Below are 288,358 nucleotides of genomic sequence, written 5' to 3' on the forward strand. Positions count from 1 at the left end.
TTCGATAACGTTTTCGTCGCTTAACTTAAATTTGTGACAAAATAAGAATTAAGGGCGCTTACTGTAGAACAACAACTTTTGTATGAAAATTATTAATAAAAATTATAATCTTGGTTGTGCTGAATATGAATTGAATTTTACTTAATTTGTTTTATTTTTATTATTTGTTATTATATTATCGAACTAACAAAGGAACTAATAATAAGTACAAACGTAAAACTTTGATAAAAGTGATTACAGTTTTGTTTTAAAACTTTCTCTTATTTCTAACAAATGCTTCATAATGTTTAATTTCAAAAACATAGAATCTATAGAATATATAGAAAATATAGAATATATAGAAAACATAGAATATAGAAACATAGAATATATAGAAAATATAGAATATATGGAAAATATAGAATATATAGAAAACATAGAATATAGAAACATGGAATATATAGGAAACATAATAGGCACCCATGCTATATTAAATACTTTGAGAATGAAATACTTTGATTATGAATATTCTTTGTAATCAGCACTTTATAAAAGGGACCACAAAATGAAACCTAAGATTAATTCATAATTTACTGTGTAATTTAATTACAGTAATGTATTGGTTATGTAAAAACTTCATTTGCTTCGAAAATGAAAGTAAGATGCGAAATTTGTCTTGTTTCAAGCCCTCAAAACTAAGCATCCATGCTCAAGACTCACTAGACGTGAGACGTAGAATCATGTAATGTCACGTCTAGCAATTTTATCGTGTCGACTTTTATCATTTTTGAAGCAAATAAAGTTTTTACGTTTTCAAGTATGTCTTTCACTTCAGTTTCTTGAGATTATTTATTCAACAAGAATTTATTTGTCATGTGAAAGTTAAAACAGATTTTAATCGAAATAAGTGCTTCTATTTTATTAAAATAAACACTGCCCCAAAAATATTAAAGAATAAAGAAGAGGAAAGAATAATTAGAGCGAGTTTATTTCCTTACTTGAATATAATTATCTCACTCTTTTCTTTCTTTTGACAATTATAATTTTGCTAAAAATCCCTCAATCTTAATATGGTGATAAATTGAAGTATAACATGGTACTCTACTATGGTTCAACATGATCGGAAATATGGTTAAATTTAATACCTAATTAATTTCGCATCTCTGTCCAGAAATATGGTTCAGTTGAATGCTTCTTTTTAAGTTTGGAATCGAATTTGCTCCGGATTATGGTTCCAATGGAAGATATTAAGGTTGAAAATCAAAGTGATTTCATAAAAATTTATTTTAGTACCTGAAAATAAAATCGGAAAACGCTACATTTAATTTTTTTTCAATTCAGCGTCAAATGTTAGCATCAATTTTCTCAACATTTTAAATGCTTTCGAAATCTAAATGTTTATTCAATTTGCTTCATTTTTTATTAGATTAAATTCAGATGACGATTAGTAAGAAATCTTTAAAATATTATATTTAATATTATTTTAAACTTGATAACCGAAAGGTAGTAGAACTAGAGAGGTATTATTGCATTTTCATCGATTTCTACATCGATACTAATATCAATATTTTGTAATAAAATTTTCTGCTTCCAAATATGCTAAATAGATTAAAATAAACAAAAATCGACTAAAAATTGTGATTTTTGAAGTATTTTTACTCGTATAATAACTGCATTTTACACATTTGATTATAAATAAACAAAAATTAATATTTCCGGCAATTTCTTTTTCATTTATTTGTAATTCGGCACTCATAAAAGCTCATCAAAGAATTAAAAAAAAAAAAAAACTGAGCAATACATTTAAAATCAACGATTTTTCTGTTTATTTATTTATTTTTCATTTTTTTTCTCAGTTTTTCCTTGCATAAGAAATGTTAAATGAATTTATTGATTTGTAAAGTAATCAGTTTTTTTTTTCTTTAAAATAAATTCTTTTCAATTTATAACATTTGGAAACTGTCCAATACATACAACACTGAAAAACGGTGAACGGTGGAGATGCGGATGTTAAGCTATTAAATAAAAGATAAAAACTTGTAAGTTCATAAAATATTTTTTGATATTTTTATCTTTTTAGTATGATTTTAATAGTTGTAGTAGATACAACTTTAAAAAAAATGGTTCATATGATAGGGAGGAACAGATAGTTTTCGACAAATAAAAATTCTTTCTTGGAGAAAAAAAATTATGAAAAAATAGCTTTAATGTTAGAAAATAATGCTCCATAAAAAAGGATTTGATCACATTTCAGATGGTTTATTAGATTTCTGTTTAATTATATTTTTTTTTTCTTATGCGTTTCTTATGCGTTTAAAGCAAATTTTATACAACTAAATATACTTATCTGTTTTTTTTTCTTCCATTCACTCTTTAGTGTAACAGCCCTCATTAAAATTTTGTACTCATGTAACAAGAATATAATAAATGTTTCTATTTTTTCTTAAATAAATCTAAAAAATTGAAAGATATAATTTAGAAAAGAAGCTAATCAATGATAAAATTTCAAGTATTCTCAAACAGCTAATGATTTAAAAAATTCAAATAATAAGTAAGCAAATAATTTTTTAAATTATTTTAAAATTTCCTACAATACTATTGAAAATCCTAAATGGAAAGCTCAGTACCAGAGTTAGAGCTAAAAATAGTATTTCCAAAAATAGTTTTTTTAAAAAAATAGTTTTTCTTTCTTTTTTTAAAACTGAAATTTTTCTTGTTACGATGAAATAATGCAAAAGACTTTCCAAAATGACCAAATAAAACGCTCATAATCGAAATATGCGACTGCGAAATATATTCTTGCATGAGATGCGTTTAAATGATTTTAAATAAGAGTATTCTAAATTTACAGCGCTCTAAAACGACTGTTTTTATGTACTTGTGTATCAAAACCGTGTTAGTGAACGCGTCGATGTACAGTGTGCTAGAAAAAACGGACCGTTCTGAATAACTTTTATTCTAATGATCGAATCTTCACATCCTAGGACTCGATCTTAATGGTCTCAATTAATTAGTACAAATTAATTTGGCTAATTAATAAGTATAAACGATATTTTAAGTTACGAATTCAGACACAAAAACGTACTTTCTCCGAAAAAATATGCATATTTTTCAAAAGATTGAGATTTTTGACCCTCAAAATATAGGGGATAAGCGCAATCTTTGAAATATGGTCTTAATAGTTTGGTCAGTAGAGCGCTCCAAAGTTTTGACCCCTTAACGTTAACTATACTTTTTGCGGATTTCCCATGTCTCGAGAACATACTAAGCTAATTGAAAAACTTTTGCATTCAATTATAAAATTCGTTTAACCAAGGATAATTCCCCGCAAAAAAAATTTTTTTAGTAACTATTTATTATTTTATTTTATGATAGTCGAAAAAATTATGAATTTTTACAGCAATTTAAAGTATCTAATTTTGCATCTCAAAATACGAAATTTGAGCGAAATCGTTTAAATAATTCCTGAGAAATTGAATTTTAAAAAAATTATAAACTTAAATTGTTTGAAAAAATTTAAGTTTACTTGTAGGATTACTTTGCAATTGCATGCACAGATTTTTCAATTCGCTTAAAAAGTTCTCGAGATATGGCTAAATATGCAGAAAATAAACATCAACGGGTCCACACTTAGGATCGCTCTCCTGACCAGACAATTGGGACCATATTTCTCAATTGGAGGCTACCCCCTATATTTCAGGGATCAGAGATCCGAATCCGTTTAAAAAGAGGTATATTTAATCAGAGAAAGTACTTTTTTGCGTCTGATTTCGTAACTTAAAATATCGTTTGCATTAATTAATTAGCACATTTGAAGCCACTCTCTCGAACCATTTAAGATTGAGTCCCAGAACGTGAGAATCCGATCATTAGGAACAAAAGTTATTCATGGTAAACCTTTTCTTTTTTGGCGCTCTGTACACAAATTCTAGATCAAATTACGGTATTACGTCCCTGCACTTAGGTTGTGCCATCCATAAAATTCATTTTACCGTAAAATTCGTTTTTACCGCAAAATATTATACTGTCTTTTTTTTATGATATTTACTTAATTATATTAATTCAGTGGTTTTAAGATAATTATTACTGTAAAAATTGCGCTATATCAATTTTTTTGTTCTGTAACATGTTCCGGTAAAAATGGAGTTAACTGTAAGAAGTACCGGCACTCAGGATGCTGGTACTTTTTATTGTAATGATCCAAAATTTCTTACTGTGTTGTGGAATTCAAAGAAACGGAGTTTATATACCGCTTCATATCAGGAAATATTTCTCTTCTCAAGTTAATTTTTTTATAATGATCAAATAAAAAGAAATTGATGTTTTCAAAGGTATTGAGGAAAACGTATTGTATATCTCCCAATCAAATTAGAAGAAAACTCCTCAGACTATACAGCTTTAAAATCTACTGCTTTTAGATCAGTATACAAGCCTGAAGCTGCAGTTGATAAACTCAAACATTTTTTAGTTTTATCACAATTAATTATGAAAAAGTTAAGTTGGAAAAATAATTAACTAAAGTTGAAACTGAAATTCAAACAATTATTTTTATAACACTCCTTAAAGTTTTGAATCAATTAAATAAAATGTGAATTATTTTTTTAATTGTACACTTTATATATCTATAAAAACAACTGTGTATTTTCTGTAGATGTGACTCATTACCCATTCAACTCATTAATCTAATGAATCATTACAACTTATTAATTATTTTTTTGATCATTTAATCCGGATCAGATATGTTTTTTTATTGAGGTAGAAAAGATATATTCGAATAATCACATTTTAAAATAGTAATTAAGTTTTTAATTCATCGAACTTTTTTTTCTTCATCTTGAAAACTTTTAATTAGCGAAATCCATTGTCTTCCTAATGCTAAATGCATTGTTAAAAGCATTGTTATGTTCTATTGTTAAAGGCATTTTTATGCTCTAATGTTAAAAGCATTGTCGCCTCCTAATGTTAAAGAAAGTTGTTGTCTCCCATTGTAAAAGAACTTTGTTGTCTCCTACTGCAAAAAACATCGTTTTATCCTAAAAAGGCATTATTTTGTTCTAACGCTAAAAACATTGTTTTGTTCCAATGTAAAAAGTAATGTTATGTTCCAATGTTAAAAGCATTGTTGTTTCCTCTTGTTAAAGAACCTTGTTGCTGGGCTGAAGAGAATAGAAGGGCTAGTTCACTCCGCTCTAAGAGCTGAAGCTACGATTTCTCTTCTCATGACGTCACTGTGTCCACAGATCTCGGAGATCGCAAGCAAAGATATTATGATAACTTTGCATCTTTCTCTTTGTAAAAATAAGTTAGACTTTCTCTGGTTATTAGCTTTCAAACTTTACGTAAAAAACACATTATTTCCGTTCATAAACATAGTTCAAAAAAACTTTCTTGGTCATTATATTAAAAAAAATACCATTTTAAACTTATAAAAATGTTTTACTAGTTGTCGAAAATGACACTATAAATACTTTATTTTAAAAAGTTCAGTTTTAACTTTAATTATTAAGAAAAATGAAAGGATATATCAATACTTTTTTATCTACATATTCTTTTATAACAATAAGTTGAGTTAAATTTAGAATCCCTGATTTTAAAATATGCCGTTAATAGCAATTTGTTCATACTTAATCATTAGGAAACATCAACCTTAAACGCTAATTACTGAAACAAAATAATAATTTAGGTTCATAATGACATTAGAAATTTTACAATTGTTTATAGATATTTAAATTTACGATGATATAATTTATAGATATTTAAGAGAACATAATTTTTAAAAAAAATCAAATATTTAGAATAACTACATTAAAAAATATGTTATGAAATTAGGAGAATTCCAACTATATACTATATATTTTATTTATACTTTTTATTTACATTTTAATTTTCTTTGACTTTATCCATTTTTTAATTCTTTTCACCTGCCTTTCTTTTTGATGTAACCAGGCGGTTTCCATTTAGATAACGAATTTTTATAAAAGTTCTTAACGATAGAAAAAACGTATTGCTGTTTAATATTAACTGTGTCATTTCGGAATCCATTCTTTACATAGTTGTTCATTTACTTTAGGGAACACGCGGAAAATTATATTTTTTCCTTTTGTTTTCTATCAGAATTTTTGCAAGTTGCAATCGCGCAGACTGGCATTTCGTTAAAAGTTTTAAAATTTCGCAAATTCACGGCAAAAACTGAGGAAAGTCATTATAGAAAATAACAAATGTCTTATAATATGTCACAAAAAGAAATGCTCCAATATTAGTTAGAGTTAGTAAGGCCGAACGCTCTGTTCTTGAAGTAAAAGTGCGAGCTTTGCGCCAAAGTGACGTCACTAGAGAAAATCGGAGGATTGGCACGGCGAGAGCTACTTCAAAGGAGTGAACCAGCTCTTCTATTCTCTTTAGCCCTGCCTTGTTGTTTCCCAATATTAAAAGCACTTATTTCTCCGAATGTTAAAAGCATTGTTGTCTATTAACTTTTAAATTATTTTCATTTGGTATTTCTAACATTGTCGTCCCTTAATTTTAAAACTCAGCACTTATATTTTCTGCAAGAAATATGTTTCTTCAAGAAAAACTTCAAATTTCATACCAATTGCAATTTCTTTAAAATAAATTTTTTCTTAAAAAAAATTTTTTTTACCTTATTTTATTCCAAAACAAATGTTAAAGATTGAAAGTTAGAAAATAATTTCAGTAAGCTACTGTTTATAGAATCGTTTTCTCGGCATAGCACTTTAATTCTTTAAAGTTCTGTTTATGAATAAAATAAGACAAATCTTCTACGAATAAGTAAGAAAAAAATAATTTCGATTGTAGAACAGATGAAAGGAACATAATAAGCGTAAAAAAGGGAAATTACTGAAATATGCTACTTATCAAAATTAGTTACAAAACATTAAGTTTAAATTCCTCTTATTTAATAAAACATAATTTAATTGCACTATGCTCCTATCATCAACAGAAATAAAATAAATAGTTTGGAATAAAACTAAAACCTTCCGATTAAAAACCGTAGTTTCAAAAAAATTACCAAGAGTATCTTTTATGTTCACTTTAACAATTTTTCAAAATGAAATTAAGCGAGAAGATTGGTGGGTTCGACAAAAGGAATTAATGAACTTTAATATTCACAACTTATTGAAAAAAAATATTTATAACATGAAAGCTATGTTATATTAAATATACGAACGATATTATACTACTCATAACTAAGAGAAATTTAACTAAAATTCTCAAGGGTAATTACTTTCAATTTCAAGTATAAATTTAATTTCAAAAAAAAAAAAAAAAAAACATTGGCTGCAACGAGTGAATAAAAAAATTAAGGAATTTTAATTTTAACCTTTCCGTCCCTCAAATAATAATAATGTAACATTTTGCTTTCTTAAAATCTTGATTAAAGAGAATTGCTTATTTTTCATGCATTTTAAATTTACCCCGATATTTCTTAATCAGTCAAGAGAGTTATTGCTTCATAAACGCCCAATAGTTTGTTCCAAATTGTTCTTTCTCCTTACACAGAAATGTACTCTATGTAACCATATTTGAATGAAAAATTAATAAAATTTTACACTACAAAAAATACACTGCTCTAGACTTATTTTACACAAATGGAAATAGTAACATATCTTGAAGCATTTCAGAGAACACGATCAAGTGCCGACTTCAGAGAACAATATTTTTCAAGTGACTACTACACTCTTAGTTTTTCAATTACGACCTGGAATTTTTTTATATTTTAATATTTATAATAAACAAAATCGGTCTGAGAATTTAGCTCAAACGATATATTTTTCCCGTTCTGTTTTCAATGATCATCGGAGAAAAAAAGCAATGTTTTTCTTTATCTTCACACTATCGCGTATTCCTTAAATTTCTTACTCCACGTTTTGTATAACATCATATAAAAAAGTAATAAATTTAATTTCTAAAATCATGTTGAAATCCATAGAATTAACTGAATAATTGCGATAGAAAACATTGGATTTACTGGGAAATCGGAGCAAAATAGAACTAACGTGGTCGGAAATCGAAAGATGATTACTCATATTCGAGATTTACACTACATAATAAAAAATAGTCTTATAGTTTCGTTTTAAAAATATCAGAATTGTACAAATTATTTAGAAACACATGAATATAGCTGCCAAAAAATTACGAAATCGTCGAAAAAACGAACGCTCATGTCAAAAGCTGGCATTTTCAAATCGCGATTTGAAATTTACCTGCGTATTGGAATTTGCGTATTCGAATGAATGGGAATTTCAAAATTTCGTGTAAACATCTGCAGCAATAATTCTTGTAAAGCCATATGGATTTTCGGGGCAAACAGTGTAAAATCGAACGATGGTTATCGAAAGCGAGAGTCAAAAAGTTTTCATTCAAATGCTTGATTCGTGGTAATAACCCGCCATAATATCATTTTCTAAATTTTCCATTTAACATTTTTTTTCATTTCATATCAGCTGAAAGGAGAGCATTTTTTTTATTTAAAACTAGAAAAATCTTTTTTCAGGATTTTATTTTTATTATTTATTGTTTTTGTTATTTATTCTTTTTTTATATTTTCTTTTAAAAAAATTTACACCATTTTACTCATAACTTAATTTTTTTTTCAATTTTGATTTTTCCTTTATGTCCTACTGTTTAATAATTTTACATTTTGAATAATATTTCTAAAAAAAAATTTTTAAATTTGCTTTAATTCGAATATTAAGCATTTCCCGACAATAACAGTAAATTAGGGGTCTACTATTAGCAATGCAATGTAGTGTGAAATATTTTAGCTGCTTTGGAACATTAATACTTGTTACATGTAAAAGCACTACGTATTGAAAGTGACATATGCTTAAATAGTTTACCTAAAAAAATATTGTCATAAAAAATAAACTTATATTTTTGGAACAACTAACGTTAACAAATATCTTCCATTATCATTGAATATCAAAGATGATAGGATAAAAACCTGATGCCTTATACGTAATCTCATCAAATACAAATTATTAACAATAGTGTTTAAGGTCGAAATCTTACAATAAGAGTACAGCAAAAATCTAAATATGTAGAAACTAGGATAAGTCATTATAACATAAAATCAATGAAATAAGTGTATAAAATAGAAATATATAATATTTTCAGGTAATATTGCACACGCTTACAAATAATATTGTATTTAAATATACTGTATACGTTTTCAATTTAATCGCATTTTTCGCTTTCTGCAAAGAACTTTAATGATTTCGAATGTTTTAATTAACTCATCGTAAATATAAGTACTGTATTCAACACAATTAATATTATAAATTTGTTGATAAAAATAAAAACTTACTTGACTTATTGGTCCGATCTGCGAAATGTTCTTGGTCTATTAATAAATCTAGTCCTTCTAAGTATTCTCATAGCACTATTCAAGTAACAAATATTCTTTTTTTAAGTTTTCCAGCTTCGTAAATCAAATTTTTGATTCAAAACCGGAGAATTCAATCAGCTTCAACATAATTCAAATGATTTTTTATCGGCATATCACTTCCATAATATAAAAGTTAATTAATATCATGTAAAAAATGTAAGCTATCCACGTCGAATGTTTTGAAACCAACTTAAAATGGCAGCAAACGATTTCTGTCAGCAGAAATCGTTCCGATTGGTTATCTGGTGCATGTGATTAAAAACTATCTCGATTTCAGAGCAAAAAGCGACTTCCTTCATCGTTACAACACCGGTGCTGTAAGAAAATACACCAAAAGTTGCTTTAAGAATTTCAGCAATTTTTTCCATTGTAAAAATGGGAGAAGGGCTAATATTTTTACTAGCTACCAGAAATTTTTGCTGGCTACCAGCATTTTTCAAATTCTTGGAGTTCTGAAAGGGAGATAACCTTCTTTAAGCAAGCATTGGTCCCAATAACTCTTACAAAAACCAGTTATAACTAAGGTTTCTTCTTACTTTTTATCCTTTGTCTTAATCGGTTTATAACTTATTCACTACCTCGATCAAGTGACATTTATATTTGACTTTATTAAACTGATTCCTTAAACTACTTCAAAGGAAATGGGGATTTTCGTAGAAAATTTACCGTACACATCCTTTTATGGAACCTCTTCTCCAAAAACTATAAAAAAATTCTCAAAATGTCCATTATTATATAACAAAATAAATGCTTAGAATTAGCCTCTCTTGGACAAAATAATAATTTTTTTAAACTTTTCAAAAACATTTTCTTAACATATGATGATATTTTGAAGATTTGACGCAAATATTTTAGTATGGAACGAGCTTCATATTGATTCCTCTTCTCCAAAAATTATAAAAACTTCTGAAAATCTCCATTCTTATGCAACAAAATATATGCTTGGAAACAAGCCTGATTCGGACAAAAGAATAATTTTTCAAAAATTTTCTAAAATCATTTCTTAGCACATGGGGATAATTTTAGAAAATATGATGCTCACATTTTAATATGGAACCAGCCTCATATTGATCTCTCTTCTCTAAAAATTATAACAAATTCTCAAAATGTCCTTTCTTATAGACCAAAATATATACTTGGAACTAGCTTGTCTTGGGAAAACAAAAATAAAATTTTAAAAATTTATTAGAACAAAAATACTTACTGCGTGTAGATGTTTTCAGAAAATGAGTTGTACACATGGAACAAACTTCATATCGTCCCCCTACTCTAAAAATTACCAAAAAAAATCTCAAATTGTCCATTCTTACATAATACAATATAAGCACAGAAAGTAGCCTGTTAAGGAAAGAGTAAAGTTTTTTAAAAATACTTCTAAAACTATTTCGAATTATATGGAGGTATTTTCAAACATTTTGACTCAATTTTTAATAATAGCACCAGCTTCAAGTTGAATACTTCTTCCCCAAAAATTATAAAAATAATTCTCAAATTTTCTATTTTAATATAACACAATATATGCTCAGAAACAATCTTGTCTTTTACTGAAAAATAATTTTTTTAAATTTTCAAAAGGTATTTCTAAGCTAATGCGGATAATTTCTGAAACTCTAACGTTAACATTTTGATCCCTTCTAAAAAAATTATAAAAAATTCCCAATTGTTCACTCTTTGATAACAAAATATATGCTTTGAAAGAAGTCTGCTTTGGACAAAAATTAATGCCTTGAAAATTTTCTAAAAATATTTCTCAACACATGTGGATAAATCAGAAAATTTGACGCACATATTTTAATACGGAAACAACTTCAAATCTCTTCTCCTAAAATTATAAAAAGTACTTAGGTGTCCATTCGTATCTGACATAATATATGCTCAAAAACAAGCCTGCTTTGGACAAAATAATAATTTTACTCATTTTAATATGGAACCAGCTTCATATTGATCCTTCTTCTCCAAAAATTATAAAAAGAATCTAAAATAATCCATTCTTTTGTAACAAAATATAAGTTTAGAAACGTTCTTGTTTTTGGACCAAACATATCTGGATATTTTTAGAATTTTTGACGAACATATTTTAATATGGAATCAGCTTTATATTAATTCATCTTCTCCAAAAATTATAAAAAATTCTCAAAGTTTGCATTCTTATAAAACAATATAAGTGTTTAGAAACAAGCTTGTTTTGGAGCAAAGAATAATTCTCTAAAAATATTCTTAAAATATTTATAAACAAATGTCGATATTTTCAGATAATTTGATGCGCACATTTAAACATGAAAATAGTTTAATATTGATCCCTGTTCTTCAAAAATTATAAAAAATTCTCAATATGTCCATTTTAACATAAAATCTATGTTTAGAAACAAGCATGTTTTGGACCAAAGAATATTTTTTAAGCCTCTTCTAAAATTATTTCGAAAACTATTTGAATATTTTTAGAAAATTTGACGCACTCATCTTAATTTGGAACCAGTTTCATATTGATTCCTCTTCTGCGAAAATTAAATAAATAATAAAATAAAATTTAATAAAATTTAATGTAATAAAATTTTTGCTTGAAAACAAGCCTGTTTTTGAGATTATATAAATATACTAGTGGGCTGCGCCCCCTGCTCGCTGACGCTCGCCAACCTCCGAAAATTGCTACGCAATCTTATATGGTTTGCTTCGCAAACCAAGCTCGCTTCGCTCGCTACTAACTTAGGTACACTGCAAATGCAAAAAATTCTAAGAATTCAAAACAATCATTCAAATCCATATAACAACTTTTTTTAAAAAAAAAATTTCATATTTTTAGTAAGTTATTAAAATAAATTTGAATTCAAATAAATGCATGTAATTCGTTAAACCTATTAGAAATGTGCTATAGTATAAAATCTTAAAGCGTAACAGCACAACTGAGACTCATTTTTCAATGAATAACTAATAACAATAATAAAACAAATAAATTCGTGATATAAAACAAAAATCGTCAACTAAAATCGCAATATATAAATTCTTGAAAAAAAGCGCTTTCGACAAAATACTAAAATAGAGATCTATCGACAAAGACTACTCACTTCTGCCTAGTTTAATAGTATGAGATTGCCGCAGCTGATAGGGTGAATTTCGGAAGAGATCATATTTGATGAGAATGCTCTCTCCGGTTATTTCAATTTCCGTTTTTAAAAGCGCTATATGTTGAGCCACCTCAGCTAGATTTTGCATGTGACATTTTTAGTGGCAATCATTGATCGATTTTCTAGCGTTGCCATTCGGGGAGTTGTAATGAGGCTTTTTTTTTGTAGCCGTGTAAGAGAAATATATATATAGATTCTGAACTTAAATAAATATATTGGAAAAAAATGTCTAGCAAACAAAGCCCTAATGAGTAAAAAAAGAAGCCGAAATTGAAATTACGAGGAACATCAAAACATTTTTATTCCATTCTTTATTTTAATTCAAACTTTTAGCTAAATTAGTTAGGGGCTTAGATTTAATTATGAATATTCATAGTTTATTATACCCTTTTATTTTCCCCTTAAGTATTAATGCTTGTATGGTAATGAGTATCTCTCATAGAAGCTTTATCTTCTTAAAAGTTTATTATAAATAAAAAAAATTTATTGCGATATTTGTTGTATTGAAAGGACATGATTTTATTTCTCCCTCACCATCTGCAAGGTAATTCCTTCTGCAAATATTATTATTATTAATGTCCTGTTTTGTTTTGATTTAACATCTGAATTCAAAAATTCTACTAACTGATGTTTTATCTTGATAAAATTAGTAAGTATCCGTTTGACGATTAAGGATGACTAGTTAAAAAAAATAACAGTAAATTTGAAGAAAAAAATTAAGTTTTATTACTAAGCATTAATGTTATTAATACAATTTAAATAAAAAAAATTGCTTTAATCTTAATATAAAAATATTTCACTTACCTTTAAAAAAATGAGTAATTTGTTTTTAAGAAAAATGGAAGAAAAAGAAAAAAATTTTAAGGACTTTAAAATTGAAAAGGCTGTTAAAATTGAAATTTCAAATTAAACAAGCGATCTTATTTAGAAAGGTCAAACTTATGGATGATTGCATTCCAGAAAATGGGTGCATTACCGAAGTTAGAAATCAAAAACCATTTTTTACCTTTAAAAAAATTAGCATATTCAGTTCACCTACTCTTTTAAACAGCTGTTTTTACCAGCACCTACAAGTTAGAACATGGGGCGAAAATACCCAAATAGCTTCTTAAAGCAGACGATTATCAAGTCAATAGTTTAAAATCGCTTTCTCTTTTCAAAATCTATCTCTATCATAAGAATAAACCAAACTAAATTTTTAGAAAAATAATAAACGGAAAAGATATAAATTTAAAAAAATCATTAGTAGAAGTAATATTCTTACTTTTTGTTCAGCTATTAAAAAAAGTTTTTTTTTTTTTTTAAGTTTTGCAATTAACAGTAGAAAATTTGCATTTTAGCAAAACCGACGTTGTACCTGGGCACTACAAAGAAAAACGTCCCTAAGACTCATGCAGTTTTTCTCATAAAATTCAGTTTACAGAAGTTTCAATAGATGACGCCACCAAAATATCTTGCTTAAAGAGTTCACATTAACAATAAATTTCTAAGCTATCTTTTTTATTTATCTATATTTACTTATCGTTTTGAATTAAATATTATTAAGGATTTCTTAACATCAGAAACATGTAATTATTGTTTACAAAAATGAAAAGTTCAAACACACCAAAATTTTTTTTTTGCCGTGTCCACATATCTCATGTATTAAAATTTAAATATGCTGCCATCTATTGCTCTGATGTTAATACACAATGTTTTCAAAATATATTTGCAGTTGTTTTCAACAGCTATTAAATTCAGATAGTGACTTTGAAAAAGCATTTCAGAATTGCTTTGTACGTAAGCATTCCCGCAGAAACATTCCATTTCATAAGTACTTACAAAAAGATTAAAATAGTTTATTAACAGTTTTTAAAATTTAAAGATTTTAAGCGTTATGATATTGAAATAAAATAACACTTTTAAGTAAACTATCCCACAGAATTATACCGTTTAAAACACATTTGCATAACAAAAAATATTTAAAGTCTAAATATAGTTGTACAATTTTTAAATTGGTAAATTAATGAAAAATAATATTACTTTCCAGAAAGGCATGTAGCAGAGTTATCCCGTTTTGTAAGTGTTTGTATTGCAAACATATTCAAATGGTTTAATTTAAATGGAATTAATAGTTTATTAATTCAATAGAGAAATAAAAAATTTAAATAAAACTTAACCTTGCATAAAAAAAAGAAATTTGATAAATAAATGTTGATGTAAAAAAATTGATATTAGAAAATTTATTTAACAAATCAAAGAATTTCGCAGCATATTTTGGCTCACTGAAGTTTTGTTTTCAAATTGAATTAAAAAAAATCAAAAAGACTGAGTCTGACTATATTGGATGGGCTGCCAATCGATCTCTATTCACAAGCGCTATCCCATTACTGCAAGGTGCGGGAGCTTTTGCCTGCGCCGTTTCCGACCTGGGCCGGTTCGCTCCGCCTTAGACGACCTGGTAACTCCGAATTCCTCCGGTTCTACCATATCGACATCATGCTTAACGTGGACGCCTGATCAACATAGACGAGCAGAGGACAGAACTCCCAACCTCAAGCCATCCAACAGCCTAGACCTCCAAGTAGCTGGATTACAAGACCACGCCACTGGTCCCGGTCGATCAAGGTAAACTTCGTTGGGCTTAAAAATTGTAGTATGACATTAATTCATTAATTCTTCTCGTAATATTGTGATCTAATATAGAAACCGTTCGTTTATTTCCTAGGTACTTTATCTCATCAGGTTACCTAGGTACTTTATCACACGAAACCATTTGTTTTCAAATTCATTGAGTGTAAGTAACCATAGAATAATAGAATCATTTTATTATGAATCGGAAAATACCATTCTTCATTATAGGGTGATAAAAAACTGTGCTGAATTTCTTAAACTTTTTTTTAAAAAATGCATAACATTAAAATTAAAGTAGAGAACAATTCAAGTTAGTTTATATTTTAATAAACGAGCATGGAAATCAAACATATGATTTTTCACACAAAAATTAAAATAAAATAAATACATAAATTTATTAACCTTTATTTTTCTCCAACGTGAACTGTGAAGCAATAACATGAAATATGTTGATTTTGCACTGATTCATTTTTAAATTTTCTTTCGATTACGTAAGATTTCTCTTAAAGACAGATTTGTAAAATATTTATAATTAAATAAGCATATTTATTTATTTTTTTTTTAATTTAGATTTTTACATTACATACTGGGAAACATGGTCCTTATGGTTTTGTCTGAAGAGCGGTCTACAGTTTGGACCCCTTAATGTTAATTTGACTTCTTGCGTATTTGGCCATATCTCGAAAACTTCTTAAGCGAATTAAAAAAATTTGCACACGATAATAAAATTAGTTTATCCAAAGATAATTACATGCAAGAATTAGCTCTTAGTAAATATTTATTATTTTATTTCATAATATTCCAAAAAAATTGAATTGTAAGATAAAATATTTTTACATCATTTAAAGAATGTAATCTTGAGTGTCAAAATTCAAAATTTTCGCGAAATCTGCCGAAAAGTTCCTCAGAAATATAAATTTCAAAGAGTCGTTTATTTAACATTCAATTTTTCAGGAAGTATTCAACCAATTTTGTTCAAAATTTTGTATTTTTGCAGTTTAAAATTGCAATCTTTAAAATTGTGTTAAGAAAATTTCACATCTCAGAATTAAAAATTTTTTACATTATCAATAAGTAAAATAATAAAAAATAATAAATGTTTACAAATAATTATTTTTGGAAAGGAGCTATCATTCAATAAACGAATTTTATAATTGTGAGCAAACATTTTTTTTTAATTTGCTTAAAAAGTTCTCGAGATATGGCAAAATACACAAAAAGTAAAATTAACATTAAGGATTCCAAATTTTGAACCACTCTCCTGACCAAACTATTGGGACCACATTTTTCAGATTAGGGCTAACCTAATTTTTGGGGTCAGAAATTCAACTCCGTCAAAAAAACCAGTTTGCTTATTCAGAGAAAGTGTGTTTTTGAGGCTGATTTCGTAGCTTAAAATATCGTCTCCACTACTTAGTTAGCATATTTGAGGTCACCCTCTCAAACCATTAAGTTTGAATCTTAGAATGCAAGGATTTAAATCGAAGGAATTTAACCAAAAGTTTTTCAGAGCAATTTTTTTTTTTTGGTTGGGGCGGGGCTTTGTACAATAATTAACTACTTATCCCAATTGCGATTTCTCTATAAACCTTCATTGTTTCCAAACTTAAAAAGGAAAATTGCCATTTCTCAAAAAAAAAACTTTCATTTCTTTTTTCTATTTAAAGAAAATAATTTTTATTAACAATATTAAAATTAACAGTGACCTCAGTGAAAATCAAGTCGTTCAAATATTTAAAAAATATTTAAATGGCTTAGTAAAGCTTAGACAATTGTAAAATTTAAATTGATATAAATTTGAAATAAAATATCACTTTTATTTGAGCCATCTAGCAGAATTATTCAGCTTTATAAATATTTACATTGCAAATTCTTTAAATAGCTTAATACAAACTTACTTATATAATTTTAAGACTTAAATTGATATAATATTGAAATAAAAATAACACTTCCAAGTAAACCACCTGACAGATTTATTCCGTTTTAAATGTATCGATACCACAAAATATTTAAATGGCAAAATATAATTATACAATTATAAAATTTAAATTGATATACTATTGAAATAACGTATTATTTTTTCGCTTTTATCTAGAAGATTTATTCCGTTTTATAAGTGCTTACACTACAAAAATAATTAAATGGTTTAATGACAATTCATACAATTTCAAAATTTAAATTGATATTATAGTGAAATAAAATAACTCTTTCATGTAATCCATGTAACAGTTTTATTCCGTTATATTACAAAAAAATATTTAAAGGACTAATAATATATACAATTTTAAGGTTTACATTGATGTATTGTTGAAATGAAATTTCACGCACTTAATCACTCAAAATTTCCTGTGTGAATAAATTTCATAACAGAAATAAAAAATTTAAATAAAACTTTACATTAAATAAAAAAGATATTTGATAAAAAAAAAAAAATTTGATTTATTTGTTAAATTGATCAATTTCGAAAAAAAATTTATATCATAAAATTTATTTTACGAATCAAAGTAATGTACAACGAGCATCGTTTGTCTGACTAAAAGATTTTTTTTAAATTTTTAAAATATTTTAAGTAATTAATTATTCCTTTGTTTTAAAATAAAAAGACTGTGTCTGACTATATTGAATGGGCTGCCAACCAATCTCTATTCACAAGCGCTATCCCATTACTGCACAGTGCGGGAGCTTTTGCCTGCTCCGTTTCCGACCTGGGCCGGTTCGCTCCGCCTTAGACGACCTGGTAACTCCGAATTCCTCCGGTTCCACCATATCGACATCGTGCTTAATGCGGACGCCTGATCAACATAGACGAACAGAGGACAGAACTCCCAACCTCAAGCCATCCAACAGCCTAGACCTCCAAGTAGCTGGATTACAAGACCACGCCACTGGTCCCGGTCGATCAGAGAGAACATAGTTAGGTTCAAAAGCTGTGGATGCTTCAAATTCTCTTCTTGATACTGCCATCTAGTAGATTAAATAGGAACCATTCGTTTATTTCTTTTGTGTCAGATCTGGCTAAGAGGCCATTTTGTTATCGAAACTTGCATTGAATGGAAGTAATCATAGAATAATGGAATTATTTAAAAAAAATATTAAAGAAAACTCATGCTCTATTATATCATTCTTCTTTATATGGCACTAAAATACTGGGTTAAATTATTTGAACATTTCCTTTTTAAAAAAATACATAACATTAAACTCAGAAGAAGGAATTTTACATGAGTTGGAGACCTAACGTTAGTTTATATTTTAATATACGATACGAGTATTAAATGGTAATCAAACTTATAATTTTTCTCAAAAAAATATCTTTTAAAAAATGGTTACATATAACATTTATAAATGTGCAGTTTGAATTGTTGAGGTAAAAAAATATTAATTTTAAGCAGATTCATTTATAACATTTATTCCTGAGTCACATAAATTTTCACTTGAAAACATATTTGTAAAATAATTATGAATAAATGCTCTAATTTATTATATATTATTTTTAATTTTATTTTTGCTATAAAAAGGGATTCGCTGTCCTATGCAATCTCAAGCACAACTTTCTTATTGATTTAGTAAACTAATATATATTTTTGAATATTTTTAAATCCATTTTACTCATTGTAATGAACCATTGAACTTTTTTTTTGCTAATTTTAAACTATCAGACTTTAACTACGAATTAAAATAATTTTTTTTCCAAAGTTAATATGTTTGAAAACAATTCTAAAATATATTTACAAACTTAGAATTTGAAGTTTTGTAATCAGATTTTAACAACACATTTCTATAAATAAAATGAAATACTCATTAAATTTCCGAAAATAAATGCTGTTTTATTACAAGAAATAAGAACAATAGAGAATAAAATGGGTACAGAAATCATTTTCAGCAGCCTATGACGTCACATGCTTCCGAAACTAAAAGATAACAGCGTTAAAATTGAAATAAAAATTGGAACTGCTGAGGCTTATATCTTAATTTAACAACAGGATATACGGAATGGTTTCTCTTATCTTACAGTTATAAAGTCTTAGATACATTCGCCATCTTATGATAACATTTTTTCCCCCATCTATTTCATTACAATTTTATCCTAAACAGGAACAGGAGCACCATGAACTTACATTTCTGGAAGGAAAAAAATCCCACTTTGCCTGAGGAAATTCTTAAATTGACCGAATTATAAATGAGTATGCAATTCATTTGCTTCACTTAAAGAAAAATTATAATAAAAATTTAAAAAAAATATTTTATAGCTAATATTTTCACAGCTTGTTAATTTTTTCCACCTATATATTACTGGTTTAATAATTTTATACGAAATTATTTTAATCAATGTGCCGCAGTTGGTAAGTGGTTAAGGCACTGAACAGTGGTGAGGAAGTGAAGTTCAATCCCCAGTGGCTGCTTAAAATCCACACAGATCCAGATCGATGGACACCAGCTTATCTTACAATTAATGGCGACCTGTGTGCAATGTCGCATTATCACAATCCAGCCGTTATTCACGAAAGTGTGAAGCTCCATGAACCCCCTGGCCCCCAATGGGCTGTAGCGGGCATGCTTGTTGCAGTCAAAAAAAAAATTTAACTAACCAATTGATGTGTAAACGTAAAAAAAAAAATCTAATTCGCTGCTGAAATGAAGGCATAATTTTTTACTATACGACGAATCGTATAACAAATGATTGGTAAACGCCAAATCTTGATAGAAATACAATACTCCGGGAATAGTGCTTTAAAGTGAATAATTATACAGTGGTTAAATATAGTAATACTGTGGCTAAAAGTTAAAAAAATAAAAATAGTAATTATAAATATAACATTTACTGAGCTTTGTTGAATATAAAAAGTGAATAATAAAATAGATACAGGTATTGGAAAACGCGACTTTTTGCATAATTTTTCTATTCAATAAATAAATGAAAGTGATTACTATAAATTTACTTATGATAATTCGCTTAAATTAATCTTTATCTTTCATTTTCGTTCGTAGTATCGAAAAAAATTTTTAAGAAGTATTACCACCAATTTAATGGATAAGTAATTTTTATCGCTGGAAAGTTCATTATGATTTCCTTTATAATCAAAGGAGGGTTCTGTTCTCTACTCGATATTGCTCGCTAACCCTTAATGTAACGGAATTTTCTCGAACTCGTTTATCCTTAAATTTATTTAATGCCCCAATTTTCATACCTTGGTATTTTTTATAATAATGTTAAGGGCTACGCCCACTGCCTTTTATTACTCATCAACCCTTAGGTTAGAAATTTAAGGATGATGCTTATATATATATATATATATATATGTATGTATAATCGCTTCAATAACATTTTTATACCTGAATATTTTATATCATTTTTACAGAAATGTGGAAAATCTCATATAGTTTCATCTAACAGTTTTTTTTTTTTTTTTTTTTTTTTTTTTAAAGTGAGGAATATGGTGATAATTCTCTGAAACAGAGGTGATTGCGGCAGTTTTTTCCGTACAGAGATAATCAAAAGCACTTCCAAAAGTTTAACACTCACCTTTGAATTGTTTTTTAATGTATTTACAAATTAAGTTAACTTTCTGCAATATTTAATTAAATTCATAATTGTTTTTTTCATTTCCTACAATATCTGCCCTGTATTATTAACCAAACTACATTCAATTGTACTTTTTCGTTAAAGAGATTAATTGCACTTTTAAAAAAAAATTCTGCTACTCTCTAATTTACAGTTCAATAAGATGTCGAAACTAATTTTTTAAAGCAGGAAAGCCTGAAAATTTTTGGAATGTAAAGAAAGTTCGATATAAATATCACTATTAATGTTTCAACAACATTCACTTACAGCAGTTTTTCAATAATAATTTCTGTCAACAAATCAATCAAAATAGGCAATTTAATTGTTATACTTTTATTAGCAATTGCCATAATCGGTTGTAATTATTTGTAGTGAGATCTTTAATTAATTTGTAATGTCGCGAGAATTTTATTGACTTGATCTGAATGCGCAAGGTCAAAAGCTGCTAAATTTTTTATTATTTTGCTGTTAGCTGAAAATTATTACCATTTCAAATAACACCTTCCTTCAGTTTAATTTCTAAAAATGAGTGACAGTTATTTCTTAATTGTGTCTTTTTTTAAAAGAAAACTCAGATCAACATTTTTCTAATATCATCTTTTAAAAACTTCTGTGCTGTGCTTCATTAAATCAGTTATCTTTACTTCTGTTTCATCTGATATTATAGTGTAGGACACGTAAGTATTTTGTAATGATTTAAAATTTCAAATCACCGACGACTTTAAAGACGTATGGATGGTGTTTTCAATGGAAATGTAAACAATAACAATCTCGAGTTCGGCACCTACTTTTGTTCCGGTTAAAAAGTTTGCAGCTGCTTATTACATGTTATTCTGATAGGCGATGTTTTCAAACGGATAATTTGTTCTCAATAAAAGAAATAAATTAGATAATTTCTGAGCTCAAATCTGCCGTATTTCATAAGATATTAATGTTATTATGTAATTCCGGGGAGTTTGGAGTGAAAATTTGTTTTAGTTATTTTGTTATTTATTATTAAAAAAAGGTGACATGGTTGTGACTCGATTTTGAATAACTCGCTTTTTTGGCAGTCTTGATTTGGCCTCTTTCCATTTGTTTATTACTGTTTGTTCGTGTTGCAAGCTGTGCGCCATCTTACGTTAGTGTTAACACTTTTAGTATTGTAAACGCAAGTATTGTTAGCATTGTAAACATAAGTAATAAGTAATCAAATACATTGTTTGCAAGAATCTCAAAACACAAAGATGCCAAATGGCTTTAAAATACAACTGAAACAGTAACCCGGAAATTTAAGCAGCCCCGAGCTTGCAGAGTTCCCTAGTGTAGAAAACACCATCCGTAAGTCAAGACTAATAAAATTGGCCAAGAGGATTATATTTTTCAAATAAAGCATTTATTTTGCATCTTAAAAAATATTAAATAGAAATTTTTTTAAGGGTCGCCGATTCAAGATTTACCACAGGCATTCTGTTTCCCCTAGATGCACATGTGCTCTGTAGCTCACTAAAATGATAGGTGGTCAAACTGATTTGGATGAATAAAAAGCAAACGCAAACTTTGTGACTCGCTCAAAAAAAAAAAAAAAAAAAAAAAAAAAAAAAAAAAAAAAAAAGAAGAAGAAAAAGTGTCAAGCAAATGGGAGAGATAAAAATAATGAACAGTCTCATCACTTGGAGGCTCTTTCTTGACCTATGCCTTTACGTAGTATTTGCTTTGAAGTTCCACGTTGACTACGTTTTTCGATTTCAGTAATTTCGAAAAACTAAACTTTTTTCAGGCTTGTATCGATCGAAGATTGCTTTAATTTTTCCGATCGTAGATGCATCCTCGTGCATCATTACAGAAGTTGAGATCTTTTGCTGCACATTACGCAGCTGTAAGTTTGCAGGAAGGTACTTATATTATCTACGTCATACTAGAGCTGCATAACGGGCTATTGGCAACTTGGTCTGGGAAAATTCCCTGAGGATGGTCCGAAGACATGCCATTGCAATTTCGATCCTCTGCAGAGGGAATGACTTCCCTACTTTGGAGACCTGATGACCTGCGCGAAGTCGAGCACTTTACGGTGGAGCAGCTTAAAGGGACTAATATCGCGCACCCTCTGTCCCAACGCAGGCTGATCAAAGTGGACACCAACTTGCTAATTGATCGCAGCTTCGTTGTTCTACTGGGGACCGTGTACTTACGATCAGTTCTCTGCGGGACTTGTGAGTTTGCAGATAATTATTTCTAAATAATTTGCAGATGTTTATGAATAAAAATTGCAATTGTAAGCAATTTAATTTTTTGCCGTTCACTATTCGTAATAAAGAGTTTCAAGAGATGACGCAGGATCTCTTCCACAGGGGAAAATTGGTGATCTGTAAGACTCGGCCATCGCAGGTTTTTTCCACCATTGCATTCTCATGATTTGTTTTGGCACGTGACCCAAAATTTTTGTTTTGTTTTTCAGATGTATACATGCGGTTGTTAAGTTGTCCGATCGAATTACATCGTAATCATTGAAGATTTATCTATCAAAATGAATGTTAATAGCAAAAATTTTAAGAACTTGCAAGTGTGAACAACCAGTGAAGATTATTCATAAGTTTAAGCTGTGTTTTGGGTTTCAAAAGTTCTTTTCTATACGCCCATAATTTCTGATTATGGTTTTTGAATCTGTAGTTGCTAGTCTTTTAAATAAGTTTTTAGGTGATTATGTTCAAAATTTTGACAGTTCCCAGCTGAAATTAGGAATATGGGGAGGTAAGTTTCTAAAAAGTTTCGAGAAACTTAACAAAATGTCACCTGATACAGAACAGCTGTCATTTTGCCGAGTGCAGGCGAACTGGACCTAAAAATTGGTTCTCTGCAATGCAGACCAAAATATCGCATTTGGAAAACAATATAATGTGATAGAGAAATTAAATAAACCTGTTCTTGTATTAAGATGTATGAAATTACTTTGATATTGGCCTTATTTTTGATTTATGTTATTTTTTAAAATTAAATTTACGTCTAAATCTACTTATTAATTCCCGCCTTTTTGATCCTTTTAAACTACTCTTAGTTGAGTATTTATTTTATTATTGTTTAAAGTTATTTTATATTGTCCCGCTATAATTTTTTATTAACCATATAGTTTCGATACTTTATTTAAAATATATTTCTTATTAGAACATGTTTCCCATACATTTTTTCCACATATTTAAGTTTTGCTACAATAATTAATGTTTGGTGCTTCGTAATTATCGTATATCGCTATGTATAAGTCGACTTTTCAAACTTCTCAAATTTTACGTAAATCAAGGGATCGACTTATACACCGGAAATAAAGTCGGACATTCATTGATCATGAAATATTGATCAATTGTAAACAATAAGATATATATAAATAACTCTGTATCAATTTACTCCTTTCAATAACTATTTTGAATATGATATATACAATTAATTTTATAGTTTCTCACATAATATTTTCTTTTTAAATAAAGATTTATTAAGAAAACAATGCTTCAAATTACGTTCTGAAAAAAAAATTAAGAATAAATAAAGTTAAAACAATTTATTCAAGAGTATTTGAACAACTATAACATAATAAAAAATTATTAAATGTGCCACAAAGCTACAAATTTAAGGATTTCGGAGCATCATTTGTGTCGAATTTAATAATGTGTTATTTTAGGGATCTTATTCTGTGAATGATTCTACTTCATCCTCATCTGCTAAGTCCCACAAAAAAAAAAAAAAAATTCAGAAAAAATAATCTTTAACTTTTATTTAAAAAATTTGAAATTTCACACTTTTTAAACAATTTTTCTAATAATATTTGAATTCTTATTTTGCTACTTGTTAGGTATGTTTTTAATTTTAGAAATTTTTATATATTGTTTTTTCAGCGATCAACTTAAATACCTGATATACCAGAAATTCGTTATCTCGTTGAGAGTTGATTTATACACCAAGATGTGCAGTATTGTTTATGTTGTATGTTTATATGACACAATTTTAATCATTCCTAAAAATTTTGCAAGCAAACTTCAAGATGTGGTCAAAAATTACCCGATTTCAAACACGAACTTGAATTTTACAAATTCTTTGTTTTAATATTAACTTATTCAGGAGTCTGTCCAGGCCGAATTTACTACAGTTTAGCGGTACCCTCACAAATTCAACTTTAGGAAAAACGGTTGTTTCACAAAATACTTTTTTTTGAATTTTATTTTTGTATCCCTTAAGAAATGATAAATCCATATTTTTTTGTTGATTTTTTAATATAATTTAATTTTTCACAAATTATGTCTAAATTTTCACACAATATGTACCTCTCAGAAAAACCTAGATAGATCCCTGTTATGAACACAGTTGAATGTTTAATATTAACAGAAAATGAATATTTATTATTTTTTTAATCTAACTTTTAATAGAAATAAATTTTATGTTTTGTGCGATTTTTTATTTATTTAAAAAAAGAAATACTAGAATGGGATGGCCCAGTACATATATTCTTTATTGTAATAATCATATTCAGTTTTATTAATTATAATATATTAACATTATAATTTATGATAATTGGAGTGTTGATGCTGAAATAAAATTATAAAAGAGCAATAAAAAGTTCTCTTTATACGATCAAAAAGTATTGTTGAACTATTTATTGTTTATTTAAAAATGTACTGAATCTCAATTTTTTATTTAAACTCTTCGAATTAATTATTATTTTTTGTATTTATATTGAATGGAATAGCTTGTATGTCTTGCTATTGAAATATTATTTACTTTTCAAAAATATGCATTCAATTTTTTATTTTTATCTTAATTAAAATAATTTTTTTTTTTTTAATAATTATCGATATGAAATGTATATATATATTATTCACAGGAGATGTAACATTGAAACATTTAGACGTAAAAGAAAGCGCTTTAGATGACTTGGATTTACCTATTAAGGTTGTATCAGGGCATTTAGGTAATATTACATTTTATATTCTTTTTAGGTTGTCTTTCTCTATTGTACTTTTTAGTAATTATAATTAAAAAAATTTTTTAATTATATTTTATTATTAAAAAATTAATTTTCCATGATTTTTTTTGTAGGTCGTCTGGTTTTGAAAATACCTTACAAAAATCTTTACACTTCTCCAACTGTAGCTACTATTGAAGGTCTTTTTATCGTTGTTGTTCCTAATACTGGTAAATAAAATATATTTTGTAGCTCACTGTTTATATCTTAGAGTACTTTGTACTCACATTTTTCATTTTTTTAAGGATAGAAAAATTAGCATCAAATTTTACACAACTTATAATCTAATTTTTTAAATGTTTCATTATCCGAAAAATATTTTAACATAATTTATTAATTTTTTTAAAATGCTACTTTAAAGCAAAAGATATTAGAATTTATTATTTTGAACAAAGTATGATAATTCTATCATTTTCTTACATTCGAAAACAAATTTTTTTTTTTGAAAATTTAAAAAGTGAAAAACTAGTTTTTGAATTTAATATTTATTATATTTTGAGTTTAAGACTTCCATTTTCTAAAAAAAACAATTGAGATTTTTTTTTCTTTTAAAAAAAAGTAGATTATAGAATATAATAAAAAATAAAAGAATCAAAAATTTGGATTTTTGATCCTACATCTTTTTATTTTAATTAAAAATTATAGTAGAAATAGCAAAATTTGATAGATCCAGATTTTTTTAGAGATTGTCTACTAATTGTATTCATAGTTACTCTGACATCTAACCTTATTTACAAGATTCACTGTTTAAATCTTTTTTGGAAGAAAAGATTTGAGTTTATTATATCTTCATTAAGATATTCAAGAAAAAAGACATCAAACAATTTCATGGTGATGAATTCAGGGATCCTACTCATATTTAGTATTTATACAGATGCAGTAACTAATTATGTTGGACGGACTTTTGTAGTTTCTCAATTATTGATTTGTCTCTTTCTTCTGATTTTAAAATTGGTTGATTCCAGTTTACTTAATTAACAAAATCTTGAACTCAATTGCTGATTTTAATTATTTACTGGTATGAGGGAATATCAACGAAATTGATACTGGTTATTTTTTGTAATGCAACAATAGTATAAAGATTTTCCATGTATTGATTTGATGTTATGAGTTAAGTATTGATAAAAATGTACTATGTTAAAACTTTCTGTTTAAATGAAGTATATTCTGAAATTAAAAATATTATATTTTATTATTCTTTTGTGATAAAATTTGCTTTGAGTACTCTTAATTGGAACAAATTATACTTATTTTTTTAGTTGGCTGTTTTCTTTTTTTAAAAGTTGTCTGGTATCTGTATACTATTTGAAAAAAAGTCCTGATTTTTTTTAAAAAATTTGATTTTTCTTTGATCCACTATGAAGCCTATGATGTATATTCCTTTTTCAATAAATTTAAAATAATTTATTTGCATGCATTATTTATTACTATAAAATAATTCTCAATTCAGTTATAGTTGGATATGTTTTGTGTTATTTTATTTATAAAGTTTAACTAATTCTTATCTGACTTTCTTGAAATATTTCTCTAAAAAATTATGATCCCTGTTTTTTGTCATTTTTTTTTAAAGTTATTTTTTTTTCTATGAAATTAGATTTGTGTGTTTAGTTTTATTATTTACATTATAATTAAAATTGTATTACAATATATTTCTTAATTGTTTAAATTTGTATTTAAATTTCAAATAAATGGAAGTTCTCATAAATGCATTTTTTTCCTTCATATTTATTTTTCAGGTATCAAATATGATGCAGATAAAGAAGCAAAAGCAGCTGAAGCAGCAAAAAAAGCTGAACTACAAAAGTTGGAAGAAACGAAATCAAAGCTTTCTGATAAAAGTAACTTTATATTTTGTACATAATTTATGATTGATTCTATTATAGTTTTCTGTGATTTATTATCGATATAATCTTTTGACTATTTAGTTACATGAACTAAGAATTATTTAGTTACTTGCATTTTTCTTATTGATAATAGTTTTCTTTGTGTGTGTATATATACAAAGCCTGTGCCTAGTTTTATTGGTTTTAGAACTAATTTGCTTACAATGAAATTCTTGCATCCTTGCATGCATATACAGGAATCTAAAAATACATAATTTCTGTAACACATTACATTTTGGAAAGTTAAATTATAACTAAAATATTGGGCACCAGTTACGATCTCTTAGGTGCTGTGGTAATCGAGCACCCAAAACATTTGTAAACCCTGTATAAATGTATCTATATAAAACAAATTTGTCGATGAGTTGATTTCTTAATGCTTCTTTTGCAGTTTTTTAATTATTTGAATGGAATAAGTTTTATGTATAACTAAAAATTAATGTCTTTAATGCCAAATGCAGTCATCCTGTATTTTTAGAAGTCATCAAATATTTGCACTGCCCACTAAATGTACGATGCTAATTGCACAGTTTTAAACCTAGACCCAATTTTACACATTATTTTATTTCTCTCCTTATGAAATTCTGTACCTAATTCTCAAAGTTTAAATTTTCTAACTTTGTTGAACATTACTGAAATTTTTGTCAAATTTTACTTTTTCATAAGTTTAAAATTGATTCTTTTTAATTATTTTATTAGACAGTGGTAAAGAAGAAAAAAAAGATACATTTACAGAAAAATTGGTAACTCAAATAATCAAGAATCTGCAAGTTAAAATAAAGGACATTCACTTACGCTATGAAGACGACTTCTCTGACCCTCAGAATCCTTTTAGTTTGGGCTTTACTCTTCATAATTTATCATTTGAGACTACTGATGATAAATGGGAATCAGCTATAATTCAAGAAAGTGTTAATATTATACATAAGGTAATTATTTCATAAATATTTGTTTAATTTAGTTTATCTCTAGATAATATTTAGCTTTTTTTTAAAACTTAAAACTATAATATCTATATATATATATTTCTCTTACACGGCGACAAAAAAAAAGCCTCATTACAACTCCCCGAATGGCAATGCTAGAAAATCGACCAATGATTGCCTCTAAAAATGTCACATGCCAAATCTAGCTGAGGGGGCTCAACATATAGCGCTTTTAAAAACGGAAACTGAAATAACCAGAGAGAGCATTCTTACCAAATGAGAGCACTCTTCCGAAATTCACCCTATCAGCTGCGGCAATCTCATAGGAGTAGTCTTTGTCGATAGATCTCTATTTTAGTATTTTGTCGAAAGCGCTTTTTTTCACGAATTTATTTGACAATTTTTGATTTATATCACGAATTTATTTGTTTTATTATTGTTATTAGTTATTCATTGAAAAATGAGTCTCAGTCGTGCTGTTACACTTTAAGATTTTGTACTATAGCACATTTCTAATAGGTTTAACGAATTACATGTCATTTATTTGAATTCAAATTTATTTTAATGACTTAGTATTTACTAAAAAGATGTAATTTTTTTTTAAAAAAAAAGTTGTTATATGGATTTGAATGATTGTTTTGAATTCTTAGAATTTTGTGCATGTGCAATGTACCTAAGCAAGTAGCGAGCGAAGCGAGCTTGGTTTGCAAAGCAAACCTTATAAGATTGCGTAGCAATTTTCAGAGGTTGGCGAGCAGGGGGCGCAGTCCACTAGTTCTTATAAATTTGTTTAAAAGTTATTTTAAGGTTTAATTTAAATGCATTATTACTTTATCAAAAATTTATTTATAATCTTTTTTTACCTACATATTTTTTATTTTATAATGGTCGTTGAACAGCTGACCCAATTTTGAGTTGACGACTGCCAATGTTCAACGCTGTAGCCTTGAAATTTTCAACCCAATCCAGAAGACAAGGGAATTCTAGGATCGAGTATTGGAAGTATTCTGCGTTTTATACAGACAAACTTGAAAAAAGGCTCTTGAAGATGCTATATTAAGAATAAAAAGGTTTCTCAGGAAAAACAAAAACAATGTATGAATAGAAAAGGCTAAAAAGGGATTAATCAGCTTCAGTTCAGCAGTAATAGTAAAGAATTATTGGGAAATACATCAGAAAGAAAACTAGTAATTTGTGATTTATGTAATAACAGTGATGATGCATGTAGCTAAGATGAAATGACCAATGAAAGTGACAACAAAATATTTAACAATAAGGAAAAAGTTCATCTAGCTTTGAAAGAGTTGTTTGAGATGAGTATGAGTTATCATTTTTGAGAAGAGTGAATCAATCTTCAGTATTCATTTATCCTGAAAAAGACAAATCATACATAGATTCAAATGACATTTTGTTAAAACTTAAAGAAGCAGAGTAAATCATTGAACGTTCTTTAGGTTTGGTATTTGATTCTGAACAATTGGATTTGCAACTGGAACTTGAAACTAACAAAATGAAGCTTTACTAACAAAATTAGAAAATGTAAAAATCAGGAGGGGATTCAAGAAGTTGTTTCAGCAACAGCCCATTGTGGTCTAGGGGATCATGGAGGTTAAGAAGGCTTCACAATTTCATGACCAATGACCTGATTGTGGCTGTGGAGTAAGCCGTATTTACTTCCCAAACAAAGTAGTACCCATTGATTTGAAGCTCAGCGAGCTTCAAGCCTCCACTGGAGATCAAACCGCAGGTCTTCATCTTAGACCATTATATTTCCTTGTAAAATTAATTGCTCTCAAAGAAAAAAGAATTCTTTTGCAATATTTAGTCAATTTTATTGTGAGAACTTTTCGTAAGATTGATTCATTAGTTTTTAAGAAATCATACTCACCGTACTAAATAAAGCTTTACAAAAATTATTTTAATTTTTTTATTTTTGTGATTAAGAAGGAAGGAATTTTCGTAAGAAAGAATTTTCTTAAGTTTTCTCTTGATTTTTGTTTGCAATGGACTGAAAACTTTTGAAGCATCTCTTTTTTTTTTAAAAAAAATGTTGTAATGATAAGTTTAAAAAAAAAAAGATTTTTAGAAATTTTAAAATATTTAAGCCCTTTGAGCATTTCAAGTGAGAAAAAAAAAAGATTTAACTTGGCAACGAAAAATAAGAGCGAAAATGAAATGAAGTTTTAGTTTTATGGGACAGAAATACAGCTCATATTATGCATTTTTTTATAAGAAAAAAATTAGCTTTGTGGTTTTATTGAAGTGATTATATTATTTAAACATATGTTTAAAATGGTTTAACAACAGTTATACTTATAATTTTTTTAAAAAACTTTGATTTTAATTTTCAGTTAGTGACTCTGGATAGTTTGTCAGTGTATTGGAACAGTAAAACTGAGCTGCTTTATAAATGTAGCGCTGAAAAAAGACAGGCAAGTTATATTAGTATTCATTTCAAACATTCTTTTATGAAAATTTTTTTAGTTGTTTAATTAATTATTGTATTTATATTTTATATGTTAGGATGAAATGGAAAAAAGTATTGCTACTTCAACATTTATTCCTCATGACATGAAATATAGTAAGACATGATTCATCAATCTTTTAATTTTTGCATTAGGAAAGATAAAATAATAAAATTTTCTTTTGAGTATTCTTTCATTTAAGTTACAACATTCTTTATCACTCATTTATTTAAATTCTATTATAATCTTATCAAAGTTTCATAACCTATAGTTGAAAAATAAAAGTATGAATATTATCTTGCTTCTTGTGTTAAAATTACTTCATAAGATAACCAACTAGTTCCAAAATTTTCATTTTTTGTATCTGTTATGAAATCTAAAGCAACCCAATTATATTTTTCTTTCAGCTGATTATTCATTCACTCTTTTTATCTGGAGATCTTAATTTAATCTTATCTTATTATATCTGATTCATCAGGATTTGTTACTGTTCTCTTATCAGCATATCAGATAATATCTCTAAAAGAAAGCAAAAATAGAAATCTTGACTTCTACTTCTTTTCTTTTTATTTAATTATTATCTACTTAATATTACTCATTCTGTGGTTAATGTTTCATAATCTTTATTAAAAAAAAACCTTGACCAATATTATATTATTAGCGTTAATATTTTATATGATTATCAATTTTAAGCTATTTCTTTTGCCTTGCATGTAAATATTATAAAATTGCCAAAAAAAAAAACAAAATTTTTTTTTTGAACTTTAACAGTATTTTGTTATTTTTGGGATTAAAAATGCTTGTCTCCTTTAAAACACTATTTTTTCTAACTATATTAGTTTTTTTGCATATAGTTTCCTAATTTTAGTTCATACACATGTAATATTTCAGTCATTAAAAATAAAATAATATATATATATCAGGGATCTGTCCAGACCAAATTTACTACCATTTAGCGGTACCTTCACAAATTCAACTTTAGGAAAAACGGTAGTTTTTTTAAAAATTTTATTTTTGTATCCTGTAAGAAACGATAAATCCATATTTTTGTGTTTTTTTTAATATAATTTTTAATTTTTACGAAATAGGTACCTCTCAGAAAAACCTAGACAGACCCCTAAATATATATATATATATATATATATATATATATATATATATATATATATATATATATATTTATATACACGCAAATACAAGAAAAATAATACAAGAAAACACGAAGATACAAGAAAAATAAATACAAGAAAATACAAAGAAAGTTAAGAAAAACAATAAGTTTCATTTATTGCGCATAAGCTGCAAGTAAACAGAACTCATTAGATAAGTTCAAAGTGTTATGCAAAAAAGAGTGCTCTTTTTTGCGGATATAATCGTGTGGGCTGATGAAAAGATTATATCTTTTATTTTCCGTATTTCTTAAAAAAATTTCATCCTTTCTTCTTTCTTTTTTTTCTGTTTTTTTTATTTTTTATTATTATTATTATTCCCCCCCTTTTTTTTCCATATGTCTGTAATTTTCCTTTGTTTTATCTTCATTTTGAACTTATATATATATATATATATATATATATATATATATATATATATATATATATATATATATTAAGTAAAGATTAATCATTTAATTATGGAGAAAGAACTTATTTTAAACAGATTATAACAGTAATTCTCAAAAACTGTAATCTAATCTTTAACAATTTATTCTAAGAATGATGACTTTTTGTTTTAAGGTGGAAAGTTTGGTGTGTATTTATTCTAATTTTTTTATTTGCATTGAGAATAAAATTGGATATTGGTAACAATTATTGGAATTTAGAAAGTAATTCAAGCTTCTGTATTTCCTGTGTAGTGTTAGGTCCTATTAACTCAAGAGCCCAGCTGAGATTAAACTCAAGACCTGAAATTGATGGATCAGGTTTTAAAATTCCCAAAGTATGGCTGAATGTTGTTATGGAGGAAATAGCTGTTGGACTTTCTAGATTACAAGTTAGTTGAATATATATTTTTATAGTATATGGTAATTTATGTAGTTAATATGCGGAAACATGTTTCTACTCTGAAGAACAAAAAATATATAAAATTTCTTCTACTTTTATTGATATTCATTTCTATCTGCTTACTTGTAGTATCAAGATTTAATCAAGTTGTTGGAATCTCTAGATCGAATGACAATAGCAACATTATACAGGAAATATAGACCTAATGTTCAGAAGAAAGGAAATGCAAAAATATGGTAAGAAAATGTTGTGTGGATTTTAAATTTATTTTAAGTCTTTTAAAATTATCTTATCTTTTAATCAAACTTTAACTGTGGGACAAAAAAAAAGAGGTTTTCAAATAATCAAATCATTGACTTTATACTTGAAAATGTGCATAATTATTTTAGAGATGAGTTTTTTAACTTATATATTTACAGAACTTTTTAAAATGAGATTGATATACTATTTGTGTAAAATAATGCCTGTCAAGATTTTTTTGTATTTAATTTTAATTTAAAATAGAAGTAGAAACCAGGATTGTTTTTGATTGGAATTAAAGACCTCTTTTCGTAAAGAAAGCAATTCAACGAAAGTATATAATAATATCTAAAATGATAGTTCTGGTTTGAAGTGACTAATCAGTTTCTATTCTAAGCTTTTGATTTACAATGAAGCTGTTCATTTTTTTTAAATTTTTTGTTCTGAAATAGACTTATGAATAATACAGGCGATTTTTGTAATGTTTAAGTATATTTATTCTTAATTGCTTTTTTGATGTAGAAACTTATATGTACTTTATATTCCAATACCTAAATGAAACTAATTCTCGAATGTATTGTGTATCTGCCTTTCACAATTGATACTATTGTAATTAATTCCATTGTGTTTTTAGAAAATTCTATGATAAGATCACAATAAATACCATACCTGATTTTTTTTCTTTTATAATCATTGAAAAAGTAATATTTTTATTGAAAGCCTTACCAATATTCTTGATCTTTGCAATTTAGAGACAAAGCAGTGAATTTTTCAGTGCACCCTATTTTCTTTAAAATGGCTTAGTTAAAAAGTAAAAATTAAAAACTTTTTAGTTTTTTGGGGCAGCTACATTAATTTGTAATTTCAGAACTAATGATACTTTCACAATTAGATATTTTTAAATGCATTATCACTAAAAGTAATTACTATAGGACAACATATCTGTAGCAGTAACATTTCTGTACCTAAGAGTATATTTTATGAAGGTTAGGATGAAGACAAAATTATTTTTTCAAGGTGAATTTGTAGGTGAAATTTATGTGTTATCTGTGAGGTTTCACTTATATTTAATTTTCATTAATTTTAAGATAAAAATATGCTGCTGAAATTTTTTCAATAATGAATGTATTTTCATTTTATATGAACTTGAATGACACTATTCATTTTTTTTTTTTATTAATTACTTAGGTGGAAGTTTGCTATCAATGCTATTCTTGAAGAAGATGTTCGTAGAAAAAGAAGAAACTGGTCTTGGTCTCATATGAAATCTCATCTTGATTGCTGCAAAAAATATAAAACAGTTTATGTTTTGAAATTATTGGGTAAAAAGTTCTCTCATGATTTGCTAAATGAATTGAATGTGAGTAAATTTCTTTTCAGTTACATTTTTACTTTATATTTTGCTATTTTTTTCACTATTATCAAAATTTTCTGTCATACAGTTACTTAAATTAAAATTAGGAAAATGATTTCCCCCCCCCCCTACTGAAACAGGGGTACCAGATGTCTGGGATAACTGTTAGATCCCAGAATTGTCACACAATTTAATTTAAAGTAAGACAGTAAGTAAGACATAGCGAAAGTAACAATTATTATTGTTTATTTTTTTTGCCAAAACTTGTAAAATTCCTATGACATGCCTTGGAAATCACTAATCTTAGAATTGCAAGTAACATTAATCCGTTTTTGATCTTCTAGTTAAATAACAGTTTTATAATTCTAACATTTTATTTATTATAAAATTCTTCATTCAATCTATTTTACACTCTATATATTCATTTAGTGATATTTTTTCTCACTATATCCAGGGTATCCGCACACCTGGAAAGTCATGAACAATCCTTTAAAGTCATAAATTTTGGTATTGAACAAAATTTGTCATGAAATGTCATGATTGTAACTATTTTTTTAAAAAAAGTCGTGGAAAGTCATGAATTTAGGTCGCCAAAAAATCTCATTCTTAGACTGGAATTTATCCCTTCCCCAATTTCTTGGTGTTCCGAATATCTGAATTTGTAGCAAACTCCCCACTCATAGTCATATTTTATTAAAATATAAAATGTTTTTATCATGTTCTTTAAAGATTGTGTTCTTTCAAAAAAGGAAGAAAAAAAAGACATTTCTAGAGCAAATTATATTTTAAACTTCTGTGATTTCAGAATTTTTATTATTTATTTTATCAATTTGAAATTCTAGCTGAAGCAAGCCAGTAATTGGCGAATTATTTTTATTTTGAAATGAGAACAGAAAAGTCAAAAGTATTTCTTTCTTTTCCCTTGAACAAGAAAAGTATCTTTAGAATATAATTTTGCAGAAAAAAGAAGAAAAAATTACTTTTGAGCTATTTTATTGCTTCAAATCTTTATTTTCTCTGTTTTTTAAATTAAAAATCTATAAATATGAAGATGCAGAGTATAACAGTTTTGGTTACACCTATAATTTTAATTAATGTTATTATGATGCTTTTTTAAATTTACTGTTGTGTTTTTGTCAGAGAAAATAGTAACTTCGTACAGTCATGAAAAATTCTTGGAATTAGGCATGAAAAGTCATGAATTTGAAAATCTAAAATGTAGCAGATACCCTTATGTCTTCTATTTGATGTTTCAAATTCAGGAAACAAAAGTGTGTTTTTTTTATTAATAATTGCAAAATATACATAATGTATATTGTGAAACTTGATTGAAATGTCAGGGAGTTTTATGGAAAAGTCATCTAATGGAAAAGTCATCTAATTTTATTTCTTTAATAAGCCAGAGCCTTGTAAAAATACTGAAATAAACATTTATTTATGTTTTAAGTAATTTGGTCGAAACAAGTAACATGTTGAAGTTTCATTTTTATCTTTAGTCGAGACAACAGATTCATGTGATTGTTAGATTTATTAAAATCCTGATTTGTATGATTATAAGATTTATAAAAATCTTAACAAAATATTACTTATAAAGTCATTCAATAAACTTCATTAATATTCTAGGAATTTGTTCAGAAAATAAAAATTCTGCGTGAAATTTTGTTGAAATTTATATTTTCCTTTGAACTACTCTATTAATGTTGCTGTGATATGCAATTAGTATTATAAGCATTGAAATTTAACTTTTTTAGTGAATGGTAAAGGAAAATAAAACATTCTTTTCATCGATAAACATCATAATAATTACTATGACTTTTTCAGGATTGTGAAAAAGCCTTGGATATATTTAATATAACTATTGTGAGGAAACAAGCTGAATTAGAAGTGAGAATAATGCTATTTAATCTTTTTCTTTAGTTATATTTATTAAATATAATTTAATTTAATAAACATATTTGTTCTAATTTTTATTTTATGTACTGCTTTTGAACAACTTAAACCCCAAGAGTACATTGTGATCAATATCTTTTAGATTGATTTCGATTAATCTGCTGTTTTCTATTTTTAAAACAAAAAAATAGGGCAAAATCTTCATTTTAAAAACAAGGTTTAATTTAATTTTTTATCCCTGTGAAGAAAAGGGTGGAACTCTATCTAGAAAGTTCCAAATATATGCAAAAACTTCCCTTAGAAGTGCGTGTACCATTTTTAATGTTGTATTCAGGATCATAGGTTTGTTTTATGAACATTTCAGGATATTGGTATTAATTTTATGAATATGCCAAAGTGCAGAAATTAGAAAAATTCACAAAATATTGTGAGTTGGCTACCAGGAGTTTTTATTTTTAGTAGGCGAATGTTAGTTTAAGAATCGATAGTTAGGTACTATATAAAAAGAAAAAAAGAATAATATATCATGGGGAATTTGGATTTAAAAAAAAAACTTGATTTTTCAACTTTTAATTAGTTTGTTAAAAACTATAATTTTTATAGAAATAAAATAATTTTTATTGAAATAAAATAGTCTTAAGCTCTTGTTCCAAAGCATATATTTTGTGATTTAATATAAGGAATAGTAATTTTTTGACAGGTTAGTTTTTAAATACTGAACGACTATAAATATTAATAAATTTAAAATTCGCAAAAGAATGATTTTATGTTTGGAATAAAACTATTTCTGAAAAGTTTGTTAGTTTACTATAATTTTGTTAAAAAATGTTTCTGAAACGATAATTTGTTGTTAAATTTTTTTGTTCTGTAAATTGTTTTATCTGTTAAAGTTTTGTGAAAGTAAAAATTAATAAATTGATGTTTTTTTTTTTTTTTTTTTTTACATTTTGTAAAATGAAGTAAATATTTTTAATCAGTTATTGTAAGTTCTTAAGGACTTTTATTTACAAGAAATGTTTTTGAAAAAAAGTGTCCCCTTTTTAATTTAGAATAAAATATCTATTCGGAATCAAAATTGTATTTTTGTTAATTTTTTATAATGTTTTAATGGTACTTTTAAACATTTTTTTACAATAATTTGTTTTTAAAAAAGTAAATTTTAAAAATTTGTGCTTTATAAATCTAACGCATTTCTATATCAATTTTAATTAAGGGAAAATTATCTAGTACTTTTATTTTTCAATTTGCTTAATTGAATTTTATCTAGTCATTTTTCATTGATTCAAAGGAACTGTTAATATTAATAAACACATAAAATATTCAACACAAGTTATCATATATAAATCATAGACTAGCAATCAAGACTTTTTAAATTGGTTTCTATAATTACTACTCTACTGTATTATGAAAGCTACTATCATTAGAAAAATGCTTTTATTTTCAGCCTTTAATTTTTCTCTTTTTAAATTTATAAACTATTTTCTTACGTGTGTACATCGTGCCTTAATGTCCTGTGCTGCTTGCTTCTGTAATATATATATATATATATATATATATATATATATATATATATATATATATATATATATATATATAATATATATATATTGATACAATTAAAAGTTTTTATTATTTTTACTTAATATGAATGTATTAAATTATTTAATATCAGCACTGCTACTGTACATCCTATGCTTTTAACGTAATTAATAACAGTTTTAAATTAATAAAACAAATAAAATTATACAGTACCAATCTTTTTACTCAGGATTCTAAATGACAAGTCATATTAACCCTTTAGTTGTTAACTCTGAACTTGATTCAGAATAGAACCTAGTTTCTTTTCCACATGGCTTAACAGCTTATTTTATGCTTTTCATTGGATATGTGGTTTAACAGTTAAAGGGTTAAATTGTATCTTCCGTTCCTGTGCTGTTTTTTTTTAAAACTTATTTTAGTTTGTATCTTGTTTGTGTACACATTTGTATTTTAAATATTTTTTTTTAAATTTTCATGTTAAATATTTCATATCTTTTGCTTCTTGAGGCACAAACAAAACATCATAAGGTGAGTTTTGTTGTGCTCTGTTCTTGCTCGATACTATTATCTTTGCTTTTGTAGTTGTGTAATTGTGCTAGATGTCTACTTTTCTATTGACTTGCATTGCATATTTGATGCTAAAACTCTTATAAATATTTTACTTAGTTCAAGTGTTGCTCATCACTTTTTGTGCAATATCAGCATCTATAAACGAGTTGCATTACAATCAAATTTAGTTAGTTTTCTTGCAGTTAAAATATTTGTTTATATGTATATGCTAGTCAGTTAGCTTCTTTATTTTATCACTTTATCTTTATTCCTCTAAAGTTGTGAAAGTGGTTTTATGTAGCTATTTTGATTTGAAACATGTATAAGAAAACTAAAGCATCCTATTCTTATTATGTAGAGTTATTTCTTTTGTTTAATTTTTTTCAGGAATGAAATTTTTCTTTTTTTAAACTAAGTTTTAATTTAGATACATTTAAGAGAATGTAAACAAAAAAGATTGTTAGATAATGAATGTATTAATTGTTAATGTAATTTTTTTCTTCATATTCATGCATTCTTTGATTACCTCAACTTTCTTTTTTTTCCTCTATTAAAATTTTATATTTTCTTGATTTTATACTGTGTATGATTAACATTAATAAAACAGAACTGTGTGGATGGATTTGAGATTTTAACCAAAGTAGTAGAAGTTCATTAAAATCAATCAAAATTTGAAAAAATTTAACAACTAATAATGAGATAAATGAATGATGGTTTGCATTTGTTAATTAGTTCTATTATTTTGTTATTATTTGTTATTGTTATTATTGTTTTAATTTTATAAATTTGTTATAAAAAATTAAAAGACTAAGTGTTGCAAATTGTGTCTGTAACAAAGTACGCGCATAGTATTTTTGAAATACAAAAGAAGAAAAAAATGCAATTTTGCACATTTTATATTGGTTAGTAAAATATGTGTGGGAGAATATTTTTTTTTTACATTTTTAACTATATATAATTATTTATAATCAGTACCTTTACATTTTGGAGTTTTTCTATTAATTTTCTATATATATATCTATTTTTTTATGATTTTGGTTATAATCTGGGGGCTACGTATTGACATTTGAGTAATGAGGCACGACTTTAAGCTTTGAGGTGTTTAAATTTTTCGTTTATTACATTAAAAAAAATAAATTCTAGAAAATTTATGAAATGCAAGTTAATAAAGGTTCCAGTAGAATATTAAAAAATTTGTTTCTGTATTTACTTAAAATATTTTAAAATTATTTCCTTTTTTATAACCAATACAGAAGAACTATTTGCTTTTTTCATGTAGTTCAAGGAATCCTTTCTAAAATCAATACTTAAATGGTATTGTAGATAGAATATTTTTATTAAAAGTAGATAGGATATTGATATATTGTGTTACTAACTGTTAAACTATATTGTTATATAGTTTAATGTTTTAAATAAAAAGCTTTTGCTGTGACTTTAGAAGTACGAAGGCAAATAGATATCTCCACAGCATTTTATTTGTTTCATTATATTGCACTTTTTATATACTCTTTAGAAAATATTCTATATGAGCTTTATTTTCTTTTAATGCACATTTATGAAAGAAAAAGAAAAAACTGAAGGTGAGTTTTATATTGCTGATAAATATCATTTACAGCTTATTTGATTTTGTGTGTTTTTATTTCATAATATTACCAGTTAAATTTTTTATTTTTTGTTTATTTATTTATTTTTATTATTATTATGTTATATTTTCATGGTTGATAACTTCTTAGCAGTGTAACTTCCCTATCCAAGGTATAAACATTTTTTAAGTATTTTAAACATTTTCTCAGGCTTTAAGGTCATCTAAAAAGGAAAATAAACAAAGCTGGGGTGGCTGGTTTGGTAGCTTTTTTGGTAAAGATCAACATGCGCACAGCTCTGAAAGCAGTAATGGAGCTAAAATAGGTATGTTACTTTAAAAATTAAAAAATATTTAAAAAAAATATGTTTTGAATAAATATTAACTGAGTCTCAAGAAATTGTTTGAAAAATGTATTCTTTTAATCTATTTATTTTTATCCTTACAAAGGAATCTTCAATAAATGATGTGTCAATTTTTAATAATGTAAAAATACTTACATTTTATTTTTATTACTGTATTCTTAATTGATGATCATTTTTATACATTATATTTTTAATAGAAAAAATAATTGATTTAAATTATCATTTATATCCAATTTAAATATTTGGTTGCTGTAGTAATTTATATGGTCCTAGGGATCCAAGAATGAATCATTTATTTCATTTTTGATGTATCTTTTTGCGTTGAAATGTTTTCAAATAAAAATAAATGAGAGCCAATTTCACCTAAAAAGTACTTTAGCAATTTTAGTACAAAATAAGTTAATGGCAATATTTTTGACATTTTAAAGTATTCTGAAGAAAATCAGCATGTGCAAAAATTTTCATGTTTTGATAATTTAATTTTATCTTGAAATATCTAATTTTTTATCAATATTTTTAAATAAAACAAAAATAAACAAATAAGTAAATATATAAAACTACTTGGATGCTGAAAATATGCTAGACATTTCTTTTTTCTACTTTCTAATTGCCTACCAGCATTTAAACATGTGTACTCTAATTCTAGGTTTGATCTATTTGAACAGTATGACTAATTTTATTTATACTTTATTAATTACCTCTCCTCTCATCTCTTCGCAGGGGTGCAGAATATGTTCAATCTCACAAACGAGGTCTGGGGGAAATTCAAGTTGTACTGGGGAAATTTTTGGTTTATTAAAAAATATTGCTACAAAATTTTTTTATGTAAAAAAATTGATCACTTCACAAAACTTTGACTTGTAAAGAAATGGAATGAAAAAATATTTCCTAAATGAAAAAATATTTCAAGGGAAAAAAAAACAAGACTTCTTTGATAAACAAAAGGGAAAGAATATTTTCTGTTACGTTTAATATAACACAATTAACTTTATATCTCACTTTATTTATTTATTAGTAGTTTTAATTCTAGTTTTTTTAGCGTTCTTTTAAATTTAGTTGAATGAATTATGACTATTTCAATATATTTTGACAGGAATTACGTAAAATCAACAAATTTTTTTTTTTAGTTAAAGAAAAAATTATTACCAAAACATTTTATCATTTAACATACTTTCTAAAAATATTTTGAAAAAGCGTTATTATTTTGGGGGAAATTTTTGACTAAAAAAATTATGCTCTAGAGAAATATCAGGCCCTGTGGATTTTCTGCACCCCTGCCTCTCAATTTTAGGTGCCTTATTATGTTCACTAAATTACTTTAATTGTTCAGTTATCAATCAGAAAATAAAGTTAAAAGAATAACTCCATTTTAAAAGTGTCATCTTGATCTTAAGATTGATATACAACATCTTAGGTAATTCATAAACACTTTAAATGTTTAAAAAAATGTTAATCTCATTTATTAATATTTAATATATTGCTTTAATTTATCATGTTAGTAAATGTGGATTATTTATATTATTTTATTTATTTTTGATCTATATACATTTATTTTAGTTAAGCAATTTGAAGAAGCTATGACTGCTGAAGAAAAAAATAGGTTATATGAAGCGATTGGTTATCAAGAAAGTGCAGTTATGACTGAATACCCCAAAGAAGTAATGACAATATTTAAAATTCAAAAATTATTTATAATACCAATACAATATCATTTAATAGAATTTTTTTGTGTGCTTTTTTTTTAACCATTTAATGAAATATTTATATTTTTTTAAGAGTTAGTAATATTGATTGTTTATATTAAAAGTATATTCTTTACTAATGTATTTTGATTTAATACGATTTGTAAGTTAATTTATGGCAAATTTCATTTCTGTTTTTAGTTTTTACTATTTATAAATTAAAAGCATGAGGTTTCTCTATCTAAAATTACATCTAGTATTCATTAAATCTGAGGAAGAAAAGAAAAACACTAACAAAATTGCATTTCTTTTTAATTTTTTTTAACAGTTCTTATTACTTTGTAACTACTTGTTTTTATTATCTTTTAACAACATCTGATTTTATAAAATTACGAAGAAAAAAAACATGATAACAAACATTATAAGAAAAGCATGAACGTGACATGAATAAAACAGGAACTTATAACTAACCTAAATAATTTTTTGTTATCTGAACATATTATATTGTGTTGAACATATTAATTTAAAAGAGGCAAGACTAGAATGTTTTCCCATGTTTATGCATGGAATGAAACTTTAAAACTATATTCAAAATGTTGCATTGTTAATTTTTTATATTAATTTTTTTAAATAATTATTTAAAATTTAAATGGTAGGAACTTTTAGGTTTCTTAATTTAATTTTATAATTATAATTTTTTTTATTCAATTGATTTGATTGTTTTATTTAATATTTCACTTACATTGTATTATATTATTGGTATGTATTTTAATTCTTAAAAAATTTGGTTTTCAATCCTCATGGAAACCAAATATTATGTTTCCAATTCATACAATGTATGAACTTTGATTTCTTTTTCTTGTTTCTTTGCTCACAAATTCTTTTTTTACCTTAATTTTTAAAGAAAATTTTGTTATTATTTAGTTTATAGAAAACAAGCTATTATTCCTTCTCCACAATTTGACAGTTACACTTTCAGATGATACAAGAAGGTATATATTTGTTTCCATATTTGTGACATTACTTCATTTTTATTGCATGAAATCAAAGTAAATCACATGAATTTTTTTTTCTATGCTGATAGTGAACCCCAAGTATTAAAAGCCAGTCTTAAGGAAGTATCTGCGATTGTTGAGCAAAGACCTTCTGCCTCAGCACTTAGGTAAGATTGGTATTTTACAATATTATGAAATATAAACTATTACAATGTATGTGTTATGTTTTTATCTATTTAGTTTTATTTCATTGTTAATTACATTGAAAAATTTAAATTAGTTTTTTCAAACTTTTAACTTTTAAAATTTCTCTTGTAGTACTAACACACATTTATGCAGTTGAAATTCGATGAAAAAATTTAAAGAATACAAGTATTTAAATTATTTTGCTTTCATAAAATTTTTGCTGAGTGGTGAAAGATGTTCGTTGTTTAAATCCTGACCAGGATGAGTTAGGAAGGTTTATGTTGTGGCCACCACACTTTCCCCCTCTAGTAAACTAGAAGCGTGGCTCGTCAGTTGCAAATGTTTCATGATACTGAGAAGCCTCAGAGAGGGAAATTGCTATTACAGTGGCAGTTCTAGCCAAACTTTTTAGACCTAAGTGTTAATAAAGGTGAAGTAGTGTAGGGCTGCTATCTTAAGGAAAGTGGGACAGTTGTGTTTTCAAGTTTTGATAGTCACTAATGTGAAAGGGAGAGAAAGATGTACGTTGGACGAAAAAATTAGAGTTATCTTTGAATTTACTTATAATAAAATAGTAAGATCTAATTAACAAATAAAGTAGTTAAAGAAAGGCATCCATTGTGGTACTGTATCAAACACATGGTTACTAAATTAGAAACTCATAATGAGTAATTACGGATTTCCTAATGTAAATTTGAAAATATAAAATTGTTTTATGTAATTTTAATCTTTTTACTTCTTTTTTTTTTGGTAATTCATCCATATAATAACTACCTTGTTTTCTTTCAGTTTCGAGTCCAAGATAGATAGCTTCATTGTAAGAGGAGTACCTGTTGGAAAGTTTACTCCTACAATTGTCTCCTCTAGGCAGTATGAGTCAAGCAATCTTCCATTGCTTAATATTGCATTTGAAACCAATCCTCTTGATGGATCATGTGATCAACGATTAAATGTTCAAGCACAGCCATTAGAAATAATCTATGATGCTGTAAGTTTGACTTAATCATTTTATTGTAATAAGCATTTTTTTATAAAGTTCATAAAAAAATCTTAAAAATATAAATAAACTTAAATATTTATTTTATCGATGTATTTCAAACTGAGGATGCAAGACAATTTGTTTTAATTATAAATGTAACCTCTTTTTTTTCCTTCCAAATTGAGCAGTTAGCAGGTTTTGTTTCTGTGTCCTTGCTAATTTTTCTCTTTATTTTGATTTCAAACAACATTTTTTTCAATTAAATCAATTAATTCTTATCATGTTAAAAATATAAACTATCATGTTTAATATATTTGTAATTATAAATTTCAGATCACTGTAAACAATCTCACAGAAGTATTTAAACCCCCTGAAAATCCAGCATTACAACAGTAAGTACTTATTTTTAAGTAAAGCAAATAATTTATTTTGCTTTTCAAATTGAATTATTGTTATTTAAGAGCTTATAAATTGAAAAGGAATGTCATTTTTGTAGTATTGATGACTTTTTTTAAACTTTCTTTAAAGGCTTCAAGCAACAGCTATGTTAAAATTAGAAGATTTAAAAGAGATGTCAGCATTTGGACTTCAGTATGCTATAGAACAGCATAAATATTTAGATCTCACCATTGATATGCAGCCAGTTTTTATTATAGTTCCAGAAAAGGGTGTTCTTAAAGAGTAATGAATCTTTTCTTTACTACATTATTAAAATATTTTCTATATTATTTGAAATTTATTGAATGTCTTTTACATTATTTGCTGCATTTAAATACTTTTTATGGTAATTCAGCTTCACATTTTTTGCTTTTTGTTTTTGAAAAACATATTTTAGAGTTTAAAAACTGATTCATTTTTTACTTTGCAATAATTAAAAAAATATATATATTGAAAGTTTTTTAAAGGCCTGCAATGCTAGTCTAATTATTATAATCGCCGCTCAGCTCCAAAAAGCAAAAGATTGATTAAAAAATGGAATGTCATTTTTGTAGAATGAATTGATTAAATATCAGTAAAATGAGAGAACTTATAAATACATAGGATTTAAGTTATTAATTTTAATAAATATAATAAGTGTATAATAAACTAAAATGCATTTCTGTTATTATAAAATGATTTCAACAATGGTAATCAGGGCCAGCGCTAAGGAGTTTAAATTATTGGCCAGTAAATTAGCCAAATTTCAAAAGTATTTGCCAATTTTCGAAAGTTTTCGCAAACTGCAAATCTTATCAACTTTTTATGATAAATTTTTTTCCCATAAAAAAACTATTTAAGGGTAGTTTGTTTCAGGCTTATATTATTTGGACCGAATTCTAACTGGTTATGCGGCACATCTACTGAAAATTACTTTAATCGAATAAAACAAAATACTGATTTGTTAAAAAAAGTTTCTTTTAACATAATTTTGATGATCTAGTTAAATATATATTTTTGCTTCCAGTTTATATGTAAAAAAATTATTCGCCAAAACATAATCTTATTAACCAAGTTTACGATTTTGGCGCATTGGCGAATGCTTTTCGTGGGACCTGGTAATGAAAATAGTGTCAAAACATCCTCATGAAATTGTGATTGCTTAATGCATTTTCATAAAGAGGCTGTGTAGAGGATCTTAATTGTATAATTTTTTTTTAAATTTACAGTCGTCGATTGACGATTTTCACAAAAGGTAATAAAAACAAACATTTTGGTTCAGAATTGTATAATATGTGTAGTGTTAAATATTAAAAAAAGTTTTTAATATATTTCTTGTAGTATTTTATTATTTCGAATATTAATAATCTATTATATTTTTATTTCTTAGTAATTCATCACTAATTGTTATAAGTCTTGGAAATTTCACTATGGATAGTAGTAAGAGAGACCCTGAGTCACCAACTGTTAAAAGCCTTGTAAAGGCAGGAAGCACAGAGGTAAGTTTTTTTCTTCAATTTTTCAATATATCGTTATTTACATACAAATGAATTCCAAATTCTAATTTTTGACTTCGATAACTTCATATACTTAACATTTTAATAATATAAACCTTGATTGATCATTTCTCATGGGACCACTGATTATGATTTATAGATACAGGAAAACAACAAATGTGGGTCAACTTAAAATAATCAAATGAAAGAATGAATAAACTCATAAAATATACATTTACAACAAGTATAAAAAATTTTAACTGAAGAAAGGATCTACTTTATGCAAAAATATTAACGATTCAAAATAAGGATGAATAAACGTTTATTTATCTGAGATATTTGGAAATTTTGGTTTGAACACACTCTTTTTTTTCCAGCGCAAATAATAACTTTTCAATGTTTGTGACAGATTGTTGTTCATTTTCTGTAAGTTGGTGTGATTACAGGAAGTTTTATAGACGCAGATATCTGCTACTTTCAAAAACAATCTAAATGGGTTTTATTAACATTATAAGAATAGTATTTGTAACAAAACCATTAAAACAATCTGATACATATGAGAAAGCAAGAGAAGTGGAATGATAAATCAAGGTTTACCTGGAACTCAATTAAGAATTCATTTTAACTTTTAAGAACTACATTAATTAAATATCTCAAAATCGGAAAATTTATAGCATGTGATTTCTATATGTGTTATACACTACCGGTCAAAAGTTTGCGAAAATTTTGAAATCTACAAAAAAAAGGTCTAAATTCAAATGTTCATAGAACTACGAAAAATCATTCAAATTGCATAAAAATTTGATATGTTCTAAAGTGAACCCTCTACAGTTAGATACATATGATCAAATTGCAATACTTCGTTTTTTGCGAACTGAATCCAGCTTTTCATCATGGGTTGTGTCTATGGTGAAAAAAGTTGTTAAGTTTGAACACTTGCCAAACTTGCAAAAAACATTTTTTGTACTTTCTGCTGATAGAAAATAGTTATTTGAACCGTTCTATGTAAGCCCTCAAAATTTCAGATTGATTTGATTTTTTTTGACGAAGTTATAGAATTTTGAAAAACATGTGTACTATTCTCGATTTTTGAGCACTCCACATATGCGGTCTTTTGGTCCATACATCTTCTACCAAAGAACTTTTTAATTTTAACGTTTTCGATATTTTCAAATAATTAATATTTATTATAAAACAGATATTCTTATTCATTATTGTAATTATTTTTATTAAAAAGAATTTATTATGAATATGATTAAAACAATGTCTCATAGATGTCACATTTCATCGAAAATTTGTTTGTTCTTGCAAACGATGCTCTGATATTTCGAATAGAAATCAGTTATGGGACATTTTACAACAGGAATGAAACTCTATATCACTTAAAGTGATTAATGGTTTGTTAGAACGAATGCCACGCATTTGTAAGGCTATAATAAAAGCAAAAGGTGGATGGTTCGAGGAATCTAAGATTTAAATGTTAATTTATTTAATTACAAAATACGAATAAGAATATGTTAAATATTTGACCTGTTGTAAATAAAATAGTTTAGTAAAAATGCGAATTTTTTATACTATTGTTATTATTTTTTTAGAATTATTTATGTAATTATTGTTATAACTTTTTATTTTAATTTAATGTAAAGTAAAAATATCACAGCAAGACTAATACACATGAGCAATAAATATAACAATAATAATTACAATAATGAATAAGAGTATTTGTTTTATAGTAATCATTAATTATTTGAAAATATAGAAAACATTAAAATTAAAAAGTTCTTTGGTAGAAGATGTATGGACCAAAAGACCGCATATGTGGAATTCTCAGAAATCGAGAAAAGTACACATATTTTTCAAAATTCTATAACTTCGTCAAAAAGAATCAAATCGATCTGAAATTTTGAGGGCTTACATGGAACGGTTCAAATAACTATTTTCTATCAACAGAAAGTATATAAAAATTTTTTTGCAAGTTTTGCAAGTGTTCAAACTTATCAACTTTTTTCATCATAGAAACAACCCATGATGAAAAGCTGGATTCAGTTCGCAAGAAACAAAGAATTGCAATTTGATCATAAGTAACTAACTGTAGAGGGTTCACTTTAGAACATATCAAATTTTCACTCAATTTGAATGATTTTTCGCAGTTCTGTGAACATTTGAATTTAGACCTTTTCTTTGTAGATTTCAAAATTTTCGCAAACTTTTGACCGGTAGTGTATATCCATGTAATTTTTTATAAATATTTAAATCTTTCATCTCATAAAAATATTTATATGCCTTACAATGTATTTTTCAAATAGATTGTTCTTTAATATTTTTTTGATAATTTGAATATTATACTTATATATGCAGTATGAGTAGATACACTATACCTTTGATATTTAATTTAAATTAATTGAATGTGTTGATATTAATTTTAGGAGGAAGTTTTGTCTACTATGATTGACAAAGCATATGACAAATTCAAAATATCAGTGAAAAATGTTGAAATACTTCTGTCTCAAGCAGGTATGTCATTTTATGTTTTTATATTTTGCAATTAATTTTAATTTGTAAAAATAAGCACTTGTTTACTTTTTCTTAGTCACAGTATACCATATAAGATGTGAACTGAATGCTGCACGCCCAAAGACTTTATGCCCACTTGGGTTTGCACCAGATTTGCTTAAATTTTATTAAAATTGGAGGTGAGAGAAAGAACGATGGGTTGTTTACTTAGCAGTGCACGAGCAATCACTTTTTAAATCTTAAGACAGTGCTTAACACCCATTTTGAAGGAGAATTGTCCTGGATTGGTAGTTTTTGCTCTCTAAATGAACAGCATATAAATTATGACAGTGTAAATGTTGTGAAATAAACATAATTTTGTATCAAAATTGTGCAATGAAATTGATTTTTCATGGAATAATTTAAAATTAAGATTTAAAAAAAAAAAAATGTTTTGTTATTTCATGGAAACTTTTATTTTTCAAAAACCTTATAACTCATCAGAACATGTGAATATTTTATTTAAATTTCGAAATATTTCGTTGTAAAGTGTGTTTGAACTGAATATAATACCTAGCTTTTTAATAGTGCAAAAATAATACAGTACAGAACCCGTTATTCGGAAATCAGAAAACCAAAAAACCGGAACAAAATTCGATAAATTTTCCCGCCATTTAAAAAAAAAAAAACATTTTTTGTCCTCTTAAGATTTTAGGATTTTTCTTTCTTTTTTGAAAGATGTTTACCTTACCATCATTTTATAAATAATCATTAGTGTGTTACGTCATCGTTTTTTCTTCTTTTTTAAGATTATTTCCAAATTCTTTTTTTTTTTATTTGGGTTTAACAATTAATTTTGTATGAATCATTTTGTTGACTGGATACAGTTTTCATTTTTAAAATTTTTTGCTTAGTTAATGATAAATTAAGTGAAAATTAGATTTGGAAACATCAAACATTTCTTGGTGATAAATGTTTTAAAATAATTTTATTATATTTGTAAAAATAATTTATGTGATAATTTTTTCTTTTGCGTAAGGCAACATTTATTTTGTAAAATGCATATAGTTATACGTATAACATTTTTGTAAAATGTATATACTCTTACTCAATATTTTTATGTCAGTTGTTAAGAGGATTCTGTGCCACATTAGAAATCTTTTATGGCAAATTCTGTTTCACCTTCATAAGTAATTTAAAATTTTAAAGTACAGAAAATATGTGTTCAGGTAAACGAAGATGTTTCAAATGCTGAAAAAATTTATTTATATTTTTCAAAATATCTAAATTCAAACAAAGTTTGGGAGTATTATTCAGTAGCGAAGTTTTCCTCCTATAATTTGTTTGCCTCTTGATATTTAAAAACATTTTTTCACAATTTTTAAATTTATGGTTTGCTTAAGGTCTACTTGTGCTCACTTTTAACTTATATTTTATAATACAAATGGAGGTAAAAACAGAATTATAGAGTCTTCTTAAGTGAATAAAATATTTAAAACTTTTTTCTTCATCTGAATACATAATTAGTCATTTGATTGTAAGTTAAATTCTGAATAATTTTATGTGAGTACAGTATGTCAATTTTTTAGATAAACTTTTTTTCATTTAAATCAACGAATATTTTTATTCACGCTCAATCTTTTTTCAGTAATTTTTAATACATATTTTAATCTTTGAATTTATTGTCCTTACACAGGAGAAGATTGGCGAGATTTTATTGGAAAACTTGGTGATCCTCACCATTTATTGTATCCATTAACAATAAGTGTTGATTTCCATAAATCTATTGTGACCATTGATCCTCGAATGCCACAGTAAGTTTATAAGACTTTATTTTGTTAGTCAGAAACTATAAGGAGAAAGCCAAGTATTTAATTATAAAAGAAAATTAATTTGACCATTCAGTAGTAAAATGTAGGAAAACCAGCAAAATTGTTTTAAAAGTTAAAATCTAAGTTTATTTTATAAAATAATTTTCAACAGTAGCAACTCATTTGATGTATTATAAATTGTTTTTATAATAATACTTCCATAATATTGTAAAATACATTTATAATATTGTAGATGCATTAAAAATAATGTTATGGATGTATTTTGTTCAAAACTAGAATATGAAAAGGTAAATATTTTATTTGGAAGAATATTAAAGAGGTATTATTCCTTTTAAGGTATTATTCCTTGTGACCATATCTATCTTTACAATTCAATATATCCTTAGCATGTTTTAAGTTGATGCAAAAATGCGTGTCAAATAACACATCTAATTTAAAATCTGTGATCTTTTTTTGCCTTACTGATTATTCCTATTTTTCCTGTATTTAAGTATTTTTTTTTGGCCTTTTCTTTTTTATTATTAAATAGATATTATAAAGTTTTCTTTTCATTATTGAAAGTTTTATACTTATCAAAATGTTTAATGCTAAAACCTAAAGGTTTCAAACTTTAGTGAAATTTTTATTAATATTTTAGTCTGCATTTATCAAGTAAAAATATTTGTTGTGCAAAATGTGAATTGGAAAATCTTAATGTAAATCTATAAAATTGTAAGGCAATAAATGTGTTGTACACGATTGTACACAGTGCGCTGGTTCATTAAATACTATAATTTCAACAAACAATATTTTATTTTAACAATTGTAAATAACCAAAATCATTGCACTATTACAATGGAAGCCACGACTGGCTCAAACAAGAGTTCAAGAGAAACTGAGCAGTTCACAACAATTGCTACAGATGGCGCTTTGCCTAAGACCGAACATGCCGGCCCCTTGAAATATTTAACATATTTCAACAATAACTAATATACATTGAAACTATAAGAATCACAATAAAATTATTAGAAATATTTGATTTCAATTAATAGAATAAAATTATGGACTGTAGAAAAATATTTGTTCCAATATTAAATGAATGCACAATTCCAAATTTAAAGGAAATTATTAAAATACAATGATACAATACAAATATAAACAAAAAATAATTCAATGAGGTTACAATTATTACCAAACTATTTATTGTCCTCAATAGGTAAAATACTCAATTTATGAATTGGTCTTTTAAATAAACCTTTAGAAGTTCGCACTAAAACAACTCTAACCTTTTTATCTTTGCCAGCTATAGTTTCTTCAACTCTACCAATTACCCAATGACATACTGGAAGATTATCTTCCCTAACTAGAACCATTGTACCAGGGGTAACATTATCCTTTGAAAATTGCCACTTAGTTCGTTCGTGTAAATTAGACAAATAATCTCTTTGCCACCTTCTCCAAATATTTTGAGTCAATTTTGTAACTCTTTCCCATCTAGACAATCTGTTATCTGGAATTTGAGTGATTTCAGGTTCTATGGGAGCAGTTATTGGACGCCCTATTAAAAAATGACCTGGCGTCAGAGCGTTCATATCATTTGCATTTGCAGATAATGGGGTAATTGGTCTAGAGTTTAAAATTCCCTCTATCTGCGTAACAAGGGTCAAAAATTCCTCAAGGGTTAGTTTTGAAATTCCAACTGTCTTTTTAAAGTGGGTTTTAAAGGATTTCACTGCTGCTTCCCAAATACCCCCGAAATGGGGGGCCCGTTGCGGTATAAATTTCCAAGTAACCTCTTCTGTTAACAGATAATCAATTAATTCTTGTTCCGGGGATTGAGCCAAACTATATAACCGTTTTAACTCGTTTCGAGCTCCACAAAAATTACTCGCATTATCACTCATTAACATAGAACATTTCCCCCTTCTTGCAAAAAACCTTTTTAATGTGGCAATCAAGGCCTCAGTTGTTAAGTCCGAGACAATTTCCAAATGTACTGCCCGAGTGCAAAGGCACACAAAGACTGCTACATACATTTTTTGAAGACTTATTTTTCTTTGATTTTTTTGCTTGACAAGAAACGGTCCGCAGAAATCTAAGCCTGATTTATTAAAGGTGAACTCAGGACTTAATCGATAAGATGGAAGATTACCCATTAATTGATCAATGGTAAATGGTTATTAATGGTTATTATTATTAATGGTGGTAAATGGTTATTAGAGAGCAAACAGGTCTAAATTTAAAACAAGTAACACACTCGTGCGCTATTTTTCTGGCAAGATTTCTTCCGTGAATTGGCCAAAACCTTTGGCGAACAGAATTAAGTAATGCCTGGGGACCAAGATGCAAATCTTTTAAATGGAAATACAACATAATTAAATATGTAAGCTTATGACCCGCAGGCAAAATAATGGGAAACTTAGCATCGAAACTTACCTGCGAGTGGGCCGAACGACCACCCACCCTCAATATACCATTTGCATCTAAAAAAGCGTTAAGTGATTTAATCTTACTCTTAGAAGAAATTGCACCTTTCTGAATGTCTGCAATATCAGAAGAAAATTCATCCCTCTGTACTTCTCTAATCAAAAACAATTCGGATAATTTTAACTCTTCCCTCGAAATCGGTCCCGTAGTTTTCTTTGCTGAGATTTTAGCATTTCTTACAAACCTGAAAATAAAACTTAAGATTCTGATTAGTTTCATATAACTATTGCATTTGTTCAAAAAATCTATTATAAGAGTGTTTTTCTCAAAGACAGTAAAATTAAGGTCAGAATTTTTCTAAAGTTCAACCATATATTCATCGCTGGAAGAAGGAGAATGTTCGAATTGCTTATAGTCCTCAGTCTTTAGAAAGGAAGGGCCATGCCACCAAAGTTCAGAGTTAGAGATTTTGTCTGCAGTAACACCACGCGAAATAAGGTCAGCAGGGTTGCTTTCGGAAGGCACATGTCCCCATTTAAATAATCTAGTGATTTCTTGAATCTTGGACACTCTATTCGATACGAAAGTTTTCAACAAACATGGATCAGCTCGTATCCACGCCAAAGTTATGGTTGAATCCGACCACAAGTAGACACTTTGTATATCCATTTGAAGAGCTTTTAACAGTTTCTGTAGAAGTTTGGAAATTAGTTCAGCCGCCAATAATTCTAAACGAGGAATCGTCAACTTTTTTATCGGCGCTATGCGTGACTTGCTGCACAGTAAGTTAATAGTCACTTGATTCAATTAATTCTTACATCGTAAATAAATCGCTGCACCGTATGCATCTTGCGAAGCATCGCAGAAGCCATGGATTTCAAAGGAGGAAACAGTTCCATTCGTTACACAGCGGTCTTTTTTAATGTCTTTCACACAGAGAAGAGAGGAAGCATACTTCTCCCACTCCTTAACTTTGCAGTCTGGCAGTGCCTGGTCCCAGTCCAGTTTTTGTAGCCAGAGCTTTTGCATAAAAATTTTGGCCTTCACTATCACCGGCCCCAAGAGGCCTAATGGATCAAACAGTCTTGAAATGCACGATAAAACAGTTCTTTTAGTACAGTTCGTCAGATTAGTGATATCTGAAATTGAAAATTCAAACAAGTCTGCATTTGGGTTCCATATCACACCGAGAGTCTTAACGTTGTTTTTAATATCGAAATGGTACTCCTGGTCTTCATACGGTAAGTTTTCTAACAAGGACTGTTCATTAGATGACCATTTGTGTAAATCCATGCCACCCCGATGAAGAAGGTTTATTAACTGATTTTTTAACTCTAAGGCAGAAGAAATATCATTAGCCCCCGAGACTACATCGTCCATGTAACAATCATTTTGGACGACACGAGCTGCAATGGGAAAATCCTTCCCTTCATCAATCGAAATTTGTCTTAAGACACGCGTTGCCAAAAATGGAGCTGAGGTAGTACCATAGGTAACAGTACAGAGCTTGTAAATTTTAGCTTCATCATCTTTATTCAATTTCCACAATATTCTTTGTAAGTCTCGTTGATTTTCATCAATTAAGACAGTGCGAAACATACCTCTAATATCAGCCGTAAAGGCTACAGGATGTTTCCTAAATCTACACATAATTGAAAATAAATCATCCTGAAGCACGCCCCCCTTCATTTGTATAGAGTTAAGTGATTCACCACTCGATGTTTGCGCACTAGCATCAAAAACGACACGCAATTTTGTGGTAGTTTTGTCAGGGCGATGTATGCCAAGATGGGGAATATAGTAACTAGCGTTTACATTAATATCGGTGTCAACTAGTTGCATGTGTCCTGAATTTTGATATTCAAGCATAAAGTCTTTATATAAGTTACAAAGTTCAGGATTAGAGTCTAACTTTCTATATATATTATTCAATCTCTTTAAAGCTAGTTTCTTTGAATCACCTAAACATTGGGGATCCTTTTTGAGTGGCATTTGAACCACATATCTACCACATTCGTTGCGATAATGAGTTTTTAAAAAATGATTTTCACAATATTCCTCCTCACCAGTAAGCATATCTGACGAAACACTTTAGATTTCCCAAAATTTCTGAAGAGAATCTTCAATATTTTCAGAGGTTTCAGTTCAACCGCAAAAGGAATTTAAATTGTTCTCATGAACCTTACCCGTTGCTATCAAACCAAAAGCAGAATTTTAGAATAACAAATTAGGAGAAACTCTGGTTTTTCCTTCCTTTAAAATATCATAAAAGAGCTCAGCTCCTATAATCATGTTTATTTTACTCGGTATCTCAAAATTTGGATCAGCTAATAACGCACGATCAGGAATTAAATGCTCACTAATTTTAATGGGAGTCGATGGAATCAAGCCCGTAATTCTAGGAACTATTAACAATTCAACTTGCGAAGAAAAAGATAAATCCTTAATACAAATCAAAGAAGTCGCCTTCCACTTAACATTAATTTTATTCTCTCCCAATCCACTAACAGAAATGTTTATTTTTTCTCGCTTCAACCCCAAATCAAAACAAGTATCAGAATTTAAATAATTCGACTGACTGCCATTGTCCAACAATGCTCTTATTAAAACATATTTATTTTTAAGCGAACTCCAGATGTTAATTAAGGCAGTAGATAGAAGAACTAATTTATTACTATTTAGACTACGAGTTGAGAACGCGTGGGAGACGCTACTCTCTTTCGATTTCTCTGAGTCAGCAATTTCACCGGCTTCAGAAATATTACTCAATACATTTGGCGCCAGGGAGGGGGATTGTTTTGGCATATCTGAACTTGATTTAATAGTTTCAAGCGGGCGAGAATTATCTCTATGAAGTAACTCGTGATGTTTACAGTTACAAATTTTACAACAAACTTTCGAAAAACAATTAGAAAGTTTATGATTATTACCAAAACAATTAATGCATAGCCTTAATTTTTTAACTTCTTCAAACCTTTTTAAAGGGGAAAGATCTAAAAATAATGGACAATTATGCAGTTCATGCGGTTTTTTACACAACAAACATTTCATACTAGATTTTAGAATAAAAGATTTACTTTTATTTACGGGATGAAGTTTCAATTTATTTGGCTGCACACCTTGTAAATTCTCTAATAACTGAGCTCTTTTATGAAGAAAGTCCAAAAACTTATCCCATTCGGGTAAATCAGAAGTTGTTAGAGACATTTCGAATTCCTTACGTGTATTTTTATCTACTTTTTGTAGAATAATATTCATTAGCAATTGATAACATAAGTCGTTACTTTCTAATTTCAAAAGTTTTAAACCTCTTAAATTACGGTTTAACACATCAATAAGATTTCTTATGTCTTTAAAGGAATCATACGATAACTTTTCTAAGTTTAATATATTAGAAATATAACTATTTACCACAATACGCTTATTCTCATATCTATCAATTAAAACTTTCATTAAAGATTCAAATGAATCTTCACTAGTTTCTATATATTTAGCATCGCCCTTAAGCGATGATCTCAAATAAATCAACTTTTGTAAATCAGACAATGAAAAATTATTAGATATTAAACTATCGAATTGTTGTTTAAAGCTTGACCAATGCTCAACTTGTCCATTAAATGTAGGCAAATTAATATCTGGTAACTTCAAATTCACTTTAGTTACAATAGAATCATTGCCTCTCACTTCACTATGTTGAAACTTAAATATAAAGGTTTGCAAGCTTACCTTTATATGTTCTATAGACTCTTCTAAATTGTCCATTTCAGCTTCAAAATTGGGCAAATCTTTTTCATCGAGGGTGGCATAGTAATCCAGTTTTAATTTCTCTAGTTTATCACAAGTATCCAAAACGTTTTCTAATTTGCATTGAAGCAATAATAGTCCAGCTGTTTCGACTTTCTCACGAACAAATGTCTCTAATTTGGTTATTCGACCTTTCAAATAACCCTTTCTGCGACTAAGCACAGTCTTTTCTGATTTTTTGTTTTCTTCACTACTACTACTCATTATGAAGAAAACGAAATGAAACTACGCATTCCACAACAAACCGAAAGTTCGAATTCTCCGGTTCCACTAGGATCACTTTATTATGTACACGATTGTACACAGTGCGCTGGTTCATTAAATACTATAATTTCAACAAACAATATTTTATTTTAACAATTGTAAATAACCAAAATCATTGCACTATTACAATGGAAGCCACGACTGGCTCAAACAAGAGTTCAAGAGAAACTGAGCAGTTCACAACAATTGCTACAGATGGCGCTTCGCCTAAGACCGAACATGTATTTAGTCAAAAAAATAACTCAAATTAAACTTTAATTTCTAAAACTATTTCTACAATATTTATTTTAATCAAATTAAAAAATCAAATAATTATAAACTTGTACAAAAATTTAATAAAGCTGTTTAAAAGTTTAAAGACAATTTTTTAAATATTGCTAAAACAGTATGACTTTTGGAACTTTTCATAACATTGAGTAAAAGCAAAAATTAAAAAAAATCAAAAAGGATTTTTCTATTTGGTTGTTTTTTTTAAAAAAAATTTAATAACTTAAATATAAATATTATAAGCATGTGATTTTTTTTATATATATTTCATTCATTTTCTCATACATTTATGACTTCCTAACATTTCAGGATGAAAATTGTGGGAGTTCTCCCTCTTTTGGATGTTGGCATATCAGATTGCCAAATATTTGAACTTGTAAAAATTGCTACAAGTATACCATTGCCTGAGGGTGAAAAAACAACTACTGACAGAAGCTCTTCTGCGATTCAAAATTTAGTAAGTTTACTTTCCTTATTGATATGAATTTTTTGTATATTTTTACAAGGACACTTAATATTTTTTTTCGAACTTTTGTTTCGATATATTAGATAGCTCAATTTATCTACATCACAAAGGAAAATTTAAAGAGAAACAAATACAGTTTTCTTTGCAAATATATGAAAAAGTGTTTCAATTATGATCAATAATCACATCAAATCAGCCAAATCTGTACTTGATGTTTATCTCTAGTACTTGTTGTTAAGTACTTATTAAGTCATAAAAGTTGGATGTTCTGTGTTCATCGGGAGTGGTAACAAACCATGCTCGTGACACAATATTTTTCTCACAGGAGAAGCCGGTTACTACTCAATTCTTCACCTACTTACTTGTAAAATACTTTATGCAAGATGCTCAGTAACTTGTGATTGGTGGATGACGTCGAATTTCGATGTTTAAAAGCTAGACACTTAATTCGAATGTCCTCTCTCTACCTTTGTTTGAAAAAGCTACTATTATGTGAGATTCTTCTGAAAGATGAGTCTGTGCTCCGAAAAATTCCAACCAGCGATGTATCGGATATTTATTTTTATGTTAAATTCAAAAGATGAAAATTGGCTAGATAAATCCAGGAAAAACAATAATAATAGTCATTGAGAAAAATAGGATTAATGAACTAAATAGTAATAGTTTGCTATAAATCTATATTTTGTTATTTCACTAGTGTTAATACAATAAATGTTCGAGACCTAATTTAGATAAATTGAAACATTTAATTTCCATTCTCCAAAAAAATTTGACCACTCATCACAGAATACTACTGCCACATAAATCCTCAATGGTTTGCAATCCCAATGCAGTCAGACAGATATTAATGTTGTAAAGATTCAGCTTAAGCTAACAGAATCTGCACAGGTATTAAAAAATTATTCATAGAAATTTTAAGTTGTCTAAGCTTAATGTGAATACACAATGATACAATAAAAAAGGTGGAATAAGTCCTTTATTTTTCAGTATAATTCTATAATCAACTAACAGAAAATAAGTTATACTTTATTTTTTTGTTATTTAGCTTGCTCTCTTAACTCAACATTATAATTTTAATTCAAAAAAAGTTTAGAGATGTTTTAAAAAAGGGGTGTTAATAATTCCCCTCCCCCCATTTTTTTTTTAATAATTTGAGATGAAAAGTAACTTGCAGATGCTGAGATAATCTGCAATGCCCTCGGGTTTCAATCTTAAGTTGTGCTCAAGATGTTAACATTATCTAATATAAAAATGATTGTTAAAAGTGTGAATATGGTACCTTAATCTTAAACATTATTCTCAAGAACCAACTTTGTAACTAAATTTTAAAGTATACACTTTCTCTCAATTGTTCTAAAACTAATTAAGTTTTGTGAGAGTTTTATGAATTTATTCTGGAATGTTTTCTTGTAAAATAAAATGTAAAAGCATTTTCTTGTCAATTTTGAGAGTATTTTTTTTTTGTTTGATTAAATTTCTGATTTACAATTAAGTAAAAGGGATGTATGAAATAATTTAATTTTAAAATTTATTTTCTTGTAGTTAATATTTTTATATACAGTTGAACTCCTTTTTAATGAGAGTGGAGCGATCACAGTATTCTTTAAGAAAGTGCACATGAATGGAAGAATTTACCCCGACCTGCCCTTATTTAGGGCATACGGGTAAATGTTTATTAAAATCAAAAAAAAATATCCAGAGAACAGCAGAAACATAAATTACATAAAATACACATCAGACATGGCAACAGCCCATGAACATGGCGGGCGTAGAACAGCTAAAATCATGTAAGGTGCTAAACATTAAAACAGCAATATATTAAAAGTGTCAATTAAAAGAATAATTTAAAAGAGCAATTTAAAAGATAAACATGCAAAAATTACAAGAGAACAATATTGTAAAACAATTAAAAGCATTACTATTAAAACCAATTAAATAGTACAAAAGTAAATAACAATAAAATTGGAGCAAGTAAAAGAAGAATAGTTTATAAAAGACATAGTAAAAAAATGAGACACCCAAGCTGGAAGGAACAAGTTCCGAGACATTAAAGACCGTAAGAAAGTGCACATATAAAATTAGTTGTGAGAAACTGTAAAAGTTACTTGCAAAATCACTTACTAAATTATAAATATGCTCCTTACCTTATTTATTTTTGTACAGTACAAAAGATGCTAATTTGTTTTTAAACTGTCTGATTGTTTCTTTGTTTTAATATTGTTTTTGGGATGAGACTCATGAAAAACATTGCCATTTACTACCCTTCTTTCGAAAAGAATTGAAAGTTTTTCTTCACGCACAAAGGCCACTGAGTATTTAGTCTGGTTCAGCTTTAAATTCTTCACACATTGTTATCATCGCTTTCATTATTTTTTCATCTGCTTGAGCTTGAATTTCAGTTACAATATTGTAGAGTAAGGGTATCTCTGAGGTGATGAAATTTATATCAACAGATACAAAATTTCAAATTCTCTCTACTAACTTTCAAATTTCAAATGCCACTTACTTTTTCACTCGTTAAATATTGCTCATTAAAATCTTGGTTTACTCATTAAAAGTGTGCATGTTCCAATAGACATTATATCAAATAAGTAAGTTTAATTTCTTTGTTATATCCAGGTTCTTGTTAAATCAGGGCTTATATAAGGGCTTGTTATAAGTTAATTCAACTGTTTATGTTAAATGTTTAGCATAGAAATAAAGTTGATAGTGTTATTTCTAACAGAACTTTTTATGTTTTTGCTGTTTATTTATTTTTAAGTTTATGTATTTTTTAGTTATTAAGCTACTTGAAATTTGTATACAAATTTTCTAGTGTTTCTTTCTGAAGCAATAGGAAAAATAGGTTTATTTTTTAAAGAAGAAAACAAAATCTGACTTTAAATTCTAGTGCAGTAGTTAGTGCATCTGAAAGTTTAATTAATAGCTCACATTATTTGTAATTCTTTTAATCATTTTGAAAAAAAAATTATGTGAAATATTTTTTTCAGCCATCTGCTGTTGGAGCTGACTTAGTTAATACAAAAGTAGTGCAGCAAATTAAAAGAGAGGCTGTTGAAAATGTGAAAAATCTTTCAAGTGAAACAGATGATGATGATGACAGTAGTATCAGCAGCCAAAAAATACCTGTTCAGAGTACTAGCTTGGAGTTAATCTTTGATATACAAGAAGTAAGCTTTGTAATATTATTTTATTTATTTTTATTTGAAGTAATCTTGCTAAGATAATTCCAGGCTCAATTAAAGACTAACATAAAAGACTCATTACATTGAGCTAATCTTTCAAGAATGATTTATTACATTATAACACCGAGATATTATTTATTAATTAGAAACAATTGTATAAAGTACTACTAGTTTGATGCAATATTATAAAGGCTCAGTTGCTTCTTGTTTCTATAACTATCGATTTGCAACAATATGCTATTCAATATAGTGCTAATCTAAATAATCTTCATTCATTATTAGCTTTCACTTGGCAAAACTGCTCTGTTAACAGGAATAGCTAATGTTCTTATTGCATGTACTGGTATTTTTCTATTATGTGATAAGTTTTTTTTAATAAATCAATGAATTAATGAGTTATAAATTTTCCTTAATTTTGTTTACAGCCATCAAAATTTATGCTTGTAATCATATTATTTACTATTCAAAGAAATATAACCGTAAATAGTAAAGTAGAATAGACATAAGAAAATGGAAACCAATATTTTTCAGACTAATTGTGAAGTAGAGTCAATTACAAACCCCCTGTAAAAATGGAGCTCTGAATTTCGGAATATTTTTTGGGCTTCACTGATATTTTTTTAAATAATAAAATATTAACACATATTAGCAAAGACAATTGTTGAAAACTTCTTCAGAAATTATAAATGGATATTAACCCCACTTTTCTATGCAAAGTTTAAAACTACTTCTTACATAATATGTTGTTTATTGTGATTAATGATTTAATAGTTGATGCTGATATTGAACAAGTTATAGAATTATATTATAATATGCTTCTTAAGTTACTTAAAGTTAAAATTACTTATTATATGATATATTATGTTGTGCATTGTGCTAAATGATTTAATGAAAGTTATGCTGCATTATGTTTATAGACTTTCAATTAAAAAAAAATTTTTTGCACGAAACTTAATAAACATATTTACATTGTTTACATTCTTAATTTTATTGATAGCCTTCTGCTAAAACACTTAAACTAGTGCTATACTAAAGAGAAGGATGTTTTACACAATTATAACATACTTTTACACAATTATACACTTTTATTATAACATACTATTGCATAAATTATTTAAGATTTTTGTGGGTTTTCAAATTAATATTAAATTTTTTTTTATTATTATTTGAATTAATTTCCTTCCATTCATGATTGTGAATTTTTGTGTTTTTTCAGTTTTCGTTTGCTATTTCCCGAGGGATGAATGAAAATGAAGTTAAGATGTTTAGATTGGCATTTCATAAACTTGGAACAAATGTAACTATGCGAACATTTGATATGAGTGCAAATGTTTATTTGGGAAGTATACTTTTGGAACACCCTGAGTTCTCAAGTAATTATTCATTCCATACCATTAAGCATACTTATGTAAAAATAAAAAAAATAAAAACGCAATGAGAAGTTTTACATTGTGTTTATATATATATACTTTTTAAAATAATCAATTTAATTATATTTTCCTTACATAGCATTAATTTATATGAGTAGTAGTGTTTCGTGTTTATTAATTTTAAAATTCATTGGAATTTTAAATTTAATATGTTATTTTATTTAAATAATTTGAATGTGATTAATTACGATCTATTACAAGAATTCATTATATAAGCTGTGGCATTTTTAAAAAATTCTTTTTTATTGAATGAAAGTTTTTTTATCGTAAATATTGCAAATGATAAAATATTTCATTACTTAGCTTGCTAACATATTAAAAAAAATTCTGAAAATGGTGTTAAATTCAGTCAAAACAAATTGTGATAGTATTCGTAGTTAAAAAAATTTTTTATTTATTAATAATCTGAAAATTTAAGTGATAGGTTCTTATTTAAAAACTTTAAAATCAATTTTGTATACCCTGCTCAGCAATACTTTAATTCAATTCCCTAGGTAAAAATTTAAATAAAAATATTTATCTATTTTGTTGGCTGACAAATGCAATTGATTAATTTATTTAATAATGGATGAAACAAAATATAAATACTGTATTTTTTTCCTTGTTTAACTGTAATCTATAATGTTATAACAACTAATACCTTTGGTAATGATTTGAATCAATTTATTTATTTTTTTCTCAAGAAAATCATCAAATTAAGCGAAAATATTTTTTTTTATTTTAAATTATAATTTTGTGTTATTTGTTTGTAAAATAATTTTTTGCTTTTTCATCAGTAAATAAATATTTCAATTAGACCCATTTTGTTTGGATTATTTAAATATATAAGTATTATTATTTAAATTATTAGTATTATTAAAATATTATTAAATATATTTTACTAATAATAATACTATTATACATATAAGTCTATTATTAAAATATTAAATAATATTTTAATAATAATACTCATATTAAATATATAAGTATTATTATGAAAATATTATTTAAATATATATTTAAATATATTTTGTTTGGATTAATTTAAATATATAAGTAATATTGAAACTTATTTTATATGTAGCTTAAGTGTATAGATAATGAAGATAAACTTGTTCTGTTAGAGCAATTTAAAATATTTTTTTTTTTTTATCTGATCTAAATTATTTATTCTTTGATATTTCACTGAGGGATTGGCTTCTTGTTTTTTTTTTATGTTGAGTTAGAACAAAAACAAGTGTGATTTTATTAATTTGTACCACTCAATAAAAAAATTAAACATTTTAGTGAGTATTCATTATTTTATTATTAATAAATTTTTTCACAGCTTAGATTGGTAAATTCTTAGATTGGTTCATGACGCTCTAGCTAGATTTAATTATGGGGAGAATTTTCTCTCTTTTATCAAGTTATTAATTTCACTGACCTTTATTTTTTTATATGAACAAAGTACTTAATGATATTTTTTTAGTAATTAATTTCTAGTTTCCTAGCATTATTAGTAAGTCTTTTCTATAAGTAATAATTCTTTTTCTGTAAGTAATAATTTTTCTTTTCTCAAATGAGAAATCCTTGCTGTTTACAGAATTTTTTCCATTTAAATTATTAGAAATAATAAAATAAATTAAACCTGAAAATTTCTTGTCTTAAACTTAAATAATGTTTAAATAATAATACCTATCAAGTAAATAATTTTGAAAAATGTGAATAAATGGTATGTCTTTGAATTAAAATAAATTTTATTTCTTGAAAAAGGGGTTAATTGCATTTTGTAGTTTATAAAATTGTAAACAGTAGTAAAAATAATTAAATTATTTATTTGAGACAATATAGAAATATGTTCTTGAGATAAGTGTAAAGTGCTTCAGGAGAAAAAAATAAATATCATCCTTGTTAAAAAATTCATATTTGAATTTTAAGAACAGTTATTTTAAAATAGCTGTGAAAATTTTCTGCAAAAATAAGTAAATAGCAATCCTCATATTCCAGAAATTTATTATATCAACAATATGCACATTTACTTAAGTGTGAAGTAGAACTTTTAGTGTTTAAATAATTGTGATCTAGTACAAATATTGACTGTTTGCAACTATGCTGTTATTGTATTTCTGTTTTGCATTTTTAATAGAATTAAAATTGAGAAAATATACAAAAATAAGTTTTCTTCTTTGTCATTACTTTAAGTTATCTTAACTTTTAAATATCCTTAATTTTAAATATAATTAAAATGTGTAAGATTCTGTTCACATTTAATATATTTTTCTATAGCACCTAGTGGAGAAGTTTTGAAAATGATTTCATCAACTTCAAGAATTTCAGATGAAAATTTGTTTTCTTTAAAATACCTCTCTGTAAGTTGATTTTTTTTTATTTCTGTAAATTTTTTATTTTAAATTTTAGATGCATTGATAGTTTTTAAAAAATCATAATTTATTTATAAGGATTAAATTAAAATTTAGCTGTTATAAACTGTAATAAAATTTAAAAAAATTATTTTAAATATATTATATTCTTAAAGTGGGTTTCAGTTATTGAATAATTCTTGCATTTATCCTAGGTTTATTGACTTTCGAAAGCTAAGTGTTTGAAGCAACAATGCTGATAATAGCATTGAAATAAGATAGCATTGCTGCTTTAAATAATTGCTTACAAATAGCAATTTTTCAGGTTTAAATTTAATGTGTAGTTAACTAGGTTAAGATTTAAATGTAATGTATAATGTATAGATTTATTCTTAGGTTAACAAGAAGGCTCCTGATTTTGAAACATTATATGAGTCTACTTTGCAAGCAGTGACTGCAGATTTTAAATCGATTGATGTTATTCTTCATCAGGAAGCAATTTTAAGTTTAATGGACTTTTCAAATACTGTTTTGTCTAATATGCAGTCAGATTCTGAAAAAAATGAGCCTGTCAGACTGGATTCTACTTCTTCCAAAAAAGAAACATCAGTTGAAAAGACAAGTTCAAAAACAGGTTATTTACATTTTATGTTTAAATTATTGTGACTTTTTTGTAAATTGGGTTGATGCAAAGGATGATTTTAAAATAAATGCTCTTGAAAGTGCCAAAATTCTACCTGTTATGAACAATTCATAATTTTTTTTTTGTCAATATTAATAAAATTTTATTTTTCTATCTTTAAAAAGATTTTTTACATTGTGACTGTAATTTTGTTTATTAGAAGCACCTTTAGCATACGAAAGTTTCAATGTTAAATAAATGAAGTTGGTTAACTTTCTCATGTATAAGTTCTTTTAAATTTTAGTTTCTATGTATATGGAATTCATTTTCTGAAAGTTTTGGTGATGGTTTAACATCAATTGGTTATTTTCATACATGCAAAATCATGTATAACCAAATAAATTGTTTTACAAAGTAAGGTAATTTTTTTTTTTTGTTAATTGAAGAAAACATCAATGTCAAAACAAATATATTTTTATTCAAGAATTGTGCAAATGTGAAAGAATTGTGCAGCTATTCTATAGTTCTACTATTCTATTCTATAATTCTACTATTGTTGTAAATAAAGTGAGAAATTATTTTTGACAAAATTAAATGCCATATGTTCTCTATTAAATAGAATAAATTTTCTCAGAATAAATTTTTGTTAAAAAGTGTATATTCTAACAAAAAAGAATAAATAAATAAAGGAAAATCACTATTTGACTAAAGACTGTTAATATAATTCAATTTTAGGAACTGAAAATCCATCAGCTATAAATTCTAACTTATTATTGTTTTTCATACTGATGAAATGAAATTTATTTATAGAACTGTCTAGTGTGATATCTGTTGTAGAACCTCTTTATTCATTAAATAAATGTGTTTTTATTCAGCATCTTCTAGGAAAAAGGCTGCTTCTCAAATTATTGATATGAAGCTGGTGGCTGCAATGGAATCAATTAGGCTTGTTGTTTGTAACAAAAAATATGATCTTACTGATATAAAAATCAAAGGTAAGGATTTTATTGAATGATTATTTTTTACTTTTCCATTTCGCTTTACTTTTAAAGGTTTATTCCTTAAAATTCATAGTTAAACTTGTTAATTTATTAATTCCTCTTATTTTATATTTTTATTTAAAAATGAATAATATTACTTATTAATACTTATTTATATTACTTATAAATACTTACTTACGTAACTTATTACTTATTAATACTTACTTATGTAATTACTTTGTTAAATATTTGGCACACAATTTTTTCTTTTCTGGAAAACAATAAAAATATTTTGTAATGCTTTTTTTTCTTAATCTGATGTTTCTTAAAGCTTTAAGGACATTTTAACTTTTAAATTTTAACATTTTGTTCATTATTCTTTCTAGTATTCTTTATATTCTTTTTTATTACACTAATACTTAGAATTTTAGTTTTTTTTCTAAATAGTTTCAAAAAGCTGTAAGTGCTGAAATAATTAATTGTCATCTTTCAAGTAATTTTTTATTGATGGTTCCTGTATATATAACTTAAATTTGAAGTATTCAAAAATTTTTGTTTACTAGGTTATGTATTTGAATTAGATATTTTTGTCTTTTAAGGAATGAACGCTGCTATTACTTTACAAAAAACAAAAACATGTGTTTCTGCTTCCTTGAAGGATGTCATTGTTTCTGATCCAGCTTTTGATGCTGTATATCCTCAAGTAAATTATAATTTTATTTGTTAGAATTTTTTTTTTTTTTTTTTTTTGCAATAAAAGAAAAATTTAATTTTAAATGTGAAACTCGATCTTTTTTAACTTTTTGTTATCAAATGGTACATGAAAATTAAATTTCTTATGTGCAACTTAATTTATAAATATTATCTATCCAATATTTTCATTCATTTAATATTTTACTGTATTCAATGAACTAAAATAATAATGATTTTCCTTTTTTTCTTGTTTTCTTGGAGTAAATTGTATAGTCTGCTGTCACAAAATTTGTGTGAAATATATAAAATTTAAATATATTAAGTATTTTACTAAGTTCTGTATCAAAGATTTAAAAACCATTCTGTTTTGTTTTATTCCATTGTTATCAACCATTTAAAGCCATATTTTTTTATAATTTTCCAAAAATTAATTAGTAATTTCTGAAAAACAATTTTTTAATGGGCCTGTTAAACGTTGCTTAATTTAGCTATTTAAGTTATTGCTGAGAGTTATTTTAAAAGTTGTTTCATATTATTTATTTATATTATAATGTAGAATTATACTGAATTCTACTAAAATTTTATTTTAAAACTAACCCAATCAATTTTTTTGTAGTGTAGAAATTTTTTATGAAATCGCCAGTCATTTTTTTGGTTATAATTCTATTATTTGCAGTTTGTAAGATCATTCACATCCTCTTAAAAATTTTCGTTTTATTTTTAATAAAAATGTTCTGTTATTTTTATGCTTGTGTTATTTTGTTGAAAACAAAATGATAAAAATTGGAGTTCATAAAATGCATTATCTCAGTAGTTTTTGTTTCAGCCTTTATTATTTTAAATAATTTTAATTTTTGCAGATTATAACTACTGTAGCTGGAGAAGTTCTAGACGTTAAGTTAGTCATGTTCAATAATGCAACAGATGATGAAAATTATATTGATATGTCAGCTGTAGACATGAGTGTGTCAGTCAGTTTTGGAAGAATGAAGATTGTGTTTTTGAATAAATTTGTGTCTTCATTATTGGTAAATCCCATTTATTTACTTATAATTTAATTTAAAATTTGGTATAATAATATATATGTCATTTAAAAAATAGTGGCAGTTGTGAAAAATCAGCAATCAAGTTTAATTTTTTAAGCTATTTTATTTCACATTAGTATTTCAGCTTGTTCATGGAAAAAAACAAGAGGGGTGCTACTATGTCCTAGTTGTGCATTTGGTTAGCTCATCAGCTAAACCTATGATTGGAAATATTGTTCTGGGTTTATTCTTGCTACCAACAAATAATCATTTGTCGTGATTGAAAGCTTTCTCAATTGTTGATGTATGAAAATTTGTGGAAAAGGCTATTGTTAAGGTTCTGTCCATGTCATTTGACTGATTTAGAGATTACTTGGCATTCTTATAGTTATTAAAAGGTTTGAAAAAATTCTAGGTGCCTTGTTTTTGCAATACATTGATGGAGCTTTAATTACAGAATCGTATTTTATTATCTAATTGTCTGTATGAATAATGCTCATAACAATAATCATAGTCACTATTCATATTTTTTGGTTAGTTTTTTATTAATTTCTTAATAAAAACTGTTCATTGTGGTCTATTATCAAAATAAATAAATGCATTTTTTATTTACAGTACTTTCTTGATCATTTCCAAGTAGCAAAGGATAAAGTGGCAGAAGCTAGTGTGGCAGCTGCTGAAGTAGCAAAACAGAGTATGGAAGAAGTTTATGAGAAATCAACTAGAATTTTGCTGAATATAATTATTGAAGCCCCTGTTATAATAACTCCACAAAATTCAAAATCTTCAAATGCAATAGTTGCAGACCTTGGAGTTTTAAAAATTTTGAACAAATTTTTACTAGGCGAAAAAAGAAATGAGTTAGGAATGCCAGTGATATTTGAGGAAATGTCCCTTCATTTGACCGACCTTCAATTGTTCAGGTAAAAAGAAAAGATATTCAAATTTTAAAAAACTTTTTTTTTGTACCTTGCCAGTTTTATTTATTTTTCATATATTTGAGGTATTTTTTAAATTTATTTTAATTAAGTTTAACAATGCTATTTTGTATTCATAGTTACCCCTTATGTTTAAAAATTTTAAAATTAGGTCATAAAAACTGATGCAAGGGGTTTACAAGACAGGAAATTTTTTCAAACTGTTAAAATCTAGGAATTTAATAAAAATACCAAGAATAGTCTTAGGAGACTAATTAATTTGAGATTAAAATACTTAAAAGTCAGATATTTAAAAAAAATTGAAGATGCAATAATTTTTGCAAAATTTTTTATTTTTAACCTTAATGACAGGTGTAAGTATTTTGAAATATATTTTATGTATATGGATAATGTATAATTAAAAAATAAATTGAGGCTTTTGATTATAAAAATCTGTGAAATTCTATAAAATCAAGCTGGAAAAAAGCAAGAAAAGTCAGGAAATTTTTTTTCTGAGTATTTGTCGCAATCGTGTGATAATTTTAACCCAGTGTTTTTTTTAAGTTACTTTTAATATTTTTGTTACAATATTTTTTTTAAATGAAAATATCCGTTTTACTGTTTTTAAGAAAGTTAAGCATTATCATTTTAGTGTTAAATGTGAGGAAATGACTTAAGTCATTAATGTCAATTTTATATAATTCAACTATTATCATTGTATTTTGTACCAATTTCCAATTTTATTTAATGGTTTAAGTTAGCATTAAGCTGAAATTAAAAATCTATTGCTATTTGTGTTTTAAAATCAAATAATTATTTTTTATTAAAATTAAAAATATTAAAAAAATTTAGCAGTAAGGATGTTTCTGATATGGTATATAGAAAAAAATTGTGGTTTTGAAATATCAAATTAATAATTTGAATATTTAAACACTGCTTACAAATTATATGACTGTAGTAATATTTTACACTTCATAGTAAAAAAAATTTCCATGTATATATGCAGTCAAAAAGTTCAGTACAGAGATTGAGTGATTCCTAACACCTTCTAGTCTTAAATTATTACTTTGCTAGTATAGTGCGCACAGGAGCCGATCTTGTAACTAAGTCATCACCACGAATGTATCAGAGACTGTTGCTGAAAGTTCATTCCTGATGCTGTTGTGTGACATTAACAATAAAATCAAAATGAAATCAGTTTCAAATTTACATAATATTACAAACTATCTTTAGTCAACAAATTATTTGCATTTTTTCTGAATTGAAGTACAAGTATTTGTTTTAAAATGATAATGCTGTTAATTACTATAAAAGCTTAATTAAATTTACTCTTTAAACTCAAAGACATTGTGTGCAAATATATTTAAACTTGTCGCTTTATTTTGTTTTTATAAATTTATTTCTAAAAATAAAATTAATGAAAATTTTATTTCACTGTTTAAATTATGCATTTTTGATTTCAGAGCTCTTGTTCAACCTAGTAATGCAGAGGTTATAGCTGAGTGTCTTATTTTAGATCCAATTAGTTTCAATTTAGATATTACAAGAAATCATTCATTTACTTGGTATGTTGATCACCCAGAAATTCACATAACAGGACAACTTGCAGCTGTGAAGGTATAATTCCTTTCCCATCTTTATTTAGCTATAAATAGTTCTAAAAACGATTGATTTACTATAAATATTTTGCTATAATTTTAATAAACTTTTCATGAAAGTTATATTCACAGGCTTTAAAATAAAGTCCTTTTAATTTCTTAGTTATTTTGAAACAAATATAGTATACTGATGTTAGTATTTCAGAGATTTTGAAAAGATTAGATTTTATTAATAATTATCGTACCAATAATGTATAGCTTATTCATTGTAAGTTAAGTTTTCTTATTCTAAAATTTTGTTTTGTATGAATTATTAAATACATAACTTAATGTGAAATATTCCTCTGTTTTAATACATTCATGACCTAGAAGGAATCCCCATTGCCCTTTCCTCCAAGAGATATTTTTGTAATGCTAAGAATGTTAAGTTTACTGAAATAGTCAGCCATGAGTTAACTCTAGAATCACTTGTTTCTAATGCAGATAGTGTGTAGCATTCGTAATTGGCTGAGAGCCAAAATTTACTGAGAAAAGATAAGACAAAATTTCCAGATAAACTTTACATGTGGGGTCATTAATTGGATATTTTTATTGGATGGAATATCAAAATTATTGGTACATTGCACAAATAAAATACAAAACACCCTGAATAATTTTTGATCTAGTGATTGGATCTTCAAGTACAAGGACTGAATTTTAATAATTTAATCGGTAATAATAGTTAAGGGTAATTAATTAGTGCAGACAGTATTTTAAGTTACAGAATCACACTCAAAAATGTACAAAAACAAAGTTTTAGAGAAACTACGCCTAATGGTAATTGACTCTGGTAACTTTCTCTTTAAAACAATTCTGAAGCTGCTTATCAAAACTTTCTAACCACATTGAATATAAGGACTCTGATTACTTCCAATGATTATATAAAATTTAGGCTTTTACTTCCTTCTCGTCATTCAAGTAGTTTTGTACTGTTAGATGCTTTTTGATGCATTGTTGGTTGCAGTAATATGGAGGTCTTTAAAGCCTGCCATCATTGTGTTAAGTTATTTAATTTTGTAATTAAAGATTACTCAAATGGTGAATTTTGTAAACAGGTCACATTGAGTCAAGAGGATTACAATACTGTTATGAATGTTCTTGGAGAGAATTTGGCTGAAACATGCGAAGTTGTTGAAACACCCATTACTTCAACTACAGTAACTCAAACATCATCTTCTAAAACACCAACAACATCTACTGGTAAGAAAAATATTGTTAATGTTTATAATAATTATTATAGGTATACTATTTTATTCTAGGCTTAGGAATGAGTGTGTTGATGTATATTAGTAGTTAAAAATAAAAACTAGCATCAATTTTAAATTAATATTTCAATAATTTTTTCAATCTCACAATTATTCATTCACAATATTCAAAAACATTTTGTTTCCATAAATTAAAAATGCTTTTATAAGACTATAATATTTAAATATTTTGATAGCATTTACACCACACAATATAAATATTTACTATTTCTTTTATCAATTTTTAAAAAAAAAATTTCTAAAGTGCTTGTAATTATTTAGGAAGTATTTCATATCTTATTTTTAAAATTTTAAATACAATCTATATAATGAAATTGTGTTGCTGATATTTAGAATCAACAGCTATAGGTTCTTATAAAAATGTAGGTCGTTTTTTTTTTTTTTAAATCCACAACTTTCATTTCATAATTTTATTTCTCCTTTCATATTTTCAGCCTTGTTTTTAAATTATTGTTTTCTTGAATGCAAATTAATTTATTTTACTTGGAAATTTCTAGTTTCTTACTAATTTGACTGTAAACGAATTCATTAATTTCTAGTAATATAATTTGTTAACCCTCTAAACTTTTAATTATGATATAAGTTTTTAACTTGTTTTAAACGTGTTGAATTTTTTTGTTTAATTTAATAACTTTGATTTCTTAGTTTGTTTAAATTAAGGAGTCATTTTACATTCACATTCTTTTGATATTTTTACTAGTAAAGTGAAATCCTGTGGATTATAAAAAGTAGTACTTTAATTCTCTATTCGATTCTTTCTTTTATTCTTTTAAAAATTCTGCAAATTTCTTTCAACTATTTTTGTTTGTTTTTAAATTATAATGATTTGTAATAAACGTTTCAATATTTAATGATGTACGCTAATTTTTTCTTGGTTTCCTCAGATTTTACAAACATCTGAGTTTTTAGACAAAGATATTTAAAATAAAGTTATTGTTTGCAAAGTTAACTTAGTGAAATCAAGCTATAGCTTGGCTATTAAGTATAACATTGATGCTGTTTTTAAATGTTTAATTCACCTTTATCCTTTATTAGTTTTGAAGTTTAATTAACTATTTGTAGCTTCACAACCATCAACAAAAGCTGAAATAACCACTGCAGTAGTCATTGGAAAAATCCATCCTCGAATGAAATTCGATTTTGTTTTGGATAGTGTCACAATCATGCTTTGTCATGGTGAAACTGAATTGGTAAATATTTTGCTTTATTTTTTAAAAAAAAATAATAAATTTACATTTGATACACTGTATTTTTGATTTTGATATATATAGTTTGTTATTTTTGTTAAATTAAAAGGCTTGTTGCAGGAGCAAGGTAAGTCCAGATTCACAAATTGTGAATGAAAACTAAAAGAAATTTTTAAAAAATTGATAAGGTTTGCACATTTTTTTTTACTACATAGGTAGGGACTGATTTTATATTTTTACCCAGTTCTTGCAATATTCAAGGCTGCAGACAAAAATACATTAAAATTAAATAAAAGAAAAAAATTTGGATTTATTTCATTCTTCTAGCAAGCTTTTCAATCAAACTAATGCTTTACAAATCCTATTTCTTACTTTTTGTTTAAAAAGGGTACCTTACTTAAAGAATAGACCTAAGATATATATTTTAAAATCTGTTGCACTTGTAATGGAAAAGAAAATATAAACGTTATATTATTTTCTATTCAACTGCACAGGAAGTAAATCTGCTTTTTAATAATTTTATTGCCACCTAATTTGTAAGCATTTTGTCCTTAGTTTAAGGATTTTAAATTAATTAAAGGTCAAAGGTGTATGCGAAAGACATAATTCTTGCTCAATGGCTGAAGTGGAAGTTAAAATACTTGAAGCTCATGCTGAAATGATGACCGATTCTTCAATGATAGCAAAAGTGTACCTTAAAGATGTTACTTTGGATGATACTAGAGAAATTCGAAAAGAAGGCATTACTCGGTTAGTTTTTCTTTTATGTTTTTAAATTCTATGTAAAAATATGAATTTTCTAATTATGAATTCATACAATTTCTTGTTTGTAGTAAAAATTAAAAGTTTTTTGTTGTCTTTAGTATTTTGTTCTGTTTTTATATTTTTATATCTTAACTTCATACTTTTATATATCTTAAATGTTATATACAATAAACTCGTTTAAGAAATTTTTTATAGGAAGGAAGGAAGGAACGAGTTTCTTAAACAGAAAATGTTTTTTAGAGGTAGTAGATTGGGCAAAACTCCTACAATTCTTGCTTTCTTATTCGATCATCCATTCTATCTACTTTTTTCTTGACACAGAGCAATCAAGATTGAGTAATGAGTAATCAAGACTACATATTGCAAAGACTTCATATTGAAGTCTTTTTCCAAAATATTCAAGGATTCTTGTCACTAAGAGTTTCATTTTTAAAGTCTTATGGTTAACTTTTCCATGTTTCAAAATGAAAATTGGCTATTTGAGATAACTTTTTAACGAAGAAAAATTTTGAACTGAAATTTCTTATTATATTACTTCGATCACCCATTCTATCTACCTTTTTCTTGACACAGAGTAATCAAGATTGAGTAATGAGTAATCAAGACTGCATATTGCAAAGACTTCATATTAAAGACTTTTTCCAAAATATTCAAGGATTCTTGTCACTAAGAGTTTCATTTTTAAAGTCTTATGGTTAACTTTTCCATGTTTCAAAATGAAAATTGGCTATTTGAGATAACTTTTTAATGAAGAAAAATTTTGAACTGAAATTTCTTAAACAGTTCAGTATTATAGAAAGGGAAAACTAAACCAGAATGAAATTTTTTTTAAGCAAGAAAGTTTTCAGTGTGTATAGTTGATAATCTGATGCATCTAATTTCTTCACCAGTTTACCTCTTAAATTTTCTCTATGGAACAGTTACCATTTGTTAATTGCAACAATACCACTTGTTGTTGCTGGAAATATTTTTAAATTATGTTTTTTTAATTTATTACTGTAAATGAACCCATAAATTTACTATATCAGTTTGATATTATGTAGCAGTTTTTTTTTAAATCTTTTTTTTTTTTGTTACAGATTAATGAAAAGATCGACAACACAGGAATCAAATAGTATGATAGATGTTGAGTTTAGCCAAACACCTACTGGTGAAAAAAGAGGTACATTTTATTTTTATTGGATATAATTTTTTTAAATCAATAATATTGTATTTACCCATAATTTATATCAATAAATTGCCATGGAATTTAGAGCATTAATATTCAGAATTATTTGGTATATAAATATTAAGTGTAAATCTAGTTAGTTATGCAATGTGTCGAATAATTTTTTTAATATTTTGTTTTACAAATATGGATTATAGTACAATTTAAAATCAATTATTTTTTATGTTTAATCTTTACCTTAATTTTTATAAATTTAACTGAAAAAGTAGCCTATTAAATCATTATAAATTGTAATCCGTTATCAATTTTTTGAATATTTCAATTTTTTGTTGTAATTTTATGAACTTACTTTTAGTGTGTGACAAATGTTATTTAAACTATTTTTTGTGGTGAATGAAAATATAATCTGTAGTTATTGAAGTAATCTAGTTCTTTAATAATAAATAAAAAAAAAGTTGTAACATATAAAGGAAATAAAAAGAATATATAATAAAAAAATTGTAATAAACTATAATTAAAGTTGTTAAAATAATATAAATTTATCCTTAAATAAATAATATAAATTTATCCTTAAATAAGCCAAAGGAGAAAAGGATTATATTTAAAAAAAATATTTATCTATTTGTGAGCCATAAACCACAGCCTTTTTTGCTTAAAGTTGTATAAGTTAATGTACGATTTTCCTTGAGAAGTAAAAATTTACAAATATGATTTCTTTAAAATTGTAAAATATGCAAAACATGGAAGTAATATTAAGAGGCACAAACTTTCAATTGCTTTCGTGCCTAAACTGAAGACAATATTTTACAAATTGTGGTTACTCCTCATATTTTGAGGAGCAAGAAAAAGTACATTTATTCAGATAAAGTATGTTTTTGTGTCTGATTTTGTAACTTTGATTATTTAAATCTTAAATGAAATTTTGGATTTAATATATTTCATGTCAAAGCTAAATTTTTTTTTATTTAAAGTAGTCTAGTTTTCAATATTATTTTAGTTTACATTAGCTTCATATCTAATGAAATAAAAGTATAATCTTCATTTCTTTTAATTTATTTTAGTACAAACGACAGTTTCTAGTTTTTCTCTTGTCTTCTGTCTTGACTACATAATGATGTTGTCAGAGTTTTTCACTGGGTCACCAAAATCATCTACTTCAAGTAACCCTGCAAATCCAGGTAATTTGTTTATTTTAATTAGTAATTGTTACAGTTAATTGACATATTTATTGTAATATTTTTCTATGTGACTAATCTGATTTCATTGAATCAGTAATACTTTATAAGAGGAGTTGAATGTTTTATTCTACATAAAAATAGTCAACTTTGATGTAGTTCATTTTATTAACTTGTTATCTTAAACTGAGTCGAAAATGTTGTGAATTTTTTTTTAATAGAATCTTTGTTTAAGAGATTTACTCGATCTTTAGCATTCACATAACCTATGTTTCATGAATAAAATAAAATAAGCAATATTTTTTTCTGGAGGCTGAACAGTTTGTAACATTACTAGCATATTTGATTGAGAAAAAATGTTGTTTAAGTTTGATAAGAGTCAAAACTGATAAAGTTAATAACATCTTTTTTTATATATATATAAAATGAAGAACAAATTTTTTTTTTAGTTATTTTTATTGTTTGCTGATTCCTATAGCTTTTAATGCTATTCAAATCTCATAAAAATTTTGTCTTTGCTTCCTATTTCACTGTATTTTTTAATCATTGTTTAAATGCTACAAAATTTATATACAAGGCTTGTTAATTTATTCTTGTATATAGTAAAAATCCTATGTAGTACTTAAATAATTGGTGGTAGACTTAAAAACATATCAAGTTCTTATTTATGAATTTATTAAGTAACAAAACAATGAGTTGAAACAATGAATATTTTTATAAGCAGTGTGTTAGAATGATCTGGGAGCTATTTTAAATTGCCTTATGGTAATTGCTTTATTTTGTAATCTTTATGGTTTGTTCCCTTGAAATATTGATTGTTTAGATCATAAAAATCAAAATGTTGTCTTTAAAATATAAAAAAAATTAATTCTAAAATGTAGGAGATATCTGTTTCTATTCTATTCTAAGTATTAAAAATTTATTAGCAAAATGTTATTTAAACAATGTTAAATGTAATTCAAAGTTTGTTTACTTTAAATTACATTTAACATTGTGTTAGTCGTAATTTAGTGTTAGTTGTTTTGTTTCCAGTTAAAGTTTGTTCATTATTTTAAATAAAATGTTATCTGTTTCATTCTTAAAATAATGTTAGTAAAAAGTCATAGATAAAAAAATTTTCTTTGGTTTAAATTGTGAAAGAAATTTTGTTTGAAATATTTTCTATTTATTTATTTAACTTTTTTTTATTATACAATTTTAGAAATACACACTAAGCAGCAGGCATCCTTAACACCTTCACATTCTGTATCAGAGCATAGTCTTAGTGAAGCTAGTGGTGCAACTGTGATATTTTTAAAAGTACAAAAACCTGATATAGTTCTCATAGAAAACATTGAAGATAATGATTCAAGTGCAATATTTCTTAATGTAAGAATTTTAAATATTAATTATTTAATATTGATTTGAATATTTATGCTTCATAAGTGCACTGGTTACTAAATTTCTGCCTGTGTATTAAATCCTTTAGCTTTAATTCATAAATATAAATTATTTATGCATATTTTTTAAAGAAAAAAGTGCATAAGTAATTTAACACTTAAGTGGCAAGGGGGTGTTCGTGGGTAGAATGAATGATTCTTGTCTTGGTAGAAAGGCATGAAGACTGATCTCTTATCTCCAGCTAAGTTCTGCAGGCAATGGAAGCTGAGTCAGCTTCCTACCCTTTGGAGCTCTGGTTTTTATTGATCACACTACACTCAGGGTATCCGCGCACCTGGAAAGTCATGAAAAATCATGGAAAGTCATGAATTTCAGTATTGAACAAAATTTGTCATGAAATGTCATGATTTTTGCTATTTTTTTAAAAAAATCATGGAAAGTCATGGATTTAGGTCTCCAGTGTTGCAAGTGCTGCGCCAATTGCGCCGATCCGTGCCAATTGTGAAAACCTGCGCCTACACGCTCCAAATTGAAGTAGTAGGCTTAAATTGCGCCACTCTGTGCCAAAAGGGATATTTCCCCCTGGGTATCGCCAAGTCACAATTTTGCGGCAACCCAGCTACTGCCATGTGGGGGGTTGCTCTGGATTCAGTGGGAAGGATTCTTGCACTCTCATGTGCAACTCTGCTTCATTTTGCAAGATATTCTAAATTTCAGATTTCATTTTTCACTCTCTCAATTGGAACCGAGACTTCCCACGAATTTTCGGGGACCAGCTAAACATCGCCAAATTTTAATAGCAAAAGAAAATTTTACTTCTCTTGTTAATTTCATCGTTATTGAAGTGCTATCGTTTTCGCCAATGGCAAGCTAATGGCCTTCTTGCTCTATTCTATTTATAGAATAGTACCCATGATCTTGGAATTAACTTGGGGACCATTCACTAAGTACATGTTTTCATGTTGATCCTCAGAGCAGTCAAGAATCACAAAGGTTCAAAACCTCAAAATTTCCATCTCCCTTTTATTCATTTAATTAATAAAGATAGAATTAATTAAGTTTCTTAAACGTAAATTTTTATCTGAGGGACCATCCACTAATTGCAAATTGTTTGCAAACATTTTTTTATACTTTATTACTTTTCTTTCACTAAAATATTTTTTTTACTTATTGCATTTTATTATTGTGTTATTATATTACTTTCAAAATTTTCGGTGCTCTTATTTTGTTTTAGGAAAAAACTTAATAATATTTAGAGGCAAGATTTTAAATAAGTATGAAGAGAGGAGCTTTCAGAATTTTTAAAGCAGCAAATAAATCTCCTGTTTTTCAGATTTGTCATTCAAAAATACTTTAATTCATCTCATAAAGACTTGATTTAAAACAATTGATATAAAAATTTTAAATTATTATAGATATGTTAAATATTATGAGTGTAGGGACAATATAATAATTTACTTCTGACAAAAATTTTTTAGCTTCAATACTCATTGTATGTGCATTTTAAAATTATTTAATTTTTTTAATTATTTCATTAATGGAATACTGTACTAGGTAATCAATTTTAATTAAAAAAATTTAGGGTCCATTCACTAATTAACATTAGTAATATAAATTTACTAAAGTTTGCTTAATTCTTTACATATTTTTATAAATTCGGTATGATCAATATTAATCTTGTTAATGTTTTGTTGAATATACGACTATAAATAACATTTATTTAAATTTTAAGAAAAATATACTCAATAACCTTTAATAGTTAAATTAATTAGAGTTTTAAATTATCTTTTACAGAATTAAATAAAGTAATTATTAATTTAAAAAATAGTATGAGCCACTCAATATTGAATTTATAATGCTTTTGCCAAAAGCTCATTTTTAAGAAATGTTTCGGCTAAATTAGATAAATTTTTAGGTCTTTTCCAAACTGAGACACCATTGATTCACTTGCTGTATGATGAAATGGTGTCTCTAGTTTAAACATTGTTAGGGCGTTTTTTAAAGAGTTCTGCTTTTCTTGGTTTGACAGGAAAGCACTTAAAATCTTTGTATGTTGAAAATGCAGAAATTTGGCAAAATTCAAATTTAATAGATGTTGCACTAGATACCACAAATGCGATGACATCCTTATCTTCTTCTTCTTCTTCAAAAAAAAAAAATTCTATATCCTAATAATTCTATTTCTCTTATCTGAGGATAGCAGAATATTTAACAGTATTGGAAGATGCCAAAAAGAAACTTAATTTGTTTATGCAAGGACCTTCAAAAAAGTGTAAAAAATAAGATATGTTATTAATGAACAAAAAACTCTTGTTATTAAATTCTTGTTTTAATTTTTTTTTTTTTAAATATGCTTCAAATTTTGTTTTGCTGCTCCAAAATTGTTTTTTTTTTTTTTTTTTTTTTTTTTTTTTTTTTTTTTTTTTTTTGCTCCAATTAATCTAATTTCATCCTGTTCCAAATATCTGAATTCCTAACAAAATCACCACTCAGGCATATTTTATTAGAATATAAAGTTATTTTATCATGTTCTTTAAAAATTATGGTGTTCTTTCAAAAAATGAGGGAAAAAAACATCATTTCTAGAGGGAATTATCTTTTAAACTCTTCTGTGATTTAAGAATTTTTATTATTTATTTTTTTAAAAACTTTATTAATTTAAAATTCTAGTTGAAGCAAACCAGTCATTGGCGAATTTTTTTTATTCCGAAATGAGAACAGAAAAATCAGGAGTATTTCTTTCCTTTCAGATGAGCAAGAAAAGTTTCTTTAGAATATAATTCTACAGAAAAAAAAATTATTTGCTTTTGTATTTTTTTCAGCTTTTTTATTGTTTCAACTCTTTCTTTACTCTGTTTTTTAAATTTAAAATCTAAATATGAAGATGCAGAGTATAGCAGTTTTGGTTATACCTATAATTTCAATTAATGTTATTATAATGCATTTTTTAGTTTATTGTTGCATTTTTGTCCGAGAAAATAGTAACTTTGTTAAGTCATGAAAAACTCTTGGAAATAGTCATGGAAAATCATGAAAAGTCATGAATTTGAAAATCTAAAATGTAGCAGATACCCTGTACACTTCTACACTTTCTTCTCCATCTATGACAACCAGCCAGCATTTTCCTAATTGGATATTACTTGTTTCTGTAGTGGACAATTTAGAACTTTGATTTACCGTAATAAGAGAGAAAAAAAATCTGACGTGTGCTGAGTGTTCTATCTTCTGCGATTTGTCCGAAAATATTCTTGATTGCCTAAACATTACAAAATATAATCTTTTTGTCCACCCTCTGATGGCTATTGGCTTCATGAGAGCGTACGACATCATGAAGTTGGTTTAGCTTGGCTAGTCATTAAACATAGCAACAATAACACTTAAGTATTTTAAAACAGATCTGATTTTTTTTCTGTGAAGTTAAGTTTTCTGCTTATTTTTTATAAACCAAGGAATATCCTAGATATGAAATGTTAGCATATATCACAGCTCACAGGAATGTAATTGGATACAAGTGGTTATTTTTGGTTATAAAATATCATTGATTTCTAGGTCTAGTTCAAAAAAAATCTTTATTTGAAGTTTTTACTTCCAGTTTTTTAAGAAAAAAAAAGATGCGTAAAATATTAAATATAATCATAAATTATGCCTTATTTCTGTTTCCTTCAAATTATATTTCAATCAAATTTAAAAACTTGATCTATGTAAGATTTTTCAAAATATTTAAAGTTTTAACTTAGTATGTGTTCTATATTGTATACAGAATATTTATTTATTTTAAATTTAAGAATGAAATTGATTTGAAAGTTACAATGGTTGGTTCATCTCAAGCCATATCTGGATCTATCACAAATTTGACATTTTATACAGCATGTTTTAATTCAGAGAAGCGACTTGAAACTTCAGCAAAGGTAAAAATGTTTCACTGCATGTTTATTTTTGTTTTAAAAAAAATTTCTATTTGAAGTTTACCTAACATTTTTCTCCACAAACTTATTACTTTTGTACTAACTTTATATTTATTTTAACATTTATTTGCCATGTTTTTTTTTTTGCTTATTTGGAGACAATTGTTTCAATTTATAACTAGTACATGAATATTTAAAATCTCTTCCTTAATAGAATTTAAGAAAATAATATTGTTCTCAGAATTTTTTAAAATATAAATCTATGCTTTGCTATATCTTATACTAAATTTTACCATAATTTTTTAGATTCTTAGCCCCTGTGATATTGATATTCAGTGCAATTTCCGTGAACATTCTCAACACATGGATGTCATGTTTAGAGACCTTATTTTGCATATAACTCCAGGCACTGTTCAACTTCTTTCTAACATACTGTCTTCTATAGTATCCGAGCCAGTGAGTATTTACTTATGTGCTCTTTTACCTGTTATTTACATTGGTTCTTTTTTAATTTTAATAATAAAATTATTCAGTTTTTTCTGCTTTAATTATTTTGTTTATATCCTCTACAACACAAAAGCTTTCTTTAGAAATTTATGTTAATTTATTATTCAAGTTTTAAAAAAAAGTTTAATGATAACTGTTAGCGATTTCAGTGACAGATATATTTTGTTTGGTCTTAAATGTACTAAAATACAACAACTTTTCTTTCATTCAATGTAGAAATTAAATTATGTGAAAGTCAAATTCTATAATTTTATGTGGAAGTGAATTCTATGTGCAAATGAAATTCTATAATTATTAACTATTTTGATAAAAAAAATTATTTTGTGGAAAGATATTATACAATGACTGAAATTACAGTATAGCACATATATTTTCTGACACTTTTTAACAATCAAAATAAGCAACAACAACAAAAAATTCTTTTCAAGAAAAAGAAAAATTATTAAGAAAAAGTAACTGTTATAAAATATTAATAAAAAAATTTTTCTTGTTGCTTCTCTGATAGTTAAACATTTATTATTTCTCTATAAGCGTACTAAGATAGTTGTTAAAAAGACAAGAACTGTTGAAGAGAACAAATTTTAGAAAGTAGAGTAAACTATGAATATTAATGAAGCTGAATATGGATAGTGCTTGAAAAAAATATCAGCAAAGATTTATTTCACTTTAAATTGTATAGATGTTTCCATAAAAAAAAATCTACTTAATTCTGTTCCTTGTTTTAGATTTTCTTTTAATTCTGATTAATTTGCTTTTGGAATTTTTGAATATCTTATTTTTTAATATTTTTATCTGATTATCTGTGTTGCTACTTCTTCACATCATGGGATAAAAAAAAATGTATCTTTATTCATGAAAGATAAAGTTCAAATTATTGCCTGCTAACTTTATTTATTTATTTTTTATACAAATATATTTTATCATTATCGTCTATTCATTATTTTTTGTTGATGAATAATGCATGTTTTGATGTTTATTTTAAACCTTTTATTTTGGAAAAATTGGACTTGCGGAAGTTCCGACAATTCCAATTATTGAACTTTCTGCTATATTATTTCACTTATGCAATTAACAATTTGTAATACAGTAGAGAACCAATTATCCGGGATGCTCAGGACCATCGCTATCCCGGATGTCTGAATTTCCCGGTTTTCTGGATCGACCAAAAAATTTCGTTAATCGATGTTTTATCGAACCCGAATTACAAGGGAAAAGTGTAATGCATAAAGTAAGAGAAAAAGGAAAGGTACTTCTAACTTTAAAAAGAAAAAAAAATGGTAGAAAAATAACATTTAAATGAATAAATAAAAAAATTTGCAAGTTTAGACAAGAAAAACAAGTTTAAAAAATACAAAATTCTCGTATTTATTTTTTACAAATAATTACAATTCCTAAATTAACTAATATAAACAAAACCAATGGTTAAATACTGCAATATATTTCCTACCTAATTTTACGTGGGAAACGATAAAATAAAAGGAAAACTTATTAATCTAAATAAAAACACTTGAAAATTATCAAACCGAAACGGTAGTTAAAAAAGGTACTAGCATAAATATTAAAACCCGGAACAAGGCAAGATCAACGGAATTTTTAAAAAAAACCTAATGATAAAATTTATAAAAAAGAATTCATTTATTGAGTGCGAAATTTATCGTGAAAAGAAAAAAAAATCAAGCGTGGTGGAATCAGAAAAACAAACTGCAATCTGCTTCATAAAATAATCCTATGTTTAAATTAATAAACAATTCTCCTTTTTTTTTTTTTTTTTTTTTTTTTGTTGTTGTTGATAAAAACACGATATTTAATTACAGCAGATGTGATTCCACATCAATAAAAACTTGCAAATGATGCGATACCCGCACTTCCAAAGAATGAGAATTTATTCAGAAGAAAAAGATTTCATTTTTAGTAATCGATGTCAAATAGATAAATATATTTTTCTCTTTCATCTTCTGTTCACTGATATGCATGCAATGCATTTTCCCCACCCCCCTCGTAAATCAAACAGAAAACGAAATCAGCATGCCACACCCTTGAGCTTGATTGACGGCCTAAAGGAGAAAATAAAACATTCCTCCCTTCTCTGCCTTCAAGGTCACAGAGGAAATAACGTTTCTCTGGGTAAACGGGGGGAAAAATTCTCCCCTTCCTTACATTTTCCTCTACTCAACTTCAAGGATGAAGTCAATTTCCACTTTTTTTTCATAATCGTTCTAGTTTAAAATGGCGGGAAAACCGATCAAAATTTTTCCCGGTTATCTGGATACCGGATAAATGGTTCTCTACTGTACTACTATTTAACAGCATTAACCATTAACTAATGGATAAATGTATGTAATTTTTAAATGTATGACAGTATATTCTTTTAAATAAAATCAGTGAACTAAATTTATCCTTATTTTCCTTTTTCAAATAATAATAATAATTGTTAAAAGTTTGTGGTAAGTAGGTTAACTTGAGCCAACTTAGCTGCCTTACTTCCTATCTGTTGTATTTCATTTCATTTATCTGTAAAAATTCTATATTTGCTAAATTTTTTCAAAATTGATTTATAGGCCAAAGAAGAAGATAAAATCTCTAAAGAAAAGGAAGATTATTCTGATATATGGACACCAAAACCCTTAGAGGGCAAACATTGGTTTTTAGAAACACTTGTTGCGGAAGATGCTATGTCAGAAATTAAAGATGACTCCATCAGTATTGTAGCACCAACTCTACATCAACAAGTATGTTTGATAAAATTTATTAAATATTATACAGTGAAACCTTAGTTAAACGGACACTCTTGGGACCGAAAAAATTGTCCACTTATGAGAGTTGTCCATTTACAGAAAGATTACACTAATAATGAAGTTTAACGCCATAAATTGTTTTTAGAACATTGCGTTGGTATAGAAATATTTAAATAATCTATAACTATTCACAATGATATTTATTTAAACTTTAAAAAATACTTTTTTCAATACAAAAAGAATATATGAAAAAGTTTATTTATACATAATTCTAAATGTAATACATAGAAATGAATGTTTCCCTTATTTACACAGACATTCAAGTTAGTCATATGATACTGAATAGGAGCTGTGAGTTCTATGTCACTTGATCAGTTTAATTAGTTGGTTTGCACCCCCTAATCACCTTCCCATCACTTGATAGGAAAAGTGATAATATCTCCTTGAAGGAAAACTTTTCATAATGCACAGAAAAAATAAAGCAGCAATGCATGCCTGTGAGGCATGATACAGAGTTGTTACATTCACAAATGATCATCAGTCAAATGTCTGAATAAATGTTTAATTTATAAAACCACTTCAATGACTAGATCCCAGCTGTGTTAAATACAGTCTCCAAATTGATTAGAAATATAGAGTAATTTTCAGTGGGGAAGAGGAATTGAGAGCATTTAAGGTGTCATTTCAGCTTGTAGGTTCTCATAACCAGTATGATCCATATGAAAAGATCAAAAGATGCCGCTATTTGAAATATTGCATATGAGCAGTATCATGTTTTCTTCTTCCTTTGCAAAGGTAAAGTAAGGTGACAGGAGAATGATTGATTTAGTAGTGAAATAGCTTAACAACATTTTTAGTGGTGGATTAGGCAGAATAACATTGCATTTTTTCTTAGAATTTAAACCATAAATATATATATATTTTTTTTTTCAAATTAAGAAAAAATTTGTGTCTGGTTTGAAGAGAGAAAAACAATGTTTCATGGCATAAATGACTGTCCATGTCCAGTAACGGGTGTGTCCAATTTGCAGAGAAAGTACATAATGGTTTATTTATCGAGATTAATGCTGGAATGAGAGGCGTCCATTTTGTAGGAGTGTCTGTAACGCCAGGTTTCACTGTATTTTATGCATAGAATTTTATTCTTAATTTTACAAGGGTACTAAACTAAATATTAAGTGCGCAATATTTGTATTTGACAAAGACAAATATTAAATATTGCAATAATTTTCAAATATGATAACATCGAAATAATTATCAATAAGTTAACAATAAAACAATTATCATGACTGTGCTAACTTTGTTGGTAGTTTTTTAATCGTGATTAAAATTGCTTGATACAATTCTGGAAAAAAATTTAGTTCATATGGGTAGTAAATACTCATTCAATGTGAAAATAATTAAATTAGTAGAATGGAAAAAATAATATAAATTTGTAAAACGGAAAAAATATTGTTGTATATCATTAAATATTGATATTTCATTACTATAAATCATAGTATTAAAATTCCCATATCACCCAGTATTAGTATTAACATCCATTTTTAAAGATATATATAATCCTGATAAAATATGTATTAATTGAGTGAAAGGACTTTTGGATGCTAGTACATGTTGAATGTATATTTAACTAGTAAAATATTTTTAAATATATTTTATAGCAATTTTCTTATTATTCTGCTTTCTTTCATTCATACTTTGAAACAATTTATTGCACTTTGTTGTATTTCATTTAGCAATATTTAATCTACATACGAAGACACCTATCCATTGTTAGGTATTCATGGTTCTTGTACCTTTTTACCACACTATACTTTCAAACCTATATCCAGTCTGTATATTATAATAGTAACTTTTTCTTGTTTTGACTTCATATTATATATAATTCAAATTATTGCTCTTGAAAATTGATATGACTAAAAATACACTAAAATATTGTACATTTAACAATTTTTTCTATTTTATTATATGTGGAAAAGTAATCATCAAGATTTAATTTTTGTTATTAATTTGGTTACCATATTTTAGTAATATTAATAAACTGATCTTTTGTCCAATTTGGTGCTAATTATTGCTACTATTCTGCATAGTTTGATGTTTCTTGAACGTTTTCTTAGAGGGAATATTTATTAATGTGCAGTTTTCACAGTTAAAACATTTTATGTAAAAAAATAGTTTTTTTATTCATGTTTTTGTGAAACTATTGCTATATGAAAAAAAAGCTTTCTTTTGACAACTAAAATATTTCTTTATGTTATGTGTGAAAATACTTGTGCTTCTTAAAGTTTAATAGGTTATCTTATTCCTGACTTCTAATGAATATGTAGTATAAGTTCTTATTAAATGAATTCTGACTAACTAGTGTTGTTTCAACTATTAATTTTGAAAGTGTTTTTCTTTTTATTGAAAATTTATTGGTTTTAAAAAATTATTTAAATTTATTTTAGATGCTTTTTACCATGAGAAAAATCATAATAACTATTGAAGCTGGAGTTGGAGCTCGAACTGTTCCATTACTACTTATGGAGTCCTCCTTTCAAGCTGATATACAAGATTGGGCTAGTAATGTAAGTTTTTATGAGTTTTGCATTTATCATTTTATTTTTACACCTCATTGGTGCAAATTGATAAAAAAATTGGTTGTCAAAACTTTCTGTTGGGATAAACTGGAACATGCTCTTATTTTGGTTTTACTATTAAAATTGTATCCAATTTATTGAATTACAGAAACGCTTTTTTAAAATGTTTCTGTAAATCTTATATTTTTTCAAAAATGTGTTTCAAAAAATTTAAAGTAGTTTGTTTTTTAGTATTAAACATATTTGTTGGAAGAAAGAAAGTTGTATCTCTGATATTAATTTGTTTAATTAATTTTGATAGATACTGTTATTATTAAATAATGAAGTTGCGCTTATTAGTATTTTTTAAAAACAGTTTTAATATTTAATGAAATTTTACAATCTGTAACTTGATGTTTTTTTATTAGTAATTAATTTTTACCTATTATAATTTTCTTTTAGAGATTAAAGAAATGAATTGAAAAGCAAACATCAACAGTAGGTTTTTACAAATAATTAGGATTAGTCAAATTATTAATTAACATTTATAGTAAGCTATATCAAGCACATGCATTTTCGTTTCTTATTATGTGAGAATCAAAATTGTTTCAAAATGTATTTAACACTTAAAATAAATTTCCTAGAATTAAATTAGTATATTTTTTTAGTTTAAAGTCCTTATAAACATTGATAATTTAGAATTATAATTATAATATTATTTAAGATAATAACACATGGTCTTGCTGTAATGATTAACATACAAAAACCAGCTAGTTATCAACTTAAGTAATTACTATTAAGATTATTATTAATAAAATATAACTCAATTAAGTAACTGGAAATGTTAAACAAACTATGCAATATAAATAAAAAAAAATTTTTCTCAAAATTTTGCCATGTTTTTTAACTAATGCTAAAAATAGTTTAAAGAAGCTTTTTTTCCAACTATATTTCAATTTCTCTGACCCTAATTTATGTTTTAACTTTATTTATTTTACTGAATAATAACAGATAAGAAAATCCGTGTCTTATGAATGGATTATTTATTTTAGCTTAAATCTACTGTAGAACTTCACCATTGTATTAATTTCCTAAAGTAAATTAATTAAGGTAAATTTGTCTTTTAGGCTTTTATAAACTTTTTGCAAAGTTTTGCTGCAGTTATTTTATAATATGTGTAACTACTTTTTTCAGCTGATGTAATAATTTAAATTTTTTTCCTTAACAGCTGTATGTAGGAAGCTCATTCAGTATGGAAATGTCATACTATAATGAAAAGATTGCCGTATGGGAACCTATCATTGAACCACTAGAAACAACTAAAGGACATCGTTCCTGGGAAATAATGCTGGAGGTACATTTTCATTTTGTGTAGTCAGTGTATTTTTTTCAGGGGTTCTAATTGGATGTAATGACTTAGTTTTCCATTTTTTGTTAAAAATAACTTCTTAATAAGCTTTACTATATCTATATTTTTAAAATATAAAATTGATTAATTTTTAAACGTATTAGAGCTAATACGAAATTAAAATAATGTTTCAAATTTACGCCATATGAGATGTTAATAAATAGGCTAAATAAATTAGAACTATTTGCAGCATAAAAAAAGTTATTTATTTATTTACAATCAATATTTTATCTGCTGTCAACATTTAGTTTCTTTTTCAAATCGAAGTTAGAAAATTGCATTTATAGCTATTTATAAAAAATCTCAAAATTGATGTTTTCTTCTTTTTTATTTTGTGTCTGTTTGACATTAGTATTAGTTATAGAATTTATTATTGTCACTATTATATAATACTAAAAATATGTCTGATCAACCTTAGCTAACCAAAGATACAGATACTTTAGACCTTAGTCCTGATGATGATGATGAACCTGAAGAAGTAGTGTTTCAACCACCACAAATGGGCTTACAAATAGTGGCACAAGATGTTCTTCAGCTAACAGTTAGTAAAACATGTTTAGATGTTCTGTCTACTTTGGGACAGGTAAAGTTTCACTTATTGATTGTTATTTTTACATATTTATACAAATATTTCTTCTAATATTGCATATTTCACCACATTTTTCCAGGCATTTCAAGATGCTGTGAGCAAAGCTGTTGGTAAAGAATCTACAATGCCTTATGCTCCTTTTCATGTGAATAATTATTTAGGCATTCCTATCAATATAATCCTGACCAATGGAACATTTCAGGTTATTTCTATTTAAATATTATTTTTTATTAGGGTGGATGAAAAAATTTCTTTTTCATCTACTGCTTCCTATTGCTTTAGTTCTAAAAGTGTCTAGTGTATTTGTTAGAAAGCATGCACAAAAAATTTAATATGTGTTTTTATTTCAATTTAAATTATATTTATTTGCTACTTTTACTTATTGTTACTTTAAATGTAAGTTGTATATTTCAGTAGAGTACTTTAAAATTCTGCTTTAAACGATAGATATTTTCTGTGGTATAGCTAGCGAAGGGCAAAAGGGAACATCTGTTCCTGGGCACAGCCTTTCAGGAACAGTGCTAAATCCATAAAAAATAGTTTAAAATGATATTTTTAAGCTAAATTGTTTAATACTAAAATTTATTAAAAATGCTGGAGTAAAATATTTATATCTTTTAAACATTCACAGTTTCATTTGCTTCTTGTGGTCTTCATAACTTCATATTTTTATTGGATTTGCCTAAAAATTGAACAAAATGTTTATTAATATTGTAGTTTGTTTTGCACAGGTTTTTTAAAATTATTTTTAACAAATTGTCGATTTGTTGAACAAAAAAATTCTTTAAAAAACGTTTATCATAAAACAACAATTCCAATCCAAAATATCTAAGTATAATAGAAACTACATTGGTAACATGTACCCCCATGCAATACATTAGTACTGTTAAAGTTTAAACCGAATTCACAGAAAATTTATGAAGTTTTTGTGTCTTAAAATCCTTATGTTAAGTTGCAAAAATCTTATTCAACTAAAATTTATAAAAACAGTGCCAGGTGCAGTTGATTTAAGTTTTTACATCATCTAAAATTTGAAATATTCCCCAAAAGCTCCCTTTTAAGTTTTTCACTGTGTTGCATGAGGTGGAAAAACTGAGTTTGTCCTTGTGTGCTGTAAACTAGGGCTGTTGTGAATATTTTGCCCTTTTGTCGAATATTCAGTTAACCGAATGTTTGTACATAAATTTTTCTGCATTGCACAATATGACCATCCAATAGAACAACAAAAAAATCAGTTATTTGGTGCACAAAAGCAGTTATCTTAAAATTCGGAAAAGCCCAGAGTAAAGCTCAGATGATTTATCAAAACAGAAAAAAATTTTAATTAAAAAGATTTTTGTCTGTCTTATACAAATGTTTTGAAACTGTAGCAGTAGCTGGGTAAAATAGTAATATTTTTTGGCCCACCCTATTTAATATGCCACTCAGCATTGTTCTATAATATAAATATATTTGAGTATTGTTTGTTAATTATTGCAGGTATTAAATGAAGATAAAGATTACAACTGTGTAAAGCTTGAATCTGGTTGTCCTCCATTGCATTTAGTATATGGGTCTTCCAAAAATTCAGATTCTAACAGAATGTCTGTCTTGAAAAAACAAGATACTAAAGAAGAAACATATTTTAATATAATGGTGAGATAATTTTGAAAACTTGAATTTCTTTGCATATTATGTATTTTAATTCATTAAAATACTCTTACTTATCTTTTAAATTTAATAAATAAATTCTTCTTAAATATTTTTTAAATAAGTTTACAGCATTCAATCACTATTAAATGCTGTAATAGTGATTGAATGTTCCTCATTTGCTTAATTTAAATAGTAATAAATCTTAAATAATGTGGTTGATAATTGTGATTCAAATCTTATAGACTCATTTAGAGAACAACAAATTTGATATAATAGAAAATTGCAGAATAAAGGAGAAATTCCAGCCTTAGCAGTCTCTGGATAAATTAATAATAAAATAATCAATTCTAATATTGCAACATGATTAATAAGCCTAATGTAAGAACTAGATGTGCCCAAAATTTTTAAAGCATTTTTGATTGTGAAAAATATGTCTTCTGTCTGAGAAAAACTGCAGAATCTTTTTTATTTAAATTTCATTTAGCTTTGACGAACAATATGTGAATCTGGACTTTCCTTTTTCTTGCACCTACCACACAATCCTATTCATCGTTAAATGCTGTTAAACAACTTTTAATTTTAATTAATTTAAATGAATTTATGTAAATAGAAGTAATAGTAGTGACGTAAACTTTGCAAAATATTTTTAATTGAAAAAAAAAAAAATTTTAAACTATAGTGAAAATTTTTTTCAGACTTTGTAAAATAATCAATACATTGAAATGTTGCTTTAATATTAAATTTGAATCTTTGCAGATCTTAGAAGATGGTATGAATGTTGAACGAAGAATATCTGTTGCTTGTACTGACAAGCGATTCTTCCAGTTACCTCGTGTTACGTATCCTGGCAACCGATGGGGTTTTGTTATGTCTATTCAATCACTATATGGCTCAAAATTCATCACATTCCATTCCATCCTGCAGGTAAAGTAAATCTGTTCATATATTAATTTAAACAATTTTTATTGTTTGAATTCGGTAAAAAATTACTTTATCTAGTTTTAAAATTTAAAACGAATGAAAGTGAAAGATATATTCATTTTAAATTTTATTTCAGATATCAGTCAAATTTTCAATTATTTTGCATGGTTTTTTGTGACCAATATATTAATAATTTAAATTTTTTTCCGTCGATGATTTGCAAAATTTTATTGTCTAGATCAGTGGTGGGGAAACTTTTTTTAAGACGGGCCATTTGTAATAACTAGACAATCGTGGCGGGCCAAAGAATAATGCTTAATCGTTAAAAAATTTATGTGTTCTATAAACATATACATATATTATTATATACACTTATTATTTTAAGAGTAAAAAAGCAAAAGGTAAGAAAATTATAAGCACAAAATATAAAATGAATTTAGTGTAGTTCTTGATGTGAAGTATTATCACTTTATTTTCTGGTGTCATTACTGATTGATGGTGCATGAGAAAAATGAAATTGAGACTGTTTCTTCAAAATTTCATCATAGTCCGGTTCCATTTGCGAAGCAGAAATTCTTAAAACTGATGAAAGGTGCTCATCTGTAATTCTGATTTCATCTGATCATCTGTAAATTCTGATTCTGATCATCTGTAAAGAAGTTTTCTTAAGCTTCATTGTTGAAAAGATTTGTTCGCATACATAAGATGAGCCGAACATTGTCATTATCTTCATTGCATGAGTAATGAGAATTGGGAAATTATCTGGACTTAAATTTTTATAAAATTCTAGCAATGGTACTGTATGAAAAGTTTGTTTCAGGAGAGTATTACAGTTCAGTTCTATTAACTCAAGTTAAAATTTTGCATCAACTTCTTCGTAATTAACATTGAATGGGGTCGCAAAAATACTAAACTCTGGTTCCATTTTTCTGATAATTGCCAGTATCGCTGATATCTGTACTTTCATCCATGGTAATTGAATAAAAAATAAATTTTTGAGTTTTTGTAGTCAGTTGTGAAATTAGATTTTTATCAATATTTTCAATTCTCTCGGTGATTGTTCTTCTTGAGAGAGACAGTGACTGAAAATCATTTTTCTTTTCAGAGCACATAATATCGCACACATCTATCATGCACTGCTTTATAAATTCACCATCTGAAAATGCTTTATTAGATTTAGCAATATTATAAGCCAACACATAACTGGCTTTCGTAGCGCATCTCTGAGAATGATTAGCTCTCTGAAATAATTGTTGTTGACTTGATAAATTTTTTATTAAATCTTTCGATTTAATTTTTTTCACCTCTTCACTTAACGATGAGTAGGAGTGGTTTTCATGTTTGCTCTTGAAATGGCGTTGAATGTTATATTCTTTTAAAACTGCAACAGTTGTATTGCAAAGTAAGCACACAGGTTTTTCTTTAAATAAAGTAAAGAAATATTTCCACGTCCATTCTTCTTTAAAAACTTGACATTCTGAATCCACTTTTCTTTTTTTTAACGCCCATTTTACACGTTACCTACTACGGAGAACAGCACACAGAAACGCAATTGACGAAAGCTTACTTCTAACTAATGCTCTTGCGCGGGTCTTCTTAAAATGGAATTATAATTTTATTAAACTTTTATAACGTTTATACAAAAATTTTAAAGCAGTTTGAAGCAAAGGAAACAACAACTAGAGCAGACGCAAATCGCGAAGCTTTTTGGTTGTGATTGGTCAATTCATTTTCATGTGACGTCACAGTACCCTCCTCTTAGGATATTCATGGGCAAAAATCTGTATTCATGAAATCAAAATAGTTCTTCAATGTTTTGATGACTGTCAATTAATGGCCTATTATATTTTGGAGAACTTCGTGAATTTATATTTCCCAGGCAAGATTGAGTTCTATTTTGGAAGATTAAAATTGCCACTCGAGTGTAGGAACGAAAATCAGTTAAGAACTGCTTTTGAGTCTTCGGCCCACGGACTATTGAGGCAGTGGGAGCTTCGGGGATTACACAAACAATTACTCGAGTCACAGCGGATCGTTGCAGATGACTGACTAAGTCGCTAACTAACTGATCATCGGGCGGCCTCGCTTGTATTTATACCTACCTGCAAAGATTGTTCGGGAATTGGATTTTTCCGGTTCTTTCGAGAAAACAGAACAATGAATCGAAAATGCGAGAGTGTCTGGAAGTTTCGAGCGAAGCTGAGTCATCTGTTTAGGTCGGATGGATTTGTCCAGAATACTATTGTATTTTGAATATCGCCGCAGGTAGTTTTTATGCGGGTCGTCACATTACGAAGTAAGAACGCGGGACCTAGTTTCCCCATCACTGATCTAGATAAAAAAATTAAAATAATTTTTTCTGAAAGAACACATTAGAACTAAAACTTGAACATTTTATGTTGAACAGAGATCACAGAATGAAAATTTTTTATTATTTTATTAATATTACTCTGCATGCCTATTTCATATAATAATTATTACTTATTGCATGAACAATGCAACAACAAAAAATACCCTACTAAGAACCCTGAATAAGATTTGATCTAGTGATCACAATCTGTCTTTCTGTTAATCTCAGTTCATAATAATGTTCAGATCTGTTAATCTGAATTAATTATATGTCGACAACTGAGTTGCTGTGCTGCCAGGAAAATCGGAAAAAGTCAGGAAACTTGGAAATTGTCTAAAATATTAAAATTGAGTTTAGACGTGTTCGATTGATGATGTTGTCACAAAATCAGGTCTTTTTTACCAAGAATTCCTTATGGAACAATTTTGTGCGACTGTTTTTATATAGTGATAGTGAAATTTTGGGAAGAATCCGGTTTTACAAATTTCTAATTTGTGAAGGGACCGTTTTTTTATTTATTACATTTAAAGATAATAGAGGACAGTTGGTTGCATTATTTAAAGTTACATTAAATAGTTACATAATTTGTGCTTTCCTTTTTTTTCCTGTATGTTGTTGCCGCCTTGTTTTCTCTCTCATTCATGTTCTTGAGAAATCTAACATTAAATGTGTCATTTTTAGAACACTTTGAGGTCACTTTAAAGAAGTAATTGATTTTATTGGACTTGTTAATTAATGTATGTATTCTGAAAATAGTTAGGGTAAAATATTTGCTTTTATTTCTTTGTAATTTGATTTCTAAGAAAGGAAAAAAAAACTTTTGGTGTTTTTAGAAAACAAAATTTGTGTTTACTTTTTTAGGTTAAGTAAATCAGAATATTTCTTCTCATTTTATCTTCAGAAAAGTAAAGATTTCTTGAGCAAAAAAAAAATAATAATAATTCTAGCAGCAACAGATCTTTTGTGCATTTTTTATTTTATAGCATAGATAAGGGAAAAAATTTTTAAAGTGTGTATTAAATGCTTTGATTTTTGTAATGTACATATTATTGACAGATATTATAGCAAATATTTTGGTGTTAACAACTCATACCTCATACTAATTAACATTATAATGTAAAATAAAACGCATTATTTTTCTGTGTTCCATTAAGCTTTTACTTTTGTCAGGTTCATAATCATTTTTCTACACCAATGGATGTCTATTTCATGAAAGAGTCAATGAATGAAGTTGAATGGTGTTGCACAGTCGAACCAGACAAGACTGAAAATCTTCCACTCCATGCTATTTATACTACAACCAGTGAACTGTTTTTTAAGCCTAAACATCTGGAACCTTCGTTAGTTACTGTTTTTCATTCAATTTTAAATTTCCAATGTGAAGACAATCTCACAGCTTTGTTTCTTTTGCTTTATGTGTTAAGAACCATTTAAAAGAAAAAGAAATGAAATAGGGAAATCTGGCTGTCTATTATGTTTGAATAAAATTGTGTGTGTCTAAGCTTAAAGCCAGACTATCAATGTCATAGTTCTACATTTAACAAATATTATCTAAGTTAAACCTGGTGATTAGGGTACTCTGAATTCTTACTTACTTATTCTCAGTTTCTGTAGAAGCATATTGTTTTATTTTTTAATGATACATTCTGCTTACTACTAAAATAATCAATTTGGAAAATTTTTTTGAATTTGCACTGATTATCGAGATATTTAAAACTAAACTAAACTCAGCGGCACGACAGCCCATGGAGGGCCAAGGCCCATCTCAGTTTTCTTGGGCTCTGGGGTGCAGGAGCAGATGTTCCGGTCAGGTGGTCAGCCGAACGCGGAACCCGCAGTGTTTAGTTCCCAAGCATGCTTGGCACTCATTTATCTACCCACTGAAGGGATGAAAGGCTGAGTCAACCTTGCACGGCCCGAGGATTGAACCAGGGGCCTGTGGCACAACAGCGCAATCGAGATATTTATCATGCAATTTTAAAAATAAAAAAAATTTAGAAGATTTTTCTTTAACATCACTTCATAGTCTAATTTTAGCTCCATATTTGTTGCACTAATATTGTGACAAACTTGCTTTAGTGTGCACATATTCGAAATCAAACTGCACATAAAATAAGCTATAGTTTTTGAGAACTAACTGATATATTCAGCTATTTTTTTATGAAATTTATATTTTCTTAACCAGAGCAAAATGGAAAACTATTCTTTCATGTCATTATTAGAAAGAATCTATACAATAAATTATCATTGGTGAGTTGCACTGTGAGTATTTTTCTATTAAACGTTACAAATAAAGAGCTCTATATAAAAAGTTAAAATGATACTTATTGTTTTTTGTGTTAGTCCTATTTTGCATTAAAAAAACTTTTTGCAGTTGATTTTATTTTTTAAAGGATGCCATTTTTTGTTTTAATAAATTTTGATGTTTCTAGATTTTCATGAAGGATAAATTTATTTAATTATATTATGTTATATATAACTTTGAATCTTGCGTAAATTAATGCATGAAGCATTAAATATGATAAACATTTGAATATAACTGAGGAACTAAGGAATTTGCATTTTGTTTTAGGTATACACTGACACTTCCTCCCTTTGCTTGGAAAGATTTAGTTGATAATTCATCTACGGAAAAAATAGTTCATTGCAAAGATAAGGAATCTAACAAAAAACCTTTTTATATAAGTGTAGGTAACTTTTAACAAAATCTTTTTATAATGAAATTTATATATTTATACCAATAATAATTGTTTTCTTTTTTTCTGCAGATTGCAGGAGAAGCTGAACGGATTTATTATGAAGAAACTAATCGCAAAACATTATCTAGCTCATTGTACAAAATACATTTGAATCCAACTGTTGTATTAAGGAACTTGCTTTTATATCCCATCAATTATTCGATGCAGGTATTGAACATTACTAGAGAATATTGCTTACAATTCAAAATTAGGTTAACTTATTAACATTTTGTTACTTAAAATAAATCTATTTACTACTTTATTCCCTTTCTGCTTTCTTAAATTTCATGCAATAAAGTAAGATATGAATGTGTTCTTGTAAAATTGTCTTGCTTTTTCATTATTAAAAATCTTATTCCAATATGAATAAATCTAATAAATAGTTTTCAGCAGAATATTTTATTTTAAGCTTTAACCATTCTTATTAAATGGCATTGAATATCTGATTTTTCTTGCATAATGAGTTTAATTTTTTTTAATTCCATTCTGAACATCCTTTTATTTTGACTTTTGAAGTATCTTTCCTACTTTTTGTTACTTTGAAATAATTAATTTATTTTTCCTAAAATTATGATTAGGATATCATTATCCATAGTTTTACATAATAATATTTTTAGAATTTTTTTTTTTCCTTTTTAGCAATCATATTCTTGCAAATTCCATTTGAATTAAGTGTAACAAAATTTAATTTAGGTTAAATATTAGACTTTCATTTGTAAAACTTTGTTTACTGAAGGTAATTCCTAATTTTAAAATTTAATTTTTTTGACAGTACCTTTGTAATATTTTTATTATCAAGAATATTTATATTGCATCAAATATGTTTTGCTTTTAGGGTGTAAGTAAGGATTATTGCTTAGCTGAAGGAGAAAGTCATGACCTGTGGGCTATTGATTTAGATAAACTTGGCCTTGAAATAAGAGTAAGGACTTGTTTTTCTTCTATTATATTGTGCATTCTTAAAGAATTGTTCTTTTTTATTTGTATTTATTCTTTCTTCACACATACATTCATTATAATGTTAATTCAACAACATATAATCATAATATAGAAGTCGTGGAAAATTTTATGTGTGTAAAATATTAGTACTCTTTGAATGATGTATTGAAACTTGCTAGAATTTGTGATTTTGATTCATACCAAATTTATACCATTTGTAATCTCTAAAATCACTTTAAAGTTATAACTTTTTTAATTTGATTGGCAACAGTATTTGAAAACTATCCTATATCAGCATTAATAAGCACATTTAGGTCATGGACTTTTTAAGTCTTTATTATCACTTTTTTGCTCTTGTTAATAATCATAAAAGAAAATTCAACTAATTTATAACAGTCAACATTTATTCGAGGTACAACATGACAAGTACTTTTTCATTACATCTGCTTGTGCATGTTGAGATCAATATTCTATAACAACACATTATTGCGTAATTGGTTAGAAAAACTCTTTTGCACCCACAATATGAACAATCCACAATCAACTTTTATCACATCTTGAAAAAAATTGCATCTGCCTCATTATATAAGTTCATAAAGTCTAAGGTCAAGTAAATTTTAATCTTTACATTTTAAACAGTTTTTGGATTGACTGTCTTAGCCTACTTTGTAAAGGCAGTGGGTAGAGAATCGGACTGTGGACCGGAAGGGCCAGGGTTCATCCTCGACTCTACAAAAACCCACTGAGTACATGCTATTTACATGTTCATAAAATCTGGAATCAAAAGTCATGTGGTTTATCATTGAGAAGTACAGGGATTTGGAGAAAATTTACTTCTCCTTCAGATCTATGTCAAAATTGAGGAAGTGGCCTCACGAATGAGTTCTGAAAAATTCATTACATGGCACAAAATTTTACCTAATCAATTATTATTTTGAAAAACTCCTTTTTTTGATAATAAATATATCAATTAAAGTTTCTTATTACTTGCAACAGACAAAATTGCTGTTTGATGAAAATTTTAAACATAGATGAAGTATTTATTTTTTGATGAAAATTTTAAACATAGATGAAGTATTTATTTTTTGATGAAAATTTTAAACATAGATAAAGTATTTATTTTCTTTTTGCAGATAAACAGCTATTTAGATAGAAATTGGACATGCTACAAAGTATTGAAGAAACAAGTGGATGAAATCAGTGTTTGGGTATTTGATTCCCCCACCAGCGACAGAACTTTGCATTTAGTTAGTACAAATATTTAGCACTTAAAATGATTCTGTTGCTTTATCGTATAAATAAAGTCAAATTTTTATAATGCTAATGTCTATAACATGATTTTTTCTGTTACTTTAAATTCAATAAGTTTTTTTTTCTTTTGTTTATTTTCTTTTATAATTTTAAGAATGTTTAATCTCACAAACATAAAATCCTATTTGTAAGTTTAATTGCTTTGTTAAAAAAATTTAATTTGTGGGGATTTTGTAATGGTTAAGTCTTTTCCCAATCAAAAAATAGAGAATAGGAAGAAAGTTATAATTTTCTAGAAAAATGCATCCTAAATATATTTCAATGTTTCGATTGTCTTTCATAATTAAGTTTTAAACTTCTTCAAAAATAACACTAGTAGTTGAAAAATAAGGCTGTTAGTTTCTATATCAAATTAACAAACCTTAAAATACTGAAGTGTATGATTTTCTTAAACATTTTTAAAAACATCCTGATCAAGAAAGTATTTCTGAATGTAAAAGCTCTTTCATGGGACTCTTTAATTTAGAGTTCCACTTTTCTCTAAAATTTTGAACTGAAATTTCAATGGTTTAAAATTACAATATTTAGAACCCTTCTAACCTCAATCTTTTGCACTTTTAAGTGTTAAAAATGGACACAACCACTAAAAGTTTATATGAAAAAAAGGTACTATTTACACTCTTGCTATATAATTGCTGAAAACCGCTAAAAAAGTGGTCATTAGACATAAAGAGGTCAAAATTTTGATATTTAGAATGGTAATATAAATAGGACAATTGTGCCTTGGACTGCAAAGATGAACTAGACTTTTTTTTGTATACATGTTTTGTGAAATATTTTATAATAATAATTTATGAATCCCACTTATTTTGATGATTTTAACAAGAAATCGAGAAAAGTTTTGACTGTTCTCTAATTTTAACAAGAAAGCGAGAAAATTTCTTGTAAAATAAATAAACACCAGATAAATAAAATAACATAAATAAGTTTTCATATTTATCAAATTTTTTGTAACTTAATATTTTTTTTTCATTTTGTTTCCACTAGTACTTTAAGTTTCACTGTTGCTAGCTTATCTTTATAGTTAATAATTAATAATTTTAAATGAAAATTTATTTCTTAATTTAGGCTTTAGGAGTGCATTCACAAAGAATTAATGGTTGCCTTGTTATGCAACTGTATTCACCATTTTGCATGGTGAATAAAACTGGAATGATGTTAACATACAGAGTAAGTAGTTATCTTTCACCTGTCAATTTATTACTTTGCTTTGACCAGTTTGTAAGTATATATTTGTACTTTTATCATTTCATTCATTGTAGACTGAAATTTAATGTATGTTAAAGGAAGTGAATTTTAGACAACTTAGGCATTGCATAAAATTTAATCAAAATTAATGTTGTATTATAAATAGATGTATAGTTTTTATGCTTAGTGTTTCAGAAAGTTGAATTTGAATTATTCCAAAATAATTTTTTAATTTCAAATTAAAAAAATAATAGGTATTTTTTAAAAGACTATTATTTTTAATATTATTTTTATTGTGCATATTTGTACATTGATGAGCAAAAGCTATAGCAGAAGTAATTACTTTGAACTTGTTAAAGGAATTCTTATTAGTTTAGTTTAGGATTGATTTGATGCGTGGTAGCAATAGTATTATGCAAAAATTTTTAAATGCATTGCTAAAAATATTAATTTGAAGTGAAAATTTTTATTATTGAATGACATATATGTATTAAAAGTATTGTGTATTGTTTTTAATAGATTGAAATAATATTAAAGATATGAACTTTCAATTTATGATCTTTTTCAAGTAAAATTGTCTTTTAAGAATCACAACATAAAAATATTACTTTAAAGTTATTAGGTTTTTTTTAAAAAAAAATTAAAGTAGTGTAACATAAATAGTAAAAATTATAATAGGTAAAATCTTAAAAATTATAAATTTTTATATAGTTTTTAAACACATCATGGTATTAAATTAAAATTTATAGTGAGAAGAAATCCCTCTGAAAAATTGAAATCTCTTAGGGAGTCAACTTCTAGGATATTCTGAGAGTATAAAAAGATAACACAAGCTTTTAAAGCAGTAGAGTTTGTTGAAATTAAATATTGAAGTTTTGGAATATGAATTATTTTAACTTAAAATGCACATTTAATTCAACCCTTCTGCTTTGTTCTTGGTAAATATATTTCTCTGACAAGCCAGGAAATATATTGTCAAGATCATATTTAAAGAATATTAAATAAAATAAAAAATAATTTATTTTAGATACTCAGGCTCATAATAGGCTTTAAATTCATCAATTTTTAATTCTAAACTTAATTTTTTAAATTAGAACAATTAAAGATTATGTTAATAAAATTTAAATAGAAAAATCTCATGAATAGGAATTTTAAAATGAAATTTAAATGTTATTTTATTATGGAATTTATTTATCCTTTAACTATGCCGCACAGTTCTTCATTTTAAGTAAAATTATTTTATAAATATATATTGTTTATTAGTTAAATTCTGCAGCATTTTTAAGTTAAAAAATTTTTTTAATGCACAATCCCTTTTTGAATCATTGAATTGATTTTTATTTATCAATATTATTATTTTAAATAATGATAATGTATTACTTCTCTAAGTGTAATGCACAGTTGTATATTAAGTTGAATATTTTCTGATTGAGATATGTTTCAGGAAAAAAATTTATTGTACCTCACAATTTTCTTGCTCTTTTAGTTATCTATTTTCTGTAATGCCTGAAACTTTATCTCCTTTAAATTTGTTGCCTGATATTTTTTTCTCATTTTTTTACATTTATTTTTAGCTTTGTATTACTTTAAAAAAAATACACAGGAATAATTCTCAAACTAAAATACATAGGAATTTAGATATCAAACTTATTTTTTGAAGCAACTTAAAACTTTTTGGACAATTAATATTTAAGTTTAACCCCAATAGTTTTGAATGATATTTTGATGATGAATAATGTTTTTAATTATTTACTGACTTTTTCTTTTAAGTTACTTCAAATATCTTATTTATTTTTAGACAATGTCAAGATATTTGCTTGTTTTGGAGATATGTTACTAAAAAAATTTTATGAAAGGGAGATAGCACATTTATAGTGTGTAAGCCAATAGCTATATAGTAATTATTAAGAAAACAAAAAACCTCATGATTATTGTACTGAAAGACAGAAACCTGCATTGAAATTCAGAAATATGTTATACTAAAATAGTTAACTGTTTTGATGCTATATATTTAAGAGTTTCAAGCATTACTTTTTTTTTATAGTTATGGCAGTTTTCAGTATTTCTCTATTTATTCCTGCCAAGAAATAACCATAAGTATCACTATTTAAATGGCATAAAAAAGTGATTTCTGTGTTTACATTCAATACAGTAAACACTGTTCAGTAAAACAGGCTCAAAATGGCATTACCTTTTTTTTAAATAGAAAAGGAACAGAACTCAAAAAGTTGTATCTCTTAAATTTATTTTTAAATACTATTTTCAATTAAGCAGTTTTTCATTTTTCGGTATGTGTACTGAATCCATTTATTACTAGAATTTTAATTTTTATTCATAAAATTCCATATTTTTTAAATTACTGTTAGTGTACAGTGGCATCTTATATAATGAACAGGTAATGAGCATCTGTCAGTCAAAATATATTTTTAAAATTTTTTATAAATGTATAGAAATTCTTTACATTTTGGCATTAATATTGCTTTCTAAATTTAGGAAACAAGAAAGCGTCTTGATTTCAAATCTTGTTGCTATTCATCGGTGAGTTTAAACATAAGTTGCGCTAAGCTAAGATCTCTGTTTAGCAAAATCTCTCAAAGCATTTTGTGTTGTCCTCGTCACATACTTTTCCATTTAGAGCTCTCTTTTTTAATTAATATATGTATAGAGAACTGCAAATAAATAATAAATTTTAAAATCATTTTGAAGTATTGAAATTGCAATAAGAACTAAAGACATTTTTTAATAAAGAAAGAGAAAATACGAATCGGAAAATAATGCCTACAATAATATTTTTAAAAATGAAATCATGTGTCAAACTGACTTTTTTTCCATGTGGAATATGAATGTAAATTAAATTAATGAATATTTTTATTTTCAAAATTAGTATTTCAAGGCTTAAATTTACTGTACACATCTATATTTAATGCAATCTTATTAACATGCCATATTTTAACCTTAAATTATAAAAAATCACAGTAGGAAATCAGTACTGGCTTTTTTTTTTCCTTCAAAATTAATTAAGAAGTATTGTTATATTAAGTGCTGGAACATGCATATTTTTGAAGTGTTACACTTTGAAACCTTCATAATTATTATTTGTAAATACTTTAACATGGAAAATTAAGAGAACAGATAAGGTTTCTTTCATTTGAGAATCACGTTATTTCTCTTTTTCTCTGCACAGAGATCAAAGAAGTTCGAGAAATTTGAGGGAAAGAATCGCAAGGTGATTTTCTCCACTTAAAATTTTGCATGCATGTTTTTTTCTTAGCTTTTCTTTGCTTGTGGCAATCAAACCAATGGGTTTCATGGTTGTTGACTTTTCTACTAATTTTCCATTTCTTTTTCTATTACTAATTAACTAATATGAATAATATTTTGGTGGTGTGTATTACTAATGTGTATTTTTTTCTAATTCATATTAATTTGCTTCTTCCAGTTAAAGTTATTAATGAATTATAATTATTGTTTAATATTACAGTATTTTGTGCATTTATATGAATTCTGTTTCTTCTAAGACCCTTATGAAGTTTATTTTCTATAACTATCAAATGCAGTAGAATCTTGATTATCTGAAGTAATTAGCACTGAGCCTTTATTCGTTATTGAAAATTCTCTAATAAAATGAGACTGATCATAATTGCTATTTATGAAATGCTGAGATTTTCCAACTGAATATTTCCAACTGCTGAGATTTTTTTCAGGGCTCCAACAGGTCAAAGTGAATAGGAAAAACTTAAAATTGAGAGAGAATTTCATTTTGAATCTAAAAGGCAGGAAATAGTCAAAGAAAGTTTATTTATTTTTTTTGCAAAAACTTGGAAAACTTCTACATTATACTTAGAAAACAACCAGTCTCAGAATTTTCTGTAACAGTAGTCAAGGATTGAGATTCGATTTGAATAATTCTGACATTTATTACAATTATTTGATATGAAAATTCCACATTTTAGTGAAATTTTTCCATGTTTCCATCCTAATTCAATACAATTTTTTTTTTGCTCACAAAATCTAATATTTTAGGTTACAAATAAGGAAAAATCAAAGTTTTCTGATTTAAAATTGCATGGTATAGATAAAATATATATAAATTTACTTATACTTTTTTAAATATTCCTCCACTTCTCCACTCTCGCTTGCTGATTCACTATATAATTAGTGGATTCTCTAAACATTGAAAGATTATTTGAATTTCTCGTAGTCTGTGCTGGCGTTAAAGGCGGAAAAATTTTTATACACGGGTGATGTTAAATCAGAGTTCTACTATATACACTGCTCAAAAATATTAGGGGAGCACATGGCTCCCCTAATTTTTTTGAGCAGTGTATAATGCTACCAAAATACATTAAATATACACTGCTCAAAAAAATTAGGGGAGCAAATGGCTCCCCTAATTTTTTTGAGCAGTGTATGTCTCTTGGGTATCATACACAAGTTAGAAAGCAAAAGCTCCTTCACATCATAATATGTCTATAAATTAGCTTCATGATATAACTGCCATTTCTCTTGGATTTTCTGCAAGATTTTATTTTATTTTAGAAGTAATAGCGATACTAATATTTTTCAATTTAATTCTTTGATTTATAAATTTAATTTCAGTTGATTTGGATCACCACTACATATAAATAAATTCATGTGTTTATGATTGTATGATTATCTCACAATGTTGTTTTTAAATTCTGGCAAAATATAAAACCATATTTTTCTTTTAACTATCATCCGATAATCACTTCTTTACTTCGTAGAAAAACCATTCTGGTAATGACGTGGCAGGTATATGATAGAGAGGTTTATTTTCATTTATCACAATTCTGAGTGAGGAAAATGACTTTGTTTATTAATTATTATATCAAGTGCAATGTTTTGGAAATTGGTTACAGTGTTACAATATCTAATAATTATGACAAAAACTAGAATGAAAATTTAAACGATAAATTAGAAATACAGGTAGGTAAACAAAACTCTCCATATAAAAGAGCTTTGGATAGTCAAGCTTTTACTGTGTATATGAAGTTATTTATACTTAAATAATGCACATAATTTTAATCACTTATTTAAATTATACAGTTATTAAATATCAATATAATGATTAAACGATATGTAAAAATAAGAAACTGTTCAATGAAATTTATATTGTTATTATTTTTTTAGTAACACTTTTGTAAATTGAGTTAAAACATTTGTTAAAGATATGCATTTAAAAAATAAAATTTTTTTTGCTGCTAATAGTTTTGGAAATATGTTTGAATAATTTTAGTTGCAATTTTCTTCTAAAATATACTACTAAATAATTTTTAAGAGATTATTGCATCACTTCTCTGTATTTTTAGATTTTCTATAGATGCCACAAGAGTGTTGATAAGTTTTTTTATTTATTATTTACTTTGCACACATTAATAACTTCAAATTTTAGTTACATATGAAGTAGAGAATACTAGTAGTTTTAAACTATATATTTAGCGCATGCAGATTTGTTGATTTTTTAATTTATTTTTGAAGCGCTCTTTAATTTTACTCCTTTTTTTGTTTTGAAGTACTCTTTTGTTTTAATTGAGAAATATTTTTTTTTAAATGTTGGATAATCCTTTAATATTGTTAAAAGTTAAAATAATATATAAAAGGTGCAATAGCAGAACATTTTAACAAATGTCACATTTTAAAGAAAGTAAATAACATTAAGTAATGAATAGATTAGATTTATGCAAATGAAAATAAAATGTAAATTTATAGAATGCAAAAAATTTTGAAATATAAATATTTGGAATAAAATAGTAGATCAAAGTCATTTTTCATTAATCCTAACGATGCTTTTGTACTCTTTGAAGGTATATTTAGAAGGAAGAGTAGCTTTTTTTTTATTTTTAGGTGTTGTGTTTTTGTATTATATTCTCCTTTTCTTAATACTTGTTATTATAATCAGTGATTAACTTCACAGAATAGAATATTAGTATTAATTTTAGTTATAGTTTTTTGCATTGTTCTAAATTTTAGAAATCTGTTCAGTGTTTAGTATTTACCATTACAATTTTTAATACACTCATAGTTAAGATGTTTTAGTGTAAGTATTTTGTGTAGTGGTTGAAATTATTTTTTGAATATCCTACATTATTTTGTATTTATTATTTAATGAATATTTATTTATGTCCAAATGGTATTTTTAACTTACTAAAATTGCATATTTTATTCTTAACCAAGTATGGGACTAAATTTTTAACTATAATCTTGGTTGTGCTTATTTTATGCTAGCCTATAGTTTATGACTTATTAAATCTTGTTTTGTCTTTTCATTCTACTACAACATATCGAGATCAGATAACATAATCTGAGATACATTAATTATTTTTTATAATTAACTTTTAATAAGTTATTAATATAACAATAAAGCCAAATTCTAGCATGTTATTCCTGTTTTAGAAACTTAACCTTCTTAACTTTTGCTTCAGCTGAAAGTTTTTTAAAAATGCCTTTTATCTCTGCTTTAGATTTGAGTCTTAAGTTTTAAAGCAAGGATTTTAAAAAAAGGTTTATTTCTTATGTTCTGGAAAAATCAAGTTTCATAATATCTATGATGAATAAAAAGTCCATGAGGAAGCTAAGTTCTAAAATAAAAATAAATTCTTAAAAGTAGTGAAATTAATGTAAAATAAAAGTTCTATTCATTATCTGTAGTTTAGCTTTTGAGGTTTTATGTTTCATTTCTGATCCTCTGAAAAATGATAAGATTTTCTGAAAAAGATAAGAAAGATATATTATCTTTTAGATTAAATCTTTTTTTTTAATTATTTAACATATTTTTTTATTATTATAATTTTAATAGAAATATGTAGATTTCCCAATCCAAGACTTTCTATTTATCCTATATATTACTTGATTTTTTAGATGTTGTTATTTATGTCTTTTTAATGCAAGATACTTTTTTCAAAAATTAACGATTAGTTTTCTTTAGTAACAATTTTTAACCATGAGCATTTGGGCTTTTTATTTCATAATTTTTACAAAAACTAATTTGCTTTCATTTAAAGGACAACTTTTTAAAAGAAATCAAAAAGTTTTCGAACAAAATAATTTTCAGTAATTTTCAAGTTGATTTTTTGAAACTAATAATTATTTTAAAAGTTATTGGTTAACCATCAATAAATTAAAATATGGTATAATGTTCTGTAATATTAAAGTTAATAATTTTTTTTTCTATGTGTTATAGACTTCGATAAATTCTACTTTTTCATCTTATAAGGATTATTATAATAATTTTGAATAAGCTTTTAGTCTTTTTTTTATTCCACCCTGATTCAAAGTTTTTCTCTTTTTGATATTTCAGCTATTTTTTTTATTACATTTTGAAATACATCACTGCTTAATTGCTTTATTTAATGCTGCAGCTGCTCACTCACATTGCTGATTGCTAAATATTTGCAATCTAATTTTCCTATCCACTAAACTTGAAATTTGTAATTCAAAACCGTTAAATATATCAAGCTAGAAAATTCAGTATTCATAATATGCTATATCATTTAGCATCTCTTTGTGTGTTTACTTATCAATAAATTTGTGCTTAATTTTCTGCAAGCTGTCCAACTTATCTGACAGTGAGGATTCTGGATCAAGATCTTCAATGTTATCCCTTTTCACTGTGAGTTAGCTTAAAGTTTAACCACTATACATTTGAAGAGAGCAGATTTGTTTTTCCACTTATATTCTTATGTTTCGATTCCCCACCCTCTAATTCTTTGAATTAAATTTAAATTTGAGTATTATACTTTAAGTAATTTTTAGTAATTTGTGTGTTTAACATTATGTAAATCTTTTTATTAAAATTTTTCTTTCTAAAACGAAGTAGTACTAAAAAATTTTTTTCGGGTGTTAACTTAACCCTTTCCATCTTTAAGCTTTGAATTTGCTCTTAGAGTACGCATAGGCTAAAAATGAAAAAATAAATAAGCTGAATTATGGTTTTTATTGAATTGAAAATGAATTATAAACATTGAATGAACTGTCAAAAATGTTGAAAATGCTTATCAAAGAAACACAATTTTTATGGTTGAATTTTATTATTCTCTTTAAATTGAAAATTTTGATGGGAAGCATTAATGCAATGTTTTTTATAGAATGATAATAATTGAAATAATTTATTCAATACATTGTTATTCAAAAAAAAATATTTTAAAAATAGCACTATTATTTCACTGACATTTTACTTAAATAATTTCATAGAAATGACTGAAATATTCAATAAATAATTAAATAAATGATTTGTTTGAAAATAAATATAATAACAGGTTTCAAAAGTTATGATTGGTTTTCAAAGCAAAATGTTTTAACTCTTGGAACCCCTGTGGGGCTCTGCAGAACTGCTTTAGGCCTTCTTTTAGCATTTAAATATTGAACTAAACTATTTTTCTTAGTTAAATTTTAATCAGGTATAAATTTGATCGAAAGGGTTAAATTGTATTTGAAATAAAAAAAAAATTTAATTAAGTTTTAACTTTGTTTTAATGAGTTTTAACTTCTTGAATATTAGGCTTTCTTTCCCCACAAACCTCATTATATTGCATGAAATAATAAATCTTATTTCCTCTTTCAATATATAGAATAGTAATTAATTAAATAATTATAGTTTTTATTAGTTAGAATTTATTTAAATTACTTGGTTTATATCATTGAAGCATTAAATTATGTATCACATATTATTCATAAAATTTATGAAAAACAGGCTGACATTTTTTTTTTCACAAATTCAATTTGAATATTTAAGATGTCTGCATTATCTGTTTAAGTTATGGTAAAATTTAATTTAAAATCTTGCTTTCTTAGATTGACTCTGTCATTTCATTTTTCTTCTATTTAATTGCCTATTTTTAAAAGACAATTTATATCCTTCAATTTTTTGAAAGAACTAACCACTTACTGGAATATTTCAGTGGTATTCCTTAAAAATCTTGGCTATTTTAAATAATAATATTTTTCTAATTTTCGAATAATTTTTTTGTGTTTTAATAAATAGCTTAAAAAAATTTAGATATCAAGAAATTAATTAACTATTTTCTTTTGAATTTTATTTTTAATTGTAAATTTTTTAATGGGAAATTGGGTCCTATGATTTATGAAAGAGCTTACTACTTTTTACTATATTGCTGGTTTCACGAATATTCTTTGAACATTTTTTTCTTCAAAGTTATAATAATTATTTTTAGAATTTGGTTTTCATGGTTTCATATTTTTTTAAAAAATTGCAGATATTTAAAGAAAAACTTAAGCGACTTTAACATTGTTTTCACTATCCCACTTCTGCAACAACAGCAAAAAACTTTGTTTTTAATTATTATTATTGTTTTTATTTATTTATTCATTTGTGTCACACGAGTTCATAGTCTATTAAGTTTTGTTTTAATTTGTCTAATAATAGTAATTGTTTTAAAGTAGTTTGTTTAAAAAATTAAACATGATTATTGTTAAAGAGGAATTATATTTTATTTTTGTTACAATCATGATTTATTTTTGTTTAGGGAGAAGAAGATAATATTATTCGACATCCTGCTGAAATTAATCCAGTGATGTTTTCTTTTAAAGCTAAAGCATTTTTTGCAAAGAAAAAGGTAAAGGGCATATAATTGCAGTTTTAAGTTCTATATTTCTTATCAAATAATATTTTTTTTGTTGAGTTTGAATTGACTAAATTAATTTTAGCTAACTTAATTAGTTTTTTTTTAACTAATGTTTGTTCAAAAACTATTACTAACCTCTACTTACCCTCTGAGGGTTAATCTAATTTTTCATAATGTAAAGCTGATGACTTTCTTACATCAAGTTACTGATATTCACAATGATTATAATAATTGTAAAAGTTTAATAACACTTTCACTCTCTTTTGAAGGTCCTGCTTTATATTTTGAATATTTTTGTAGCCCTTTTATATAACATCTCTCTTAAGAAGTTGACTCTTTTATTCTTTTACTGTCAATCTACTTTCATAAGTCTGTACAAAAAATAATCTGCAGAGCAGAACTTCTCCATTGGATAGCAATTCCATTGGATAACATTGGAACTTCTCCATTGGATAACAATAGAAAAATGTTTAGTAATTATTTCTGTTAAGTCTGTGACAAATGTTAAGTACATCAAAAAATTGATTGGCACCTAATGTGTTTTGCATTTATAAATAACTCAATTTGTTTGAGTCTTATCTATTATCTTTTTATATATCTACCTACTAAATTACATTTTAGCTTAATGTTTTTCTTTTTTCTCCTTCATCATTACATTCAGATTCATTTTTCTGCAAATCAATTTAAAACAATATGTTAAAAAATTTAAACCTTTTTTGAAAGTAATTGTTTTAAAACATTTTTTCAGTACGTTTATGAATTTTGAAGGAAATTATTACCTTTTTTTGCATCTTGAATCATCAATTCTGCTGAACACTATCCTTTTAAACGTTTTTTCATCATTTATTTGTGCATTTTTCTCTTGTTATTTTAATAACAATAAAAAAAAAATTTACATTGCTTTGAACGCTCTTAAATTGGCTTCTTTTTTCTTAATTGGAGTATAGTATTTTAGTTAAGAATTCTTCATAAAAAGATTTGGGATTTAGGTCTGCTGTTAAAAGTATATCCTAAATTACATCAGAGAACAAAATTTCAAACAAATGTGTCTTAACCCAATTTGAAAATGCTTTTCCATAGTGCTATGGTGTATCAATCCTGTATAGCATTTTAGTTAGAAATTATTTGAGGAGAATAGGATTTAAACCTGCAATAAGAGGCACGTCCAAATTTAAATTACATTGGAAAAAGGAATTAATTATGTCTTTAACTAATTTCAAAATTACTTCATGAATTTAGCAATTGGTAAAAATTTCTTTCAACTCTAATTGCATAAAAACAAAGTTCTTATCAGATATCTAAAAACAGACAATTGTATACTATTTTGTTATCTATCAAAAACTGTTTTACAATCGAGAATCTAGTATAACACACACGTTATATCTCAAATTGTGATTGCGTTGGCGCTTTGCATTGTACATGTGTCGAAAGATACTGCCAAATAGAAATAATACCCATTATAAATTTACTTGTCAAAGATAAATATCGAGGATTAAAAACATATTTAGAAATTTCCCTCCCTGTCACCTCCCTTATGTCAGTTGAGTTCAGTTGGGAGACGAAGGACCTCTTTAGTCATAACAATGTGTGCGGAAATTATGCAACTGATTTCGAAGCGGGTATGCTAGTTAAAAATTATGTACTGCCGAGCTCTTGTCTTTTAAATTTCCTCGAAGAGAAGAGATGACTGAAAATTCTATTAAATCTTTGAATTATTTTTCACCTGCAAATTAAGTGGTGTCTGTAATTTTCGGACTCTGTCTAACATACACATTAAACAATTTCGAGTTCGGATTTAAAAAAACCTTAGGGTCCTTGTGCTAGAATGTACTAAAATAAACATTCGAACAATAATGGGCTGTATAGAATAACAGCTTTATAACTGTATAAATCTGTTCATTTCATATATTAAATTATGAATTTGGACTTCTATTTTTCTGAAAATGTTTTCAACCATGCAAAGTTTATAAATAGTTATTTGAATGCATTAAATGGTTTATACTTAACTCTAGCTAGACAAAATAAGGAGACATTTTAAAAAGAACACAGTGAACCTCTTGCCGGTAGAGTTTCGTAAATAATCTCATTATTGAGAAATCAGATGAAGAAAATAGCCACCAGACATTACAAAGGTCAAAAAAGAATAAGGATAGTGAGAAGTGGAATCTTGTTTTAACTGTTGGAATTCTGAATGTTTGATCTCATAAGCTAGACCTAAGATTTTATCACTGTTTGAATACTTTTAAAAAGCTTTTATTATTAATGCCACCGAGTTGAAGATTAAAAGGGCATCCTAAGTTCTGTTGAATGCATTTATTTGAAAGAGTTTTTGGAAAACAAAGGTTAAGGTCAAGTAGAACTGGGGTACCATTGTCACACAGAATGTAAGCAAATCTCTTAAAGGGAAAGCCTCGTTCCCTATTGGGCTGCTGTGGTACTGATGATGATTTGAAAATATTAACCCATACCTGTAATTTGATGATACCAAATTGTTGTATTGAATTTTAATTCGTTTTTCTTTGTTTTGAATGTGTTAAAAAATTTATCTGCTCCTTGGTTTTTTCATCTTTCAGGCATCATTGAAAATCGGAGATTCTGAGTGGTCTGACAAATTTTCTCTGGATGCTGTTGGAAGCTCTGGAACTGTTATTGCAAAAACCAAGAGTGGGAAAACATATGGAGTAATTACATTTTAATTTATAAGAAGTGTAATACAGTGAATAAGTTAATGTAAAAAATTTTTCTGACACCCCTTGTTACCAGGCTTGAGGATGATTGTATAAATATCTTAATTCTAGCTTAAATTAGCAGAAATCGATTACAGTTTATTCAAAACTAAACATTAAAATAAGCAAATATTGTTTGCTAGCTTGTATATTTAGTATGCATATAATATTAAAAAGTGCATTATTAGACCAGTATTTCAGCTATGTGATTAGTTTATTTTTAAGAAATGTAATTATGTGTATTATTCTGATAAAATTCTTAACCAAATTAAGTTTGCATTTAAATTGAATCATATTTAATAAAATTCGGGAACAATGTACAAAGCACAAATCAAATGGTTAAAAGAGATATCAAGTATTTCCATCTGATGTACTGTAGTTAGTATACCATCTTTAAAGGATATTTAATATAGAACTAAAATTATTGTTCTTTTTAACTACTATTTAATTTTCTTTTTATGTTGTTTTACTTTTTTTTATTGATGTCAAAAGTGTAATTGATTTCTAAGATGTAAAATGCATTCAAAAAGGTGTTTCAACTTCCTTGCATTTTTGGACATTATTTCTATTTTTAATTCAATTAGTTTAAAATCTCATATGTATTCTTTGTTGCCTAATATCAGTTTGGAAAAAATTTATACTCCAAATTAGTAATGTTATTTATTTTACGTATATGTATATATAAGTTGGTGTAAAAGAAAAGAATATAACTAAGTGAAATTTGTATGATAAGAATCCATTTCATGCTAATTAATTTTTAAAAATTAATGTAGTCAAACTGAAAATGTTGTTTAAAGTTTTATAATGTTTTGAACATGTGTAGTTTTAATTACTTAGCTTTATATTTAATGTTACAGTTAGGAGTGCAAATAAAGCTAAGTCAAGCTGGATTAACAAAAATGGTTATCTTCACACCTTATTATCTTTTAGTAAACAACTGTGAAGTAAGTATATCATTTGTTATCTTTATTCTTAAATCAAGTTGAAATATTTTCATTTCTTGATTTGTATTTTCAAAAAATTTATACGATTTTATTTCTGTTTCCAATTAGCAAGAAATAGAAGTAATGGAAATTGGTACATCTGAGTGGTTAAAAATCCCAACCTCTGAGGTATAGTTTTTACTTATTTTTAGCATTCAAGGTTTTACAAGAATAGCACGATGTATATGTTTTAATATTCTTTGTATTATTTAATTAAAATATGCAGCTGCAAAAATTGTACTTAAAAAGTTTAATTTTTAAAATATTAGTTGGGTTTCATAATTGTAAGTTAGAATATACTAAGGTCTACTCTAATATAATTTTATTTTCATTACAAGCTTGTTTGAAAATTATCATATGTATGGTACTAAAAAATATGCATAAAAGTTAATTTTGTCTTAAAATCTGTATTTTTTATTGTTTTGATTGACTTCGAAAAAATCTTTACTTCTAAGCAATGTTTATAATCATAAAAATCTATCAATTTTAAATGTTGGCTTTTAGATTATTTCATTAATTAGTTTAGGAATCAGCCTATTTATAAGAAAATTCAGAAATTAAATAATACCTTAAAATTATTGAATTTGCTGTAAATACATTTTAAATGTGAATCATAAATTTTATTTTATTTTAGTTAGGGGGTTTCGTATAATGTTTCTGAAACCTCTTTTGAAAGAAGTCTAGACTAATAAACTAAATAAATTTTTTAGGAGATTTTGAATTTTTTAATTAGATTTATAAATATATAAAAAAATTTGTGACTTATTAACTATTGCCTACATGTCGAAAGTATGTTAACTAAATTAAAAAATTTAACTAATATTTGTGTATATATATATATATATATATATATATATATATATATATATATATATATATATATATATATATATATATATATATATATATATATATATATATATATTTAACTTTAGTGCAATTGTGCTAAGTTAATAAGTTTTTTTATTACATGCCATTTAAGTTTAGGAATATTTTTGTGTTGAAAGAGTTTTTTTTACCGTTGAATAATAAATAAATTTTAAAATAATTTAAAATGAAGCATATAAATTGCATCTAATTCGTATTAGCATCATATTTTGTGACAAATTTTTTAGATCTTCTCTTTACAAATTGTTTTCGTAAAATTGACTTTTTAGTACATGAAAATAACTACTTTTAACCTGCAGGAAATTTCCCAAGATTCTTCATCAAAGAAAAGGGAAAATGTATGTAAAGATTTTTCTAAGGTTTTTGCAATAATAAGTGCATATGGGCTGAATATATAACTAACTTTTTGCTTCTGTATGCAACTTTAGAAAAAGTGCTCGTGTATTTTCCATACTAGCATGTCTGCCTAATCCTTAATTCCTATATCTTAAATGGATTAATGATAATTTATTTCTGCAGAAATGTGCTGGATTTCCCCAACATTGTTAAAATATGCCTGAAATTCTAAAAATCATGAAAATTACATTGCATGTTTCTTTAAGTCTGCATAACTATCAATATACTTAGTACTATATTTTCGAGTGTATAAGTTAATATTTTTCTTTATCAGGGTTGCCACTCCACAGGGAGAACAGGGAAAATCTGAAAAATACAGGGAATTTAAAAGTCACCTAAAATAAATAGGAAAATGCAGGGAATTTTGAGTTTTCCCTTACAAACTGGGAAAATACGTAGACTTATTTCTTATTTTTGTTTTTTAAAAAGTGACCACTCGAGGTACATTCTATGAGATAGTTAAGGAAATAAACCATTTAATTTAATTTTCATCATCTGCAGAGGGGATGGCTCCCCTGCTTTGGTAGTCCAACGACCTGCCTGTGAAGTCGTGCAATTTTCAGTAGAACAGTTTAATGAGAACCAATACTGCGTACCCTCGGTCTCTACACAGGCTGATCAAAGTGGTCAACACCGGCTCACGGACCGCAGCCAGTGATGCTTGACTTCGGTGTTCTACTTGGAGCTGTGTCTTTATGATCAGTCCACTGCGGAACCTGATTTATTTAAATTACTAATTAAAAAAATAGAAACTATTTAAATTACTACTTTTATTTTTCACTAAATTTTTTATAAATATTTTTACTAAATGCTTTTAATATTATTATTTAATATGTTTTCAAAATTAGAATGCCAGTGAGTTTAAATCATAAAAGAATATTTTTCATTAAATAGTATCACATTATAATTTGTTATAACCACTATGCTTGTTTTATGACACTACAACTTTAGTTTGTCTTAATATACAAAATTTCTCATTAATGTTTAAAAATTATGCTTTGTATCATTTCTGACACTCAGATTTTATCTTATTATTTTTTAAATTTATTCTCTCTTCTCTGTAATATAAGTGTTGTTCTGTCATGAGGCAAAAACTGTCAGGAGGTTAATTTAAGCACTAGAAAATAACAAAGTTCAGCATTTATATATATTGAAAAAAGACAGAAGTTCCTTTAACAAAAATTAATTTATACACTAGAAAATATGGTACACTTACGAAAAAAAAAATTTCTTTGTCTATTCAGCATTTTTGAATGGCCATTGTTTTGTGAAAATGTATAAGCAATTATTTTTTCCTCTCAATATTATGAATTAACAATTGTTAAATAATCTTCTTTTTATTTAATAGTTTGCTAGTAGAACTGCTAGTTGGATATGAAAAGTGTTTTTTTTTTTCATTTATTTCTATAACGTTTGACTTTGTTAATAATGCATAAATTAATTAAACACATAATTTAATTTTATATTCCTTTGAATATTTTTTAAAATTTTTTTATATATGATTTATTAACAAAATTTCTCTCTCAGATATAGCAAACATTTTTAAAAAGTAACTGATACAGCTTAATAAGGGGAATATGTCTGCTGTCATAATCTAGTGCATAAGTGCCGTAACTGGGGAACATTCAATCCATAAATTACAGACAAATTTTTAGTAAATTTTTTAAAAATAAATTGCAACACTGAATTGGTTAAGATAAAATCATTATCTGATTACAATCACTCATGTTTGCAGCTGCCATAACCCAGAGCATTGAATACAGATTAAATAAGAAGTATGAATTGAAGTTCTAAATTAGTATGGCCGAGTGGGGTAAAGCCAAGTAATTTGATTATGCTGAAATCAGTACTGTTTCCAGCAAACTAACTGTGAATTACACTTTACTTGTCAAGAAGATACGATAATTTCTGCTCTCGAGTGTAGACTAATGAGTATTACCCAGTTTTGCCCCCAATCGCTTGATCTGAAAAATTGCTGAGCCAGCAAAAGCTGCAGTGTAGGGGAGAAAAACAATACCTATGTCCATGACTGGACATAGCATGGTTCGTAGCGTTTTTAAAAAGTGCTTAAACGTGCTTATTCTAGATTTTCTTCTTAAGAGCTCTTAAAGGTGCTTTTTTCATAGGATGTCTTTAAAAAGTGCTTAATTTTTCCCTTTTTAAAAATGAGATTTTCTTCTTGTCCATGTCGATTTTCGCCACGTGTTGTGCAAAAGTGTGCTTTTCCAATTGTTCTAATAATGTTTTCACAATTCATTCAGCCACTATCCATTTCGGCATACTGTCGGTCCATAGCTTATGAAAGCGCCAATCATTTTACATGTTTTATGAAATACTTTCAAGTCCGCATGTACGTCTACTGAGCTGGGTTCGGTGTGATTATTGCATGCTGCATTCTCAATTTCATACTTCATTTTCCACGCTCTGATATCGAACCGAAAAATCTCTCGGATCTTTTTATGGTGGTTAGTATAATCAAGAAGAGAGTTCTTTGTCAGAAAATAGTTATTTTTTCACAATCATGTGAAGTCTCTGAAGATTGTTTTGAATCTTGCTAATGTATATAGTGCTTAAAAAGTACTTATTATTTGTTGAAAGATTTGACTATGCACCCTGACATAAGTTTTGCAAGCCGCAGCACAAAATTTTTTGTGGGCCTTTTTCTCAAAGCAAAAAAGCCTTATTTTGATATTTTACAGAATTTTTATATGGAAAAAAAAGAAAACTATCTTTTTAAGAAACTGATTAATAAACACTGTTTTGTAAGATACTTGGTCAGTCCCTCTGAAGTCCTGGAACAATTGTTCATCGCTCTCTTCTTCCCTTGAGTTCGACCTTGAATACATAACAAGTAAATTACATGCATTATTTTCTTAAATTGTCATAAATAGAAGTGTCTGTTACTTTATGACGGAAATTCCAGTATTTCTAAATTTCATATAGAGTTGTGTACCTTGTCTTACCCCACTTGTGGCCTCACCTCATCTATACAACTGCTAGAAATTCTCTCACCAAAAAGCAAAAAAAAAACATAAATTCATGCCATTTGATATGCCTGCTTGACTAAAGCAGACTTTTACTTAACATTAACATTTGTCATATTTTCCAAAGTAATCAGGTAATGAAATATTTAACTGAAATAAAATAACATTTTTAGTATTCTTCTGAAACCCGAAACAATCATTTTAATTGTAGAAAATTGATGCATCGTAAAAAAATATTGCAAAAAAGCATGAAACTAACAATACAGACATTACATTTATATATAATCAAAGTAGTTTTACCACTTTGGTAAAAGACAGGGCAAGATGACCAAAATAAAGTGGAAAAAATGTGAAAACCAAATAGATTTCTCTTATAGTCAACAGGGTGGCAGTTTTCCTTGAAATTAAGAAAAGTATAAAATTCTCAGTATAATTTACAATCAACTGTTGAAAGTTCTGGAATATTAGAAGTTATTAATGATTGTGCTCAATTTCTTGAATTACATATTGTTAAACTTATCCAGTTTTACTATGGTTTGTTTTTCTTTTCATCAGTAATATTTGAATAAATAAGGTGTAATTAATAATTTTGCGATTTAATTAAGGTAAATATTCATCCTTTATTAAACAAAGTCTTTTTTAAAATTTAAATTAAATTTAATTAAATGCTAAAATGAATTTTTTTTAATGAATTTATACCTAACATATGATATAATTAAAATTAACTCATTGAGGAAAAGTTATTGTTATTATTTATTCATATATTTATTATGTTTAATGTCGTATGACTTTTGCGTGCAATAAAATTGACAAGTTTAGATTCAAGAAAAAAAGAGTTACAGTCAAATTCGCTTTCGAAGAGACCGCAATATTTGCTTGCTGCAACTGAATGCTCGTAGAAAGCTGGGTTGTCAAAAAATCACAAAAGTATATTCATACTTATTAAATTATAAATATATTAATTACTCAATTTAATTTATTTTATATTTCTGTACTGTAAAAAAATATATTTAATTTGAATTGGCTGTTTCTTTGTTGTATTATTGTTTTTCGGATAAGACCCATATCTCTAGAAACATTGTCCACACTAAAAAGGAATTAGCTGATATGAAGTTGTGAAATTAAGTAGACATTTTAGGAATCACAAAAATATTGCTCATTAAAACCGTTGTTTGCTTGTTAAAAGCTTTGCTCCAATAGACTTAACATTGTATTTCTCTGTTAATTCCCGGTTCTCGTTAAATCAAGGCTTGTTATTTGAGAAATTGACAATATATGTCTTAAAGAATTTTTTTATTTATTGTGAGTTTCAATGTATATAAATATGCAGTTAAATTCTTAAATTATATATTCTTTATTTGGGCCATGCTAAATTAAATTTCAGAAATCTATAAAAAAATTTACTATGGACATCTCTGGAAATTTTTCTGTCTAGCGAGTGGCCAACGTGATTGAACTCAAAATGTGCTAATCAATTTATTATCACTATTTTTTTTATAATTTCTAGTTTCTTATTTAATGAAGTAAAATAATATAAATCTGTTTTGAAATTTGCAATTTCTATCACATAGTGTGTTAGATTCTGGCCTAATGATTCTAATGCGGCTGAAATGATTGCTAAATATGCTGGTGAAGAAGAGCAGACGGCTGTGTTTTCATTCAAAGAGCCTCATCATACTCTTCTTAGTTTATTCACAAAGGTAATTATTTAATAACCACAATTCATTCTAATTTTAAAAAATTTCCAACTCTGTGGACACCTTCATTATTTTTCTCAAAAATTTAACAAAGTATTCATAAATTTTTGTTTTTTTTTTCAGATTTTTGCCAAAAAATTTTAACTTTTTTTGAGCATATAAAAATCTGAACTGCTGAAGAAAAAATTCATGAATTTAATTTAAAATTGTGTGTTTATAACTCAAACACACTTTCATAGAGCTGATATCTTAACATTTTTATTATTTCCTTTTTTTTTATTGTACTTTTATTATTTGTGGCTCTCATAATACTTGCTATATTGATTAAGAAAATTTTTTTTTGATTTTAACACATCTAAATTTGTTAAAAAAATTTTTTTTATTATTTTACAGAAAGGTGGTATAGTCGTCAATTGTCAAATTTCAGAATCATCAGTAATTGTCACATTTGAAGATTACTTTCCTGGTCATGCTGCATTTTTATTAGTTAACAATTTAGATGATGTTCCAATAACTTTTAATCAGAGGTATTTTTAAATATATTTTTAATATTTGTTAAAATTTTCTTATTAATTGTAGGGTGGGTCAGAATTAATAACAACATTAAAAATATTTTTTTATCTTACATAATTGAGTAATGTTAATTAGTTTGTTCTCAATTTAGGGTGTGAGTTTAATGATTTGAAGGACACACTTTAATGTATACTATTTGATGAGTGCTACCTATGAATAAGTTATGAAATCTGACATGAAATAGAATTAATTCTTCAAATAAACGTATATTTTCTAATGGTTTTTTGACCTTTAATATGTAGAAAGTAAGATTTGGAAACTGTGGTTCCAATAGTTTACTTACGAGAACAGCCGAGTTTGTTGAGTCGTAAAAACGTTCACACACACTTATTTCAAGTAAAACTTGTTTACTGGAGTAATTCTATGCTGAAGAAATATTAGTAATTTATTATTCATCTTAATTTCATTTTATGATGATTGTAAAAAGTGTTAAGATGTAAAAGAAACAAAATTTATGTCCTTAAACATTTTAATCGCAAAATCTAAAATTCTAAAAGAAATCCATTCAATTGTTCCTTGTAAAATATAAAAACTACAAAAAAAAAGGATTTTCTTTACTTGTTAAATTTAAATATTGAAACTATATCTCAATACGAAATATTTACCATGTATTTTGTTGAAAATGTCTATGTTCTATATATACTTCAATATCTATCTGAATTAAAATGCATATTACAAATGAATGATGCAATATCGACTTATAATGTTCCTGCTCATATTGAGTTCTCAAAAACCTTATTTCTTGCAATGCCTAATGCATGCATGTAATGAAGAATTTGTTAAACAATGCTTCTTCACTTAACAGATTCAAGTAACACTTTAAGTTTATTTTCATTTTGAACCTTTAATTTTGCCCCTTACTGCAAGCTATACTCTAATCTTCCTATCCTTATTTTTTTCCTTTCTTATGCTTTAAATCCTTCTGTAATTTCCGCGATCGAAACAAAAATACATTCCACTAAATAAAGTAAGTTCTTTTTTTAGAATTATCTAAGATTCATCTACAAATTGTAATATTTTTTTTTATTACGAGATTATGATTTCATAGAGATGCAATGATAGAGTTCGGAAGATATGAGTTTCTAGATTGGGTGAAAAATAACAAATATTTGATGTAATTTGGAATTGTTTGTTTAATTTTTGCTTGGTGTATTTCTAAAACTGCACACCCCTGTCTAGTTAATCTCATCTGTGCTCATTCTGCTGACATAAATGAAAGATAATTGAAAATGCCTTACATTTTTCTCCCAATCGATTTCTACTTCTTTGTTTTTGGAATTTGTAATGCCTGCATTGCTGCACTTGTTAATGCAGTTTTGAGTTACATATCTTTCCAAACTTATATCAAGACAGTAGTGTGCAAGACAATATCAAAACAGTAGTGTGCCTCCTGCTACCATGCATTTCTCTATATTCAAGTTAAAAGCATGCCAAACTACTAACAAGTGTGTATAAGCCATTTCAATCATGAATAAAAATATATATATTAAAGATTGAGAAATGCCTGATTACAAAATTATATGCACATTATGCTTAAATTGGTATTATGTTTTATTTCTAGTGGTGTATCAAAAGAAATCAAAGTATTACCTAGATCTTCTCAACTGTACACTTGGCAAAATCCTCAAGGGGAAAGACATCTCAAATGGACTTGCAATGAAGCCAGTGGAGAGCATGACTTGGTTAAGGTTGGTTTAAAAAGTTTCATACCAGTAATAATAATGAAATATTATGACTTTCTCGATACATACATTGTTGACTTTACCAATTAATTTCAGAAAGAAATCTTAATTTAATGCATTTATTTTGAACTAAACTTTTCATGGGATGATAATTATTAAATATATTGCTTATAGTGTAAATGGCTGTGTACTGTAAAAGAGTGCACATGCTTGAAAATCATAGAAATATCCAACATTCAAGTGTATGGGTATTAACTGTGCAGAATCTAGAGCAAGCTTAATACTACGGGGCTGTCTATTATTTATTTCACTTTTTTCCATGTTTATTATCCTTTTTATTTCATAATCAAAAAGTGTCACATCTCATTATACTTTCAACTCCCCTGTTCATATCATATGCTGTATTACATAAAGATATGCATGTAGCTTGGAAACAAAATACTGTGTTATCAATCATATTTTAAATTTGGTTTTCAGGATTTTATTTAAACTTTAATCAGCATCAATGTTTTTCATTACAAGTATTTTTAATTCTAAATTCTCAGCCAAGCTTTAAAGAATATCTTTGCTTTTTGTTTTTTTAATTTTTAATATAAATGCTTAACATATGGCCAAATTTAATCCATTAGTTTTCTAGTGACAAGGTTTCAGGTATTTCCATTGAATTTACAAAATCATTAATTAACTTTTAATATTGCTTCTCTTAAAATGCCTTTATATTTTTAATATTTTATTATGAATTTTTAAACTCTATATAAATTATATTTTTTATTCATTAGTTTTATTTTACTGGCCATGTGGCCAAGCCGTTAGCGTGCCTGACTACAAAGCTGATGGCTGTGGGTTTGAATCCCTCTCAGGGCATAGATGTTTCTTTATGTGTGTTTTCCTCTGTTGTGTGTGTGTTGCATGAATGCGGCTCACCCTATGAACTGGTATCTATGGCAGTGTGGAGTAGGTAATGTTGACTGCCTCCGTGACTGGTTACAAGGTGCTAACGAGGCAACACAAAATCAGCAGCACTTTCGCAAATTCCATGGCAAATAATGTTATGTTCAGTGCCTGCCATAAGAATAAAAAAATAAAAGACTTTAGTTTTATTCTTTAATTTGGATTCTATCTTAAACTTGCATTATGAATTATTTCATTTTCTTTTTCAGGATGGTATTGGCGAATTAACACCCGGAGAAAATAAAAAGTTTTACTGGGTGTCATTTTTAGATGGTGTGCAAAGAGTTTTTATGTTTACCGATGATCTAGCTCTAGCTACTGCAGCTCAGCAAGTATGTCATTAAATTAAACATATTTAATGATACTTTTACATTTATAAAAATATTTTCCTATTTTGAGCATGTTTATCATTTTCTAACAAGTACTCAAAAGCTTGCATTTATTATTTGATTACAAAATGATTTGCATAATGAAATTTTTTTAAAAATTCTCACAAAATTGACAATTAAATTTAAATATAATTATAAAATTAAAATACAATTTGAAATAATTTATTTTTTAAAATCTAATTAAATATACATTTATTAACATAGAAAGATGGTAGAAAATCTGCTTGTACATGGCATGGAACCATATTTTGACATCAGTATCCTTCAATATGTAAAAAAAATTGTAATTAAATCATGATGTAATATTTGTGTTACTTATTTTTCCATAATTTTCTCTTAAAGTTAAATTGCTTTTTTAGGCAGGTGAACTAGAAAGAATTGAGCAAGAAATAGTAATAATGCTACAAGGTGTTGGCATGTCTTTAGTTAACAATGATACAAAAGCAGAAATAATGTATATGGGCATAACTAGGTGAGTTTAAATAGTTCATTAAGAAATGATGTTGGATTTTTTTTGCAAATACAATACTATTATGGTTGCATTTATTTATAGTACTGGAATAATATGGGAAGCAAGAAAAAAGAGAAGCAAACGATTCAAACCATTAAGTGTTAAGGAAGTAGAAATAATAGAAGCTGCTTACCAAAAATATCATATGGAAATTAAAGTTGGAAAAAAGCCAAAGTCTTCTGTTTTAATGAATGGAAAAATGGAGGTAAAATATTATCTATCAGTCTCTGCTTATTTTATTCATATCTTGTGTTATGTGTTGCGATATTATAATTTTAACTTTGTTTTATCTGTTTTGATAGTACACTTGTGGAAAATCGGTCAAATGGTTCCTAAAAAAACAAATTTTAAATATAAGACTTTTTTAAAATTTGACTTCTCAGGAGCCCATTTTTGCTAATATTTTGGATTTTGCCTAGTGAAATTACATTCTTTAAAAAATTGCATATAAATCATGTAAAAAATTATATACCTTACAATTAAATAATCGAAGTAATAACTATTTGCCATGCATTTTTTGCATGGAATTATCTTAGGACGAATAATTTTTATAAATCTGTGCAAAAATGGTTGAATCGAATGATTAAGTTCTCGAGATAAAGCAAAATAAACAAAAAGTAAAATTAACATTAAGGGGTCCAATCGTTAGACTCCTTAATGATATATTGCCATACCAAATTATTAGGGCCATATTTCCCAGATTGTGGCTACCCGTTAAATATTATGGGACCGAAATCCAAACTCGCCTAAATAAAAAAGGTAAGTTTAATAATAAAAAGTACAGTTTTGAGTCTAATTATGTAACTTAAAATTTTCTGCACTAATTAAGTAGTATATTTCAAGTCACCCTTCAAAACATTAAGATTGAGTCCTAGAATGAGAAAATCTGATCATTAAATCAAAATCATTAGATCAAAATAAGTTATTCAGGGTGGTCTGTTTTTATGCAGTGTACAAAAAAAACATTTATCAATAAACATTAATAGTAAATTACTTTAATTTGGTGAAAAAGTACAGTCGGAGAAAAAACCATAACTTTAAAAAAGAATAAGTCAAACTGGAAGAAACCAACAAAAAAATTTTTCTTCCTTGAATCAATGCCACATTGTAAATATCAAAATATTTTTTTCAATATTTTTTCTATAACTTCAAAATCTTAATTCTCATTATTTTGGCATTGATTGTTCTAGCATTAAGATTCAAAGATTGTCAATAGAAATAACTAATAATATTATTTAATTAATAAGTAAAAAAATTATTCTAATGCAAGTATTAAAAATAAATGTGAAAGAAAAACAATTGTTTGACTTATCTAATCCCCATTTGTAACTCTTTACTTAAATATGCAAATAATCGAATGGTTAAGTTAAATCTACTGCATACTATATGCATATAAATACTCCTACATCAAAATGAGGTAATTTTAAATTATAGGAATTTCCGCTCAATACCAAACTCTCTCGTTGAGTGACAAGTGATAAAATCGGTTTTTCCTCAGGATAAATATGGACTTTTTTTAAGCATCGCAAATGCTTTGCAGTTTAACTTTTGACAAATTTTCTTTTTAATCAATATAGAACTGCCAGTTAATAAACATAACACAGTAGTTATGTTATCTGATTTTATAATTTATTTTCTAGATTGATTTCCAAGCTATGGTAATGATTAAACCTTTGCAAAGAGTTATTAGGCGAACATACGCATATGGCTTATGGTTACAGTATAAGACTTCACCACATCAACTTCAAGTACATGCAAAAATTCATAACCTTCAAGTGAGCATTATTACCTGCAACTATGTAATATCAATTATTTAGACAAGAAGTTAAAAATACTGATTTGTTTTTAAAATTATATATTTATTAGATTGACAATCAGTTAATGGACTGTGTATTTCCTGTGGTTTTAGCACCTGTTCCTCCTCCAAAATCAGTTGCTGCTGAAACAGGTAGTTTAAAAATATTAATAATTTTAATAATTATTATTTTTTAACTTTGGTTTTTCATTGTAATTTAGTGATCAAATTATTGCTTTTTAAGTTCATAATATTGTTACAAAAAGGAGTTATAACATCCAATAAGCATCTTTTCTACTCATTTTCTAGCTATTATGTATTTTCAACATTACATTTTTAAAAAAATCATCATGTACCAATTTATTATTTTACCAATGTAAGACTAAAAAATTTACTATCATTGTTTCAGTTATTTTATCTCTTAAATAAAATTGATATTTTGAATCATGTATTATTTCAGAACCAAAACCATTTACTGAACTTAGTATCATGCTTCGCAAAGCAGAACATAGTGAAGTTCTTCAGTTGAAGTAAGTGAAAGTTAAATGTAAATTTGATTAAAGCTTTTATTTCTTATTACAAATTATGATTTTTCTTTATTTTTGCAGGTATTGTAAGATATTGATTCAAGAATTTCATATTAAATTGGATCAAGGCTTTATAAATTCAATTCTACAATTTTTCACACCTGACCAAGCTCCAGAAATAGACCATGTAAACATATTTTTATTTATATTATATTTTTGTAAAATCATTTTGTTATGTTTATTTTAGTTTCTTCCTATTAAATTAATTGTATCGTTATACTGATGTATTTTAGTTAATATTCTGACCATGTGCTTAATCAATGCTTATGTTGTGTTTTCTATTTAAATGAGTTAAATTTGTTATGAAATATTAATTTCATGTACTGAGTGCTAGTCCTTAACTGTACAAGTGGTACTGAAATTTCAAAGTTGTTCAGATTGTACAAATGGACATAACCATTAGCCGATCAGATTGTGAAGATGTGGAGGAAAATATAAATTATTTATGCTCTGTTTTTGAAATTCCAAGATTCAAGTTTTAAAAAAATGTGAGGGATTATTGTGGTAATATTTTTTATAAATATTAGCTTTTAAAATTTTTTTGCAAACTTGTAGCTGAAAGTTCATCGAATGCCAGTATGCAAATTTTTGAAAGAAATTCGAAGTGGTTTCAAGTAAAACCTTATGTCATTTTGGAGATAGTTAATAGAATATTTGTAGTTGAGTCTGAAACAAACGAACTTTTTAAAAAGAGGGGATGGAAAAAGATAACCTAAAGTCAGAAAAAAATGAATGTCAGTTGCAAAGCATTCAGAAGGTCACAGTGTTTCTCCTAAGCATTATTTATCTACAAGGAAACAAACAATAATGCAGTAATGTTTAGAAATTATATGCAAAAAAAATTATTATCATCATGCATACCTTTGTTCTGTAAATTACAGGGATGTGATTCTTCCGCGGATCCGCTGATTTCCGCTTTTTGCAGATTTTTCCATATCTTCCGCTCTTTTTTCCTAAATTTCCGCACGGATATTTTTTTGAACATTTTTTTCTTCCGCGGAGCGAAAATATTGAAGCCCCCAATAAACCTTTCTTCACATGTCAATCTGCTGGCTGGGGTAAAAGTGGTTGACCTTGGTAAAACAATGCCGTCTCCTACTCCACTACTCTCTTATCTTTTCAGGGATGAAAGACTATTTAAAATTTCCGACCCTGTTCCAAAAACTTTTGGGGAGTCGAACGAACGCGAACTTGCGACGAACTCCCCCCCCCCTTGCAGTAGCCTCCTGAAAAAATGATCTTCAGAAGAAAATTGGTAGAATTTCGGCATGTACGCCGTTGCCTTGACAACCGCGACTTCAACTATAGATTGGAAAAAAGAAAAAACGTCCTAAGCAGTTTCGTTTCGGATGCTGATATTTGATTTCTTTTGATTGGCTGATTTACAGAATTTTAAATATTAGGAACTAGGCCAGAATCTGCTAAAATTGCGATTCTTATTTAGATGATTTTTTTGTAAATCATCGATTTTCGTATTTAACTAATTTTAAAGTAACTTGTTGAGATTCGTTTTTACACGATTTAAAAATCATTACTCACAATTCCCATTCACGCAATTTAAAAATTCAATATCGCGATTTGTATTTAAGCGTTTGTAAAACCCAATATCGCGAATCATATTCCCGCTAGTTTAAAGTGCAATGTCGCGATTCGTATTTATATATATTTTTAAATTTCAATATTGCGATTCGTTATCACGCGGTTGTAATATCAAACATCGATTTTCGTATTTATACGCGGTTTAAACATTACTCGTTGCGATAAGTATTCACGGACTCTAAAAATTATGCATATGATTCTTATTTATGCGATTTAAAAATTCACTACCGCGATTTGTATTTTCGTGCTTTTAAAATCCAATATCGTGATTCTTATTCACGCGATTTTAAAATCAAACATTGTGGTTCTTATTCACGCGATTTTGAAATCCAACATCGCGATTCTTATTCAAGCGATTTTAAAATCCAACATCGCTATTCTTATTCACCCTATTTTAAAATCGAACATCGCGATTCTTATTCACGCACTCTTAAAATCCAACATCGCGATTCTTATTCACCCTATTTTAAAATCGAACATCGCGATTTTTATTCACGCAATCTTAAAATCCAACATCGTGATTTTAAAATCCGATATCGCCTTATTCACGCGATTTTAAAATCCGGCATCGCGATTCTTTTTCACGCGATTTTAAAATCTAGCATCACGATTCTTATTATCGCGATTTTGAAATACAACATCGCGATTCTTAATCTAAGGCCTCTAAAAATTGTGTGAGAAATGAACTTTCTTGTCCTATCAACACTGATGATCAAAAGTCTGCAAAAAGCAGTCTACAGATCAGTCATGTTAATAAAAGACCATCGGAAAAACAAAGAACTGATGAGAAAGTTCATAAAGGTCCTTTGACCATTAAAGAAATGTTTTTTAAAATGATGTGATACATAAAATCGTGCTTATGCATAATTACTTAAAGTTATCTAAATTATTAAAAAAAAAATATTTTAATCAAGATTTTATAGAACATAATTACCATTTATTTATATTTATTTGAATAGATAATAATGTAATCATTATCAGATTGGCTATTGAATTCATATCATTTATTCTTTTGCACGTTTAATGCTACAGTTATAAACTTCCTCTTTTTTGTGTTGTTGTCAATCACATCCCTGAAATTAGGTTGAAATGCATTATTAAAATCTTTCGTATTTGGTCTAGTCTACGATTAAACTTCTTATAATTTTCGATTTTTCAAGTGTGAAAAAATTCTTTTGTGAACCGTTTTGTTTTAAATGAAAAAGTTTTCCTATTCTGCACTTATTAAGCAGTTCTTATTGAAACAGCTTTTCACTTTATTGACAAATAATTGACTATTCCGTACATTATGAAGTTGTTAATTTTCTCCATATGTATACACGCATACATATATATTTTAATATATATTCTTCTATTACCTAGGATTCAGTTTATTAAATTATTATATACTTTCTAAACTATGTGCTTTCTAACTTGTGCTTTTTATTTTAAAAAAATCACAAATTTTCTAATTTATTATCTATTTTGCTTAGATAAAAATGTTAACTCTTGATAAAACTACTGCAATGTCAACTCTTAAAGATGTTGCTGCTGTGTATTCAACTCAAGAAAAGTTATTCTATTTTGACAACCTGCATTTTTCACCTCTAAAGGTATATCACGCTTATTTCAGTATTTTAATATATTGTACAGTTTTTTTTCTTCATATTATCCTTATAACTAATGGTCCGTTCAATTGCCCAGGTCCATATCAGCTTTTCTATGACTGGTGCAAATCAAGAAGAAAGCACCAAACCTACTCCCATTCATTCAGATTTTTTGAATTTTCTACTACAGAGTGTTGGAGTTACTCTAACTGAAATACAAGATGTGGTTTTCAAGTAATTAAGCTTCGTATTATAATATTTTTAATTTTATGCATAATTTTTTTGGCATTTTTTAAATTGTGTTTATTTTTAAAAAAATAATTTTTAAAAAATACAAGCATTTGCATTTTTTATGCATTTCAGATTTTGGTTTTGAAATGCAGAGTGAATGAGAATTATCCTAATAACTTTGACTCACCGTAATTCCTAATAGAAAAAAAGTTTTTTTTTAAAAATACTAAATTTGGAAGCGTTTTAATGAGTTTCTGCACATTTAACATTTATGACACATTTTAATGAGTGAAAAATTCAGTCAAACATTGTATCATTGCCTTATTTAAAAACTTGGCAAAATACATTATTGTTCTATAGGTAGTGATGAATACTACATATTTTTAAACTTAGAAGTATGTATTTTCCAAATGTTACTCAATATGTTTTTCCGGTAATCATTTCATTTCTTTTTTCTTCATAATTATTTTTAAAAGGCTTAGAAGCAATTGTTTTGTATTAGTTACTGGGAGATTTCGGATGAATGATAGATACAGCTGAAGATATCATGTTTTTAGACCGAGAAATATATCTTTTCAAACTGTTACTCAACATGTTTCTCTGCTAAACTTTTAAATTTTTTAAACTTATACTCAAAGAGATTTAAGAAAAATAAGTTGACTAGTTGCAGTTGGAGAAACGTAAGATGCAGATAAACAAAACAAGTTTTTTTTAAATCCATAAGATCCATTACTTGTTTTTTTAAAATAAACTTTGAAATGTTACTTAATGCTGTTTTTTTTAATCTTAATATTCTTTAAATTCTTGTCATTTTGTCAATTTTGTTTTTTTATTTTCTTAGACTGGATTATTTTGAAAGAAGATATGTATTTATGTCTCAAAATCAACTTATAGCAGATGCATCATCTCATTACATAAGTCAAGTTAGTATTTTTTTTCTTTAAGACATTTATAGATATAATTTTTTTCTTCACATTGTTTCAATTATTATATTCATATCCATTTTAAACAAATAAATTCCATTCATATCTAAGCAAAGTTAGTGGATGTACAAATAATTATATAGTAGCTTTCTAGATATTGCCATTTAAAAATGTACATTTAAAGTTCATATTTGATTTACAAACCTTTTTGTTATTGCCCCATGCTGCAATAAAACAAATTATGTTCGTTAAGTAACATGAATATTCATTCTTAGTTTTTGTTGTTATATTATCTATTAACTGTACTGCTTGTCTTACTCCCAATGTTTATTTATTTTAAAATGTGATTTTTTATTATTTTATTTTGTTATTAAATTGCAAAAATTATTTTTGCTTCTCAAACTTTTTAAAATTGTTCTAAGAGAGGATTTTAAAAAAATCATATTGTTAATATATTTTTTTTAAATTGATTAAAATAATAAGCGAAATTGCATGTTAGTTATTTCATTTATCGTTTTATTACATATTATTTTGTTTCTGTATTTCTGTATATTGTTTTAAAAATTATATTATAAAATTTTTAGGCAGTAAAACAGGTTTATATGCTTGTTCTTGGATTGGATGTGATAGGCAATCCTGTTGGTCTTCTTCTTGGCTTAGGTGAAGGCGTTACAGATTTATTTTATGAGCCATTCCAAGGTGCTATTCAAGGGCCTGAAGAATTTGCTGAAGGTCTTGCACTTGGTGTAAAATCGCTTTTTGGCCATGCAATAGGTAACATCATTTACTTGACTGTATTTGTTCCTATGAATAATTTCGATCTTGAGGTGCTTCAAGATCAATATTAGTCATAGTCAACTTGTTCAGCCAAACTGAAATGTACCTAAAATGTAGGTACTGAGAAACTATGCTTGTTTATAAAAAGTCAGTCAAAATTATCAAAAATGAGATTTATAATAAAGTCCTTCATTTTGTTCAATCATATTTATATTGTATCAAAATCTTTTAGGGATACATATGTTCCCAGAAGCAGAAAGTGCCTAAAACTGTGACATACATAGCAGAACAAACGAAGTCCTGCAGAACAATTTGTATCTTGAATAAGTGACAGTGTTTTCCTGTGAACCCCCTCCCACGCCAGCCTGCCTCCGGTAGTCCTGCAGAACAATCCCCAACCCCTAATCTCATTCTTCTGTAGACCGTAATGACCTGAAGGTTTAAAAGTTTCCCCTCATAATCTTGCAGAACATTTCCTACCACCTCAGTCAAGAAGTATGTTACAAGGAGTTCCTCTGCCAGATTTGCCTGTTAGCTCCCAAAAGACTACACTCCGTCTTAAACAATTCTGAGCTTTCTGTATTTTCCTCAGATGCAATGCAAATGATAATCTACATTGACTCTATATTGGAGCAGTATAAAATATATTTTGAAAAGGAGGAAAACGTTGATATTGTCATTAATCGAATGAAAATTCTCTTTAGCTTTGACCACTTGCTGTTTCTCAGGAATAATGTTGCTTTAGAAGAGGAACATTTTACACCCTGCTCAAATTTCAGCACATATATCAATAATCTCCCATATCTTTGCCATTCTGAGGAGGAAATTAACGAATTAGCTTTTGGCTATAACATTTTTATAAGGCGGATGTATCAGTTTTTAGCAGACAGCAGGAGAAATCGATCACCATTTTTATCAAGAGAGCTTCCAAAGCAAGCCGTAAAAGAATTAAATTCAGAGATTTCATAAAGTTTATGACTTTTATATTTTCCAGTCCCATTTCAGAAGCAATTTGGGAATAGTGGGGTTCCCCAATTGACAGAATTATTTCTAAAAGACCAAATGCTTTCAATGGAGATGAAGAAATTGTTGGAACCAGCAAATGTTTGTGTTTGCAAATGGTGCACCATCTGGGCACTCATCACTTGGAAAAATTTTTAAGGCAGCCCTTATTTTAATGTTCGGACGTTCATAGCATAGGCATTTTATTAATAATTCATCATCATTGTCATTGACAAAATTTTGTACTTCAAAAGTGATTGAAAAAGTTACAAATCAAGAATGTTTGCCTTGGATTAAAAAATAATGTAGTGTATCTGTGTATGATCCTGTATTTTAATGAATGAAAATATAGTATTTTAACGTAAAGTTGACTTTTTTTCACGGTGAAATGCTTGCAGAACATTTGCCTAAATTAATAAGTCCTGTTGCAGAACATTTGAAAATATTCTGCTTATGGGCATATGTTGATGTTATGGTTGCGAGTAAAGTTATTAATATTGTTTAATAAAAATATCATGCAAGTTCTGTGTTTTATTCACAGTTTAGTTCAAAATATTTTGTTAATATTTTCTTATTTTTGTCTCTTTACTAATCTCTTATTTCTTAGTTTGATTAGTTTAGTAATGCTCAATAAATTGAAAATTGGGGCCGAAAATCAAAAAATCCTATTACTCTTTTTAACTCTTCAATGATTATGATTCTGGACAAAATTTTTGAAATTCCTATTTTACTTATCTTATTTTGCTATTTACACTTACAGGTGGTGCTGCTGGAGCAGCCTCACGAATTACTGGCACTCTTGGAAAGGGTATAGCTGCCTTGACCTTGGATAAGGATTATCAGAAGAAAAGACGACAGAACATAAGTCGCCGTCCTCAAGATTTCACGCATGGAATAGCTGAAAGTGGTAAAGGACTTGTCATGGTAAAGTTATTGGATATACAATCTTGCTACTTTTATTTCTTATTTCTCTGGAAATGCTTGTGTTATTGTTCTAAAATTTCAACAGTAACTGCAAAGGGCAATTTTATCTTCCGATCATAAAAATCAGTCATAATTTTATTCAAAAAATTTGAGAGAGGTGATTGAAAAATAAATTTGTCTCATTTATTTAGCATGTACCATTGATATAAATTAAACTTTATAGGCGATGTTTTTTTTCATACATTGAAAAGATATTACCAGTGATGATTGCTGCTTATAACTCTAATTTGTTATTTGTTTTTCACTAATTTTTTATTTATTCATCTTATCAGATAAGCTCATGTATCAACATGAATAGCATATGTGGACAAGGTCACTGAATTTGATTTTGTTTTGAAACCACATGTTTATTTCGTTTATAGTTACACTTTTGGAAGATGCTTTTATAAAGATAAATAACTTGAAATCAGCTAACAATGGAAATAAAAAATAAATTATGCTCTAAAAAGCAAAATTAATGAAGAAAAGTTATTTGTTTCAGGAGACAGTAAAAAATTGCATAACCGTTATTGATGTCAATGATGTTAAGTTAATGTAAGTAATTAGCACTACTGGTATTGTGATAATACGAGTTATTTTATTCAATCAATATTAAATGTGCTAATATAGGTTTTTTATGCCCCTTTTCAGAAAAGGAAAAATTACCCAATGAAAAATATTCATAAAAAATTACTTGACTGTGATAAATTTTCACAATATTTTAAAAACAACACCATCTTACCAAATGGTACTGATCTTTTTTGATGGGATAAACTTCTAAACATGTGTTTCGTGAATGTAAAATCCTCAGGAAGTTCTGGAAAATATAATAAGTGAAAAAAGCTGGAAATTGTTTTTATTGTGTCAGTATATAACTTTTAATTTTGCACATAATTATGCTGTGCTGATTAATACCTATTTAATTGATTATTTGCTTTTTCTGCCATATAAAGAATAGGTATTCTATTTTAATTAAAATTAGTTTTAAAGTTGATCTCTAAAATAAAGTTATATTAATAGTAGGATTGAACAATTTTTATACAAAGCTACACTGGTTATCATAAATTAAGGAAAATTCACAAAAATCGCGATAACTCAAGAAATTACACATGGAATTTTATGAAACTTACCCACAATATACAACACATAGTAAGGTATTAAACAACATAAAAAGAAATTATCAGACATTAATAGTAGTATAGAAATTAGCACATGTATAAAATAAACAAATTGGAAGTATCGGTTTGCAATAGAAAAAGTACCTTTAATATGGAATATGATTGCCTCTAGAAGCAATACAGCACAAACAGCGATGTGTGATGCTTTCAATTATGCGGTCTATCAGTTCAATAGGAAGTGAGAGCCATTGCTCTTGTAAAGCAGTTGCAAGCGTGGCAAGGGTCTGAGGGGGCGGATTGATGGCAGATACACGCCTCCCTAGAGCATCCCAAATGTGCTCGATAGGATTCAAGTCCGGGGATCGAGCTGGCCACTCCATGCGAGTAATTGTTTCCTGTTGAAGATAATCATCAACAATGCGAGCTCTGTGTGGTCTTGCATTATCGTCCTGTAACAGGAAGCAATCACCAATTGCCCCGGCATATGGGCGCACATAAGCATCAAGGATGTTGTCTCGATAAACCTGAGCATTCACGGTTCCCCTTGGAAAGACATGGAGGTATGTGCGCCCTCCTAAGGATATGCCTCCCCAAACACAGACACTGCCTCTTCCGTATGCATCTCTTTCACGGATGTTTGATGGATGATAACGGGTCCCAGGTTCTCTCCATATCAAATAACGTCTACTGTCACTTTCTAGACTAAACCTGGACTCATCCGTAAAGAGAACAGGCCTCCATTGATCTGACGTCCAGTGGACATGTTGTCGGGCCCACTGCAAACGGTCTCTCCTATGGCGTGATGTGAGCGGCACGCAAATGGCTGGTCGTCTCGCATACAGACCACCTTCGTGGAGCCTTCTGCGCACAGTTGACGTTGACACCAACCTTCCGGTGGCTGCAGCAAGAGAGGATCTAAGATGTGTCGGAGTAGCGGTTCTATTCCTGCGTGCACTTAATGTCAAATATCGGTCATCGGCACTGGTCGTAACAGTTGGCCGTCCTTGACTGAACCTCCTAGATGCCGAATCTGTGGTTTGAAATTGCCTCCAAAGTCTATGAACCACAGATGGACTCACATTTAGCCATCTGGCCACTTCTGATTGACTCTGCCCTGCCTCTAGTCTCCCGATGGCTCTCCATCGTAGTTCTTCAGGCAAATGATGCCTAGAGGTCATTATTACGAATTGGCTATCTCAGATTTTCAATGTCGCAATCACAGTAAAATTTGTGTGCTTTCTCTCAAACTTGGACTTTTATGCTCCAGGCAGATGACGTAAGCCGAGTGCAGCGCCACTAATTTGCATATTGCAATTTTACTCAGCTACTCTTAGTGGACAACATATGCAAATTTTGCACGGTTTGGCTTACTTTTGAAAGAGTTATCGCTATTTTTGTGATTTTTCCTTAATTTATGATAACCAGTGTATTTATCAAATTATTAATTTTTATTTCTTCTTACTGCTTACAATGTTTCCTCTTTACCGCCTGACTCTTTTACTAATAGACAGATTTGAGAAAGTATTTCACCCTGATAATTTTTTTTAATATAATAACTTAGGTATAATTTACACTGGTTTGTTATACATCAAATGCAACGTTTTTCTGTAGGACTATTAATAGATTAAATTCTGGTGATTGTGCAGTGAAATCTTACTATTGAAAATAGTTTGAAAGTGAGACAACTGGCTCTTCTGGATCATTAAAAATAAAGCAGAATACATAAGGAAAGGTCTTTTCATTCTTGAAAGAATTCCATTTTTTAATCCAAAAATTATATTGATCCACACATAATAGGGAAAAAAATTGAGCCCTATCTCAACTAGATTGAGCCACAGTTATCTAAAATAATCATTAAAAGTTTTTACAAAAGAGCCATTTACATGATAAACTATTCCATTTATAACTCTATATTGTATATTTTATGAATCAATAAACAATATTTTCGTTTGAGTTTATAGAAAAATTTTTTTTTTATTTAACTAACTTTCTTCCTTGCATTAATTTCTTTCTAACTCTTTTTCTTCTTGCATGAATTTTGAATCACCATATGCATTTAAATGTTAAACTTTAAGATTTTAAGAGTTAGGTCTGATTTGTAAATGCATTTATAGGAAAAATGATTCACTTTTCATTTGTGTAATAGTATTTGTTTTAATTTTATTTGGTTGAAATTATTTCTTATGTTTCAAATACTTTCAGGGGGTATTTGATGGTGTAACTGGTATTGTTACAAAGCCGATTGAAGGTGCTAGAGAAGGAGGTGTTGGTGGATTTTTCAAAGGTGTTGGCAAAGGTTTAATTGGTGTTGTAACACGACCAACTGCAGGTGTAGTCGACTTTGCCAGTGGCTCTTTAGATGCTGTGAAAAGGTATGTTATTTCTATTCTATAATTCAGTAGTATTTAAGTTCTGCAGAATGCCTCTCTCCTCACTATCTTTAACCTTTAACTGAGCTCTTTTTTTCATTATGTTGCTGAAAAAATATAAAATAAGACGATAAAATATTTTCAAAAACTTGGAACTAAAAATTTTTATTTTAGATGCTCATTAATACAGTTGCCTTTGGCAACCAATAACTATGAACTGGCGTCTACATTTTCAGCTTTATGATTGAGAATTTACATTTTAATATTTAGACGAATAAATTTTATCTGGGAACTGATAGAGAACAATGCATATCCGAAACGCCAACGATGATCGAGAAATATGTTTGACTAACGAAAGACAACATGGCTATTTTTTTAGAAGAACATTAAAAATATTTATTTAAATCAAAGAAACGCTATTAATTCATGTCTTAATTGAATTTCCAACTCAAAGTTTCCTTTTATTTTGATCAAACAATCCTTTCTTAAACATCGTGATTATTTTTTCAATTTTAATTTCTTTGGAAGACATAAGGACTGCACCTTTTAGATGCTTAATAAACTGACTCAAATGAAACAAATATTTACTAGCCATATATATGTTATTATTTTTACAAGGAATATTAATTTTGGTATTTTTACAGATATCACAAAATTATTAGATTTAAAATAATTATCACAAATTTACTTTCATATAAAAGCAAGAATAAAATTATATTTTATGATTGAGCTTTAAGTTATGATTGATATAATTTATCACTACAAATTGACATAATTTATGACCTAAGTGATAATGTGGCTAGTGTTTCTGATTATATATATGTTAACCCAGGTTCATTTTTCTGTTCGTGAAAATATGACTATTTAGGTTTTTTTTAAAGATAACTGGCTATATTGGGTTTAAATTAACCTTACTACTCATTATTGACATTCCATACTTATGTGTAATAAAAATTGAGGTGAGCTGTGCATGGTGTGGCACCATGGTCTGAGCAGATATTATTTATTCACTATGCTGAGCAGATATTATTTATTCAAATGACTTGGCTTCACTATGCTTCAATAATTTCTGTTGTAAATGGTTTTTTATGAAATATTGACTGAATTTGTAAGTATGACTATATAGTTTTCCTTTATATATTATAGAGTTACACAAGTCTCTGATGAAGCTAAACGTATTAGAACTCCTCGCTTTATTAAAGCAGATGGAATCATTCGTCCCTATGTAAAAAGAGAAGCTGAAGGGAATAAACTTTTACAGGTGAAAATTCAATGTCACTGATTTCATTTTAAAATAAATATGTAGTATGAACTGTTTTGCTTGAAGAAATACCTATGGTTCCAGCTAACGGTTATCTAATGAGTAGGTTATTCTATCATAGAGGGTATGTTTGTCAGAATAATATAATGTATAAAATAACTTTTTTTTTTTTAAAAAAATACTAAACTTGGTAACATTTTCAGTAAATAGCAAATTGGACTTGTATAATATCTATTAATTATAATTAAAAAAAACTTAAATACCTAATATTGTCTCTTGAAATCGCTTTGGAAATAAAAAAAATTACACTTGAAAGTATACAGACAATTATTTTACTTTCTTCCAAAGAATACAGTTATTAGGAATGTTTGCCTGAATCTTTCCTCTTTTAGTAAACTATATAGAGTGTTATAATCTAAAAATGATGACATGTAGCTTCTTGTAAATTGTAAACTTCATTTACTGTTAGTGGAGGTAGTGAGTCTGCCTGTATATGTATACTGCTGGATACAGATTTGGAGCAATGCATGAAAGTAGAAAGTCTACTCAAATGACCACTTATTGTATTTTTACCTTAATAAATTGAAAGAGGAAATTATTCTGATTAGCGATTTAATTCTCTTTAAAAAGGAAATTAGAATTTTGATAATTAGCTAAAAAAGGAATACTTCTGGTGTTGAGTAGCAACTTTTTAGCTTGATTTTGATTCAAAGTTTGTCCTGAAAGGGAGATTGTGGAAAAGTGTTTTGCATTTTTTAAAAAAAAATTCTCTGTTGCAAATTTAATTTGTTTGGAAATAAAGTTTGAAAGTATTGAATTCTTTTAATTTTTATCTTTATTACATTGGGACGCTGAAGCCTCATATATGCAGGGCTGATTGTGCTCTGGAAAAAATCCGGATTTCCGAATTTTTCGCTAACAGTGATCCGGAAGTTTCCGGAGATTGGAGGTCCAGACGTTTAAAAAAAATCATTGATCACAGAAGTTTCCGGAAATCAAATTTTCAAAGGTAGAACTGAAAAACGCTGTTTATTTTGTTTGTAAGGGAGAGCCAGATACATTTTTTATCAGTAAATAGTTATTATCATAAACACAAGAAAGAAAGACATATTTGTAAATTTTAATTACTTCTCCAGGTCATCATAGGTGTGTGTAAATGGTACAGGTATGTGTAAAATTTTAAATATATTTTAAGTAAACTAAGAGATATTGAGAAAAAGGGAAAAAACCTTGTTTAAATTTTTTTCAATTTAAACTTTTTTTTTAAAACTCAGGAAATTTTCCGGAATTTTGACATGGGGTCACAATCACCCCTGTATATGTCATTGTCTGGATCTCAGTAAATTTTGTAACCCATTAGGAAATTAGGTGTTATTATAGGTTCTTCATGTTCCCGCACTTTTCAATTAAATCATCATTACAATAATCACAAATAAAGACTTGTGAAAGTAATAAAAATCAGGCTGACATAAGCACTAATAAAAAGCAGCCTAACAATGTCAAATAAAAAAAAAAACAGTTGATAATTTTGGAGCCTCTTGGAGTTGATAGTTTTCCAGACTTAATTGTGTTTTTTTACCAGCGTGCATTTTTAATGCTTTTACATAGAATTAATTTAAGATATTTTTATTATTTACTTATTCATAATTATTGTCTTCGTGATTTTATTGTAAATATGAATACTCTGAAGAAGAGCAAGAGTTTTGTGACCTATATTGACTAAAATTTAAAACCAATATAGCCCATTTAAAACCTTACAGCCATACAGAAGAACAAGCATCAATTAAGGTAGTTTTTGCAACCCATAACATGAAATGTTGTGGCATTTATAAAAACTACTATGCTTAAGGAAAAATTGACCAATGGATAAACAGTGATTGCAATAATGCAATCATAATTTTATCTTTTTTTGTGATTGTCATTGATATATTATTATTTTTTTTTTGATATATTGTTCTAAACCAAAACAGACTTTTCCATTACTTTTCTTTAAACAAGTTATATTTTAAAAAAATTTCAAATATGATGAATACAAAATGTACCAAAGACACTAATGAAGTTTGGTTAAGTAATTTTAAAATGTTTGGCAATTAATAAACATATTTATGGCATACCTCGGCCACTGATGGTAAAATATTTATGAAAATGAATTACTAAAAGAAAGATTTGTAAAATTTAATCCTTTCTCTATTGTACTCATATGGAAAAAAGATGAAGATTATTTTTACTTAAAAAAGGATTAGAAAATTAATGTAATTCCAAAAATGACATTACAATATAAATTGTGTTTTTCTAAAAAAAATATGTCTTGGTCATTTGAAAAATCCTTTGCATTTTAATTTTAAGGTTCTTATTTGTTCCACAAAAGCTTCTTTCTGTTTGTTCGCAGAGTTTTTTTTTTTTATTATTCATACAAAATAATCATTTATTCTTTTAACTATCTTGTTTACTTTCAGTTACAAAAATATTTATCTTAATTTCCTACTTATGTGTTTCAATGTTATGTATATTTAAAACTGGTTTCTATGTTTTTAAAATTAACATAGTACTTTTTAAATTTTTGTTTATAAATTTGCTTTTTTTTATTAATAAATTTGCATTACTTTTTTGCATTACTTTTAAAAATTTAATCCTTTCTCTATTGTACTCATATGGAAAAAAGATGAAGATTATTTTTACTTAAAAAAGGATTAGAAAATTAATGTAATTCCAAAAATGACATTACAATATAAATTGTGTTTTTCTAAAAAAAATATGTCTTGGTCATTTGAAAAATCCTTTGCATTTTAATTTTAAGGTTCTTATTTGTTCCACAAAAGCTTCTTTCTGTTTGTTCGCAGAGTTTTTTTTTTATTATTCATACAAAATAATCATTTATTCTTTTAACTATCTTGTTTACTTTCAGTTACAAAAATATTTATCTTAATTTCCTACTTATGTGTTTCAATGTTATGTATATTTAAAACTGGTTTCTATGTTTTTAAAATTAACATAGTACTTTTTAAATTTTTGTTTATAAATTTGCTTTTTTTTATTAATAAATTTGCATTACTTTTTTGTAATGTTTATTATATTTATAGGAAGTTGAAAAAGGAAAATATTCAAACACTGACGTTTATGTGGCTCATGCTACAGTAGGAGATAAATTGTTCCTTTTGGTTACTAACAAGTAAGAAAAAAATTTTATACTTTCAAAGACATTTTATATATTTTTTTTCTTTTAGCATTTCAGCCATTTATTTAAAACGCATATTTTAAAAGATAACTATATATGTATCCATATAAAAAAGTTCATTATGTGCTTACTAGATAGTTGGAAAAAATAAATAAAAGTTTTGCAATTGCTTTGTGTCATCTAACCAACTAGTTATAAGCAAAATAAAGTTTTATCTTTTCTTTGTCTGTTAAACAAATCAGGTCACAACTAATTAATAAAAAATTACCAGTTAATTAAAATAATTACTAATTAATAGAAAAATTACTAATTAAATTTAATAAAACAAAAATTAAAATAATAGAGAGAAATTAATTAATTGTTCCTGATGCTTGATTTGTTAAAGTGAAAATAATCTGCTTTTGACTCCTGGATTAGATAAAAATTCTATTGAAGAAAATGAAACAGCTCTCTAATATGTACAGTATTACGTTTTACGGTATCATTTAATGATCATATTATAAGGTTAATATGTATTTTTTTCAGCCGAGTCATGTATATTGAAAAAGGAGATATCTTCGGACAATGGGATACCGTGTGGGAATACCTCTATGAAGAATTAAAAGGACCACCTGAGGCCACTGACAAAGGCTTACGACTCATGCTCTTGGTATTTAATTAAATGAATACTAAAATTATTGTTTTTAATTATAAGACAAACATATTTTTATTAAAAATATTTATGTATTGTCTTCTTACTTTTTTTTTACTCTTTGCAAAATTATAGTTTTTTTTCTTTCGTTAAATGTCAGTTAGGGAAATTCCATGGTGACTGACATTACATTTTTATGGGTATAGTTTTTTTTATCTTTTTTTTTCCTTTGATAAATATTTAATCTTTTTTTTTTAAGAAAAATATATTAGATGTTTTTTAATGTCTAATATTATAATGCATATAAGAAAAAGAAATGAAAATGATAATTGTTTTATCTAAAATAAAAATATAAAATTTGACTGGTATTATATAGAAAGGACATAAGTAAAACATAATTTTTTTATTTTGAAATTCTTCTATAAGCAATGATGGGATTATGTTTTTAAATTTATTTAAAAAAATTTAACTAACTTATATGAAAATAAACAAGAAACGTTGAAAGTATACATGAATTGAAATATAAAAAGTGACAAATAGAGAAAAAGTTCTTGTGGTGATAATTTTTATGTGACTGATGTTAAAGATACAAACTATCTATAAATTTTAATAAACATTTTTAATTATTAATACAAAATAGTTAAACTACATTATTTGATTTAATGATTCAAAAAAAAAATTTTTGTTTTCATTTTACAAAACTGAAATTTGTTACTTTTGTGTGATTTTTTAAAGTTTGAACATTTTTCTATTTTTCTGCATTACTGCTGCTTTAGTGGATGCAGTTTTGTTGATATGAGTTTTTTATGTTTATGTCATACCTTGAGGCTGCATAAAAGTTGCAACTGCAGGATTCGTGTTTCCTGATAAAAAATATTTTTCCTGATTTTTAGCTCTTGTCTTGTTATTCCTGGTTTTTGTATGCCTACAGAACATCCTATTTTCTATGAAAACAAATATGGATTTTCATATAATACATTTAAAGATCTTGATTTATGGTTCAACACCATTTTATTTTAATTAATAATGCTAGTAAAAATCACAAAATTTGATCGTTAAAAGTTAGGAACCGTCTGTTAATTATACCTAAGGCTTTGACAAACATTCTTACCTGCAGGATTCATTGTTAAAAACTTTTGAGAAATGCAGTCATTTTGTGAAGAAAAAAAATAATTGGCTATTTTATGTTATCAAATTTTTATGTTGATGAATTCAGAAGTCATACACTGATTTTTAAAAAATGCAGTAACGACTTATAGGATGGAGTTTTGTTGTTTGCCAATTATTGATTCATATCTTTTACCTGATTTAATTTATTCTTCTGAACAATACAGTAATCGTATCATAGAATTTTCAAATGGTGTGGTAAAGAAATATCCACTAAATTTCTGTATTACTGTTCTTTAGTTTTAAGATTACTGAAACCCTTTTTAGAAATTATTTGATTAAAGAAGTCCTGAACCTGATTACTAATTCAGGTAACTTTTAGTATGAGAAAAAATTAGCTAGTTAATACTGTTTTTTTTTTTTTTTTTTCCTATTTTTTTATTTATTTTATTTTATTTATTTTTTTGATCGATCAGTACAATAAAAATGTTCTATATATATGTATATATTGATCTTAAACTATTCTAAGTTGTTCAATGTTTCATTAAGAAATTTTTATCAGTATCTTAAAACCTTCTGTTCTAAGCAAAGTAATTCTAAAATTAAACATACCATAGAGCCTGAATTGTCTATGAGTTGCACTAAGAGATTGAAAATTATACTGTTCAAAAAGGATATAATTTGGAATTATGTTTTAATTTTTTAATAATTTTGCTAAGTTTGTATTTTGATGTGAATTAGTTGTTTTGTTTAATATTACCTTTTATCTCTTTCTTATAGACACCTCACCGTAAAGGAATATTTAGTAAAAATGTTGCAGGAAAACTTGTTCATATAACAGATCTACAAGTTTGTCAGGTATAATTCATATCCTTTAAAGTTTTTTAATAATTCTCTGAAACATTATAACACTCTTATTATAAGAACTTTTCAATTCTTATATTTTCATATAAATGTTAAAGAATATTTTGCAATGAGGGTTCAATAAATTTTCATTAAATGCTTTTTTTTTCTTTTACAAATTGCATTTTAGACATTAAAAAAATTTTTCATTCTATGTATTTTAATTAACATTTCTATACTATGTGGTTAAATTATTTATAAGATATCATTGATTGATAGTGCATTTTATAAGCTCTTATGAATATTGATCTTAAAATTATGTCACTGAATTGTTAACAAAATATTACCTGTATGCCTTAATGTGTTTAAAATCGTTCACATTTTTGTATTCATAAAGCATTTGCTGCCAATAATTATTTTTATGAATAATCATATCTAATTTTAGTGGATTGCTGATAAAATAAAAGAAGTTATGAGAACGTGAAAATAATTGTAAGTTTCTTTTTTTCTTCATGATGCTAAATTTCTAAATTTGATTCTGCATTCAGTATGAAACTTATTAAGAAAATAATTTGATTTTCCATTTCTATTTTCAGAGAAAATGATTTTACAAACTTGCTGCTAAAACCTTTTCTGAATGAAATGATGATTGATTATGAAAGATAGAATGTTCACAAGTTTTTGGTTTGAGTTCTTTACATTAAGCTAGGATATATGTATGTGATTAAATGTTTTGCTGTTGCTGGATTAGAAAAAATGATACGAACTAATATTTTTAAAGAATTTCCTGGTATATTTTTGTGCATCAATAATGACTCTTTTTATTTTTTATTGCAAAAATTATTTAATAATGTTTTCAAAGAAATATGCTTTTACATTTTATTTCTTAATGCTTTTAATTGCGGTGCTTTTTATTTTTTAAACTTGGTAAATGTTTTGGGATTATTTAATGTTTTTGATCTAGTCCTTTCTTAATTTAGTATTATATTTCTTTGTTGACTAACTGATGTGATATATAAGATACTTAAAGTGTCTACCATAATTTTGTTAAGATTGTTTTTCAAATCAATTAAGTTTAAATTGATGTTGTGTAAATAATATAAATATTTATATAACTGTGTGACACTGTATAATAAAGTTGAATGTGCCATTATGTTGTGTAAAATTTCAATAGTGAGTGTGTTGTCATTTATGAGGTCTGGTTTGTTTGCATTGTAAAAAGTTTGCTTTCATTTGCTTCTTCTTTTTTTTCTAGTTTGTAATTAGATATCATATTTTTGTGAAGCACAATTTTACCTAAAGTAAATTTCTATTAAAGATTATAAATTACACATTGTTGTTAAAATTACATTTTTAAAGATACATTATCTTATTGTTTTAAATTCAGTCGGAAAAAATATAAAAAAACAATAATTTCACAAACATTTACATTTTTTTTATAATCTCCTTTTTAGTTTTTTACTTAAAATTATTTAAGTAAATTAGTAAAATTAAAATTATTAAGTATTGTTAAGTGATCGTTTTTTATTTAAATTAGTATTTTTTTTTATTCTTTAAATAATTTACACTTTCCTGTTTTTGTTAAATTCATTTAAAAAATAAAATCTTTTGATTAAATTCTGTTATTGATTTTCAGCTTTTTTAATTAGAGCTTTGAATGAACCATTTCATTTATTCTGGCTTTTTGTATTATATCAAATCTAGTTGAATTAAACTATTTCATGTTAGTGTTGATATAGTCAAGAGCTGTACTTATTTTAATATGATCTAATTTTTTAACAGTTTATTATAAAGATCGTATAAAATTTGCAATTCTAAATAAAGCCATTGTCTTAAAAATGTCAAGTTAAGAACTATATCATGAGTATACAACTAATTCAATTACCATAATTTACTTCGTTTGAAATTAAAACTATTTTTTGCCGCAATTTTATTTTCCTTTTAATATTTATTGAGTTCAAGTATAAAATTTTGAAATCAGTATGCTGTCATTTTCTAGTTAAAACTTTATACTTCCTACTTTATATATAGTTTAGAAGGAATTGTTTGATATCTTTATATCAAGAATTGAAATCTCTTTTTTGATACTTTCTTACAAACTTTTTGTGCTTTCTACTAGTCTTTAAACATACGTATATGATAATTTGCTTCAAAAAAAAGAATAAAGATCAAATATACTTTTGTTATAAAAAGGGTCCAACTAAAGTAATTTTGCTATAATGCATAACTTAGAATTAGCATCTTGCTCAGAATCAAACTATATTCCATAAAATGAAAGTTGAATTTATCTGTTATATAGTAATTTATGTTTTATAGTATTTTTATATCAAAATAAAGCCCTTTTTTCTAGTAGAACTTATGAAAGTTTATTCAATGAAATATTTGCTTCATAAAGCTATCAGTTGTGTAATTAATGCTGTTTAAATAGTTGTTGTTGCAGTTTCTAAGTTACTATATTTGTTACTACAATTTGTGAAAGCAATATTGTTGGATGACATTTTGAAGTTTGCTTCAGTAATTATCACTGTTAGTAATGTGTTATATTTTGCAAGAGAATTATTTTTGTTCACAATAGTTGCCAGTGTGATAAATATTGATCAATAAAATGGTTTCATATTTACTCTGTTTTTATTGAAGTAATAAAACACTTCTATTAACTCTTAAGTTGGCACCTTGTTTAAGACTGTGAAAGATACCAGGTGTTTCCAAAATAATAAGCTAATATAAAATGCAAATTTTTTAGAGTATGAATATAAATAACTATATAGTATAAATCATGTTAGAAATTTTACTACTGAATATAAAAATAGAAATATAGATATTTGAATTCAGTTTATATTGTCGAGCACACTAATAATGACAGGGTTTATAAATACCTTCTATATTTATAACTTCTGTCATAATAGTATTCACATGTTATGTTTTTTTTTAATCCACTTTTGTTCCTAATTTTCGTTACCTTTAATTTATAATGACAAATTATTGTTTTATGATTTCTGATAATACATTAACTATTACGAACGAAAAGTTTTTGAAGTTATACTTCTTATGCGACTTCCAACAAGGTTGCGTTAAATGTTTAACGCTACATTTTTATTGGCCGGAAAATCACGTGGTAGGATCCAGTTTTCCCTCATTCATTTTCATATTGTTTTGGTTCTCACTAGCATAAAAATAATAAAAGTATTGTCTTTCTATAACTGTTTTTTTAGTTTGTTTTGATACACATATAATTTAATAGGGTAGTATTTTTTATTTTCAAATTTAGTGGATAACAATTGTAAAAAATGAGTGAAAACAATGCGACGGATTTAAGGTTATGTCAAGGTACGTCTTTTGTGAATATCAATTGAATATTAGGTTTTCTCTTTTGAAATTACATCATGACTCATTCACATGCATTATTGATACAAATACATTTTCCATGGCGAGACAATGAGGCAACCACAAGCACTTCCACTGGTTCAAGAGGTCCACGAGGGAAAAATGCACAATATTACCGTTATTGCAGAGCACGGAAGCGAGCGGAGCAGGAAAAAGAGTCGTTAAATAGAATTAGTGATCTTTCTACAACTGCTGATTCTGCTACAATTAAAGTCGCAGGTTACGAAGTTTAACCTCATCCGCACGGAGGGACTCCACGCACTATTTTTTTTTTATAACTAATGAAGAAAAAAAATTTTATTGATTGAATTCTTATTCCTCAAAGATGGTATCATTCGATTATACATCAGTCAAAACTTTCAAATGATACCATCTTTGAGGAATAAGAATTTAATCAATAAAATTTTTTTATTGATCGAATTCTTATTATTTATTTTTCCGCTAATAATAATAAATTCCGCTTATAAATAATAAATTTTTTTATTTTTATGCTTTCAATGAATTAAAAATGGTCAGCTTTAGTAAAGAAATAAAAGCAGATCTTTGTTTATTAATTTAAGCATGCAATTATTTATAACTAAAAACATACAATTATTTTATGAAGCAGATTGCAGCTTTCTCTTTTTAAAAGTGATAAATTTTTGATGCCACTATGTTATGAGTTTTTTTTTTTTAGATAAAAGATTATTTTAATTCAGTTGACTTCATAATATTCTATCTTCTCATGGATTTTAAAATTTATGTTAGCACTAGATAGTTAAACATAAAGTACAAGCTTCATGCTTAACTATCCTTCCCGTTTTGTAATTTTTAAGTGTTTTTATTTAATTTGATAATAAGTTTTCTTGTATTTTATCATTTCCTTCTTTGGTTATAATTATAGGTAATTGTAATTTGGCTTAACTTCAATTAAATTATATATATGTTAGTTTCTTTTTGTATTGGTTTGGTGTTTATCATGAAAGTAATTTATTTTATTAGTTTAGTGGTTTCAACATTGTAATTCTTATTTTTCTATCTATATATCCATCTTATTTATTATTCATTAACAAAAAATCTTAACATATTGCATCTTGAAGTATTTTTTGTTCTCAATTTTTTTCTGATCTTAAAAATGTTTGTCAGTTGATTAAATGCGATTTAAATTCAATTAAATACAGAGTGTTGTATATATTTATTAATTTAGTTTTTTTTATGATTACTTTATTGAAAAGTTGTCTTTTTCTTTTATTTATTAATAATTTAATAATGCAACTTGGTTTCATATTTTAGGATAATTTACTTATTTATAAAAAACTAAGATATTACCTGAAAAAAATTATCATCGCCATTAACGTTAATATCATTGTTATCACTAACGTTAAATATTAAGCTTATGAAAGTCTTTATATAATTTTTTTTATGTTTTCAGAATGTAAATTTTCTTTACTCATTGTGATATTTATTTTTAGTAGAGTTAACACAAATTACGACTTACATACTTTATATATGAAGATTTTTTAGAAACCACAGTATACTTCACCTTATCTTTTTTTTCTCTTTGCCCTAAATCATATGACTATTTTTTAATTTAGATAATGTTCTGAAGGAAACAAAAAATTCAAATAAATAGTTCCATAACTTTATTCTTATATTTACATCATGAATATAATATCAGCTCTGAAATTTATTTCCTTTAAGCTTACATTTTCTTACACATTCCTTGAATTGAAAGACAAAAATAATTGAAATAGTGTTTGAATAAAATTTAAATAAGTGAAATCACTGGGATGTGGATGCAAACATTAATCAAATCACAGGTTTACCTGCTTTTCTTATTTTGACTAGAATCGTGTGTACCAAACTGACGTACACATCATAGTTTATGGTTAAGTTTTACTCCAACTTGAGTGACATTAAGAGTTAATTCATCACTTTTTTCCAGTTTTCATCTTACCTAAATGATAAAATTAGATTTTTAGGTCCAAAATGTTGTAAATGCAATTAAATTTGAATTCATTTTCACTGGAGAAAGAAAATTAATGCAAACTGAACCGGAATGAAATAGTAAATGTTCCGTGTTTAGAACAGTTCACAGCGCACAAGTTTCATTTCAGATCTTGACTTCATTTAATAATAAGCTCCCAGTCCATTCGTTCTGTGGGCATGATGAGACAGTGAGTGGCCAGGTATGTTTGGGTATAAATTACAAGCTGGAGATGGACCAGACCAATATGAACTGGACATAGCCGGGTTAAACAGAGCCCCTTGGGAAGTCGCTGGAATAGAGCTTGGTCTTGGCGTCAGATAATTTAATTTTGGAGCGTGATATGCTGGCAAGAAAAAATCAGATTGGAATTTATATGTTGTTGGATCATTACCGCCTGGTTGACAAGCTTGGGCAAGGCCATGGAAATCAAATTTGTATGCATAGCGCTTGCCATGAACTTTGGTCATGATGTTTTTATCGTAATAATATCGAAGTGCTCTGCTAAGTTTGTCGTAGTTCATATTTGGTTTACTTTTTCTCTCGCCCCATCGCCTGGCTACTTCATCTGGGTCTGTTAGCTTGAATTCTCCATTTGTTCCTTCCCATGTAATACAACTAGAATTGGTGCTGTCTGATAAAAGCTCAAGGAGAAATTGCCAAAGTTGAATCTGCCCACTTCCTGTTAAGAAAAAGAATCATAAAATCGTAACAGTAAGAACTTAAATTGAAAATAGTTTAAACTTTTTCCTACATCATGGAAGGTTGGGAACTGACCGAAAATAGCATTGCATACACTCGATATGTAAGCTTAAGTATAATTCCTGCCTTTTTCAATTAAAAATGAAACTAAGAAATATACTGACATAAATACAATACCAGTGGTTTGATAGGTTTTCGTGTGATGTGCTAATTATTTAGAGTAAATTATCATTTAATTTTTAATATCAGCTAAAGCCCCTGCAGAAATTTCCACAGGGCCTCCAACCCAAGAAATATTCTTTTTTATTATTTGCATTTTTGAAAAATATTTATATGTTTAAATAGCAAAAATGTTTGCAAACAATTTCAATAATGATTAAATAAAATATACTGAACAAACAAATTTGGACAATAAATGTAAACATTTAATGTCCTTTAAAAACATAAAACGCTTTATTAAATATATTTCAAGCACGGAAGAAAAACAAAGAGATTTTTGGTGTTTTGTAATATTTTAATTCACTGTGCAAGTCTTGTTTGTTATATCTTCAAGTTAAGAAAAAATATTATTGATCAAGACAAAAAATATAAGTCATAAAAATGTAATTAATTTTAAAAATTCAACTATTGTCTCAAGTTTATGAATCGCTCAGTTATGAGTAGATTCAATTTGACACGAAACAAGCGTTATTTATAGCTACTTAAAAAAGAAAATCAGTCACAGTTAAAAGAAATATGTAATTTTTAACTTATTGGATTCACAGGGGCGCTCCTTATTGGCACTCCTTGCTAGTACCCATGAATATCACATACAAACGCGTATGATTTCTAAAAAAAAATTTGTTGTTTTTTTACCTAATGGATACGGATTTTTGATTTTTAAAAATTTGAAGATTAGTTGCAGTTTAGAAGTGTGATCTCATCAGTTTAGTCGCGAGATTGTTGAAATTTTGGAACCTCTGGTTGGCACTTGCGTTTTAACACAAAACGAGGATAGCACTAATTTCTGGTATCAAAGGACTTTTACAGAAAATTGATCATAAAAACTAACTGCATCATAAATTATAATCGGTTGTTCAAAATAAGTATTTTATTTGCTTTGTTTTAAAAGTTTTTTTCCCCGCTATGCCGTTGCCGTAAACTTTCTAATGTTTGAATTTTAAAACATTTCAGTAAAATTGCAGATAAAAAAAGAAACAATTAAAATTGATTTTTTTGTCACAAGAATTTAAGATATTTCTAATATTATAGTATAAATATTCTATACTATGTAATATCAAATATGCTCTGAATCGGAACGATGAGATCAAGCTCATAAAAGACTAAGAAAACTGTATCAGTGCAAAATTTTTTTATCATGAAATTAGATTTAAAAAAAAAAATTATTGTCTTTTAATTTTTAAAAAAAATATCTACTAAAAATTTATCTTGAAAAATCAAACTTATAATATACTTTCATCAAGATTGCATTAAAAGTTAGTTGTTTAGTTGGAGAAACGGAAGATCTAATGAGATAACAGTTAGAAGACAAAAAATATATTCTAAAACTAGCGATATACATTAACAAAAAAATAGTAAAACAAACTATGAATCTTTAATCTCTACACACAATTAAATCATATTAAATGGAAAAAATAATCATTAAGTATGTTTCACATATAATTTAGAAGAAAAAAAACGCAGCAAGACTTAAGCACATTCGGAGAATGCGATATTCAGAAGAAAATATATATAGTGGAGCCCTTATTTTACGTTGTCCTGTTTTATACGTTATCCCGTTTCCTACATCATTTTCTACTGATCCTTGAAAATTGCCTATACCGATATTGTTAAATTATCCCGGATTTTGCTTTACTCTTTTTAAGAAAATCCCGCTTTACACGTTTTTAAAACTGATGAAAATCGTTTTTTCTCTACAAAGCTCGCACAAACTTTTTCTAAGTTTTCTTTTTCTCATTTTCTTTTCTTAAAAAAAGAGACTTGTTTATTTGCTTTTTGGAACTTTTCTCACATTCTTTCTATTTTATCTTACTGCCCTATTGTCTGTGAGAGGAGAAATTGTAAAATTTGCAAGTGGAGTTTTTTGCTGCAAACTTAAACTTTGAATCTTGTAAATTATCCAATCATTTAAAGAACGTTACACTTAACAATTGGTAAGATAGTTATTTCTTTTCTTTGATAACGATGACCTGCAAGATGCTTCTAAAACAAAAATGAATGTCCTGGGAGCTCTCATTTAAGATTTCCAGAGCGTGGGACAGGGACGATTCAGGTGCATTACAAATAGGTTTAATAAAGCTTTTCGGTGTTCAACAGAAACATTGACCTTTCGGTATAAAATTGCATGTCTGAAGATCTTCCGAAGTCGAAGAAGAGCATATCAACTGCAACACACATCCCCTTACTTTTCAATATCTGATTTAATGTCTACTCCAGATGATAGTGCTGAAAACGATAAAGACAAGCAAAAACATATCGAAGGTTATATCTCGAGTTTAAAAGCATAAAAACTCGGAAAAATTTACAAATGAAAACCTTAAATCAAATCTGCAAACAATAGTAAGTATTGAGAGCGATATTCTTGAAATCCTATCTAAAAACAGCAACAACAACAAAAAAGAGAGAGAGAAAGAACATGTAGTGATTACATATTTTTTCTAGCATTTCATTTCGTTACTTGTCAATTTTCAAAAAATGTACTTAAATTTCTTTTTCCCCGATTCTACGTTATGCCCCTTCCCAAGTTTTTTAACGCTATTTCGACTGAAAACTTAGATCGTTCAGAGGAGAGAAAGGAAAAAAGGGAATTTTCTCCTTGATTTAGCGTCATTAATATAAAAGAAACTGCAGACGATTTTTAGGAAAATATGAAAGATGTTAGCGTGCTTATAGCTTTCATTAATCAAAAAAGTAGTATATTGCACGTTCTTAAATCTAAATAGTTTTTATTCGTTAACTCAATGATTAGCGTGGGCATGGTAAATAGGCGGACTACGTCATCAAATTAGTATTTCCTTAGTAGTATGAAACCACGCATTTTTTAATTTTTTTTAAATATGTTATTATACTTTTAAAATGTATTTATATAAAACTAAATAGTTTGAAATCAAGGGTATTGGAAAGTTAAAAAAAAAAATTATGTACTGAAGAGCCAAATTAATGGAGAATAGTACTAAATAGTTTAGGAGAAAGGTAAAAAAATAGCCCTTCTAATATCGACGTTTGTGATGATTGATTTGTTTTGGTAAAAGGTACTGCTTGGAAAAAAAATAAATAAGCTATCTTCTAAAGCGAAAAATTAATGGAAACTAATTCATTTAGGAGAAGTGTAGTAAATCGTCGTACTATTACTAATACACATTATGCTTAATTCATTTGGTAATAGGTACTAACTACCAACTGAAATCAAAATTAAATGTACCATGTACAAAAAAGCATAATTAATCGAGAAAAGGCACTAATTCGTTTAGGAGATAAGTAAAACTCACCATACTATCTTTTGAAGCCCATGATGCTTATTAATTTTGGTAATAAGCACTTTTAGTAATATGGTAATTGGGGCATTTTTAATCCATACCAAATATATTAAAGTAGGTAAAAGTAGTATATTTAGAACATATTAAAACTGCATTAATACTCTGCAGTATTGATGCAGATAGTGTGGGAAGAGGTGTTTAATGGACCATCGTAAGGGATAAGTGCCAGAAAAAAAATCACTTCATTGTAGTAAATTATGACCACCGTAAATTGGTTTCAAGCAATAACATCATTTAAAAAGATACTGAATGCAGTTAATTTTTTTTTCTCTTTTTTTCATGGGATAAACTACTGAAAGCATGTCTTGCTTAATCTAATAACGTAAAGGCACCGGTAGCGATAAAAAACAATTAATAAAAAAAAAACTGGAATTATTTTAGCTCTATTAAGTGGGTTGGTATATACCTTTCAGTTTTGTGCATGATTCTGTTGTTTAACACTGACTTGTTGATAGTTTAATTTTTTAACACTGAACGGGGAACAGATATTCATTCAACTAGAAATAATAATAAAATTAAGAGTTAGTCTGCGTGAGATAAACTGATGACAGTTTCGATACATGTAAAATACAAGACCGTTACCAAATCAGAATCTGAGATATAATGTGTGAGGTTCTTAAGATTCTTTATCCTTTTATTCCCCCACAAAATACATTACAAATCTGCACTTTCGAGAAGGAAAAAAAAATGAGTTAATTGTGGAAAGATTGTTTTAATTGCTTCCTAATTGTTGCATTCTCTTCTTCAGATAGTCTAGAAAATTATTCGGTATTTGAAAATCGGTCATCGATATCAAAAATTAACAAAAAACTTATTTTCGTAAAAATATTGCATACCCCTTTTAACATTGACCGCTTCAATTCTGCAATCAACAGATTGTTAAAGGTAGTTAAATAATACACAGTTGTCAATTTTTAGATTTTTGATGAATATCTTTGTTTTTGTGTAATTAACATTTGAGGGATTTTTTAGTATCATCCAAATCAGTTTTTATCAGTTTAAACAGTAATAAAATTAAATTTTAAAATATCTGAAAACTGATAAGCGTGGTTTCAAATTGCTTACTCTAAACGAAACCACAAATCACATTAACTTATTGCTTGAAACTTTTGAGGAAAACTCCATAAATGTTCTAAATAATATTATCAAGCGCTATTTATAATAAATCGCCTCCTATATTTTCTACTTTAAAAAAAGAAAAAGAAAGAGTAATCCAAATATCATCCAAATCGGTCTAGTAAACACGTTGCCAAAACGGTCTAGGAAAAACCAAACCATCCTATCTAGGATCATCCTGATAGGTTTTTATCAGTTTAAACTGTTATAAATTAAATTTTAAAAACTCTGAAAACTGACAAATGTGGGGTTTTGAATCACTTACTCAGAACCGCAAAAATTTATTGCTTTAGTTGTGAAGAAAATTTTACGAAAATTCTAAAAAATTTCAAACGCTTTTTTTTTTTAGAAAAGTATTGTGCTCGCTAATAATAACTATATCATCAAAATTTTGTTAAGCACAAAACAAATATCAAGAAAACACGAATCAAAAATTTAATCTAAAATCCAAGATGGCTAGGGTTGAGGTTTCTTCAAGGTTAAAAGAAAAAGAAGAAAAAACTCAAACTTAATGATTCGCGTAATAATCTGAATAATTTTCTATTTATTAAAAGGGAGCATAAGTTTTTAATGGATATAGATTGGATTGTCAATAAAGCAATGTGTTTTACCCTCTTAAAAGGAAAGTTATTAATAGCATAATACTTATCGATAGATAAGTTGGTATCACCATATGTTATTGTTCTTTTCTTCTGTATAAAAGGTTCAGGGAGTTCAAATGCGCATAAATTTGAATAAACAACTTCGATTATTTGAAGATCTGACTAAAACAACTATTATAAAAGTAGTAATGCTGCTGTGCTACAGAGAAGTCAACGTAAGCGGAAAAAAATAAATTTAAAATTGTATATATTTGATATTTTTTAAGATGAGCATCACATGGCAAAAACAAAATTTTTTTAAAAATTAATTTTTTTATCAGTTTTTTGAAATTCCATTTGAGCGTCATTATTATTAGTAAGGGAAAGAAAATAGTTATCCAGTCTGTTTTTTCAAAATCTGCCGCAATGCTCTTACTTTATTTTATTTTTTCAAAACATTGATTTATTTATTTTTAAATGCGCAGCAGAATACATTTCCATCAAATCCTATGCTAAAAATGTTTTGCATAAATTAAATATCGTTAATTTTTTATTTTTTTATTATTTATTTTTCTTCCTATATTATGATTTACGAAAAAAAAATTTCGAACCACCTACTTTTTTTCGTATATTTTCATCTGTCTGAATTCTACGGGTTTTTTTTTTTTAATTATTTAGGGCCAAGGCAGCTGGATTTCAGTTAAACTTTTAAATTTATATTTTTAAAATATAAAATAAATTGAAACTTTCTAGCTTTGAGGTTATGATTCCGTAACAATAAGTCTTTGCAAAATTTTTATTTTTTCATTTTTATCATAAAATGCAGTTAATTGTGAAACAAATAATATTAGTTCTCATTTACGCCATCTTAATTTAGTGATCTGAAGGCAAAAATGCATTGAGACTATGTTAAGAATATAAAAAAACTTAAAGGAAATTTAGGAGAAATAACAATTTTTGGTACTTTTCAGTAATCAAGGCGCAAGGAAATTAAACTTTTTTCTAAATTTATTATTTTATTTTATTGAATTTTCTTATTTTATTGAATTTTATTTATTTTATTTATTTTATTGAATTTTACTCATTTTATTGAATATTTTTTATTTTATTGAATTTTTTGTGTTAAAAAATATATAATATAAAGAAAATACAAATAAAAGTTGGCAGCGATCTTGCGGCGAAAGTTGGCAGAAAAGTTGCGATTTTTTGCTTGCGCTCTGTTAAACGAAAAGTACCCAATTTTGTAAAGTACGTAATTATAGATAATATGCAAACAAGCAATAAATATTTGAATTACTACATAAGAATTGGTTTTCTTAAATTTTCTTACCTTGTGATGCTAACCTACTACTTGCAGCACTCAATAATTGGTATGGATCAGTTACTGAAATAAAAAATAAATGAACTTACATGAAGGTTCATTTAACGTTTTTATAAATCACATATTTTATAACTTTTTCATAAGATCGATTTAAAGAAATACAGTTCTAATTGAAAACAAAATCATATTTATCAAGTTTATTTAAGCATTAATGTGTATGGCTTTGCAAAATGAATAAAGAAATTAATTTGTCGTATGGAAACAAAATAAATTAGAAAAATATGGAGGTTATATTTTCTTTGATGTAATAAAAATCTATTTTTCTAAATTTTTTTGAACAAGTTAAAATTTTTGAGCTTAACATTATTTTACAGATTAAAATGTTTGTCATCTGTTAACATTATTACTTTTTACTTAAACTTTTTTTTGGCAAATTTCTGAAAATTGTGCCATATATGTCTAGAATCCTGTTCATTATTTGATTTTAAAATAAATCATTTTTTTAGAATAATTTCTAAATAGGATTAGTAATAATTATGAATTTATTATAATTATTAATAAATTATGAATAATTATGAACTATGTGAGAAATTTAGAAATACTAAAATTTCAGTGAAAAAGTTGCAGACATTTTTAATTTATTTGTCATTTTAAAAAAATTTTGCACTTAATTTACATGTCAGCCCTAAGAAGAAAGAGAGGGACAATTGTACGGGGCGCGGAGCGGCGGCTGAGGGCCCGACCAAAATTTTTTGCAAAAAATTTAATTTTTATTCGAGTTTTTCGAAATAAAATGGTTTTTCTCTCCATGTAACGCAAATGTGGGTTCGTTCCATCAGAAAGTCCTCCATGAAGGTTAATTTCTCCCAATACTTGATTCAGAAATTCCCTTGTCTTCCGGATTGAGTTCAAAATTTTTCACAAGGATATGGAGTTGAGCATTAGTAGTCGTAAACCCAAAAAATTGGGTCGGCTGTTCAACGACGGTTATAAAATATATCTATATAAGAACCGTGGTGGCTCAGGGAATAGAGCGTTCGCCTTCCAATGAGGTGAACTAGGGTCGAATCCCAGCTATCGCTAGTCGATACGAATTCCGCACCCGGCTCGCACCTACCACAGTGATGACGTAAAATATCCTCAGAGGTAGATGGATCATGGGTTACGGATCCCCTTGCTTGCAGGCTAACCATAGGAGGTTTTCGTGGTTTTCATCACCATGTAACACAACTGCTTCCAACAACTGCTTCCAACACAACTCTTCCACGAAGGAAAATCTCTCAATCTCTCGCCGTGAATCAATCAACAGTAACATGCCAATATGATAATATATTTTTCTAGTAAAGTTAGAGTTTTTCCCGTTGTAAAAGAGAACTAATTTCGATTATATCTAGATACCTGGCTTTACCCTGCTCTCCCCTAAATGTTTATTAGTAAAACTTTTTTTAAATTTCTTAAACACAATACAAAAAAATTTGAGTTGGAATATGCTAAACAGTCTTGCACAAGGAAAAATAGTTAAACGCTAAAATTTTTTAATTAGATTATAATGTTGAATACATTAACTTGAATTTTAATAATGTCTGTAGAGGTATGATAATAAATATGATTAGCAAAATTAAATTCAATTACCTTGTGACTGAGATTCTGAGGCTTTTGCCGATAAGTGACTAGCAAAACCTGCAACAACAAAAAATTTCAATATTTTAACTGTCTAAGCTTCCCAGAAATTATTTAGGATATTGTAGTTATAATGTTACTTTTTTTGGCATAATCTTTTCGATTAATGATGGGAAATTTATAACAACGTAAACATATAATAATATTTCAATATTATTAAAAAAAACTTGCGCAATATTAACTTTAAAATAAACTGATTGTAATTTTAAAATTGTTTAAAATCACAATAAATTAATTACTAGATAAATGTGTAATAAATTTGAAATTTTTTATGAATTATCTCATAATGAATAATTATGAAATAATGAATCTTATAATGAATAATTATGAATAATAATGAATACTAAAGAATAATAATGAATAATAAATTATTATGAATTATACCTATTGGGAAAAAATCTTAAAAATTATAAATTAATCTTTTTAAATATAGGGAGAAAATTTAGTGGAGTCACACAATTGATGATTACTTATACACTCTATAACAAAAAAATCGACGCACCAAGAAGCAATCACCCGATTGCTTTGAAATTTCGTATGCATGAATGTTTTGAACAGATCAGGCTGGAATGATGCCGACTGGGGATGTTATAGTCTTTTGCTGCGAATCCCGCTTCCAACTGTGTCCTGACGATCATCGAAGACGTGTTTGGTGACGCACAGGGCAGAGGGGGGATCCTGCCTTCACTATTGCACGCCACACCGACCCTCAACAAGGCATTATGGTCTGGGGTGACATTTCCTTTGACAGCCGGACCTCTTTAGTCGTCATTAGAGGTACACTTACTGCACAGCGGTACGTCGACGACATCCTAAGACCTGTTTTGCTACCGTTCCTTTTGCAGCTCCCTGGGCTGGTTTTTCAGCAGGACAATTCCAGACTACATACGGCACATATTGCTACGAACTGTCTACAAGCTCGTCAAACTCTTCCTTGGCCTGCCAGATCACCAGATATCTCTCCCATCGAGCATCTCTGGGATATGATGGGAAGGCGATTGCATCTGGCACGGAATGTTGATGACCTCGTTCGACAATTGGATCGAATTTGGTAGGAAATACCGCAAGAGACCATCCGAGAGCTTTATCGGTCTATGCCACGCCGTGTGGCAGCTTGTATCCAGGCTAGAGGCTGGTCAACACCTTATTGAACTTGTTACTGTAACTCTGCAATAAATTATTCAATTGTTCTGAAATTTTAATTATTTACTATTCTGTACATTGTCTTCCTATCCACCAATTTTCATTTCAATCGGACAACTCCTTCTTGGTGCGTCGATTTTTTTGTTATAGAGTGTATACAATCTAATTTCTCAAAATTAAAAAACCGCTGCCCCTGTTTTGGGTGTCCACCTTAATGTAACATACCGTTTTTCTGCACAAATACTAAGAGATTTTGAAGCTTGAAATTACTAAGGTGTGTGGTAAAATGTAACAGGGATTACGATGGATAAAATAAAAAATAAACAATCGATTACTAGTTGGAGAATTATTTAGTGTTGACTTGTATTAAAAAAAGAAAAACAGTGTTTGTCGATTTACTGCCTCTGAAATGTAACTACAAATTTGAAATTTAACGGACTGATAGGACCATTTTGAATTATTTTCGAGAGTTCTTCAATTTTTTCGAATTTCCAATTTGTTCGAAAATTATTTCAATTTTAAGTGCTTTTTGGGAATTATTTTTTTTAAAATAACAATTATTTATTTATTATTGCAGGAAAATCTATCGCTCTTGTGATATTCACTTTATACACTCACACTGACTTGATGTCAAAAGTTGCAAAGAAAAACAAGATGAATAAATAAAAACTAAGAGAAAAAATTAAATGTTGTCAGGTATAAATCACAACATTTACATCGAAATTTTAAAAAATATTAAGACTAAGAGAGATGAAAATTATTTCCAATGTAAACTGTAATATGGTATAAGGTTATCGTTATATATTGCTAGCAACTAAAATTACTTTTCATTTATTACTTCTTATTGTATCATACGTTTTGCATTCCTAAATTTAAATTCTCTTTTTTTCTTCAAGTATAGTTGATTGCTTATAAATCCAGGTATACCTTCATTTCGTTACGTTCAACAAAAGATATAAAATGAGCTTCCAAAAAATTTTAAAATTATCTATTTTCTTAAACGAAATAATGTTTTTTTATCGTTTTTTAAGGAAAAAACAATGAACATCGATCATTAAGACAACTAGAATTAGAAACGAACCCTCTTTGAGAAGCAATATTAATTTATATAATTGTTCAATGAATTGATATTGATTCACGTAAATTATACGAAATGGAATTGGATTCCGAATTACCGAGTTGGGAAAAATTTACGGAATTCTTAGCTAAAAGTTGTCAAGCACTAGAAAATGTAAACAGGAATTCATGAGAATTTAAACGGGAAACTACCCCAAGGTCAAAACATTAATGGTGAAAAACGAAAAACAAAGATCTACCTCTCACATACCTAAGATGATCATCTCAAAACTGCCACCATCAATAAAAAACAATACAGTAAAAGCTTTTTTTGTGCAGTGGATAGGAACCGCATAAAAGAAATCATACAAAAAAAATATTCGAAAATTTTATAAATTCTTACAGATAATAACAACTTTGTACGATATACAACTTAAATTTTTTTTTATGCGATGGATAGGGACCGCATAAAAAAAGTCAGACTCAGAAAATACATCAATGATTCATGAAATAGATGAGAGAATGCTTTCAATTAAATTAAATAATTAAATTAGACCTAAAGAAATTGTAAAAATATTTAATTCTTCATTGTACATATACATGGAGAAGTTTTCAAATTATACATTAAATAGTGTGCTGCTACTCGTCGTAATCCAAAACGCGCATCTTCTTGGAATGAATTGGTTGAAAATCGCGTTCGTCGCTTGAAGATAGGATTTCAATTGATTTGTTTTTTGGTACCATAAAGTCAGTGATCAGTTTTTGTGACGACGGTAGACTGGTCAATTGCTTTTAAACGTCACGATAGTGAGACATGCATGATCTCAGCTCTTTTTGGAATTTTAAGCGTCTTTCCCCATTGGTATCTATTTTAAGAAAATGCGTTTCCAATTTTTTCGAAATCTGGATCTCTGCATATATTTCATCTGCTGTAATAGATTCCGGTTCTTCCTGTCCATTTAAGGGAGTACTTATGATTAAAAAATAAAATAAAAATCATAAAAACTGCATATAAATAGAAACAAAAGTAATTAATTTATTTACCTTTAATCTCACTATAAAATGAACCCTTAATCACATAAATCGTGCATAAAACTCTGAATACCAAGCGTATAGTATTTGAGATACGCGCAGACGAGAATTTACAAAATAAAAATGATGGTTTAATTTTAAAATACAAAGTATTTTAACACAGCAGACGATTTTTTACTGACTTACTTCAACTTGTTTAGCGTAGAATAAATTTTAAACAGAAGAGAAAATGGAGTTGATAATAAATGAACTAATGAAAAGAAATAAACAGAGCATCTCGAAGTCCAGATACATCGTTGTCAAGGAGACCACGCAATTAGAATTCGTCCACAACATGTATATGCACATTGATAGGAAACATTAAACTGGTGCTAACGCCGCTAAGATTCATATACTGCATAAAATTAAATCGCACAAAAAATCGCACAGAAATAAAATCGCACAAAACTAATCGCACAAAAACAAAATCGCATAAAAAAGCACCGCACAAAAACAGGTTTCACTGTAGTGCGTGGAGTCCCTCCGCGCGGAAGAAGTGAAACTTCGTAATGTGGAAATGAAAATAGGGAGGGGTAGAAATTGATTTTTAGTGAAATCATATTGTTTCATTAAGACAAACTTTATTGACATTGCTTACAATTCACAACTGATCGAATCTTTTAATTATCATTTTCGAGTGGAGAAATATCCAAATCTATAACATTTACAATGGGAATTATGATAACTAAAGTAAGATACGAAATGTTTGAGTTCTATTTTTTCAATATTTCTTGCAAAAACTGCAGCAATGGTGGTTCCCCCTGTTGGATCATTCCTACCATTTATCATTTCCAATCCAAATTTGTCTTTAAGGAAGGTTAATAATGTTGTAACGAGAAATTCACATTAAAATCTCCTGCAAGGATCACAGGCCGCTCCTTGCCATGGTAGCGTTAAACGTTTAACGCAACCTTGTTGGAAGTCGCATTAGAAGTTTCACTTCAAAATTTTGTTTTATTAGGATGCACGGAATCGCACCCTATTTTCAGATGTAAAAAGTTTATCGATTCTAATGCAAATGATAGATTAAAATGTGTTACTAGGTATAAATTATGTTTTAAATGTCTCGGATTTCATACAATGTCTAAATGTAAGAAAATTCTTTTAAAATGTAAATCTTGTAACAAGAATCATATATTCATAGTACAATGTTACACCAAGCGAAATTTTTCTTCGATCGACAAAATCCAAACAAAAATGCGGGTGTGGTGCCAGTGAGCAGGGAAGAAAGAAATAATTCAGTTTCGCAACAAGAAGTCACAAATCACAAATGCAAGATGGAATTAACAGCAAACTGCAAGATTCACCATTTTTATATTATTTTAATGTAAATAAAGTGTTCATATTTCCTTGTGAAAGTTAAAATATTGCAATCGAACCGAAAATATTTGCATATGACAAGACTATGCGATTCTGGAAGTATGAAATCTCTTATTACTGAAGAGGCAGCTTATTTATAAGGTTTAAAAAGATCGCGCTGTAGGTCAAATTTAATCGGATTTTTAAAAAACACAGTATTTCCGATTACTGAAAAGATTTATTCGAGTATGCTGAGGATGTTCTTGAGGAACTTAAATTCTTAATTTTACCAGAAATAGCCGGAAATGCTCCTTCGGAAAAAATAAACATTTGTAATTTGAATTTAATTGAAAACGCTAATCCCAATTTTTATTTACCGTAAAAAATATCGATTCTCTTAGGAGGTGACGTATTTTGCGAATTGTTAAAAGGAAATCAAATTCGATTAAGGGGTAATTCTATTATTTTAATTGAAACAGTTTTCGGATGGATGGTTACAGGTTCGATCCCCTCTACACTCCCACATGATTCCAAATGTTATTTCATACAGGACTATGCTTATGAAGGGTTAAATAAATTTTAGGAATTAGAATCAATTGGGATAGTTGCAAATGGAAAGTACTGCGTTAGTTGCTTTTAAAAATTCTGTGGATTACAGTGAAGGGAGGTATCATGTTAGGATACCAAGGAAACGTGATTTTAGGGAATTAAACGATAACTTAATAGCCAGAGGACGGCTAGATCATTTGATTAGAAAATTTGAGAGACACTCAGAACTGTATGTAGATTATCGTGTCATTCTGAAAGACTACGAAAATCGAGGTATCATAGAAGTCCCAAAAGACAAAGTACTGGCAGATAAACCGTTATTTAATCTATCATTTTCGATGGTTTAGAGAGAATCAATCGGTTCTATCTAGAAAACGAATAGTTTTTGATGCCAGCTCACAAGAAGTGAACTTTCCCTAAACGATAGTTTATGAGCAGGACTTGCCTAAATCCCTTGATATTTAACATGCTTACATTTTTTCGTTTGAATGCTGTATTCATGTTGGCAGATATCGAAAAAACTTTCCTTCAAATATCGTTGAATGAGACGGATTGAAATGCAGTGTGATTTATTTTTCAAAGTTCGAACCCGGCCATAGTTGAGCAGTATGACATGCAAATTCTTTATGACTTAGTAGGAGCTCTCGACAACGTGCCATCTGCCTTTCAGATGGCGAACGAAGTCAAACAAATTATGGCTGACGCAAGTATGAATTTGTGTAAATGGATCTCAAACAATAAGAACTTGTTACAGTTAGGGAAGGATAGCGGGTTCAAAACACATCCCATTCATTCAGAGGCCAATCGTGCAGTCAAATTACACAAAATTCTTGGACCTCCATGGGATGTTCATCAAGGAAAAGATAGTATCTCTGTAGATCTAAAAGACTAACTCGAATTCAATGGGCAAAAAGGTGTTACCAAAAGAGATGTTTCACGAACTGTTGGAAAACTGTACGACATATTGGGTGTGCACTCTCTCTAAATAACATGAAAAGACAAGGAATCGTTTTCTATTATTATCAGCGCATTCTTATTGGTCAGAACATCGCAGAATATAATCTAACTTTCTCACATGTAGATCCATATTTCTTTGGTTGTCATTAGCATGAAATCAATAAAAGATATCAAGTTATTGTAAACCTATTAAATATTTCTTTATTCCTTTTTAAAAGTATTCACTTGCAATATTAATGTATAGCTTCCTAGTACTATTTGTTATCACTTGTTGGATTTTGATTATTAAAAAGCTTAAAACTAAAATGATATTTCTGTATAAGAAAGCAATCCTATGATATTACCTTAAAACACAACATTTTATCGTAAATATCTTTAAATCGGCATCGGAACTTATTAATCGTTTTAAAATTATTATGCAGTAATTTTTTGCTTTTATTAAAAGTTGTACTGCAGGTAGTCAATGTAAACAATCAAATTAATTAATAAAAATTTGTGAGACATGCTTGTGCATTTGGTAATGCTAGAAAGAGGCTTGGGTTTAAGTTTAATCCCAATAGTATGGTTAAAACAGTGTTCATACAATAAAAGATTTTGAGATTTTTCAATTGAATAATTTTCTAAGTTAGGAGCAACAATCATATTTATCGTCAAGACGCAAAAAATGATTGTAAAATTTGTAAAGGTAGTAGATGGCAGAGCGAAGACAGTAGATGGCAGAGTCACTAAGTAATTATTCAAAATTCCTTTAAGTGAAATAACGTTAGAATCGCAATACGATAAGAAGAAGTGAGAAAATAAGTGAGAAAAAATTAAATTTTGTGGAAAACAATTCGATAAATGACAGATTTCGGAATCATTGTCCTATTTTCAATTTCAAGCTTTTGTTGCGGTATGAAATACTGTATAAATCATTTGTTGAATAATAAAACAGCTGCGTTGTAAGTTGCGCAAAATTTGAAAGCTAAGTCAAAGTGGCAGTATATAATTACCTAGTAATAACATGAAAGTCCGTTATTATAGTTTGGAATCACTTACCATTTGGAAGGTATATTAGTTTGTACTTTTTTTCCCGCAAATCATCAACAAAATATTAAAACTAAAAAAAAAGGTTCTGAAATTCACCATTCTCAAATTTCATAAAATCGTCTGCTTAAAAAATAATGTTTTTTTTTTCTTTTTTCGTCCTCTCTTTATCGTTTTAAAGTTTTTTTTTCCTTTCTTTTTTATTTTTATATCTTTTTTATATCGAAAATAAAGTACACGCAACTGTACTTTATAATTTTCTGTGGGGAATATTTTTTTATTTTGTACAAGCTAGTCAGATAATGAATCGATAAATCTTACTGAATTAAACATTCAAAGTTTAAAATTAACAAACTATCATGAGTACGATGAGCACGTTTGAAAATGAATTAATTTTAAAGAAATTAGAATTTTAAATTCCAGTTTAAAATTATTAAGCAGCAATTTAAAAAAAAAAAAAAAAAAAAGACTGCAAACATAGCATCAGAAAAAGTTTCCTTTGTATTTGACGTTTATTTAATTCTTGAAGCAAACTTATCGAGGGAGAATTTATTAAATTTAAAAGTTTCATTAGTTGAATTTTAAATGAAAAATTATATGTACATGTACACATTTCTAGTTTTCTCAATAAGCAAAGCAAAATAACCTTTAAAATATGAATATATCATTCTTCATGAATTGTTTAAATTTTTTAATCAAAAAAAATCCATGAAATTTTTTTCTTCTAAATTTTGTGTAAGTTTTTTTTAATGAATACGAAATATCCCTATGTTTTTTTCTTCGATTTTTTCGTATGTTAAAGACATTTACTAACCGGTTTAAAATTTCGTGATTCAGTAACATTAAATTGAGTCTTGCTAAGCCCCTTATCTTAAATTTGGATAACTTGTTAAATCAAAGCACTGGAAGTTAGTTGTAGGCTTGAATGGATTTGATTACTGTTTGAAGTGCATCAACATATTTAAGTTTTTCATAATTTTTAGCGACAAAGCGAGAAAATATCAGGAATTGTTTTTCATTATTTCTTAATTATATGCGTGTATTGTTTATGTATTATTTCTTGATATGAATATATCATTAAGAACTTATTTTCAAAGAATGAAATTTCTTAATACTGTAGAATTTATGTTACTACGGTCGAACTTAAATATCTTGGCGAAAAAAGAATATATAAAGACTATATAACATTGGCGATATTTAATTTAAAAATAAATTTCCAATTAAAAGTATAAAGATCAAATTTGTAATTAAATAAGAGGCCGTATATGCTGTTAACAAACCGAAAAGTTATTTTTTTTTTAAAAAAGTAACAGGTATTAATTAATTACAAATTAATTAAATTAACTACAAAATATACATATTACAACTTACCAGCGGTCACAGAAGCTGCCGCTTCATATGTAGGTGACGAAGCCGTAGCTGGATTCCAAGCGTTTTTTCTCAGCGCTTCTGTGTAAGCAGAACTATCTAATATTAGAAATTTAACAAATTATTCAAAAATCTCTATAACATATTGTTACTTAAAACAATTTTAGAGTTCTAATTAATGCAAAGCAACTGTTTTTATTGATTCAATGACAATTATATACTCTTTTTTCTTATTATGAACTTTAATAAATGGATGTCCATGATACATTCAGATCCCCTAACCATGATCAAACAACTCGCCCCATTTTTGGGGCTCTGTTTTTAAATAGCTATGTGACATAGAATTTACCATGGTCAGACGTAATGGACAACGCCTGAACTGGTTCCCCTCTTTCCAAACTTCCCCACATCAACCAACGAGAGGACTTTCAGTTACGACAGATCTAACCTAGCTGCGTATACACGGTGGTTGTTTCATCGGCTGTCGAGATAGAACTAATAATCACCAGCTCTCTAAACAACGGTGTGAGTGGCGCCTTAACCAACTGCACCACCGGAGCACCAAATTTTATTCAATAAAATTTTACTCTAAAGAATTTTAGTAGACGTCATAATAGTTTCCAAATATATTCAATAAAAAACAATACTTTTTTTCCTATCTCTAGTTTTAATAGATATCTTAATGTTTTTTTAATAAAATTCTATTGTCTTATTGCTAAATAAATATGGTAAAAAAGAATAATAAAACTTGAAAAAAAGTATCTATAATAAAAAAAGATTGATTTCATTGGTCTGTGATTCTCTCTTATGAAATCCTTAAAATTATGAAATTTTAATTCTTTACTTATTTGTTTAGAGGGACGTGTGAAAAACGAATTTTTCTCTTAAGATTAGCATTATACGGTTTGATGGGTTTTCACCTATGATTTAATATATAACGCCAGTGATGTTTTCTAGCTTAGAGCTCTGTTTAATCAAAACGAGACCACATTGAACGTTCGTTATTGTCATTTATTTTTTATTTTATAACACAAAAGCACAATAAAATAAACGTGATGTGGTACGAACACACGAAGTATATCATTATCGTTTTCTAAAATCAGTATTAATATCAGTATTTTTTTTATTTTTTTTATCTAGAATCATGAATTTGTTTTCTCAATATTTGTTGTTTTATTACACTTTTACTTCAGTTGACTGCTTGATTGAATCATGCATTTAAATAAATTAATTTATATTAAAATTTGTGCTCATTCTTCAATCATTTTATTTACAATTATTCTTTTTTAAAGAATAATTGCAAGTGTTCTATAATGTTGCTTGTCTTTCAGTATTCGAATCTGTATAAATTGTAATTGAATCTTTTTTTCTTTTTCAGAAAGAAAAAAAACATTTGCTATGATATCAAAATTTCGAAGCTCTAAATAAATAACAGAAACAAGAACCTTGAATGTAGACTCCCTGAATAAAGAAGAATTAATATACAATCTACAAATGCAATTTTGATTTAATTTTATTTATTTCTCTTATTAATCAGTTTTTCGAATCAATCGCAATTTTTTACTAAGTCATATATATTAATAAGTTTTATTTATTTAGCTAAATTTTTTTACACGAAATATGTTAATCAAAATTTTTTTATTGAAAAATCATTCTCTTTCTTCTTTTTTAACAAATATTTATTTTAAACAGTAGTTGTTAGATAAAATTGATAACAAAATCACACAAAATAAAAAAAAAGTATAGGGTCTTTAATTATTCTTTAAAGCAATCTGATGCACCAATTTCACTCAGAAGTGTTTCTCTAAACTTTTATATTTCCAGAATTTTCTTTATGAAAGAGGTTTTTATTAATGAGTATTCCTCTCATGCTATAGCTATTATTTTAAATTGATTCTATTTTTACTAAATCAAATTCATGAGTTTTTGATAACTATCATATTAAAAAACATGGAACATAATGATTTGGTTAATAATTTTTAACTATTATTTTCTAAATCTATAGATAATTTTGAAATAATATCGCGAAACCATATAAAAAAAACTTAAAAAAGAAGAATCATAAATGATCTATAATATTACTTGTCTTTCAATATTCGAATATACATTAATAGTACTCAAGTGAATTTTTTAGAAAAAATAAAAACATTTTCTATGATATCAAAATTGCAAAGCTCTAGATAAATACAACAATCGATGCAAAAAAACTTCATTCTGAACTATCTGTTAATAAAATGAAAGAATAACATAAAAGAAAAATCAATAATTGAACAAATAAGCAATAATAAATAAACAAAAAGTATTTTTAAGAAAGATATTTAACGGGCACTGCATCAGTAATCACTTTTTAATCACATTTTAATAATAACAGATAAAATTTGATCTTCAAATTGGTTTGCAAAATTAATTTTAATTACAAAGGGTTATAATATCTAAGAAATAATGTATCAATGAAATTTCTTACCACTGTAAAGCATTTTATTTGTGGAATGCGTCAGCAATTATGATACTCAGTTCTTGAAAATACTTCTTGACTATTAGGTGCTTGGTTCAGATGCTTTTAACATAATACAAAATAATTCATAACTAAACTGTCTGATGTTATTGTCATTGCTTTGTTGCTGCATTATTTTAAAAATATTTACTTCTTGTTCCAAAAAATTGTTCTTTCTCAGAGTTTAAATAGAACTTGTTATAAAAAGTAGGAAACTATACTTTTCATTTTAACAGTAAGTATCTCAAAGTGAATTAAATGATATTTTATCATCAAAGTTCTAAAAATTAAATGTTTTGTAATTTTTGATAATTTTTTCAAAAGGTTATCTTAGAAAAAACACGTGGTCAAACGTAACTTTAAAGGACTTGGAAATAATCAGGAAGTAACATCGGAAGGACGATCCTTATCAATATCAAGTGATGGACTAGTTCAGGACTTCCTGGGGTCAGGCGATGAAGTCAAATCAACTGACCTCAGCGAAGGACCACGATAAATATTTCTGCCTTATCCAATCGGTTTGCCGCCACAATTGGAAGGATTACTTCAGCTCAAAACGATGGAAGGTATATCGACCAATGGGAGTGAGGGGTTTGTTGTAACAACCACGCCTACTTCTACAGCAGCTGGTGAAATGTTTTGAATTTGTTTGTGGGGAGAAAAATTATCTGTCTTTATCAGGGTTTTGGTTTTGTTTTTCTGCATCGCTATTACAGAAACAAATTCATCACGTAATTAAATTAAAAAAGTGAACTTAATTACATCATTTTTTCCACACTTTAATGAAATGTTTATTATGTCACATTAATATTTACTTTTATTTAAAAAAAAGAGTGTTTGTTTTTAACAATTACATTATTTTAACTCTTTCAAATTTATTTAATACTTTTATTTAATTTTTTTTTCAATGGCATTCAGAAAGATAATGTTTTTATTTCCAGATTTTACACTTTCCATCCAAAATTTGAATTTTGACACTTCAGATACCACGAAACAAAGAATAAAGTAAATTTAAATAGAGGTGAGTTGCTTAAATCGTACCACTTTTCACAGTTAAATTTTTATAAATCACAGATTACTGAAAATTACATTTGAAGAATTTTAACAATTAACTACACTCATTCAGCTACAACTTTCTTCTTCTTATTATTATTTTATTATTATTATATTATTATTATTATATTATTATTATCTTTGTTTTTTTGGTAATAATATGTGCACAGTAAGTACTGAAAATTAATTGTATTTGAAAGGTCAGCAAGTGGTACTATTGAAACCACCTGTTTCCTAAATCGTATCACTCTCTTAATAGAATAATAAAAAATGTGATATTAAATTTTTGAAATGTTACAAGTACAGTAAGAGTACAGTGATATAAAATGTTAAGGGGAACATAATGTTACGTGCTACGAAGTTAAAGTGTGACTCAAGGCAGTCTTAATATCATGCAGGGCCTCCGGACACAAAAATGTATTTGACCCCTATAACATACCATAATGTTATAAAACGCACTAAAAAACGTGGGATGCATGAAATAAATCATTTTTATGATATGTAGCAATAATTTTAACAAAATTAAACACATTTTGATTGCCCCAAAAGCTCAAATAAAGCATTTTTAAACTATAAATTTTTTTTTCTTTTTTTAAATTGAGATGCTTTAATCCTCAAAAAATAAAATAATTTTCATAACAATGGGAGTTAATTAAAATAATTTAATTAAATAAACATGAAGATATAACAAATAAAAAAATTAAAAGATATGGATTATTTTGTCAAACTAAGCAGTTATTATAACATCTTTTAATGCCCAAGTATCTAAAATTTTCATTAGAACAAAGAAAAATAGATTTCAGTAGCCTTTTTAAGTTATCTGGGTGATAAACTATTCAAATTATTGGTGTTTGCATGATAATAAATCACTAATGATACGAGCTACAAAGTTAAAATGTGACTCAAGGCAGTCTTAATATCATGCAGGGCCCCGGACACAAAAATGTAGTTAGATGGAAAAAAAATCATCTAAATTCGATTTGGTCTTAATTTTCTTAAAATACATTAATGTAGTTTTCGATACAAGTAGGATTTAAAAAAAAAAATTTTTTTTCCTCACAAAATTGCGGAGTTTTGAATGAAAAAAATTCAAAAAATGATATAAAATAAGTTTTCTTTTCGTGGATTACTTGAAACTAGTCAACCCTATTAAAAAAATCCCTGAGTGCAACGAAAACGATATTTATTGTGAACAGCGTGTCACAATTAGAAGTAAATCGGTTGAAAATTGTGCGAGTTACAGAGATAGTAAACAAGAAAAACATAGTTTCTAGTAAATTGCGTTTAATTGCGAGACGTGTGATCAATAATCCATATAACTATATACAATTTTGCATCTAGCAATAATACATCAATGCCAGGTCCACAAGATGCTTCTTCTTCATCATTTTTGTGCTAGTAGTTCTTGTCGATTTACCATTATGTGACGCCTTGTATGTTTCTAAAGTATCAGCCATAACTCTGCGGTAATCTTAATTTTGAGTATATTCTTTGGCTGTGGGCCTGCATTCATTTCTAATTATTCCAGAACTGTCTATAACTCTTTGCGAACTTCATTAAAAATTATTACAGCTGAATAAGTTGCGATTTCAACTATTTATATAGAAAATACCATTAATTCCTTTTCTTTTATAATTTAAAAAAATTATTTCAATAAAATATTTAAAAGATTAATATTTTATTAAAATGTTTTGATAGGAGTGAGTAAATCCAAGAGCACGCAAGTTCACATGACAAGTACACAGCGTGTCCTCCGTTGTAAATTGCGTTCGATATATTATGCTGCAACTTGTATACATTTTTATGAAAATTAATTTAATATTCTGAAACCATAACCTTAAAAGTCTAAACTACCAAAAAAAAAATAATTCAATTTTACTGTGTTATGCCCCCTTAAATCTTCAATTTATTGCAATATTTTGCTTCTTCCCGATTTACGTAGGTAGATTGCGGTTTTCTGCTCAAAACACTCTTAAGCATCTGACTCTGATGAAAGTACATAAAGTTTGCACCTCAAATATCAGATCGTAAAAAGAACTTGGGAAACGGAAAATGAGTCTGGGCCTAACTTCAGTTGCCGGTAGATCACGTGCTCTCACAACAAAAGCTAAATATTTTCACTTCTGAAAACTCAAATGTTGCCTCGTTTTGGATATTGTCTGTAATTGTTTACAATCTATTAGAAGTTGGCATATTTTTGTGGTTGCCAGCAATGCTGCTCTGCATCATAAAAGTTCGCCGTTTAAATATGCATGTATGGTTTTGGTTGAATAATAAAGATATTTATATTTTCATTTTTAAGTTTCTGTAAATTGTATTGAACAATTTTATAATGTTAATTTCTGTCCACTTCTGCTCTGTTAAGCCAAGTTCAACGCATTCTTAAATATTCAAGATAAATTTGTTTATTTTTTAATTATTCAACATTGCTAATATATTAATATACTTTTGAATTCAATTAGAAATTTTGAAGTCAATTTTTCATTGTTAAGTTTAGTGTTAAGATATATTATGTATTAATTACTCGTTAAACATATTAACTTAAATTACTTAAATCACGACAAATAAAAAAGGTGCACATTAAAATTTTACTGTTACTTTCCAACATGAGAAGCTAAATATTACATACTCACTTGTTAAAAACATTACCAATGCATTATGAAAAAATATTTTTTGATTAATCATAAAATATATTTGATTAGATAGTAGCTGTTAAAATTACATATAAAGCTAAAGCATTAGGACTTAAATTCAACACAGATACAAAAACCTTTTATAAATGGAACTCAATGCAAAATCTAACTTTTAATAATAGCTCAATCGCCCCCCCCCCCCCAAAAAAAAAGAGTAAGAAGCTAAAATAGTTTGCTGTGTAATTCCGAAGTTTTCAAAATACTCAAACGTAATGATTGTATTTCAGAAAAGCAGAAAGAATTTTAAAGTATAAAACTCAAAACACAGATAAGCATCTGACTCTGATGAAAGTACATAAAGTTCGCACCTCAAATATCAGATCTTAAATTAAACCCCATTCCCTTTTCTCCACCGTAGTTCGTAAAGAGAACTTGGAAAACTGTAAATGAGTCTGGGCCTAACTCCAGTTGCCGGTAGCAACAACCGCTTTCACCGCTTCCTTCCTGCAATTTCACCGTCCGGACTCTTATCGCCACCTTATCACCATTGCCGGACAGGATGATTGAACACCGGGTCCGGAGGTGGAATAATGGAGAGTGTGCAGGTTCCTTATCGCCTGTGACGATGGGGGTTTGGGCCCGGGGAGGTGGCTGTTTACCATAACAAAATGGCAGTTTCCTCGAGAAAAACCTCTTTTTCCGCAGGCCGGAAACTTCGGAACGACTTGATCGCTGTGGAAGGAACAGAATTTGTTAAGAGGGAAAAGAGAAGAAGTTCCCTATTTCTCTTATCGGGAAAAAGGAACTGAATTGTTTTCAATCCTTTTCTCTGAAGTCTTTTAATGTCCAGGGCTGATTCAAGCCGTTTAAGGATATCGATAGGGAAAATGTTTCTCGAAATAAGCTTGAAAGGGTACTAAAGCAATCGTTAATTTGCAATTTACTCTTTCGGAAAGTGCGTTTACCGAAAACTTTTAAATTAAACTGGAATATTTCTAAGAGAAAATTCAGGATTCTTATTTTTTGAAGCGAAGTTTTTGTTTAAGATTTGGAGTCATTTAGGAATGAAATGGTTTTTGCTATTTCGTTCGATGAAACTTTGCAACAGAGGGTGAAAGTAATTTTATTTTAAACTATTTGTATACTCATTATGGAAACTTATAAAATAAATCTATAATTAATTAAATAATTAATATATGATGGAGTGTCGGGAGGAGTTCCCACTGTCAATTTCATATGTATAGAGTATTTTTTCAAGTCAATGGGCCATCGGACATTAATTGTTATATTTAAAAAAATATTATTTTCAAAGTTTTAAGTATTTATGCAGCTGATAACATGGTAAACAATAGTTTTGAATATATGTTAAATACAGTAGTCATGAAATTAACAAAACTCGGTTGAATTTTGTAATAAAATTGATAAATGAGGTTTATCTATTGTCAATACATTGGTCATTTTCATTTACACCTGAAAAAACAGTCAAAAAACATAATTTCTGTAACTGGGCGGGGCTACCCGACTCATTTTGAAAAGAGCTGAAAAACGTGTTTTTTTAAACTAATAAAAGAATAGTTTAACTTAAAAAAATATTTTTAAGTTAAACTATTATTTTTTTGGTTTATTCTCTTTGCATTATTTAATTAGATGATAAAACAATAGAAACATACAAAAATATTGATTATTACACAATATTATACAGAAATATAAGCAATACTCCTTAAGTAGGCGGGATTACCCGACTCTCCCCTATATATAAATATATATATATATATATATATATATATATATATATATATATATATATATATATATATATATATATATATATATATATATATATATATATATATATATATATATATATATATATATATATATATATATATATATATATATATATATATATATATATATATATATATATATATATGGGTCAATCTCACAAAAACAGTCATTTTCATGTCCCCAGTATATTTTATGTTTGTTTTACAACTTACGAAAAAAAAAATTTCAGGGAAAGTGTCCTTCAGAATGCAAGCTAACAAAAGAATAAAAATAAAATTATCAATTTTTATTTTTTATTTATTTTAGGTAATTAAAATATACCAATATGTCATTCCCTCACTTGTCCCCACTGCTGATTTAAAAAAAGAAAAAAATTGTTTCTAAAAAAAATAAAAAAAATTTTTTTACAAGTTTGTGTTTTCTATTTCAGAATATTGAAATATAGAATTCAGAAAATCAATTTTAAATTTAATTTCAGATAAAAATATTAACACAGCACTATTTTAAACTTTGTCCCTAGTGTTTCGCATCATTCCCTCACAACTATGTTCTTATCACCTGCAATCTTCTTAGAATAAAAATATTTTAATAAAAACTTTAGCAGTTAACAGCTGGCATCATAGAGCAAAATTGCAGTAAGTTTCCATCTTCAACTTAAAGAAGCTTTGCTGTGGAATAAATTTGAATGAATCAAACCAGGTAAAATTTCTTACATTTGTCATTCCCTCATGTCATTTTTTAGAGTAAAATAAAGTACAACTTCATCGAGAAAGTGGATCATTATATGTTGCTTTCTTGTATGAATATAATTGTATGTGATTGACTTGAGAAATTAATTAGGCCCAACTGTTATTTTTAAATTTTATTGAATTTGTCATTCCCTCACTAGTGAATAAAGTGAGGGAATGACGCTGAAGTGAGGGAATGATTCAAGATGAGTATATTATTAAATTTATTTTTGGTCAATCGTGCCAGCCAATTTTATTTCCCAAACCTATAAAAACTATTAAAAATATAAGACTTATAATAAATATTAGATATACTTAGTATGTTATCATTTTCAAACTTTAGGTAGATGTAACTTAGATAAAAACAAGTATTAAAATAAAATATCATTCCCTCACTATTAGTGTCATTCCCTCACTTTTTAAATAGTGAAATTAATTAATTAATTTATTGATTAATTTGAAAAATAAATTAATAAACTAATAAATTTATTTATTAAATTAATTAATTTGTTTATTAAATTAATTAATTAATTATTAATTATTATAAATTAATTAATTACAAATTAATTATTTAAAAATTAATTAATTTAAATATTACGTATAATTTATAGGATATATACTTTCTTTATAATGCCATTACACATTTCTATTAATATTAAAAGTTTCAGAGCTTTTTATTCACTTTACTTTTTTGGGATTTTATGAACTGAAAAAATACAGTTTTCGTGAGAATGACCCATATATATATATATATATATATATATATGTTTTATTTATTGCGCATAATCTGCAAGTAAATAGAACTTATGAAATAAGTTCAAATTGTAGAGAATACATGGAAAAAATTACAGAGCAATGAAAAAAAAAGGGAGGGGGGGGGAGAAACATAATAATAAAAATAACAAGAAACCGGAAAAATAATCCGAAAAAAAGAAGAGAAAAAATTATTAAAAATCCGGGAAATAAAAGATATAATCTTTTCATCAGCTCACACGATTACATCCGCAAAAAGGAGTGCTTTCTAATATTGTATCAATATAGCCAAAGCAAAATGTATCAATACAATAGTGTGAGAAGCACTCAAAATTTTTTTATATATATATATCCCCCTTGGAACAAGCTGCAAGTGAGTTAATAGGTATTCACATTTTTTGCACGTTTTGTAAGTTCAGGATCTCGAATAGATCATCCTTAACCTGTATTTGAGATATTACCCGTGTAATAATCGTTATCAAGTCCTATTTGTTTATCCATAGAGCTAGTAGGATATCCATGTATATCGATATTTCATATATAGCCATCCCTTTTAAAGTTAATTACGAAAAATGTTATTATGCGGCTACTATGAGATGCCATGGGCCATTTGCTCATTCCCAATCCAGTTACCATAAGAAAATTGAGTTATTCAGTATAGATAATACGACAGAAATGCTTATTTTGTGTTTTTTTCGTGTGACCTCTTAGTGTTTTTCCACATGTTTGTTTTGTTTTTTGAATGTTTTCAAAAAAATTTTTAAATGATAATCATTGTACTTATTTTTTATTATTTTGCGATTTATCAATTTTTGCTGACAAAGTGATGCGATTCTCGCATTAACGCAATTTGGTTGCAAGTTGAATATTTTAGATTTGGTTACTGTTGCTGGCAAATATATTTTAATTCGTACTTATTTCGAGCAGGAGCTCATTTTAGCAATCCTACTTTTGTATTATTCCTTTATTTTAGATTTTTTCCTAATTTCAGTGTTCCTTTTTTTTCTTTTTTATTCTTGTCTATATATATACAAGGTCTGGCTATTAATTTCCAGGACTCATGGAATAACTCAGAAGAAAAAAAAGTTAAACACATAGCCATTTAATATTATTCGAAGTAATCCCCATCAGCCGTAATACACGTCTGTGCTCGGCTGTACAAATTTCGGAAAGAAGTTTTAAAGTCCTCTTTTGGAATGCTCTTTATTAGTGACGTTTCAGTCTTCGTGAAGGCTTCGACATCCTGAAATCTTGTTTCTTTCAGTGAATTTTTCTGCTTAAGAAACAGGAAAAAGTGTGTGCTAGGTCTGGCGAGTATGGTGGATGCTGCGACTCAACGACACCATGCTGAGCTAAGAATCGCCTCACAGGCAAACGCAATGTGTGGACGCGAACTTTTTCAATTGCTTCCGGCTCACATGCGAACTGTGTTCAGATCATCTTCCACGCTTTCGCGTTCAAAAGCGTTTAACCCATTCAAAAGTTCTTGAGCGAGATAATGCTTCCTTGCCATAAACTTGTTTTAACAATTTGTAGGTTTCTGCAGCTGTCTTGCCCAATTTGAAGCAAAATTTAATGTTAATTCTTTGCTCCATTTCACTTCGACAACAGGAATTTAAGAGCTCCGTTTTAATGCGCCTTTCCACGAGAACCACTCACTTCAGAATGGCGCCGATTGCACTGCACATACGCAAGAAAACACTCTTCAATATGCAATCATTAGCGCCATATTCCGGCTTTTCTTTCTCCTACAGTTACCTCAGTCCTGGAAATTAATAGCCGGACCTTGTATTTCTCTTACACGGCACCAAAAAAAAGCCTCATTACAACTCCCCGAATGGCAACGTTAGAAAAATGACCAATGATTGCTGCTAAAAATGTCACATGGCAAATGTCACATGAGGTGGCTCAACATATAGCGCTTTTAAAAACGGAAACAATAACCAGAGTGAGCATTATCAGGTTGTTCAATTCAGATTCATGCCCTAAAAACATAATATTTAATTTAAACTCAATTAGGAATTAATTAGGCTGGCCTTCTCCATGACTATAAATAAGTCAGAAGGTCAGACTTTTGAGAAAATCAGTTTAGTATTGCCTACAACAAGACAAGTTTTTAGTCATGGACAACTTTATGTTGGCCTGTCAAGAGTTAAGTCATTTGACAGACTTTCAGTAATTGCTCCAAGATGCCAAATCTATAATTGTGTTTTCAAAGAAATTCTAAATGCTTAGTGTTAATTTCTTAGAGCTTTGCAGAAAAAAATGTTTTTTGGAAAAAATTTAATTGAAACTTCTATTGGCAGTAGGCAAGGGGAACTGCCAAAATCAAAACTCCCCGATTAGAAATGCAGCATGGCGACCTCCGCGTGGTATTTCTTGGGTAATTCTAACAGCCATGCAATTTAAATTATTGTATGTGAAACATCCATATTTGGTTCTAAAATGTTATGTATTTTATCACAAATGTTAATTAATATAGAAATTGATTTCAATAATGCTGATCACCAAAAAATATTTCATTTGGCGATAAAACAAATTTTTGTGTTCTTGAAAATGAAAGACTTTCTGAGGGTTATTATCTCACAAGGAAAAGTTAGGGTTTAAAGTTTATATTTTTAAATAATAAAAAAATTTTCTAAAACTTTCAGAATTTCTAGCATTAACTAATTTATTATACACATTTAGTTGAATTTAGGTGAGTAACTGCAATATTTGATAATTTATTTTGCTAATATGTTTCTCATTTAGCTAATGTTTTGATTTTTTCACCATGTACAATCTAAATAGCTAATATACTTTTTTAAAAGCCAATAAGAACATTGATAGAATTCTTCTACATAAGTACAATACTATGTCTTTGATGATGAAATACTATGTCTTTGAGCTAGAACATTGCGTTCATTGGCGAGCGAGCGCAGCGAGCCATGGTTCACGGCTTGAACCACATAGGATTGCGTAGCAATTCTAGGGGGTTGGAGAGCGTTAGCGAACAGGGGGCGGGGCCTCCTAGTTAATTTTATAATGTGTGATGCCTGTAATTGATTTTTTTTTAAAGAACAGAGCATGGAAAACAATTGGTAAACAATTTTAACAAGGATTATGATTGGATCAAGGATTATTGACAAATTATGATTTGAATATATTTTCGTTAAGAATAAAGTAATTTTATTAGTGTCTAAGAGTGTTTAATGAGAGTCTAAGAGTGTTCAATGATTGCCTAAGAGCTATTATAAATGTTCTATTTATTCATGTTTTATTTATTTATTATGTTTTATTTTATTTTATTTTATTTTATTTATTTTATTTTATTTATTTTATTTTATTTATTTTATTTTATTTTATTTTATTTATTTCATTTTATTTTATTTTATTTCGTTTTATTTTATTTTATTTTATTTTATTTTATTTTGTTCTGTTTTATTTTATTTTATTTTATTTCCTTTCGTTTCATTTTATTATATTTTATTTTATTTTATTTATTTTAATTTTATTTAATTTAATTTTCAATCTCTGACTTTCTCCAGAATTTAATGTCAATTTTTTACGGAAAACATCGTTCTAATTTTATGGTTTAATTTTTTTTATTATTCTTTTTTCATTTAAATTGATTTTTTTTGCTTTTGTTACTCTTAGTGTTTGCTGCTCTTATATGCACTTACAAAAATTTAAATGCAATGTATAATAGCACATTGGTTTTTAAAGATAACTAATTGAGCAAATTCAATGAAATATAAACAACTGAATTAAAAAACTATTTTCGAAGAGTGAAAAATTTAAAAACGACTTCTAAAGTTTCTGTTGAAATAATAATTCCAAACACGTGTTGAAACTAATTTGACATATTCTTTCCTTTGCAGGGCATTTAATGACGAGCAGAGAGAGATAACAGAATGAAAAGCAGAGAGAGATATGCAGAGAAGGTTGAATGAAGACCAGAAAGAGATATATGTAACAAAAAATCTTTATATTGTTGAAATAAAGGTATATAATGAAGGAATATATGTATATAATAAAATTATAATGAAGAAAATGTAGCAAACGATTTTTAAAAATATATTTTTGTATGAAATTGATACTTAATGAAACTAATTTTGCGTAAAATAAAAGAATTTAAAATTGGTTGCAATAAATATTTTAATCCTTCTTGCAACTCAAGATGAAGAAGATCACTGATGTATAGACATTTGAACTATGACCTCAGCGCCAGCTGGTTTTTATAGACAAGATAGCATGTTAATATTCTGCATATTGCTGGCTAAGATTTCTTCACATAAATTAAAATATTAATAACCTTGTTAATTAAATACAACACCATATCACGTAATATAATCACAAAATAAAATTCTTTCTTGTCTACGTCTTTTATTTCATCGAATATTATTATTTGTTTGTGTATTTTATTGAACCGTGATTATTTTTGTTTTGTGAAATTGGCAACTTCGTTGCATTATCAGTTTGCTTGCTAATTATGCTTGGTGTTCCATATGTCTTTAAGTTAAGTGAGTGTGTTCGAGTCTGTCTTTGTGTTAAGTACAAAATAGACCAAATCTTTTCTTGTGGAAGAATATAGAATGTTTCTCTTAAGAGATTGGACTAGAATGGAACTACTCAAAATAGAATGGAAGGAACAGTTGCTAACATTTACTAATGCCACGTTGCAACAGCCAATCAGGATCGATACCAAGGCTCACGACTCTTGCAAGGTATTTAATTGAGCTTATTTACATAATTGAGCTTATTCATTTACTTTAAAAAATGATAGCTGATATATATTATTTTACAGATGATTTTTTTTCAGCATTTTTCAATAAGTATACATTCACTTGAAAAGAAATAAAAATTTGCGTATTCTGTATCAATTTTATCAAAAAACATAATGAAGGAAATGTTATAAGACAATTTTCAGATAAATGACTTTATAATTAAATTGATTTTTAATTAAGTAAATTTCATTTAAAATAAAAGAATTAGTTGTAAACATTATTTTAATCACTGTGCATTTATAATTAAGATAAAATATGTATGTTTAGCATATTGGAGAACTAAGTTCTAAACTAACTTATTTCAAACGGAAAATAAAGTGAAAATTTTAGAAAAATAAAATGAATATGAAAAAAGACTTAATTATCTTAAATATAGAAGAAGAAAAATGTACATATATTGTTCAAAGAATTAATTTGTCAGCGGGTAAGTAATTAGTTTTTTTCTGTAAGAATACAATATTATTGATTGATACACTGCGTTTCATTTCTTTAAAACGTACCCTGTTAATGCATATGTGCAACTTTATATTTGTTTTTAAATTAACGGCCTTTTGTTTCTTTGAATTGTTTACGAAATTCGTTAATATTAATCTTTTTGGGATATTTTATTTCATTGTTTTTCTAAGCAATTTCGAACATACATTTTATCGTGCATGCATATAAATAATAAAATAAATGATATACAAAACTGACAAGATAAAAATTTTGCTTTGTATTTAGATTTAATTTCCGTCTTTGAATTTTTGAAATTGTAGAAAAAAATAATTATTTATATCTAACGAATAATATTTTAGTTACTAATGCTTGAAAATCACATTTATTTAATCACTAAGATCTATGTTTTAGTTCATAATTTTGTTTAAAATTATTCAGAATATATTTAACACATTAAAGACAGATAAAAAATAAAATATTTGATAAATAAAATTAACTAATTTCTGTGCTTAAGCTTAAATGCTCATAAGTTATAAAATGCAAAATAGATAAAATTTATAAAAAAATTCTGCTTTGTAATTAGATCTTGAATTCTCTCTAGTACTTAAGGTAAGGACTTCATATCTTTGTAGATGAAGAATTGAACTATTTATAATTCATAATTTGTAAATAATTGTTCCTCGAATAATATTTTAATGAGTAATGTGTGAATGTTATATATTATTTCAAAATAAATAACGAGTATATAAAGAAAATAAATTATTTTGATGTACATTAGGGAGCTCATAATTTTTGGATTTTTCCAAATGTTGGTTTTCAACTAATTTGGGAGGAGGATGTTTTTTTATACACCTGGAAAGGACCACTTGTTTCTGTTGAATAAAAAATATGAGCATCATTCAATATAAGAAATAAATACAGAAAGAATAATGCCATAGTTACGCAAGAAGCTTCCATCTGAACATGGAATATTTCAATATAATTTAGCTCTTCGGTATAATTCACAAAAAAAAAAAAAAAAAAAAAAAAAAGTTGGAAGGAATACGTTTTCAGAATGAAAGCGTTTGTTTTAAAGCAGCCGGGAAGTTTTACGGATCTAATCCCATCATAAAGAATCTATATATCTGCAAGCAATGAGTCACAAAAATAAGTTGAAATTGTTCATTTATTCGAGTATGGTTTTGGAATAAGGAAATTGCAAGGTTGTATAAGAGCGCGTAGTCAAATCTATATTAAAAACTAAAAACGAGTGAAAATAACTCTGCTCTAGAAGGCATATTAAATATAAGTTAAGAACGAAATACATTATTATTCTTTATAGGCTGTCATTTTCTAAAATATGAGTTTGATTCAATTAATGTGATTGCTACTGTATCTGAGCTGCGATGGCTCCGTGGTCAAGGGGGCTGAGCTACATTTGAAGGACCAAGGTTTGATCCTCAGTGACGGTTTGAAGCCCATTCAGTTTCAGATCTATGGGTATCAGATTGTCTGAGAGTAGAAGGCAGCTGTTGTGAAATGCTGCTCACATTATCACAATCAACCAGTTGCTCACTAGCTTTGAACACTCTGGCCCACAATGGGCTGCTACGGAGATGTATATTTTATTTTAGCTTGGATCTTCAGAGTTTTTCCCTGATCACAACGGCAATGTTATGGAAAAATTATCATTTTCTTTCTTTCTTTTTTTCATAGTATATTTGTATGCTAAGAGCTTATTTTAGTAACACCTACGAAATTCAAAACTGTTAAGAGTCAAAATGTTATCATTATTTGTTGGTAAATAGTTTCAATATCATTGATATAGTTTTTATTTATTATTAGATAGTTTTATTTAGATATTGTTTTTATTTATTATTTAATGCTTTTATTTCTTTGCTGAAAGCATGAAAGTCGAAAGTTAGAGCCAGTTCTCCATCTTCTATGTGGTTTCCTGAATAAAGCCCAGCCACACTGTTTATAAACTTTTTATCCGAGGGGATTATAATAATTCTGGTGTTATAGCTATAAGTGAAAGGGTGCTGATAACGCTTCGAGGGGTGCATATTCTAGCCATCCTTATCGTTGAATAGGGGCATTTAAGTGCCACGTGTCCTACCACCTTTGCTTTCGAAACAGTAATCCATTATTCTGTATGAAAAGAACTTCATCCCTTTGGGAGATTCAAGCGACAACAGCGTTATATTATTATTGACTTTTTGACCTCTTAATTTTAACAATCTTTTATAAAGGAAAATTTCAACTCCCACTTTTTAAAGTTGATAGGACACATTTAGAATGCAGAAGATGATTAACCTTTTAATGTTTTCCAGAAATAGTTTATACAGAATTAATTTTATTTATTTATATTTTTTATGAAGGAAACATCTGAAACATATTACATTAATACATACAAGTTTTTACTTGAAAATCAATATGGTTATCACATAATAGAAAAGTCAAAAAATTTTAAAAATTCCTTTAATGTTTATTAAATTATCATTCGACAAGTCTTGAGAACTGTACATATGAAAATAATAATTTTTCTGGCAGGAAAGAAAACGAGCGAAGATTAGTTGAAAAAAAAAGCTTTACATTCTGAATACTAATTTATAACTGTTAATTTGATAAAAAGCGAATACTATTACTTCGCCCATTTATTAATAGCTGTTATAAGCAAATACTATGGGTCCCAGGGTTAAATTTCTTATAATTATCTTAAATGTTATTTTCTGATAATTATTTAATAAATTAAAAATTTTATCAAATTAAACATTTATCAAATTAAAAAGTTTAAATGTATCTATTAAGTAAAAATTATCTTAATTTTACTAAAATTAACTAAATTATTTAAATAATAATTTTATTATAAATAATTACTCTTATATTATAATTATTTTTTCTTAATTTATTTAATTATAATTATTTATTCTTAATTTATTTAATTATAATTATTTATTTTTAATTTATTTAATTATAATTATTTATTCTTAATTTATTTAATTATAATTATTTATTCTTAATTTATTTAATTAAATTGTTTTTAATAAATTCAGCAAAAATTTATGGTTATCTTAGCTTTTTCAATTGCGATAAAATTTAGAACATAGTTGTCTTAGGCTAGTAAAAATGTTCTTAAATATTTCAGATCCCAGAAATAATTAATTAGTAGCAAGACAAACTGCGATAAGATAATGTAAATTAATGATAAATATGATAAAGAGAAAATTAGGGTAAATTACTCTAAAAAAAAATAATAATTATTTTAAAATCTGGGTCAGCATAGCTTCGTAACAAGTGAAAATGCTGTTCCTGACAGCTAGATGCTAATTTGCTTTGTAAAAAATGATTTTAACCCTAATTACTAAAAATTTTATGATATATACCATTAAAAACTGGAAATAAAAAATTTCTTTCAATATTTTTTAAAATTTTTTTTAATTTTATTTTATTTATTTATTATTTATTTTAAGAGAAAGAGTTCTTCTTGACTACTTATCTGAATTTACAGCAAGCATATTTGCTCACATACATATATATATGTTCACATACAGCAAATATATTTATTCACAAGAAATACAAAATTTTTTCTTTTATTTTCCAAAGAAAAAGTGGTAGTTATTAATTAATAATTTACAAGTTTTGAACAATAAAATAATATTACTATTAATTTACTATTTTTGAACAATCAAAAAATAAAAAGATAAAAATTAAATATTTTTTTCTGTGAAGTTTTTTTCCCTCTTTCTTTTTTCTTTAGACCCGTGTGAGTGACACTTAGCAGTGTTACTGCCAGTTTGAGGTCATAGGTCTACTATTTAAATCAAACAAAATATTTTGCTTATTTTCTAATAAGCATAACAAATATTTCTTTTTTTTTTTTTTTAACTGTCAAAACGCACGATCTTTTTTTTTCTAGTGCTTAATTTTAGTGCTCAATGTTTAGCAACAAGTTTTTAAAACAAGAGTTTTTGTTGAAATTTTTTTTCCCGAATACTTTGTATTTTAATTCATTCTTTCATTTTATTGTTCAAGCTTGATTTAACTAATTTGGAATTACGTTAAACTGAAAGATAATTAAAACATTTCAGGAATCTACTTTAGCTTGACAAATAAACTGTACTTTAAAGGTGGAAAGTACAATTCAACATACATAAAAAAAATTATAAGTAAATAGGCAATCTTCTAAAAAACGGAAACAAAATTAAAACCATTCGTGATGAACAGATATGCATCGCAGAATAAAGGAACACTGTTCTGAGCCAATTAAGGATAATATTAAAATGACAAAATTTATCATTGTAAGAAACATAAGAATTAAAAATCTGTTTTAAATTGTTCTTTCATCAACTTAAAAAAAAATTAGTTAAATGTGTGCTTTTTATTCCAGCTTCAATAATCACTCTTCTACCCTCCCCGTATTATCCCATCAATGACCAAATCACAATATTTTATGACTTCACTGCCTTCATTTATCATGTAATAGAAAACTAAAAAGCTAGAATCGGGGGTGTCTATTACGCGGAGATTGCGGTATATAAGTAGGGGGTGACAGGACCGTTGTTTAGCTTGCAAACACAACCTCTCCCTTCAACAGATCCTATGTTTGCATTAGGACCGCAAATGACGCAACAGAAACGCAGATATTTGTCTTTTTTTTTTCTCTCGCTTTTTTGGGGAGTTTTTAAGCAAGGATAGAATTTCAACCTTGGTTTATTCACCTGCTCTTATCTCACCAATTAAGTCTCCATTTATATTGTGTTTTTTTTTTCTCACTCTCTTCTTTTTTATTGTGTGTGTTTAAACTTGGCGTATAAATGAGCACATGGTGTAAATTTCCAGATTAGATGGTGTGAGCACGTGCGTGCATGTTGTGTTTTTCGATTTTATAGTTGTGGGTATTTTTTACGATTATAGCTTTTTTTTATTCATATTAAGTAGTTATATGCATTGAAATCATTTTTGCTACTTGCACATATATCATGTATGTCAGGTCAGAAGCACAATGTTTCCTTCTTTAGTTAGGTTTTATTGCCATGTCAAATAATTGCATTTATAATCTGGTTTGCGATTGTATTCTACTCTTTGGCCTATTATGCATTTATTTCTTTTCATTAGCTCAAAGAAATTTGTCCAAAAAGTAATTAAGAGTGCAATAAAACCTTTGTAATTATGATGTAAGAGACTCCGTTTGATATTGTTAACAATAAACCCAATGCTAGTTAATTATGGAATACATATTTTTTCGTATTTATCAAAAATTTTGTTTGAATTTTTTCCTCAAGAGCCATGATTCAAATTAAATAATGGTGAATGCTATATGATTTTATGCAGTTTTTGAAAGAGTATTTGCAAACCTTGTATTTGTATTTCAGTTTATATCTAATAAAATTAATAAATATTGTTTTATTATTATTTTTAAACATAACCAGCTAGGAAAAAAAGAAGGGGTAATACTTCACTCAAGCTTTGTTTTGGATGAAAGTTATTTAAATTATTATTATTTTTTTTTAACGAGCGTGTTTCAAGCAATCATTTGCTATTGATAAAGAAATCACCTCCCATTCTATAATAGTTCTATAATCACCACCTTTTATATAGATGGAGTCTGTTCATACGAAGATGAATTTGAAGAAAAAAAATCATGCATGTTAGAGCTTGAAAATTAATACGTAAATGGTTTATTAAATTTGACACATCAATATTGATGACGAATATTAGAGGTCATCAATATTAGAGGTTATCGTCAAATTCTAATTCATTAGCGGGATGAAACTAAAGGCGGTTCAAACAGTAGGTGAGAGCATAGAATTTCTATTCGACATAGGGACAAATATAAGAAGATTTTATAACTAATATTGTTGCATGAGGTATAATTGTAGTTTCTCGTTAACTAAAATCAAACTAGTTATTATAATATCAATCTAGTATTATCATTATTTCAGTAAAATTGACAAAATTTCAAACAGCAGCATTTTTGAAAAAATAAACAGTTTTTTATACAATAAATTTTAATTAATTCAGATTTTATTTGTTTATTTCATAATCTATAAAATTTGTTTATTTCATAAATCTTGAATTCCATTTACTATTTGAAAAGTTTAGTAAATAGTTGAATACCAAATACTTTCAAATCGAATTTTGCCCAAATTACATTCAATTCACTGAATGCAAGATATTCAACTAGCCTTGATAAACATAGCATTATGAAACATAAGGTACAATAAATTATATAAACTATAATAAGAAATTGATTTTGCAGAGTAAAATGAAGCTTGAAAGCCCAATTTCAACTCTCTAACAAAATGTTTCTGATAAGAAGAGTGAAAAAAAAACCACTGCAAAAAAAAAGAAAAAAAAAGAGGGAATCTTAGTTTTATTTTTTTAATTTATGTAATGTAGGTAAAAATTAAAGCTCTTAGATTGAAACAAATTTTTTTTTCTTGAATGCTAAAGGAATACAAAAATTATTGTCATAAAACTTAAATTTATTTGACTAAATTTGACTACAAAAACTAACTTCTGAAAATTATATTTTGTGTTTCATAAAACATTTGCGTAATCTTAATATTTATCAGTTAAAATTTTTTATTTCATAATTAAAATAATAGTAATAGATTTAAAGACTATTTTAAATTAATGCCTGTGGCACGAAGCCCTTTACCCATTCTCTGCACGCCACTGCATTTAAAGTTTGTAATCTTTTAAGATGTTAAAGTGTGAAGGTAATACCATATAATTATTCACAAAACTGGGAAAATTTGAAAGTCTATTAGGCTGAAGTTTAGTTATTTACACTCCCAGAAAAATCGGTTAAATGCTTAACCAAACAATCGTCCTACATTATACTGTAATATGGTACAAAAATGGCGCAACTTTCATAAGGTATTGAACATCATTTCCTTTTAAGTTTATCTTAGTCTCGTGTAATTAAGTTTATTTTTCAACTTAAATTAAGATTTGAGCAATGATCTCATTCTTTAAATTAAGGTTAAGTTAGGGCTTGTTCAACAATTTTAATATTCAGACATATACGGGTTCAACAGGCTCCAAAATTTCTATTAGTGTAGGGTTAAATTAATAAAAATAATTATAAAATACACACACCATGCCTTTATATTTTAATAAATCAGAGTCCCAAACTAATTTCATACTAATCAAAATGTCACTCCCCATCATTAAATTAAACGTACGCAATACTGTTTGGGATTTAAAGTTAAAAAAAAATCTAACTTTTGTTTTCATTAATTTGAGCAAGGGCGTTTAAATGAACATCCGTTTCTAAACACTTTGTCTTAATTTGGAATACTCGCCAATAACCAGGAATCACGACATTTTCCATACATCTCCGTCAGCATCTTCTAAATCCTGCACCCACGTGTCTTCATTCCACCCTGTCTGCGCGAGGGAGTATTTTTACTTTCGCTTAGGGTCAGATCTAGATCAATAGATTTTCATTAAGCAGATCTCCGAAAAAGATCGCGAGTTTTCATTTGGACCGGGGCCACAGCATGGGGCGCCTACCGTGTAATCCCCGAGGAGACGGGCGTCACTTTCAGAAAAGCAGTGATTACGAGCACAATTAACCGCTCTTTATTGATTGTTCAACGTGAAATTGAGCGGAAAAGCGTTAAATGACTAAAGGGGGACTACTCAAAAATAAAAATATGTAGTTCAATAAATATCTGCTGGTTCTTTCAAATTTTGAAATTAAATTACATATTTTAATTACTATTTATGATTCTCTGATCTGGACCGAAACGTGATTATGTATAGACACCTAATATTTTAGATCCATAATAAAAAATAATATCTTGAATTTAGAAAATATTTACAATCTTAGAAAACTCAGTTCAACTTTGGACTATAATACTGTGTAAATTTGTTTTAACTTTGATAAAATATTAAAATAAATCATGTTTATGTTGAACCACAATATCCGTAATCAAATTTAAGGAGTGCAATAATACGGTTTACTATCGATTCTGCATGTAACCTGCAGTCTTCTCCACATAGTTAAACCGGTTTTTCTATATAATTAGATAGAAATATAGTATATTGGGGAGAAACATTTCCCCTATTTTGGCCATTTGCTAAATCGGCAATAGGTTAAGACAGGCAGAATTAAGTTTGCCGAAAATTTGAATAATAATACGATACAACTCATTCCACCGTCTCTAACAGAGTGATATAATAACTAAATAATAAAAGTCAGGAAAAATAGATAAATAATAAAATAAAATAAAATAATGATAGAAACTAAACAAATATTGAAGTGTAAAAAAACGTTAATTTTCGTTTGCTTTAAATTTTAAATTGGGTATATGCAATTAGTACACGCATGTAAAAACTAGTCTAACATCAAAAATCAAATAGTATCAGTCCCTTGAACCAAAACAAAATGCAAATCTTAATGAAATGCTAAACTGAATCAGCACCTTTCAGTTTTATGTAAACCATTATAACAGATAATTAATATTAAGAAGAGTAAAAGCTTTATGATGATAATTAATAAAAAACAAAAACCTACGTTAAAACTTACAATTTACTAACAATACACACCTAATCAATATATATTGTATTAAAATGATAAAAATAGTTTATAGCATTAATTTAAGTAATTATTGTAAATATGTGTGAGTTTTAATATTGAGTTTTGTATTTTATTCCATGCAATCTAGTTTATGGTTTAATTTGCGGAATAGTATGTTTCATTTTGACACCGTATTATGGTTACATCGTTTGCACGATATTATGGTTCAATCAGCACCGAAATTACTAATTAGCACCGTTTTAAGTTCAAATCTTATTAAGGTTTACTATTTGCTGAATCATTAGAAACAATATTTCCCTTCCCCTTAACAATGTTTTATTTATTTGGTATGTAAACAAAAATTAAAAATTTTAACATCCTTTCTCCATCTTAGTTTCATTTTTTCATGAAAATTCTCAAACTTTTTTGAATTAATTAAAGTACAATTTTTGAATATCTGATAGCAAGGTCTTTAAACGTTTACTCAAAAGTGTAATTTATTCAATTTTTAAAACTTTTTTTTAAAATAAATTCTAAATAAACTGTCTTCATTATTTTTTAAACAATATCTTTCTAAGTAATATTATTAATTTATGCAATGGAATTTTCTACAACAAATGCTTGATTTTTTTCCCTACTAATTTTATACTTGCTGTAACAAAATCATACAAAATATTTGGTAAATAAAACGCATAAAAGTTAAAATTAAACCCAGTTGGTAGTCGGTTGCCCTGTTGAGTTCCGGTGATACAACCTAAAGTGCAGTGATCATAAATCGAAAAATATGCGATGTAAAGGATATGCAGAAAGTATCTGAGATAATAAGAGTAAGTCATGATATTCGGCATATTTATAAAATTTTTCTCTTATTGAATACAAGAGGCTGTAGGTGGTTTTCTGCTAACTGTATCGTCTGAAATGAATGGCTTTATTCAGTCAAAATGAGGATCAGTAAAAATAGGTATCTTTAAATAACTTCAGAAATCAAACAATTTACATTAATAAATGAAATACTATGACCTCAAAACCTCTGTTTCAATTTCTTCCCATTGTTTTTGAACATAAAGATTTGTATGGAATTTTAATGACTGATAAAGAAACTTATATAGAATAACTTAGAAACCTAAATAGGATAATGCGGAATGCTTAACTTTTTCAGAATTTTCGAAATATAATTTAAAATGTGTTCTTAGCTTAAAAATAAATAATGAAAAATATATAAACCTATAAACTTGAATATTAAACTTAAATACAAACTTATAAGATATAAAAACTTAAATACAAACTCAAAAGAAATTTCTTGTTTAGTGCAATCACACACAGATTTCTTCACGAGAAACTGATTGTTTAATTTAAATTACAAAGCATTCAGCTTATTTGGGTTTTAATGTATTCACTCAGATTAAGTCTACTGGGATAAAATTTAAAGCTAATTAATTTGCTCGACTAGCACCGCAACTTCATTAAGGCAACTTTGATTTGTTATATTTGCAACTTCAATAAGGCAACTTTGAACTATTTATTCAATTTCCTTACTTAAATTCCAATTCATTTGTGCTTACATAAACGTTTTTTTGACAAAAAGATTAGTTAATAATTTTCAAAAAAGTTATTTCCGAAAAATGCTTAACAATATGGCATTCATTCTATTAGATGTTGACTGGACAAATTTTTATACAAAGCGTATAATAAATGTAAATGCAACTTGTTTAATGTTTAGTAATTGTAAGGCGGGTGATAAATTTAGATACCGATTTGAGTATAATAATCATGAAATGTTAATTTTAAAATAATAATCTAGTATTATTTTATAATCAAGAAACACAGTTTTTAGTTCTAATTCTTTAATTTGGAATAAATAAAATGAATAATACTAAGATAATACTGAGAACTAAGAACAGAGAATTGATATGTATTGTTTGCAAATAACTTTAAATTAGAGATGAATAAATATTTTTCAGGTTAAGAATACATACCTTGATTACTTTTAATATTTTTGGTGATAGAAACCAAAGAAAACTATATCATACCATGCGATTATCTGGCCAACAAGTCATGTCATTTAATGTAATTTCAAATTCAAGAATTTATATAATTTCGTTTTCGAGTTATGCGGAAAAACCAGTTTTCTGCTTTAATATTTAGTACAGAGACACATTAAGCGTGGATACATTTTAGCCAAATGCTTTTTATGATTAAATTATAAATGATTGGGCCAAAATGATGAACTTGTTCTGATATAGAGTTTCAAATATTTATACGGAAATTTTATAGCATGCTAATGTACACAATTAAATATAAATAATAATTTCAACATCCGCCAAGGTTTTTTTTTTTTGACCAGCGACCTACAAACTACGATTTTATCTCTCTTCGCCTGCTTCTTTTTCATATACCAGAGGGGTCTACTATGCCACTTGAACGGCTGCAAAGAGCCATTATTAACTCCTCGCCTCCTCACCCCACGGTCACCGGTGACTCCTCCGGAAAGCGAAAGAGTCCGGAGAGCCGTCAGTGATTATTCAAATATCCATTGGGGGGGCGGCCGGGGCGCTGTACCGGGCGTCCGTGAAATGAACTCCCGCACAGTCGGGGGCGGCGAGCCTTGGAGCATCCCTAAAGCTCCTTCGTTATGAGAGCAATTTTTCACCAGGGCAGACCTTCTTTTAAGCCCCATTTTGGTGGGACGCCTCGGACTTTGAGCGATGCGGGGGCTTTGCATTTCTCGGTACTTTTAAGAGCACAGGCACAGAAAAGGGCTTAAAAGAGATTTTTTTTGGTTGCACCCTCCTTTTCTACCCATCCCTTACGTGTTTTATGATTTTTAGTTTCGGTTGCTTTTGCAATTGTGTGGTAGAGAGGACTGCGGTATAACGGGGAAGGGGGGAGAAACGCATAAAGTCGTCTTAAACGAGCTTATACATTCAGGGAAAGTTCTAAAGGGGGGAGAGGTATTTATTATACGAGCAGTGGTGAAGAGTGGAAAAAAAGGTGTTTGTGGTGAAAGATATCATTTTTCAAGAGAATCTTAATTACGGTTTGTTGAATAATGATAAGGAGGGAAAGAAATATTTGGATATCTTCTAATTGTATTCTGATTTAATTTTTTTTTAGAAAATTGTATTTAATGGCTTGTATTTTTATTTGATAATTTTAATGTTGGTGTGAAAAAAATTAAACGCATTAAAATCTGTATCAGGGGCTTTCATTGAATATTATTTTCTAAGAAAAAGCATTAATTATTTATTAAGCAATACATCCGCATTTGATATATCCGTATCAGGTATGTTACAAATTTTGATAATGCCTTAACATTTTCAAGTGAAAAAAAATTTATTAATAAAGGGAAATAAATATTATTTTATTTTAAAAATGCATTATTGGAGAATATAATGAATGATTATGATAGTAGGCAAGGAAAATGCTTGTATTTCTTTATTAATAATTTTTTTATGAAATCATGCAAAAATGTATTTTAAACAGAAAATTTAAATACAAAAAAGTAAATACTGTTTGAGAATTTTAATGTTATTTTCTTTCTTTCTTTATTATTATTTTTATTATTTTGATAGTTTTAATGTTTGCATGAAAAATATAAACTTTTAAATTTTTTTACAATTATCTTTGTTGAATATTTTCAAAATAGTATTAATTATTTGATATGAACATCATGAGAATCAAGTTCTGGAAGAGATAAGTAGTATAATTAGATCTTACATTGGCATTTCAAAATTAAAAATAAAACAATATATAAAGTACAAAAAAAATTTAATCACATTTAACTTAAAATTGCTGGAGCAAAATTCGTAACGAGAATCAATATTTGGCTAGGGTATTTCTTTAATAGAAAACTTATGAAATTATTCTGAAGTTAATTTTTAATCAGAAGATGCAGAATTAAATAAATAAAACTTTATGAAGATTTTGATAATTCGTAATTCGTCGATTAAGCTATGTGTAACTGAAAATTTTAAAATATAAATCCAAATTCAAAAATTAATATACACGTTTGATAAGAGTAATGTTTGTATTTGTTCAGTTAATTTATTCTGAAAGCACTCTGAAATAAATTTTGGAATAAGAATACGCAAAATTAAATTTATTAAAATGAAACTGCATTTATATTTAATTTAAATGATGGTATGGAAAACTTTTTGAAATATTTTAAAATGCTGTTTTAAAAAATGCGTAGAAAGTCGATTAAGAAATCAACAGAAAGTTGAAATTGTAAAAGTTTTAACTAATGTTTTTGCCGAGAATTACAATAAACACTTTTTTATATTATTTATGTAACTTTAATGAAGGAAATAACGTACTTGTGTAATTCCCAATGTTTTGCTCTAAATATTATTAATATCTATACACAATTGTAAATTTATTACAAAAAAGATAAATAAAATTGTGATATTTATTTTAAACTATTGTTAATGAGTGCTTTTTTGAGATTAAATGAGTAAAAAGAAATAACTCTTTTTTATAGAATAGTCTTTTTTTTTCTTTCTAATATCGAATTTGAAACTTTCGCCAACTTTTCTACTGCTAATACAGCCAATGTGTATAACTAAATCTTTCGGAAATTATTATGCACAGTTTTATAGTTAATTATTAGTTATTATTTATTTTAGTTCATTAATGCATTTTTAAACTAAATAAATATTATTAATTTAGTTACTGTCCAAACATTAAACACTGGTGGACAATTAAAAGTGTTCGAAGATTAAAGCAACAACAACCAAAAATTGTATGCAAAGCATTTTTAAAGTTTAAAAATAAGTTTTTTTCTTTTCAAATATTTAGAATATGTTTTTATCGATTGTTAGAAATTTATATATACTCGTATAGTATATAATGAAACAGTCGGTCGGGTTAGGATATATATAATTGCGAATATATGCGGTAAAAAAAAAAACACAATGATCTTTATATTGTCATAAAGGTATTGAGAAGGAATCAAAATTCGCACTAAAATCGTTTGAGAATTTTAAAGTTAACATTTTGTAAATCTTTCAGATCATATGAGTTATAAGGGATAATTTAACTACTAAAGCCAAAACACAGTGTTAGGGGTTTCCCACTAAAGGGGATTTCATTTCCTTCAGGGAAAAACTTATTTAGATAATAATCTAACTTAATTGAAATCGATATTACACATAATTATTTCTAAAGCTAAAGGGATTTTTTTTAAAGGTTAAAATAAATGTTTTTATTTATTAACAATTATTTAATAAAGTTTCTCATGGTTAAATTAGTTTTAAAATTATCATAAATTCTCACACTAGCATGCTACATCTTTTTATTCATTATACAGTGAAACCCCGATTTTACGTTTTCGGTCGGACTAGCGATAAAAAACGCTCGAAGCGGAATAACGTAAAATCGAGATTACGAAAAATCTATGCATATTTTTAAAAATTGACACCTACCAGTTAAATTAATGGAAAAGATTAGTAATCTTCACTTCCTCTTTGTTTTTAGCTACAATTTCATCTACAACTCGTTCAATACTAAAAATGTTTTGCAAATTTACTTCTTGATTTACATTTGCAAGTAAAAATTGTTTTAGAGTTTTTATGCTTTGTAGTTTTTATTGTTGTTACCCACCCCCCTATTGACAAATGGAACAGAAAGAATGCAAGAATTGCTCCATGCAGCTGAAAAACAAGTTTTTCTTGTTCAAAAAACTAGAAAAAAGTTTGTGTGAGAGTTATAGAATAAAAAAAAATTAATTTGATCTGTTTGTAGAAAAACGCATCAAGCGGGATTTTCATAAAAGGGGTAACGCAAAATCCGGGATTTTTTAACATTATCGGTATAGTCAATTTTCACGGATCAGCAGAAAATGACGCAAGAAGCGGAATAACGTACGAAACGGACAGCGTAAAATCGGGGTTCCACTGTATATACTATTATAGCGGCAATTTTTATTGAATATTTAGTAAAGGTAATCTGAGTATGAAAATTTCTGTAGAATTCTAAAAATGTTCTTGTTTTTTTAAAATTGTTTTAACATTTAACAAATGTTTAAGCAGTTTAAGTTGTGATCGTAGTATAAAAATATTAAAGTTTTTGTTTGTTTATTTATTTTCATATATAATTTTATAAAAGTTGTAGGGTTTTCTTAAATAAATACATACTATTTTAATCCTGCGTAAGTAGCGTGGGGTGCTTGAATACTCATGTTCTAGAAAGAAACCTTAGTACTCTAACGCAGAAGCATGGTTATTTATAATTATTTTAAATCGGATTTCAAACTAGTTTAAAAATTCCAGCATTCTAAGACAATTATTTTACTGCAATATACACAGCAAATTTTTAAAAAAAAAATATAACTATATGTAGTACTCTAACGCAGAAGCAGGGTTATTTATAATTATTTTAAGTCTGATTTCAAACTAGTTTAAAAATTCCAGCATTTTAAGACAATTATTTTACTGCAATATACTCCGCAAATTTTTTAAAAAAAATATAACTATATGTAACTTTTCTAATGAAAATTTAGGTTCTCTAAAAATTGCAGAAATTTACTGTTAAGCAACATAGTAATCTGTTTAAAGAGGCAATTTTTTCTATTAACAAATAATCTGTAACCAACAGATACAGATCGTTCCAGGTTCGAATACAGCTTTGGGAAGTCTGAACTTAACGATGAAAAAAAATGAAAATTCTGCTGTAATTTTTTTCAAACATGATGGTTTTCGATATCTCTGAAACAAAAATAACTCAAATACTGGAATAGCTTAAAAAACTATTCACTAACTAGTTAAAACAACTATTAAGTTTTATAAAAAATATATTAAGTTTTATGAAAAAAACTATTAAGTTTTATAAAAAAAGCTATTAAGTTTTATAAAACGAACTATTAAGTTTTATAAAAAAACTATTAAGTTTTATAAATATATTTACTATAAGTTTATATAAAGTTTTATAAATACTATTAAGTTTTATAAACTATTAAGTTTTATAATCTTGCGTTACAGTTAAATTTGAAAATGAAGCTCTTGGTAAAGAGTATTATTTTGGAGAGTGTTATTCTTTGGGGCATTAACAGTTTCTAAGAACCTAAAGGCAACATTAGCATTATTATTATTTCATAGTATGACTTGTTCTAATATGTGACATCTAAGCAAGGAAACACACCAAAATTTCCCACCTAAAAGTAATTTTTTTTAAAGAAAAATTATAAGAAAATTAGTTTAAATATAATACGAATTTATAAAACTATTCAACTGAATTTTAACTGATTATAGAAGAGAATATTCTTAAGTGTTTTCTATGAGAAAAAAGTCAGTGTATTTAAATTGACAATAATTTTGATTTTAATTAAAGCATGCAGTTAAACATGTACATTGGAACATGCCTTGAGATAAAATAGATGCCCGACTTTAAATGATTTTCTTATCTTTTGCTGAAGGGGATGTGTTTTGATTTGTTGTATTTTTTTAAACAAAGAAAATGTTTGTATTCTATAAGTATATTGTAGTTCGATGCATTATTACTATATTTTTATTACACAGTTTAAGCTACATATTATGAATTTCGAAGCAGCAAACTTGATGCATAACAAGTAGCTTTGATGCACGTTTTGGTGTAAGTGTTTTTCTTCTTCTAAACAGCTGGCTTCTGGATACTCTAATATGATAAAGCTCTTATGCTTAAATAACGTTTAATAACGATCTAATTATACTATATATGTGGAAGATTGACATACTAGCAGACGATTATTTTCAAAGATATAGTAGCAGACGATTATTCTCAAAGAACAGAATTAAAACTGCTGTTGGAGATTGACGAATCATATTTAACCAGGTTGTCAAAAAGCATGAAATTAAAAAAGGACATATTGTATTGGTGATTCACGTTTTCACTTTTTTTTTTTGTTGAAAGAATTAGTAGAAATTTTTTTTTCCTTTTAGTTGTTCTTTCTTATGTTTTTTCTCACAAGGTGAGATTTTTTTCGTTAAATTAAGCTATAAAATTTTATTTTGTTTTTTGTTTCGCGATATTTTTTCTGTGCTACATTTATGCTATTTATTTAGTAGTTAAAATAAAAAGTTCTTTTATTTTGTTAACTGCAACAATATATAAAGCAAATTTGCTAAAAACTCTTTTAAAAAGTTTCCATTTTAATTCTTCCGTCGTCATCCTTAAATACTAAATTTAATAATAATTCTTAAATAATTAATACATTTTCTGGCGAACATGGAACATGTTATGGATATTAACCATTGTTGTTGTAATAAATTCTACAAAAAACTATAAAACTTACAAGCTCATATTTGCTAGCATTCATCGTGATTTTATATTCTTTCGTTTAACTTTATATAGATATAGGCCTTAACTTAAGGTTTATTCTTTTTAATGCTACTTCGATATGTATTTTCTAAATTTAGGGTCTTTAAAAAAGTTAAATTTTTGTATGTTCGCATAAAATTTATTCAAATGAAAAAATAAATGTCTCAAGGTGCAAAAATTTATTGAACCTTGGAAAATTTGCAATTTCTACTTTAAATTGCTGAAAACTTCAGAATTTCTAAATTGTTTGAAAGGAAAAAATACATTACAGAGGAAAATTTAATATTTTATATGTTGTCTTTAAATTGTAATAATTTCTTAGTTAAAATTTGAGAAAAACGTCCCAAGGTATCTCACTTTTATCTATATTAATGCAGGGCTAATTATATTATGATCATATGAAATCTGATTTCAGATGAATTTAAAAAGTTCGGCATGAAGACGAGTATTTTTCTGCTAAAAAAATACTAAAATAAGTATTAATTTTTAAGGTTTTAACTAACCATATTTTTATTTTAAAGTAATTTTTAAATTATTTAGAAATGCAATAATGTTACCCTGATCTCCGATAAGTTATATATAAATGATTGCGTTCTAAAAGCTTTTTTTTAAAATTATTACACACTTTCTAACAGTTTTTAAATTGCTGTTGTAAAAACAATTTCCTGTCAGCTAGCGAAATAAAATGGTCGCTTTTCGTATGGATTCATCCTAACTTTCGCCGTTTAATCTAAAATGTCGCAATTCTAAGGTTTCTTTTTCACTGTGTTTGGCGGAAATGAAGAAACTTTTAGACGTGACAGATGCAACTATTTATTTAAGATTAAATTTCAGCAAAACTCTCGTTTACTTAAGAATAACTTCGTTTAGAAGAGAGAGTGATAAGAACGAAGAGTAGTAATTTATTTAAAACAATATTTAGATGGCGGTATCTTTTTGTTGTTGTTGTTGAAGAAGCAGAGAATATTTTATTAACATTTTAATTTGAAATTTTGCAAAATCTTTTCTACGTTTAAATTAAACTGAACAAGAAAAAGAAAATATATATATATATTTTTTAGTTTTAATTTAAACTAAAAAAAATTTTTTTTTTAAAAATTGACATGAAAATAAAAACTGTTTTTTAAATTGAAATTCATCAAAAAATATTTTTACTTTTTAATTAAACTAAAAAAAGCTATTTTTTTTCCTTTTTTTTTAAACAACGTTTATAACAATTTTAAAATAGAGTGCGATACAATGTTACTTCATATTTTTACGTAATGAAGACTGTCAATGAAAACTAGGAATTTTTATTTTAAATAAAAGTTATACAAAATTGAGAGAAAATAAAACTTCTTTTTTATTAGGTTAGGTTAGGTTATCTTCTGTTCGTCACTGTTACAGTAACAAAGCAAAACGTCCATAAAGAAACCTAACTAATGCGCAATGTTGAGTCTCTTAAGTAACTTCAATTATCACAAATCCTTTTAGGTACAAAATAATTTTTCATTTATGACAGACAATGTGTGTGAAATTACAATACTATACATGAACTCACAATATTTTGTAGAATAGAAGCTGCAACAAGATCCTCACAGCAGTATTTAACTTTTCCTTTTCACGTGCAAACGGCTTAGCATATAAAAAATTTTGAGGGGGCACACAAATTTTTTAATTTTTTCTTTGAAAATAACTTTATTATTTCAGGATACGCAGTATACCACACATCCACACATGTTATATTACATCTGTCAGTTATACGTAAGAGATACACAGTTAACCGTAAAAGATACACAGAAAAAAAAAAATTCTAAAATTTAAGAGTAATTTCTTCGTAATTTACAGGGATACTAACAATACTTTTGTATCAACATTAATTTGAAACTCCTATCTGGAGACACTTACTGAAGGTACGTTTGAAGAAAATACATCAAAGCTAATTTTTGATGAGCATAAAAAATAGTTTTAAATTAGATTTTGGAAAATATCAAGATAAGATGATGTAATTACTTTCCTCAGAGAGCCAAAAACGTTTAAAATGGAGTCATTACAAATTTATTTTGATTTTGAACTTTAATCTGAATGGTTGGGATGAATCGAGACCATCATTATGAATATTTATGAATTAATTGCGAAATTTTTAAATTTAGTATTCCCTTAAAAGCTGAAAAAATTAAATATTTACAGTGACCAATCATATCACAGTCTGATCATCTATCTGAACTTCGATTGTAACATTTATCACGGTATTTTATAAATTAAACTGATAAAAAGTTTTCATAGACTCAAGATAGAATTTACAAATGATTCATTTTCGATACTTTTGTTTAAGAAACTGTTTAATCTTTCTATACAATAATATAATAAAATATGTTAGAAAACAATTGTAATCAAACATATTAAAAAAAAACTTATGATACATTTACTACAAAATATATAAAAAAGAAAGGGATGATATTTCATTTTAAACTTTATCTGTTGCAAGAATTAGTTCAATCAATCGTAGGCATTAAATATTCAAAAAATTGGTGTCTTTGCCCATCAGTTCTTTATTCTCCCAACGCTCTGAATTCTCTATCAATTTTCCTCCTCCTAACATATCAGAAGAAAAAAAAATTCGAATTTTTTTTTTAAATTGAAAATAAATTTTTTCGTAATCTATGTTACTCTAAGAAACTTATGCTAGATAGAAAAAGTGCAACTCAAAATTATTATTTGAAAGAAAATTAAGAAATATTATTATAATTTTAAAATGTTAAACTGCTATACGTAATAAATACTAACTATACTTTTAAAATAGTAGAGTTTTCCTAAATTTCCATTTCATTAATAATTCGGTATTTTAATTTAAGCAAATTTAAAATCTAAATAATTGAATGTATTCTAAGATATGAATTGTCTTTCTAAGATATGAATTGTCTAAGATTTGAAAGTCTAGTCTTCATTGATATGAAGACTAGACTTTTCGTACAATAATTTTTTCTCTTTAAAATATTTTTCGTTAATGAAAAATGTTCCATTTTTTAATAGATATTTAATTATTTAAGAATTATTATTTTTTAAAAATATTTTTACTAAGAATTGCTGTTTTTTTTTCTTTTTGAAAATAAAAAAATGACTTTTTATAATCTTGGAAGCTTCTTTAAATTATTGACAACGTATAAAGTACAATACATCTTGGAATTCAGCGATTTCATTGCTAGATTCTTTTACTCAAAAAAAAAAAAAAAAAAAAAAAAAAAAAAAAAAAAAAAAACTGAAATTGTAATATAGAAGAAAGTTTGTTGTTGAAATATACAGCAGGTTTTTCAATCATTTTTAAATTATTTTTTATTACTCTTTATTCAGCTTTTATTTCTTGATATAACAATTAATTTCATTAATATCATTTTTAAAGATGTTACAAGCCTTTTTTTATTTTTAATCAAAATCGCTACGTTGAATTCATTATAGATCGCTAAAGGAGAGAAAACACATGCTATTATTCAATATCATAAACATGAAAAAATCTGCCGTGTTTGACCTTGGGGTCAAATGCCTGTGACTGGCTTACGATGAAAAGAGGTGTAAAATGACAAAAATAGAAAACGATTTTGTTTGAAGGATAGTGTGTAGGGAAGATGAAGAAAGAGGTTTTGGTTTTCACACTAACTCTTTTTTTCACTGCTACTCATGCTAACTTCTTTTTATAAAATTTTTTTCATCCTTTTTTATTTTATTTTATTTTTATTACATGTTTTTTATTTCCTTCTTTATAACTTTTCCTTCTTTGCTTATACAGTAGAATCTCGATAAGTCCAGGAGGACCGAGACTATTTTGAGCTTTCGAAAACTCGAATTTTCAAAAACTTAAAATTTATAAAGATTTAAATGAATGGAAGCAAGGTAATTTTTAAATTTCAGAATTTAATTGAAAAAATATATTATATTTAAAAAAAATTTACTTGCATTAAAGGGGATCAGGGAACATTCACTACATTAAACCAAGTTACAATATTCATTATATAACTGCATCTGATTAATTGTACTTTAAACTAATTATCGAATAATTTTTGTTTAAAAACACTATTCACATGTTTCAGTGTTTCACTCAAAGTGTTATCAGTGTTATGGTTTTTCAACATTCTGGTTTCATTCAGTCTAAGTTATTGTAGTAAAATCAATCGTAGCAATCGTTCCATGTGTTGTGTGTGTTGGTCATTATTTGAGAGCAAGACTGAAAATTTTTTTTCTAGATCGGTTTTATGGGAAACTCGAACAACCGAGATTCGAATTATCGGGACTCTACTGTATATACAAGCAAAGCTTTAGATTTTGTGCATATTTTATGCTGAATCCTTTGAGATCAAAACTTAGCCGATAGAACTAATAATTAAAAAATTAATACGGTGCTGTATGCGAAAAAGAAAATTGTCATCATTTTAAGCATTAGAAACTTATAGCCTCAAAACTATTTGAGAGCCAGCCTCTACAAATTTTAATGGAATAGGCTCAACGATTTTAATTTTTGTCATGAATTTCTTGTTTAAGGGGAAATCTGAAATTCTGAAATTCTATGAAAAAAATTATTATCGGGTCAATTTTTCAAAATAAAAAGGTATTTTGCATAAGTAGTGAATATAATATTCGAATCAGTCGAATTTGAAATTAGCTTTGGTAAACACTATTGCTCCAACCTTTCGAGAAGTGCACAAAACGTTCTAAATTGTACTTTTTATGAATAAAAACTTTTAAGAACCTTTGATCTATTTCTGTATTTAAATACTCAGGTATTAGTCTCATCATATAAAAGTTGAATATAAAAAATTTAGGGTCTTATTATATAAAAGATGAATAATCAATCATAAATCTGAGAGTTTATTTGTTTTCTATTACATTTGAGGCTTCTTCTCTAGCGAATTTTATACTTATTCACGTTTGGTGAAAACAATAAGTAACTTTCACATATGTGCAAAGTTTCACTTAAGTTACGTTTAATATATACCCGATTGATTTTTTTAGGTACTGCACATATGTATTCATTGAAATTTATAAATTTGTGGTTCATTGCTGGCACAAGAATATTTTTACATTCTAAAAAAATAGTCTTGTTTCGAAGATATTTGAATGAACTTTGAGATTTTCAAGCCTCAGGTTCACTGTGAGTATTTATGCCGGTTCTAGAGTTAAGTGTAAAAGTAGTAGGACACAAAATACTGCTCAGTGCCGCCGTGGTTAATTCATTTCGCAAAAAGTATTGCCGCTTGCTTCCATAGAATCTTAAATTATGACCCCCCCATCCGGCAAAAAAAAAAAACTTCACCAATCTTTTTTTTTTTTGCAAAAGTTTAAAAAAGACGTGTGTTTAATAATTTTACGTATTGAGCGTACCTTTATAATTTTAGAAAATTTGAAAACGTCAAACATTCAACCCGCTGAAAAAAAAATGGCTCTTAAAGAAATGTGACTTTTTTTTTAAATTATAAAGTAATCTTATGATATAGCTTTATTACTCTTGATTTTTATGAGTAACACATTTAAATCGATATATCTAAAATTATTGACCGTTTTATAATTGTTGTACAGTAAATAAATTATATTTACTTTTATTATAAGCGTAGTATAAAACAGTGACAAATAAACATAAGCAAATATAGTAGTAATGAAAACGAAAAAAAACATTGATAGAAATTTGTCATCAAAAATTAAATAAGAATTTGTACAAAAATTTATCGATAAAATTACAATGAGATCAGGAGATCTTCTTCCCAGCAAAATGATTAGGTTTAAATTTTATCTTTAGGTAAAATAGGAAACCTAATCTGTGAAATCAAATGTATGTTAATACAATAAAAAGTTTTCAGACTCCCTTAAAAAAAATTAATTTTCATTTATCAATTTGTTTATCGTCAAGAAGCAAAAATAATCTCATAGAAATCATAAGGGTAGGTGTGAGGAGTGAATAAGAACTGAAGCCCCTTCGTAAACTAAGAAATGAAAAGTGTATTAAGGTAGAATTTTTAAATTGCACTTAACTGGAAAATGAAATTCTGGTGATTGAAAAAATGAAAACACAACATAATATAAAATTTTGTACATTTATAAAGAAACGTTTAAAGGGTATCAAAAAAATCATGTCAAAATAATACTCATGCTGTCATTATTTTTTGAGTTATTTTGTGTAAAAGTTGAGGATTTTTTTTCTTGCAATGCGTAATTAAGTTTAACGAAAATTATTATTTGAGTAATTATGATATTCTTACAGCCACGTATGCTTGTATATATTTGAAAATATTTAACTCAACTCACTTTGTTTAAACTTCGGATTAATTTTGAAGCAATTAAATTGTTTATATGGGTGGTTTTCATCTCTATCAATGTAAAGGAAAAACTAATCACAGTAAGATTATAATTTTTGTAGCCACGTACTCTTACGATTAAAAATAAAAGCGAAAAAAAAATAATAAAAAAATTACATAAAATAAAAACTTTAAAAAAAACCTTTCGATCTTTTTTTTTTGATTTAGTTTTAAAGTTTTATAAAGACTGAAATTTGAAAATTTCAGTCTGAAATTTAAAAATTCAAATTTTTATACAATCCTCTAGATTTGACAAAAAATAAGTCAGTGCTGAGCTTTTAATTCTGGACATAACTCAAATTGCACTGTTAAGAAAAAAGGACACAGCTCAAAAAAGTGTGTTTAAGAAAATGGGCATAGTTCTAAAAGCATGTTTGAGAAAATGGACGTAGCTCAAAATGAGTGTTTAAGAAAATGAATATAGCTAAAACTTCTTGTTCAAGAATATGAGCTCACCTGAAAATACATGTTAAGAAAATGGACTTAACATTAAATTCCGTATCTAAGCTTCTTATGAAACTAGTTCTTTCATAAAAGCATAAAAGAACAAACTTAAAATACAAATAAATTCATAATGAGACATCATCACTTAGTACGTTCCTTAAATCGGCCTTTCTTTTTGTTTTGTTGAAAAGACTATAAAAATCAATATTTGTTTCTTCAAGATTGTCACAGGCCCTAATATAAATTTATAATAGTAGTATTAAATTTGCATTTTAAGAATTTACATTGTTAAAAACCCCTTTATTGTTTAGTATTCTAAATACAATGAGCTGTTTTGAGCCGAATCCAGAACTAAAAGTCTCTAACTAAGTATTTTTTATCCTTACTTTGGATAGAATCATTATTTTAACTAGAGAGTTCGATGTTAATATTTATGTAAACTGATATCAAGAGTTCCATCTCTCTCTCTCTGTTACTCTTTTTCCCCCCTTTTCGGGATCGTGACGCCACTTGTGTGTGACGTCATATTATCCATTTCTTTATTTGCATTGTTATCATTTTTAAATTTAAATCTTTGAATTTTAATTTTAAAGCAAATATACGTCATTTAAAATTTTCCTTCAGACTGAGTTTGAAAAATTAAACGTATTTACTTTCGGGAAAAAATTAAAAGAGTAAATTTTACAATTTTACACGATTTGAGTTACAATATTAGAATTAAATTTTTATTTATGTAGTTTTTAATTTTATTTTATCTCAGGTTGCATTTACTAATTTAAACACAATACCTATAAATATTAAAAGAATAAACAAATAAAAATATAAAGGGAAATAAAGAATAAATAAAATAAAAAATCATGCGAAATTTAAATTTTTTGGTTTTTAAACATACGTGTGTAATAATAATTTTATTAAAAATGTTCTAACAATTGTATGTTATTTCAAATTTAGAAGAGATGAAACGAGCGAGTAAAATAATAAAAAAAATAATAACAATAAAAAATTCACCAGCAGCTCCGAAGATTAGTGTAGCGTAACCTTTAGTTAAGAGTGTAGCATTAAAATAAAAAATTAGCGAACTATTGAAATAGCAAAAATTACTAGCAGAAGAATTAATTTTTTCTGCCACTAATTCTAATAACTTCGTTAATGTAAGACGTAAATATTACGTCTTATATTGTTAGATTTCTAATTAGTTTTGGAGCAATTAAACTAATTAAATAGCATTTTTTATTTTATTTATTTATTTTTTGTAGATGAATATCAGTCTATTCCAACATTTTGATTTTCCCCTCGCTCTAATGGAAATTTATCCAGATTACGTATGGGTCTGAAAAGAACTGCACAAACGTTCCAACAGTTGATAAGCGACAGCAAGCTGAGATGTAGCTTCTAGTATAAGAAATCTGAACGTTTATGCAGAAATTTTTATAAATACCACTAATTCTAATTCCATTCTATATTTAACGAGAGAGATAAAAAAAAACCTTTTCATAATTATATAACCTTTGTTCCAACAGCTGATAAAAGACCGCGAGCTGAGATGTAGCCCATAGTGTAAGAAATCTGAACGTTTATGCCGACATTTTTATAAAAACCACTAATTTTAATTTCATTCGAAAAACTAGAAAGATAAAAAAAAAAAAATAAAATAAAATTCTTTCATAATAATGTAAGCTTTGTCAACGAATAAAATTATTTCTGATAATTTTTTTTCTTTATTGAGTCACACAATCTGTATTCCTTAGTTTAATTTTTTTCAAGCCCAATAAGTATTTTACAAATCCGTTCATTTCGTTTTGATTAACATACATACTTTCGTGTTGATTAACATACTCACTATTTCTTGAAAAGTACAAAAAATTACATATTATATTAACAAACTGTTCTTTGTTTTTGTGGAAAATACAACTTTTAAATGACAAAAAAATGATAATAAACAATCGCGACTGTTGGCGATAATATCAAGCAGAGACTTTCAGGAAGGAGGGTCTTATAAGAAAACTAGTAAAATTTAGTGTATAATTTTTTATTGTTATAATTACATTCTGGTAGAAATAAGGGATGCACAATATTACTTCTTGATCTGTTTTTAGATAGTTTTCATTTTTAAGCAGATTGTTCATTTAATAATTCATTATCCATGTTCATCATTATAAAATTTTTTAATCTCCTGATTTACAAATGCTTTTTATTGATTCGGTTGTAAGCCATCAAGAGAAATATTTTTATATTGCTTGATTTTTCATCTCAATATGTATCCCATCGAATTCTTTTTCGATCTTATTTATTACCTTATTATTTTTTCTCTCACTTCATTATTTCTTCTTCTAATTTCCTTACCTTTTTTAATAAAATAAATAGCTTCACATTTAATCATTATTAATGTGATACTCACAAGTGTCACTAAAAAGTACAGTTAAAAGTTCAAAAATAAAACTTGAAATATGATCTTTCATACGTGTTTCGTGTCTGATGCTATACAGCGTTGATATGTGACAAGGGGTGTCGAGGTTATGGTGAATTGTGAAACTTTGTGACATAGGAGAGGTCAGAAATTTAAAAAAAAAAAAAAAAAAAAAAAAAAAAAAAAAAAAAAAAATTGTGGCCATCTTGTGGCTAGAGTGAGTAATCGACAATGTCAACCTTCATCTATGAAAATTTACCCCATCATAGAATAGAGTTACCATGTCTTATGTACTAATGAATTGGAATTGTATTCTTGTAGAGGTAGGTACACTACAGTACTCTCCCACCAATTATATCTGTGATGAAATTCGATGAACGGATACCACTAGTAGATTCATTGCAATTTTTGTGAGAAGCCAGGAGAGCTGTATTAAGATCACCGTTCTCTTGAGTGCAGATCGTGAGAGCTGTATTAAGTTCATGGTCGTGGTTGCTCCCTGTGTTGCCATGAGCAGTCGAGTGTATGCAGGCCGTTGTGTGTGATGTGCATGACGTTGTGTGTGATCAAGATTGAGTAGCAACAGCACGAGGAGGTGGATAATGTCGCAGACACAAGTAGCAAGTCAACTGTTCAATGTGGACAATCCATCGAAGTAGGCGTGTTCAGATGGAAGTGGGCGTTACTGTAAGGAGAGGAATCGAGATATCATAGAATCGAGAATCATAGAATCGAGAATCGAGTATCATAGAATCGAGTTGGCATGCCTTATATACTAGTGAATTGGAATTGTATTTTTGTAGTGGTAGATACACTGCAATCTATAAACAGCCCTTAAATCCACGTTTTTGCATTATTTTCTTACTGCTCTTCTTTCTAGATTTATTTAATTTCCCAAGTTTATAGATTTTTTTCTAATTATGCTTAGTATTTAAATCATTTTTAGATTAATTACATTTTCAATTATAAAAAAAAGAACAAAATTTCGTTTCATTTTCATCATTTACAGTACTCAATCATCAAATTTAAAGTATTCAATCGTTCAAATAATCATTTAAATTTCCTATTCCATGAAGTTTTTTTTTTCTAAAACAGTGTTATTTTTCATGAAACAAAAAGCTAAGAAAAAAATGTTGAATCTGTAAGGTCTAATAATTTTTTATGCAATTGATTTACTGTTAAACACTTGTACATTTTGTCAAAAATTCTGAGTAATATAATATGATAAAAAAATGTCCTTATTCGGTTATTTGAATTCAGGTAATTTTTTTGATGCTTTTTGGAAGTGACTGAGGTTTGTAGCTTATTTTAAATAACTTTTGATTGCGATTGTTTTGTTACAAACCTGTTTAAATTTACAAATTTAGTTTACTTTATTTATAAAAAAATAAATAATAAAAATTGAGCAATAACTATATTTCTTTGAAAGAAAGAATATTTGTTTTGTAAATATGTATACTAAGAAAGTGGATAATCTGGATAAGGAAAATTTCTTTAAAAAATTAATAAATGAATAATAACGTGATTAACAAAATAATGTGAAAATTTTCTTAAGGTTAGTAAAGTATATGTTTAAGTAGCATGTTTAAATAAAAAATGAAACACGGAAATGTTACAATAAACCGTATCATTACAAGTAAAACTTAAATCACAACATAACTATTCTGCCGTCCAAAGCAAGAAAAGATCTGTCTTCAAAAAGTAGGAAGTAGAGAAAATTATGCACCTTTCTTTCTCAGGACTTGTGATATTTAATCTTTGATAGCAATTTTTATGTATATAAATTTGGATTATGATAGTCTTAGATTAAACAGAGAAATATCGATTTTAGAGGGCTAAAGTACATAATTTTAGAACATTTAATTTACATTCGACAAAAAACTCAAATTTAACATTTATTAGAAAATAGCTAAAAAGAAAAGTGGATGGTTCTTTATAATAATGGACTTTTTAACATTTCAGCTAATTTTGTTTGACGTCTTATTTCACATGGCTATAATTTTTTTTTCTCGTTCCAAGAAGTAATCAATACAATAACGAAATAAAAAATTTAAATTTAAATTTAAAAAAAAACACTTTTTTAGTTTGAAGTAAGGGACACAGTATATAAATTTTTACTGTTGAAAATTTAAGAATTTATCACGAAAAATATTAAAATTAGTAATTTGATGAAGTTTAGTGCAAACATATTTAGAATTTTTCTTCTGTTAGTTCTATGCTTTATTTTATTTATTTATTATTTTTTTTTTTAAATTTTTTTTAAGTGGTTTAAAAATGCCAACTGAATTTAATTCGGTGCCGACAATTTACCCTTAGTTCAAAATATAGTTTTCATGCGAAAAAAATGTAATTGATGTAATTAAATAAATTCGGTGAGTACATCTGAAACTGTTGCTGCATATTCTGGAACGTTCAAAATTTTTTTAGTTAGATTTAGTTTTAAAATTTTTACAATTTTTTCTGATTTAGGATATTAAAATGTACTGTATTTGTAAATTGAGTCCAATCCTGTTTATATGCAGGTCAGCCTAGACATTTCACATTTTGAGTTCGGACTTTCGACATTTCGTCTGCACAGTAAATACCTACTCATAAGATGGCTAGTTGTATTGAATGAAATATAACAGTAGTGTAGTAATTTATTATAAGACGAAATATCATAAAAAGTCGTCATCTTTCAAAAGATAAGTTTCTCAGACGAGTTCATAATTAAATTTGAAATCAAATATTTGTACGAGCAGTAGCTTTGCATAATTTGTACGAGCAATAGTTCTTGACCATGAACCATTTGTGATCCATGGACCATAAATGTGTGGAACAAAGGTAGCTCATTATATTTTTTGTAAACATACTTCTAAATCACAATATATACCATGGAATTTTGTTTCTTTCCTTTACTAAATTTGATGAATCGAAGTTTATTAGAATCGGTTAAACAAAGCTTGTATCCCAAATATTCTTTTAATGACTTATATTTTGCATTTAAAATGCTCGTAAACCTAACAACGGAGCATATATATGCAAATTCAAATGCCTGTATGAGATATATTTGTGTTTTCTGTAAATTGGAATTTAAATTGAAATTTCTTAAACAAAAATGAAATGAAATAAAATAAAATAAAATAAGAAAGAATAAAAATTAAATAAATGAATAAAAAAATAAATAAATACAGGATTAAATCAAAAATCTTTAGATTACTTTGGTAGAAAAACTTATAATTATAGTTGTGTTTCATTAAAAATATATTTTCAGACAAACACAATTTAATAAAGAAAATTAAAAAAACCATTATTGAACGCAATTATATCTTTAAATTAGTAAGGGATCAAGGTACAGAAGTCATTTAGATATAAGTATACAATTATTGTAGTAGCCAAAAGTTACGATTTTTAGTAAAATTGAGAAAAATTTGCTGAAAAATTGAATTAAAAAAATGTTATGTAATTTTCCTTCTGAAACAACCACAGAGAAAATAGATATTGTGAATCGATATAAATTATGACAGTTTTTAAATGGACAATGGTTTTAAGCATCAAAACAATAATAAATATTAAAAAAATTTAAAATTTATTGAAATAAATCATACAATACAAGATGATATGCTAAAAGATTTCAAACACAGCATAATTATTTAGAGATCCGTCTCACATCAGGGAATTTGAGATTTGCGGCTGGAATGTCCTCCCAAAAATCAATGTTTGAAATTAAAAGAATGAGTTTCCTGAAAAAATATGGGTTTATATTATTCAAGTGATATATTTTTTTTTATTCTGCATAATAAATAAATAAATAAAAACTGCAGTTTTTGTATCAAAACTCAACAGCTTCACTTAACAGCAAAACTGAAAAGCTTTAAGCAGTGTTTTATCTTTTTTATTTATTTATATTGAAAGAATAAATTTCAATAACTGTTTCATGAATTGTTATTTATAGTTCGTCTAAAAGGAATAAAATTTTACGCTTTAATTCAAATCGGAAATCTGAATTTAAGTTTTAAAAATAATTTTACAAAGTTGCTTGCATAAGATAAAATTTCGAAACATGGGGAATTGGGATTATTTTCAATAATGCCACTTAATCCTTCCTTCTGTAATCTACTGAAACTGAATTTTGAATACGAAATACCATTTAAAAGTATTAAAGCTTTATTACACCAACATTTTTTTCTCTTTCAACGTCATCATTTTAATGCAGAAAGCGTATTGTAATAAAATATTTATTATACATAAATATATTTAGATCCCAAGGAAAAAAAAATTCTCACTTCATATCCTCATCGATCATATCATCGCCAAAAGAGTAAAGAAAGAACATCTCAAATCTCTATCTCCTGAACCTCTGATGATGCAGTTTCCATGGTTACGGGGATCAACTTACTGCAGCATCATAGGGGAACTGGATCGATGATGCGGGAGAGTAAATCTCCCCACCGGAAGTGATTTCCATTCGTTGCTGATTGAAAGGGAGGGCGTGGATCAAGTAAGGGGGCGGGGTGAGCCGGATTTCCACGTACTAAGTGTAAGTTTCCGTATGCCAAACTGCTGCTTCCACCTCTGCTTTGCTTCTCCTACAAACTCTTTCGCGGGTTTTCTTTTCGCGCCAAAATCCTTGTGATAGATGACGAACGGGAAGATCAGGATTTCTTTTCTTTATGTTTCGCTATTTCTATGGAGAAAACGTGGGCTGCGGTTTTATGCTTTTTCGTATGAAGCGAAAAAGGACTTATTTGGATCCCCGGTATATTTTTTTTTTCTCCCTTTCACCACTATCTTATTTTTTTTACTGTCGCACACGAAACAGTTACTTCTTTTTAGAATACTTTCTTTTTTCTCGCAAAAGAGAATAAAAAAAAGGGGGGGGGGACAACTTCTCTCGGAAAATTCTGATTTGTTGAATAGTTTGGCAGTTGGGTTTTTATTTTTATTTTAAAAAAAGATAGGTGTTAGAAAAACTAGTTTTATTTTTAAATTTCAGGAAATAAACTTGATTTTTTTTCCCGTTTGTAAATAACAATAGTTAAAAAAAAAAAAAAAAAAAACATGTTTAAGAAACTGTTCCTTTTTTTAAAAATAAAATCTTAAATTTTTTTTGGAAAAAGAAAAAAAAGATATTTTGTAGCACTAAGATAATAATAAAATGTACAGTGGAACTTTATGCACATAGCAGCTTCAAATGATCTAAAATATAGTGCAAATTAACAGCAAATCCATTTTCGTAGGTAGTTAAATATTGTTTGTGCATTAACAGAGTTTAGGGTAACAGTTTAAAAAATAATTTTGATCCTAAACAGTAAAGAAATATAAAATATATCAATAATCGAGCAATTATTATAATATAAATATTTCATTTGTTATTCCTTGTGCTATTCAACAATGATTTGAAAAAGATGTGGACTCGTCAAAAGCAGGATCACCTGAAACATATAATTCATAAATTTAACAAAGAAGTTAGTACAACTCGTACATAACTTATCGTTAGGGTTTCAAGTTTGTTGCGGGAATAAAGAACAAATTCTCGAGAAATTTTAAAAATTTTACTGGAACACAAATACGGATATACAATGCATATATGAAAAATACAATGCATATACGAAAATCTTAGACATGGGGCTAACAATAATAATAAAAAAATAATACAAAGAGACAAAAATATATTTCTTTTAACTATAAGCAATATTAATACACATTTTTATTCAATTGTTTACGTTACATAGTTAAATTACTTTTGTTTATGTTTCATCTTTCATCGCTTAAGCCATTTCTTATACTAGGTACGAGAGTGATCTCTCAGTGCCGATGCTTTTTGTAGGTATGCTGTAAAAAATTTTAGTCTATCTCCACGTCAAAAATGGTGGCAACTACTATGCACCAAAATGGTTTAGTAAAACGTCATACATACCTATTGGATCTACTATTTTACTACACCAATGTTCTCTTGCACTACTGTGTTTAAAATAGCCGCTCCCATTTTTTTTCTTTTTAACGGTGTTTTTCGAAGCTCTGTCGCCAAAGAAAATAGAAAATCCACAGTTTAAGTGTCTTACACTTGAAGCAATGTAATGATCTTAAACTATTTACATAATCTTGCTGTGAAGAATTATCTGGGCCTTAGAACAGACAAATTACTTAAATATTTTAAAAGTTATTAAACTTGTTTAAAAAATCTCCAATTTGGAGACATTTTTTTACCAAGATGAAAATTATTAAAACCATTTCCTCATTCCCATTTTTTGCAAATTTTCATTAGTCCAAGTAATGCAGCATTGGATTAAGTTTTCAATTATTGAAAAAATAGACCACAAACGCTTTTCATTTTCTCCATATCGACGTTTTGCGCCATTTTCAAAATAAGCGTAGGCGGCGCTGGCTTTAGATAGGCAAAACTTGACCAAACAGTCATGACTTGCATACTCACTGCAGTTAGCGTACCATTTGCAAAAAAGCGTAATTTTGTATTACGATGGAGGGAGGCTTCCAAAAACAGTCTTAGTCACATTAAAATTTATAAGATAAGATACGCAAAAGAGTCAGTGAATTTATTTTACAATACAATATAAAGTAAGAAATAGTATTTAGAATGCATATACATATATTTTTACGAAGTCTTAAAATAAAATTAGTTTGTAAATCAAACCTTCACGTAGGACAGAGAGAATCTTAAAACAAATACGAACTGAGGCTTACCGAACGGAAGTGAATAGAAATTACATGTTATAAAGTCAGTTAGTTTAGTTCAAATATTAAAGTATAATTATACTTATTACACAACTAAAAACTTACTTAATTATTTAACGAGGAAATTTTGTTTCTGATGATGAATATTAGCGCAGAAAATGACAACTACCTCTCGCCAACTCTTTTCAGGTTTTAAACAAACTACTCGCGATATTCTACTTGACGTTTCTTGAAATTCAAGGTGAGCCAACATTAGTGTTTTCGGAACTGAAAATAATAAAATAGTGTGAGTATTTGATGCAAGATTATTCAACTTTAAGTGCTTAGATTTAAATTACTCCTTTTAAATTGTATATGAGTGCTCAATTTTGTGTTAACGCGTTCCCACATAAAATTTTTCGGATTTTTCAACATCATATTTGGAGATACATTACACAACAGTTTTTACAGTGTACTTACTACTCTTTGGAAGGTACTACTAAACTTTTAATAGCCACTTTTTGCATATTCAGGATAACATTCTGCATTTGATTGCCGAAGTTGGATTAATTTTCCCTTTCTTTACAAGCGTAAATCCTAGAACATTAATTAAGCATTAAATTAGTTTTTTTATTCGTCCTCAAGCATCTGGGTATTCTTAAAAATGTCTTTTTCTCACAGATCTATTCTCTCACATTTATTTACAATTGCATTAATCTATTCTCTTACCTAGTTCTCTTGTGTCTAATTTTATGTATTATAAATTCTAAACCTTCAGAAAAGTACTAATTGTCATAATAATAACAAATGAATAAATGCAAAAAATAAAAAATAAAAATAAAAAATTAATAAATAAAAAAAATATTAACTTTTAAACAAGCTTTGTGCAAATTATTGCATTTCGAAAACTCATGAATTTCAGGAGAAAAAAAAATCATTGCTCCAGGAAATCATAGCAAATACTTACAACTCTATTTTCTCCCAGCAATAGCTGCAGGAAAAAAAATGAGTAGCTTTCGAGATTAATGCACAATAAATCAATCTCAAATTAATATTAGGGATTATCAAATAATCGGGTATTGTGTCTTTAAATATTTAAATAAAATTATAAAAAAAATATGAATTTTATCAGTTTTTCGTAATTTTTAACTTATATTTTTAAATATTTAAGTCTTTGTCCTACTTTTCCACACACAATTATTTCAAAGTAATAAAAATTCTTAGCGACAGTTTCGACTGAGAAAGTTTAGGTTGCCGAAGCTCTCATGAAAAAGTTTGAAAGAATCACTGTGCGACGGTCTTACTGACTTTCTCGTCATCAACATCGTTTAGTCAAAATTGTTTCTAAATGTTTTCATTGTTTGGGAATGTTCGGGGGAGTAAAAAGGGCGCAAAAAGTTAAAAAATAATTTAATAATCTGAAAGTTATTTAAAAAATTTTAAAAAGAATTACAAAAAACCGACAGTTTAGAATAAATTCTTCAATTTATGAGAAAATACCCTCAAAATCTTCCTCTTAGCTATAAATATTAATGAATTAGAACGTTTCACTTCTCTAGCCTATTAGGAGAAATTTAGCGATAATAATAATAATGATTTTTTTTGTTTCCTTACATCCTGTCTGGTTGTCAGATGAAATTGTTAATTTTTTTCGTTGTTAGATGGTGTTCGAGAAAAGAAAAGGTATGGATGCTTGCTTATGATTAAAAAAATAATTTTCCCTTCTTTCAAATCAGAATTCATAACCATAAAATTATAGCAAAATTTTATTAGATTGGTGATTATAAAAGCTGTTTACTCAATGAAAATATACTCCATTTGCTTCAATACATTTTCTTCAGCGAGACTTAAATGCATATAAAGAATATTTTCTTGAAATTATGATTTTCAGAACCAATAAACTTTGATATAGAATTTTTCAGATTCTCTTTATTTTCATACTGTTTAGCTCATAAAAACTGTTCTAAATGTTTAAGAAAATGAAATTTAGTCATATTTGTCGTATAAGTTTATTTAGTATTTTTTTAATAACCACTTTTTAGCATTTCGAACAATTTCTTCGGACAAAAAAGTATGAAAATCCAGACAGTTTAAAAATTCCATATCAGATTTTATTGAAGGAGGTAGAGATCAAAATTTCTATGAGATAGGCATCTAAGCATTAACATTTCATTTGGAAAAATGTATTGAAGCAAAATCATATTTTGATTAAAAAAACAGTTTTTGAAGAAAAAAGGAATAAAATAAAATAAAATTCATGCTCATCAATAATAGATTCGACATTTCATACTCAACAACCGCTGACCGGAGTGTGCACTGGTCAGTGAGCTGACCTCACACGAGAAAGTTCCTGGATTCGAATTCTGGACGAAGCATGGATCTTCTCTCATTCTCTCCGTCCTCATTGTGGGAGCAATGTTGGCCCACCTAGTATGTTGTCTCTGAAAGTATGACTAACAAATCTGCCCTACCTGATACCTGAATGATGAATGACAATCGGTTGGTCATTGAAAAAAAAAATGCTCAACCACCTAATAATACTTGGGAAGGTCGTTGTTCCCAGAAAAGGGCGGATTATGAAGGAAAACTGGGATCTCATTTGGATTCAGGAGGTCCTTCTACATAAAAATCAGTTGAAATGGTGTCTACGGCTTTTTATTTTTACCCAGAGCAATGGAATTTATTGCTAAAAGAGAAAAAAAAAATATTCATATTGTATACTATGTGAATAACTTTCATGCAAATTGGAATTAAGAAAATGTAGAAGTCATTTTCTCAAAGATATTCATCTCTTTTAGCTTTTGACATGATAAATTTCATCTTTCAGCTACCAAATTGAAATCTGTCGAACATCTTACCTGGTATTTTTTCAACAAATCTGAGAGTTCGTAACTAATTAACTAATTATCGAATGTTAAATTTCTCTTCCATTAAGTTCCTCACAGATTTTTCTTAATATTTTTACTGCGAACGCGGAAAAAAAGTTAAAAAAAAGTAATAAAATTACAACGTTCACTTATTTCAGTTAAAATAAGTACCAAAATGAATATTATAGGAATCAAAAACTGGATTAAAATATGTGTATTCTTCTAATCTTTCATTATTATTATTAAAGAAAAAAAAACAGGAATATTTGAAATTTGACATCCTGAAAAGGGCCAATTTTGTTTATGAACTTAAACGATCTTATTTTTGAATTCTAATTCGTTAAAAAGCTATTGCATTCTTCGTCAATTATTTCTAAAATTATTAACTGTTACTGTAAAAAAAAAAAGAAAAACATTTTGGGCGTGATGAGAGGGTCATTTTTAATTATAAACTTACTGACAGTTTTTTTCTCCGATTTTCCAATTTGTTTAACATTTTATCACAGTTATAAGTCTTTTTTTTTGTGAACATTTTAAACCTTTTTCTTCTTCAGATGTCCATTGTTGTTGAAAAAATTTTCTCTCTTGATATTTTCAATTTAGCAACTGGCACTGGACTAGATCTCAAAAGAAGCACAAGAATAAGTAAATAAATATTGAATAAAACTAAAAAATATGTAAAAAACATAAGATATTGCCAATTATAATTCAGAAGATTTATTTAGAAATTTTTTAAAAGTCTCAAGAGTGGTAACAACACTTAGGTTTGAATAAGGTGATCGTTATAGATTAATAAGAAAAAACACTTTTGATCTATTGCTTCTTATTGCGTCACTCATTTTATATTCCTTAGTTTATAAGTTTTTTTTTCAAGTACAATTTTCTTTCAATTTCAAGTAATCGTTCATTTTGCTTGATTAACATGTAAAAATTTTTTTTCAAGCAATTATAATAGCTTTGTATTCTATTAACAAAATGATTTTTCTCTGAACAATATCGACTTTTAAGGGAGAAATGACTAAGATGAAGGAGAAATGCAAGCAGGAGGTGGAGGTTCCAAGCTCTTGTAAAAAATAAATGTAATTGCAGGCAAGTCTGAAAAAAAAAGAAGAAAAAAAGCAGATTTTAGTGCAATTAAGGGTTTTTTTTTCGCTTTCGTTCGAACAAATTTTCAAATAAATGACATACATTTGCTGATAAATTTAATTAGTCTTCTATAATGTATATTAATGTTCAATTTACAAGAGTGCATAGTAATATAGAATATAGAAGTATAGAAAACGATTGTGAAATTTGTAAAATTTACTGCAATATCGTGTCCACTGCACCTTTAAAGCATAATTAGAATTTAAAATAAAATTAAGCAAATTTAAAAAAAAAATTGAAAGTTTTTCAGTTCAAAATATAGGTTGAATAAAATTTTCTAATCAACAAACACGTTATTAAATGATCACTTTCATTGTACAATTTATTTATTTAAAAGAATTTATTCAAATTTTTTTAAAATTATTATCAGGCGATTTAATTTAAAATTATAAACCATTTTGTGTTTTAGCTCCTTACCTTAAATCTGACACATCAACTCAGATATGTTCTTCTGTTGATATAGTGGGACTTTCTACAATATTTAAGATTGAAATTAGTTTTTTAATGTAACAAAAATTTAAGCACTCTTGGGCTTTTGCTTTAGCAAATTTCAAGAAGAAAAGATATTTTTGATACGACCTATTGAATTCTTTTAACACAAACTTATTAAAGATAACTCTGTTTCTCTGCAAGCTACTAGTTCTTTTTCTTCATTTTTTTATATAGACGTTTTTAGTTTAATTTTTTCCGAAATATACAATTTTAAAAACGTTATATATAACAGAGGTCGCATGAATGTTGAGAATCACTTCTAAGGGAGTTAGGGGATATCATCAGGATTAAAATTGCATAGGTACATGTCCAGGAATATCGCTATAGTTCCCTATTAATAATTCTTCGAGTGCAACTGAACAGGCTATTATAAGGAAGCGTTACTGATAGTGTACGATGCCCTTTTCGGGTATGGGTCCTTATGCGATTTCTAACCTGATAATGTGCCTTAACTCCTTAAGAAATTTCCTGTAACATTTACGCAATGTCCTGTTAGTTATAACGTTTTTAAACTTGTACATTTTGACAAAGAAAGAGAAAAAAGTAATTAAAAAAAATTGAGTTTTTTGGAGCAAAACAAATTTAAGATTTGTAATTTTTATTCCCGAACTCGGCAAGATCAAGTACTTGTATAAATTCAACAAAAAATTTGCTCCCCCGTATAATCTAAATATATAGTAGGTGCTAATTTTCATCTTCTGAAATGCGACAGGCGATTTGAATAAAATTGTAAAGTATTAAATTTTAAGATTAACTGTTGAAAAATACGATATATGAATATTACTTTCCCACTAAATTTGCTTTCAGCAAAAATTGAATACAATACTATATTTCCGTTATTTATGTTTTGTATACGCAGCATTTAATGAAAATATAATAAACATCAAACAGATATGGAATAATTGATAACAGATATAGAACATATTAGATAACAGATATAGAACATAATAGATTACATACATAGAACAAAAAGGAAGTGTAGTTAGCAGAACATAAATATTTTTTCACAAATGCCGCATTAATTATTCGAATAATATTATGATAGATTATTTTCCATGTTAATAAAAGGTATGGAACTGTTACCAGATTGCAACAAATATATGATAGTCACGGAGGCTCATTTATGAAGTTATGTGATTTTTCGTGACGTCGCGTCACAGCGTAGGAAAGTTACTAATGTCCGGTTTTGCATCATACAAATTTAAATCATTATGAAACTTTAAGATATTGAAAACGCACATACATATTCTCAAAATCTTATGCCCTTAAAAATTTGATCTCCGTCACAATTCTTGCAAAAAAGAATAATAATTGATAAAACTCAATCGTTTTTTTAAATGTAAATACACGGCAAATGTTTTGGAGGCAAATGCTAAATTGAACAAAATGGCATTTTCGCAAAATTTTCTTTTTAAGTTGTGTTTTAAATTTTGTTCCAGTGTAACAAAAAGTGAAAAGTAACATTTTCTGACAAATTTTATTATTTAAGGTTAATGAAACTAGTAATTTTTGTAAATGAAATTAATAAATACGCTTTTATCCACAAGATGTATTTAAAGTAATTAAGCACTTTTTTAAAAATATTTCCTGTCTTTTATATTCAGACATTTTGTTATTCGACATTTCAGACATTTGTAACTTGAATTGTTAAAAAAGAATATTTGAAATATTGAGATCACAGTGGAATAACATTCATAACCATCGAAAATAAACACTCAATAAGCATTTAAAACCAATTGATAATTTTAACAAAAAAATATTCTTGACCTGAAAGTGAATTGAAAATGAACAATATTGTTTAATAACACCACTATTTACATAGTTCTGAAAACCAAATTAGGTCTCACACCGTTTATATGCCACTACTTCCTACGTGTGTTTCCATCAATTTTTTTTTTTTCCCCTTGAGAATAAAACGGAACTCGCGAAATTGAGTTAATCGCTTTCAGCTGCCGAAATCAGAAAATGCTTCATATTCGACTGAAAATTTGTCTACATTTTTTCCTAAGGGAAATATAACTAATATTAGTCCAAAAAGTTTATTCAAACTTAAAAGATTATGAAATAATTGCAAAAATGTATAGTCCATGGAATTGTTCATTCAAAAACTGTGTTATTTTTCTTCAGCAATAATATTTTTGAATTAAATTAATCTTATCAAGACTGCTTGTAGCTTTAAAAGTACTGTAAGATTTGAAATTTTTTAACCTGAATATGGAAAAAAAAAATGCAAGCATGTACATGTATCTAAGAAGCGGATGGAGAAATTCTTTCTTCAAATAGATAATGCTAAAATAAATATATTTAAATATTGTTCAATATTTGGACAAGAGGTATTTTACATTTAATATATTTTTTCTGACACTGTGAGCTTTAGAGAATGAAGCAATATTGTTCGGAAGCAGTTGCTATTTTTTTTTAATCAATCACATTTATGGAAACAATTTTTTTCTTAGTCATGCATGGTGGTCTTCGGAACTATTTAAACAGGTCACATCTGTTAAGTTAATAATTAGGATCGTTTACGACTCTATAATGATTAACATGTTTAATTACAAGAGATAGGTAATAAAAAATTATTAGCAAGACATCTAAATTTCTCGTCAGTTCAGAATTTAATCATAACTTTAGCGAGACAAGTTGCATATAAGTAGACACGTAACTTCATGGGAATAAATTAACAAAAAAGTAAATACGAAGAGCAAAACGAGATGAGCCACAAAAAATGCAAGTTAGATTTCAGTAAGATAAGTCATGAAATGAATTCCATGTGACTTTCAAGGGATCAAAGTTGAAACAAAGCTTCTCAGTGACTTTTGTCCTAGTAAAAGTATAGTTGAGACTACCAAGTGACGAAATTCACAACCACTAGCCAGGGAGACTTTTATGTGACATCACAACATAAAGTAACATCTAAGTCACATTATGACCTTTTTCAGACAATTTAAAACTGTCACATTTGTGACTGCGACTGCTGGGACGGTTGTTGACTTTATTATGACGTTACTGCGACAATCTGAGCTATCTAAGACGTTAAAATAACGGCAATAATTCGAAAAAAATTGCTAGATTAAATTTTAAAATTTAATTTCTATGTTTTTAAATTTTTTTAATCTTTGCATGAATAAATAAATAAATAAAATAAATAAAATAAATAAAATAAATAAAATAAATAAAATAAATAAATAAAATAAATAAAATAAATAAAATAAATAAAATGAAATAAATAAATAAATAAAATGAAATAAATAAATAAATAAAATGAAATAAATAAATAAATAAACCCAATTGGAAACATTTTATAACATTTTTAGTTAAAGTTGATTTAGATTTATATTGATAAAAAAAATAAAAGCGTGTATGTAAAATTGGCCATCGGCACTTTTAAATTTTTACTAAAGAGTATATGTTTTACTCGTTAGCTCACTCAATGCAATTTCCAATTGGCCTGGTTAAAGTTCTCGTACCGTCGAGCAAACCATCAATGTTTTTTTTTTCTCTGTGTAACACAAATACGAGCTACTCACTGAAAAAACCTTTACGAAAGCAAATTTGCTGCTATTTTGTTGATTGATATGAGAGTTACTTAATATTATGGGAATTCATAATAATATCGTTTCAGAGATAGAATCGTAACATTAAGGACAATGAAACTGCCTTTTGCCTCTTCTGTCAAATATAGGCAAAAAGATCAGATTTTGCACAAAATTTTGAAACATTTTACTCAAGCAGATTTCATTGTACGAAAATTACGCATATAGTATAGGAGGATATGATAAAATGTTAGCTAATTTAATGTGTTAGAATTCAATGCGTATTACAAAAGTAAATAAACACTCATTAATTAACTGTTATAATGAATATTAAGAGTAAATAATAGCCTACCGTGTTTGTACGTCTAATTAGCTGAAAACGAAGTAAATTTTTTTCGAGGAGTGTAAGTAAATCAATCTTTTGAATTCATTGTTAATAAAGCTTTGTAGCTTTTATAATCTGCTTAGCTTGATTTCTGTCTCATATTAAATTATTGAACTGAAATAAACTATGCTCCCTTTCCCTATATTAATTCGAAGCAAGTATATTTTTGCTTTGTTTCACTATTCGCAAATACAAAGCTCAAGTGTCATTTCGCGTTGAAGTATTTCTTTTCACTTTTTTTTAAAAATCTTTTTCTTTTTCCATTTTTAAATGCTCTCTGACTTCAGTACGCAGGAAGAGTGTTTAACTAAACAGCGAAAATTTCAGTAAATTTTTATTTTTAATGTGCAGAGATATTGTATGGAACGTGTAACTAAGATCACGGGCAAAATTTACAGTGATTTGGGGAGTTACTTTGCCTCAATTCCGGCTAAAGTATGCCTGGAAACTTTAATTTTACAACATTTTCAGTAAGAAACAACTGTATGTATATATATTTTTTTTAACTATAAAGAGATAAAAAAAATGCTTATAGTGCCACGAGTTTGACGCGCATTTACACATTTTTCCATTAACCTTAATAACGAACTTTTTGTACAGATTATACAGTTAAATTTTACAAAGATAAAACTCTTGTGTTGCCATACATTGCTTAAAATATCTGTTGTGCAGTTGCTGCAATGATATATACATTTTTGAAAGCATATACATATTTTTTAAATGTCACTTCTACTTCCTAAAACCAGAAATTCCTCTTCTTTCACAGTTTTACAGACTACCGCAAAATAACTATCTCACTAAATAAGAAAATAAAAAATACTGAATTACATAAATAAGTTAAAAAAATAAATAAATAAGTAAAAAATTTAAATAAGTAAAATATTAAATATAAATAAGTAAGTAAAAAAAATAAACAAGTAAATAAAAAAATACATAAATAAGAAAATAAAAAAAATAAAAAAATACACATTTCTTCGACTGTAAGGGCCAAAGTAAATTTGACGTTAATTATTTTAAATATAATATTTTAAATATTAATGTAAAAATATACCCGAGTATGTGTTTTAAAGTGTAAAATACACGATAGAAATTTATTTTTTAAAAGAAAGATGGTTTCCCCTTAATATGCCATGCATCCCAAGTATCCTCCAATGATTAAAATAAGTATGAATTAGGAAGTTAAAGAATTAAATTATTTCGATTAACTTAGGTCGCTAAGATTTCTGATTGAGTACGCCATCATTTTAAATTAAATTTGTGCCGTTGAAATTATATTTAAATTATTTGCAGCCGGAATTGTATAGAATCATTAATAAAATAAAATGTACTAGTAAAATCATAATTTTATCTAGGCATTTTAATTAGTATAATTCAAAGAGTTCATAAAACTACTTTTTATCGGATACACATTTTTACCTTTAATTGTATTTTATTTAGCATTTTCGTAAACAAATTTTAAACGCTAAATGAAATGTGCGAGCTTTTAAAATCTTAAATCTGATATTAGTTTAACATTTTGAAAATAAATGGCGCCACTAAACGTTTATTTTTCAAACAAAATCCAATCGAATTTGTATCAGATTCTGATTCTCAAAAGTGATCCTTACAGCAGTTTATTGTTGAGTAAAATCAAACAAACTCAAATAGAGCTTCTTTAGATAATTGCTAAAAGCTAAACTTTATAATTATCTAGAGTTTACTTCACTTTTTTTATAAGAAGATTTATTTTATTCTTTATTAGTGAAATAAAAATTTAAGTAATCATGACTAGTAAATAAAGTTAGCCATAGATGGCAGTGCGAATTAAAAGTAAAAATCTGAAGAGTTTCTTTTCTGCAATGCCGGAATCAGTTGGTGGCGCCACTTAGTGCGACAAAAATCCTTTTTCTCATTAAAAAATAAATAAATTAATGAATTAAAAAATAATAAATAGAAATAAAATCTAACAATTAAGAGGAAAAAGCTGGTAAGAGTTAAATTTTTTAATGATTTTCAAGAGTTAAACATCAAAAAAATACAATGTTAAACACCATTTTGTGAATCATTGTGTAAAAACGAGGATTGTGTTAAGTTTTAATGAAGTTATATTGTTTGTCCCATTGTTGTATTTCCTGCCTCACATCTTTCTTTTAAACTCGTAAATGTTTTTAGAAATTAAAAAAAAATGTATAATGTTAGGGACATTAAATATCAAATTGTTTCTATAAATTGTAATCGCATTCTTGCAATTACTGGTATTCCTTAATCTAATGTTTATTTATTTATTTTTATTTATTTTTATTTATTTTTCTGGATATAATTTTATAAATACAACGAAATTTCAACTTATGGGTTATAGAAGCTGCACCCATTGATGTTCGTCCTCTTATTGTTCAATAGGTTGGATTGATTTTTCCTTTCCAGTTAATATACCTTTCTTAAGACATCCAAAAATTATTTTCCTTCTTCAGTATTCATATTTATACAAAACTGCCGATTGGGCAGTAATTATAAATATGCTGATCATGAAAAAACATAAAAAGAATTGAAATAAATTATATGTAAAACAGTAAAAATGCACGTTTTAAAAAGAAAAAAAATCAGCCTGGAAAACAATTTATAACATCTAAAATTATAGTCTGTTCTGTTTTATTTATTGCAGTTGACCCATCCACTTTCTTTTTTTTAATACACGATATCTGATTTTTTTATGACTCCTACAGCTTCATATTTGTAATTATTATTTTAAAATGATCTATTTGAAAAGTGTGGAGACGTGAAAATTCTAAAGCAATAACCATTTTCCCAATGAGTAATAGTATAAATTCAGTATGAATCCTCATTAGATATACAATAATGATATAGATCAAAAAGTTAGAAAACTAACTATCGTGTTTCTCTGTTCTTTTATGTACCAAGACTTTATTGACAGGTGGCCCGAAAAAACCTTCTCAGAATAATCAAATTTGTCCTATTTGTGCGATTTAAGATTTTCTTTTATTCTTTGATCTCCTTTATTTTGAATTTTTTTTTATTCCACTAAGTTTAAAACTTTGAAGAAAAGTTATTTTTTTTACACAGTACGTTGAAAAATTAAGGCTGGTAATAAATTTAAAATATAAATACATAAATTCCCCCTCCTATTTAGCATTTAAAAACGATTATGTTATGCACGTTTTTAATCTTTGAAAACGAATAATTAGCTTATATAAAAAATTGTTCAAAGAATTTCGAAAGAAACAATGTTCTAAAACTAATAATAATATGTTTTGAAACTTTAACTTTAGTAGAAGTCAAAAAGTTTTGAAAGTTCTTTTCTTCCGCTTAACTATCAAATTACCATTAGTAAACGAAACTGTTAACAAGTTTTGAAGATAAAAACAGTATAAAAGAAATAATTTTCTTAAATATAAAGCTTAGCGAAAACTACTGAAATATATGATTTGATACAGGGATTGCATTAAAGGAATTAAACAATTTTCAGAATATTTAAAGATATTTTTAATGAATTTTAACCACTCCAAATTATTAGTAAAAAAAAAGTGAATCCTTAATCCTCTTTATCCTAACATATTAAGATTTGCCTTTTCAATTTAACTATTTTTTTCTCTCAAAATTAAATTCATTTAGCGATTTACAAGAGATATTTTCCCTTTCGAGACGGGTATTTCAGTATAAAGTATTTGCAAGCACTGTTCGTACCTCTCCCTTTTTTTTAGAAATAAAAATAAATAAATAAATGGAAGCAGTTAAACACAAATTTTTCTCCATTCAGGTGCTTTTGTAATATTTTAAGACGCTATGCATAAGATTGGAAGTTGGTAATTTATTTAAAAAATTGTTTTTCGCCAATTTAGTTAGTTACACAGTTGAGTCTCAATAAACGTTAGTAATAAAGTAGAAAAAAGTAAAAATAAATGAATAAAATAAAAAACAGTAAAAAGTTTTTTTTAAAAAAAAATAAATCTAAATGGCAAGAAAGATTAAATACAGTAAAGAAATTAAAATTATAAAAAAACAAATATATATATATATATATATATATATATATATATATATATATATATATATATATATATATATATATATATATATATATATATATATATATATATATATATATATATATATATAATGAGACAGTTTTAAGTTTTATTTTTGTAATTTCTATAAGTGAGGCAGAGTTTTTCAAGAACATTAATCCGATGAATAATTTAAAGCTTAATTCATTTCAGTAATAAAACAATATATAAAAATATTTCAAATAAGACACGTATTTAAAGCTTTATATTTTAATGGTTGATTAGATATCGGGGAGAAAACTTGTAAATTTAGATTTTGCAAACCATTTGCCAAGGTATTTAATTATAAACGCGAATTTTTTTTTTGTTGTTCTATTTCCCATTTGAATAAAAAGAATAAAGAAGGTGTTTTATTCTCAATATTTAAATCATTTCAAGCGTAAATTACTGCAAAAAGAAAATGTTGAATAGTCTCTATCTTGAAAGTGTTTTAATCTAATAATTTAATTAAAGAAGTTAAAACGAAACTTGTCTTGTCTGCATTAATTTAAAAATATTTTCCACCGCTCACGAATCTCTGTAGAATCATAGATCAAACAATCGAGTAACGTTTTTCTATCTATCTATCTATCAATCCATCTCTCTCTCTCTCTTCTATTTTATTATTTGTCTTTATATATATATATATATATATATATATATATATATATATATATATATATATATATATATATATATATATATATATATATATATATATATATATATATATATATATATATATATATATATATATATATATATATAAAGACAAATAATAAAATAATATGAAATGGAAAACTATTAATGGGAAAAACCAAAAGTTTTCCTCAGGACACATCTTTTGGTATAATTTGATGCGATATTTCTGATTAAAGAGCAATTATGCTACGATTAAAATCATTCTTTATAATGTGTCGATATCGCTAAAATATTCAGTTGAAAACTGAATATATATATATATATATATATATATATATATATATATATATATATATATATATATATATATTCCCAAGGTATCTACTGTTTATTATGCTGGACAATTAAAATAATTAAAGTTATTTTAAGAGGCTACAATCAATTTAGAAGTTTACTTAAAAAAGAATTTTACTGATCCCGTATAAAAGGTCATATATCCAAACTATTCCGTCCAGTGATTTCACGAATAATTTCTCATAGTTAGTTCTTTCCTTCAAAACATCAGAGTTCATTCGAAATTCTAAAAGTAGAAAAATCAAAAAAAATCGTAAAATTAATGTACAAAGTTTTTAAAAATATTTTTAAAATGGAATTCGAGAAATGAACTAGGAAAATGGTTATCAATTAAATCGCTTTTACATTTATCAGTATCTTTTTAAAACTCGTAATAGTTAGAATTATTTCTGTAAAACCTATGAATATGATTGTTAATAATGTTAGAAGAAACCTTATTGTCTAAGTTAGAATTAAAATAAATGCATTTTTTAATTGGAAAGTTAAAAGCATTTCTTTTGCTCAAAAGTTTAAATTTAATTTTACTATCTTCATTAAAATTAAGAGTTAAATCTAAAATTTTTTCTGAACAATTACTATTGTTTGTTTTAATAAGAATTAATTCATTTGGATAAATTTGTTTGGCTAGAATATCGAAATCGTGAAAATTAATAACTAATAGATCTAATTATTACCCTTAGATTTAATTATTACTAAAATTATTACCAATGGGAATACCATTTATTTGTTTAAAAAGATAGCCATTATATTATATACACGAGAATTCTTACAGTAAATACATAAGAATTTTCAGAAACAATTACGGAATACAAATACTTCAATATACTTAACGTCAAACAGTGTTTTTCTTCCTTAGATTTAAAATTAAAAAATCTCAAAGTAATAGTTAAATGTTTTCAGATACCGTTTTATCCTATAAAATAAATTAAGGAGAAAAAGCGAAACAAAGTGGATTTAAACTCCACTACAACAATAATTTTCGAAAAATTAAAAATAAATGCCTAAATTATTTGAGCTGAATAGATTTCTTTTTTCTACATATTATGAACATAATTTTAATGTGCCCCTTTGCTATTGCACATAGTTTCATTTATTAGCATTTTTTGTCGATTAGCTTATGAAGTGAATAGATTTTTTTCCAAAATTATCCCAAAAATACTTAGTGCAAATATAGTTTTAAAAAGACCGAACAATGCACTTATAATAATTGGCATTTAATTTGTAAAAGCTATGCTATTTGTCCCGTAGTCTATTTTAATGCAAAATGTATATGCATTTATTTAATTTTTAAAAAAAACGATACTATAACTTTTAAAATTTTAACTTAGCTTAATGAGATTAAGTTTTTTTCTATAAAATTAATAAAAATATAATCTCATCACAAAATTTGTGAAGGTAAATACTTTCACAAATTATATTACAAATGTTTGCTTTCTACTTATATTACAAATATAAGTAGAAAGCAAAATGCCTTATTTAATTTGTCCAACGAACCATTAATAAAACATATTTATATAATAGTCTAATTACTTCGAATAATTTTGCAACTCGTAAAAGAAGCAAACAATTTTTTTATCTATGTTCTATGTAAATAAATGTCTTAATTTTACGTAATACTCCAAAATTGCTGCACATCATTCATTTTAAAAGTATAATTTTTTTTTGTTAAAAAATATTGAAACTGTTAACTTTTTCTTATTCAATTACGGCTTTCAGAATCAAAAGTTATTCACGGTGATATAGTATTTACATTTAATTTTGGTATATATGTTTTAAGCTATTTATATTTAATAAAGTAAATTTTTAATTGAAAATTTCACGCATGCTAATCATAATGAAATAAGTGTAAGTTTGAGAATTTTTTAGACGGGTATAAAAAGATGACTAGATTTTTTCCCCGTTAAAGCAAATACTCATCTTTTTGTCATTCATAGCTTTTCCAGAACCGTACTAATTTGAAGATTTTTCTTTTCTTTCATTTTTTGTATTCTGGTTATTAAATCAGAGTCTATTGTATCATGCATATACATATTTTTTATACTGTTTGAATAAAAATTATTACTTGCATATTAGTGAAAAATTAATTATATCTTCTTAAAAAAGATTTAATTTCCAGTATTAATCATACAATGCACCAATAAATAGGGGTGAGTCATGCTTTTAATGTATTTAAATTAAAATAAGTACTTTATTTTTGAATTTGTATTTTCAACTTCAGCAATTGAAATGTTTTTGTTACACTAAATAATTTGGATTGAAAGTTTAGAAGTATTTATTTATGAAGAATTTATAAAGAAATTTTAATTCATGGTACCTTTCGATATTTTTTCTTAATTGTTAAAATGCTGTTTTTAAATATTGTGGCATAGATATGACTATAATAATAATAATAATACTGTGAGTTATAAATGATTTTTTGTTTGCTTTTTTTTTAACATTTGTGTAAATTGGATTAGGCATTTAGATTTAAATTGATACATAAATATATTTTATCTATAAATATATTTTATCTATAAATATATTTTATACATAAATACATTTTGGATATAAATATAAATGATGAGTTTATCAAGAAGAAATCTTTACGATAAACCAATTATTGGCAGGGTGTTCGATCTATATATTCAGATGGGGACTAAAGGCATCAAGATGAGGGAAACTTACCGTTGAATAAAGAGGTCACAAACTACGTCGAGAGGGTAAGAATCGCAAAAAATCCATGTAAGTTTTGACGTCACGCTGGGAAAAAAATCTGCGAAAGATAGCACAAATTTTCTAACAGCAAAAAGATTTATTCGACAGCTATTACAATTTTTCTTCAAAGTGTCTCCAGTTGATGGCATTACCCAGTGTACAACGACGAAAAAAAATTCCTAGACGAGCTCGAAAATGTCGGGTGTGCATTTAATATGAGTCGCAGCGAAGTCGCAAAAACTAGTAGTTTAAGGTGACCCCCATAACAGAAAATTACGTGGATTGAGATCAGGAGAATGCACAGGCCCTGCAACGGGTTCTTTGAGTTTAATCCACTATATGCTTTTTTCAAGTTTTTCATACTAAACGTGACTTACGAGCCCACGTTCTGTGGTAAGTTATCTTCCTTTTGATACCTTTTATAATGACCTTGAATTTGTTGGTCGAATTTCATTCTTTTTATATTTTTTAAACATTTCCGAGCAAAGAATTTGTACTTTTCAAGGGAGTACGCCAAGTAAGGAATTATTCCTTTCAAAAATTATGTAAATATAATTCTAGAAAATATTATAGAATTATGGAAATATTATTCTAGAATTTATTAAGAAGAAATCTAGCCATTTATAGGCAGGGTGTCCTGAAATTAGATCGATTAGTTCAGATGGGGAATTAAAGGCATCAAGAAGACGAAAACTTACTATAGAACAAAGAAGTCTCAAACTACGTTGAGAGGGTAAAACTCGTGAAAAACCCGTGTAAGTTTTGACGTCACGCTGAAAAAAAAAGAAAACTACAAAAGATCGTAGAAATTTTTTAACTACAAAAGGATTTATTTGGTAACTATTCGCAATGTCTCTAGTTGGAGGCATTGCCCAGTGTACAAAGACGAAAAATAATTCTGGATGTGCTTGAAAATGTCGGGTGTGCTTTTGATGTAAGCCAAAGCGAAGCAGCATCACCTAGTGATTTAAGGTGGCCTAATAACAGAAAGGTAAATGGATTGAGATCAGGAGAACGAACAGGCCATTCAATGGGTTCTGCAAATCTAATTTATTGTATAAGTATTTCTAGAATTTTATTACCAACGTAGCTTGTGAGTTCATATTCTATGGTAAGTTTCGATCCTCTATCCCGCCTTTGAGTTTTTTTAAATCAAATTTTGTTCCTCTTCTCATATTTTGAAAAATCATTTAAATGTAATTCTAAAAGGCAATGAAAAGTTACCACAGTTTAACTTTAACTAGAACAGCCATCATGATATCCTAATTAAGTGTTATTACTTATTTTCTATTACTTGAGTACTTTAAGTATTAGTTTTATAAACAAATTCTTTTGTGAAATTTTTTATGCAACTATGGCTCTTGCTTGTAAAGCTTCAGATTATAAACAGCGCTATAAAATTTAGATTTCACATTTAACAGGAAGGAAATGTGTTATACATCTCCTCAACCAGAATAACTCTGATGTAATCCAAAACTGTGCCTTCAAATCCAGGATTCAAATTCATCTAGCTGTTAAAGAATTCAGGATAAGATAAACACTTAAGAAAACTTAGTTAATGAGGATTCAAAACTGTTTAGTTTGACGAAGGATTTGTATTCTCATAAATAGCTTAGTTTAAACATAATTTAAATCACATTTCTAATGATTAACAATTCTGTGGTTGCTTGGAGCATTAAAAAAAATATCACATTTTAAACAGACTATAAGGACCTTAGAATATTTTTATTTATTTATTACCTATTTTTAGAGTAAGAAAGACCTTAATAATAATTTAAGGAAAAACTTTTAAAAGCAAATATTTAATTTATATTCTGTGTTTTAAATAGGATTGTTATAGTTCTCCCTTTTTTTTATATGCTATGTATAAATAGAATAAGTAAATAAAACTCTTAATAATTAGTTTTGTCTTATTTCATTAAGCTAAATTTAAATTTCAGTAATTAAAACTAAATTTTAATAAGTTGGCTTCTTTTGTTGTGAACTGTTTTAGGACACCTCTCTCCTCACCATCTTGGATTTTTAGATTGGATCCCTAATTGTCTTTTTATTTTTGTATATTGACTTTTACTCTTTTTATAAGCATATTATATACGCATTAATAAAATTTGTAAATTGCTATTAATTTTGCCTCACTTAACACCATTATAAGAAGAAATTCTATGACTAAAAATAAATCTAAAATCGAGTAGGTGTAAGAAACTATTTTAATAATAATTTAATCAATTAATACTCAAATACTTAAAAAATTAACTATGACGTAAATATTAGATATGAGGTAGGATTTCAACAATTAGCAAAAACTGGAATCATTGCCTTTTTCTTAAGCTAAGTTGTAAAACTTAAATAAATCGGCGAATCAATGCGAAAGTTTTTAGAATTAAATGGTGTTTCAATCCTTTAATCAATGTATGAAATTGTTTTGAATAAATAATGGCAAGACAAGGTCAGAAGTAATAACAATTGACTGTGATTTCAGACATCAAGCGTGATTGTTTAAATTTTTCAATCTTATTTTATTGATATACATTTATAGATATTGAATAATTTATGTAGAAAATCGAAAAGAAGTCTAGTCAAGTGGAACCTGAATTAAGTAATTAAGTATGCTTAATAAATTTTATCATATATTTTATTACTTAAATTTTAATACAAGGTATGAAAAAATACAATAAAAACTCTTATTCATTGATATCTTTAATGTTTACATTTTAAGAGACGTTTTGTAACTAATCTTTTAAATTATCTTATATATTACATATTGACCCCTTATGTCACCTTATGTCATGTATAAGACACTAAGCACAAGATAAAAAAAATTTATATTTTCATAATTCAATATGGGCTGCGGAACTTTGCTTTTTATCTGCAAATTCGAAAAATTTCAACTTATCAATGTATTGTTTTAAAAAAAGCTTCTTGCTTTTAAAAGAACCGTCGGTAGATGGCACTAGGAGCTCCAAAATTAGGAGGTACATAAGGAGATGAATTAGGCACCGTATAAAAATTCTAACTGATAATATTTTTATTATTGAAATTAAGTAAATACATGTTTGTTATTATTTTATCAAAAAGCAACCAATTCTTATTTTAAATCAATAAGTTCTAAACAGATATTTTTAGCCGAATACTCTTTTTTTTGTTATTTTGCTTCGAATACGAATAACAAGAAAAAGAAAACTAATTAATTTCTTTATCTTAATACTAATTTTTTTGTGAGAAAGCTGAATAAAAACGGCGTAAAAATTGAATTAAAAAGAAATCAGACATATATTTTCAGATTTTGGTGCATTTGCAGATAAATTCGAAATATTTTTTTCCTTGAAAGATCTTCTATTTTATTAAAAGTAGTTTCTCCCTATTGTTAAAGTATATGAAAAAATTAAAATTAGCTTTATTAATTCAATCAAGTTACAAACGTTTGAAAACAACGTTTAAATATTGCAATGAACTTATGTTTACAAGTTGAATATTTAATGGGAAATACTGCAATGAACGCATGCTTTACTAATTGGAAATGTTTATTTATCAATATTGAAATAAACGCTATTAAACGTTCCTCAGATTAAAGTTATCTGTATCTGGCTCTGCCAGTGTACTCATGCATGATACTGTGATGAATTTACATTAAATATGTCATGATTTCGATAACACTACTACAAGTATTACTAAGAATAAAAAAATTCTTAAACTTTCGCTGCTACACGCAACTTATTACACAAAAATTAACTTGTTATGGTTTTTTATTAAGAAACATTTTCTGAAAAGATCAATATTGTTTAAACAAATGATTCGATGAATTGCCAATTTTTGGATTCGTTTCATAGTTTACTCATTTTATACTTTTATTTTTACTTTAAATACTATTTATGAAAAGCGTGAGGCTTTTCGTGTAACAAATTGTTGTACAGTATGCGAAATATAAAAAGTATAGAACTATTTTATAACTTTTTGATCTACCAATCGGATATTGCCACGTACTAAGATGTAATTTTAAAGACTCGAGAGGTAGAATTTCAATGCGCTAATTAAGAAGTATAGCGATATTTTGAGGTAAGGGGTTAGATACAACAGCGTTTTTTTCCCTCAATAACATATCTTTTTCCTCGACGAACTTGAATTCTCAACCCCCAAAATATGGAAAATGTAATTAAAATAGTTCGTTCTGGAAAGTGGTAAACAAATTTGGAACTATTACTGTTAACGTCACTTTTTACATATTTCATTATTTCAAAGAAGACATATTTTTAAATTTTTATGACTCAAGTAGCATTTGACTGATCCCCTTTAAGTAATGAGTCTTGTCTATTGAGATTACGTAGGTATACTTTATACCATTTCTAAATATATCTTATAATTTTTCAAGAAATTTTCCCAGTAGTAAATTAAGTAATGAAAAATAGTAAATAATAATTAAAATTAATTTTTACATGGTATTCTTCTTCTCCTATTGGCATGACAGTCCTTTGTTGGCCAGATCCTTCTTTAGAATTTTCCTCCATACTGTTCTTTTCATCGCGATCGTTCTCCAGTTAGTATTTCTTAGGATTTTGAAATTTTCTTCCATACAGTCAATCCATCTGATCTTAGGCCTACCTCTAACTCTAGTTCCCATTGATTTGTAATAACAGATTTTAGAATAATAAGAAGGGTCGATTTAATAAATTTGACCCGCAAGCTGTAAGCGACTTATTTTGATGTATTTGCTGATATCAGCTTTCTTGACTAGCCTATATAGTTCAAAATTGTGTCGTTGTATTCATAAGCCATCCACATTTATAGAACAGAAAATTTTTCTCAATACTATCCATTCAAAAACAACAAGCAGATCTGCTTGTGATTTATTTAAAGATCATTTTACGGATTCATAAATCAAGACAGGTTAAATGATAGTTTTATATAGTATGTATCATATTTTATATAGTATTTTGTATGATAAGTATGTATTATCTTGGAAAAAACGAGTTTTACAATTATGTGCAAAAATAATTTGCTTCGTTTTATTAGTTCAGGAGTAATGCAGAATATTATTGGTTCAAAATTTTCGAACACTTTATATATTAGACTATTGGGTCTATATTCTCCGGATTGCGGCTAATCCTGATATTTTCAGAATTAAAATCTCTTGATAAAAAATAGTTTGTTTCCTGAGAAAAAGCTACGTTCTGACAAGACTGACATCTTAACTCTAAAAGTTATTTGTTCTAATTAAATAACATGTTTCAGGTCAGATCCTCAAGTCATTAAGTATAAAATCTTAATAATTTGATTATTACAAAAGATATGTTTTAGACATGTTTGCTTAGATTATGATCAAAATATATATTCTGTTTATTGCATATCTGTATTTTTCAAAATCAATTTGTACAAACAGCATACATAGATGTATAAATTCAAAGCGTGTCTAATCTATTGCAATCGAAAATAAAATTCTTAAGAAGAGGAATAATTTAAAATTGTCTGCTCAAAATATTAATTTTAAAGGCATTAAATGATAAACAAAAAGATTTTAAAAGAAAAAATATTTTTTTATTATTTCGGAAATATATCGTTTTTTGGATTTCTATTCTTAAGCTTTATTGAATGAAATCAATCTTTTGCTTGATAATAGAATAGCAGATTTATTCGTTTGAACAGGACATGTTTTTCCCCTTTCAATTTAATGCGATCGTCTAGGATTAACTTAATATCAAGTATAATCTTTACTCTTTACTTTCTGAACAAAAACTTTTTTCACGAAAGCTTGTGATCCTAATGACACCATTTTGAATAAAATCGTCATTGATGAAACTAAAAAGATATTCGAAATTGAGATAAGTTTTTTTTTTGGCACATTATTTTTTCAGCGAAGCTTTAAAGTTTCTGTATGAAAATGGGTATCTTTTTCATGCTATTGAAAAAAAAATGCCTATTTGATTTTCATAAATGGTAGATAAGAAGGATAATGATTTTGACTTAACGGTGTGGAGCTTATACCAAATCTATTAAATGAGCTAATTTATAGGGAATGCTTAGATATCATAATATTTTATTTTTCAAAAAGTAGTTGTAGGAAAATCTGCATGTAATTGATTGAGGAAGTTGAATTTTGATGCATTTTTTCAGCGCTGGTAAATGATTGTAAGAGCAAAAAATTAAAGCAGCGTGAACTAGGACAAATGTAAAATAAATTATATTGAAGCCATAATTACTGGAGTAAAATTTCAATTAAGCAAATGCCGTAGTATAAGTAAATACTTTTAGTTATGTTTTGGTTGATTATGCAGTAACATCTGACTTGAGTTACTATTATAAATAACAGTTTGAATTATATGAGGAGCACTTTGAATTAACATTCGTAATAATTTGAATTTAGAATTAAGATTTAAAACAAAAGCTATTAAATTGTCTGATTATTCTACCATGAACTGTTTTCCTTTGATCAATAAGCCCACAAAAGATATTAAAACATATAAATATTGCTACTGACACAAAATGATGTAGGGTATTTTAATTGAACATTTTAATCGTTCTAATTTAGAACCGATGAAATTAAAAACAGTGAAATTGTTTGCTAATTGCACCATAGACATTTTTTCTTACTTAAAAGTTAGTTGAAGATTTCATAACATTACATAAATCTATAAATGAATAAAGCCGAATGTTTATATTGCGGATATGCACCTTATTTTATTTTGCTTATTGCGGATATGTACTTTATACAAATCCGCAATTCTGAATCGATCCGCACTAAATTTATACATTCAAATATCCGGCGGACCTAACTATCAACTTTCAAACTTTCACCAACCAACTGTTCACGCGTTGTACGAGGGTTGCTATTTATATTTCTGGCCTAATAATGAAAAAACAAATATGTAGGATTGAAATTGGTTTTATTGTTTTTCAAGATATTCTCCATGATGATCAATACACTTTTGCATGCGTTTGAACCAATTTTCAAAGCACCTTTTCCAGTCCGATTGAGGTAACTCCAAAACATGCGTTTTGAATGCATCAACCGCTTCTTCGGGGGTCGAAAATCGTTGTCCACGTAATTTATTTTTGATGTGTGGGAATAAGAAGAAGTCATTGGGTGCCAAATCAGGGCTGTACGGCGGATGACCCATCAGTTCGATCGTTCGCTCCGTCAGAAATGCCTTTGTTTGAGTCGATGTGTGAGAGCTCGCATTGTCATGATGAAGAATGATTCGCCTGTTCTTCTGCTTTTTTCGAATTTCCCCGATGACTTCTGGCAAACAAATGGTCGTGTACCATTCAAAATTGACCGTCCTGTGTTGCTCTAACGCCACTGTTGCCACATGACCGTTAATGCCGAAGAAACAGGCAATTATTTGTTTCGATGTGCTTCTTCCTCGAACAACTTTTGTTGGTTTTGCCTCGTCTTGGAAGACCCATACAGTTGATTGCTGTTTTGTTTCCGGCTCATATGCATAGATCCATGATTCGTCACCTGTGTAGATGTTATACACAGCCTTTGATGTACCTTGAACGTATTTTTCCAACATTTCCTTGCACCAATCGACACGAGCCTTTTTTTGAGCGTTTGTCAGATTATGCGGGATCCTACGCGAACAATTTTTTTTTACGCTCAAATGTTCATGCAATATTTTATTGATGCTAGTCATACTAATGTCCAAAGACGCTTCTATCTCACGGTATGTCACATGACGATCTTGCTTTATCTGTTCACGCACAGCATCGATCTTTTCTGGCACAACAACGGATTTTGGACGATCTGCACGTGATTCGTCTTGGATCGAACATCGACCACGGTTAAATTCGTTATACCAATTTTTTACAGTGCTGTAGGATGGCGCTTTATCGCTGAATAAAGAATTAAGTTCATCGAAGCACTCTTGTCTTGACAATCCACGTCGAAAGTTATGAAAAATAATAGCACGAAAATGTTCGCGATTCAATTCCATTTTTTGAAAGAGAAGAACTTTTCAATTTACTGTCAACAACACAAATGAAGCTATAATGGTAAATCGTCTGCTGAATTTATGTTTAAAAATATCAAACTTTCAATTAAAATCGTCTGCGGTCGCCTAGCAACTCTTACTGTTGCCAAGGCCAGAAATATAAATAGCAACCCTCGTATGCCAAAAAAACGAGTTTTCCATAGGATTTTTAAAGATTTTATAATATGCGCGAATTGCTAAGCTGCAGCTATAATCAATCAAGCATTAGCTTTTTGTCCTCACGTTTCATGAATTATTTACCTTTGTTTTCATATGTTATTTTATCACAAGTAAAGTCAACAATAGTAATATTGCGAAATATATTGATAACGTCACAGAATTCGTATGAAGCCACGCGTTTCTCATATTGATAGTTACACTTTTAAAGCGTGTTTCTATAAACTTAATAAGTGTAAACTCAATAAGAACTAACAGAATAAAATTGAAAATAATCTGTTATGCCATGAAAAATAATGATAAATTCTGAATTGCACATTTTTACACTAAACTTACAAACATTTTGCAATACTATAAATACAACGTACAATAATCGAACTTTTGACCGATTATCGTATGTTTAGTGTTAAATGATACTTTATTTTTATTTTAGTGAATTGAACCTCTAACTCAGATAATGGTAAATCTAATAGTATGAAGCCGCATCGGAATATACAACAAATAATAAAAAAAACAAAGGTTGTATATTAAGTGTCATGAATATGTAAGATATTAGTGTACTTATCTGTTTCGGAGGATGGCAACAAATCTATTACTACTGTACCTATATTATGCACCTTGGTATCATAGGTTCTCAGTATCACAGTATTTATAACGGAAATGCCCGAAGTATTTAAGTGTTCCACTCAAACTTTGCTTCCTGCATATTATCTTGAGGAGAACTTTGAGCCCGGAATTTTCTTATTTATTCAGTAACTAATTAATATTTCTAAATAATGCATAATTAAAATTTTTAATTAAAGAAAACAAATTGTCCATTTTGCAATCGATATTTATAAAATTAATGAAGAATTTTTCTAATATGTAGTTTTTTACAAAAATAAATAAATAGATAGATTTATTTATACATTTATCAAGTCAAGTCAGGTGAAAAAATTAAAATATACGAAAAATTGCTCTATATGAAACACTATTCTATAAAAAATATTTTAAATGAATTGATTTGAAACTTGATTTGGTAAGAAAATATTGCACGAAAACGATCATTTAAAAACATGATTTTATTGACATCTCCTGTTTTTTTCTGTAATACAATATACCGAAAATATTATCAAAATATGTATTTAAATATGGAAATCTAAATACTTTTCATCTTGAGTTAAAAGCAAATGAAAGTGTCGTTGAATTTTGTTTTCCCTTTTTTAGCTGCTTTCGCACTTATTAATAGGAATAAATCAATGAAGTAATTGCATTTATATGCAATGCTATTTTTTCTGATCAGTCGTTATATCATAATTCAATAGGGGTGATTTTTTGGTTGATTGGATTTTGAAGGGCCATCCTGTAATGGCTAAATTAAATTTCCGACGTGGTTTCCGACTGCGTCATAAAAGTAGAGTTATGAAACTAGATTAATATTTTTTGTGTTCTTAATTGCATAGAAGTGTAGGCAGCAGTGCATGTCGCTAGGAAAATGAAAATATTTGAATGAGTATTTATATCGCTCGTGTTATAAACCATTGTTCTTTTCCCCGATAGTTGCTTTTTTATGTAATAAAAATGGCATCAGTGCTTCCAGTCATGAAGAATATTTCGTGTTCAACAAAGTTTACTACAGAAATATCATGCATTAAAAATTTCTTCCTTGAATAAAAAACTAATTTTTTTTAACTCAATTCAATCAATTATTAAATCGAAATTTTTTTTTGTCTCAATTTCTACTTACAGACCAAAACTCCTTTAACATAATTAATCAATATATTTTTGTTTATTCCCACACTGTAAAAAAAATCCCGAAACGTTTTTGAATATATGGAGCACCTACGGTGTATGTAGTTTTCGAAAACATCTCTTAATATTTCTTAAATCTCTTGTGGGACTAGACTACCAACAATTTACTAGACTACCAACATCATCTATCAAAAAGTACCTCAAGATAGAATCGAGTTAACATGTTTTACATACTAGTGAATTGGAATTTAATAGTTGTAGTGGTAGCTATTCTACATTATTTCCCCACCAGAATTTTATTTGTGATAGAATTAGATGAATGGATACCACTAGTTGATTCGTTGCTATTTTGCAAGAGACAGGGAGGGCTGTATTAAAGTCACAGGGCTTTGGTTGCTGGTCACGAGACCTGTAGTATGATAACGGTTAAGGGCGTGGTTGTTGCTCCTTTGCTGCAATTAACATTCGATTGTGGGCATGCTCCCGTTGCGTGTGATCAAGACTGAGTAGAAATATCGTGAGGACGACAATGGCGCAGTCACAAATAGTTCACTGTGAACCGGTCATCTAGGTGTGCTCAAATCGAAGTGGGCGTTTCAGTCGAGGTAGGCGAGTTCAGACACAACCACCTAGAGTAGAAGGCCTGGGAGCTTGTTTGTGACGTCACGATCAGAAGGCAGAAAAGAGCGTTGCTGTTTTCTACCTTCAAAGTGATCAGAGGAGGTTGTGAAGATATGAGGATAGTCGATTCCTTATTAGTTTTATTCGATTTATTGTTTTTTCTTTCATTTTTATAAGTTAAAAATAAGAATCAAAATTTTTTATGATCTAAATAATTGTGTATATATAATCCTTGCCTTAAAATAATAAATTTAAAATGAGCCAAAAGACGGAAAAAATCATGATGAAAAATAAATAAATTAACTCAGTAATAAATCTTAGATTAGTTTTTAAAAATTTTTTTGGATTACTTTCATAAGATTTAATCCAAACCTTTTTTTACGAATAAATTTCTATTTTAAACTATTTTAAGAGTAATCAATCATATTAAATAAATATCAATTGATTAAAAATAAAAATATTTTCCTAAGAATTGAAAATTATTACTTAACATTCATTGATGGAAACAAAATGTTATTGAAAAGAACACTTAAGAAAATAAAAGCAAATGTTTATCCTTTATAAACCTTTGAAATATTTATAGCCAATTTATATAATTATTCTGAAATTTTTTTACTTACTGCAGTAAATTGACAAATTAGCATCTGTCGGTCTAATTTCTTTCTATGTTCTTCTGTTTTACATACATGTGTTAAAAATGATTTTATGTGAGTTATTAAATAAGCTGAATCATTACTTTGATGATATAGACTAAGACTAGAACATTATGAATGAGGTAATTAAGTATATGAAGATTAATTTTATCATAAAGTATAAGTATGCTTTAAAATAATGACACAAACATATATATAGAACAAAATCTTTATTTAAATCAGTGAAGAGAAAATATGTATACAAAAGCAAATAAAATTTTTAAAAATTTTATTTTCAAACATATATCAATTATTATATCATTACTTGCAATTTCAAGATTACTATACTTCTGAAGAAAACATTGTAATTGTCATATATTTTTAAATGACCAAATTTCCAAACATTTTATTTTAAAACATAACGCCATATGGCAAACAAAAATTTGGAACCTTGAAAATTTTTTATTTTATTAATATAATTTCATTATAATCATGCTTGCAAGTTGAGGAAAAAAGCCAAGATTGAAATTTTTTTCTGAATAAAATTTCCAACTTACCACCTCGACATACAAGACATATGCAAAATATCTAGAAAGCTTTACCATAATATATCCAATTTATATACTGAACAAAAAATATTTGTCAACCTCTTCCTTTAATAAAATAACAGAAACATAAAAAGTACACCAGTATAAATAAAGAAAGCAATTTTTACTTATTAAATTATATCATTACTTGCGATTTAAAGATTACCACACTTCTGAAGAAAACATACTGTAATTGTCATATATTTTTAAATAACCAAATATCCTAACATTTTACTTTATCAATATAATTTCATTATAGTCATGGGTGCAAATTGGGAAAAAGGTCAAGACTGAAAATTTTTTCTGACTAAAATTCCCAGTATACCATCTCGACATACAAGACAGCAAAATATCTAGAAAACTCTACCATAATACATCAAATTTATATACTGACCATTATCTATTAATCTCTTCCCTTAATAAAATAACAGGAGCATAAAAAGTACACCAATATAAATAATGAATGAAATTTTTACTTATTAAATTATATCATTACTTGCAATTTCAAGATTATCACCAGTATCTATACTTCTGAAGAAAATATATGGCAAATGTCATATATTTTTAAATGACCGAATTTCCAAGCATTTTATTTTAAAATATAACCCCAGAAATCAAACAAAAATTTGGTAAAAAAAATTCATGGATAATTCAAAATATCTGCTTACATACTGTATTTTACCGTGTATGTTAATGAAACAATCTTTTACGAAAATGCTGACAGTTGATAAAACTGTTAATATACTGTAAAAGTAAAACAATAAATTACTAATGATTGTACAGCAGGCAAATGTATAGCCCTACATTTTATTTTAAAACATAACCCCAGAAGGCAAACAAAAATTGGCTAAAAAAATTTCATGGATAATTCAAAATATTTGATTACATACTGTATTTTACCGTCCATGTTAATGAAACTATCTTTTTTGAAAATGCTGATAGTTGATAAAACTGTTAATATACATGTAAAAATATAACAGTAAATTACTAATGATTGTATAGTAGTTATTAAATACTTTATCATATATGAACCATTCAAATTACCCGACACTTTTGCTCTGGTAACAACATATTTTAAAAACTTGTTGTTTATTCGAAGGAAGAAAATGAAAAAGGATAGTAAATTAAATAAAATATTGAATGAAATGCAGAAATTTCTATACATAATCTAAAATATTCCACTTACTTTTTAAATACCATTCTATACTTTAAATTAAATCTGGAGTTAAATAAATTGTCAACTAAATTTTCCTTTTCGAAAAAAAAAAAAAAAACACAAATATCTCGTACTTATGGAACTTTGAACTATATTTAGAGGATGATAAGAAATATATACTAGCGAAAACAAAATTGTAGTTTTCTTATGAGATGTACCACAAAATATAATGTAAATAATGCAAGTAGTTGCCTTACATCACCCAATAATTAAAACTAAGTTAAGTTTTAAAAGTAAACAAGAAGTTCATGAAAAAAAAGACTATTATTTACAATGCAGTTTTAAATTTTTTAAACATTTTAGATTAAATTGAAGCTTTTAATTCCTATGACCTTCCTATTATTTATTTTACAATTTATGATAATAATTAAATATTTATTTTTAAAAGTCTTGACGTAATTAATCATTTTACAATAAACAATAATAATTATATATTTATTTTTATAAGGGGTGATGAAAAACAATCTACTTTTGGAAAGCAAAAGTGATAATCCTTGTTAATTTAAACATTACAATAAATCTTTAGAAATTTAAGCAAATATTCTTAGTTAAAAACAAATTATAAATATTTTTTGCATAAATGAATCACATAACAATAGCTGCAGCTGTGTGTCTTGGAGAAACCAAGATACTGACTTTTTAAGATTATCATCATAGTTCCCTGGGCACAAGATAAAGCAACAAACTTAAAACCATGCTTAATGCCTGAAAAATAAACAGACATTAAGACTCATGGCTGAAACTAAAATATTAATTTATCAACATCTACCTTAATTTGTCATTGGAATAATGAAAATCAAAAAAAAATTGTTTTTCTTCCCAAAAAATATGTAAAAAAATTTTTCTTAGTTATCCGATTCTTAAATAAATTTTCTTAAGTTTTGGTTAACATAAATGAAGTTCTGCTGCATATAGTTAACAATCTCTAAAATAAGCGTTCAATGAAATAATTTATTTACTAAAATTTTCTTGATTCCAAATACTTCTTCTAAAAGTATTTTAACAGCACGCAAGAACTATTAGTAAACAATGACACCAAACCTTGATATAGTATTAAAAACTAATATTTTTATCCCCAAATATTGGTACATTTAGAAATTCTTCTATATTAAAATTCTTCTCAGGCATATTAGATTTAGTAGCTAAATATCAACAAATGTAAATTCTATCAATATTCATAAGCTAATCATATCTGGTACTTTTTACTAAAATGTGTTTAAATTTAATTACTACCAATTACTAAAATTAATATATTTTAATATGCATTCTATAAATCTATAATTCAAACATACTGCAATGTATAATTTATAAATTAAGATATATCACAATTCTAGGGCTATTTAAAATCTTGAGCAGAAGCACAATAAATATTGTACTAACAATTTCTAAGTCCATTTCAATCGCTAGTTTCATTTAAGATGCTTTAGCTCATGAAGTATGAATAAAAAACACAATCGAATGCTTTTGTAATTTTATATTTGAATACTAAATTAAGTTATTTCATAATTCAAATGCAATTAGATCAGGTAACACGTATAAATACATTAGAGACTCAAATAACGAGTCACAACATAACAACAATTAAAGTTAAATTAAATACGTAGTTTCAATCTGAATTCAAACTTAATTTACAACATATTAGAGATAAATATATTGTTATCAAACATAACACTTTAGTAAAATAAAAATAGCATCTTTTACTTACTTCGATATCTCTTTAATCAAACTTTATATGTTGACAACATTCATAGTAATAACGTTTACGTCCAGGAATGGCGTTCTCACCGAGGAGCTACCCGCCTACAGACGCTACCTTCTGATCGTGACGTCACGGGGTTGAAATCGCTCAGCCAGCAGGCCTTGACCTTCTAGTAGGTGTTGGTTCAGATCACATCCGCGAGTTACCCATCTGGGGCTAGGCTACCGACATTGTCATTTGTCATCCATCCACAGGTAAAGGAATGGAGTTAACGTTTGTTATGAACTAGTGAAAGGGAATTAAATAGTTGTAGTGGTAGTTATGTTAGATTACTCTCCCACCTCGATAGAATCGAGTTAACATGTCTTACTACTAGTGCAATGGAATATAATAGTGCACTACGCAACACCCTGAAGAATCGGAGTGAATGCGATTCGGTTTCGTACTTTTGAAAATAAAATAACTGTTTCGCAATTGATCGGAAACATGATATTCAATGAAGTCTCTTGAGAGTTTCGAAAACATTTTTGTTGAGTAAAAATTAGTTTCTGAAAATTTTGAAGTGCAGAGCATTTAATTTTTAACTTTAGAAAGTAATTATTAATTATAGATTAATTAAATTATTTTATCATGAATTAACTAAATTGCTCTATTTTTTTATTTTATAACCGTCGTTGAACAGCCGACCCAATTTCATGGGTTTACGACTACTTACGTTCAACTCCGTAGCCTTGTAATTTTGAACCAATCCAGAAGACAAGGAAACTCCTGGATCAGTACTCCCAGAGGTATTGATTTGTTGTGGGAACATGGAGGACTTTGAGACTCGACAGATTTAACGTGCATCAGTCACCATTTACTACACGGGGCGTCTTCGGCCGGCGAGGATCGAATCCACGACCTCTTGGATATGGGCCCAGCGCCCTACCGACCAGGCTATCCCGGCCTAAATTGCTCTATTATAATTATTTACATTATGGATGGCGCAGTTGGTTTGTCGTCGGCCTTCTGAGCCCAAGTCCGCGGGTTTGATCCCCGGCTCAGACGCCGGATTTTTGGGATTAAGAAAATCCTCAGCGGCCATGTCGTATGATTATGCGGCATGTAAAAGATCCCTGGAGTGCCTTATTGTCTCTTGGCATTTCCGTCAAAATTAAATTCCTAGTGCACTTTAGCATTTCTGCCATCTTGTGTGGCAGAAACTGGACGTCCAAATTAACATAACCAACGGCATCTCACCCATTGTGGTGCTTCTGAAAGAGTGGATACCACCTCTGGAGAACGCACTAGGTCTGCTCATCGGCAAGACCGATTGTGCTGCTCATTGGAAATAAAACATTAATTATTATCATTATAATATACTGAATAAATTATTGTTTTAATATATATTAATTAACTAGGAAACTATTTGTTTAACGTGTTCTTGTTAATATATTTTGTGCATTTTCTGGAAATTAATATTAAACTATGAAGAGATTAATTCTATTAATTACTAGTTCTTTATATCAAATAACGTCAAACAAATAAAAATATCAAACTAATTGCCATTCATTAAAACCGAACTTTATCAAAAAATATGTATTTATTAGCAAATTTATTTTAATTTACATGGAATAAAACATTTTCTCTTGGAAAAATAAATGACATAAAGTTAATAGTGACAATGAAAAAGCAGTCGCAGAAAAGATATGTTTGCTAAAATTAATAAGGCTTAGAGTACTGAGAAAAAAATCTCTTATAATTAAAAGATGAACAGAGTTACGTGAACTTAACTCTGTTCATCTTTTTTTTGTTAGTCAAAATAAAACAAAAACTGTTGATATTTTGACTAACAAAAATTTTCCGAGAATAAATTTATAAAATAGAAGAAGCTACGTAATTAAATTACTCTTCAAAAAATATTTTTTGGTATTAAAGTAAAATTATTATGCTTTTTCTTTGATTAAATACTATAATAGTTTAAAAACAGCTGAAAGCGTAGATTTACAATTATTAAAATGAAATAAATAATTAAGAAATAAGTATTAACTTTTTTATTCAAGATCTTCAGAGGTAAGAAGTTTAATGCTAATGTAAGAACTAGTTAATTTTTTTAAATTTCAGAATTAAAAATTAAATTATAAGTGTTTTTTTAACCATTTCAATAAAAGTGGTAATTCGTTAAATTCAAGAAATATTTTTATTTCCAAAGCTTTTATTAAACACTTATGAAATTAAAAATGAAGTTGACATATTTATTTACCATAAAACAAATATTTCGCATTACAAAGCTTAAAAGATGAGATAATTGATCATTCGGGAACAAAATCAGCATTTTTTATCAATAAGAAACGAGAATTGCACTTAAATTTTTATTAGAAACTACAATGAATGATTAAATATAATGTTATTTTGAAATGAAAAATATTTTTTAAATAATTGCTAGATTATAAAGAAGTTTTTAGTTAGTTGGAAAATGCTATTAAAATAATTTTTACTTCGGTAACAAATAATTATATATACTTTAATATATAATATGAAATTTTTTTTTGTAAACATCTGTAGTAAAAAGATACAATTGATAATGCAAAGACTTCATTTGCTTCAAGTATTATAACGGTGTTTTTAAATATCTAAATATTAAATGTAGACATATTTCGAGAGCCCAAAAATAAACGCTGGAAACAAAAGTGTTTGAAACAGAGAGTTCAAAACTGTAAACGAAACCGTGAAAAATAAATTAAGGTAAAATGTAAAACTGAAAAAACCCACAGACGTCGGGAGTGGTAAATCAGGGCAGGATGCATTTCCAAGTGCTATCGATAGTTAAATTATGTCACTAACTAGGGAATCATTGATCATATGAATGAGATTCCAGAGCATCAAGACAAGTCGATTAGACAGGTAAGAAAAAATTTCCACATAAACGAAATATTATTGAAAGCACATAATTATGATAAGTATAACTGTAATGTAATTGAAATATAATTACGTTAGAATTATACTTATTTTGTTATCTAAAGGAATATTATTGTAATTTATTTTAAATATATCTAATATACAAGAAAAATGAATATTTTTTAATTGTATCAGTTTTAAAGCATATTTCATTTATAATAAATATTCTGAGTTCAAATAATAAAAGATAAAGTAAAAGTTTTAATCTTTAAGTAACTTAATCCATTAATGATTTTTATATTAGGTAAATAAAGCAAAATACAAAAAAACAACAACATTGTTATATATGACAATATTTGCAATATAAAAAATTGTTTTATAAAATAAACATATTTCTGCCAATGAGAAAACAAAATTTTCTAATAATTAGAAACTTGAGAGAGAAACTGAATTTTCGATGAAAAGAACTTAAATTAAAAATGTAAAAAAAATCAACCATGAAAAATTAATTTAATTAAATTGCTTTTAATGTTATGTTAGCTTAAAACTGACTTTAAAAATTGATGGAATAACATTTAAAATAAATGTTTGTTGTTCAGCTTAACTCATATCCTTATAAAGGATTATAGCGTCATTTTTTCCCCCTCTAATATTTCTTCTAATAATCCAGCACTTTTAAAGTTCGATAAATTTAAGCCTAAAAGTTTCTTTTTAAAGTCGTTTTTTGAAACTCAGTGCTGAATATTTTTAAAATAAAAAGTTTCTTTGGAATTTTACTATTTAACTTAATGTAAGTAATTTATAAAACTTGTTTTGTTGGATGGTTTATTTTAATTAATTTAATTTAAAAGATTTTAGGAAATTTCTTTGAGGACATATAAATTTAAAGTAGTCTACAAAATATCCTTATTTAGTCGATTTTCAAAAGCTTGTAGTAGGAAAACAATTATGTTTTATTTATTTTTTCTTATTTATTTATTTGTTTAATTGTTTTCAAATAAAACATTCTTGCAACAAATTTATGTGACAAGACACGAATATTTTTTTCGAGAATATTTACGTTTGATTTAAGTCCTTTCCGCCAGATGTCACTACTGAGCGTCGTATTAAAATTTCGTTCTCCAATTATGACACTAGAAAATATTGACATTCGAAAAATACCACGATCCCACTTTCATGCTTTTATTTACATGTTTACCGCACACAACTTCTTCTATCTGTTTAATAGTTTCGAAACAAATATTCGCCTACATCAAACATTTGTCTACCTTATTCATATTATACGAGAATTATTTTCACTTCCGAAATCACTAATGTTGGCACGATTTATATGTCGCCAGTAAATTGTTAATAAACCAGAATGAGCTAGCGAGAGTTTGTTGTTGTTTTCTACGCTGATATACACTAACAGAAACAAAGGTTTGCCTTTAAAACATGTATGCATGTTCTTATTTTGATTTTCAAATCTCCGTGAATTTTATTAAGGAATTTCTGTTAAGCCTAGATTAAATTCGTCTTAGCATTCTTTCTGTGATACACGTATGTTTGATTTACAAACTAGCTTTTACTAAATTAAAGATTTTTACTACTAAATTAAAGATTTTTACTTGAGTCTTGAAAATAATTTTACTTACTTTTATTTGTATTTTAGCTTACTGTAATTATAAATTTAGCAAGATACTTAAGTTGCTGCTACTTGACACCAAGTAGAGAACACTATGGTGCACCATTATTAAACTTTTTTTTAAAGCAAAATGTAATTCCAGTCAAAAGTGGCCAATGGATATAGACATTACAGAAATATAATTTTGTTGAAATCAAATGTAATCTTCTGTGAGAAGTATTGTCTCAAAATTACGCATTTTTGAATAAAAGAATAAAATTGCACTTAATTTAGTTAGGATAAAAATGTCAATATAATTGGGTTAGGAAATGTCCCACGCATTGAAAAATGTCTTTAACCCTCAAAATGCAAGTGAAATAACCTTAATGGAACAGAACTGTCTCCATTGGAAGTCGAAACGAAACGTAATTTGTGTACACTGCAAGGTTTAGCTAATTTGGTCAGTAATGCTATCCAAGCTATTCAGAAATCACTACGTGCATCGTGGGTGCATCTAGGTATCCTCAGCTATCCATGCTGAATAAACCTACTACATGAAGTACCAGATTAACTATGATAAATAGCAGAGTGTTGGAAAATTTATCAAAATTTTGGATTTTAATTGTAAATTTGGAACAAAAATTTCGATTTGTGACAAATTTTCCAGGATGTTGCTATTTATTTTAGTTAAGTCAGTTCTTCACGTAGTAGATTTGCTCGGTCGAAATAGTTGAGGAAATTCTAATAAGGGGATCGCTAGTCACTTAAAGATATTTAACCTGCATTTTGAGGATTAAAAGTCAACTTTCAAAACAGGGGATAATTCCTTACCTAAAATTATACCACTGTTTTTACCGTATTAATGACAATTTCGGTATTTTTACTCAAAAACTCAAAATTTTGAGGCAATATTTCTCATTGAAAATATTATTTGGTTTGAAAAAAATCGTGACAGTAATGTCAAAGGAAATATAAAATTTATGCTGGATATAATTTTTTTCTTAGAAAGAAAAGTTAAAAAATTATGAACCCTACTGTACACCAAGTGGTGAAGTTTTACTTCAACAGTAAGTTGTAGAGTATTTGCCACCATTTTTTACGTTGAGGATCAGTAAATTCTATAATGTGGATCACTATTATTGTGAATTTACAAGATCATTATCATATTATATTCATGTAGAAAACTTCATTAAGTATAATAATTAATATGAGTTCTTGTAAAAAGATAAGTTGAACAGCTCGATATTTTTTTCTGTTTCAGATAATTACTGAGATCTTTACCAATATTTCACTGCTTAATTGCCTGTTATGAAGTAGATATTTTCTTCAATGAAGTGCATGTTCTGATGTAACTTCGTGTCTCATACCTGATGTGATTCTTGGATACGGAAGAGCATTGTTCGATGGAGAATCCCCAATTTCTATCAGACACCTATTTTATATCTTTCAAAAACTTTACTTGTATGTAATCTCATGTCATTTAGAAAGCATGTTGACTAGTAATGAAACTTTCTATGTAATCAGGTGACAATAAACACATTTCATCGGCAAATCGCAATGAACGTCTAATAACATACGTGGGGGCAACTCTCAATCTACAGATGTGAAATTGATCAGAAATTTTATACCGCAATTTAGATGTCTGAGTGTAACATATGCCTGAGTGTTACCGCCTAATTTTCAAGATTTTTTTAAAAGTAATTGTTATTAGTCTATGTGTTTTAAATCTAAAAGCGACGAAAACCACTCCTTAATTTTACTAAATAGAAATTAATGATAGACCTATTAAATTTTAACTGACCGATGAAGCATAAAATAGTTTAATTCCACCTTTAAAAACAATGATTAGAAAAATGTTAAAAACTTTTATGATTTTTTCAAATTAGGAAAACTTTTGAGATTTTTTTTAAAATGAATATTTCAAACTAATTTTGAGTTGCACAAGTATTCATGTTTGATGCAAGAATTCTAAAACCATTAGCTTACAACAAATTCAAAAAGAAAACTTTTCAATTAATCAAGTAACATTTTTCATGCAAACATTGATACATAAAATTAAATACCAATTTAAATCTAACGCTATTTCCTCTTGAAGCATTAAAATCGCAAATGACATTTAAATATAAGCATCTGCATAATAATATTAATATATATATATCTGCATAATGAATAATATATATCTGAATAATATATATCTGAATAATATATATCTGCATAATAATATTTTGCAGATATATTTTTATACCTGATATTTGTAAAAAAGTTATACTTGATGACATAAAACTATATTCAAAATATATGATATGAAGAAAGTAGTAACAGCCGATATGCTTCGAGCTTTAAAAAATAGTCAGCTATTCTCAAGATTCGCCAGACGTGAAAAGAAAACTGATTTGAAACAAAAAACGTAATTTTGCCAACGATCCTAGGAACCTTTCCATCGAGCGTGGGTCCCGCAGTGGACTGATCGATAAGACACGGTTCCCAGCAGATCACCGAAGTCAAGCATCACTGGCTGCGGTCAGTGTGCGGGTGGGTGACCACTTGGATCAGTCTGCGTAGGGACCGAGGGTGTGCGGTATTGGTCCTCGTTAAACTGTGCTACCGTAAAGTGCTCGACTTCGCGCGCAGGTCATCGGGCTACCGAAGCGGGGGTGCCATCCCCTCCGCAGAGGATCAAAATTGTGATGGCATGTCTTCGGATCATCCTCCGGGATGTTTCCCAGACCGTCGCCAATAGCCCATTGTGCAGCTCTAGTGCGACGCAAAATTAACAACAACAACAACCATCGAGCGTGGAAATGCATTTTGCACTGATGTGCTTCTCTCAGTTACTGTGATTTTTCTTATTTTTTTTCACCTTTATTTATTTTTCATTTTCTGTTACCCTCTCGGCTTTTCTAGCTTTTTTTTTACCTTTCTTTCTCATTTTTTATTTCAAAATATACGTTTTCAATTTTAAATCACTATTGTATTCCTTATTTATTTTATTTCTTATTCACGTCTCACAAATTGTAAGAATAGGCGTCTATTTTTGAGCACTAGAGGAATGTTGACATTTATCACCATCTTCATTTTGTTAAATCAAATGAAGTTCTGTATTATCAAGTATATCATAATATTTCAGTTTCTTAGGACTATTTATTTAAGGTATATAGTTCTTCGCGTCACGTATACATCAATAATTCTATTTTAAAATCTCAACAGAAAAGATATTCCCTGATATATAGATATCTGGGAAAAAATATACATGAAAAACAGATAAGATACTAAAAATATTCCTATCTTTATTCTTATGGTATTCTATTCTACAGAGAAAAATAGTATGTCAATTGCATGAAAAATAATGCTTGCTATTTCCTCCAAAAGATTGAAATATTTGTTAAAGTAATCTACAATTCGATGAAGATTGATTTTTATTCCGAAACTGCGAATGCCGAGAATGAAATTTCGAAGGCTTTTTATTCATCTTTTTTTTTTATGCTGCTTTTTATGCACTGTTTCTGAAATGTTTCTATTGCTGTGCACTTCTAGAACATAAACAAGCAATAAAAATACTCTCGAAGAGCACTTTCTTTGAAACGAAAAGAAAACAAACTAGTGATTTTTTTTCGGATGAAACTTTTGGATGAAATACTATTTAGTAAAAAGTCTTCACGAAATATTTCCGATTAAATCAGCCGAGTTGAACGAACATTAAAGCAATTTAATTTACATTATTTATGAAATAATGGCATGGATTAATACCTTGTTCGAACAAAATTAATTAAATGAAGGTGCTTTCACAAATTTTTTTTTGTTTTCAAGAAAGTTTTAATATTTAGAATATTGATTTGTGTTTTATTGCGTTTTGATTTGTGATTTATTGTGTTTTGACTTGTGTTTTATTGTGTTTTGATTTGTGTGTGTCGGATAAAGCTTCAAGACGAAACATTATTTAGTAAAAAGTCTTCGCGAAATATTTCAAAATAAATCAACCAAGTTAAACAAAGATTAAGGCAATTCATTTTGCTTTATTTATGAAATAATCGCATGGATTATTGCTTTGTTCAAACAAAATTAATTAAATGAAGTTTCTTTCACAAATTTCTTTGCTTTCAAGATATTTTTAATACTTCAGATATTGATTAGTGTTTTATTGTGTTTTGATTTGTGTGGGTGGGATAAAACTTTTAGACAAAATACTATTTAATAAAAAGTTTTCTTGAAATATTTTCAAATAAATCAGCCAAGTTGAACAAGCATTTTGGCTATGCATTTTATTTTGTTTCTGAAATAATGGTATGAATTAATACCTTTTTCAAACAAAATTAACTAACTGAAGATGCCTTCACAAAATTTCTTTGCTTTTAAGATATTTTTAACATTCCATGTATATATTTGTGTTTTTTTAGAAATGGGTATATAATAAAACTGCTAGCTGATGATGTTTTTAATGATATTACATCGTTACACATTTTATAATTCTTTAATTTCAAATTAAGCAATACAAATTCTGTAATACTGCTTTTGAAATGCTTCTACTACTTTGCATTTCCAGAACACAAATAAACAATAATAATGATGATAGCAAAAAAAGTAATAATAGAAAAGTAATAATAACAAAAGTAATAATAAAAATTGTAATAATAAAAAAAGTAATAATAAAAATAATAATAGCAATAAAATAACAATGAGAAAATAATAATAATTAACTTTAGTAACACACTTTATTTGAGGAGAAAATAAACCGAATTACACAGACCAGCAAAATTTTCGCAATGAAAAGTGATTGCAATTTAAAGACTGATTTTTGTGATGAGTGGTGAGCTGATTTCGAATGTAATATTTATTTATTTTTAGTCGCAGAGAGATTTTTCCTAAGTAGACTGCGAGTAAAACTCATGTTTTGGAAATGGGGGTGGGGAAGTTAATCAATGATAATAAAGTTAAGTTAGCAATAGTTGCTGGTGTATTTTTTATTATGAATTGAAAGTCAATACAACTACTAGCTTAAATGTTACGCAAGTTATTATACATCAAAAGTACGATTTTGCGCTTAAACCTATTTAAGCAATCGACATTGCTATACAGACAAGTGAGATATTGTTTCTAGTATATTTTTGATGGCAAATTTAATGATTTAAAAATAAATTAATAAATAGAACTAATCGTTTTGAAGATTAATAGGGTTTTTGTGCAAAGATAGGTATAAGTCAAGCACTGTGATTTTTCACTTCTTCTGAATTTTTAGTTCTATCAACTTAATTTTGATTTTATAGGGGATTTAGTTTAAAAATTACGCGAGAAACAATACCTCACATGTTTGGATGTCAATCTCAGGCTCGTAAAATTGTCTAAGGCAGTACAAATGAGTTTAAAATTGTTCTCTCTAAACATGCAAGATTTTTTGTTTTTAAACTTTTAGTCCTATGGACTTCGGATTGTTTTTATTCAATTCAGAGAAATAAGATACATTAAAAATACTTCATTTCTCTAGACATGAGTATTTTTGTTTTTCCTCTCTTACAGGAACCATTTTGAATTAAAATTTATCAAAAATAATTTAATTTTATTTATTTGCATCACAGACCAGACTAATTACGTTAAGTTTTAGCCAGTGGTGACGACTTATGGCATTAAATGTTGATATATTTCTTTAGATATTTATACAAAGGAGTGGTAGCTACGGAAAACTAAATTTTAAATTTGATAAAAATAGAACGTGATGAAACTGCGTTACAATTTTTCTTGAAATCACTCAAAATCAGAATCAGCTATTAGCTATTAATCATCTTTCTTATTACAGGTCTGCGTTATGAATTTTTTTAAAGATTATTTTTCTCAAATTAATATTTAGGCGAAGAAAAAAAGGGATTTCAAAGAAATATATAAAAGTCAGGTTTGACTGCATTAATGAAAGTTAGAGGAATATTTAATAATCTACTTTCCGTTTATATTTCAATTTTCAATAATTAAACATGTTCTGATGTTTCTAATTCAGCAGTTTCGAGTTGTGATTCATAAGATTTTTGATATAGTTTTATTCTAAGCTCACATTAATGTATGACTTATGATGTAGATACTTTTTTGACTACAGCTTTCATAAGAATTCTATAAATATATATCAAAAGTAATCATTACAGTATTCCATGCATAAATTTAAATAAATTAGTCGCGAAATTTGTTAGTTGAAATAAAATCAGTTGAAAAAACCAAAATATGATTGGTTAATATGAAATAAATGGGATCAAAGTTATGAAAAAAAATATGTTTTTGATTTTTTAAGTGATTTCAGTATAAATATTTTAAATGGAAGTATATTTTTCCATTTTAAGAAAATATATTTTAAGGGTTATATAGTTTAAAGTGAGTGAAAATTTATATTTTAAGTTATCATAACGGTTTGCCATGCATGTAATTAAATAAAAGATTAGTTTGAAAATTTGGTAGTTAAAAGTTAGCTAGTTGAAAACCAAAAAATTATTCATTAATATGAAGTAATTGGAATAAGAGATAAAAAAGAAAATATGTTTTTGAACATTTTTTTTAAATAATGAAAGCATTTTAAAATATATTATAAAATTTGCAAAATTATTTAAAAAATACTTCGTTATTTTAATGTACTATCATACAGACCTGTTACTTGATATTTAAGAAGTAAGTAGAAGTAGCAAGAATGGCATTTTAAAAAATTTGAGAATTTAAAATTTTCCGATGAAATTCAACTTTTATCAAAGAGTAAACAGTGAATCGAATGACAAACAGAAAAAAGAGGCAATAATGACAGTTTTTCAAGTTTTACTAACAAATTTTTGAAATTTTTTGTGCATTTATTTTTTCTTATAGATATATTAACAATATATCTATAATGGATTATCAAGCACAAGTAAATATATAAGTGTTTTTCTTAAAACTCATTAAAAAACTTGAAAAATGGTTAGATTTGAAACTATTTTAAGAAAAAAAAAGAATATAAATAAAATAAATAACGAGACTTTTTAAATATTCGCCCCGTTTGAGTTGGATAATTACACGAGAAAGAATATTTAATTGAAAATATAAATCACGAAGACAGACTAAAAAAATAAATTGATACATTTAAAAGGTGTAATATTTCTCCATTTAAAAAAGCAAACAAATCAATGCAAAAAATGATAAAGGTAGTATAAAATGAAAAAAATATCGAAAACAAGAATACATTATCGAATAAGATTTCAAGGGAAATTTAAAAAATGCGTTTTTTTTGAACTGAAAGAAATGCGTAAAGAAAAGATATATGTCGCGAGTCTTAAAAAAATACTTCATAATATTAATCTGAATAAATATTTAATTAGGAAAATTAATAGTTATGAGTTTCATAAGGTGAATGACTAATAATCAAATCGTGTAATTTTTTTGAGAAGCATTCAAATATTTTTCGAGAGAGCAGAAATTCTCCAAACTCATTAGTTTTAATGAAGAAATTTTTTTGAAAGCACTCAAGCATTAAGATGAGCTAAAATCTTCTGAAATAAAAGAATAAAATTAAAATTTGTATTAAAAATAAATTATAGCTTTAAAATAATTTTTATTCTGACAATAAGGGAGTAAAAAATTGCAGTTGTGTAATTTATTTTCACGAGTAAAAAATATTTATTAATTTCCTTCAGTTTTTCTATCTTTAGAGAAAAGCATTTTATTAATTTAATCAAATTAAAAAGTTTAATTTTATAATTCTGAGTAAGTACAAAATATTTTTCACTACTTAAATAGTTTCTGTCAATACTTTTTTATGTTTATTTTAAAGTTAGTATGAGATAATTTGTATAGCTTTCACTGCTATTTGAAAAAGTGTTTATTAATGGCAGTTATTTGTAGTTGATATTCCATTAAATTTTAAAAATCTTTCTGTTGAAGTTCGTTTATCTCTTATTATCAATTAAAATTACCACTTGAAACGAAATCAAACATAAATATAATATTTTAAATGACTTGAAACGAAATGTTGAGTAAAATTTTTATTTCTTATTAAAGTACATCTGTTAAGAAGTGACTTGTATAATTGATTAAGGCAGTATAATTACAGTTTCGACAATGGATGAATCAGAGTTAATTTAAGACACAAATCTGAACCTTCTCTGATATTTTCTAATGAAATCTAAACCAAAATGAAAAAAAAAATAGTTCTCTTCATTTTTACTTTGTTGATTAGTTTAGGAAAAATCTCAAAAAAATCTCATTTAGCCGCCTTACGAATGCGAATTATATATTCAAGTTATTTTCAACACTATGAGCTTGAGAAGAATTCCTCGAATGAACCTTAGATATGATTTGTAAAGTGTAAGATATTATACATTTTATGTATTATTCTACCTTAATAAAAAAACAACATCAGATACACATCTGGATACTCTGTTAAATGCACGGTCCAGCCATCGAAAGATGACGATTTTCCTTAAGAGAGTTCATTTCATCGCTGGGATGTCATTGTGTCGAAGAATCATCATTGATACAATCATAGACATATTTCCTAGCTTTCAAATCTCATAAATTTAATGAGTTCTAATCCCTCTTTAAGCAAATGAATCAGTTAATTAATTTCAATTCAATTAATTTCAATTCAATTTTATAAAGATTGAATGCCAATATTTCAATTCTCATTAAATGTAATGGCTAACTTTCTATTTCAATGCAATTATAACTAGGACTGGGCTATAAATCGATGTATCGAGATATATCGATTTAACGCATATATCGGCAAGACGATACAGCGACTTTCATTCAAGGCGATGCATCAGAAATCTGATTTAAGCCGTCGAGTAAAGACAACGAGCGCAAAACGATATAGCGATATAAGACACGCAAGGATATAAGATAACGATATAGCGATATAATACTCTTCTCTTACGTTCCGATGTCGACTCGCGCTGTGGAAGACGATGTTCGTTTCGTTATGTTGAAATGGCCTTGATTGGTGAGCTGTAGAATCAGAATCAGAATTTTGAGAACACATATCGTTATATCGCATGTTCCTTTTCGCACCTCTTAGCTTTTTTTTCCTTTGTCGCGACTTTTCTTGTAGATTATTTTCAGTGGGACTAACTTCGTGATCGCCAATGTTACCTTGTTCTGAAGGCAATCTATTATTGAAAAGAATATATAAAGAAGAGTTTCTTCATTAATTAGATAAGTTTTTTTTTTAAAAAAAACTTTTTATTTTTAAATGTGAAAATTATTGGCAATCTAATTTAGGCGCCCAAAAAGAATTGAATTTGTTAGGTTATTTTTTACTTTCTTTTAATTTATTAAAAACTTTTTGGATGAAACTTCTAATAATTTAATGAGTTTTTATTACTGATTTTAAATTTATAAATCTTGTTGTTTTTATTTTTAGAAATAAAGTTAAAACAAAACTTATTTTCGTCATTTGGATTTGGACATAAGTCAATCAACTTTGTTTATCCAAAAAAATTTGAAAGGTTTCCGTATTTTATTTTTTTAAATCATTTAGCACTTCGTTTTATTAGAGAGTATAATAATTTTTTTTAAAAATATTCTTTTCATATTATTTGTTAATTAGCTAAATATATTATCGAATATCACATTTTTTTATTTTTAAGAAATTAAATCTTACTTTGTTTTTCGTTCATAATTCGGTCATTATTTAATTTAATTTAATTATTTATCTGAAATGATAAGGTCCCGCAGTGGACTGATCATTAAGGCACGGTTCCCTGCAGATCACCGAAGTCAAGCATCACTGGCTGCGGTCAGTGTGCGGGTGAGTGACCACTTGGATCAGTCAGCGTAGGGACCGAGGGTGTGCGGTATTGGTTCTCGTTAAACTGTTCTACCGTAAAGTGCTCGACTTCGCGTGCAGGTCGTCGAGCTACCGAAGCGGGGGTGCCATCCCATCTGCAGAGGATCAGAATTGTGATGGCATGTCTTCGGATCATCCTCAGGGATGTTTCCCAGACCGTCGCCAGTAGCCCATTGTGCAGCTCTAGTGTGACGTAAATGAACTATAATAGAACTATAATAACTGAAATGATAATAATAAAAAATAGTGTTTTAAAAGCGTTTTTTTTTCTAAAATTTATTTAGCACTTTGTTTTTAACATACAAATAATTTTTAACGTTCCATTTAGAAATTGAACATTACGATCAAACTTAATAATTATGTAATTATTTATGCATAATAGTACAAGAAAATATTTATTTGTAAAAACGCTTTAAAAAAAGTTTTTAACACTTTGTTTTACGCGTATTATGAATTTCTAAACAAACATTTCAATAAATATTTTAAGTAAGATTTGTACATTATAGTCAATTTATTTAATATCTTTCTTAAGCAAAAGATATATATCTTCAAATTTATAAATTGATTTAAATCAATCTGAGTATGAAGTTTTGATAGAAATCTGACTTTCTGTGCCTTACAGGTAAATGAAATTCAAAAATACTATATCGCGATGCATCGCTATATCACGATGCAAAACTGACGATGCATCACGATATATAATTTCTAATATCACCCAGTTCTAATTATAACTAATTGTTAATCAGTGCCACGGTGGGTATTGAAATTTAATTTTTAACCTTTCTTTTGTCAACTACATTATATAATAGCAGATACGTAATCAGATTCTCTTTAATTTCCAACGAATTTTTTGGTCTTGAATCTTCAGCCTAATTATTTAAATAATAGCATGAGATATGGTGAGGTTGGCTTTACTTTATGCCGAATTCATGGACAATAATGCTTCTATAACGGATCTGTACTGTCTTCCAAAATCGCTGATAAACTACGACTTTTGATGAGGCAGGTTAGGAGATGATTTAACTCCTATGGTCTTTCATTATTCATATTAAGCCAAAAATTTTGATATTGCTTAAAATGCTACTTGGACAACAATATTTCTTTTATTTAACACCTTGAGGTTCGCAAAGAAATGAAATCTTTGTTGTGTTTTGTTGTGCTTAAAAGAAAAATTATTGTCAAGCTTCTTTCCTCGGAAGCACTTACGTTGTTTTTTCAATTGCACGGCAGCATGCGGGTTACGACCCGAGAGTGCAAAATCTCCTCTATAATATTTTATAACGAAAATAAGTTTACTCCTATCTTTATTTTTCGATTAATTAAACTCAATGACAAAACCATACACACTATTACGAAAGTTGTAATAATTTTATAAATTTTTTAATATTTACAATTAAGCAATATTAACTAAAGACTGAAGGGCATCATTAGATGATAAATAGAACCACTTGAGTCAGTTCTCTATTAAGAAAGTTAGTGTGTTGTTTATCTAGTATTGATATATATATATATATATATATATATATATTATATATATATATATATTATATATATATATATATATATATATATATATATATATATATATATATATATATATATATATATATATATATATATATATATATATATATATATATATATATATATGTAAATAACAAGAAGAACTTTAAAAAAATCTTTTTATGTTATATTTTTATCTATATTCTCCTTCTTAATTTATCATTCGAACGCGTTCTCACATTTATTATTCGCATCCGGTATTTTAATACGAAATTTAGTTTAAAGTATGATGGAATTAGAATTAACACTTTAAATTTTCAATTAACCAAAAGAGAGAATCGGAGTCTGTTTTTCCTCAATCGATTTTAAAATTCTCCAACCTATTTTTGGAACGACTTACAAGAAATAATAACTCCCTTTTTGCTTGTGACTTAAGAGTTTTGTGCGATTTGTTTGCGAGACTTTTTCTAGTTTTTAGATTTTCTTAGTTTTCGATTTTATGTCACTTGGATGATAGCTCTCTTGACAATAATGACAATATAAACATTGTGTGTCTTTTTCGGCCAGCCCCTGTCTGCCCAACTCTACCGACTTTCTTATATATACCCCGTAGCAGAAGACATTTGCTCTTTGCTGGTTAGGTTTAGAAGAAGGCGGATTTGAACAGGGAGAGGTTTTCTATATCTTACTTGACTATATATTTTTGTGATGATGTGGTTATAGTAAATTGGGTAATTGATCAAACTCACAGTATCTATTAATATTGAAATATTTTGTTCAAGAAAAACAATTTGATTTATTAATATTTATGTGAGGATCATAATTAATATTTCAGTGATGGTGTGTCTATAGTAGAATGAAGAATTGACCAGTCTCACGTTACCAGGATCTATTTGTATTTAAATACATTATCCAGAAAGATATAAAAAGGTCAAATATGCCATATTTATCCAATCTTCCTTCAAGGTCAATCCTTCAAGGTCAAATATGCCCTATTTATCCAATCAGCAACAAGTAGCGGTCTCACGTTTGAAGGTCTGGCTTAAAACCTCTTTTGAATTGAATAGTATGATTACTTCTCTATCTTTGTTTTTTCTACAACTACCGGATATACTACATAATTACAATTTTAGTAAATTCAAAGCTTAACATTAAAGTCGACAGTGATCTTTCTGACACGAGAAATAATTTTGAATTATAAAAATGAATTAAGACATTTCATTAGCAGGAGAGGGACAATAGTTTTCTTCAAAAATGATGACCAAGTATTGTTCAAACGTTCTTCACTTACAGTTGTTAAATTACGTGGGTGTTTATTAAACAAAATTCTCTCCCTCCATTCATTAGAGTAAAAATATCATTTTATCATTCATTAGAGTAAAGATATCATTTAGAGTAAAAATGTGAAAAAAATCTACGTCAAACTCTCAAGCGTTATACTTTTGAAAGTTGCCGGTTAGATTGAGGAAAGGCAATTTGACCTTGAAGAGAGTTTTTATATCTTTCTGAACAATCTATTTAAACATTAATAAATCATAGTAAGAAGGAACTGATCAATTTTCCATGCTAATAAAGACACATAATCAAATTTTAAGATATTGTTTTTATTTCAATTATACCAAAATTAATTAAACGTTGTTGGCATAAATAATAGTTTGGCACCTTTTTACGTTTTTCCCAAACTTAGTCAGTACCATATCCCAGTAGATTTTTCTTTTCAGCACATAACTTTTCCTTAATTCCATTACCGTTGATTCTAAATTTAGTTTCTAAATTTAGTAGCATAGCCCACCTATGGTACCATGTTCAATTGTTGCTCTATGTGCATGCACCCTATTTTATCACAAAGTTTATCTGGTATAAGAAAGGAAAAATTATTGAATATAACGTGCAATCCTATTTTGATCACACAGATCTGTAAGCCAGCAAAAATAATTGATCCTATCCTTAAAAAATTTATAAAAAATAGTGGCTAACCCTTAACCAATGAAAAAAAAAATTCCTTTTCCAAACGGATTTACCGAACGAACTGATTGAAAATTTTCAACGAATTTTAGAATCGGGGCTAAAATTGTTCCTTGCATCCACTATCCAAATTTTAGGACACCGGTACAAAAGGTTCTGGAATTATTGTGGTTGGCTTTAAACAGCAAATAATATAATTTTAAATTTTATTTTTCATTACGTTGATCACTGAGTATCATATTAGTATTTTTTGATAATAGTTATTATTGTGTGTCATGTTTACGACAGTGAAAAAATTATTCAATTAAAATTCTAAAAATAGAGTAATAAACAGAGTAAAATAGAATGCCAATAGAGTTGTAAGAGAGACATACACAGACAAACGCTTTAATTTGTTACAATGCATAATAGTAATTTCCTTTTTAAAATTATTTTTTGTCAGGAAAAACATACTTAGATCTTAACTATTGTTGGTTATTTTAAAAGAAATACGACCTTAATGGTAATTGACTGTGGCTTCTGTACTTTTTCCAACTAGATATGTTTATGTTACTGTCATGCTGCTTCATGTAAGAAAGAAATTTAAAAATGATATAAATTATGGTAAAAATGTATTTAAAGGTTCCCCTTAACCGAAACTGGGAATTTTTCCTGCCAAATAAAATGACGCCACAGGCAATACAAAGTTTAAAATGAATATATATGTATATATATATATATATATATATATATATATATATATATATATATATATATATATATATATATATATATATATATATATATATATATATATATATATATATATATATATATATATATATATATATATATATATATATATACAATAACGTAAAAATTTAAATACGTGCTATCCATTGTGAGCTGTAAAGAGGGGAAATATCGACTCATCTTATTCGGAGGTTTAGGTGCGGGTTGCTATAAATGAAACAGCATCGCTTAGCATGGTGACCAACTTGGCGTTAATCCCAAGAGGTACCTCAAAATACAGTTTAACCTCGATGGTATGTATTTATTTAGCGGCAAGTAATATATTTCATAAAATTAATGCAATTTTGGCCTTCGTGTCCTCGTCATGTGTAGTATAAGACGCACAATAGACAATAAAAAGAATATTAAAACAATATATAAATTTATATCGTCTTATTTATTTTCCTCTAATCTTTATTATTTAAACATCGCTGATTCTCTTATTAGTAAAGAATTTTTCTAGATTATAAGAGCTTACTGAATCTTTTGAGTAAGATTTTTCAATTTAATTAGGGAAGAAAAAAAAGATTTTATTCTACCCCAGGACTGTAGTTTTCTATTTCAAAATGCAGCAATTTCTTAAAACTAATTATGTTAATGATGCAGTTTACTTGCTGTTTCAAATCAAATCATCAGCCATAAAAACATTAAAAAAGAGACTTATTTTTTATTTTACAGAGTTTTTTTTTTGTAAGAAAAGATTTTAATTCAATTTTGGCTTTCACGAATTTTGTCTTATTGATGTGAGTTTTTTTAAAGTTCCTTGGGAAAAGAAAAGTATTAATTTCCCCCTAATGATGTGAATCTCTTACAAAGTATTCAAAATAAAGTAATCTCAGCAAAAATATCTTTCTTTTGATAAAACTGCGAACATATTTATGAATAGAAACTTAAAACCCAGCAAATTTCTGGTATTATTATTTTTTCGTTAATTCTTGGTCATTATTTTAAAGTAATGTGGAACAAATTATAAAGAATTTTAAAAGATTAAATGTAATAAAAGTAGTTATAAAAATCGGGTATAAAGTATGCGTATAAAAATAAGCTAATTGTTCTAGTATGCAAAACAATGAAAATAAAGAGATTTTGCTTAAAAGTTTAAGATCATAAGATCTATACGAGTATTTTATATAAAATTTTCAAACTACGTAAGCTTAAAAATTAATTCTTAGATTTTTTAAAATTATATATATATATATATATATATATATATATATATATATATATATATATATATATATATATATATTATATATATATATATATATATATATATATATATATATATATATATATATATATATATATATATATATATATATATATATATATATATATGTAATACAAAAAGTAAATACTTTTGTATTAATAAAAGAATTAAATCTCTTTCGTTTTCATAAAATGTCTTTGTTAAAGAATAAGCGTAGAGAGATTCTATTTTGGGAATTCAAGGCTGAAAACATACCATTGAAATATAAATAGATTTATATTTCAAGGGAAGAGTTATTTTTAGAATCGTTCCCTCGTTCGCTTCCATATAAGGAAGCAGAAATGATTTTCCTTAATGCGTAAGGATACAAGGAATGTACGAATGTGCCTTTTTACTTCAAATCTATGTTGGTATAAAACGTAAGAACGCATAGTTTTGCGTGTCCTTTTCATAATGATGTGATCCAAATAAGCTGTGCCGGAATTGTCCGGAGTCTTGTCCATTCCCCTCCCGTAGGGAGCGTGGACGCCAACTGTTAGCAATACCAGCCTACATTTAATAAACCTGTTTAGAACGTCTGATGGCTTATGACTGCAATTATTTCAAGCTAAATACAACACTGATGACAGGGTTGGAGCCCTGTTATTACATATATATATATATATATATATATATATATATATATATATATATATATATATATATATATATATATATATATATATATATATATATATGCAGTGCACTCCCGATTATCTGGGTTAATCACCGGGACGGGTCGCACGGACAATCGAAAAACACGGATAATCCGAAAATTCCTTTTTATTAAAGAAAAAATAAACATCAGTACAAAAAAATATAAAAATTACTTACATTTGCATGCTGTATAGCATCAAACTAGGAATTTAACATTTACTGCTTAAAAAAATGTGTAATGCATCTTAGCTTCTGTTGCTTGTTCATCTCTTACCGTATATTGACACATATTTTACGTACCGTAGTAATGTCACCGTAATCAAATCGTCGTTCTCCCATATAATCAATCTAATAAAGTTTCCACAGATTGTAGAGCAACAGAATCAGGAATTGTATTTCCCTCATTTATTGCATCTTCTGCATCATCACTATTTGATTTAACAACACAGTTAGTAACAATTTCCTCATCTGTTAAGTACTGGAAGTCAAGCTCACATACATCACTTTGAAACGAATATCTAAACCTTCGATTTCTTTTCCTTGTTCAAAAATACTGTTATCATATTATTCAATATCTGAAGAAGATAGTTCATCAAGCGATCTTTCTCCACGATAACGATTTTACCTTTAACCATGATATTCCATATACAGCAATCCATTAATGAATATTGCTTTCGAAAAGTGTTATAACTTCATTGCAGCGATTATTATCAATAAAAACATTAGATTCCTATTCTGTTAATAAATGGCGAGACTGATTTAACAAGATTTCTATTCATGAAATTTACATGCATCATAATCTTGAAAATGTTTCTCTTTAAAAATTTTTTTGTGACTCCGAAAGGAGCACGGATAAACCGCAAACCGGATAATCCGCCCACGGATAATCGAGAGTGTACTGTATATATATATATGATGTTAATATGAAGTTAAGATATTTAGATAAATAAAAAGTACCTATTCACAGACAGTGAAGCAATTATTTTATTTAAGTGTATTTACTTCAAATTATATAAAACAATATTGATTATTTTAGGAAAAAAATGTTGCACTGGTGCTTTCTCTTAAGACCTTATACGATAGACGTTTGATGAAGTTATTTAATATCTCAAAAAAACCATCTAATTTGTGCTTTGAAATGAAATATTTATTGATATTCGCCGGGATATGAATCTTTAAAAAATGCTTAGAAATGATATTCTATTTGTTATCGTACGAGGCCACGTTAATTTGTTATTAAATTAATATGATAACAATAGTACTAATGTAAATTTCCCGCATTGAAGCCTGTATATTTTTAAAAAAATAGCCAATGAATTTAGAATTATATCATTTAGCAGCTTCGCACTCATTCTTACAATCGCAGCAAAATGGTGCTTAAAGATTCTTTATCTAAATAAACAAATTAAAAATCGCAATCACAATATGATATTTTGTATTTTATATTACGTTATAGAAGTCATTAATACAATGATAAGTACTGTTTTTTTATATAATTTTCAGCTTTACATTTTTAAATAAACTAATGATGTTTTTCCTCCATTAATTTTTTACAAGGTTCAGAAGATGAGCGAAAATTGAATTTATATAAAATATAAAACAAGATATTATGCAAAATAAAACAATATATAAGAAAAAATTTATAAAAGAGCTTCGATAAGAAGGAGATGTAATGTAGTGGATATTAGCTTAAAAATAGATAGCTGTGAAAGATATTAAAAAAGGTTATTTTGAGCAAAAAAAACCTAATATTCTGAATACTAAACTTCTGAATGTATGTATTTTGATTGTCGAAAAATATTGCTCTTATTTTTAACGTGTTTTATAAATGGTCTTGGATCTTCTTTAAAAAGAAATTGTTCAGAGTATGGTAATTCTATATTTCTTTCCTTGGAGCTAATGGGCCATAGGAGTTTAATTAATGCTGCATTTTCTGGCCAAATAGTCATCAACTGCAGCAGAGAGTGTAATTAATGTGAAGATTCAATCGCAGAAATAAATGAGTTTTGGCTTCAAAACACCATTCAAAAGGATTCTGGGTGAAGTCTCCAGCGTTATTTCACCAATCAATGACGTTCATAAAGTCATGAGGTTGGATTAAGTGTGTTTTTACTTTAATAAAATTGAAGCTTTAAAAGTGAAACGTGTTTAAGTAGAAGAAAGACGTTTGGAAAGAAGATGTCCTTTTGTCTTGCTGAATTATATATAAAAAAAAAACAAAGCGTTTTTGTGTTAGTATATATTTACAGCTTCGTTAGAACTATAATTAGATTACAGTTGGCTAAATTGATTTTGTTTTAACATACTGAGGAGATTATTTAGACAGATTTGCGACAAAATAGATGATATAAAAAGTGCTGACTTACTATTTGGAATTTCATTTATATCTCATAAAACATCTGACAAAAAGCTTGAAGATTTTATAAAAAGAAAATTTTGATTTTACTAAAAATATTACTGTTCAGAAGCAGTCAGCCGTATACGAATAAAAAAAAAATTCTACACAATGATATACAACTATATGCATCAAAATAATTTGAAACTCGTTTATGAAAACACGTACTTATTTTATCGTTAAAAAAATCAATTCCGGTGGAGCTGTTGGTTAAAGCGTCGGTCACATCTGGTTGAAGAGCTGGGGGTAGTGAGTTCGACCCTCACAGCTGTCAAAACAACCGGCATGTAAGTGCAACAAGGTTCACGTCATAATCTGTCCTCTCGTTGGTTGTGGTGAGCAAGTTTGGAGAGATGGATGCCGCCCAGGCATTGTCCACGTCATCTGATCAAAGTCAAAATTATGTGGCATTCCTACCATGTCAGCTAAAAAATAGATTTCTAAAAATCGGGAGAACTGCTGGGCCATGGTTGAGTGGTAATGATTTATCATTGGAAATGCTTTGCATGCACAGTGATTTTAAATTGATAACGAAATTCCTTTGACTTACAATTTTCTGATAAAAATACTTTAGATTGATAAATTAGAAATAAAACTATTTTTTTCAATCAAAATTTTGCCCTATACGAAATACCACTCTGCTATAAGCTCATAGTGGACCGGGGGAGTTCATTGAGATTAAGGCTACATAATTTCATGAACGATGATATGTTTGTGGTACTGTTCACAATGCCACCTTTACTTCTCTGATGAACTGGCACTCATCGATCTGAAATTGCGAAAGCTTCAAGCCGCCGCTGAAGATTGAACCCCTGTCAGCAAAGGCAGCCCATTGCTTTTGAACTCTGAGTAATAGTAATTTTTACACACGCTCCTTAAGTTAAAAATTAAAATATTGTAAACTTAAAAGGTTTTTTAACAAAATGCGATCCAGACGGTACTCATAATAAAGCATATCGGATAAACAAGTCAGATCCTGTAAAGAAAGATAGTAAAAATTCTTCTTTACTATTAACTAATTATTTCACTTATTAACCCTTCGTTGCAGAAGAGACATCGGTGTCCCTTTTATATATATTTTCCTAACTATCTTATTAGAAAAAAAGTCTATTGCCGAATTTTTTAATTGTAGAAAATAGTCTAATAATTGCTAACACATTTCTGTGAGATTAGCGGAATTACATTTGTATTAAAGTATAAAATAAAAAAAAAAGTATTTTTAATTTTTTTCATTCGTATTCCAAAATTGATTTCGCTAATTAAAGAAATTTCACTAATGAATAATTGTTTCTCTTACATCTGAATAACTACAAATAAATGTAAATTTGAAAAAAAATATTGTTTTGAAGATTTTACCTGTAACGCAAAAAATGCAACTCGCGTTTCATGCTGTATTTTGTATTAAAATGTTAACTATACTATTTCTCACTTAATTTGACCTAAATTAATACAAAGAAATGAAAAAAGTATAAAAAAATATATTAAACAAAAATTCTGCGTCAAAGGGTAAATCAACATATTGAATAAAAATATATATTAAAATACAAAATAATATTTTCTTCTACATACGTTTTAATATTTTAACTATAGCCTTCTATATCCAAATAGTACCATGAATAATTTTATTATTACATTTTTGAAAGAATATTATATCGAGTTTTTTTAGGTATTTTTTTATTTTAAATCAGTATTAAGAAGTTTTTTTTTTTAATAAAAATTGGGGATTTTATTTTCGATATTTAAAAATTTGAATAATAATGAAAAATCTTTTTTTAAAAGTATCTTGTTTGTTTTGTAATAAAAAAATCTATTTAGATTGCCGTTATTCACGCAAACTAGAAGTATTTTTTTCATTTTTATAGTAGGTACTTAAGTATAGCAAAAGAATATTGTATTTTCAAAGGGGAAAAAAATGTTTGATTTTTCCATCAAAAGCTTCAGATATTTATTCTAGCAATCTGCAAGTGGATAAAAATTGATTTCTTTTATAAATCTATGAATATCTCGAACTACACATAAAGATTTATTCGTCTCTTTTTCCCCCCCTTAAGCTGTTAGGTTGATTCTTTTTATAACATCGATGTTGCTGCGCGCTTTCTGAAAATAAACATGCTATAAAAAAGGAAATTTCCCAATCCTGACTTCAGGAGGAAGCAATGAATTATTTTATCTATCTTAGCTAAGAAGTTTTCAAATAAAATGTGATCCAGCCGGGACTCATCTGAAAGTGTATCGGACAAATAAGTCAGCTTCTGCACACGACGATGAAAAAAATTCTTATGTCTGTTATCTAATTACGTTAAAGATAAATACCTTATGCAAAGAAAGAAAACTCTCGTCCCTTTCTAGGGAACTTTATTGATTGGAAAGGGAAGCAAAAATAATTTTTTCCTTTCGTTTTCGATTTGTAGAATGTTATTTGAAATGAAGCTAATTTTAAATAGCTTCTTGACGTAGTTGGTTAAATTAGTTTAGTTTGTATATGTTCTTTATGACGTACATTAAAGCTTCAACCGTTAGCCTTTCTTTTCGCTGAAAAATAATTACATTTACTAGTTATTAATTACGCGTATGTTCTTAAATTTGAGTTAAGAAATGATTTCGCATGGATTTTGAAAATTGTTTTTGACAAATGTCTGAAAGAGTAAATATAAATAGAAATAGAAAAATTTGACGTGTTAAACGAAAAAAATTGACTTTTTTTAGTAATGTTGTTCTAAATTAAAAGCTTTCATCCTTATCGATTTTTGGTTCTTTTTAGGGAAATGTCCGACAGAATTATTACTTTTTTCAGTTTTATTTTGTGTTCAGTAAACATTGTTGGGAGTACATTGAACATTGATGAACAAATATATTTTGCATATAGTAATTAGTTTTGCCTCATTTTTTCTAATTGTGGTGCGAAATTCCATAATTAATATTTAATCCAAAAACTGTCAGGGTTAAAGTTAAAATTTTAGTTATAAATTAATTAAGTTATTTTTCAAATATGCAACAAAATAAGGATGAAGATAGTGAAAAAAATTATGCTAATTTAAAAAGAAAAACACAACATATATGAATATTCATTGCCTCACGAAATAAAGGTAGTAATTTAAAATTAAGCAGAGATAGCAATAAATATCATTTATATTTTAATGAAAATAATAGACAATTACAACTCAATAATAAATCTTAAAATTTCAGATATTTATAAGATTTTGGAAGATTGCATTGTGACAAACATGGGCGTACTTTGTGATAGAAATTGTAACAATCCGGGTTATTTAAATTTTATTTTCAACATTAAGCATTATTGATATTCATTTTTATATAAATTGATTTTGATTTATATACTCTGAGAAAGTTTTCAGAAACTGATAAAAGTAAGGGCAAATATAAACTTAGTTTCAGCTGTTAAGCATGTTGTATCAGATGTTAAGCATAAATTTCTGTTATGTAATATATCTATTCTAGGTTGCTCCATGTCAGAATATAATACTTAAAAAGTCACTGACTAGTCAAGCTACATTTTTAATACAGTTAAAATTTAGTCTAATTCGCATTTTTCGCAGAAATATAAATTATTGATATTGGACGATGTGCAAGGAATTATAAAGATTGCAGAAATTCCGTGGCAAAATACAAAATTTTAGTGAAATTGATCAAATAGTTTCTGACAAATTGAATTTTAAAGAAGTCGTATATTTAAAATTCAATTTCTCAGGGACTGTTCAACTGATTTCCCTCAAATTTTGCATTTTTTCATGTAAAATTACACACTTTGTAATGATGCAAAAATTCGTATACCATATAAATCAAAATTGCTTGGTCTACTACGTTAAATAATAATAAATATTTGCTAAAATTTATTTTTTGCATGGAATTTTCCTTACACATTTTAATTATAATATGATAAAGGAATTTTATAATTGTGTGAAATTTTTTTCAGTTAGCGTAATACGTTTTTGAGATATAGCAAAATTCGCAAAAAGTAAATTTAGCAGTAAAGGGTTCAAACTTTGGGTTGCTTTCTTCATTGCTTGGGTTGCTTTCTTCAAACAATGGGGACCATATTTCCCAGATTGCAGCTACTTTGGAGGTTGGAAATCTAAATCCGTTGAAAAAAAGGTATGCTTATTCGGAGAAGGGCTTTGTGTCTGAGTTCGTAACCTGAAGACATCAACTGCACTATTTCATTAGCAGAGTTGAGGCCACGATTTAGAACAATTAAGATTGAGTCCTATAAAGTCCGATATTAGATTAAAAGTTAATCCGATATTAATCCGATAATAATAAATCCGATTATTAGATTAAAAGTTACTTAGAGCTGTCCGTTCCTTTTGGTGCAGTGTGCTAAGTGTATTCAAAATATTAGCTTGTTTTATAGGTGAAAATATTAAGTTTCAGTTGTGAACTCATCAGTTTTGTGATAACAATATACCTTAAATTTAATTATTATTTAAAAAAAATGACTGCTAAGTAAAATTATTCATTTTCACAAAAAGACTTTAACAGAAATATACTGCAAATGCATGGACGTGGTGAGTGGGGCACAAGTATAAACAAACAAGATTATTTTTTAATATTTACGTAAGATAATAATATTAATTTCTGTGGAAAAACTCTTTAATTTAGTCTTAACTAGATCTTTCTTAATTTAGTAAACAATCAAATTTGAAAACTTAATAATAGTAGAATAATGAAAATGAATATTACAGGCAAATGCCTTAAAATTTGGAATATAAAATTATTTTACAGATAATCAATACTTTTATGACTTTTATGCTGAAATAGAAATTAATATGGGAAAACTTAATCTTATGATGTGACTTTCTGGCTAATAATAATGTACCAAAAACAATAAAAAACAGTGAAACCATCATTAGATTTAGATATTTCGTTAAAAACTTTTAAATTTAACCTTTTGAAACTCAAATATTAAAGTTTTCGATTAAAGAGAAAAGTCTTAAAGAAATATTTAAAGTCATCAAAACTTTTCGTTTGCGAAATGAACGAAAGTTGATGGCACGATGCATTCACGTAAAAAATTGTAGCTTCAGATAGTTTATAACTATAACTAAATAAATAATTTATAACTGAATAAATAATTTTAAATTTTGGAAATAAATTTATTATATGATTTCAAAATCTAAAAGAATTATCTGTGAAAAAAATTCAGCCTGATCTGCGAATGACACTTTGGGTGCCTTCAATGTTACTCACTGATTTTGTTTTTGTTTTGGCACAATGAAAGAGATATTTCGCGACAAATGATTTAAATTTGTCCTTTGTATTATGTATATATATAATACATATGGGATACATAGGATAGTAAAATGGATTGAATTTATATATTTATATATAAATATATGAATCAATATAATTATATATTTATTATTATATTATGAATTTATAAATTATGACATAGTAGACCGCATTAACTCAAAACATATCGATTGAAGACATTTTCAAGGATTTCATGTCTTTCTCTGGAATGAGGATTGTATTTTAATTTCAAAATATTTTGGCAAAATACTTAATAGCTTTTCAGTTGCATATTTGATAAAATGCTATTTTTTTAGTATAATTACTTTAAGACATTATTGTTTAAAGTAGCATTGTAACTTGTTTATTGAAGTATTAAAACATAAATTATTTAGAGCAAACCTACACAATTTTGTTTCCATTGAAAGGAAAATTAAATGTAATGATTTTGTATATCTGTATACATGTACAACTCACAATAGTTTAACTGTCAATTGTACTTGCTTACTTCCTTCTTAAACTATCGTACTCCCAACATTTAATACTTCAATATTTTCAGTCGTAACTCACCATTCCAGCTTTCGTGTAAACTTATCGAAAGCTGCATTGTTAAAAAATGAGGCAATAAGTAGCAAGAAAATTCCGGATGAAATTACAGTATAAAGTTCCGACACTTTGAGTGTATCATCCGTGGAATCTATTTTACAGTATAATCCATTTTACCGTAAAATATTAGACAGCAATATTTATTTAATTAGAGTGATTCAGTGATTATGATAACTATTACAGTAAAATTTATTAAAGTAATGATTTAGTATGGTATAGTAAACACGGTACGGTAGTTATTACTACGTCTAAATAATATTACGTTTTTTTTCCGTTACATGTTCCGTTCAAAATGGATTTTACGGTAAAAAGTACCGACTTCCTGAGTGCTGGTATTTTTTGCTGTAATTTGACTGGGAATTTTTTACAGTGTAGATGATTTGTCGAATTTTTGAAAACTGATATATCTATAATCTTAATTTATTTTAAATTTTAAGACGAGTTTAGTTTGTCAGATGTTGCTACCTTGATTACATTGCTTCAGTTATTCCGTACGTTGTTGCAACTATGGAAAGAAATTATATTTATATCATGACAAAATTATTTTACCCCTTTGACATCAGCTTATAATTATGTCGCAGAATGTCGTTCATGTAAATGTCGTCACTATTTTTAACAATATGAGTTTCTCGCTAATTTTTCGTTCACAACCTCACGTTTTCTGTTTCAAATCTTTGTTTTTCCTCATTCACGTTTATAAATATTTGGGTAAGGGTGCTTATTTTTGAAGACTAAACACGTCAGCATTAACTACTTTCATATTTTTTGAAGAAAAAAAAAAAGTTCTATGTAATCGAGTATAGATATATTATCTTTCTTCCTTCACGCGAAGGTGGGTTTTAAAAACCAACTGGAATTCACTGAGCGTGTTTGTGTGTGAAACTGAGAGTAAAAAGGAGGGGGGGCAAAACATACATAGCTCTATACAGACAAGTGAGATATTTTTTTTCTATTTCTCACACTGAATCAAATGATATCAAACCTAATTGTTTAATAAAATCAACGGAACTAATAGTTTAGTTTCTTATAGAATTCTTTTTGTACAAAAAAGTATTTTTCATGGTTTTGAACTTTTATAACTTTTGAGCTGCTTGTTTTGAATTTTCTTATTTTCTCTGATGCGCTTTTCTTAAAATACCATAGTACTAACAGTTCTGAGGTTATACCAGGTGTTATTTCAAACACTATTGCCTTAGCTAAAGGACATTATTATATTTATCTCGATTAGATGTCACCTCCCACTGGTATGAAAAAAAGAGAGGATATTTATGTTTTGACTTTATAATATAATCTATTTATTTTAAGTTATATATTTGTGGAGTATAATTATTGACTTCAATAATTGTTGACTTAAATATATCCGATTTTTTCTCTCCCATATCTCTCTATGAGCTGTTCAGATAATTTTATAGTTGCTTTGATAAATTAGAAAAACAAAACAAATTGATAAATTAGAGAACTTTTTTTAAATTTCTCATCACCTAGTTTGATACGGTTCATTGTAGACCTCGCCCAAACTTCAGTTCTCAAGATAAGGATAATTGTTTTCAGGTGCGTTAAAAAGCCCCCCTAGAACGGACTTGGCTTAATACTTTCTTGGCATAATATAGCTATTTTCTCTTGGCGATTTTCTTATAACTAGGTTACTATTTTTTCTGGTATGAAGAAGGATTTTTCCTCTCCGCAAGAGTGAGCTATCAGAGGGAAAAATTTCTAAGAATGAAGGAAGCGAAAGAGCTGTACCTTGACTTACCGCCATTTCATGAATAGCTTATCTTGTCTAGCGAATTGAAATAGATTTATGTAGTGTTTCTGCAATTTTAAATAAACTATAAAATTAAATAAAATTTCAATTATCAGAACATTTTTTTCTAAACATTGGAAGTCGTTATTAACAATCGCATTAAAGAAATATTTGAAATCTTTAAGAATTTTTTTAATTGTAGTTCAAATCTAATTTTTCATTGAGTACAATTATTACGTCAATTAAATTTAATGAAATTGATCATGTTATTATTATGATTAATAATTTTAAACCATAAAATTTATCGTCTGTATGAATGAGGTTTGAAAATGCAACACATATAAGAATTTAACATAATATAGTAACTGCACCGTAAAAACATAATTAGAAAAAATAATTATTTTTCTCAAGATTTTATGGGATAATGATTGAAACTATTTCTATGTATTGATATTCAAGCCGTGATACAGACTTGCGAACTAAAGAACTAAATTAAATTCATGTTCAGTACAGAACTGAGAAATCATTCAATAGTCTTTAATGGTATTAACAAAATATTTTCACGTCAGTTTCATTTATTATTATTAAGCACAACATTGTTAAATGTGGTTTTATAATTAACTCTCTTTTTTTTTCCCCAAATCCAAAATTTTTTTCATACTTTTTCAAAAATCTTGATCCTGAAGCCTTTTTTTTAAAAACTTAGTTGTTCTTTTTCGCAAATAAATTTTCGACAATTTATTAGCTTATTTAGAAAAATCACCTTTTACTAAAATAAATTAAATATAGTTAGTTGATTTTTGTCATACGAAATGAAGGAATGTAAATCAATTTGCTCAATCCAAAAATTTTTTTAAATTTAAATGAAATTATATTTTATACAAAACGAAAAAAAAAGGTACAGAAATTTTCTTTTACACATAGAATATCCCAATAAACAACGCCTGTAAACTATATTTTTAAAATTCTTTTAAAAGTAAAGTTGAACTTTTAGTTTTTATTAGATGTCACAAAATAACATTGAATCATGGAAAAATCTAATAAAAACTGGACCAATAATTTAAGAGGTAAGAAATATTGAAAAAAGTTTGAATAGCAGAATTAAAAGAAAGTAATTTAAATCCAATTAGAATTATTTCTCAAGAAATACTTTAGTCGTGTTTAGGTTATGAAATTTCTCAAACTTAAAAAAAATGAGCTTTCAAAGAACAGACGAATTACAAACGAAAACAAGTATTTTTGAACACCTTATGCCAAAAAATAAAGCAATTAATTTGAATGAAAGATTAAAAAAGGATTGATGATGGATAGATGAAATAAAAGACTGTAATTTGCATTGAGAACTTTGGTTGTTGTTTGCAAACCCCTCCATACTTAAAATTTTAATAAAATAGTAAATTTTTCTTGCATCTTTTTGGGCTATAACTCCGCAGATAATCATTGAAATTTTCGGAACTATTTTCAACTACTATTGAAATTGCTATTTTTAAGTTTATATAAAAAATTGTTAAAAATTTCTCAAGATATGAGCTTTTAAAGTAGTTTTTTCACTCTATGCATGCGCGGAATAATTTTAGAAATGTTTTTATATATTTAACATTTTTATATATTTATTATATATTAAACAGGTGATTAAGAATTTAATGCAGTAGTAAAATTTTCATTACTTTAAAAAGTAATGAAAATCACGTCTCCACTCCAAACTAATCATCATGTAGATTAGGGAAAAGATATACCATGTGATTGCTATTTTATCATGGAAGCCAACTCAGAAGACAAGGAAACCCTTAACTTCAGAACTAATTTTTTTGTGAAAGGTCTTTAAGAACTAAGTTTGCGTTACTAGAGTGATAATTCTATTGATATTATACTACTAATTCTATTAATATTATTTTGTTAATTTTTCATGTGTACTATAAAAAAATATACATTTTTATCTATTGAGAGATATTTAGAGATTATTCTAATGCACAAAATATTCGTAAAGGTTCGTAAGCATTTAAAATAGTCTTGAATGTATGCACAAACTGTAATTTGTTTCAATTTTTATTTGATTGACTTGTATACTCAATAATCTGAAGAATATGTAAACTACTATTAATTCCATTTCACATAGGATCAATATTTTTTTTCCCCTTTAAGTTTAGAATATTTGGTAAATTTGACTTGACGACTTTTATTAAACGATTAAAAAAATAATGGCCTATCGGGGAATATTCACGGGTGGGTATTCAGAACATCTGAAAGAACTTTTTAATTTAATGAATCCAAAAAAACTGGTATTTATAAGGAAGTAATTACTGCAGACAAAGTTTAACTGCGTGGAACAATCAGAACTATTAAAAGAGGATAAAGTATCTGGACGAGCATCAAAGAAAACAAAATGCCGAAACAAAAGAACATTAGCAAAATGTAATAACAAATGAAAAAACAAAGATGTTGACATTGTTTGAAATAGGTATTTTTTTTAAAATAATTATATGCTATACAAATTTTGATAAACCAGCACAGTTGTGAAGCTTAGCATACCCATGCGCCTTATCAGGCGCATGGGTATTCTGAGCTTTATGACGTATTATATGATCATTTTCTAGAATTAAGGAAGCTTTGCAATCATCTGAAATACACTTATAATAGATTTTCGTTCTGTGTTTCATCCTTATTCTAAATAAAAATTCATTAAATAAAACTAATTTACCACCTCGAGCCAACCTTAAAAAGTGATAAAGATAGTGGTGTTATCTCTCCCCTCTTTTACAAACAAAACTGGAAATTCAACTCCCTATCAACCCATACCCAATGTAACAGGTGCTCATAAAGGAAAATTTTTTTGCTTTGTTAATTTTTAATACTTTTTATTCCTGTACTGATTCACTCTTACTCTTTCACATATTTTACACTACAATATTTTAAATCGTTAATTTTTTAACTGGAATTTTTATATTTTTCTCATTATTTTAGAATAATTTAAGTCAAAATAAGTGAAAATATTATATTTAGCATTTTAATAATTTTTGATTACGAAATACAACATGAAACACCATTGTTTTTCCTGCGTTAAAATTAAAATTTTCTAAACATGACACTTCCAAACAATTTTCAAATGTGCACTTATTTAGATTTAAATTAAGAAAAACAATTATTCATTATTGAAATTACAAAATTAATTATTGATATACTTTTGAGTAAGAATTATTGATACAATTTTATAAAAAAAAAAAAAAAAAACTTTCGAATAACGCTTTTAAAAGAGATACACAAGTTATTTCCTGATAATCTATACGAATTTTTAGTAACTATTCGAGTGTTTTTTATAATTAAAAAAATACCTGAATATATTTTTGCTTATAACTAGAGCATCAGAATTTTTTTTTTTTTTTTTAAAACGGACACTAGTCTCCAATTTACGTCGAAAGATTATTAATATGCTGCCTTTGTAATTTTTCGCCTACATTTTACGACGACGACAAATGAATCAACAGCAACGAAAGCATTCTTTTAAAAAAAAAGAAAACAAATTGAAAGCATTGCTTAATAAAACTGAAGTGCCACGAATATCTTTTTTTTAAATCTTTTTTTTTATTATTTTGTAATAAAAAATTTTTAATCGAGTCTTTTAATGTTTATGAGTTTTTTGAATATAGCATAGTAAGAAAATTTTAATCATAAAGCATCTTTTATGGTAATATCATGTTACTATTCATAAAGCACCTTTTATGAACGGTAGCACGTTCACTTGAATTCCATAAATAACTATCATTGTGGTATACTGATATTTTTTTTTTTTTTTACAATCATTTTGAGGTTTCAAAAAAAATAAATAAAAAAGCAAATGCTACAGTTTGATTATACCCAGCATTTTCAATCGGATAATGCAATGCAGTATTAAATTTAAGTATAAAAAATATACGAAGACACACGATATGTATAGATAATCTTCAAAAAGTTAGCATTGGAGTTCCCCCCCCCCTCGTCATTTGAACGGTACCCATGACAAAAACACTCGGAAATGTCGTGTAAAGTTTCTACTCAAATCCCTAAAAATCCCTTGTGCATCCGAAAAATTCCGCAAGTTTCACTCTCCCACTAAAGGAAGAATTAATCAACTATGTCTCTCAAAAACGAGGTAAATCAGTTTTCCATTTGAGACCCTTTATCGTCGTTGGCATCATAAAGATTTGGCGAGTAATGATCGACGGGAACAGGTGCGGTTTTACAATAGAGTTCCTCCGCCTACTCCATCAATCATTCAGGTAGGGAAGAAACTTTTAGGAGAGACCTATAAGACAGCGTCTGATACTACACTCTTCTTTCTTTAATACTACAACTTCAATTTCTAATCAATCAAAATAGAGTGCTATTTCTTCATTTCCTTCACAAACTTAAGATTGAAAACTTCTTTTCTATACGAAGTTGAAAACTATTTTAATAATTTGCCCTATTTCTTCGGTTTACCCTTGGTTACAGCACTTTAAATAGAACTAAAATGATTTATATCTAACTAAATAGTTAATGATGGATTATATGATTATAATGCCCATTTTAGAGAATTTTCCATTTCAGGATTAAAACTTACTCCAAATAGTAGTTGCGGTTTTCAAAAACAAATAATATCGTAAAAAATTTTCTTTAAAAATAATTTTGCAAATAAAAAATAATAAGAGAGAGCAGGACAATTTTATCTTCCAGTATTATTTTTTTTAAATATTAGCATAAAACGAAAAAGTGATAGAAAGTTTTTTTTTCTATATAAAACAACTGCAAACGTTATAAATAACAATTTTTTTCATCGTATAACTTAACTGGAAACAAATAAACTTTTCCACAGAATAAAATAGAAATTTATTAAATTAGACAAGCTCTGTTCACTTTCAGTTGAAGAGCTAAGACTTAAAATCATCTTCGTGGGGAAAGCGTAATTAAATCAAAGGAAAGTTCTTGCTCCAGTTTCTAGGATTAAATGTCCCCCCACGCATTAACAAAGTCTTGTAGCCAGGGAGTATAATTTAATAAATATATTTTCAAATGTTTTAGCATTTCTTGGAACATGAATTTAATTGTATTTGGCTACCACGAAATCCTGTTTACATTAATTTACATTTGATATAAGGAATAATCAACCAACCAAGGAGTTGAGAAAACGAATGTAATTTTTCGGGTATTTAAATCCAACGTTTTATGTATAATGTTCTCTCTCAAACAATAATTTGATAAAATACATCAGGCGTTTCATTTTGAAACCAGATTGGTCTATTTTTTTTTGTACAAGGGACGTTAATAAAAAAAAATTTCAATTTTAATCCAATTCGTTTGAATATCTACCTAGCAATGACTTTAAGATAAAGTTATTTTTTAGTCAGATTTAATGCCTTACTGATCCTTATAAGAGATATAAGCTGAGAGAATGTTTATTTTTTAAGTTATGTGTTTTAGTATGGACGTCTGATGTCCCCCTACTTATTAATTTCAACTGAAGAGTTAATCATTTAAAATTCATTTTTCATGGATTAACAAATGAATTCGTATTCTCTAATTCATCATCTTGAAATCAAATTTTAATTTTCTATAATTTTTTATGACTAAAATACGTTCTTTATGAACTTCGCCAAGATGAGCGATAAAAGCTGTATAAAAAGTTGTAAATTTTAACAAGCAGTTGCAAGAGCAATTTGCATTGCTCTTATTGCAAAGTTTCTGAGTGGGCTTCGTGCTCGTGCGTTGCATCCCATTTGGTGCGTTGCATCCCATTTTGTCTGATGCTGAGTGCCATTGAAAATATTAAGACTTGTCTTCGTACATTGAATAACTTGTCTGTTGTTTCTCCTAGACGCTGATCACCACTTTCCAAACAGAAATTTGCTTAAAAAATTAATGCATGCAAGATGTCCACTGAAAGGTCAATCGAAAATGATACCAACAAGTACCAATTTTATGAAATGGAGAACTCCTGACAGAAAAAAAAGGAAACAAATTAATCTTCAAAAAGGCATTTATGGTTCACAAGAATCTGTAATGATATATAAAATTTCTTTAAAATCCAAGAAAACACAATAATTGAATAACACACGATATATTGAAAATTCGATATTATTCATAAAAAATTATTTTTATGACATTTATAATGAGTTATTTTTAAACATTTTTAAAATTGAAAACCCATAATTTAAATTAAAAATATATTAATAGGCAAATAGGTCCCTCCCCTGTGTTAACCTTTGAACTTAACAGTTATCTCAGGATGAGTTATAATGGCTAAAGTTACTTTGCCTTTTAAGTTGAGGAATCAAGTCAGTTAGAAATGTTGTTGAAAGGCATCGAAAGTATAAAAAATTGAATGAATATTAGGTTTGTTTTAAAAAAGCAACATTAAATAAGACAAGAATTAAAGAGCAAACTAAAGCTTAAAAATAAATTCGAGATACTAAAGGTGTGCTACTCGGAACTTAAGATCTTACACCCTTGTGCAAATTAATTGAAACAAACTCAATAAATTCAGAAAACTAAGAGAAAATGCTATTTTATTTAAATTTATACAAACTCAAAAATTTTTAGTACATAATATGATCTCCACAGCACTTTATTAACATTTGGACACTATTCGGCATGGATTCCACTAATTTTTTACAGTCATTTATAATATTTGTGTCCTTGTACCACACATGAATTAACGCCGTGATTAGCTTCTCCATAGTTGTACAGTCCATATTTAATAGGCGATTCTTGCATATGGCCCAGAGATTCTCAATTGGGTTGATATCCGGAGAGTTCCCTGGCCATTCCAGTGTCTCAATTTGATTCTCAGACATGAATTTCTTGACAATTTTGGACGTATGGCATGGAGCTAAATCCTGTTGAAAAATCCCTGTTCCATCAGGGTATCGTTTCTTCAACTCTGGAACAACTTTTTTACCCAGAATAGTAATGTACTGCTCAGAACGCATCATACCGTCAACAGACTGCAAAGGTCCAACCCCATTGTAACCGAAACAACCCCAAAACATCTTCTTTAAAAAACACGAAAAAAAAAGTTTGTTTCAATTAATTTGCACAAGGGTGTAAATAATTTGTAAACTTAGGTAAAAAAACTCTCCTGTAAACTTAAATTAAAAGCCTCACGGTAAGTGTGAAAATTAATAATTTTCAAAAAGGCACCACTTTTTACGCCATACTGTTCCTTAGTATGGTTTCTTAGGAGGTTATTTTGTAATTATCAGCAGATATGTGCAATCTCAAGACAGTTCAATTTGCAGAAAATTTTTATTGCCTACTTTGAGATAGTGGTGCTTGCACAAAAGAAAAGCAATCATATTAAATTTTTAAAAAAAGCGACTTACAATTGAATTGCCATAATCTCTTCAGAAAACTATGTCATAGCATTTATATTCCGACTTATTATAAGTTTAAAATGAACTTAACAAGTTAATTATTCTCAATTGAAAACGTTTTTAAAAATACACTGTATAAAATCGTTGGAGTAATTTATCTTCGAAATTTAAAATTCTCTGCAAATGTCAGAAACTTTGAATATTTAAGTTAAAAATCAAACAATTTTAAAGAATTAAAAGCCATTTGATGGCTTTTTTTGCTGTGGATTAGTCATCAATTATTCTACATTTTTATAAGAAAAGACAATACTTAAATCAGTAAACAAATGCCTTATTAAACCTTAGAAAGTTAGGACAGTAAATTATCTAAATAAAAAGGAAATTTATTCTCCTCTTACAAGAGTCTACGATTCAATTATGTTTGAGGTGTAGTTATTTAGATGGTGATTGATTTTAAAGTTATACTGTTAATTTAAATATTAAAACTCTTGTTATTTCTTGTTATGTAGAGCTTAGGGCGTAATGGAAAATGTTAAGCATGCGATATGGAAAAGTCCTTTTTGAATTTAAAAAGCCGTTTTTGAGGCATGAAAAAATATTACAACAACATGTAACACACATCAATTTCAGGAAGTTATCGTGAACAATTACACTCTGCTTATCAACTTAACTTTATTGAAATCTGTTTGCAAATTTATATACTGGTCTGTATAATATATACAAGCATATAGTGAATAACTAATAAAAAAACATGACAATTGAAGGAAAGATAAACTGAAAAATAATACTTAAATTGATATTTAATTTTTTATTTTTAAGGTCCAAATAAACTCGAAAATAAAGAAATAATCAGGTGAAAAAGAGAAAAATGTCACCTAGTGTTTTTTAAATGCATAAAACTTGCACCATTCTTTCTGAATAACTTTTATCTTTCCAATTTCAGTGGTTTTTCGAACTCGTGATTTCTGATTCACTGCTCTTCCTTCTCGACCTTTAGTCCATTCGAGTTTGTAACTTCTCAATTCATTTTTTTACAATACCTGTAAGTTAACACGTTGAATGCCATGGGGGTGACCGGCACTGAGTTTTTCGTAGCGCCACGGGAGTCACCGTTGACCGCGATGCCAAGATTATTAGAAACATATAATTCGAGTAAATTTTCAATGCTTTTAATTTTTTTATATTATTATTGCTACTAAAATGGTTTGAAGAAATTAATGCAATATAGAACACACAAAAATAGTTTTATTTATGTACACAGAGATGCCAACTTGTTCTGGACAGTGAATAAATATTTTCAAGTGGTAGTTTATTAATTGTGATTCTTGGTTTAATAAATTCAATTTGGTGGATTTTTATCCACCACTATTTCTGAACAATTCGAAGGCTTATATAATTCACAACTTTTTTTCAGATATGTCATGCTAAACCTTTTCAAAAACTGTCAAAATCTGTCTAATATTTGCAAATTTAGTTTGCAGTTATTTACCGTTCGGCCAGATGGGCAAGCCATGTAAAATTAGTGTGGCATTCAACGTGTTAAGTACTTAGCTAAATGTCTATTTCTCAAAATAGAATTTGAAATATTGAGATAAATTGCATTGAAAATAATTAACACTTTTTTACTAGAGTTATTGGTATCATTCCACTTTTTGAGATAGTTTCAGTTAATTTAAGACCCGTTGATTTCACCAGTTACTCCTGGAACAAAATAAAGTAAATTTTAGAGTCATAAAAAGGAAAAATAATTTTTCATCAATTCTGAAAAAAAAAAAGTTGATTTCCTAATTCTTTAAGTAAGTTGCCTATTAAAGAAATAATCCCAAGACAATTGAAGCGGTATGGCATTTGTAAGTAAATAAATAAATTAAATTGGTAATTAATAATTCAGTAAAAATATTGTTATAAAACATTAAAAAATACCACGATAAAAGACTTGTTATTAATAACATTATAGTTACATACGTTACATTATAGTTACATATAGTTTCCTATACTTCAGTTTTTATAAATATTTTTTATACGTCAATCATTTTAAATTGTAATTTTAATATTCCTATTAAAATTATGCATCAAGGTTTTCTTTTATACGTGAATAGAGACAAGTATTAATTATTTTTTAAAACCAGTCAAATAGAAAGATTCTCGATTTTGAAAAATACTTAAATTTTATTTCTCTTAAAAGCATCAAAAATCTTTTTTTTTTAATCTAAGAAAGCTTATTTTCTATTTAAAAGAGATGAAAAAACTGATTTTAGCGATAGAAAATATTAATTTTCTTCTAAAAATATAAACCTGCCAAAAACTTTCAAAAACGATGGTAATATTAAAAAAAGATACTTTATTCTGTCAGATATTGTCAAAATATTTCAATAAGAAAGAAATAGAAAAGCATATTTCGGCAAATAATTGATTTAGAAAATGAAACGTGATTTAATTTTGTATGATAAACTTTTTGTGAAATAATTTATTTTACTTAATATCAAAAGAGCTATAAATAGTGTAAAAAGTTTATGATAAGAAATTTGAAAGCAAATAATTTCACCTTAATTTTCTTTATGTGAATAAAAGAAAAAATAGATATTTATTTTTTGAAAGGATATTATCGTTATTTCATGACCCAGTAAGATAAACATTCTAAACTTAACTTATTTCTCTCTCATATTATAGAAATATGTATTTAGTGATAAACTACGTCAAATAAGAAATACTAAATTAACTTTAAATTTCGTTTTGCTTTTATCTGTTTTTATAATTATCTACATGAACTTATTTTAAGAAGGTAAATATAAAAATGCAAATAGTAAAATGATTTACAATTTAAGAGACCACTTTACTTTTTTTGGTCACAAAAGCAGAAATTTTAAATTTATTTCAAATTATTTTTTAGTTTAAATTCCTATAATTTAAAAACAATTCTTTTTCTATCTGTATTCTATGTATGTTCTTATGATCGTTTTAAAAAATCTTTGTGTCACGTGTTAAATTCGTTATTAGTTCTTTTGGAAGCCTTTTTTTTCTACCCAAAAGAAACATTTTCTTAAAAAAATACTGATGTTAAGTTGTGTGCATCTTTAACGAGGTATCCCAATGAAGAATCATGATAACTCAAAGTATATTTCACAAACCTACAAAAACACGCATCTATAACAAAATTACATGCTAGCAATTAGGTAACAGAAGATTAGAAAAAAACATCAAATAGTTTTTTTTTTATTGCAAAAGCACTTGACTTTACATCATTGACCCCCATGCATCAAAGATGCATGTGATTGGAGCATATCAAACAAAAACTGAACCACTGAACAATATAAGAACAATATAATAATAAGAACAATAAATACTTGCAAAACGTGAACCACTTAAACATGAACGAGAATCAGTCGCTGGATACCAATTGCATCAACTCCCTAGCTCGCCAATATCGACTGAATAAATCTTCTTCATTTAATGAAGAACAACTGAGCAAATGATCTTTGTCCATCTCAAAGTTCTGGTTGCACAAAGTGCACATAGGACTGCCAAATATACCAATTCTGCATAGATGTTTAGCAAGGCAGTCATGTCCAGTCTCCAGACGGAACGCCGCCACTGCAGTGGAGCTAGGGGAAGTTCGGAATTTTATTTATTGAATACCTCCATTTCTTATTCTTGATTTCTTCTACAAAAATTAGCATCATAGCTTTTCCTCACAATATTTTTTATAATTCTTTTAATTGATGAAAATGGTACTTTTGGCATTACCTGCCTGCAAAATCTCTGTTCTAAGCATCAAATAGTAAAGTTCTTATGTACTCTCTGGATGGAGAGGCAGCGCCGCTTTTCCGTTACTAAAGACAGTAGTCATCAATTTGTTAATGATGATGGAAAGTGACGACTACAGACATCACAACAACTGCTCCAAGAATTTTGGTGTACTTATTCTTTATATTATTTAGATTACTTTGATTCTCAGAAATTAATCTTTATTTAATGAGAGAGTTTGCTAAATTGTTTCTGCAAAATGTTTTTTAATCAATCTATTCGAGCTACTCCTTTTAGGTCTTTATGTATATTACATTTTATATCTATCTATCTATCTATCTATCTATCTATCTATCTATCTATCTATCTATCTATCTATCTATCTATCTATCTATCTATCTATATATATATATATATATATATATATATATATATATACAAAAATATATATAAATACAAAAATTATCATGACTAGTTAATGATTATTTTCTTTATAAACATATTTAAATAGTTTCGGCATTCGACTAAAATATTTTAAAATTTACAGCGAATCATCTTTTTATATCTTCTTTACCCCCTTCTAAATACTATTTAAAAAACTTCAAATGTCCTAAATTGTAAAAAAAAAACTAGTTTTTAAACTCATAACTATTTTTTAAATTATCTGTAATTTTGTTATAAAATATTTTGTTTATACGTATAGTGAAAAATATTGAACTGTGCACTAAAAATTAATTTAAGGTGCAAAAAGCACTTTTGAGATAAGGTAAAAAACGTATATCTATTTCGTAAATAATCTGTAATTTTATTTATGAAATATTTTGCCTATAAGTGTAGTAAAAAATATTAAAATATACACAAAAAACTAATTTAGTGTAAAAAGCTACTTATCATCCGGATAAGTAATTTCTAGCGAACTTAACTTCTTGATAAATGAACTATTAGCTCTTCTTTTCATTCTTAACCCAAATTATGCAACATCTTCATTAACGAGGTATGTTAGGGCTTCATGCCATTTCTGGTTTTCCTTTCCAAGACGATATATTTGAAATTAATGATCCAAAGGCGTTATATTGGCACGACGTCATTCCGCCAAAAGGCCATCAACCACAAGAAATGAAACAATTAAGGCGATGATTCAATCCTGGAGTGGAATGGGTTTTGACATCTAAGTTCCATTTTGACAAAGTTTTAAATGTAGTCTGCCAGCTTATTTTCTGCCTAAATAGGAACATTAAAGAGACGGTTGAAAATAAATTTTTCTTACTTAAATTTGTTTGAAGATTTCATTCAGAGCTAGTGTGAAAAAAATAAAATGATCACTAGCAAATAGTTTTACTCGTCTGAAATTCATGACGGTTTAAGAGTAAATATTTTCAGTAAGAGCTTGTGGAATTATTTATTAAACAAAAATTATTTATTTTTTGAGAAATTAGGTGCAATTTGGAGTATCAGAAAGATTAATTTATTCTATTGCTTATTTTGCAAATAAATATAAGTCACAAAATTACTTAAATATAAATTTTTCTCGACAAATTTCTATCTTGATCTTTACATTCTTTTGTATACTGACGATACGCAGTTTTAGTGCCTTTGTACAAAAGGATATGATTAAATTGACTGTACTTAAAAACATGTAATTTAGGTTTGAATGTTCGAATCAAAACGATACTTCAAATATAAATTATTATATATATATTATATTATTATTATTATTATAATATATATATATATATATATATATATATATATATATATATATATATATATATATATATATATATATATATATATATATATCAAAATGAAGAATAAAACAAAGAAAAATTATAGACATACAAAAAGAAAGGAGGGGGGATAATAAGTAAAAAAATAACAAACAATAGTTTACATATATAAAAAAAAAATTATTAAAAAAATTGGAAAAAAAAACATATAATCTTTTCCTCAGCTCACACGATTATATCCGCAAAACAGAGTGCTTTCTGATATTGTATCAATAAAGCCAAAGCAAAATATATTAATACAATAGTGTGAGGAGCACTCAAAAAATTTTTTATAAAAATAACAATAAATAAAATAGATCACAAAGAGTAAAAATAAGTAAAAATAACATGCAAAAACAGAAAATAAAATGAAATAAAAGGAAAAACATTAAAAAGGGGCTATAAAGCGAGTAGCAAAATCAGATCAACTTACATGGTCGAAATATTTTTCAAGAATGATTTAAAAATGTTTTCGCAGAAAGATTGCCAGATTACAAAATATGAAAACAAAAGATTAAGTTTTTTTTTTTTTTTAATAAACTGCTGTTTGTTATTTTTTTACTTATTATTCCCCCCCCCCACTTTTTTTTTCATTTGTCTATAATTTTTCTTTGTTTTATTCTTCATTTTGAACTTATCTAATGAGTACTTGCAGCTTAAGCGCAATAAATGAAACTCATT

General features: G+C 27.2%; 2 protein-coding genes, 1 long non-coding RNA gene and 2 other non-coding genes across 11 annotated transcripts; 1 reads left to right on the forward strand and 4 right to left on the reverse strand.

The window, feature by feature from the left end:
* Window positions 1–14,811: 14,811 nt before the first annotated feature.
* LOC147808100 (signal recognition particle RNA) lies at window positions 14,812–15,109 on the reverse strand. Its single transcript, XR_015434972.1, has one exon.
* Window positions 15,110–17,721: 2,612 nt separating this feature from the next.
* LOC147808101 (signal recognition particle RNA) lies at window positions 17,722–18,019 on the reverse strand. Its single transcript, XR_015434971.1, has one exon.
* Window positions 18,020–23,067: 5,048 nt separating this feature from the next.
* On the forward strand, window positions 23,068–146,250 carry Vps13 (vacuolar protein sorting 13C). 7 transcript variants are annotated; one of them, XM_087166007.1, is made up of 81 exons: window positions 23,068–23,413; window positions 25,530–25,616; window positions 25,745–25,840; window positions 27,407–27,508; window positions 28,253–28,482; window positions 30,831–30,911; window positions 31,003–31,060; window positions 32,797–32,933; window positions 33,074–33,180; window positions 34,373–34,544; window positions 36,360–36,422; window positions 40,310–40,424; window positions 42,021–42,121; window positions 43,070–43,137; window positions 43,230–43,307; window positions 44,116–44,314; window positions 44,639–44,697; window positions 44,834–44,986; window positions 46,113–46,221; window positions 48,645–48,732; window positions 50,408–50,525; window positions 57,594–57,741; window positions 60,741–60,920; window positions 62,152–62,308; window positions 64,613–64,695; window positions 65,083–65,320; window positions 66,184–66,303; window positions 66,888–66,991; window positions 67,842–68,009; window positions 68,622–68,929; window positions 70,387–70,540; window positions 71,616–71,760; window positions 72,888–73,015; window positions 73,593–73,762; window positions 74,857–74,939; window positions 76,007–76,123; window positions 77,322–77,488; window positions 81,286–81,408; window positions 81,712–81,861; window positions 84,471–84,641; window positions 87,095–87,214; window positions 88,434–88,559; window positions 89,032–89,196; window positions 89,282–89,404; window positions 90,682–90,837; window positions 91,591–91,758; window positions 95,276–95,445; window positions 96,678–96,792; window positions 96,874–97,011; window positions 97,679–97,765; window positions 98,916–99,029; window positions 100,162–100,263; window positions 103,466–103,507; window positions 107,849–107,911; window positions 109,785–109,874; window positions 112,457–112,564; window positions 113,467–113,553; window positions 113,662–113,721; window positions 114,780–114,818; window positions 119,432–119,560; window positions 119,951–120,084; window positions 121,692–121,818; window positions 122,973–123,095; window positions 123,512–123,624; window positions 123,706–123,868; window positions 125,304–125,438; window positions 125,530–125,611; window positions 125,919–125,988; window positions 126,067–126,172; window positions 129,117–129,236; window positions 129,328–129,464; window positions 130,303–130,384; window positions 130,969–131,158; window positions 132,924–133,087; window positions 136,447–136,616; window positions 137,760–137,874; window positions 140,955–141,043; window positions 141,575–141,698; window positions 143,568–143,645; window positions 144,076–144,122; window positions 144,227–146,250. In XM_087166007.1, exons 1-80 carry the CDS (start codon window positions 23,314–23,316, stop codon window positions 144,112–144,114), a joined length of 9,798 nt encoding a protein of 3,265 aa, XP_087022133.1. In that variant the 5' UTR covers window positions 23,068–23,313; the 3' UTR covers window positions 144,115–144,122; window positions 144,227–146,250. The 7 variants fall into 7 exon arrangements, with proteins under 7 accessions (XP_087022133.1, XP_087022135.1, XP_087022134.1 ...); XM_087166009.1 differs by lacking the exons at window positions 103,466–103,507; window positions 107,849–107,911 and adding an exon at window positions 102,775–102,819; XM_087166008.1 differs by lacking the exon at window positions 114,780–114,818.
* Window positions 146,251–148,621: 2,371 nt separating this feature from the next.
* Window positions 148,622–169,401, reverse strand: LOC107457425 (transcriptional regulator ERG homolog). Its single transcript, XM_016075584.4, has 5 exons — window positions 168,850–169,401; window positions 166,389–166,484; window positions 157,869–157,916; window positions 156,246–156,299; window positions 148,622–149,662 (listed from the first exon to the last, which is right to left on the reverse strand). Exons 1-5 carry the CDS (start codon window positions 168,860–168,862, stop codon window positions 149,124–149,126), a joined length of 750 nt encoding a protein of 249 aa, XP_015931070.1. The 5' UTR covers window positions 168,863–169,401; the 3' UTR covers window positions 148,622–149,123.
* Window positions 169,402–241,155: 71,754 nt separating this feature from the next.
* Window positions 241,156–244,607, reverse strand: LOC139425176 (uncharacterized). The gene is made up of 2 exons (XR_015434723.1): window positions 244,451–244,607; window positions 241,156–243,450 (listed from the first exon to the last, which is right to left on the reverse strand). It is a non-coding gene; the product is annotated as an uncharacterized LOC139425176 (long non-coding RNA).
* Between the last annotated feature and the right edge of the window lie 43,751 nt (window positions 244,608–288,358).

The sequence above is a fragment of the Parasteatoda tepidariorum genome, chromosome 6 (assembly GCF_982258835.1).
Source record: "Parasteatoda tepidariorum strain Cologne lab strain chromosome 6, Ptep-v5.0, whole genome shotgun sequence".
NCBI lineage: Eukaryota > Metazoa > Arthropoda > Arachnida > Araneae > Theridiidae > Parasteatoda > Parasteatoda tepidariorum.

What these genes read in the sequence shown, in the direction of transcription:
- Vps13 (XM_087166007.1), top strand. Translation starts at nt 23,314, where the DNA reads ATGGTTTTTGAATCTGTAGTTGCTAGTCTTTTAAATAAGTTTTTAGGT. An exon ending in GGAAACAAGCTGAATTAGAA is followed by an intron (nt 36,423 to 40,309) that starts GTGAGAATAATG and finishes ACATTTTCTCAG; the next exon opens with GCTTTAAGGTCATCTAAAAA. An exon ending in CCATCAATTATTCGATGCAG is followed by an intron (nt 97,012 to 97,678) that starts GTATTGAACATT and finishes TTTTGCTTTTAG; the next exon opens with GGTGTAAGTAAGGATTATTG.
- LOC107457425 (XM_016075584.4), bottom strand. An exon ending in GGCAGCTTCTGTGACCGCTG is followed by an intron (nt 157,917 to 166,388) that starts GTAAGTTGTAAT and finishes TTGTTGTTGCAG; the next exon opens with GTTTTGCTAGTCACTTATCG. An exon ending in CTCAGAATCTCAGTCACAAG is followed by an intron (nt 156,300 to 157,868) that starts GTAATTGAATTT and finishes TTTTTATTTCAG; the next exon opens with TAACTGATCCATACCAATTA.